Raw genomic sequence first — 269,752 nt, forward strand, 5'->3', positions numbered from 1 at the left:
GATAAATGTTAAGCCCTTTATTACACACACACACACACACACACACACACACACACACACACAAAGAGGAAATGTGGGCACAGAGTGACATGCACTTGCAGAAACCACGTGAGCGTGAAGGCAGATGTCAGCAGAGGGATGCCAGAGATCACCAGCAAACAGCCAGCAGTTAAGGGACAGGCATGAGACAGGTCCTCATCACAGAAGGAAGGAAGCAACTCTGCCAGCACCTTGATCCCAGACTTCCGGCCTCCAGAACTGAGACAGCACATTTCTGTCGCCTAAGCCACTCAGTCTGTGGAGGTTTGTTACGGCAGCCCTAGCAAACCAACACACAGCCCTTCACAAAAAAAGAGCCAGGCTGGGCGGGGTTAAGGCGATCTTTCTGTTGCCCTCAACTTGGAAGGGGTGAGAATGACTTGGGCACTACCACTGAGGCCATAACTTATCCTCAACACGGATGGTCCCTGAATTGGAGATTTTCCCTATAGGCAGGTCAAGAGGGTTGAGTTTAAGTGTTCAATTACCATATATATATTATATATAATATATGTGTAACATAATATATATATACACATAAAGTATAGACTGAATGATTCCCCTTAAAATTCATACATAGAAATTCTAACTCTAAGGTGATGGTATTTGGAGATGGGGCCTTTGACAGTTGATTAGGTCATGAGGATGAAGCCCTCGTGATGGGGTTAATGCCATTATAAAAGAGACCCCAGAGAGCTAGACACAGTGAGAAGATGGACATCTAAGAACCAGGAAGCAGATCCTCACCAGACACTGAATCTGCAAGAGTCATGATCTTGGACTTCCATCCTCCAGAACTGTGATAAACAAATGGTGTATTTATATATAATATATGTATGTATATTTACCAGAGAAGTCACATAGAAATAGAGAACTTCAAAATCAAAGAAAGCTTTCTGTTTTGAGGAAACACTTCTCTTTTGACCATTTGTATTATTCCTTTTACCCACTGTTCTCTTAGGCTCAGTAGCGGATTTTTATTTGAGACATTTTTCTTTTTGGCAAAATTATTGGTTGGAACTGTTGGTGGAATTCTCTCTTTTTCCGGCAATCAACTAAAAACCCAGGTTGAGAACTGCTCATCTATTAAGCATAATTCAGGCTGAAAGAGGAAAGGGCTGGGTCTGTCCACCGTGCCTGGAACCGTGCTGTCCAAGGTGGCAGCCAATGGCCACGTGTGGCTCTTTCAGTTACAATTAGTTAAAATTGAATGGACTTCCTCAGGCACACCAGTCAGGTGCTCATTGGCCACAGGTGGCTGCCTCATCACAGAGCTTAGCTGTAGAGTGTTTTTGTCCTTGAGGACAGCTGTGTCATGCAGTACTTACTGCTCAGGAGAAGCAAATGCTGGAGTACAAAGACATGACCTTCCAATTCCAGCTCTGCAATTTCCTGATCATTTGCCTCACCTGAGGCAAAATGTTCTCTGTTTTTGAGCTTTTTATTCCGTTCCTACTAAAAGAGAAAGAAAAACAGCTTTTTCCCCTAATGGACTTGACTTGGGATTGAAAGGAAATGGATGAAATTGGTTTAGTGCAACAGATATGAACCAGGCATTGTAGACAAAGACATAACACATCCTCCTAGCCTCATGGGGCTTGCAGCCACATAGAGACAGACAAGGTTTTAAAAGAATTCTAATACAGGCAATAACAAATATGTGTGGGACATTAAGATAGGATGAAATGATGACACAAAGATGGAAGGATTCCTTGGAGGGCTGTGCAGGCATTTGCAGAAGACTCCATCTAGGAAGTGTTTCTAAAAGAGACAGTGTTGAGGATTAATAGGAGTTTGACAGGCAGATAAGGTGCCCCCTAGTTTTCTGGTATGGAATATATACAGTAAAATCTAGATCTCTCCTTTCCTACACTATTCCTTTCCTGTGTTTATGGATCTAATTAAGGAAGCATTCAAACTTTGTTTTCCAGAACACACTATTCAAACAACATCTTGAATGAAAATGTGATATATTAAAAAAATGTTAAAAAGATGCTGGGGATTCTACTTCCGGCCAACATGGGGTAACAGATATCGTATTTATCCTCCTGACTGGAAAAAAAATAACAAAATTTAAGAAATAACAGTTTTCAAGATACCTGACAACACTTAAGAAAAGACAGTGATCACCAAGAAACAGGAAACAGATTAGATGAGACCTGAAATTGTAGCAGCACACAGGGAGTGACCCAGGTGCCAGAAGACTCCATAATTTGAGGAGACAGAGCTGAGAGGCCAGTTTGTTAGACAGTCAGAGTTCACAGGACAGAGTGCAGGAGGGAGAGAGAGAGAGATCTGCAAAGGTTCCCCTAGGAGTATTCACAAGTACTGATCTCTGAATTAATGTGAAGACATTACGTGAGGCCAGGGTTAAGAACCCAGTAATCCTGGTAATGATCATGGGGAACACTACTGGAACTCACACACCAACCAGATGGGAAACTTCAAATATCACGGGGGTAGAGTAGTCAGAAGGATGTGCCAGGGTCCAGCACATGTGGGCTCTGCTCTGGTCCATGCCCTGGCTGGGAGGGGCCAGCCTGAGGTCACATGCACAGGCCCTGGTGGTCAGCAGCATGCCATCCTTCCTTGGTCCTGCCTAAAAAAAAAAAAATTAAATAATTTTAGTTTTCAAGCAGCTCAACTTTTTCCTAGAAGAAAGTTGCAGAATATTTATGAGAATACAAAAATATCCAGTCCTCAACAAGGTAAAATTCACAATGTCTGCACTGTGAACAAGATTCCCAGGCATTCAGAGATGTCAGAAAATACCTAATAAGGAGGAAACACCACCAGTGAGAATGGACCCAGAAAGGACACACATGTAAGAATTATCAGACAAAGATATTAAAAGCTATTATAATTGTGTTCTGTATGTTCAAAAACTTAGAGCAAAATATGACAGGTATTCCAAAGACACAAGCTGAATTACTGGAGATGGAAACTGTAACATCTGAGACTGATGATGCACCGCATGGAATTAATGGCATACTAGGCATTGTAGAAGAAAAGATGAGTGAACTTAAAGATGCAGAAACAGAAAATTTCCAAAATAAAACATATAGAGAAAAAAGAATAATAATAAAGAGATGAAGGGAGGCTCAGTGCACTGTGACACGAGTCCAAGCAGCCTAATAGAGATGTCCTTGGATTCCTCAAACGACAGAGGAGAAAGTAGCTGAAAGTTTTCCTAATTCGTTGTCTTTATAAAGTCATAGATCTAAGAAGCTCAATGAACTTCAAGTACCAAAAAATGTGAAAAATAATTAAGTCAAGGTACATCATACTCAAAATACTCAAAACCAATGATATAGAAAAAAATCTTAAAAGCAGTCAGCGGGGGAGAAAAACTACTGCATAAAGAGCAACAAAGTTAAGCAAGACAGCAGAATTCTTGTTAGAAAAGAGTAAGCGACTGGAGAGTGGAGTAACATTTTTAAAGTATATATTTTTAAAAAATCCTGTCAATCTAGATTTCTATACCTAACAAAGATAATTACTGAAAAGCAAACAAAATAAATAACTTTTCAGTTATAGAGACCTGCAAAAGAAAAATGATACCAGATAGAAATCTATATCTACACATAATAATGAACCTCACCAGAAATCATAAATATGTGTGTAAATTAAAAATGACTTTTGGGCTTCCCTGGTGGCGCAGTGGTTAAGAGTCCACCTGCCAGTGCAGGGGACATGGATTCGACCCCTGGTTCAAGAAGATCCCACATGCCGCGGAGCAACTAAACCCATGTGCCACAACTACTGAGTCTGTGCTCTAGAGCCCGTGAAACACAACTACTGTGCCCGCACACCACAATTACTGAAGCCCTCGTGCCTACAGCTTGTGCTCCACAACAAGAGAAGCCACAGCAATGAGAAGCCCACGCACCGCAACAAAGAGTAGCCCCCACTCGCCGCAACTAGAGAAAGCCCGCACACAGCAACAAAGACCCAATGCAGCCAAAAATAAATAAATTAATTAATTTTAAAAGATGATTTAAAAAAATTTTTTTAAACATCTCTAAAAGATAATTGACCACTTAAGCTAAAATAATAACTGTGTGGTGAGGGGTTTATAACATATGTAGAAGTAAAACATATGACAAGAATAGCATGAAGAGCTAATAACAGTAATATTAGTATCAGAAAAATAGAATTTAAGACCAAAATTGCTACTAAACACAAAAGGGATATTTTATAATAACAAAAGGATCAATCCACCAAAAATATATAACAGATAAATATAAACACATATAAACCTAACCAAAGAACCCTATAATACATAAAGAAAAGACTGAAAGAATTGAAGGGAGAAATAGACAATTCAACAATAATAACTGGGGACTTCAATACCCTACTTTAATAATGGATTAAACAACTTGACAAGACAAACAATGAAAAAGAAGATTAAACTACACTCTAAAGCAACCAGACCTCACAGACATCTCATGAATCCTCTACCCAACAACCACCACAGACATGTTCTCAAGTGCCTGTGAACATTCTCCAGGGCAGACCACAAGTCAGGCTACAAAATAAATCTAAATAGAATTTAAAGGCTTGAAGTCGTGCAAAGTATACTCTCTGACCAAAAGAGAATGCAATTAGAAATGAGAAACAGATGGGAATTTGAGAAATTCACAAATATACGGAAAAGTGTTTTAATTTTAGATTTACAGAGACGTTGCCAAGATAATACAGGGACTTCCTATACACCCTTCACTGAGTTTCCCCAAGTTGTTAAACTCTTTCACAACTATGGGATGTTAGTCACAACCAGGAAGTTAGCATTGGGACAAACCTATTAATGACACTGCAGACATCATTTGGATTTCATCAATTTTTCCACCAGTGTCCTTTTTCTGTCCCAGAATCCCATCCAGGATTCCACCTGGCTTTCAGTCTCCTTAGTTCCTCCCATCTGTGAGAGTTTCTCAGCCTTTCCTTGTTTTTTAAGACCATCAATCACACTTTTGAAGAGTGCTGGTCAGGAATTTTGGATGATGGCCATCAAGTTGAGTTTGTCTAATGTTTTTCATGATTAGGCCGGGGCTGTGTTTTTTGGAATGAATCCCACAGAAGTGAAGTGTCCTTCTCACTCGTCCTGTCAGGGGTCCCTGACATCAACATGACGTGTCACTGCTGAGGTTGACCTTGACCTGGGTTAGGGTGGGGCCTGCCAGGTTTGTCCACTGGAAAGTTACCATGTTTCCCTTTCCATACTCTCTCAGAGGAGGTGAGTCCCTAAGTCCACCCATACTTAAGGGGAGGGGAATTAGGCTCCACCTACATCTTAGAGCGGGCAGTATCTACATAGACACCCCCCTCTACTGTTTGTAGTTCTTCAGTAAGGAGGGCTCATCTCTTCTCCCTTGTTTATTTACTTTTTCACTCATTTTTTGCATCAGCGCAGACTCATGGATTGTTCTGGCTTTGGCCATGGGGCACTCTTTCAGGATGGTTCCTATGCCCTTTTGACATGTTCCCACCCTTCTTTTATTTTCCAAATGTGTCTTTACCTTCAGCGGGCAGATATAATGGTTTCCACTTTTCTGCAGCTCCACCAGTTTCTGCAGAGGGTTGAGCGTGTGCTGTAGTTACCGCTTACTCTGGTTCACACTCTACTATGTGCGCTTTCCCTAGTCAGTGACCGATGAAAGCTCACTGATGGATGGAAAACAAAAAGGCGGAAGAGGGAGCAGGTCCCTTGCTGCTTCTCTGCCACATGCCACCAGGGCCCTGTGTTTGTTTGTTTTCCTTCAGCTTTGCTAGAATTTCTTCATTGCAAATACAAGAAAATAACTATCTTTTGTCCCAATATAGAGCAGTTGTCAGGAATATATCGGCTTCTTCTGCCACTTGTTTAGGGTGAGAAGATCTTGATTCATCATGCTTAGAATAAGAAACAATAGAGGACACGTACCAGTCCTTTGGGCTTTGTTTCCAATGAGCAAATCAGGGATCCCATCACAGTGAAACTGGGCTGCCTGGTGAGTTTCACGGTGGTGAACAGGGTGTGTTCTTACTGAACCCCGATCTCCGTCTCTTGTCAATAGTAATTTTTAAAAAGCTGCTCTCGTGGTCATGATGGAGAGATTTACAGACGCTCCAGGAAAGCTCTTCGTCTGGAATTTATGCAGCAAAGCACGTATTGACTTTGTGTCCCTCAGAGCGCCAGGATTTATTATTCCTGAAGATGTAGCCCTGACTTCGGCTTGGTCAATATTTATCTCATGAGTCGATAAATCTGCCGTAAATTTCAACAAAAGCCAACAGCTTCTGATCCTGGACTGTGCTCTGCAGAGACCCACACACACATTCTGGCTCTTTTTCGTAGCGAACCACTGGTGAAACCTGTGAAGTATTCTCAGGGATGCTTTATTTTTAGTGAATTCAGTCTGGTTATGACAGCAGAGTCTTATCCAAATAACTCAATGTGGGTGGAAATTATAGACTCTGAATCTTTTTGTCTTTTTTTCAGTCGTTTTGACCAAAGGATCTTCTGCTTAGCTCAGTTTTTTCAAAAGCTGATCTAAATGCCAACCTCAGCCCAGCCAGGGAAGGTGACATGTGACCTCTCATTCCTGTGCCCATCACTCAAGGCTTAATCTTAGTTGCCCTTTTTTAATTTTACCAGGGCGTGATCTCCTACTAGCCTTCCATGAGCTGAAAATCCTCGTTTGGCGTTTGTTGGTTGAATTGTTTGTCACCGTTTAAAACTACAGAGTGCCCCAGGGGCAGCCAAAGAGCCTGTCTCCTCTACCTGGAAGTGACCTGGTGGTCGTGTCGCCAGATGACTCCTCCTCTAGAGCTTGAAAGGACCTCTCCCCACGATGAGGCCCCGCGCAGCTCCCCTCGGGTGGAATACGTAGTACAGTGTGTAAGTTTGTAGACACCAGCACTCCTGGTTCACAGAGCACCGACATGGGGATGCCCGCTTGCCACACAATTGCTGGACTTTACCATGTGGTTTTACTGGGGCCCAAAGGGGCCTGACTCACAGAGAAAACAATTTAAATTTTTTAAAAATTGTAACTATTTCTTTGAATTTTAAAATTGCTTTCCAGGTTTACTGAGATGTAATTAACATATAACATTGTGTAACTTAAGGTGTACCACGGGATGACTTGATATACATACATATTGTGAAATGAAGACCACGATAAGGTTAGTTGACAGACATCTGCTCACATAGTTGCCATTGATGTGTGTGTATCTTTTGCTGTTGCTTTTGCTTGTTTTATTAGCCTAGATTTCTGGAAACGTTAAGGTGGCATTCCCTGTTCTGTCTTTCACAGTAAGTCATCAAAACGTGAAACCGTCCCTAATGAAGGCAATCTCTCACCTTCACGTGTCAGAGTAAGCACACAACAGAAAGCCTCTCAGTCTAGGGCAGCGCGACTGTGACTGCCAGTTGGAAAAGGCAGGTGTTTCCAATCTTTCTTTGAAAACAAAGTATTGGATTTCGAGACGAGAAAGCTCTGCTTTGCCTCACAGAGAAGATGCTTTAAAGTCCACTCGGTGTTATCCTGCCCTGAAGAGAGCTGTTCTGATGTGTCAACAGGTGAATCTCTACAGAAGGTTTGCTTTCCACGTTCCACCATAGATCTCCACCTCATGGAGATCTTAGGAAGAGATTTTTCAGCTGCCCAGGGTCACGTTTTCATTCATCAAGAAGACCTTGTGGTGGTGGTGGCAATGGTGGTGGTGGTCGTCTTTTGGAGGGGTTTTTGGAAGGGAGGGGTGGGTTTATTTATATTATTTTGCTTTGTTGCCTGAACTGCTAGAGAAGTTAGGTTGTTGATGGAATACTGTACTCTATAAAACCTAAGACATAGGCCTGTCAAAATGACCTCAAACAATTACTCAAGCATTCAGTGTAGCAAAAGTACTTCCCAGGTAGTAGGGTATGTCTTTTCTAATATTTATGTTGGGGGGCCGTAGTAGATGAAAGCAAGGATTCTGGAGCCAGGCCACCTGGATTTGGATCCAGTTTCTCCCACTTACCTGCTGGCTGATTTGGGGGAAAGTAATTTTCTCTTTGTGCCTGTTTCCTCATAAGTAAAGCTGAGATTGTTGTAGTACTCTGACCGGCATTGTTATGAGAATTAATTGAGTTCATATTTGCAAAGCACTTACGATAGTGTAGGGCATACGGTAAATACTACATTGTTTTATAAATACGCTGGAATCTTAAAACGATAATGACTTTTGTTTAATAAACACCTGCAGTCAGCCAGTGTCTTCCTGCACTTTGTCACATTTAACCCTCACAACAAGGGTTGTTGTACTTTACAGATGTAGAACCAGACCTAAAAGAGAGCAGGTGCTTTGCATCAGGTGCCTGGGCAAGTGGAAAGATGTAGGATTTGAATTCAGGTCTTTTGAGTCAAAAACCCTGATAGTACATTCATTATAACATTGCCTTTCATAAGACTCAAAAGCTACATTAGTTGAGCAATTATTATGTACCTGCCACCTTCACATATGTTATCTCAATGACTGCAACAAACCCACTGAGTTTCTTGCTCCCATTTCAAGGCAGGACGTGGGGATCATAGAAATGAAGTTGTGTGTGTGTGTGTGTGTGTAGTAGACCCAGGGTTCAAATCCAGGTCTTCTGTGACAGGGCACCAGCCACCACACTCCCAAAACCACAAGGACTCACCTGTGTTGAACAGGCATTCTGAGCAGCTCTCACAATGCTATCCTCCCATACCCTGGCTTTTTGATTTGAAATTTTTCAGGCCTACAGAGATGTTGAAAGAATTAGACATCTGAATATCTGATTATCCTTCAACTAGGTTCAAAAATTATTGTTATTGGAAGAGTTTTGCAACATATAGAAAAGTTGCAAAGAAATATTAAGTGGGCCAAGGAAGGCCACTTTTCAATAAATAATAAGTATATAAAGGGTAAAACACACAAGATACAGCTGTGTTGAATAGGTATGCACCAGATAACATACCACCAAAATTCATAAAGCAACTACCATAGACGCTACTATGAGAACAAACAGAAACACACCCAGAGGATGACTTTAATCCATTTCTCTCCACCCATAAAACATTAAATAAGGACACCAAACATACATAAACCCTAAATAATAAGTGGTGCTCAAAGAAGCAGTGGGATCCCAGAGGGAGGGACCTGCTCCAGGGTGGCAGGACGGCCAGCCAGGGCAGGAGGCGGGCACACCAGTCAGAGATATCTCTTTGTGACCATACCTACAGCTGGGGGGAGGCCTCAAACCCCAAACTGCTAAGTGGCAAGATAAAAACCACAGCCCTTGAAGAAAAATGGGGACAGGAGTCCTTCCTCCCTCTGCCTAACTACAAAAACAAACGGACTCCCTTTGCGTGAAGCTCTTCCTTTGGGGACTCACTCATCAAAGCAGCCTCTGCTTAGGTGGCCGGGGACAGAGGTCCTCAGAAGCCAGGTGGTAGCTGTGTAGAAAGCAAGGGAGCAGTCGAGTTGCCTGCATCGAAAGTGCAAGCTCTTCCGGGGCATTTTTTTGAGCACTGTGCAGACCACACGGCATCCCTCTCCAAGGGCACCAGTTTTTCTCTCTTGATTTGTACCTAAGGCGATCTTACTTCCCGTCCCTGGCCCAAAGTCTGAGACTGGGATTTTTTTAGATGGTTTACTGCATCTGTCAAGAAGGAGCTGTTTAAGGATGCATCTTGTGTAAGGGCAGGGGTGCCAAGGCCTGAACGGGCTGCAGGTCTGTTGGCAAAAACTCTAGGCATCTCTAGCTCCTCCTAATTCTCATCCAGAGTTTTCTTCATATTCAAGTGATAAATAAACATTTTATTTATATTAAACATTATACTAAAGTGTAACAAGGATATTAGACACCCAAATCAGACATAAGTACCAAATAGTATCTTCCGTTTTGGTGGGTTTTATGATTTTCACATGCTTCGGTGTAGATTGCTCTCTCTAAGAGTCTCACATTCATGCCTCATGGGACCTTCAGCCAACTGAGTCCAGGTGACACAGGTGGGATGAGGGTATGAGGGAGACCAAATCCTCGGTATTTCAGAAACAGGCTGGAACCGTGAAAGAAGGGGAATCATGACAGGTAAGCCACTATTACATTTTTTTTCGTGACCGTGTACAAATCATAACAATTTCCACCAATAGTGGAGTAAGATAAGTCTTGAAATATTAATCTCTGTGCTTTGCTCTTCCCACTTCCCTGCAGGCGACCTCCTTCCAGTCAGTTGGGAACATCCACAGGGCTTCCAGGAGGAACAGAACTGTTCCAGAGAAGAAGGAAGGGAGCGAGGGATGGAGGGGGGAGAGAGGAAGGGAAGCAGGAAGGGTGAAAAGAGAGAGAGCTAATATTCATTTATCTGCGTGTGTGTGTTGACTATTAACAGGGGTCTGAGACGCAAAGGGAAGGCTTCAGGGGAGTAAGGAGGAAGGTGTAAACAGCCAGCAGAGGCCACTCTGGCCGGCTTGGGCGTTAGGCAGCTCACGGCTTCTCTGGGAAGCAGAAGAGCCAGGTCTGCAACGGCCACAGGAGCATCAGCCATTCCTGCTCCTCTGCGGGCATGGCCCGCTCCTGCCACACCAGCCTCAAAAGGCAGTACCCTGCTTGCCGCTCTGGGAAGCAGCCCGATCACGGGGTCTGCAGAGGACCTGACACTGTTCCTCCTTCACATTACGGTCTCCTGCAAGCGTATGGGATCGGCAGAGCCCAGGTCTACCTGAACCTGCGTGTCTACACCCCGGCTGTAGGTTGGGGAAGTGAGTCCTGGCTTCTGCCCTGGGGCGGGACTCATAACATGGAAAGTTACCCCCACACGGGACAGGTGTTCCGGGGGTTGTCCACCACCCCAAAGAGGAAAAGTGGAACCAGGATGGAGAGAGAATTCAACAGCCTCCCCTGCTCAGGCACAGCCTCTACCCCGGGGAAAAGGTAAGAAGGAGGAGAGTGGGGGCAGGGAAGGAGAGCCACCAGTCCTGTAGGACTGCGGAGGGGGACTCGGGTACTCAAAAGGAAATGGCCACGCATCCATAGTGCCTGGCACTTGGTGCCCACGTGGCAGAGGGACGTGGACAAGTCACTCACTGCAGGTCAAGAGAGCACCCAGGGCCGCCTCCGCGCAGCGGCAGGGCTGCAGGGCCTGGGCTCTGCTCTGAGACCCCTCGGTGACACGCACTCCCCGTCTTCCAGCGAGGGATGCCTGCCTGGGCCTTTGGGTGTGTCCAGCCCCATCCCGACAACCTCATGTGGACCCTCTCCCCTTGAGTAGTCCAGGAGCAAACAGAGAACAGGGGCCTCGGCATCCCGAGGGGTGGGCGTGTGGTGGGAAAAGAAGCTGTCCCAGAACTCGGGGGGAACTCACATGTGATGAAGCCCACCCCCACTGCATCCTAAGGAGATAAACTGTTTTTGCAAATAGGTTATCGTTTGGAAGCCAGGCTCTGCTGAGACAAGGAAAACACAAGAGCTCAGGAGAGAGCACAGGCACGAGCAAGCAAGAAAGTATCAATAGAATATTTATATATCCTCCAAGGTTCCTCCCACAGGACACTTGTTGATTACAGAGGGAAAATGATAACTTTACAGTGGGAAACATGGTTGAGGACATCTTAATGAAGTGGTCCGACGTCACGGTACTCCTGACAGGATGCTCTGAGAAGAATAAACATTTCTGGGGTATTCTTGCCAAAAATGCACAACCTAACCCTAGTCGGGAGGAGACATCAGACAAACCCTAAATGAAGGACATTCTAGGAAATAACTGACCAGCACTCTGCAAAAGGATCAAGGTCGCGAGAGACAAAGCAAGACTCAGGCACTGACAAAACACAGCAAATAACTGTAACGTGCGACCGTGGGTTGTTTCCTGGACCAGAAAAAAGATATTAGTGGGAGGGGTTTTGAAATGTAAATAAGGCTGTAGATTATTAGTCGTGTTGCACCAGTGTTAATTTCATGATTTTGATAAGTGGTCTGTGGTTATATAAGGTTTAGGGAAGCTCAGTGAAAAGCGTATGGGAATTCTAGGTATGATTTATGGCAACTTTATTGTAAGTCTTGGTTTATTTCAAAATGCGAAGTTGAAATTAATGAAATTGTATGAATTGGTATAGAGAAGGAGGAGGGGAAGGAGGAGTAAGAAAGAACAATTTGCAAATGTCTTTACAGAGCAGCAACCAGGTCTGGATGACTCTGTTCATGGTTCCTGATGGTGGGTAGAGAAGACTGCCCTCTGCCTACGACAACTTACCCACTGAGGAGAGAAGGACGGGACTGAGAAACAGGTATATCAGAAGTACTTAGTCTGGGGCTTCCCTGGTGGCACAGCGATTGAGAGTCCGCCTGCCGATGCAGGGGACAGGGGTTCGTGCCCCGGTCCGGGAAGATCCCACATGCCGCAGAGCGGCTGGGCCCGTGAGCCATGGCCGCTGAGCCTGCGCGTCCGGAGCCTGTGCTCCGCAACGGGAGAGGCCACAACAGTGAGAGGCCCACGTACCACACACACACACACACACACACACACACACACACACACACACACACACACAAAAGAAGTACTTAGTCTAGTACAGGACTGTAAGTTCTCTGGTTAAGTCAGCACCAAGTCTTCTTCCTTATTTCTCTCTAGACTGAACCTCCAGGGTGACACGGGGGGTATGACTGTCACCCAAATAGGCATGTTCGAACCCCAAACACTGGTGCTATTGGCAGGGTTGAGCAAATGCACTAGTTGGGGAGTCTGTCCAGGGAAGGCTATACATTCCTGCCTGGAGGAGAGCCTGCCTGTGGGCACCACAACCACAAAAGCAGCAGGTGTGTGGACAGGTGAGCTCGTGGCACTTCTCCCAGCTGCCTGTGGCTCATTTGGTGCACACATTGTCCGAGTACCCAAGTGAGAGAGGGAAATGCTGCAAGTGTCAATAACTTGGCAGAGGCATGGAGTCATGTAAAAGGTCACTGCTGATGGACATTTGAAATTGAGGAAAGGGTTTCAGCTTCAGGCTAAGATGGAATAGCAGGGGCCAGATTCGCCCTCCCACCTGAAACAAGTAAGCAAATGGACAAGACACATGAAACAGTGGTTTTCCAACACTGGACATCAGGCAGCACAAGACAGGAATCCCAAAGTGGGGAAGGAAGGAGGTGAGCTCCATGGTGGCTGCAGGACCCTCCTTGGAGAGCTTCCAGGGGTCAGCGCAGGGAGGGAGTCCTCAGGCCAAGCCCAACAGTCCCCCTGAGAGGAGGGGCAGGGACACCATGGTGGTTACGGTGCACAGAATGCAGAACCAGAGAGGAGAGTCTGCAGAGAGGGAGGAAAGCTCTGAAAATCTGATCCTATACATCAATCAGAACACATGGATAGAAACTGAACCAAAGCTGGAACCACCCAAAGCTGCAGAGGAAACAACACCTCCCATTGACACAGAAGCAGGGATAGTTCCTGCTCCCACAAGTCAGAGGGGGACACTTCTTGGGTAGAGTACCCAGAAGATGTCTCAAAAATAAAGCAGCATGAGCTCTAGATAAAAGGTTGCTTTGGACCTAACCAAGCTTTCAAGCAAGTCTCAAAAGTATCAAACTGGTTCCAAGTAATGTAATGGCATGACAGAACACAGAACAAAAACATTTACAGGAATAAAAAAAAATATGGAGAACACAAAACCAATATGTAATTCACAATATCTGCATCCAATCAAAAATTATTACTCACACAAAGAATCCTAAAGATACATCCCAAGATGATGATAAAAATCAATTAGTAGAAACAGACCTGTAATGACACAATGTAATGAGTATACAAAACCATTAAAAGAGTTAACGGTTACTAAAACTCATTCTATGTGTTCAAGAAAGTAGAACAAGGTTGAGCATGTTAAGGAGAGACATAGAAGACATTTTAAAGAATCAAATCAAATTCTGGAGGTGAGAAAACTGGAGAGGATTAGACACTGCAGAAGAGAAGCCTCGTGAATCTGAAAACACAGTAAGGGGACCTATCCAAAATGAAACACAGAGATGCAGAAAACAGGGAAAGAGCACCCACGAGCTGCAGGACAACTCCACAAGTCTAATGTGTGCATAACTGAAGTCAGTGAAAGGGTGGAGAGGGGGCCGAGGGGAGAAAAAATAACTGAAGAACAAAGGGCTGAACATTTTTCCAAATCTGGTGGAAACTATTGATATAAAACCATAGACCCAAGAGCCTCAAAGAACCCCAAACAAGAAATATGAAGAAAATTATGCTAAGGCATATGTACAAATTAATAAACAGAAACATTAATTGAAATGGAGTTGGGGGGTGAGAAGGGAAAGCTCTCATGCCCCATGATGACAGCAGAGCCCAGCAGGAAGAAGAGAGACTCCTCTTATTGCCTGGCAAGAGCATGGCCAACAAGAGACGGTCACAACCCAGCCAATGAGAAGTCTCTCTACTTGGAACTCTCACTTCCTCCAGTGGACTCTATTGACCACAGCCCTCCCACCTCCCTCTTCCCCTCTTTAAAAGAGCTCTCCTCTCCTTGCTATGGGGGGACTTGAACGTGTCTCACGACGGCTGTAGATTTCAAATTGCAATTCTTTGTTGATCCCCCCAAAAATCATTTTTCTGGAGAATTAACTGGCAGTCTATCAGTTGTAGATCGACATTTTGTGGCTCCTACAGGGATCCAGAGAAGACTGCTGACCTTTCCGAGGCTGGTGAGGGAACAGGTGCATTACCCACCTTGAGCCCATTGGTGCTCCCTGCTTTTCTCACCAACCCGGGGGTTTAAAGGTAAGTGTTTCTCCTGAATCTGAGCTTCTGCCCTGTTTGCATTTTGAAGCTCTCCAGGTTTTATTTGGAATCTATTTTTAAAGGTTTTTCCTTTCTAGATCAAGGCCTTGTTCCGTATAAGTGTACTCGTTGGCACTTGGCCCTGACTCCTCTGAAAACGGGCTGTTCCAAGTGGAACTGGCAAGCCTCACACCATGCCTTTGGGAAGAGGGTCTGATTCATTGGAACTGCACAGATAAGCCTTTGGCCTGACTCCTTCAGGACTGGGCTACCTCATTAGAGCTGAGCTGAGCATCCTTCAGCCTGGCTCTTTTGGGAGCAGACTCTTCCCTTAGAACTCACTGGTATTAGGTCTAGGGTTGTTTGAGCTGTTTAAGCTGTTTCAGCTGGTTAGACTGTTTTGGAAATTGTTCTTTTATTCTAGAGAAAAACCCTGAGAAATGGGACCCCAGTTATCTAAATATTTTAAGGGCACACACAAACACACAGGAACCCCAGCTGATTTTACGTTTAAAAACTGTGGTCCTTCCTCATATGCATTTGTAACTAAACATATTGACTTAGCCAAACACAATTCAGAACATCAACAGCCATTATGGGGAACTTTTGAAATCCCTAAACATTTCTTAAAACTGGATAATCGTAGCTCTAAAATTTCCAAAATTGAATGGAATATCTATTTTGATTGGTATTTTGAGGTTTCCAAATGTTATCAGGAGCCTAAAATTGCCTCTCTGCAAAATAAGATTTAAAGATTCACTGAGGCATTTAGGTTGCTTCCATGCCTTAGCTACTGTAAATAGTGCTGCTATGAACATTGGGGTACATGTGTCTTTTAGAAATAGAGTTTTCTCTGGATATATGCCCAGGAGTGGGATTGCTGGATCATATGGTAACTCTATGTTTAGTTTTCTGAGGAACCTCCATACTGTTCTCCATAGTGGCTGCACCAATTTACACTCCCACCAACAGTGTAGGGTTCTCTTTTCTCCACACCCTCTCCAGCATTTATTGTTTGCAGACCTTTTAATGATGGCCATTCTTACTGGTGTGAGGTGATACCTCATTATAGTTTCAATTTGCGTTTCTCTAATAATTAGTGATATAGAGCATCTTCTCATGACCTATTGACCATCTATAATTCTTCTTTGGAGAAATGTCTATTTAGGTCTTCTGCCCATTTTTTTGACTGGGTTGTTTGTTTTTTTTTGATATTAAGCTGTATGAGCTGTTTTTATATTTTGGAAATTAATCCCTTGTCAGTAGCATTATTTGCAAATATTTTCTCCCATTCCATAGTTTGTCTTTTCATTTTGTTTATGGTTTCTTTTGCTGTGCAAAAGCTTTTAAAACATGGAAGCAACCTAAATGTCCATCAATAGATGAAAGGATGAAGAAGATGTGGTGTGTATACACACACACACACACACACACACACACACAATGGAATACTACTCAGCCATAAAAAAGGATGAAATAATGCCATTTGAAGCAACAAGGATGGACCTAGAGATTATCATACGAAGTGAAGTAAGTCAGTTAGAGAAAGACAAATACATATGATATCACTTATAGGTGAAATCTAAAATAATGATACAAATGAACTTATTTACCAAACAGAAATAGACTCACAGACATAAAAACAAATTTTGGTTACCAAAGGGGACAGGGGGGTAAGGAATAAATTAGGGATTTGGGATTAACAGATACACACTACCATATATAAAATAGATAAACAACAAGGACCTACTGTATAGCACAGGGAACTATATTCAATGTAATAACCTGTAATGAAAAAAATCTGAAAATGTATATATATATATATGGATTAACTGAGGCAAGCAAATGATTAAAGAAAGATAAGGTGGCATCTGAAGCCTCAGGTTCCTCTTGCCTGGCTCCTTTGCCTCAGACTCCATCTCCAGTACCATCTTCCTCCTTCCCTTCTATACTGCCTATACCTACACTATACTCTCAATTGCCTGACACTAATTCTTTTGCCGAACTTCTTTTCTTCTCTGGAACTCTCCTCACCCCCTTTTCTTCTGAACTTGTCAGAACCTGTCCCTTTAAAATTAAGCCTTCTGAGGACCCAGAGGCTAAACCCTTAATTTCTTACATTCCCTGGACTAAAACAGAACTGTGAGCCATAGTCAAAGATTTTCCCAAAGTAACTAGAAATCCTCACTGATTTGCTGAAGAATTTAATATAGTCATTCAAACTTACCAACTTGATTTCTATGACTTATATCAGCTGGTTTACATGCTTGTCAGTGAAGGCCAGGCACAGCATTGGATAAAAACCACTAACTGGAAAAGTCCTGAAAGGTCTCTAGGATTACAACTGGGATGCCAGCCCACTGACTTATTATACGATCGGGCTCAGGCAATTGCTCGCTGACTTCACTCAGCAATCCCTGGGGCTTTTCTAAAACCTCTTGATTGGAACAAAATTCAGTCTTGTGTACAAAAATCTGATCAACCTGTTCATGACTATTATAATCAACTTCAGGTTGTTTTTAAAGAAAATTCTAGGGACTTCCCTGGGGGTCCAGGGGTTAAGATTCTGCACTTCCACTGCAGGGGGCACGGGTTCGATCCCTGGTCAGGGAACTAAGATCCCACATGCAGTGTGGCCAGAAAAAAGAAAAAGAAAAAAAGAAAATTCTGGTCTTCCTTTAGATGTTGATCTCACCTGTGTTGCTTTTAACTCTGTGTTTATTAATGGGGTGAACCAAGACCTTTTCACTCTAATAAAAATGACCAGGATGGAAAGGGAAACCATGTCCTCTCCAGGTCTGGTTACTCTGGCAAACCAGCTCTCTCACTCCAGATGAGTCATCTCGAAAGAAGACCACCAAAGTTCCTAATCTTCAACTCCCTCAAATGAAGGTTCCTAAACAAAACTAAAACCCTCCTAGTTTCTGCTATTATTGTAAAGAGCCAGGACATTGGAAAAGAGATTGTTACAAATCTAAACTCCTCAGGTGCCTTCAGCCCTCTAACCAGCCTTTCCAAGTCCCCCCAGTTTTCAAAGATGGGGCTCTGAAGAGCTATGGGAGCTCTTTCTAATCCTGCCTCTTTTTTGAGAAACACTTCTCCAGATGAGGGATGAATCTCTTCCCGTCCTAACTGACCCCAGAGCCACACTCTCAGTGCTCAGCCCCACTACTATAAGGCAGCCCCTGCGTCAGAGGACTAAAACAGCGCGAGCAGTGGGGAATCTCCATTGAACCTCAAGAGGTTCCTGTCTCTGAATTATTCCTTTTTGTTTAGACGCTTTGAGAGATACACATCCTTTTCTCCTTAGTTCCTCCACCCCTACCCATTTATGAGGCTGAGACTTCTTAGAGAAGTATCATGCTCGAATTTACTTCTCCCCAAAGGGGGAAATGATTCTAGAATTTGACAGTAGTCATCCAAGTAACCCACCACATGAATTAAATGACCCTTTGACATCTTTTATTTCCTCTGTCTCTCGCAGTACTAGAGCTGATTCTGGAAGCACTTTATCACTGGTCCCTGTTGAGGCAGCTACCACCCTCCTTATGGACAAATATCAAACTGATGTTGGAAAATTTTAATTTTAATGCCTTAAAGGGTTTGATGAACCCACCTGCCTTGGGTATCCCAATTATCATATTCCCTTTTTCCTTTTTGTATATGAAAAGGAAGGGAATGCCCTTCGGTCCTCACCCAAAACAGGGGGGCCGGCCACCATCGACCCATAGGGTATAACAGCCGGTAAACGGACCCTGTGGCATGGGGATAACCCCTTGCCTTAGAGCCATTACGACCACTGCCTTTTTGGTTAAGGCCACCAAGAAAACCACTGTGGGACCCCCTTAGCGATCTTTGTACCGCATGCAATAGAAGCCCTCCTGAATTCTCATCACACTCAGCATCTCTGTCATCTGCCTCAATTCCTATGAAATCTTTCTGTCAACTGCTCCTCACATAACTCTTTTACATTATAACATAATAACATTGTGTTCTAATAACATTAACCCAGCTGCTCTTCTCCCCTCCATCACTTACGAAGTCCCTCATGGCTTAGCACTGACGGACTACCTCCTGACTCCTCATAACGATCTGCAGGAAATTCCTCTGGGTGATGCTGACTTCTCATGGTTCACTAAGAGGTGGCGATGGCAAATGCCGTGCTGGGTATGCTATTGCAACTCCTTTTGACGTTGTTGAGGTAGCACTTCTACCTATGGCTACTTCAGCCATCGGGCTGGAGTTTACACTCTTAGATGGGCTTGTACTTTAGCCAGCAACAAAACTGCTAATATTTACACTGATAGTAGACACACTTTCAGAGTATCTCATGATTTTGGAATGTTGTGTAAGCAACGTGGCTTCCTTACTTCCAGTGGAAATAAAATTTAAAATGGCCCCTACGTTCCGAAATTGGATGTAATACTCTTACCTGCCACTTTAGCTGTTATTAACATTCCAGGGCATTCTAAACTTGACTCTCTGAGAGCTAAGGGAAATTACTTTGCTAATATTTCTGCAAAGGAATATTGCCCTTAAAGAGACCAAGAGCAGCCAAACCTCCATCATGGTCCAAAGGGATATTTCCCCAAATGATAACTTAGAAAAACTGGTTAGAGAAGCCCAAAAACTGGCCTCAGGAAAGAGAAGACAAGATTGGAAATTGAGCCATTGTTGGTACAATAAAAAGAGAAAGCTCTAGTTCAGACCAAATAACAACACACTTCTACAGGAGTATCTAAAATTTCCATTCCTCACCACCGTATTTTGCATTGTCATCAGTCTACTGACAAAATGATAGCCATCACGAATCAATACTGGCGAAAAACATTAACAAGGCTACAAAATGTGCCTACCTCACTGGTCTCACTTGTCCACAATACAAGCCAGGGAAGCCTGTACTGTTCCCGGACATTTTAAACTGCCTGATGGACCATTTGAGGTCTGGCAAATGGATTTCACCAGCTTCCATCATCTCATGGATGTAAATATGTTTAGTCATGGTCTGTATGTCTTCACACTGGACTGAAGCTTTCCCTTGCAGACAGGCTACTGCCTTTTCAGTGGCTAAAGTCCTTTCGGGTGGCTTGCTGTGGTTGCAGACCCCAAATTGCAACTCTTTGTTCATCTCAAGTAAACCCATTTATGTTGTAGAAATAACTGTAGTCTATTTGTTTTAGGTCAACACACATCATAATCAAATTGCTTAAAACCAATAATAAAGAATCTTAAACGCAGCAAGAGAAGAAAGAACACATCACATACAGAGAAGCAAAGCGGACCGTAGACTGCTTGCCAGAAACGCGCAGAAGTAAATCAGACAGAGAAAGACAAACACAGGCAGACTTTGTTTTGTTGTGCTTCACTTTACTGTGTTTCACAAATATTGCGTTTTTTACAAATTAAAGCTTTGTGGCAACCCTGCATTGAGCAAGTCTATGGGCACCATTTTTCCAAGAGCAGATTCACAGTACAAAAAAACGTCCTTCCTTCAGGCAGAAGGAAAATGACACCAAATGGAAATCTGTGTCTACACATAGGTATAAAGGATATCAGATGCAAATGTGTGGGTAAACAAAAGATCTTTTTCTGGTTTTTAAAAAGTCTCTAAAATATAACTGACTGTTTAAATCACTCCAAATACAGATGTCTTGTGGGGTTTATAACACATGTAGATGTAAAAGGCAGGACAATCATGCCCAGAGGCCAGGAGAGGAACTGGAGTGCCCTGGGGGCAGGTTCGTGGAGTGACATGAGAGGTGCCCTACCACCTCATACCCACGTCTTCCTGCACCTGGACTTGGGGAGCTAGTTGGAAATCCTGGTTTCCTTCTGAGCTTTGAGAGACTATGGGAAGGTCCACTAATGTTTCTGAACCTCGTTTCTTTTCTTCTATCGAAAAGGGATAGAGATTTTTGTCATTGCTACTCATGTGGTTCACAAGAATTTTAGAAATTCAGAATCTCGGGTCCTACCCCAAACCTACTGAACCAGAATTTTCATTTTAACAAGCTTCTCATATGACTCATACACAGCAAAGAATCAACGCGAGAGGACCCAGCTGGTGGAGAGCAGAAGCACATTCTTCACATGCACACGCTGCTTCCCTGGACAGTGATACGGCTGCCAGAACACAGGCCCCCAGGCATGCATCCCGCACTAACGGCCAGCGTGATTTCAAGACCGACCGATGATGTCAGAGCCATTTTTAGACTTTGCTAACAGGCCCTGTAGGTGAGAGGGAAGTGCCGGTTGTGCGTACCACAGCTACAGCAGAGGAAAGTGCTGCTGGTGTCCAGTGGTGAGGGGCGTCAGGCAGGGCTTGCTCCCTGGCCCAGGACAGTGTCCTGCCAGGTCCCACTGTCACACCGGAATGCCAGTCCAGGCTTTGAGGGACGCTTGGCATCATACGTGTCCGAAGCTCTTTGGTGGACAGCTTTTTGCCTATCTTCTTGTAAACCCGTGGACAGCAACTTCTGTAAATGTATAGGAATGTTTGTCTCCTCATCAGCGGGAGAGTGCATTTCCTGCTGGCAGGGGATCAGGGCAGGGCCTTCCTCTGTGTGGGGGGAGCAAAAGGGGAGGCACCAGCTTCTCTTCTCAGGAGGTACCAGGTCCTTCTCTTGTTTGGGGCCGCTGAGTTCAGCCCCATAGGGTCTGGAACTTGGCAGTGAGGTGCTGCAAGGCTGCAGGTGGGTATCTAAGCATCTCTGTTTCTTTCTGTAGCACAAGACGGGGTGCAGTCCTGTTGTCTTTCCCGTCCTGAGAGAAGGACAAGTGGCCCCTGGTCACCTGAGGGCTTAGGCTCAGGGCCACGGGTTGTGAGTTTCTTAGTATGTGTGTGTGTGGGAGGGGGGACCTGGTCTGGGGTTCCCACTGCCTTATCCTCCTTGAGGTGTGGACGGGCAATCTGGCTCCGGTGGCCAGTTGGAAGTGAGCTCTTTGCAGTTGGATATTTATTCGTGTTGTCATCTTCTCAGCCACTGGCTATGGGTCCCTTGCCTCTACAATGAGGGGTCCAATTCTACAGTTTGGGGTGGGGTTCAAGAATCTATTTTTAGGGGAGGGATCACAATGGCAGAGTAAGAGGACACAGAGCTCACCTCCCCTCACAAACACATCCAAAATACATCTACACATGGAATAATTCTCACTGAAAACTAACTGGAAACTGGCAGGATGACTCCTGTACGAGCTAGACTGTAGGAAAGGTACACATGCAATCTGGTAGGAAGGGAAGAAAAGCATCAAGACCTGTGTCCCTGGAAGGGGACCCAGACGAAAAGGGAGATTACGTGGGTGGAGATCCTCCCTGGGGAGTGAATGGCTCAAGCCACAGACTGTGGTCTTACATGGGGGAGACAAGCCCCCTTGGCTGGTTGGAGGACCACGGGGACAGACAGAAGGGCTGTGGGGAGCCTGGACTCCACTTGTGAGGAGCGAGCACGCTGGCTGACCCCAGAGGCAGGGTGGAGACAGGTCCGCTCTAGTGGCTGCTGGGTTTAGTGGGTTTAGGTCTGCTCTCGTGGCTGCCTCTGTGACCACCTCGCTGTGTGTCTCAGCCCAAGCCAAGCAAATGCTCTGGCCTCCCTCATTCCCCGTCGCAGCACGGCACTGGACCTGGGGCAGCCAGGACTGGGGAAAAGACTCAACAGCGGGACGCAAGGTGACCCAGTCCCAGGATGGAGCCTGGGTGTTGGTGGCCATTGTCAGGCGCTGCCCCAGAAGCTGCCCAGACCTCTGACAGCGGCCCTGACACAGATACGCGCGGAGAGTCCATGCAGGTCCCACCTGCCCGGGAGTGTGGCGCCACAACAGGGGGAAAGTGGCAGAGGCTGGGGGCACTGACCAGCTGTGAGGGACAAAGGGGACTTGCACGCGACGCTGCATCTGAGCGTTGCCTTGGGCTCCTACACAGGGAGTGCATCAGACCTCCGTCTGTGCATGGGCCACACTTGCTTCAACACTCCTCTTCTCTGGGGCAAAGGTCCTGATGCAGGAAGAGAGGGAACACGCACACTTAAAAGGAACAGAGCCAGCCTGTGCCTGACCCTCAGGGTTTCTGCTCCAGCAACTTGGGATCAGACCCTGCCCCTGAAAGGGCGGTGACACCCGCTGAGCAGAGAGGAAGCCACCTCACACCTGGCTCTAGCTCTAGCCCCTTCATCCCCAGCCCCATCCCCTACCAAGGTGAGAGTGGCCAGCACACCCCGAGGAAGAACATGACTGATGTCCAGGTGAAATCCAGCCCCCCCGCCAAAGGCACTGGGCACATGCAATCAGTATAGGCACGCTTCCCCGTGAAAACACCCCTTCAAGACCGCAGTAGGTAACCGTTTCACCTAAATTCATACAGGCAGAGAGAGTTAAACAAAATGAGGAGACAGAGGAAATAGTCTCACGGGAAAGGGAAAGAGAAAAGATAACCCCTGAAAAAATAAATAATGAAGCAGAAATAAACAATTTACAAGGTAAAGAATTTAAAACTTTGCTAATAAAAATGTTAACTGAATTAGGGAAAAAAATTTGATGCAAACAGTGAACACTTTAGGAAGGATCTAGAAAATATTAAAAAGACCCAATTCGAAATATAAAAAAGACTCCATAAGAAATGAAGAATTCAATAGCTGAAGCAAAAGACACACTGGAAGGAATGAGAGCAGAATAAATGATACAGAAGGATACATGAGTGATCTGGAAGCTAGAATAATGGAAATCACCCAATCAGAACAGCCGACAGAAAGATAAATTTTAAAAATGGAAAGCAATTTAAGAGATCTCTGAGAAAACATTAAGCATACCAATATTTGCATGCTAGGGGTCCAAGAAGAAGGGAGAAATCAGCACAAAGATTAAAGACAAAAAATTATAAAAGCAATTATAACTACAATAAACAGTTAAGGGATAAACATGAAGATGTGAAAAATAATTTGTATCATCTTCAGAACACTTCCAAATTCATTCTACAAGGCTACCATTACCCTGATACCAAAACCAGACAAAGACGGTACCAAAATTATGAAATTACAGACCAATATTTTTGATGAATACAGATACAAAAATCCTCAACAAAATATTAGCAAACCAAATCCAATGATATTTAAAAGGATCATAAACCATGACCAAGTTGGATTTATTCCAACTGATCTGAACTGATGGTTCAATATTTGCATATCAATCATTGTGATACACCACCTTAACAAAAGGAAAGCTAAAAATCACATAATCATCTCAATAGAAGCAGAAAAAAACATTTGACAAAATTCAACATCTCCTTCATGATAAAAACTCTCATCAAAGTGGGTGCAGAGGGAACATATCTCAACATAATAAAGGCCATTTATGACAAACCCACAGTTCACATCATACTCAATGGTGAAGAGCTGAAAGCCTTCCCCCAGGAAAATTCAGAAACAAGACAAGGGTGCCCACTTCACCACTTCTATTTAACATTGTATTGGAAGTCCTATCCACAGCCATCAGACAGGAAAAATAAATAAAAGGCATCCAAAATGGAGGGAAGAAGTAAAACTGTCACTATTTACAGACAACGTGATACTATCTATAGAAAACCCTAAAGCCTACACCAAAAAACTACTAGAACTGAGAAATGAATCAGCACGGTTGCAGGACACAAGATTAACACAGAGAGAAGCCTGTTGCATTTCTATACACCAGTAATGAGTTATCAGAAAGAGTAATTTTAAAAATCCCATTTAAAATTGCATCAAAAAGAATAAAATACCCAGGAATAAACTTGACCAAGGAGGTGCAAGACCCATACTCTGAAAACTATAAAACACTGATGAAGGAAACCGAAGATGATACAAAGAAATTGAAAGCTGTCCCATGCTCTTGCACTGGAACAATTAATACTGTTAAAACGGCCACACTGCCCAAAGGCATCTACAGATTCAATGCAATCCCTGTCAAAATACTCATGACATTTTTCACAGGACTAGAACATATAATCCTAACATTCATATGGAACCATAAAAGACCCTGAATTGCCAAAGCAAGCTTGAGAAAAAAGAACAAAGCTGGAGGTATCACCCTCCAAAATCCACACTTTACCTACAAAGCCACAGTAATCAACACAGCATGGTAGGCCCAAAAACAGACACACAGATCAATGGAACAGGATAGACAGCCCAGAAATAAACCCACGCACCTATGGTCAATTAATCTACGACAAAGGAGCCAAGGATATACAATGGAGAAAAGACGGTCTTTTCAACAAGTGGTGCTGGGAAAACTGTACAGCTACATGTAAAGGAATGAAATTAGAACAATTTCCTCACACCATACACAAAAATAAACTCAAAATGGATTAAAGACCTGAAACCATAAAACTCCTAGAAGAGAACATTGGTAGAACATCCTTTGACATAAATTGTAGCAATATTTTTTTTGATCTGTCTCCTAATGCAAAAGAAATAAAAGCAAAAATAAACAAATGGGACCTAATTAACCTTAAAAGCTCTTGCACAGCATAGGAAACCATTGACAAAATGTAAAGACAACCTACAGAATGAGGGAAAATATTTGCAAATGATATGACAAACAAAGAGTTAATATCCAAAATATATAAACAGTTCATACAGCTCAATAACAAAAAAACAAACAACCCAATCAAAAAATGGGCAGAAGACCTGATTAGACACTTTTTTAAAGATGATATATGGATGGCCAACAGGCACATGGAAAGATGCTTAGCATCTGTAATTATTAGAGAAATGCAAACAAAACAACAAGGAAATATCACCTCACACCTGTCAGAATGGCTATCATCAAAAAGTTGATAAATAACAAATGTTGGCGAGGATGTGGAGAAATTGAAACCCTCCTACAGGACTTCCCTGGTGGCACAGTGGTTAAGAATCCAACTGCCAATGCAGGGGACATGGGTTCGAGCCCTAGTTCGGGAAGATCCCACATGCTGTGGAGCAACTAAGCCTGTGCGCCACAACTACTGAGCCTGCACTCTAGAGCCCGCGAGCCACAACTACTGAGCTCACGCACCACAACTGCTGAAGCCCACACACCTAGAGCCCGTGCTCTGCAACAAGAGAAGCCAACGCATTGAGAAGCCCGTGCACCGCAACGAAGAGTAGCCCCCACTCGCTGCAACAAAGACCCAATGCAGACAAAAATAAAATGTAAATAAATAAATTAATTTAAAGAAAAAAAGAAACACTTCTACACTGCTGGTGGGAATGTAAATTGGTGTAGCCACTATGGAAAACAATATGGAGTTTCCTCAAAAAAAATAAAACTAGAACTACCATATGATCTAGGAATTCCATTCCTGGGTATATGTCCAGAAAAAAATGAAAATACTAATTTGAAAAGATATATGCACCCCAATGTTCATAGCAACACTATTCACAATAGCCAAGACACAGAAGCAACCCAAGTGCCCATCCACAGATGAATGGATAAAGAAGGAGTGGTACATATATACAATGGAATATTACTCAGCCCTAAAAAAGAATGAAGTAATGCCATTTGCAACAACATGGATGGACCTAGAGAATATTATACTTAGTGAAGTAAGTCCGACAGAGAAAGGCAAATACTGTATGATAGCACTTAGATGTAGAATCTAAAAAATAATACAAACAGATGTGTACAGTAAAACAGAAACAGACTCACAGACATAGAAAACAAGCCAGTGGTTACCAGTGGGGAGAAGGAAAGGAGGAGGGGAAGTTAGGGGTATGGGATTAAGAGATACAAACTACTGGACTTCCCTGGTGGCGCAGTGGTTGAGAGTCCGCCTGCCGATGCAGGGGACACGGGTTCGTGCCCCGGTCCGGGAAGATCCCACAGGCTGCGGAGCGGCTGGGCCCGTGAGCCATGGCCACTGAGCCTGCGCGTCCGGAGCCTGTGCTCTGCAACGGGAGAGGCCACAGCAGTGAGAGGCCCGTGTACCGCAAAAAAACAAACAAAAAAAAGAGATACACTACTATGTATAAAATAGATAAGCAACAAGGATCTATTGTATGACACAGGGAATTATAGCCATTCTCTTATAATAACTTTAATGGAGTATAATCTGTAAAAATACTGAATCACTATGCCATACACCTGAACCTAACATAATATTGTAAATAATATATGCTTCATTAAAAAAAGAACCTATTTTTCACTACTGCCCCAGGTCATATTCACTATCAAGGAAATTGGTGAAATATTTTGCGGAACATTTGATTCCCACAAAACAAAACCTACAGCTCCTTTTGAAGTCTGGGGAGAGCCGCCATGAGACTCCTGGAGGGCTCCTTAGAGAGAGATCACTGCCCTGTTCCCAGTCAGGAGGTCCAGGCAGGGCCCAGGCCTCCAAGCAATGCTGATCTTGCTGATGAGAAATCTCACTTTGAAAACACCGACTTAGGCAGTACTTCGCAGTTTACAAAGCCCTTTCATACATTCTACCTCACTGAACCCAAGCTACTAAAGAATTGCTAAGTCAAAGCTGCTTGGATTTCAGGAGTCCTGTGGGTAACACTGGGGAATTGCGACACAGCTGACAGGGCCAGGACCTCGAAGAGATTTTAACTGAGCACATCTTTGCTCCAGGCACTGGTCACCATTGGTTCAGAGAAGTGAAGTCACCTGTCCAAGGTTGAGCAGCTCGAAAGGAGAAGTCAGATTTGAACCCAGGTAGTGGCACTGCCTTTCCTACACATGACAAGAAAGTACTTGGTGTTCAAAAATACTTGTGATACATGCCGCGGAGCGGCTGGGCCCATGAGCCATGGCCGCTGAGCCTGCGCGTCCGTTGCCTGTGCTCTGCAACGGGAGAGGCCACAGCAGTGAGAGGCCCGCGTACCGAAAAAATAACTACTTGTGATATGAAGCCTAGGTACCGGATCCTGGGTTAGCCCACTTCCTCTGGTTTTATAGAACGGAGGCTCAGTCAGTGCACTGCCCCACACTGGGAAGCTGCAGGGCAAAGAGCCTCTGTGCTTCACGTCCCCCCTCCATCTGTCAGCAGGGACTCCTTTCCCCGGGGTACCTTGGCCTCCCAGCAAATCTCCATTTTCCGCTGTCCATCACTTGGTTTCTACTGCTGACTCACGTATGATCTCATGGCCTTGTCTTGCTGCTACCTCACCGTGAACTGGGTCAGTGTATCCTTATTTCCCAAACAGATGCTCTCAGGCGGGAACTGGAGGTGGGCGCTCAGTCGTGCCAGGCTACCTCATCAGTCACCACTAGCCTCTGATTGGCTACTGGGGGTCAGGTGACCATCTGGGGCCCTACCCCTGGGCAGGGGAGAGAGGCGTGGCCTCATCTCAGGAATCAGAGCCCACGGCGTGAGCAGCGTCTGTCCACTAAATGAGTTAGCATGATGGTGACCTAAGAAAAATGTCGAGAGATGCCAGGAGTATCTGGTTACAGCTAAATCACACAGATTTCCGCTAAGCCATCTTCTGCTTGCCACGGCACCTTGGGCCGTTTCCGCAGAGCTGGGCGTGGAAGAGGCTCCCAGGGACTCTGCCCAGGTGGGGGGCTGAGGGGCCACCATCCCAGGCTGAGTGCTGTCGCCCGGAGTCATGTCCTCTGGGGCCGAGACAGCCCGCACAGCACACCTAACGTTTTTAAATGGGTGTAAATGTGGTTTAAATAAATGTCAGAGGCGATTTTACTCAACAGAATCTGTAGCAGGAAATGCACTGAGCACCCAGGAGGTGGGGGCTGCAGGGAGCCAGCTGACATCTCCTTCCTTCAGCAGTAGCTCCATCAAGGGGGGCCTGGAGACTGGTCCCATTCTTCTCATCCATCAGGACATCTCTGACACTGGGCTGCTCATGGAATCAATGCCACGACAGCAGCTCGTTTCAACAAAACGCACGTGAGCCCCACTCCACGCTGGACACAGAAAGCACAGGTATAAACAGTGCGAGGAACCAAGGGGCCCCTGTGGTCTGATGGACAGAAAGCAAGGACCCACTGGTAAGAGTAAAAACAAGGGGGCACAAAGCTTTGGCGTCAAGATCCGGAGTGTCTGTATGGAGTCTTCCTGCCTCTAAGCCAGTGGTTCCTTAAGGCCGGCATGCCAGGCTTGCCCACCCCTAGGGTCTGATCCAGTCGGCCGGGGTGAGGCCCAGAATCTGCATTTCTAACAGGCTTGCGGGAGGTGCAGACACTGCTGGCCAGGGGACTACACTCAGAGCTCTGCTCGGCGTAGCTGCGGCGGATCCCTCTGTGTCTTGCCAGGCAACTGGGGAGGCAGGGACGGCGCTCCAGCCCGTGAGAAGAAAGTGGGGAGCAGGTCGGGTCCCCCCACTCGTAATGGCAAGTTCCGTTACTGGACCTGCCGAGACAGGTCTGTGGGTTGAGAACGTGAGTCAGCTGAGGACATGCTGCCCTGCAGTCATCGGCCAGTCGGTGGAAAAGGGGAGTCGTGGAGGCGGATGGGAGACTGAGAAAAGGAGGATGGAGACGGCCAACAAACACAAGAGAAGATGCTCCGCTTTGCTAATGATTAGAGAAATGCAAACCAAAACTACAATGAGGTATCACCTCACTCTAGTCAGAATGGCCATCATCAAAAAATCTACAAACAATAAACGCTGGAGAGGGCGTGGAGAAAAGGGCACCCTCCTACACTGTTGGTGGGAATGTAAGTTAGTGCAGCCACTATGGAGAACAGTGTGGAGATTCCTTAAAAAACGAAACATGGAGTTACCATATGATCCTGCAGTCCCACTCCTGGGCATAAACCAAAGAAAACTCTAATTCAAAAAGATACATGCACTCCAGTGTTCATAGCAGCACTATTTACAATAGTCAAGACAAGGAAGCAACCTAAATGTCCATCAACAGATGAATGGATAAAGAAGATGTGCTACCTATATACAGTGGAATATTACTCAGCCATAAAAAGGAACAAAATAGTGTCATTTGCAGAGACATGGATGGACCTAGAGACTGTCATACAGAGTGAAGTAAGTCAGACAAAGACAAATATCATATAATATCACTTATATGTGGAATCTAGAAAAATGGTACAGATGAACTTATTTGCAAGAAAGAAATACAGACACAGATGTAGAGATCAAACTTATGATTATCAAGGGGGGAAGGAGGGTGGGATGAATTGGGAGATTGGGATTGACATATATATACTATTGATACTATGTATAAAATAGATAACTAGTAAGAACCTACTGTAGAGCACAGGGACCTCTACTCAGTGCTCTGTGGTGACCTAAATGGGAAGGAAATCCAAAAAAGAGCAGATCTATGTATACGTATAACTGATTCACTTTGCTGTAGAGCAGAAAGTAACACAACATTATAAAGCAACTATACTCCAATAAAAATTAATTTAAAGAAAAGAAGAAAAGAAAAGGAGGACGGCTGCCCGGAGAGCCAGACAACCTCATCCTCCTGTTCTCCCCTCCCTCCTTCCGCCACTCCCCACTACCGGCTACTCCCCTTCCCTTTCCCTCCTTTCTCTCTCCCTCCCTCTCTGTCTATCCCTCCCAGACACACGCCTTGACAGTCTATCCTCCCTAGTTTGCATTTACCATGTTCACATGAGCTTTGACAGCACTTAGCCTGTGGACGGGTCAGGCGTCCATGTACTTGCTCAAGTTCTCTTCATAAGGCCCACCCTGAGCTCACACCTAGTCTGGCCTGTGGGTGACCTTCCTGGAGGCTCTCAGTCCCGGGCCAGCCCAGCACCCGCCCTTGAGGTCCTCAGCCTTGGTTTCTGGGGGAGGGGGCAGTGCTAGAACCTAGAAGAACAAGGGACGAGAAGGTGGCAGCGAGGATGCAGGCCATAAAGAAGCCAAGGCGTGCCCCGCAGAGGGCTGAGGCTGGCCTTAATTAAAACGTGTCCTAAAGGCCTCTGGTGGAGAGGAGTGTTCTGAGGGTCAGCACACATGGGGCCAAGGGGCTCTGTTTAGGTGGAGGGGAAGTAAAAAACTCTCCTTATTCCATAATCACACCTTATATTCCAGCTGGGAGCCAACCTGCCCTCTGACCACAGCTGCAGGACTGACCCCAGGCGAGGCCACGGGAAAACCTCTCTCCCAGTCCAAGTCAGCGCCCAGAAAATCGTGAGGCAAGAAGATGCTGATGGTTTCTGGATGCTAAGTTGCGTGAGTGGCCTGTGAAATTCCTTTGGAGACAAAAGCAAACTATATGTGCTGCCCTCTACGGCCAGCCTGCCCCGCCACACCCCCTCCCAGGACCTGCAGCCTCGTGTAGATGGTGCAACTCCTCTCCTATGAGTATGAAGCATGGAATCTCAGAAGGGGCTGCTGGCAACGGAAGAGGGGCTGTAGGGTGATTTATCGGCCAGTGCTGACGGAGCCGTGACAACCTGAAGGAGGCCCAGTCAGGAGAAGCAGACACTGCGGGGCAGGTGCTGGCCAGCAGGCGGGAGGGCAGGGAGAGGCCAGGGCGTCCAGAGCTGCCCCTTCCTCCTACTCCCGGCCCATCCCCAGAGCAGCCTCTCCTGGGTGACATAAGTGAACCTCCTGATGAGCGAAGCGAAGGCAGACTGCAATATTCTAAGAGATAGGTAAAGGAATTAAAAAAAAAAAAAAAAGCAGCTTGCCCAAAGGTGTTTATTGCAGTGCTGTTCACAGCAGCAAAAAAATCGGAAAGGGCTGAAATGCCCCGCCCCCCGACCCCAAGAGGAGCCTGGGGAGGGGCGATGCCTGCAAGCAGCTTGGAAGAAAACTGCAAACTCCCTCCCAGCACGTGGAGATGGAGACACGCCCATCATGATGCTTGGGAAAAGGCAAAAGGTTATATAAATAGTTGACATTTTCAACTGTTCCTGTAAACTTGTGAATATCAGGGAAATTCACATGAAAGGAAAGCTCTTCTTTCACAGGAGGCTATAAAAAGAGATGCTCGGTGCTGACCAGCATCCGCTTTCTCTTTTCCTTTCCTCAGCACATCTCTACCAGCCACTCCCTCCCGTGTCTGTCTGGACTGGTGTCTCCAGGGCTGTGTGAGCACCCCTCAGGGGAGGAGGGGTCAGAGGGCTCAACTCACAGGCGGCCCTGCCGGCCCTTCGGAGGACCTGTGAACACAAGAGGGCAGGGATGCCACAGGCCGTCTTGTCCCAGGCAGGAGGCAGAGAAGTGCTTTCGTGAACACTGTCATCTGACTCATGAGTGTTGTTCAAAGTCTCTTCTTCCCCCAGAAGGAAGGCAGCAAGGCTTGTACCAGGTCGGGCCATCCTTCTGGCAGGAGAAGCACAAAGAGTAATGTTCTTGGGGGCTGTGTGGATGCCCAGCGTTTACTGACGGCTCCCCACCTGTGTGCTATTACTTCCCCCAGGTTCCAGGTGGGGAAAGAGGGCCGAGGAAGTGCCACAGCAAGCACCAGAGCAGGACGGCACCTGCTTCAGGTGTGGCTGATCTGAGCATCACCGCGGTGCCTCGCAGGTAACAGTCCTAATAAATGCACCGATGCAGCACACGCCCTGGGTCGGGACCTGGGTGGGGACTCTAGGTGCTTTATCTAATCAGTTTCATCCCACTGTGAGCGATCCTGCCTTATGTCTGGGACACCGAGACTCAGTGCGATTGGGTGAGCTGCCCAAGGCCCCAATTACGTGAAACCTGTGCTCGTCACCATAACAGCTCTCAGCGGCTTTTCTGGAAGAAGGAGCTGTCCTCTGTGTTGTTGGAATGGGCACACCGTGGGTTCAGCGACAGCGCCAACTCTTGGGTTGGGTGGGGGCCCTGCGTAGGTGTCTTTTGCAGTTAGTGAGGGCATTTGGCATGCTCTGGGACATGTGATTCGGACGCCAGCAACAGATGTGGGTGACCTTATTCCCTAGAAAGTTCCCAAAGCAAAGTGTTATTGTGCGTCCTCTATACCTTTTTCAAAGACGATACAAATAGAGCATAGCAAAATGCCAAGGGCATCTTCTGGAAGCACCTCGGCTCTGTTGCAGCCAGAGTTTTCCCACAGGATCTGGGGGATAAGGTGACAGCCCTGAGTCTCAGGAGAGGGCTGGTCCTTTTCCAGCCCGGCCGGCGTGTGCAGCTTCCCACGCAATCCCTGGGCAGGGAGTGTGCTCCGTAGATGATGTGGTCCTGGAGCCCTACCTTATGCGTGAAGGTCTGGAGTAGCTTTGCTGCCAGGACAGAAGAGCAGAGGTTTCTGGGCAGAAAGGTGCCGCTGTGATGCTGCTTCTCTTTAGTGGGTGTCTTCTCTGCGCCCTCTGAGTGGGCATCTCTATCCCTCATGGTGCTTGGAGCTGTGAAGAAAAACAGCAGTTGGAAATCTCTACGGTGAGGACATGCGCTGGCTCTTGGGACCAGAAGCCCAGGGCTGGGTGGTCCAAGAGGACTTCACGGGCTGCATTCCCTCCGCTGCTCCACTGGGAGGTCCACGGGCAGGCTTCCTCCTCAGCCGGCCCCCTGGAGCCAGGAGGGCTGCCAGAGCGATGGGGACACCCTGCTTTCCTGTTCACAACCCGTGGCCCACAGAGAAAGGACCCCATGTGGTTTTGTCCAAAGGGACACCTGAAGGGGCCCCATGGAGGAGCTCAGGACACAGACCTCGCGTAGATGTGTGTCCAGGTTTTCTGGCCTTGGGGCATCTGCATCTTACCCACAGCTCTTGACTTCCCAACTCACTCCCTGCTGGACCGAAGCCCTGTCTTGTCCTTGGCCGGGCACTGAGGACCTGCCATGGACTTCTGCCAGTGACTGCACCTGGCAGCCACCTCCATCCCCTTGCCCTACGATGGATGCTCAAATGCCACCTGGCATCTCATCATCAGGAGGGTCACCCACTTGCAAGGGTCCTACCTCCTGTGGACTTTCGGGTTTGCTACCTGGCTGCATTTGCTCCAGCCGCCTTCTGTCTTCTCTAGGGATGGCTCCTCCCATGGCCTATTTCTGGGTCTGCCCACCTGTGGGTGCCTCTGGTCTCAGATGGTCAGAATTCTCAAGCTGGCATCCAGGCCAAGTTCTCAAACTCCCTAAAAGCTGGTGCGGGGGGAGCTTTGCAGGTCAAGATCCCGAACTTGAATAAAAAAAGATGTCCTATCTTCCTCCGCACTGGACTCAGGGCCACAAAGAAAGGAGATCACGTTTTATGATCCCCAACACAGATGACAGCCCCTTTCCTGAAGGGAGAGAAGTTCACTATATTGAAATCTAATTGCAGAATTTTACCCAAAGAAATCTCACTAGGTCACACATTTAAATAACCCATTATGTGGAAAATAATAAAATGATGAGAAATGACAGTGGACACAGCTGGGAAAGGTGGACAGGGGTGGGACTTGGGTGAGACAAGTGTGGCTTTAAACCCTAGAGCTGTCATTTACTGGCTAGGTGACCTTGAGAAGTCAGCTAGCTTCCCTGAGTCAGCTCTCTGAACTATAAAATTGGGAGGATAGTCGGTGGGAATGTATATTGGTACGGCCACTATGGAAAACAGTATGGAGGTTCCTTAAAAAGCTAGAAATAGAGGTATCTTATGATCCAGCAATCCCATTCCTGGGCATATATCCAGAGAACCTCTAATTCTAAAAGATACATGCACCCTAATGTTCATAGCAGCACTATCTACAATAGCCATGACCTGGAAGCAACCTAAATGTCCATCAACAGGTGAATGGATAAAGAAGATGTGGTACAAATATACAATGGAATATTACTCAGCCATAAAAAAGAATGATATAATGCCACTTGCAGCATGTACAAGAGATTATTATACTAAGTGAAGTAGGTCAGAAAGAGAAAAACAAATACTATATGATATCACTTATATGTGAAATCTAAAAACATAATACAAGTGAACTTATTTACAAAACAGAAACAGACTCACAGACATAGAAAACAAACTTATGGTTACCTAAGGGGAAAGGTTGGGGGTGGGGGAGGGATAAATTAGGAGTTTGGGTTTAACAGATGCAAGCTACTATATAAAATAGAAAAACAACAAGGACCTACTGTATAGCAAAGGGAAGTATATTCAATATCTTGTAATAAACCATAATGGAAAAGAATATGAAAAAGAATATATATATATATGTGTTTAACTAAATCATTTTGCTGTACACCTGAAACATTGTAAATCAACTACACTTCAATAGAAAAAAATAGCACCGTAAAGCACTAAATAAACACTTATTAAATGTGAAAAGAAAGATTGGAAGGATAATATTTACCTCAAAATGTATTGCTAGGATTAACTGAAATAGGTATATATATATCTATATATATAGATATAGATATAAAGTATGGTGTATAGTGTGAGGTATGCCTCATAGTTCTCGCCTGCCTGGGGTGAGGCAGCTGCTTAAGAAACGGGGCTTGTTTTGAGGACAACGAAAAAGGAGGAGAAGATGAAGTAAAAGGTAAGGGGAAGAAGAAGAGGAAATACTGAGTTTCTCCTGGAAAAATCTATCACAGAGTCCCTCAATCTTTAAATCTTATGAGTTCTGAACAATAATGGTCCTGGGTGACACTTACCTCTGCACAAAGAAGAGACTTTGCACGTTATCATAAAACACGATTCTCCTCTGTGCAGCTGACACCTGCACACGTGCCCAACAGAAGCACCGGCCCCAGGATGGTCGCCCACGCTCCCCTGATCCCCGTCCGCCTGGGTGGGGTTTCTTCTTCAACAGCGAGGGCTGGTTGCGGGATGCTTATCAGCTACATCTCCAGGATTAGTTGTTCTATTTTCTGTGAGTCTCACACCACTTGCTGGCAGATTAATCCTCTTAAAGAATGACTAACTGAAGGGGTTTCTGGTTTTAGCAATTTAAACATTAAGATGCTGCTTCAGGGCTTCCCTGGTGGTGCAGTGGTTAAGAATCCGCCTGCCAATGGAGGGGACACGGGCTCGAGCCCTGGTCTGGGAAGATCCCACATGTCACGGAGTAACTAAGCCCGCGAGCCACAACTACTGAGCCCATGAGCCACAACTATTGAGCCCGCGCGCCTAGAGCCCGTGCTCCGCAGCAAGAGAAGCCACCGCAGTGAGAAGCCCGCACATCACAATGAAGAGTAGCCCCCGCTCGCCGCAACTAGAGAAAGCCCGCGCACAGCAATGAAGACCCAACGCAGCCAAAAATAAAATAAATAAAATAAATATATTAAAAAAAAAAGATGCTGCCTTAAAATCACAGTCACTACCCTTCTCACACACCACACCAGCTACGCTTGCGAATACAAAATCTTCCATCGCTCTAGATCAATTTCACCAATTAAATAGTTCTGTTCTTATTTTAGATTCTCCTATTAGCTCTTGAACGTTGGTTATTAAAACCATAAAGTGTACTGGGCTGAAAATCTATTTCATTAAGGAAAGTTTGTACACTATTAGTGGTTAATTAACTTCTAATTCAGTGAAGGGGCTGACTTGACTTTTGTTTTAAGTAGTTGAAAAGGAGCTCCTGATTTAGAAGCATGAGCTAGCATACTTAGGGATTCAGAACTGTATGTCATCCCCCAGATCCTAATTCCCAGGACTCTTCTTCTACAGGAGGTGGGGTCTTGGCTTTCCACTGCCACAAGGGCCACGTCCTTTTGTCTAGAGGTGGCTGGCTGTCCATTTACCAGCCACCCTTCTGAACCTTCTTTCTTGTTAGGTTAAAAGTGCCCGATGCTCACTCACCTTTTTACCTTTTGCTGCTAGGGCGTGGGCCCGAGACCACATTCTGGCCACATGAGAAGAAACCTCCTGGAGCCTCTGGAAGGAGGCAAGGGAGGAGAAGTGTCCCCGTCCTGCGTGTGAACACAGCTATACGGAGCAGCAATGTCCAGAGCTAGACCTCTACACCAGAGGCACCGTGACCTCTACGTCAAGGGTGACCAGGGCCCGGGTCATGATGACGGTGGCAGGCCCTGCTCTGTTCCCTGCAGCCCAGAGCATCCTGAGGGGCGCGGCATTCTTTCAGCTAAGATGGAGATGACTCAGAATGAGCACGGGAGGCGGGGTGCAAAGGCTCCCTGTCCACGCCAGCCACAGGCCACGCTGAAGGATCAGCAGAGCTGCCCTCCCTGCGAGCCGGGCACCGCGCTCACTGCTGCCCGTGGTCTCCACCGCCGCCAGAGGGGCTGCCTGAGGAACTCGGCCTGGGGTAAATGTATGGCTCACGGGAGGGCACTACGGCTTTCTCCACGGCCACGGGACACCGATGGAAGCAGGGCTCCCAGGCCGCTCGGTGCACCCGCGGCTTTGCTCTCTCCCCCGCGGCAGGGCCATGGCCTTGGCAAAGCGGCAAAGCAGCCCGGGGGAACCTACACGCCCCGCAGCCAGGCTCGGGGGCCCCGGAAATGGCTGCCACTTGGGAACGGGGACCGCTTTTGCTGTCTGTGCTGAGTTTTCAAGGCACGCCAAGACTGTGATTTTAGGCAAAAGATTCAGGCTTTCAACCCTATTCTAAACATTTTAAGCACAGTAGAGACCACCCCCTTTCTCTCCTCTCCCAAGCCCACCAAAAATGCATTGACCACAGTCAGCTCGTGCTCGGCTGCCTGCGGGAGTTTCCTGCACTTCCTCTCCCTCCCCAGCTCCTCTTCCGCTCTGCCAGGAACCTCCAGCCCCACCCACGGCCTTCAAATGCCTGCCTCCAAGAGAACCTCTTGTCCTCTCTGTCACAGGCCACCAGCAGAAGCCCCCCAGCAGGTCTCCTGGCACCACAGTGAAGCCAGGTGGAGCCAGGACACAGCTGGGATCCTCCAAGTCTTGCAAGTCACCCAATGCAGCAGGTAGACATCTGTATGCAAAACAAAACAAAACCTTGACCCGCACCTCCCGTCATCTATAAAAACTAACTCATAACTTAAAGCTTAAAAACTGTAAAACTTCTAGGAGAAAACATAGGAGAAACTTGTTGCAACCCTGGGTTAGGGAAGAATTTCTTAGATGGGATACCAAAAAAATGCAAAAGGATAAATTGATAACTTTTACCCAAAAAATGAAAAACTTCTGTTCTTTGAAAGATACTGTTAAAAAATGAAAAAGTCTGGGAGAATATATTTGCAAAACACATATCTGCTAAAGTCCAGGTATGCAGAATATATAAAGAATGCTCAGAACTCAATGATAAGAAAACAAACTGTAAAAAAAAAATGGGCCAGAGATCTGTACTTCAGAAAAGAATGTAAATGTATAGCAAGTAAGCACATGAAGAAGTGCTCCATGTTATCTGCCGTGAGGAAAACGTGAATTAAAATCAGAATGAGACATCATTACACACCAGTCAGGATGGCTAAAATTAAAAAGGCTGACAACACCAAGTGCTGATCAAGACACAGAACAACTGAAACACATGTTTTTTGGTGCAGATGCAAATGGCACAGTCACTTTGAAAACAGCCTGTCAATTTCTTACAAACTTAAACACATTTCATTTGACCCCGAGATCTCGCTCCTACTTACGTTCCCAGAAAAACCCACATAGCCTTTTTATTCATAATTGTCCCAAACTGGGACTAGCCCAAATGTCCATCAGCTAGTGAATGGATGAACAAATTGAGGAACATTGAAAAGGAACAAGCTGTTGGTTCACGGATCGACATGGATGAATCCAAAGGCTGCATACTGTGTGATTCCATTCATGTGACCATCTTGAAAAGGCAAATCGTTAGGACAGAAAGCAGCTCAGTGGCTTCTGGGTGTGGGGAAGGGGCACGAGGAAACCTTTGCGGGAGATGAAATTGTTCTACATCTTCACCGATGTCATGGTAACACAACCGTATACCTTTACAAAACGCTGCAAAATACGAATTTTTCTGAAGGCAAATTGAATCTCAATAAAAACCAGACTTAAGAAACATCCTTCAAGTGACTACCTGGTTGTAAAGTCATCTGATTCAAGCTTCCTCAGGAAAAGGAGAGTTTTCTATATTAAGACATCATAAGGAAAATGGGTTTCATGGAAATTTGACACAAGAGGTACAGGAGCCCAGGCTCAGGGAGACAGGAGAAAGAGGGTGTCTGTCTGGGGCTGATTTTCAGCCTCTCCCTTCACAGACTAAGCCTGGAGCAGTCAGTTGTTCCTCACCTGGTCTCTGGGGCCAGACCCCCTTCGGATCCTAGGTGCAGACATCTGGCTGGCCCGTCCTTCCACCCACCAGCAAACACACACCTTGGGCCAAGTGTCATCAATTGCTGTGTAGGGGCCAAAGAAGGGTGTGGGTATTGGGGGACTATGGACAGTTCCACATGGGGGGAAACTGTGCCGGTGGACCCCAAACAGACAGATCAGACCCTCCCACCACCTTTGGGATAAAGCAGAAACGCCAGAGCGTGATGAAGTCCCTTCTTACCTTTGCATCCTGGTGTCTCGTCAAGCCTCCTGACGCCCTCGTTTGCTCTGGCCTGGTATTTTATGATGAAATGCAACTACTTGGTAAGTTCCTTCTTGGCTCTGGTAGGGCCCGGAAGTCTCCCTCCATCTGAGAGGCCTTTTCTTTGGGTCCCTCTTTGTGGAACTGACCATCTTGGATACTCTGGGACTCGCTGGGGCACTGCTGCCTCTAGGAAGTCTTCCTGGAATGCTGCCAGGCTCCCCACCTCTGTATGCCAGGGGCAGCCTGTATTTCTTATTCTGACTGCAGGTGGGTCCCGCCCCCACCAGTCCTTACCGCTGACCACCGGTTTCCAGCACTCCCTGCCTGGTGCACCCGCCTGTGTCCAGTGGGGCCATAGGCCTGGCCTCCCCCCACAGGAGCACTCTGGCCAGAGCATTTCACTGTCAGGGTGCCATTCACCTCATTCTCTTTTCCTTCATCAAGGCCGTTGGCAATGTTTGAGCCGGAGCCCGGGCCCCAGGGCGCAGCATTCGTGTCCTCCATTCATTTGCTCTGCTGATGCATTCACCTGCAGGATTTGGCTTCCCAGCGACGGATGACATTCCCCCAGAGCGCCCACTGAGCGCCAGGCACTGCCCCTGCTGGGATGGCACCTGGTTATCCTTGTCCCATGCCCACAGCCAACAGGGGAGAAGGTATTAATCAATTCCTTCCTAATTATAATTAGTCTATCAAATTCTCTACTTCCAGCTGAAGGAGCCTCCAGCACATCCTTGGATAATTGAACTCCTCATGATCACGAAATCCCGTTTTCTGTCCTGACGCCTAACTGCTACCAGTGCATTTCCCTCAAGTGAAGCTCTTGAGCCCAAAGCCACACCGCGTGGCTGGTTCTCCAGGGTAATGTGCATCCCACGTGGCTGTACCGTACGGTGGCGGCTTCCATCCTACCGAACAGGAGCACGCGGCCCCGGGGGCGTTTAGAATTTGCAGCAGGAGAAGGCACTAAGCTGCAGTCTGCCCACGGGATCGGCTGGCCCGGGTCGCCACACAGGGGACAGCTGCAGCTTCTACAGCCACAACCAGAGTGACAAGTTCATGAACTTGGATCACGTAGTGGTGCTGAGTGGGCCCTGCCCAGAAGGACCATGCAAGGTCTACGCGGAGCTGGGCAATGTGGGGAATGAGGGCCTGTCCTAGGAATTCTGGGGGTTGCTGTCACCATGAAAACACTTGAGGACATTTATTTTCATCCCTTCTCAGTGAAGAGTAATGTTTGAAAACCCATACGTTTTCAGACAGCTAAATACGATACCTGACCCTACAGTGGAGGATCTTGGGATGGAGGGGAAAGAAATACTATAAGAGACATGGTCAGACCAACTGGCAAAACTGGAATATGGACCAAGAAGAGATACACATATTTTATCAATATAAAGCTACGAATTTGGTAACTGTACTGTGATTATGTAAGATAACATCCCTACTCGTAGGAAAGACATATCAAAATATACAGGGGTAAGGGGTTATAATAGGGTGTGGAACTTACCTACAAATGATTCAGGAAAAAATGTCTATGCATAAAGTGCTTTTCAAATATCTGTTAAAGCCCGCTGAGTATCAGCCTTTCCGGCTGGTGCAGGCTCTCCTTGCTCATTGGAGCCTTTGGCAAAGCTGTAAGAGTCAAAGCTCATACAACTTCCGAGAAGTGGCTCAACTCTTTCTTACTCTTCTTTAATTTGCTCTGGATCCTTTGTCTACAACAGGAGTCTTTGTGCTCAGTTTGGTTCTTCCAGAAACTAAGCTCCTTCCCATTATTCCCTCTAGATTTTCATCCTTGGGGTTTTCTGAACTTGGACCAATGGGGAGATATTTTCTGGAGGCTTATTTCAGTTACAAGAAAGGATGAACTTTCATGGATAAATCAGGCCAAAGGTGGGAAAAACAAGAGCTATAAAAAGTGCCCTAAAGGGTTTTGGCAGAATCCTTATTCTGCACTTACCAGTTACTTGACCGGCGGCAAGTTATCTAACCTCTGGGAGATTTGGTTTCCTAGTCTGTGCAGTGGGCATCTCCTAGTAACAAGTTCAGAGCGTTAAATAAGAGGATTAGTGAAAGTTGGGCACAAAACGCATGCTCAGTAAAGGTAAGCCGTTACTGCGGCTGCTTTTATAACATCAAATCCCAGAAAGACATAATTATTATCATCCTATTTGTATTATAATTTTGATTCAGTAGAGATTAATAATCGTATTAATGACAATGGTTTCCACTAATTCAGGGGTTCCTTCTTACCAGTTGTTTTATGTTGCAAGTAACACCTCATTTAACCCCCAGGACATCACTCCGGAGGCGGGCTTATTAGCCCATTTCAAAGATAAGGATTTTGAGGCCCGGTGGCATTAAGAAAATATGCAGGGCCTCCCACTCCACCCGCGCTCTGGTGCTGGCACTCAGATAGGGAAACCGTGGCTATGAGAGAGTCTAGGCTCCAGACCCGGCTGGCGGCGAACGGACACTCGACCCCAGGTTTCCCGGTCCCGGGAGGGACCGCAGCCCACGGCACAGCTCGTGCAGCCACCTCTCCTCCGTCCTGTCCTCTCGCTACGCCCGGGACGTAGGATCGAGGCCGCACAGTTCCTTCTTGAGTTTCAAAGAATTCGCTTGCAAATTGCCTTCCAGGACAGGTCCGATGTGTGTTTCGCGGACGCCCCAGCCTGGGTGGTCGGGGTCCCGCGTCCGGGGGTCCCGGGGGCGGGACGAGGCGTCCCGGCGCCCCCGCCCGGCTGCGGGTCCCCAGCTCCCCGCGCCGGTCCTCGGCAGCAGCAGCGGCCTCCGGGAGCTCCGGCCCCGCGCCCCCCGCGCCCCGCCCTGCGTCCAGGCCGCGGCCCCGCCCGCGCTGGCGCCCCCGAGCGGTCCGGGCGGCGGCGGCGGCGGCGGCGGGAGGAGGAGCAGGAAAAGCGACCGGGGGAGGAGGCGGAGGCGGCGGAGGCGGAGGCTGAGGCAGCGGCGGCGGCGGCGGCGGCGGGCGGGGCCGGGCGGGTTTAAAGCCCATCGAGGGGGTGGGGAGGCCGGGAGGAGGCAGGGAGGGACGCGAGCGGCGCGCCGCGGCGGGCTGGGCGCTCGGAGGCCGCGGAGCCCCGCGCGGAGCCCAAAGTTTGCGCGCGGTCCCCGGGCGGCGGCGCGCGGGGGCCGGGACCGCCCTGCGCGCCGCCCTCGCCCCGCGGGACCCGCGCCGCCCCGGCCGCGCCGAGGGTCGCGGGCGGCCAGGCGGAGGCGGCCGGGAGCGGCGCCGCGGCAGGTACGGAGTTGGGCGGCGAGCGCGGCGCCAAGTTACTTTGTGGCCGGCCGGCGGGAGGGCGGCAGTCCCGGCGTCATTGTCTGCGCGCGGGCCGCCCGGGCCGGGGACGCCGGGCGCCGCGGGGGCGCGGCGGGCGGAAGGGCGTCGCCTCGGGCCGGGGTCTGCGGCGCGCGAGGGCGGGGACCGGGCGCGGCGCGCGGCGTCTGCGACCCCTGGGAGCCGGGGAGCCCGGGCGACGCCCGCTGGAGCCTTCCTGTCCGACGCCGGCGTCTCGCGGGCCGGACCGGGGCTGGGGCGGGGCTGGGGGCCGCGTCGCCGGGCGGTCAGGGCCGCGCTCCCGGGCCGCCCGGAGAGTGGGCGCCGCGCGCCCCTGCAGCCCCCGGTGCACCCGCGCCTGGGCGGTGGGGCCGGACCCTCCCGAGCCAGAGCGCGCCCGGGCCTGGGATCTTTCCCTCTGGTTCTGCCGGTGACCCCGCTGCCAGGGCCTAACCCCAAGTCGAGGGCGCGCGGGTTAGCGGCCCGCCAGCCGGGGAAATGTGATAAGAGCCGTGCCGTTCACAGAAGGCAGTTTCTGATGCAACTCTCGGCCTCTGCGATCTCCTCTCCCCACGCCTGCCTGGCGACGGCCCTCGAGCATGTGCGTTATGGAAATGAGGGTATTCTCCACTTTTTATTGTGTTCGTCTTGTCTTGGGGTTGGAAGAAACGCCAACTTTCTGTCGTTTGCACTGACGAGGCGGTGGGTCACGTAGGCGAGCCACAGGTGACTTGGCTCGGGCCCGGACCTTTTCGGCTGCTTTCTTGCAAACGTTGTCCCCAGCTTCATTCAAGAGATGCGAAGAAAAGACCCAAACAAGTAGCGCTCGTGAGTAAACACGCGTTATTGCACAACTTTCTCTTTGCTGCTGTTTGCGAGGCCAGGCCCAGGACACTTTGTTTCTGAAAATGCTGATTCAGCCGTTTGGAGCCCCCGAGTTTCAGAAATGGTGCTCTCTCTAACGTTTCGCTGAGTTTTACTAGGAACACATGTTGTTAGCACGGCAACAGGCGTTGACTGGGGTTTACAGCACCAAGCTGGACGGTTTTCACAAGAGTTGACCTAGAGTTCCCTTCGTTCTTTCCAGGAGGAAAAATGGATAGGATCTAGGTTTCTGTAGCAAAAGAAATGCTGACTTCTGGCGATGGTGGTGTCTTTTACGGTAGTATTTTATTAGGGAAAAAGCTCTGAAACCGAAGTGTTTCCAGGAATGATGGTAGATGACTGCGTTTTTCGGTTAAAAATCAGAACTCTAGGATTACTGCATATAATATTTGAGTTTTACTGAGGACCCTTGAAAGAGAAGGACCACACAGGCCAGCCCCAGGATTACAAGAAGAGAATTTGAGGACAGAGAGAGTCACACACCCAGCAAGCTGCTTGCGTAATTGAGAACTGTAACGAGGGATACTTCTGTAGCATTTCGCGTTTTGTGAGACGCGTTCAGACCCTAACTGCTTTTAATCCTCTACAGCCTCCTGCTACCCATTTTACAGGCATGGAAACTGAGGCTCATGAGATTAGTTGGCATGCCCAGGGTCACGGGGCCAGCAAGTGCCCGAGTTATCACCAGAGCCTAAGCTTTGGGTATTTTTTGTTTTTTTTTTTAAGCTCTGTTAGGTTCATCCTTCTGTACAGGTGCATCTGCCTCTAAAAGAGAAACGGCCCGTCCCCGTGCCGGTCACACACCCGGAGAACCCAGGAGGCTCTGTTACCATTCCCGGGGCTCCCAGCCTTCCAGATTTTTGCCCTATCACCAGGCTATCATCAATGCCTTCTTTTGTCCACTCACTTTTTGTGCTTAAATCCACATTTATTTTGGTAGGAAACTTTGATACCCATGAACTAATGAGTCTGAAACAGTAGTTATGTTTATTGTAATTAAAATCATGTTTTAATAAAAGCTGTGTCCCGCTGAAGTCATGTATTGCGTATTGCCCACGGTCGGCACTGCTTTGGGGGCAGCATTGGACCGGGCAGAATGCCATTCATTGTGGTCCAGGAACGCGGAGCTGGGCATGGGCATGTTCATGCCAGCTACTCGTCCAGGGCTTGTAGGGTGGTGGCTGCCAGGATCGGAACCTGGGGCAGCCCTGGCCCAGTTACAGTGACCATCTCTGTGGCCGCTGACCCTCAAATGGGAGAGAGGAGCAAAGCCAGACTCTAAGAGCTATTCCATGAACTTTAGATTTAGATGATGAGGCTGGTCTAAGACGTTACAACGTGTAGAAACCAGACTCCTGCTCGAACAAAGATTACCTGCCATGCCTTCACCTTCATCTGACAGCTTTAGAAATTCTAGGTTGGTATATTTGATAAAACCTAATGCTTTCAAGGCGACATAATTTAAGAAACTTATTTCCTTGGAGTTCTGTCCAACTCTTAACCACAGGGGAAGAGAACCGTGCACAGTGGTTGGCTGGCCTGCCTCTCAGAACTGTGAGACTGACCGCAGGGAATTCTGTCCTGCTTCATAGGGAGAAGCGTGTCCGTTTGCAGCTCGGGGTGTGATCCCTGTGTCTGTTTCTCAGGCCGTTAAACCAAGGTGGAATCGTGTGGGCCCATAAGGAGAAAACATTTGCTATGCCTTTCTTTTAAGTAATCAGTCATATGTTCAGAATTTAACTAACACTTTTCCTGCCGGTTGAGAATGTATTTCACCTGTCTTTACTTTTTGCTTAACTGTGGATGTATGGGAGATTATGGAAGACGTCAGGGCAATCAAGCGACTTGGTTGGCAAGGCTTGTCAAACTGGTGCTTTGGGGATCTGGGAACCTCCTACAAGGCCTGTGTGCTAACTTCAGTGTCTGTAACTGATCACACCCATCCAGGCGCTGGCTGGCGTTTACTTTGTGTTAGTGTTTTATGGCACATTTCTGGGGAGCTGGCTGTCCCCCCACCGTCTCCGTCCAGTGTCCGTGCTCCTGGTGACCGTGGATCTTGTTAAGTGTCAGGAGATGAAAGCAGGTGAAGCTTAAAATGGCCAGGCTGCTGGCTTTTCTTTAATAATGTAAGGCATGGTCTGACTGTTTTTTGAGCTGGCAACAAGCAAAGCCATGTCCCAGGGTTATCAGAAATCCTCCCAGAGGTAGACGTGAGTGCTTGTGACTTTCCGCTTTGGGGATATACCAACGCCAAAAAGCTATCCCTTTCTGCTCGTGCAGTGGGAGAGGTGGGCTTGAGAATGAGAGAAGCCTTGCTTGCCCAAGTGCTCCTTTGTCCATCTGTGAAAGGGATGGGTGTTGAGGTGGAGAGAGCTTCTCTGCCCCTTAAGTCGTAGTCTCGCTTGAGAATCCCTGTCCGGAATGCATGGGATGAAGTTGGTGGGTAATGACTGGATGCCACGGGGAAAACTAGGACATTGGTCCTGTTTCTCCACCGTTGAATTTACATGTGGATTGGGGGAGAGATTAGAAGACTGATCTGATGGTCACAAATTGCAGTGCCTGAAAACATTCTTGAAGCTGATTGTCTTTTAAAAAAAAAAAAAGACATCTTGTTCCCTTTTGCTTTGCCTGGGTGGACACCTGGTTCTTCCATTTACTAGCTGCGTGAGCGGGTTAACTAAGCTTATTGGTAAAATGAGAGTCACAGGGGTGCTGCCCTGTAGGGAGGGTGGGGTGCCTTTGGGATCGTGTGTACCTTGGCATGTGGCACGTGGGAGGGCTCAGAGACGCTGCTTCTGTGACACTGAGCCTGTCTCAGAGCAGCCCGTTGGCTTGGTTATGCTGTTTCCTATGGATGTGCAAGGTCTCTCTAGTAATCGGAAGGGAGACTCTGCTTTTTTTGTATTTTTGTCTCTGCACCCGTTAGCTGTACAAAACCTTGTGGCACTGACTGAAACTGGCTTTGAGCGCCAGTCACTGGGAGCGAGAAGCCTCTCCTGGCCGCTGAGTAGCCGACAGTTTGAACTGCCCACAGGTAGGATGCTATGAGCAGAGGCGGACAGGTGGGATGGAGACCTCGCCTGGCCGCAGACCACTTGAACCAGACCACGGGGAAGAGCAGGCGTCAAAAACTGGTTCTTTGTGACCAGGAGCGAGAGGTGGGCAGCGGCTGAGATGCACGGGCTCAGACCGGCTGTGGCGCCGGGCGTCTGCATGCAGACCGCTAGGTGCAGGCACTGGCTCAGACCGGCTGCGGCACCGGGCGTCTGCATGCAGACCGCTAGGTGCAGGCACGGGCTCAGACCGGCTGCGGCGCCGGGCGTCTGCATGCAGACCGCTAGGTGCAGGCACGGGCTCAGACCGGCTGCGGCGCCGGGAGTCTGCATGGAGACCGCTAGGTGCAGGCACGGGCTCAGACTGGCTGTGGTGCTGGGCGTCTGCATGCAGACCGCTAGGTGCAGGCACGTGGGGACACACGGCGTCTGTCTTCAGGACCCCGGGGTCTGGAGTCTGCAGAGACGCTTAGCCCAGCTGGGACTGAAGTGCACGTGGACTGCCGGTCCTGACGGGCTGGCTTTGCCCCAGGGAGCAGCTCCTGCACCCTGTCCGAGGGCTGTGTGCTGGGCGGCCTTACCTCTCCCTGAGGTCCGGCTGGGTTTTCGGGCCAGGTCAATGGGCCCGGGCCCCAGCAGCTGCAATCTCGCCTAGTAATGTGGGCTCACAAAGCACTTGGCACGGAAAGAGGTTGCTGTGTTTTGTCCTTCTTCACTGTGTTACTGTCACCACAACTGAAATCAAGGTGGGCAGCTGGGACCCTCCATTGTCCTTGCGCTGCCCCTGGAACTGCCCGGTGGCCTCCTGTCCGGCCCTGTCTGTGAGCTCTCTGGTGTCTCACTCTGCAAGAGAGAACCCTAAAGACTCCTGTCAGGTGGGCGCCAACAGGGAGGGGCCTTCAGCTAGCCTGGGTCACACTTGAGATGCTTCTCAGAGGAGAGAGACTCTGAGTACTCACTTTTCCAGACAGCTGGGCCTTTGGTTTCCTTATTGTTTTGGAAACTTTAATCCCTGGGAGTGTCTTCTTCCAACCTTTTATGAGTTGCAAACATCCTTTAATCTAAAGACTTTTATTATGCCCCATATCTGATAGTAATCTTAGGGTTCCCTGCTCCAAGAAACTCATCGTGACCAAAAAGCTACTATGAACTGAGGGACGTTTAAATTCAGGAGTTTGTACGGTAGCATCATGCACGTGGGAGGTCTCCCCTGGCCTAAGGGTGATGCCTGCACTAGATGCAGGACACTGCTTAGGAGTCCTCCGTGGGCTGGGAGGTTGAGCTGGGTGACGTCCTGGATGGACCGGCACGGTCTGTGACTGTGCTACCCAAGTTGCTTTTTCTGGAATGCCGCTATGCTCCTCTGAATAACTGTGTAGATCTCCTGGAGACCGCTCCAGGGTGTTTCTAGATAAAGGAGTGCATGAGACCTTCATGGCGTCTCCCTAGTGGAGGAAGGGTAAGGCAGGACAGCTTCTTGTTCCCTAGTTGGGCCATTCCTTAACTGCAGGCATGTCCTGGCCCTTCTCGCCACCGCGGGGCCTGCAGGGCCACCGTGGACACAGCCAGCCTCTGTTGTGTCCTGCTCTCCCCAGGTGGGGCCCCGTCTTCTGCTTTTCTGGCCTTCCCAAGCAAGTTCTGTCCATTTGAAGGGTCACTGGCTTTCTAATCCCTCAACACCCAGGGCAGACTTTGGAAATTTAGTTTTTTTAATCAGTGATAAATGTACATAGTTTAAAGAGTCAATGCCCCAGAAGTAACCAGGCTTATCAGCCGACCTTTTCTGTATTCACCTCCGTGTTTCTAAGCAGATGTCTGTATAATGTATTGTAGTTCCTTGCTACCTTCCTTGCTGCCTCTCCACCCTCCCAGACCCCGGCTTCCCGTAGGATTCTTTGACTTCCCTGCTTAGAAGTTGAGGAGGCCGACCTCTGTCTGATCATCCTGACCTATACTTCCTGTCTCCCATTGTCTCTATGGTGAGATTGGCTGGACCGGCAGGCAGTGCTGACGCCATGGCAACAGCCCTAAACACTGCTGGTGGAGCCAGGTAGTGTGCTGTGATCACTTTCTCTGTCTTGCAGGATGCCTTGCTTTCTTCTGGAGTTGTATTTGCATTTGCTTAGTAGTTTAGGTACTTATCACTCTTGACCCCCACCTCCACTCCAGGCTGACACAGGTGTGCAAATATTCTCGCAGACACCGTAGGTATCCAGCCAGTTGTGTCTTTGGGAAGCAGCCTCTTGTGTGCCTTTCGTCCCCAGGTGCCTGGCTGCCCTCCAGGCTCCCTGCTCAGCTTTATCCCGGCCTCTTCCTTCCCCATCATCCTGAGCAGGCCCTTTGTTCTCTTCTTGGCTCTCATGATTCCTCTTTCCTGGTTTCTTCCCACGATTTGATGGAGACCATTCCGTAATAGCTTCCAGAAAAAGAGGTGAATGCACATTTTTGGAGTCCTTTTGCGTGTCTGAAAATGTCCTTACTGTACTCTTCACTCTTCAGTGTTTTTTCTTTTTCCTTTTTTTTTCATGTCTGGAAGGTTGTAGGATTTTCTCTTTGTGCCTTTATTCAGAAATCCCTTGTAGATGTGCCTGGTTGGGTGTCTGCGTCTATCGTGCAGGGTACATCAAGAGCCCCTTCAAGCTGGAAACTCAGATCCTTGGCGCTGGGACCTGGTTTTGAATTAATTCTTTCATTTCTTTTTTTTCCATCTTCCTCTTCTTTTTGTCTACAGTGGCTTTTATATGGGTTTTAGCTGACCGGACTGGTTCTCTAATTACCTCTTGTCTCCTATTTGAATCTGTTGAGTTCTTCTAGGTTGTGGAGTATATCATCTAGACTTTTTAACCTTTTTACTGGATTTTAAATTTCTGTTTTCATTTTTAATTTCTAAGGACCTCTTTATTTCTTTTTTGATTAGTATTTGTATGTAGACTTTATTTATTTATTTATTTATTTATTTATTGTGGTACGCGGGCCTCTCACTGTTGTGGCCTCCCCCGTTGCGGAGCACAGGTTCCGGGCGCGCAGGCTCAGCGGCCATGGCTCACGGGCCCAGCCGCTCCGCGGCACGTGGGATCTTCCCGGACCGGGGCATGAACCCGCGTCCCCTGCGTCGGCAGGCGGACTCTCAACCACTGCGCCACCAGGGAAGCCCTAGACTTTATTTTTTGGAGCAGTTTTAGATCCACTGCAAAACTGAGGAGAAAATGGAGAGATTTACCCCCCTGTCCTCAAGCCTCTCCACTGTCAACATCCTCCACCACAGTGGGACGTCTGGTACAGTCAGTGAGCCTACAGCACAGCATCGTTACCCTGAATAATTATTCTTCTTTTAATGGTGCAATATTCTGATTTCATAGATGCATTATTTTTTTAAACCTCTTTCTGGATATATTAGTTACCTTTTCTTTTTTCTTACATAGTTTCTTCTCTCCAATTTTTGCATTATTTATTTTCCTGCAGGTTTGGGTCTGGCGTACCCAGAAAGCAGAGCCTATGGCAGGCAAGAACTTGTGGGTGTTCTTGCCTTGTGGGTGTGTTTTATGTTTTATTTGGACGTGCAGGGCTAGGGAGGCAGCGGTGAGGGAAGGGGGGGCCCTGGGGCTGGTCCCCAGGCGGCTGCCTGGGCAATTGAGGGAGCCCGTGGTCCATATTGTGATTCCCCAGACGATCCTGGGGGTGGCAGGGGGGAGGGGAAGAGCTTCCAGTCGGTGCCCATTCCCTCCATGGAGCCCTGGGCGCGAGCCTGCAGGTGCTGGGTGCAGGCCACGTGGGCAGGCCGTCCCAGGCCTTGGGACTTGTCGCGCCTGAGCCCCGGTGGTCGCCCCAGCAGTGGCCAGACAGAGACACAGACAGGCGAGGCTGATGGGGTGGTGTCTGACCCATTAGGCTTTGCTTAGATGTTGGGGGCCCTGCTGTGCTGTCCACGGTCAAAGGCGTCCCTGGGAGGCTGATGGTGGGCCTCGGGGTATGGCTGTCTGGTTGCCCCGTTGTGTGGGGAGCCCCCGGTGCTCCAGTCTTGTGTCTTTTCTCCTCGGAAGGGGCCAGACTGTCTGAAGAAGCCTCTTTTCATCCCCGTGATGTGGGTCTGGGAGCCCTGGAGCCGTCAGCCGTCCCATCAGAGTCAGTAGCACTGACCACCTGTGCTCGGTGTGGTACCGGAGGCCACAGCCCTGTCGCTGCTTCAGGAGAGAAACCCACCTGCTGGTGGTGCGAGCGGGGCGCCGAGGGGTCCAGCCGAGCCCTGGACTTTCTGAACGCTCTTGCTTCTTTGCTCCTGACACTTGGGCCTTGTGCTGTGTGGGGCCCCATCTCCTCTTCTGGCCTGGCGTTCAGCACACGCCATCCAGCCTTTATGCCTTTTAAAAGACTCCCTTTGGAGACCCTCTGTTCCCAGCCCAGAGGCTTCAGGGTGCGTGTGACCAGGCCGAGGAGCGCACGTCCAGGTTGAGAACAGCGGGGTGGGGGAGGCCGGCACACCTAAGCCACCACCTCGAGGAGCAGCAGACAGGCCTCAGGTGTGGATTCCGAAGGAGAGCTGGGTCTCCCCTGCCAGTGACTGGCTCTGGGACCATAGGAGAGTTAATCTCTGAGCTCTGAGCACTGTGATTTCCTCTGGATTCTCAGGGTTGCATCCCGTGGCTCGGTTCCCTCTGCAGCATCTCCACCTCCCGGAGAGGCCAGGCCGGGCTTGTGGCCTTGCCCTTAGGGTTGGATGCCCTGCTCTCAGCTGCTCTCAGAACTGGCCTCCACGGCTTTCATTTGATTGACTTTAAAATATTAAAATAACGTGGCCCTGCTCACCGTGGAGCCCCTCCTCTGGCCACTTTGTCCTGGGAGCTGCACATTGGTGGCTTCTCTGTGCGTCTGAACACAGCACCTCGATGCCCCTGCCCCCCCCCCCCGCCAGCTCCCCGCTCCCCAGTCCCCGTACCTGTGAACGTGGTTCAGCATCCAAGTTTACTGTTCTAAGTGCCATCCCAGCCCTTCCCGCCATGCACTTCAGGAGGGAGGACTGTGGTATCCTTACTAGCTCGGTCGCCTTGTGCAAGTCACTTACTCCAAGCCTTCTTTTTTCCTTCGTTTGTTTCAGGGTTGTGTTCACATTTGTGTATATATAGTTGTCTATGTGTGATGAATTTAAAGTGACTAGCACAGTGCCTGCTCCACATGCAGTACTGTTATTTCCTTTGTATTGTTTTAAAGGGAGCCCCGCTTTCTGCATGACATCCAGTAGCTTTGCACTTGTGGCTTCAAGAAATAGCCTTTCCCTTCCTTCCCTTCCTTGCTGGGAGGGCTGTGAGAGGATTCTGACCCTGGAAAACCCGAACTGGCTGGCCTTGGTGGGCACACGACCCCCCTCCCCCAGGTGAGGGGAGCGAGTGGAGGTGCCCAGTCACATGTCTGTCTGATGTTGGGTCTGAGATTCCCCCCACCTGGGGCTCTGCATGGTTTCACGGGTGGGTCAGGAGGATTTTGGCGTCTGACAGTGGCCAGTGTGTCCTTGTCCATCAGGGTGCAGGTAGCCCGGGGGGTTGTGGATGGGATAACGGAGGGAGGAAGGGGTTCTTTGGGATTGCCTTGAGAACCGGGGATCCAGGGCATGCGGGGCCTTGGGGCATGACCTTGTCACATGGAGTTTGGTGCTGGGATTTCTGTAGTGAGCCTCGACCAGGCTGTGCGCTGCCCCTTCCTTAAAAGTGCCGTCCCCTTGAAGTGGAGGAGTGTGGTCCTAGGACGGGGGGGCCGGGGTTCCGCCGCAGGGTCCTGTGTGCACGTGATGGGGTGAGTCCTATCGGGCACGTTTGGGAGGCAGGGTGGTACCCACTCTTGCGGGGTTGTCTTCCACCCTTCTCCGCGTTAGAGCACATTAGGCTGTGTCTAGGGGTGCTCGGGACCCCAGGATCCGTTTTTCTATTCTGAAGGCTCCTGACTGGGGTGGAGCCGCGCGGACCCTGGTCGCGCTCCTGCCCTGCGCACTGCGCCCTACTCCTTAGTACCCGAGCCCTGGCTGCGGGAGTGCAGCGACCCCGTGCGGCGGCTCTGGCACAACCTGTAGCGGGCTGGCACCAGGATGCGCCGGAGTCCAGCCCACGGTGGGCTCTGTGCTGGTCCACGCCCCGGCCGGGAGGGGCCAGCCCGGGGTCACCTGCACAGGCCCTGGCGGTCAGCGGCGCACCGTCCTCGCTGCGCCTTTTGGTGGTGGAGGGTCTCCGAGGGGCGCGCGTTCTCGGAAGCGCGGACCAGTCTCAGGCCGTGCCGCCCCCGGAATCCAGGATCCCACGGCCTCTGTGGACGTTAGCCAGGGGACGGTGTTATGTAACCATTTGTAATCTTCATTGTTTAATGTGTAACAAGTAGTAACTGCACCCAGATAAGCGCGTCCACTATCTCTTAGCCGAGTGGAGGGCAGTGGGTGTGGGAACCAGCTGGGGAAACGAACAGATGGGGCTTCTGGGAGAACGGGACTTTTTTCTCTGCTGAAAATGGAATGCCAAGACCTGGCTGGACTTTTTTTTTTTTAACATCTTTATTGAAGTATAATTGCTTTACAATCGTGTGTTAGTTTCTGCTTTATAACAAAGTGAGTCAGCTATATATATACATATATCCCCATGTCCCCTCCCTCTTGCGTCTCCCTCCCCCCCTCCCTATCCCACCCGTCTAGGTGGTCACAAAGCACGGAGCTGATCTCCCTGTGCTATGTGGCTGCTTCCCACTAGCGATCTATTCTACATTCGGTAGTGTATATATGTCCATGCCTGGCTGGACTTCCTTTAACCTCGATGGCATGTGTAATCTGGCCTCAAAGCCTCGGATAAACACATGTGGTCATGTTGCGTCTTTGCTCGTGAGCCTACGCTCTCATTGGGGGACACCTCTTGGACCATTAAGGTCAAGTGAGGCAGATGTCGGGGAGATCTCACCGTCTTGATGGGGTCCAACTAATTGCCCCAAACGCAGGTGGGACTTCCTTGCCCGCCCACTTCAGAAAACAATCCGATCACCTGTTAACACGTGGATTGTCCCTTTGATCAGCTGCCACTTGTCGGTTGGTGGCAGGAGTCCCTGCCAGGGTGTTGATAGAGGTCTCACTGGAGGCACAGCGCACAGGTAGCTATTGTCCTGCTGTCTGTACTGCCAGAGGTCTCCCTCCCAGTGAGTGAGCAGGAAGTGGGCGCCTTCGCTCTTTGGTCTCTGTAAGGATGAAAGGCCACCGGCGACCGATCAGGGGTTTTGATGATGCCCCAAGGTGCTGAGCTTCAGGTGCAGTTAGAAGTGGCCCCCCAGGGACCAGGCCACTGCCTGGACTCTGGTGCATGTCTCTGCTCCTGGGCCTTCAGTGGCATCTGTGGGGCTGTCCCTGTGTGCCGTGGAAGCAGGTCATGACCCCTCTTTAGCCGGGACCCACGAGCTCTGTGTGTTGGGTGGAGATGCAGGTGGCTCGTGGGGAATTTGCTCTCCTCTCCGGAGCATCGGGTGGCGAAGACCCACAGAAGAACACTTACTTAAAATTTGGGGTACTGTACGCTGAGGTACGGTCTCCTTGTGGGGTGCAGCGGGCGTCAGGGTGAAGCAGGGACCACGGTACTTCCCTGGAGGGTTGCTCAGGATGTGTACTCGCTGCTGAAAAATGCACTCGATAGAATTAACGGCCTTCCACTATCTGTTCATTTTCACTGGGGGTTCGAGGAATTCCTGAATGGAATTTCCCTGGCTGCGTCTGGGAGCTGGCTTCTGAGTGCGGTGCTGGTGACACCTTGGCTCTTGGTCTGTTTGTAAATCACATTTGGCCCCTGTGGCCATGGAAGACCCAGTGGAGAGTCCGTGCCCAAGTCGGGGAAGGGTTTTGAAGACTGCTCCAGGTGGCTGAGGACCTGCTGCATCCGTCCTTGGACAGATACTGGAGGAGCCTGTCTGCCTCCTTCGTCTGGGCCCGCCCCACTTAGCCTGAAAGCGGGGCCTCCTTTGGAGGAAGGGGAACCGCAGCAGAGGGATGGTGTGCGTTCACCCAGCAATAAAGAAGTGATATCAATAAGCTTCAAGGATATATTGTACAGCGCAGGGAATATAGCCAATATTTTATAGTAAGTATAAGTGGAGAATAATCTATAAAAATGTTGATCACTGTGTTGTACACCTGAAACTAATAAAATATGGTAAATCAAGTATACCTCAATTAAAAAAAAAAGTGATGTGTGTTTCACTTATTTTCCTGGAGGGCACTGGCAAATTTCAGTATGGACACAGGTTAAATATGAACAGTGTCTGAAAACAGCACTTCTTAAACTTCGGTATACCCATGAATCTCCTAGGGATGCTGTTAAATGCAGGTTCCAGTTCAGTGAGATGGGTGGGGCCTGACCACCCACATCTCTGTCCAGTTCCCAGGCCACACACCTGCTGCTGGTCAGGGCCTCGTTTTGTGTACTAAAGTCGATGCATTTCCTCTCCCTTTATCTTCAGGTTCTTTTTCTCTAGAAATTCTCTGAAAAGGACACTTTACCTTCCTTGTAAGAGCTGTTATCACTGATGCTATTACTTTAGTCTGAGAATTTTTAGTGATTAGCCCTACGTTGTTATATGTGGCATTCTGTTTTATTTATTTTGTGCCCTTTTTAAGATTAATTTAAAAAAATTTAATATAATTTATAAAGGTTACACTCCATTTACAATTATTACAAAGTATTGGCTATGTTCCCCATGCTGTACAATACATCCTTAAGCCTATCTTACACCCAGAAGATTGTAACTCCCCCTCTCCCCACCCCTGCATTGCCCCTCTTTCCCCCACAGGTAGCCACTAGTTTGTTCTCTGTATCTGTGAGTCTTCTTCTCTTGTTATATTCACTAGTTTGTTGTATTTGTTAGATTCCACAGATAAGTGATATCAAACGGTATTTGTCTTTCTCTGTCTGACTCATTTCACTTAGCGTAATACCCTCCAAGTCCATCCATGTTGCTGCAAATGCCACTGTGTCCTTTTTTATGGCTGAGTAGTATTCCACTTATGCGTGGCATTTGTAAGTGCGCCCATACTTTATTCCATTTATGAATATGGGCACAGAGTCCTGCTTTGACATTCACTTGGGTTGCCGTGGGTTTTATTCAGTGGTTTCTCTTTTGTTTATGATGAGAGAGAACTTTGAGAAAGGTTTGCAGCCTTTTGCATGGTCTAGAAGCCCTGCCTGCTTTCATTTTAGGAATGTAGGGTTTGTGGCCCCATTGTGGCCTTACTGCTCTTGAGGCCCTGCTCAGCACCTTTACGTCTCAGCATCGGGTGAAAACCCCGGGTGACCTCAGGTTGTGGAGAGAGACAAGTTCTGTGTCCCTAGGAGACTCCCTGTCCGTCTTCTGTCAGCCTGAGCTTTGCCCTCTACTGGATCCTGGGGCCAGGTGGTCTTTCCCATTAGGGGAGGTGGCCTTACGGCAGCTTTGGTCTTACTTGCATCTGTGAGCCTGTGTCCTCTGGGTCAGGCTCCACTCTGCAGTGTCACCTCTTCTTCTACCTTTTGAAGAATTCTGCCACCAACATCCTTCCTTCGATAACGAGCCCTTGGGAATTTTTGTGTTCTTGCCTCCTCGTTGGTCAACACGTGCATTGAAGGACCCCGGGGGGCTTTGGACTTCGCTCCTTTGTCGTCTTTTATCAAGCATTGTGGTGATGTTGAACAACTTAGTGTTTCTTGAAGGTTAACACGTGCCACAAGGCAGACTCTTTTCCGCAGGGGCTGCACCATACTGCATTCCCATCAGCTGTGCACAAGTGTTTCAATTTCTCCCAAATCTACACTAATACTTGGTAATGTCCAATTTTTCTTTGTCTTTTTCCTTCCTTCCTCCCTCCCTCCCTCCCTCCCTCCCTTCCATCCTTCTTTCCTTCCTTCCTTCCTTATAATAGCTGTCCTAATAGGTATGAAGTGGTATCTCACTGTGGTCTAGATTTTCTTCTTCAGTTGTTGGCACTCTCCATCTATCCTGGATATTAATCCCCTATCAGATATATGACTTGTAACTATTTTGTCCCTTTCTGTGGGTTATCTTTTCACTCTCTTGTCTTATAGTACACAAAAGTTTGTAATTTTGATGAAGTTCAATTTATCTATTTTTTTAATTAATTATTTTTGGAGTATAGTTGATTTACAATGTTGTGTTAGTTTCTGCTGTACAGCAAAGTGAATCATTTATACGTATACATATATCCACTCTTTTAGACTCTGTTCTCAGATAGGTCATTACAGAGTATTGAGTAGAGTTCCCTGTGCTATACAGTAGCTTCTTATTAGTTATCTATTTTATATATGTGTGTGTATGTCAATCCCAACCTCCCAATTTATTCCTCCCTCCTCCCCCCTTGGTAACTATACATTTGTTTTCTACATCTGTGACTCTGTTTCTGTTTTGTAGATAGGTTCATTTGTACCATTTTTTTAGATTCCACATATAAGCGATGACATAAGATATTTATCTTTGTCTGACTGACTTCACTCAGTATGACAATCTTTAGGTCCGTCCATGTCACTGCAAATGGCATTATTTCATTCTTTTTTATGGCTGAGTAATATTCCATTATATATATGTGCCACATCTTCTTTATCCATTCATCTGCTGATGGACATTTAGGTTGCTTCCATGTCCTGGCTATTGTAAATAGTGCTGCAGTGAATGTTGGAGTACACGTATCTTTTTGAATTATGATTTTCTCTGGATATATGCCCAGGAGTGGGATCATAGGGTACCTCTATTTTTAGTTTTTTAAGGAACCTCCATACAGTTCTCCATAGTGGCTGTACCAGTTTACATTCCCACCAACAGTGTAGGAGGGTTCCCTTTTCTCCACACCCTCTCCAGCATTTGTTTGTAGATTTTTTGATGATGGCCATTCTGACCGGTGTGAGGTGATACCTCATTGTAGTTTTTTTATTTTTTAATTCATTTATTTTTTTATTATTTTTGGCTGTGTTGGGTCTTCATTGCTGCGCGTGGGCTTTCTCTAGTTGCTGCGAGCGGGGGCTACTGTTCGTTGCGGTGCGTGTGCTTCTCATTGCGGTGGCTTCTCTTGTTGCGGAGCATGGGTTCTAGGCACACGGGCTTCAGTAGTTGTGGCATGCAGGCTTCAGTAGTTGTGGCCCACTGGCTCTAGAGAGCAGGTTCAGTAGTTCTGGAGCATGGGCTTAGCTGCTCCACGGCATGTGGGATCTCCCCAGACTGGGGCACGAACCCGTGTCCCCTGCATTGGCAGGCGGATTCTTAACCACTGTGCCACCAGGGAAGTCCCTCATTGTAGTTTTGATTTGCATTTCTCTAATAATTAGTGACAATCATCTCTTCATGTGCTTTTTAGCCATCTGTATGTCGTCTTTGGAGAAATGTCTATCTAGATCTTCTGCCCATTTTTTTGACTGGGTTGTTTGTTTCTTTGATATTGAGCTGCATGAGCTGCTTGTATGCTATGGAGATTAATCCCTTGTTGGTTGATTCGTTGGCAAATATTTTCTCCCATTCTGTGGGTTGCCTTTTCATTTTGTTTATGGTTTCCTTTGCTGTGCAAAAGCTTTTAAATTTAATGAGGTCCCATTTGTTTATTTTTGTTTTTATTTCCATTACTCTAGGAGAGGGATCAAAAAAGATCTTGCTGCGATTTCTGTCAGAGAGTGTTCTTCCTGTTGTGTCCTTTACTTTTGGTGTCGTATCCATGAAGTCATTTCTAAATCCAGTGTCACGAAGCTATTCCCCTCTGTGTTCTAAGAGTTCTAGTTTTAGCTCTTATGTTTAGGTCTTTGATCCATTTTGAGTTAGTTTTTGTTTATGGGTAATGTAAGGGTTCACTTCATTTTCTTGCATGTGGATATCCAGTTTCCCCAGAATCATTTGTTGAAAATACTGTCCTTTCCCCATTGAATGGTTTTGGCATCTTGTTGAAAATTTACCCACCATATGTGTGAGGGTTTATTTCTGGGCTCTCTGTTCTATTGCATTAGTCTATGTTTGTTCTCATGCCAATACTACACTGTCTTGATTACTTTGTAGTAAGTTCTGAAATCAGGAAATGTGAGTTTTCCAACTTTGTTCTTCCTTTTCAAGATTGTCTTGGCTATTCAGGGTCCCTTGAGAACCCGTATAAATTTTAGGATGGCTTTTTCTATCTCTGTAAAAATGCCAGCGGGATTTTGATAGGGATTGCATTGAGTGTGTAGATTGTTTTAACATTTGATATTTGATACTAAGTTTTCCAGTCCATGATTTAGAGATGTCTCTTCTTATTTATGTCTTCTTTATATTCATATAGAAATGTTTTATAGTTTTTCAGTGCACAAGTGTTTTGCCTCTTGGTTTAAATTTACTCTTAATTATTTGATTATTCTTGATGCTATTGTAAATGAAATTGTTTTCTTAATTTCCTTTTCAGATTGCTCGTTGTTGGGACATAGAAACACAACTGATTTTTGCATGTCGATTTTCTATTCTGTAACTGATACATTTATTAACTCTAATACTTTCTTGTGAGTATGTGTAATTTTTAAGGTTTTCGACATATAAGATTATGTCATCTGCAAACAAATAATTTTAGTTCTTCCTTTCCGTTTTGGATACCTTTTATTTCTTTTTCTTGCCTGCTGTAGCTAGAACCTCTAACACTATGTTAAATAAAGTGTTGAATGTGGACATCCTTGTCTTGTTCCTGATCTTAGAAGAAAACTTGCACTCTTTCACCACTGAGTTATGGTGTTGGATGTGGGTTTTCATATACGAAAAGCTTCTTCTGTGGCTGAACACATCCTTGAGGAGGTTCCATGCATGCTTCGGAAAAATGTGTATTCTCCTGTGGTCCGGGGGAGTGTTCCGTGTGCATCTGTGATGTTCAGTTGGTTTGCAGTTTTTCAGGTTTTCTGTTTCTTACTGACGTTCTGTCTGGTTGTTCCCTCCATTACTGAGAGTGGAGTGTCACAGTCTCCACCTAGTAGTATCGTCCATCAGTCTGTCTCTCCCTTCAGTTGTGTCAGTGTTTACTTCATATATTTTGAGGCTCTTTTCTCAATACATCATGTCCTTCTTTGTCTTCTGTAATAGTTTTGACTTACAGTATGTTTTGTCTGATGTCGGTATAGTGACCCCAGGTTTCTCTCTCTCTCTCTTTTTTAATATTAACATTCCCATCTTTTTACTTTCAACCTGATTGTGTCTTTAGATCTAAAGTGAGTCTCAGCATATGGTTGGATTATGTGGGTTGTGTTTTTTTTTTTTTTTTCCTTCATTCTGTCAACATCTGCCTTTTGACTGGAGGGTTTAATCTATTTACATTTAAAGTAATTACCGATAAGGAAGAACATCTGCCATTTTTCTGTTTTTTGGTTTGTGCATCTCTTCTAGCTTTCTGTCCTTTATTTCTCTAGAATCCTTTCGTCTTAGAATGATCCTTATGTTTTAAGAAAGACTGCTAAGGTGTGAACAGTCACAGAGTAAATTACATTTAGGAGAACGTTTTACAAAACACCCAAACTTGAGTTGGTTTTTATGGGACCCTTGCTCTCCCACTGCCGCTGGGCTGGGGTGATGGAGAGGGGTCTGCAGAACTCCAGAACTGCTGGGACGAGATCCCGTGCTGCTGTTTGGGAAGGAACAGAACAAGAACTGGACTGGGTGGGGGTGGATTCCTTCTGCGTAGCTCTGAGTTTACAGGGTTGCAGTTGTTCTTCTGGACAACGCTGCAAGAGAGAGAGAGTCTTCCTTCTGCAGATGGGGAAATGGGAGCCCTTACAGTCGGATGCCTTGTTCAGGGTCAAGTGGGCATTAGTGGGAGAGTTAGAATTGCCCTCTCAGGTCTTTGGACGCCAACTCCATCATTCTCTGTATCCCTGGATGCCACCACGGAAGGAGGAGGTGGTGTGTTTCCACCAACGAATGCATGAGGATGTGTGTGGCCGTGTAACCTAGCAGGACCCCATGGGGCCTTCCCGGGACAGGCCTTCCCCATATCCTCTGCTTTAGCTCCTCTCTGAATTACCTAGATAATAGTATTTGATGCACATTTCCTGAGTTTTGCAGATGTGAAAACTATCCCCACCAAATGGAAGAACTGCTTGATGACCACGAGCCCATAGCCCCAGGTCTCCAGGAGCCTAAGGACTGATAAGGTGAACTCCCATAACACCGTCCTGTAGCCTCACCATCAGCCAATCAGAATTATGCGCAGGCTGATCACATACCCTACGACCCGCCCCCTTGCTTGGCCGAAACTCTTCTTGAGGCTTTTCAGGGCGTGAGCCACCACACCTCCTTGCATGGCCCTGCAGTAAAGCTTCCTCTGCTCCAGACTCCGACGTTTCAGTTGTTTGGCCTCACTGTGTGTCGGGCACACAGACTTGCATTAACAGTGAGAGGAAGGACCTTGTCCAAGATGTGTATTCTTTGCTCTCAGCACGTGTAAACATTAAAGGAAAATGTAAGTAAATTCATTGCACGGTGCCTGACACACAGCAGGTCTTCATCCATTTCCCTTTCCCTGGGGGAATTTTTCAGGAAAGATTCTGTGTTCTTGACAGTCCTGGGACTCTAGGGTTCAGGATGGTCTAGGAGCTATTAAATCTAGAGGCAGGGGTGCGTTTTGCCCTGTATTGTGATGTAACATCATTTCACCTTTGTTTCCAGGCCAGGTGGCCACCTTGTAGCTTTGCGTGTTGCAGCAAAGGCCTTGGGTTTTGAGGCCTTATGGAGGCTGGAACCCCTCTTGACCCACTACGCTCACAGTTCTGTCCTTTCTTTATTTCTCACAACACTGGCGATCGTTGGGGGTGATTGCCAGGGTGAAGGAGGCCTCCTGCATGGATCTCCATCCCCCGAGGCAATCTCACTTAGGCTCCGGTACGTTACTGCCGCCTTTCAGGGCACACAGATGCCATTTGAGTTCACTGGACTTCTTTTTTTTTTTTTTTTTGCGGCACAGGCGCCGGACGCGCAGGCTCAGCGGCCACGGCTCATGGGCCCAGCTGCTCCGCGGCATGTGGGATCTTCCCGGACCGGGGCACAAACCCGTGTCCTCTGCATCGGCAGGTGGACTGTCAACCACTGCGCCACCAGGGAAGTCCTCGCTGGACTTCTTAAAGCCTGGCAGGGTCACGTGGGGCCTTCCCGAGGTGAGGACGTGCACGCAGGCACTGGTCCTCTTGGGTCTGTGCAGGGTAGGACTCCTGAGGCTGGAGATAACAGGTATTACGGAGGCTCTTGCCCTATTTAGAAGAGTCAATCTCATGTCCTCAGGTCAGCAATAGATCCTCTTTCCCCTTCTTAAGCGGGGTGCAGCCCCGGGATTGGTAATCCTCCCGCGGGAGCCCGGAGCGGGGAGACACCGTGGTCCCAGGGCCGTGGGCTCCCTGGTCGGGGGAAGGAAGCGCCCCCTGGATCAGCGCTGTTGGGGGCAAGGGTGTATTGTCGCTGTTGCCTTCGGAGCTGCCCTGCACTCTGGGTCTGCACTCGGCTCCCCGGGGGAGGGGGGGGCCTGCCCGGCCTGCGGCTGTTCTAGAACTCTGCTTGAAAACTGGAAATACTGGACGTGTGACATTTCCCTCTGCCGCAGCCCATTTGGTGGCTTATTTGGCGGGGGGAGCGGCGAGGGGGGAGGGAAGAAGGTGCTGAGTGACTCAGAGCCTTGCATCTTGCCAGAATCAGCAAGGGACCAGCCACAGCCAGAGGGGACGAGCCGGGTCCCCCTGTGCACCTGGAGGAGAGTGCCCTCCACGTGGGCTCTGGCTGGCGACTCTTTACAGGGCCACGTCTGGGGTTCAGTCTCATTTTGAAGAAAATGCGAAGGGAGGAAGAAGTCTCTGTGGGTCTTGTCCCAGGAGAGACAGGAGAGCTGGGGGCCTCAGCTTTGGGGCTGGGGCTGTCCCCCTGTGGGCAGGGCCTGGCCTGGGCGCCGTGGCTGCTTTCAGGAACGCTTGACGCTCTTACAGGTGGCAGAAGACCTCGAAGAGCTTCTGTTCACGTGGCCCTGTGTATTGCTATTTATCATTTTAGAAATGAAGACAGAAATTTAAAAAATACTGTTTCTGTAAAAAGAATAATAAACTCACTATATGTAAACCTAAGCAACATCTTTTAAGGAAAAATAACTATATTTTTTGAAACAACAGAAGTTTAATGAGACTGACAGCATCTTACATGTTGTAAATCCCTTTCCCGTCTGGCAGGGGGTCCTGGGCTCAGCTCTGCATCAGTCACGTGTCATGTGGCCTCCAGGAAGCTCTGGGATGCAGTCGGGAGGGACCAAGAGGGAAGGGACGGGTCACATCGTGGGGTCTTGCAGGAGGTTTTGGAACAGGGGCTCAAGATGCTGGGGTCCCCGCCCCCTGGGGAAGCTGGAGGAGTGCCCGGCAGGGGCACCAGCAGTCCCTTTGATTGGTTGCTTGTTTCTGTTGTGTCACCTGTAGCTCAGAGAGGCCTGAAGCCTCCAGGTCCAGAGTTATTGAGGCCACATAAAGGGGAGCCTGGGTCTTCAGTCTCCTGGCATTCTCAGGCTCTTTGGGGGGTTAAATGAAGTATGGAAGCCAAGTGGAAATGATGGTGCCAGGAGCCACGTGTCAGCTGAGGTGACCTGCGCTGCTCAGATGGGTCTGGGAAGTGGGTGCCGGTGTCAGCCTCCACGGGGTGGCAGGGAGCTGTGCACGACCGTCCAGGCTGCGAAGTGCGGGCGGTTCCGATGTCAGGTCCAGCTGCGTTTGCTGAGCGCGTCCTGCCCGCGTGTCACCCGGTGTGGGCTGCCCTGTCCTAGGTCACGGTTACAGGCGGGGAGTCTAAAGAGTCTCAGGTGCCTCCAGGAGCACCTTGGAGCCAAGGAAATGTCACCAGCGGAGACCAGGAAGGCAGAGGGAGGGGACGCTTTTTATCGGATGCGGAAAGCGCGAGCTGTGATGAAGCATAGGGACCGGCGTTCTCCTCCTTCTGCCTTCTTCCTGCTGGGGCATCGGAAGGCCCGGGATGCCCGCAGCCTGGGGGGCACGAAGGGCCCCAGTGTGCTGCTTGGAGACCTCAGAACCCGCGGGGTGAGGGTGGGAGCCGCAGGCCAGGGCCTGAGCGCCTGCAGGGTGGGGGGCCGGGCAGTCTTGGCCACGGGGCCCGTTTTTCCTCTGTTGGGTTGAGCTGTTTTTACTCACAACACTTCTGACACCAAATGTCAGGTTTTGTCCTCCCGACATCAGTTCTCCGACTGTCCGGGCAACAGTTGGGTGTCCTACAACTCGGCTCAGCTCTGACACCGTCTGCCTGGAGGGAGAATCGGATTTCAGAGGTTAAAGGACTTGAAACTACCCCGAGGGATTGTAAGGGACACAGCTCGGAAACAGACAAACGGGAGCAATGCATGAGGTGAGGTATGGGGGTGGGGTGCACCCCTCCCAGCCCCCCAGAGTGTTCACCAGCTGGGAATCTCCCTGAACCCTGTCCCTGAGGGGTTTTTGTGGAGGTTCCAGTCGGCAGGGACAATTGATTAACTCATTGGCCGTTGAATTAATTGAATTCATAGAGACTGAGATGAACTCAGTCTCCAGCCCCTTTCCCCCACTGGAGGCCATAGGATGAGGCTGCAAGTTCCAACCCTCTAACTATGCCCCCGCCTTTTGGTGGCCAGCCCCGATCCGATCCTGCAGCTGTTTAGGGGCCCCCAGCTGCCTGTCACCTCATCAGCGTACAGAAGACACCACTGTGGAGCTCTCCGGAGTTTTAGGGGCTGTGCCCCAGGAACTGGGATGAGACCAGATACTCATTTATTCCTTTAGCATCCAGGTAACGTGTGAGAGCCTCAGAGCACATCCTTGGGGTGTCGACACCCGGTGAGCTTGGGAAGCGTGAAGGGCAAGGGCCGGGAGGAACATGGGATCTATATTTGCACAGAAGCCTGTTCCAGTCGCTAACGCAAGTGGTTTTGGTCACAATGAAAGATTCTTTCTTGAGTCTTGATACTGTCTTTCCTCCCATGAAGCCCCCTGTGTGGACTGATGGCTGACCTTTTCTGAGCATTGGGCATCACAGCCGTGGCAGACAATAGAATTCTAAGAAGATTTAGTAATCTTTATAGGAGACCATTTGAAGTTAGTCTGTTGTGACTGTTTTCATAGTTCACATTGCCGGGAGAAGGAGAATGAGATGCAAAGTGTGAATTTTGATGCCGGAACTGAAGTCTGAATTAGCTTTGCGGTGGGAGAGGCAGCCTCGCCCCTCAGACTCTGTCCACGTGAGGAACAGTAAACATTCTGAGGTGCACTCAGCTGAATGCAGAGGTGGGCTTCAGAGTGATGTGCTTGGGACGCCAGGCCCCCAGTCGCCGTCTCACTGGTGAATAAGCTCCCCCTTTTCCCTTTCCTTTGCCTCTGTTCCGAGGGGCAAACTTTCCCAGGCGGGAGGGGGGACCTGATCTTTGGTCAGTGATGTGTGAATGGCTAGAATTCCTAAAGAAGTTAGCGCTTGTTCAGGGCTGGTCCCCGTGGGGATCATCAACAGCTGAGGGTCCCCTGCTGGATACCTGAGAACAGGTTCATTTCGAAGGTGTTTCAGCCCGTGAGTGCTGTTTTTGCAGCATTGATAAAGGCAACGATCGGGCACGCGTGCCGCAAGCTGTTTCTCTTCCCACATTATTGTTCCAGGGTCTTGACAGTGATTTGGCCACACGCCTGTATCTTGCATGGATCGCCCTAAAAACAAGGTGAGGGACCACGTTCTGATGGTTCTGTAACTCTAAGTGCTAAGGTTGAGAACATGGTGCGCACTCCATCCATGTTGAGGGAGTTGGATTCAGGAGAATTCAGGAGAAAAGTCACGAATTTCAGGGCCCAGGAGAGCATGTGAAAAGGTGGTTAAGGAAGGGGGCACCAAGCATTCGGCGGTCGGCTGTGAACTCCTGGGTTGATGAAAGACTTGGGGTGGTGCACCGTCTTCAGCGACAGAACTGGCGTAGAAAGAACACGCTCTTCCTTCAGGGGAATCGATTCTAAACTGAGATTTATTTGGGGGTCGAGGTAGCAGTGTGAGTCTTCATCCTTTATACGCAAATGACTGCAGCCGGGTAAAAACAGAATTGACTGCCTAGCCCCCCACATTGGCTTTTCGTACCACAGACCGTTCGTACTATTGCAGGTTGTCTCCTTCACTTACGTGAAGGAGCAGGGCCCCAGCTTCACCCCGTGCCTGCGTTGTCCTGGCACAGCCGTTCCTGAGTCGCTGGGAACAAGTGCCGGGCCAGGAGAGGATGCAGGCTGGGCGTGTGTGATGTGGCCGCTGTGTCTGCAGTTTGGAGAACCCAGCACTTTTTTACCCAAGGAAACCCTCACTCCGCAGGTGCGTGTCTGAGGCCCTCCTCACACAGAGCGGGAGCCTGAGGTTCAGAATGCCCCAGGGATTCTGCTGCTCACGGGGCCGTCTCCTCAGTCCCAGGCACACGGAACCGGGTCACTGGTACATGACAAGGGCACAGTGGGTGGATGGGCAAGGATGGAAAGGTGCAGTGAGGGCCAGGAGGGTCTGCTCTGCCCGGCACCCCCGTTGGTCCAGGCTCCAGCCCCGCCGCAGGCTACATTGTGAACAGGTTGATGACTTGAGCTGATGACCGGGCCGGAGCAGGGTGGTCAGGCCCCATCGGGGTGAGCTTACTGGTAGGTAGGATCTGGGAGATGACTTTGATAGAACCGTGCGTGAGCTGTTCCTGGGGGCCTGAGCCATACCTGCGGCGTGGCCGAGGGCTGCGGGGTCAGTGGGAGGGGCTGCTCGTGGTGGCTGCCACGCCGTGACATCCATGGGACCGGTGGACGTGGACCCAGGAGACCAGAGGCTGGCTCACGTGCCCGACCAGAACATTCTGCTTGCCGGGGAGCAGCCCGAGTGTCCCGAGTGAGGGGCCCCGTGGGAGAGGAGAGCCTGTTGCCCGTGGGCGGTGCCTGGGGTAGCCTGGGCCAGGGTGTGGGGTTGGGGAGCAGCAGATGAGCCTTCCTGTCCCTTCTGAGCAGCTGTGCTGGGGGACGTGGGCAGGGTGTGTCCCCTGCCCAATCTGGGGGCGCTGCTGTCGCACAACTGGGGCTTAGACAACACACACTCCCCTCCCACAGCGTTGGAGGCTGGACGGCCTAGATCAAGGCACCAGCAGATTCAGTGTCTGGCGAGGGCCTCTTTCTGGTTTGCGGACGCCGTCTCCTCCCGTGGTGGACGTACAGTACACGCTGGCTCTCTGGTGTCTTCTTTGCCTCCTTCCAGTTTTACTGAGATGTAATTGACATGCGGCACCCTAGACGCGTAAGGTGTAGGGCGTAACGATCTGGCCGACGGCCATCGTGAAATGACCACAGTATGTTTAGTGAACATCCGATCGTCTCATACAGAGACAAAGTAAAAGGGAAGAAAAAGTACTTTTCCCTTATCATGAGAACTCTTAGGGTTTACTCTGTCAACTTTGTGCATAACGTGAGCAATGCTGATTATGTTAACCATGTTGTACGTTACATCTGGGCTCTTCCTCCAGGGGCCCTAATCCCATTATGGAGACCCCACCCTCATGACCTCATCTCACCCAGTGAACTCCCAAAGGCCCCACCTCCTAACACCATCATATTGGAGGTTCGGGGTTCAACGTGTGGATTTGGGGGCACACAGCGATGCAACCAATGACAGCCTTTCGGGGGTCCCATTCCTGCCTGTACCATCCCTTCAGGATTCAGGTGTCCTTGTGGCTGGGGCATGGGGAGATGGCTGGGCTGCGCTGCTCTCTGGCCACTGGGACGGCTGACTGGCCAGCGGGAAGCTGCTGACGGGGCTGAGCACAGACGGAAGAGGACTCATCACACAGAGACAATGAGAAGTCATTAAGGATCCATGCTGTTAGATTTTCTAAAAGTAATAGCAGTAGATGAAATTGTTAAACGTCGTAGTTTCGAATATGCCTACAACTGGGTCAGTGTTCAGCCCCACCAGATCCACCCACCACGCGTGATAGCGCACTTCAGAGCCGCTGGTCATCGTATCCCGAGCCTTCATGCTTTGGGTAAATCCTAGGTGTCTGACTTCCTCAGATCTCGACTTCTGAGCTGAGGGACCAGCTTGTAATACCTTATCCTGGAAACCTAGAACCCACAGTCATGAGTTAACTGCATGTGCTGAACGATCCAGAGGAAGGAAAGATGTTTCTCTTTGAAAATAAAAAGTCTCAAGCTGGGGGCTGGACTTTGGGGTGCACCCTGTGACTTGGCGAATGTTGATAACGGGCTGTTGGCAGAGTGGCGATAGAGCTTTGGAACCAGATCGACTCTGTTTGACTCTGTTTCCTGTCAATTTATTCAGTGAGGAGGGGAGAAATCCTAACCAGCTGTTGCCGCGTCTTCATATAAAACCATTGCTTGCCTGAACGATAAATCCTGTGCTTTCTCCACGCGCTGTAGCGTGTTCACTGACTTTCCTCTTATCCTGTTTTTTCTTTAACCTCTCGAGGGAAGAAAGAAAGTGCAAAAGAAAGAAAAAGAAAAGAAAATAGAGGCAAATACTTTGCATTTCTAGAAACAGCATGTCCAAAGGACCCGCGGAAGCACTTAATGGCCTCATTGTTGGAGGGAGAGGGCAGGAATCCTCTGGAATTCCTAGAATGGGCGGGAGAAGCTGCTGCCGGAGCAGAGGGAGGGAGACCGCTAGGAGAGCCGGGGTGCGGGGCAGGGAGCGAGGAGAAGCAGGCAGGACCACTGGTCTGAACCTTGACTACAGTTCTTCCTAGAAAGACAAATGTTAATTCTGCATAAGGAATTCGCATTCCTCATTGTGAAAACTCCAACCCAGAAGTCTGCAGAGTAGAGTTTCTCTCGCTCTCTGTTCATCCTGGTGGCCTCCCGCGGGTCAGAGTTGTTCTGGGTCTTTTTCTGTCAAATTCCTGGACAGGCCCATGCATGTTACTTTCCTCCTTTTGACACGAGCATTGCCTTAGCTCTTAGCCCTTTCCCTCATCCATCTGCTAGTCACCCTTTGTTCAAGTGCTGCCTCTGCCGTGTGAGGAGCACTTGTGGGAGTTGCATCGTTCAGTCCTCGAGTGAGCTTGGGACTCTTTCATTCTCATCACAGGGCTGAGAAGTTGAGGCCTTGGAGGAGGCAGGCTGCTCCCCGGGGCTGAGCCAGGCCCTCGCTTTGTGGGGTTCGCCTACCAGCCCAGAGAATCCCTGCCCTGGAAGACTGTCACCAGGCTCCCACTGGGATGTGTTTTCATGTGCTCAACAAAGCTTTGAACCCTTGGCCTTTGCTGAGAGCTGAGGACGTTACAGTGTCCAGGACAGATGTGGTCCCCGGCTGCAGAGTGGCTCCGTGGTGGGGACACAGACACAATGTCAGTAGCTGGAAAGCGGCCCCAACACCCCGGATGTGTTTGCAGGACCAGCAGGGTCCCAGGGCCGGGACAGGGTGGAGAGGAGGTGGGGAGGGTGTTACCAAACTGAACACAGGCCCGCTCGCCTGAGTGCTGCAAAACCCATCAACAGACAGTGGGTTGTGGGGAAGGAAAGGACAGCGTTTATATTGCAGGCGCCACGTAAGGAGAATGGGCAGCTCGCACTCAAAAGACCCCCAACTCCCGGATGGCTTTCAGGGAAGGGGTTTTCAAGGGCAACATTTAGGGTGAGGGTTGCAGCTTCTGATTCATTGGTGGTGAGGTGACAGGAATCTTCAGCACCAACCTTCTGGTTTCAACCCGTCTGGGGTCTACGCTTTTGCTCAGCATGTAGTCACCGTCCTCCACCTGGGGTGTGAGGGAGGGTCTTAGTTTCTGCAGAGCAACTCAAAGATATACGTCAGATTGTTACGTTTGTTTATCCCTTGAGAAGGAGCTAGGACTCTGTTTTATTGATAAACTATTGTCATTACTTTTCTCGCTGGACTGCTTTTCCTTTGTTTCTGTATCTCCTCCCTTCCCTAATTAGTAACTGCTTGAGTCTGCTCTTTGGAACTCAGGGAAGCCCTAGGAGACTAAAGCCTTTTTCTACAAACAAGGAATGGGGACATAGAGGGGCTTTTGTACCCGGGAGGTCCCCGAAGGGTCCTGCTCGGTTTCAGTCCCCCCTTTTCTTTGTTAACTCTTCAATCTTGAGGGGAACAGGTGCACAACTAGAAAGGGAATAACGTTTTGGATAGAGAGGTTAATCAAAAACTTGGCAGGGGAATTTGGTTTTATTGGGACTCAGTTTCAAGGGGAGGAGGAAGAAAGGTGGGGTCACCCCTGAGAGAGGACACAGAACCTGCAAGGGCCACAAGGAGGGAAGCGGCAGGACTTGGGGGAGGCCGGTGGCAGGGTGGATCTTGGGTCAGCACTCCCTGGGAGCCTGAAGGGGACGCAGGGCCCCCGGGTCTGGGCTGGTGGCTGTTGGTGGGTGGTGGGGTGTGTCTGAAGCCCACTGCTGGCTTGAGAGGGGGTGAAGATGCAGCGGGTGTTGGGAGCTGGGTCCAGGTGAGATGGGAGTGGTGGCCTGGCGTAGGAAGGCAGTGGGTGGATTTCAGGTGCTTCTGACAAAATTAAGTGGCCTGGTGGGCTGCACGGGCGGGAGGTGCGAGAGGCAGGAAGGCCGGAGGCACCCCGGGTTCCGCATGCGTGCCTGGTGGGAGCCGATGCTGGGAGCTGCAGCGGGTGGTATCGAGCAGGTGTGTCTGGGTTGTTTCCAGCTCTGCCATCGCACACGTTCGGGTGAGGATCAGTTATGAGAAGTGGGATTCCCGCTCCTAAGACTGAAGTTTAGGGGATGCTGCCCAGTTGTCCCCCCAGAGCCTGTTCAGGGAACCCCACCTACGACTCAGGAGAGCCTCCCTGCTCCCAGGCCATCCCCAGCTCTCGGGGCTCATCCCAGTTTTTAAATTTTTTAGCAGTCAGAGGCATCAAAATTTGTGGCTCATTTGTTGCTATTATACTTTGTTTCCATGGTTACTTGTGAAGCTGAGTGTGTTTCACGTGTGTATTGGCGAATTGTTTGTTTCTGTCCTCTCCCTGCTCTTATGTTGGGCTGCTCGTCCTGTGTTATTTTAATAAACGAGAGATTTACTGAGTGCCGGTTGCTGCCTGCATTGATGGTAGTTTCTCCTGAGGCTTTGTGCGCGTCTTTGGACTTTGCACAGAGGGTCTTCTGCTGTAAAGGAGCTGACTTCTCCTTCCTGGCCTCCCGGTGAAGAGTCTGGCTTAAAAGCTCTTCCTCGGGCTTCCCTGGTGGTGCAGTGGTTGAGAGTCCGCCTGCCGATGCAGGGGACACGGGTTCGTGCCCCGGTCCGGGAAGATCCCACATGCCGCGGAGCGGCTGGGCCCGTGAGCCGTGGCCGCTGAGCCTGCGCGTCCGGAGCCTGTGCTCCGCAACGGGAGAGGCCACAACAGTGAGAGGCCCGCGTACCGCCAAAAAAAAAAAAAAAAAAGCTCTTCCTCACCCAGATTTTGTAGCATTATCCTTCCAGATTTCCTCTTAGGCGGTTTTATCCTGCTTGCCATTGATCCATCAGGACTGGCGGCAGGTGAGGACTCCGCTGGGGCTTGTTGGGCGTGAATGATGCTAGGTCTCAATCTTATGTCGTCATTCGCCTCATCCAGACTCCTTCCTGGGCTCTGGACCTGTGTCTGCTGCTGCCTGTGGGTCAGTGGGCGGGGCCCCCGGCCAACTGGGGTGTTCATTAGGTTGGGGAGGCGGTCCTGCTGTGCTGTTCTGTCCTCCTGCAGGTGTCTCTCAGGTTCCTCACTCAACCTTTTGCTTGTTTCCAAGGGTCTGGTATGTATTTTTTCTTTCCTTTTTTTAAAAAAATTTTTATTTTATATTGGAGTCTAGTTGATGTTGTGTTAGTTGTGTTAGTTTCAGGTGTACAGCAAAGTGACTCAGTTATACATATGCATGTACCTATTCTTTTTCCAGTTGTTCTCCCATTTAGGTTGTTACAGGGTATTGAGCAGAGTTCCCTGTGCTCTACAGTAGGGCTTTGTTGGTTATCCATTTTAAATACAGCAGCGTGCACACGTCAGTCCTAAACTCCCAGTATATCCCCCCATCCTTCCCCCACCCCCGACCCCATAACCATGAGTTCGTTCTCTGTTTCTGTTTTGTAAGTTCATTTGTATCATTTTTTTTAAGATTCTGCATGTAAGTGATATCATATGATTTTGTCTTTCTCTGTCTGACTTACTTCCCTTAGTAGGTTAATCTCTGGGTCCATCCATGTGGCTGCAAATGGCATTATTTCATTATTTTTTATGCCTAATATTCCACTGTGTATATATGTATACTACATCTTCTTTATCCATGTCTCTGTTGACGGACATTTAGGTTGCTTCCATGTCTTGGCTATTGTAAACAGCACTGCAGTGAGCATTGGGGTGCATGTATCCTTTCGGACCATGACTTTCTGCAGATGGTACATATTTCTTGAGTAGGTGACTTCTGCTGCGTCTGTGGATAACACTGTTCTCCCATTAGAAGTTCTCATCGTCTTGGAGCCTCATCCAGAAGAGCCGTGGACGTGTGGGCTCTGGGATCGCCACCTTATTAGATGCTCATGTGAGCGCTCACATTTTCCAGCCAATTGTCCAACCTTTTGTCTGTAAATAATGCCAGGCTTATTCTCTTTTTCTAGTCAGCGTTTACACCACATTTCTGTTCCTTATCTCATTGTGTTGTCTAGAACCTCCAAAAGTTGTGGCCAATACTGTAACCGTGGGCTTCCTGCCCTAATTTAATGTGGAGGGTGTTGGTGTCTCTTCCTCTTGTTGGCCGCCTGCCCGCAGGAGGTGCCTGTTATCAGGTTAAAAGGGCTTCTTCTTTCAGGCCTCATCACTGAAATCTCAGTTACCTGCAAGCAGGGTATCCCCTCCACCCCCTGCGCCCACCCCCTCCAGTTATCCTCTATGCTTTGAACTTCAGGCTCTTCCTTTCTTTTCTCTAAAAGAGAAAAAAAAACAACTGTGCTGCAAACAATGGAATTGAAAGACACAAAAATGAAGAGCAGCCTTACAAATAAGTGCAAAAGGTGTCTATTTTCTTATCACACAACTGATATTTTAGCCACAAGATGAAGCAGGTGGGGTGGATTCAAACATCTGTGGATATAAATCTCGGCTCTTCCGTGTGACCTAGGTGGGTACTGCGTTGTCTCCTGGGCTTGGTTTCTCCATCTGTCAAATGGGGTGATTAATTCCGCCTTAAAGAATTGACAATATTTAGTTACTCTTAGTTAAGAGCCACTCATTTATGTGGGTCTCATTATGTGTCCCGCATGTATTTACTCCTAATCTTTGGGAACCTCTGACATGGGAGGTCGTAGAGCATTTGGTGAGGTATCTGATGTGTACGAGGTGGTAGGTCAAGGGTCATGGCCATCTCTGCAGTCATCACGGTGGGTGTTAACCTTCATCTTGGGTGACCTCGTCAGAGGAGTCAGGCGGAGCCCAGGGATTCCAGGGCCACGGGTCCTGTGTGTGCCAGTGGTGGAAGCTTGGTGATTCGGACTCAGTCTCCGGTTAGGATAACATGTGCTGCTGTAATGAAATTGTAACACTCATATTCAGAGCCCAGCCCTTTGTGATGGATGCTAGCACGGATTTCTATGCCAGCACGACACTGTTTTAATTACTTGTGCTTTAGAGTGTCTTTCTCTGGGATGGGAGGAATTCTCCCTTAATGCTCTGTAATGGGCCGTCTTACCATTTATTTTATTTTGTCAGTTTTCATGACTTCAGATGGATACTGCCTTTCGTTGACAAAATTAATTTTAATTTTTAAATTAATTACTTGGAAGAGAATCAAAATCTTTGTGATGCTCTTTATCTTCCCATTTAGGAGCTTAGTATGTTTCCATTCACCCAGGCCTTTTATGTCTCTCACGGAGGGGTGGTGATATTCTTTAGTTTATGTTATAGGGCTGTTCGAATGGCCAAACTAATGCATGCATGTATACATGTCAGCTGTGGAGAGCGGGGATTTTCCGTCTGTCATCTGGTCAGTTACCGTGTGTGTGTGTGTGTGTGTGTGTGCGCGCGCGCGCCTGTGTGTGTGTGTGTGTGTGTGTGTGTGTCCTGCCCCTCACTGCCCTGCGACTCTGGGCTAGTTTTGGGGAGAAGTGTCCTGCCTTTTCCAGGGAGGCAGTCCCTTCATCCAGCTGCATTTCCATCCCGTGTGGCCTTGGACAGGCTTCCTCTGGATAACCCGTCTTTGGGCTTGCTTGGCGTCCCCTGGAAGCCCCATGGTGAGGACTCGTAGGCCCCTTGCTTCTGCTTGACCCTAGACTTGAGCACCGGGTGGGGTCTGGGCCCATTCATATGTTTTGGATAAGTTTTGTCGGTTTTCGTGGTGGCGTCCAGTTGGGAAGCTCTTTCTGAGACCTGAGTGCTCCGTCCTGGGCCACGCTCTCCATCCTGTGGAGCCCCGAGGGTCTGCTGGTGGACAGGCTACTGCGGGAGATGCCTTCCTGGCTGGGGCCAGGGTGTCACTGCTGAGTTGTTGCCAGACCTTTGCTGTGTGTCTGTGGTTTGAAAGCATGATGTCGGCATTTGGGTGGGAACGTCCCTCTGTTTTAACTTCCTTGTGTTGCCAGCATCCTTCATCCTCAACGTTCTGTCATCTCTGCCCGGGAAGCAGCTGTGGCATCGCTGGGATACAGGTCCCGTCTAGGTGCACCTGACAGCACTGAGCAGCAGTGCACATCCTCAGCTTTGACTGTGCTTCTCCTTTAAGCTGACCACAGGGTCTGGCAACAGCATTCTGAAACTTTATAATTACTTAAAAAACGTTGCCTTTTCTTCGATTCCCTTTCATTCATGTATTTCTCAGTTTGTCTTCCTAAGCGCCTTCTTACTCTGTGAAAACAGAGTGGCCTGTGAGATCAGTAAAATACTGAAATTAAGTTTTTTGATGAAAGGTGTTCTGTCCCCTTTTGAGAGGCCCCAGACTTCATTCCAAGCAGGCCGAATAGCCTCATCATGAAGCTTGGGGTTTGTTGAGTGTCTAAATAGTCCCTGTTATGACTCTAAATATTTAGTGTGAGAAAGCTAGACAGGAGGAAAACTTTATATTAACTCGGGAATTTCTGGAAGATATCAGAGCCACACAGCAGACATCAAGAGGTCCTTTGTTCCTGCAATATTTTCAGAGTAAGTTAAGACCTTCTTTTTTGCCCAAGTTCCTGTATTCTTTAAGATTTCAAGTTTATGTCGTGTCTGCCTGTGAAGCTGCGTGAGAAGCGCTGTTTTGCCAGAGCAGCGATCAGCGCCCAGAGAGTTCCATCACTTCTGTGGGCGTGGGTGCAGCCGGCCAGGTCCCCGCAGGGCGCCTTTGGGGCTGTGCTTGGCGGGGGGTGTGGGAGGTGGAGGTCCCAGCTGTGGGTGCCGGATGGGGCCATGGAAACAGCCCCTAGAGGTTTGTTCCTGATGAGGTGCTATGTCTTAGTAACTCTTTTCGGTTCATCGGGTTCAAGAATCATGTTGTCTTGTTTTTGTCTGCTGTAAAGTGCGACATCCACTTTCTTAAAAATAGACAAAAATGGTTGAAGTGGTGAGCAGTTTGACAGGCAACTATATGTCATTTTTCTTTAATTGTGGATTAACTTATGTTGCCCATTATAACAAGTAAATCTCGCGAACGTATGTTGTCAGTTGGAAGGTGTAGGCCTGAAAGGTGCATTTGGAGGTGGTCCTGGGGTATTTGGATGGGCCTCCAGGCAAAGGCTGGTTCTCTGGAGACGAGGGAGACCTCTCAGAATGAGATGACAGGCATATATGATACACTGTCGTTTTGTGACCTGGTGACCTTGCCGGACACACGAGCTCGTTGTCGTTCAAAGACCCTCACGCCTCTGTGACCATGTGCCTTTTTTTTTTTTTTTTTTTGTAAAACTTGTGGTCAACTTAGCTACTCGAATGTAGAGATGTTCCACTCGACATAAACATTATAACACTTTCCAGACTTACAAATTCTTGGAGGACCTTTCCTTCAATGCCTTTGCTTGTACGCAAATAATCTTGTGTCAGGTGTCTCCCCTTTTGACCCTGAAAGGTCAACATCACCTCTAAACATCGGCAGCCTTTACAGCTTGCAGGTAGCTGACGTGTTCAGCACCTGACAGTGGGAGCCTTGTGTGACATGTCCTAGTCACAGTAACTAGCATTTGTCTCACATTTGCCGTGTGTTGGATCCTAAGTCTTTACATGCATGCCCTCATCCTCATAAAAGCTCTGGAGGGAGATACTATCTTGGTGTGGATTTTGCAGCCGGGGACCCTGAGGCTTAGGGAGTTGGTGATCCTCCCACAGGTCACCTGCTGAGACGGGGTGAGGTCAGGAGGCGGCCCAGGCTCTCTGGCTCCCACGCCTGATTCTTAGCCGGTGTGCCCAGCAGGACCTTCCGCAGTGGTTTTCTACTTTCTGGACCCGTGACGTCTTCCATGTCAGGTCGGAGGCAGGGCAGGTTTTGCTTCCACTTGTTGAATGATCAGGGTAAGTTAGTTTAACTTCCCTGAGTGATGTGTTCTCCACCCAAGGACACCGTGTCACAAGCAGTGACCATCTCAGATAAACAGGCACAGCGGTGCTCAGGACTCCCGTCCACGGAGCATTTGCTCTGTGCCGATTTCCCTGCTAAGTCCTCGAGTGAGCGCGTTTCATTTGGACTTGGGGAGGCTCGGCGGTGTTCCAGGGCCGTGCGCTAAAATCCTCCGGGTGGCGAGCTGTCTCCCCTCTGCCCTGTGGCGGTGCCTAGGTGAGCAGACACTCCCCTGCAGCAGGGCGAGCTTTCATCTTGGTCCCCCACCGTCTCCTCCACCCCTAGAACACTGCCTCGGCCCCCAGAAATAGCAGTTGGATCCTTGGATCGAAGGAAATAGGCAGGATTCAAACTCCCTCCCTTGGAACATGCAGGGGCCACGTGCAGAGCCTTCCAGAACCGTGGGCCGGAACCTGGTCTGAGATGAGGACAGTCCCTGTGGGGTGGTGTGAGGGCTGCAGCCTGGGAGGACCTGGGAAGGACGTGGGCTGTGATCTGGGCCCCAAGCATGCCTGACAGGTAAACTTGGCCTTGCAAGTGGGTAGAGGCCTTGCCCGTTCCTTACCCGCATGCTTCGGGGGGTAAAGGGGGGGTGGGAGGGGAAGCTCGAGGGCAGTGACCTGGGACCAGTGGCTTCGCGTGGCTCTTCTGGCGTCTGTGGGCATTTGTCCCTGCAGTCAGTTGACGGGGCATCTAGAAACCTGCCTCTTGTGGACTTCTTTCAAAAAGAGTCTGTCTTTTAGACGGTCTTCTTGAGAAAAACAACTTCTGGAGGCCTTTTAAAAAGTATTCCTGGGCGCAGGGCATACAGTTCACACTTGTGCAACTTCAGCACATTCAGTGACGGCCTCTTTGCCTTTCAGCTTTGGAGTTGGGCACCATGCTGAGCCCGAGGAGGGGGCTGCGGGGAGCGACGACCCCGTGACCGTGACCGTGACCGGCTGCCGCTTCTCACTTGGGTCCTCTCGGTCCAGCCAGGCGGCCACCAGACACCCAGAGCCCCAGAAAACCCCCGACAGGTAAGCTCTGTTTGGTTTCTTTGCAGGGGACAGGTCTGTTCACTGTTGATTAAGGGGAGCTCGGTAAGTGCATCTTATTGCATCAGAAATGCAGGCAGAGGCATCTCACTAGGCGCTTCCTTTCAGGGTTTCTGCAGGGAGTCTCCACCTGCTCGGTGGCTTCCCCCCTTTCCCATCTTTGAGCTGAGGTGGGTGTGGGTGGGAGATCTCGAGAGGGTGGGTCCGGGCCCTGCAGACCCCCCTCTTTGCCGCCTGCCGTGCTGCTCACTCACTCCAGCCCCCTTGCTTTCTGTAAAGTGGGTGGTGGTCTGCTCCCAGGTTATTCTGAGATGGGCCCTCAAGAGTTGGCAGCTGGTAGTTTTAGAGCTGGGCCAGAACGGAACCAGGGTAGAGGGCCATACTCAGACTGTTTTCCAACCCTGTGTTTGGGGGTCTTCCTACTTTTAGCGCTGCAACTGGGGGCACATACATCATGAAGGTCTAGGGCAGGTGCGGGCCCCTCCTGCCTCACTGCTTCCTGAGGTGGCCGCTCTGGGGATGGACCTTCTCTCTCATCCCAGCCGGCCAGGGGCTGGATTCTTATGTTGCTATTGGTGGGTCTGAGATGGCAGTTAGAGAACTGAGGCTGGAATAGTCTTCCAGCAGAGGCGCCTGTGGGGGAGCCTTTGCTCCTACTGGAGAGTGTATCAGTCAGCTCGGCCGCTGTAACAAATACCACATTCTGGCTCACAATCCTGGAGGCCGGAAGTCCAAACTCCAGGTGTGGGCAGGGCTGGTAAGAATTCTCTATCCTGGGTGTGTGGATGGCCATCTTCTCCCTGTGTCCTCACATGATGTGTTTCTGTGTCTTCTTATAAGGACGCCAGTCATATATGGGATCAGGGCCCCTGTGAAGACCTCATTTTACCTTAATTACATCTTTAAAGATCCTGTCTTCAAGCACAATTGCATTCTGAGGTCCCGGATGTTAGGGCTTTAACATGGTGCTGTTTGAATTTACCCCCTAACAGAGGGGAACCACAGACCAAGTGGCTGACAGGGCTGGGGAATTGGGGCCCGCGGTGCTGGTGTGAAGGCTGTGGCTCTGTCCACGTCCATCTTGCCTCCCTCTCCCTTTCGCATCTCATTTCTCCACCTCTTCCTTTCTGTTGCCTACCTGCTGACCTATTACTCCCCTTGGGGTTTCCTTTACTGTCCACAGAGCAGAAAAGAAGGGTTGTTAATCCTTTGTGTTCACTGGGTTCATTCAGCTGATGCTTCCTGAAGAGTCAGCCTTATCTTAGAGGCTGAATAACATTGTACATAACCTGTTCCAAGTTCAAAAAGTGCACATGTGAACTCTCCGTGTTTCTCTCCAGATGGTGGTCAGGACAGTTGATTTTTTCCTGGGGTGTGACATTCTTAGTCAGCGAGACTTCTCGAACTTTCTCGAACTTTCATGGCCCTCGTGGTGAACAGCTTGTGCCTTCAGACAGGCTGCTTTCTGTGAAACAGGGGGCTTTACCCTCTTCTCCCAGCAGAGGTGAACAGAGGTCACAGAAGCACTCAGTCTCCCAGGAGAACGAATTATAGTGAACACACGCGCTTCGTGGCTGATTACAGTGCCGCCTCTTTGGCGTCCGAGGCCCGGAGCGCAGGTGCTGGCCACCGGGGGCTTTGTCTCGTCTCTGCGTGGACGGCATGGTGCGCAGGGAAGACCCCTGCGGCGTGGGTCTGGGTGATGCTCTCGTGCTGGCTCTGCTCCTGTGTGCTGCTTTCCCGTCAGCTGTGACCCTGAGCCCTTCTGAGTGGCCCTCAGATGCCTGGAGGGTGGGGACTCTGTTTGTTTCTGGCGAGCCTTCACAGTGTCAGAGAGACACGTCTGAAAAAGGCAAGAAGCACCCCTGAGCACCCTGAGACCCCACTTCTTGGAGCACCTGACCAGCCTACACCTCCTGTCCTTCTTCTGGTCAGATCAGTCAAATGCAAAGACGTGAGCCTGTGGGTTCTGACGGCCTGGCCAGGCACCTCTCGGCATGGACACAACATTGAAATGAAGCCTCGTTTCACAGTTAATCCTGTTTGGGGCTTGAAATCTAATTATCAACGCAGTTTAAGCAGTAGGGTCTGCTGGTGTGGAAGGCATTGCGCAGGGCTTCTCTCGCTGACCTCCGAGGGTGGGAGCTGCATCTGTGGCTGCCCCGGTCCCCAGAGGGATCAACAGGTGTAGTGACTAAAGGGTGGCCCCAAAGATTGCCCTGGGGTGGGGAGTGGATTTCCAGAACCTTTTCAGCCCCAGAACCCTTCCTTGACCTGGACTCTCCCCACATGAATGTGCCCCTGTTTCTTCCCTGTGTCACCATGACACCTCTTGTGATGGGGCTTCCCCAGGGATGAGGACGTCTTCAACTTTTTAAAGCCAGTTTGTATTATTCTGTGGCTGCACACTGCACCCTTAGACCTGGCCAGACAGAGTTGGGGGGCAGGGTGGGCTCCACGCTCAGGCCATTGCCATTGGCCACCTGAAATTTGCATCTCCTCCAAGGCAGTGCCAGCCTCTAGGGGGCAGGGTGGAGCCCCTTTGCACCCTTGATGAGCCCCTGCAGTAAAGGGAACACATTGGACCGAAGTTAGACTCTGCTTACCTGAGCACATTAAACAGTGTTCGATTGAAACCATTAGTAGATTTGTTCTCACTTCCCTGACTTCTTTCTACTCATTCTGTAAGTTCCTCGTTAGCACCCATGTGGTTGGTACCAGGTCTGACTAGGTGCTGGGGCCACCTTGGTCTGCAGACACGGAACACACCTTAGTAGCAAGACTCCATTAAGAACTCATGTTCTGGGGGCTTCCCTGGTGGCGCAGTGGTTAAGAATCCACCTGCCAATACAGGGGACACAGGTTCTTCCCCTGGTCTGGGAAGATCCCACATGCCACGGAGCAACTAAGCCTGCGTGCCACAACTACTGAAGCCCGCGAGCCACAACTACTGAAGCCCGCGCGCCTAGAGCCCGTGCTCCGCAACAAGAGAAGCCACCACAGTGAGAAGCCTGCACACTGCAACAAAGTGTAGCCCCTGCTCTCTGCAACTAGAGAAAGCCGCGTGCAGCAACGCAGACCCAACGCAGCCCAAAATAAAATAAATAAAAGTAAATAAATTTGTTAAAACAAAACAAAACTCATGTTCTGTTGGATCTGTGAGTTGGGTGGAACCTGGTCCCCTGGAGTGTCAGAAAGATGCTGCATCACAAAATAAGAGGGTCCAAGAGGGACCATTTGGAGGCTAATTAGAGAAGTAGTTACTGTCACCACAGGCTTATTACACAGTGTCCGGCCAGGGCGCCCAGCGCCTGGACGTAGGTCAGCCCACCATGGGAATCACGGATCCAGGGGCGGTGAATTGGGGATGGGGATCGGATGGCAGCAGGGTTCACAGCACGTCAAGAGGCCCGCTTGATTTGGGGTCATGGGGTCCGATTTCCCACTCCTTGTCCCAAAGAGGCTTCTGAGTGTTTCCCTCAGGACTGCAGCCCCCTGGGACCCTGGCTTCGCTGTCCTCTGGCCCCATGTTTTGGTTGCTTGTTTTGTTCTCACTGGAGAACTTTTAGGGTTTGACGTGGGTCAGAGCATTGCATCTCCAAGCTTGGCGTCCCTGCAGTGGCCCCGCCAAGGGCCCAGCTTCTGGTGAGCGCCTTCCCGCCATGGCCAGCAGAGGTGGTCCTGCCCCCAGCAGTGTGGACAACAGGAGGCCGCCACTCTCAGTGGCCCTATTGCCCTTGAGATGCAGTCAGAGGAGGGCTAGTTATTGTTGCAGTTATTTTTATTTTTATTTTTAAATTTTTTTGCCGTACGTGGGCCTCTCACTATTGTGGCCTCTCCCACTGCGGAGCACAGGCTCCGGACGCGCAGGCTCAGCGGCCATGACTCACGGACCCAGCCGCTCCGCGGCATGTGGGATCTTCCCGGACCAGGGCACGAACCCGTGTCCCCTGCATCGGCAGGCGGATTCTCAGCCACTGCGCCACCAGGGAAGCCCTGTTGCAGTTATTTTAACTGATTTAGCAAGACAGGGTTTGGCCAAGGGTAGAAACCATTTCTCTGCCCAGTTGCATTGATCAGTCATTCCTTCCCATTTACAGTATCGTTTAAGCCAAAGCATTCTCAGAATCTAACTAAATATGGAATGGCCTCTGCCGTCCTCTTTTCAAGGACAGAAAATCACAGTGTGCCACACCGCTGTTCCGGTCCTTGCGTCAGCTCACCATGAACAGATCTTTAAGAGACTCTCGTGCACTTTGGCGTTGTGCTTTCTCTCCTTCCTTTCTCGGCATCCTCTTGTATTTTGGCTTCTGAATCAACACGCTCCCCTGACACTTCTATTTCTGCTTCTCTGTTTCCCCTCCCTCATCTCCCCCTGTTCACTGTGTGTCTGCTATCTACACCGTACTGAGGGCACCCTCGTGTTCTTTGGAGCACCCATATTGTTTTATTTCTGTCTCATTTTGGGTATTTAACCCCTCTGGCCCTGAGCTGGTGATGTTGCCTGTGCCTCTCCGCATCGCTGGGTTGAACCAGAGAGCAAGGCTCGTGAGGCGTCGCCGTGACCCTGCTCAGCCAGTGCGACCTCACCCGTGGCAGGATCCCAATAAATGTCTGATTTGCTCTGTTGGGTCCAGATATGTTGGGATCTTATCTTAGCGCATTATTCTCTGATGGAAAGAATCTAAAAGTCCCTAAGATTGAAGGAAGAGAAATAATCAATTTCTTCCTGCTTTGGAGACACGGGGAGATGTAGCTCTTCAGCTTGCTTTTTTTTTTTCGAGAGTGTTTGTGATTCTCGTGGAAGCATGTTTATGACAGCTGCTCTGAGGTCCTCCCAGGGCTGCATCTCTCGACTGTCTTTTCTCATGAGCTGCAGTTATCCTTGTTCATGGTACGACAGGTGGGTTTCACTCGTGTCCCGGGCATCCTGGGTTTGCACTGGGTGTCTGGATCCTGTGTAACCTTCTTGGCGGGGAGCTTCCCTGTTGATGTGCAGACACGGGCCTTGCAGGGTGGATGTCTGCTGCCTCAGGGCCCTGGATGCCCCCTGGTGACCACACCCCTCACCACTCATGGGTGTGAGTCCAGCTCCTTAGCCCCACTGACGCCTTCCCAGAGCACTGCACCCCTGGGCCCCTGAGAGCAGGTGCAGGTGCTCGGCCTTCTCACTGTGGGGTGGAACGCAGTTCCCACCGGACCCTGCTGGCCCGGAAGATGGGGGAGGGGGAAGAAATGCCAGTTGGCCCCTCCTCTCACCTCCTGTTCCCCTCCTGACGCGGGCAGGGCTGGAGGCAAAGCTGGCACTGCCCCTGCAGGGGAGCTGGGTGTCTGCTTCCTCCAGGTGGGAGGTAGAAGATCAACCCCTACCCGGCCGGCTGGCATCAGGCAGAGGATCTGAGTAGGGTCGCCTGCTTCCTCCAAGCCAGGGCGGGGAGGGGAGGGCAGTTGGCTCCTGCCTCCTGCTGAAACGGGGGTGGGTGGGAGCAGTTCTTCTCTGGCCTGGGGTTGAAGTAGTGTGGGTGTCATTGAAAAGGTTCTGGTCTGGGGCTTCCCTGGTGGCGCAGTGGTTGAGAGTCCCCCGCCGATGCAGGGGACGCGGGTTCGTACCCCGGTCCGGGAAGATCCCACATGCCGCGGAGCGGCTGGGCCTGCTGAGCCTGCGCGTCCGGAGCCTGTGCTCCGCAACGGGAGAGGCCACAGCAGTGAGAGGCCTGTGTACCGCAAAAAAAAAAGAAAAGGTTCTGGTTCTGTTGGGCATCCTTTTCTAGGTTCTTTAGTGGTGGGAACAGGCTTTCTTGGAGCTTTTCTTTTTAAAAAAATATAAATATATTCTTTTTCATATTCTTTTCCATTATGGTTTTTTAAAAATAAATTTATTTATTTATTCGTTTATTTTCCGCTGCGTTGGGTCTTCGTTGCTGCGCACAGGCTTTCTCTAGTTGCGGCGAGTGGGGGCTGCTCTTCCTTGCGGTGCGGGGGCTTCTCATTGCCGTGGCTTCTCTTGTTGTGGAGCACGGCTCTAGGCGCGCAGTCTCAGTAGTTGTGACTCACGGGCTCTAGAGCGCAGGCTCCATAGTTGTGGTGCACGGGCTTACTTGCTCCGTGGCCTGTGGGCTCTTCCTGGACCAGGGCTCGAACCCGTGTCTCCTGCATTGGCAGGTGGATTCTTAACCACTGTGCCACGAGGGAAGCCCTCCATTATGGTTTGTTCCAGGATATTGAATAGAGTTCCCTGTACTATACAGTAGGACATTGTTGTTTATGCATCCTATATGTCATAGTTTGCATCTGCTAATCCCAAATTTCCAATCCTTCCTTCCCCCACCCCCCTCCCTCTTGGCAGCCACAAGTCTGTTCTCTATGTCTGTGGGGTCTGTTTCTGTTTCATGGATAAGTTCATTTGTATCATATTTTCGATTCCACATATAAGCGATATCTTATGATATTTGTGTTTTTCTGACATACTTCACTTAGTATGACAATCTCTAGGTCCATCCATGTTGCTGCAAATGGCATTATTTCATTCTATTTTATGGCTGAGTAATATTCCATTGTATGTATGTACCACATCTTCTTTATCCATTCACCTATTGATGGACATTTAGGTTGCTTCCACGTCTTGGCTATTGTAAATAGTGCTGCTGTGAGCATAGGGGTGCATGTATCTTTTTGAATTAGAGTTTTGTCTTGGCGCTGTTGTTGACTGAGCCTGTGAGTGGTTCCTGGCTGGACACTCCTGCCACGTGCTGTCCTGGGGGTGATAAAGAAGCCCAGGCCCTTACCGCTGGGCTCTTCCTCGTGTCCTGAGGCCCGCAGGCTGCCGTTCTCTCCGCCCCTTGCAGACTTCCTCTGCTGGTGGAAGTGCTGTGTCCGTCCTTTCTGGGACTGGATCTCCCGACTTTGGCTTTCAGGGTTTCCTCTTCAGTATCTCTTATCCCCACACAGTAGTTGAGTTTCAGGAGGAGGGTCAGAGGTGAATCGGCGGCTCTTTGGGAGGTTCAGCCGGAAGACGAAGCTGAATGTCAGAATTCTGCCAATACCTGTTGGAAGCCCAGTGTTTGTAAGGTGGGCAGTTTCTAATCTTCAGGACTCAAACTGGAAGGATTATGACTCAACAGTCATTTAACGGCTGATAACTAATCAGGCTCCCATTCGTTTGAGTTGCAAGTTCGTCTCTGCCATCGTTCCCCGACTCAAACCCAGAAGCTATTTCTTGCCATTGTTTCCGTTCATTAGAGTTGGGAGAAGATCTGATGGCCACTCAGGAAATCTTGGTGCCCTTATTTTGGTGACGACCGGTATATCTACAAGGCAAGAGCTTCTCAAGACAACTCAACTTGTCCTCTAAAATATTAAGTATTGATAAATTGCTGAGAATGCTGGCTCTTTGAGTATTGAAGTGTAAGGTAACAGGCATTATTTCTTGAAGCTTCGTGCTTTTAAGCAGTGACAATCAATGTCGAAGTTAAATTTGGACAAAGTGCACTACAGGCAAAAAGCAGTTGGTGTGTTATTTGAAATAAGTAATAGGGATCTAAACCCAGTGTTCTCAGCTCAGGTTCAATCTCTCTAGGACGCCCCTGATGTCACAGGACGTGGTGGAGTCGTGCCTGGCCTGGTCCTTGCACTGTCCACAGATAGTGGGAGCTGCAGGCAGTAGATAGCCATGCAGAGCATATGCTCTATGGACAGAGGAGGTGCAGAGACCAGATGACGGTGACACAAAGGACAGCGACAGTAATAAAGTACACTGTGCACGTGTGTGTCAGGGGCTCTTGCTGGTGGTTCTGTAGATTAACTCGTGGCATCTTCACAACGGCCTTTGAAGTGGGTATAAGCTCTACCCATTTTATAGAGGAGGACACCAAGGCACCAGTAAACTAGATACAGCCCATCCCCGCTACTCACTGATCTCATATTGCTAAAATTTATTTGTAACCCAAAACTGATACAATAGATGAGTTTGCATTTTCTAGAATGTTACATAAAGGCGACTGATTTATTTTGTCTGGCCTCTCTGACTCAGCATCGTTATTTTGAGGTGCGTCTGTGTTGTAGCAAGAACTCGTTCCCATTTATTGCTGAGTAGTGTTCCTTTGTGTGACTCCATCACAGTGGGTTTATCCATCCACCTATCAGTAGACATTTGCCCTGTTTCCAGGTGTTTTGCAGTTTCGATGCAGCTGCATTCTTTACTGCGTGGGTCCTTCTTTCTAGGCTCGTAGGAATGCCCTGCCCTCCTTCCATCCTCCTGCCAAAGTCTGGGGTGTCCGGTTTGGGGCATGGCTGTGGGTCTGCCGGCTAGGTCATCTGCGTTCTGGTCTGGGAGAGAGCAGGGGTAGGACTGGTCAGGAAGACGACGTCCGAGGCCAGCTGAGGCAGTGGCGAGGCACCAAGACAGAGAGGTCCCCCACCTCACAGCTCTAGACGTGTGTGGGCCTCCACCTCTCTAATTCTTGCCGAGTCTGACTGTAGCGTTAGGGGTCAAAGCGCTGTGGATGCCCTGAAGCCACCCTTACTTTGTTGACTTTACTCATGTTTCAGACGGTTAGAGATGATTCCTGGGAGCACAGAGAACTTATTTTAGCTTTCTTCTCAGACAGCCCAGACTGCGATCTGGGAGGCCCCGTCCCCATCTCAGCAGCAAGTTATCACGGGATGGTACGCGGAGGTCTGTGCAGGCAGAATCTGCGGCCTGGAGAGATCCGTCATCTCGGGTGTCTGCTGTCTTTGTCCTCCTAGGAAAGCGGCCAGCAACGTGAGACTGGGGACTCGTGGGTCTCTGTGGTATAAAAACTTAGCCCTGGGCTTCCTTGGTGGCGTGGTGCAGTGGTTGAGAGCCTGCCGATGCAGGGGACATGGGTTCGTGCCCCGGTCCGGGAAGATCCCGCATGCCGCGGAGCGGCTGGGCCCGTGAGCCATGGCCACTGAGCCTGCGCGTCCGGAGCCTGCGCTCCGCAACGGGAGAGGCCACAACAGTGAGAGGCCCGTGTACCGCAAAAAAACAACAAAAAACTTAGCCCTTCTGGCCTTGGCAGTGGGCTTGACTTGGCTCTACATGTTGAGGAGTAGACAGACCCTAAGCCTGAGAACTACCTGTGTATTTCTGCCTGCGGCTGGTTATTTGGAATTAAGGCTAGTGTACCCTAGCCCTGCTCGATGTCTCAGTGTCTCAACCTGCTTGTAACCTTGGAAGCTTCTGCTGAACAGGGCTGCCCGGCAGTGGAGGCTTGAAGGAGAATGGCAATGGGAACCTTCACGTGTGCACCTGCTCGGGTAGAAACGAGGAGAGATGCAGTAAGGAAACCTCCTGTTTTTGATCTTTGGTCCTTATCCAGTGATGGTAGTGCATTCAGCTTTCCAAATAGTTTGACATGTGAATGGTCAGAGCCACATTTCCCAAGATGTTGTTCATGGTCACCTTTGAAGTTTTGCAGCGGGCTTTCTGCTGTGGTACCTCCTGGGGGAGCTTGGCTCTCTGGGTAGCAGAGGGGGCTCCTTCTAGGGAGCTTCCTCATGGAGAGCTGCCACCGGGCTCCCGGGTAGTCTGCAGGCCAGACAGTCCAGCTGTTTTCCAGAAACAGATTTTCCTTTTTTTCTTCCTGCGAGTGGGGGCAGCCGGGTGGCAATATTAGTCACAAGTCCCGGGACCCACAGGCCTTTAGAAGTCCATTCTTAGTTGAAAGGAGGATTGGTTTATTTCAAGTTAGAGTCTCAATTACAGGAAGATGGAGGAATGTAATAACATGCAATGAGGTTTATGATAAGTACAAACTGATAAAAGAGCTCCATTTAAAGGCATTTCATGCTTTCAGAAGTAACAGCACTGTGGTCCGAAGACGGGATGGAGCAGGGAAGAGGGAACCTTCCAAAGGTGCTGTTTCTTTGCACCGTTGAGGGTTATTTGGACGAATTACTCCCCAGACACGCGAGTTGGTGTGTGAGGCCCAGAGGGTACACGATGGATTCGGGTGACTTCACCACGAGAGAATTACTTTCTTAGCTATTGCAGTTCTTAGAACCAGTGGAGGAAAATATTGCCTTGAAAATGACAGATCCTGCGAATTATGCAAACTCCAGAAGAAAAACTCCTTGTGCCTATTTTTAGTGACTGATAATGTGGGCGTGGCATGGCCAGAGTAGATACAAATCTTTTTCTGTTTTGAAACAAAACAATTTAAAATTCCATTTCGTAATTATACAATAAAGGATTTTGTAATCCAAAGCCAAATTTCATACAAAATAGATTTTAATATGTTTGTAAATATCTAGAACTTTGGAGTTTGAAGAGTTTTTAGCTTCATCTAGATTTGTGGAGTGTGAACCCATTCAACCTATTTTGAGGGAGAAAACAAGAGGTTTTTCAAATATGTATTTTAATTTAGCACTACTTCCTAAAGCAGAGGTTGTGATTTTGCAGGATGTTTTTGAAAGAAATGCCACAGTAGCTTTTCCCCTTTTGCCTTGTCCATGAAAGCAGAGTTGTTTGACCTCAGAGCCTGTGGCTGGAATGGATGCCGTTGTGTTTTCCCTGGACCGGCCTCAGCCGTCGATGCTCTATCCGCTGCCTGTGTCTACCTCTCCCCAGTTGCTTCCGCTTTCCCATGCTCAACCCGCACACCCACCAGGCAGCCTTCCCTGCACACCGCAGTCCTTATTCGTGTCCATCGCGACCTCGTGGGATGATGTACAGGCCGGTGTGTACTGTCCAGTGTCGCACCGCTGCCCGGGGCGCGCAGGGCTCAGGTGCCGGGAAGCGTGTGATGTCAGGTGTGTCCCCATCTCCCTGTGAGGCCACGCCTGTGCCCGGGTGTCAGTCCTGCCGAGTGAGTCTGGGCAGGGGTCTGGGCAGGCTTCCTGGACCCCTCGGGTGTCCCCTCCTGGTTGTGCACCCCCCCCCCCGTCCCCCAGACTCTGTGCTACTCTAGGCAGCCCCACCTGCCACCCGCCCACCTGCCTACCTGGGACTTCATTAATTACCCAGCTCCCCGGGACCTCCAAGGATGGTGAGGGCGATGTGTTTGTTATTAATGGGGGTCTGCTTGTGCCCTGCCCCCCCCCCCCCCCCCAGGTAGCAGGTTATTCACATCTGCCCACAGAGGCCAGAGGACCTCTCCCGGGTCCTGTTTTCTGTAAGTTGGGTACATACATTTAGCTCATCTCTTGCAAATTAAACCCTTCGGATAAATTTTCCTCTAACATTTGGGGCTAGTTTGTATCTAAACTGGGAAGACTTTACCTGGGGTAAATATAGGCTGCGTTTTAAAATTTCCAGCTTTTAAAAGCTGGAAATGGTTTAAGGAAGCAGTGAGTGAGCGGTCTTTCACGTGGATTTGAAGCGCAGGGCGTGGTGGTGACAGCCCCGCCCCGTGTCAGCAGTCAGTCTCTCGGGGCGGCACCACGGTGAGCGGGGCCGGAATCTCCTCCGGGTCACGGGCGGTGGGCACGCGTCTGCACTGGCCTTAACTCTGCCCAGTTGTCTTTGCTCTTCACGGGGCAGCATGCCCGCTGCCCATGTCCCTTTACTGTGAAAAGGCCTCACAGTGGAATCAGTGGGTTTTATGTGAAGCCAAGTGGTTTTCTTTTCCTCCTGTACTTCTCTGAGGCTTTGATCCAGCAGAGCTGTTCTCTTGAGTAGAAGTGGGATGGCATACTTTTCAGACGTGGCCTGACCTCCTCTGTGGTCCTCGGGTCAGAGCTTCTCCCCTTCCTCCGAGTCTTCCCCTCGTCCCCTCCCACGTCATCCCAGCAGAGGCTGGTGGGGATGCAGAGCCTAATTTGAGGACATTACTCTAACTCGGAGAGGGATGCGGGCCCCTGGAAGCGTGCCGAGAAACCCGGCGGCAGGGTGGTGTGCTTGGACCCCACGCAGTCGGGGGAAGTGGTTGGAGTCTGGATCCGTTGCAGGGGTTTGTGGGAGAAGGTGGAACCAGGGTGGCATCCCAGTCTGGCCGAGCAAGCAGACGGAGGCGTTTCTGCTGGGATGCAGAAGTGGTGACTGCAGGAGGGCCGGGACTTTGACTTTGGACACTTGGGTTTGAGAGGCCGGGGCACAGCTGAGTGGTGGGGGGCAGGGCAGCTGTGTGTGTGGCCGTAGCATTCAGGGCGAGTTGGCAGTGAAGGCCTGGCGAGAGCGCCCGTGGCTTCCCGTGGATTTACGGTGGTGAAGATGGGTGAGCCCAGGGAGGGAGGGAGGGGGGAGGTCTGAGCCGTGGGTGCGGGGACCCCCGCTCTCTAGAGGACTTGGAGTTGGGAAGTCACCTGCTAAGGAGACTGGGGGCGGGGGGCCGGTGGGGGCGGAGGGCAGCAGTGGACGTGGCCTCCTGGGTCCCAGGAGGCAGGGGGTCGGTGATGTGGGTGGGACCGGGGGCTGACCTGTTTCCCTGGCCCGGGCAGAGCCCGTTCAGGAGCAGAGGCCTGGCAGGTGGATTTGGGAGAGCAAGGAGGAGAACTGGCTTGCAGGATAGAAAGGATAACCCTGGGGGTTAGGGATTTTCCCACAGAGTAGGAACTTCCAAGCAGTACCCTGTTCGTGGCCACCACCCTGTGTCCATCAACTCCCTCGGGTACCCCGATGGCATGTGCGCACGTATGTGGGGTCCGTGTACTTACACGCACACATACTGACCTGCGCACACGTCCCTAGAGCCAGGCATTTAGGTTGTGTCCAGCCGTATTGGAATAAAAAGTACCTGTGTTCCCAGTTAGGGTCGTTGGATTAAGAACGCTCCGATGCAGCTCGAGGGCAGGTACACGGAGAGCTCCGGGCTGTGGGGAGTCTGCAGCCGAATCCACCACCTTTCACTCTGATCACACCTCCGGGTCACCTGGACAGTTCTTTAAGTAAAGTACCTGTGCCCAGGTCTGGCTGCAGGCAAGTTACAGGAACTGGGGTGTGGGGCTTGGAGTGGGATTTGGAAAGGTCTCCCGGGATTCTAGTGTGAGACCAGAGTTAAGAATCAGGGTCCTGCGGGGTGATCCCAGGGTACTGAGAATGGCCAGCGGGGCGGAGGAGGGAGGGGCCAGACTCTGCAGAGGTACTTTGAGTGGAGGAGGGGGAGGGGGGCACTTAATGACTCATCAACCAGGGTGGGACCCTGCAGGAGGGGCAGGTGTACTGGGGCGTCACTCAGCTGTTGGCGAGTCGGGACCCGTATGGGGACGGTTCTGGGCCGTGGGAGCTGCGGCAGGTGCTCCCCAGAGGGCAGGGCGGGGAGAGGACACTTAAGCCACGTCCCTGCGGAGCTAGAAGCTGGGAGTGGTTGGCAGGGTGCAGTGGCATCACTCGGAAAACGCGACTCGTGTAGGATGGTGTCAGGGGCTGGAGAGCCCACAGAAGCACCTGTGATTGGCAGGAAGAGTTTCTTCTTATTTTTGAGATTTAAAAAAAAAATAAATAAATTTACTTATTTATTTGTTTATTTTTGGTTGTGTTGGGTCTTCATTGCTGCACACGGGCTCTCTAGTTGCGGCGAGCGGGGGCTACTCTTCATTGCGGTGCGCGGGCTTCTCATTTTGGTGGCTTCTCTTGTTGCGGATCATGGGCTGTAGGTGTGCGGGCTTCAGTGGTTGTGGCTCGTGGGCTCAGTAGCTGTGGCTCGCGGGCTCTAGAGCACAGGCTCAGTAGCTGTGGCGCACGGGCTTAGTTGCTCCGCGGCATGTGGGATCTTCCCAGACCAGGGCTCGAACCTGTGTCCCCTGCATTGGCAGGCGGATTCTTAACCACTGTGCCACCAGGAAAGCCCCTGAAGACTTTATTTTTTAATTAAAACTGATGTATTTAAAGTGACTTTATTTGGGTTATTTTGAAGCTATGGACACTTCCTGTAACTAAGCTAGATATAATAAACCCAATCTTATCCCCTGCCCCGGGGCCCTTAAGGCAACAAAAAGGAGCACATCTTCCAGAAGCTTAAAATTCCAAGGGTGCTGTTACCAAATCCAGCCTTAGGCAGTCAGAGCCCTGGAATTAGAGGGTCTCCTAGCAGCATGACATTAGGTTAACCTCGATGGCGGTCACTGTTCAGTTGTGTGGTCGTGTAGCCTGGTCACCTTTCACCTTGTGCTACTGGCCAAGAGTAACGTGAGCAGGTTTGCAGCCCTGACTGTGTGTTCATCACAGGTGCTGTGGGCGGAAGATTACCTGAAGCTCTAGCCCTGGTCCCAGGGGAGGGATGCACAGTGGCCTCCTGGAGCATCTCCCGTTTTCCAGCCCCCGTGGCCTGATGGTCACTGTTAGATGAACCCGTGTCATCTCCCGTGGGAACGAGAGTGGACACCTCATAACTCCACCCTGGAGAGTGACTTAGGATGTGTGAATCCTGGGTTTGGTGGATCGGCGTGTGGGGGACTCTGGAAGGGGGGAATACTGCTCAGAAATAGATATTCCACGGGAGGATCACTTAGGGTCTCCAGGCTGAGCTGTGACTGAGAGCTCCCCCGAGACATTTCTAGGCCAAGACGACATCTCCCGGCAAGAGCTTAGAAGGGCTTCACATGTCAGGGCTTTTTGCTAAGTGTGAATTGATGAAACACTGAACTAAAAGACTTAAAAATAAGATTATTTGTTTGCCCCCAAATTGTCAAGGTGGTGGACAAGGCAGGGCTTGGGGGTTAGGGTTAGACTGATGTATTGAAAGGGCCGTGAAATCTAAGAGTAAGTCCAGCGTCTATGCTGGTCAGAACTGGCGGAAACATCCCAACACAGGACACGCTGCCAGTTGGCAGCGTTACAGCTGTTGTCCCCAGTGTCACTCGGGGTGGCCTTGTGTGCTGTGACCGGATTCCAGGCCCCTCTCTGAAATGCACTTCAGATCCTGAACTCTGCTCCTTTCTGAGAAGCAAGGCTTGCTCTTCTGACCCATAGTTTATATGAATCTGATGCTATGACAGTCAAAAAAAAGAAAAAATGATATACTTTGCTGGATTCACTAACAATCATGGCAAAGTTTCAGAAGCTCGGGCTGCATCAGTTCTTCTAAGAATTAATATACAGCTATCGAGCTCACTTTTTTGGGGGGTAGGTGATTCAGGGACTTAGTGCAACATTTTACGGGTACAAAGGGTCTTGCGGGGGAAAGTAAGCCCCTGCCCCCAAGGGCTGCCCTGCTGCTGGCTGTCAGTACTCTCCTGAGAGGTCTCTGCTACCCCAGTGGCAGGAGTGCTGACCCTCTGTTTTCTCTTCTCTGCTCCGTGTCGCCCCCGATACCTTGGGGCACCTGCCTAGGGAACCATCTTGTTTATTTGTTTGTTTATTTTTAATTGTAGTATAGTTGATTTACAATCTTGTGTTAGTTTCAGGTGTATAGCAGAGTAATTCAGTTATATATATATATATATTCTTTTTCAGATTCTTTTTCATTATAGTTAATTATAAGATATTGAATATAGTTCCCTGTGCTATACAGTAGGTCCTTGTTGTTTATCTTTTATATATAGTAGTATGTATCTGTTAATCCCAAACTCCTAATTTATCCCTCCCCGCCTCTCTTCCCCATTGGTAACCGTAAGTTTGTTTTCTATGTCTGTGAGTCTCTTCCTGTTTTGTAAATAAGTCCATTTGTACCTTTTTTCATATTCCACATATAAGCAATGTCATATGATGTTTGTCTTTCTCTGTCTGACTCACTTTACTCAGTATGACAATCTCTAGATCCATCCATGTTGCTGCAAAGGGCATTATTTCATTCTTTTCAATGGCTAATATTCCATTGTATATATGTACCACATCTTCTTTATCCATTCATCTGTCAGTGGACACTTAGGTTGCTTCCATGTCTCGGCTACTGTGAATAGTGCTGCAGTGAACATTGGAGTGCACGTATCTTTCCGAAGTATGGTTTTCACCAGATAAATGCCCAGAAGTGGGATTGCTGGGTCATATGGTAGCTCTATTTTTAGTTTTTTGAGGAACCTCCATTCTGTTCTCCATAGTGGCTGTATCAGTTCACATTCCCATCAACAGTGTAGGAGGGTTCCCTTTTCTCCACACCCTCTCCAGAATTTATCATTTGTAGATTTTTTGATGATGGCCATTCTGACCTGTATGAGGTGATACCTCATTGTAGCTTTGATTTGCATTTCTCTAATAATGAGTGATGTTGAACATCTTTTCATGAGCCTTTGGCCATCTGTATGTCTTCTTTGGAAAAATGTCTCTTTAGATCTTCTGCCCATTTTTTGATTGGGTTGTTTTTTTTTGGTATTGAGCTGTATGACTCGTTTGTATATTTTGGAGATTAATCCCTTGTAAGTCTCATCTTTGACAGATGTTTTCTCCCAGTCCGCAGGCTGTCTTTTCGTTTTGTTTATAGTTTCCTTTGCTGTGCAAAAGCTTGTAAGTGCAGAGCATTTTACTGCACCTTGTTTTTTGTTGCCACATCAGTATTTGTAATCCAAGCAGCTTGGTGTTTTTAGGCTGCGAGGTTGTTTCCAGCATTTTGCCATCATGGTCAGCTTTACGGTGTAGCCGCTCGTTTGCTCCCATTGGGCGTGTGGGTGCAGGTGCCCACGTCCGTCCTCAAGGCACCTGACGCTCTCCCAGCTCCAGCACTGGGCTCGGGGCTGGCTGGGAAGAGAGGGAAGCTCAGGCCTTTTATGAGATTCACTGAAAGAATGAAATTAAGAAGATCTGATGCCACCATCTTCAGTATTTTGTAATTTAACGAGAGACCTCAGTCCAGAATCTGGGAAGTGTGATTTCGATATAACCTCTTGGGGCTTTTTTTCAAGTTTTCTTTAGGAGAAAAGAAGTCTCTAGTCAGTGGTCTGTGTTTTATTGTAGTGACAGTGCTTTCCTCTTAGGTGTTGATTGGAAGGATTTTGGAGTATATATATTTTATAAAGTATTTAAAACCAAGGGCTGTTTTATAGAGCATCCTGGGTTTTTCTGATGAAGTTTGAACCACTTTCTCAAGAATTATGCAATCAGATTTGTAGGCAGCAAGGACACATCTGAGTGTTCTGTTTCCCACTGGTGTTAACGTCACTTATTCCCACGTGAAGATTGTGCTTCTGGGACGGTGGGTGGTGTGGCTGGCAATGTGGGTGGCATCTTGCTCGTCCCCCCTCCTCTTTTTTTTTTTTTGGCTACGCTGCGAGGCTTGTAGGATCTTAGTTCCCCGACCAGGGATTGAACCTGGGGCCACGGCAGTGAAAAGCGCTGAGTCCTAACCACTGGACTGCCGGGGAAGTCCTTCCCCTTTTTGACTTAATTGATTTAGTCTCTTAATTTCTGTTTCTTGTTTTATAATTTTAATATGCAAAGATCTGTCCCTTGGAAGTTACCCAGAGGCAGTCAGTAATTTATAGTGATTCATGAACCTCAAGAATCAGGGATTATAAGTGATGATGTCAATAGTGAAAACAAAACATTAATGAATTAAAAAAATATATATATATATATAAGAGAAGATAAGTTCTTTTCAAAGGACCCCCATTTTAGATCTGTATGTAAGTTATCTACATTTTTAAAAATTAAAAAAAAATTTTAAACTTTTTATTTTATATTGGAGTATAGTTGATTAACAATGTTGTGGTAGTTTCAGGTGTACAGCAAAGTGATTCACTTATACACACACGTATCTATTCTTTTTCAGATTATTTTCCCATTTAGGTTGTTACATAATACTGAGCAGAGCTCCCTGTGCTATACAGTAGGTCCTTGTTGGTTATTCATTTTAAATATAGCAGTGGGTACATGTCATTCCCAAACTATCTGGAGAAAAACATGGTCCAAAAGGATGCACCCCAGTGTTCACTGCAGCACTATTTACAATAGCCAGGACGTGGAAGCAACCTAAGTGTCCATCAACAGAGGAATGGATAAAGAAGATGTGGTATATATATATATATATATATATATATATAATATAGTATACAATGGAGTATTACTCAGCCATTAAAAACAATGAAATAATGCCATTTGCAGCAACATGGATGGACCTAGAGATTGCCATACTGAGTGAAGTAAGTCAGACAGAGATAGTTAGGGAGTAATCCACATTTTAAATTATAATGGCTTTTCTTCTTGCCCCATCCTCCCTCCTCCAAGGTCCCCTGGTCGTGCACGGGCAGGATCCCATAATGTTGGGGGGCACCCCATCCGTCCTTTGCTCTGACTCTCAGGCCCTCAGTGGTTCCCCGTCCGTGAGGTCCTGTGTCACTGTGTGGCCCTGGGCAGGTCAGAGCCTGTGCCCTCATCTGCGACACTGGGATGGCCACGCTCACAGGTGTCAGAGTGGTCTAGGTTTCACTGCGCCCGTGTGGGTTTCACCTTGTCCAGGGCACACATTTACCCAAGGCAGGCGGGTGTCCTCCTTGTCTCTGCAGACGTGGGCGTGAGCAGGACAGGGTGTGGTCCCTGTGATTCTGTGTCCAGTGCTGTCCCCAGGTCTTCTGCCCTGTGCAGCCTGCCCATCCTCTGTGGCTGTCCTCCCTCCCTTGTCTCCTGACGTCATCCAGTGGTGCCACCTCGTCTGAGCATGGGCTTAGCAATCCCGTCTTGTGCCCGACGCACAACCTCCGTGCCCGCACGCCCCTGCTTCAGAGGTGGGGACGTGTCTCAGAAGTCCAGTGCCCTGGTTGAGGGTCTGTATTGGCTTTATTCCCCATGTGGTACAGTGCATCCTTGTAGCTTAGTTATTTTATACTCAGTAGGTTGTGTCTCTTAATCCCCTACCCCTACCTTGCCCCCTGACCCCACTGGTAACCACTAGTTTGTTCCCTGAATCTGTGAGTCTGCTTCTGTTTTGTTATAGTCACTAGCTTGTTGTGTTTTTTAGAGTCTAGGTGTAAGTGAGATCATACAGTTCAAACAGCATATTTCAAACAAGTCTCTCCAAGCGCTGAGATGTGCAGTCCTAGGTCCTGCTCGCACACGTGGTCAGAGTTAGACCCTGGTCCCTAAGGACACACAGTTTGCAATGATGGGGTCATTCTTTGCTGCAGGTAGTTCTGATGGCTGTTTAACCTGCACCCCTCCCCCTGCCCTTCCACCAATGCCTGATGGAGAAAGGCGAAAACCGGCCTTCTAAAAGGGATTCTTTATATTTGCATAGGAAAAAATAATAGATTTTTCAAAGGCAAAAACAGACGGGGCACAAGCTTCCAGTTGGGAGTCTAGCCCTTAGCGTTCAGTTATGGCCATTTTGAAAGCTGAGTGTATTTTTCACTTCAAACAGCTTTGTAGTTGTAGGGTCCCCCCAACCCACCCCCCAGAAGGAGAGGCGTGATTCTTCAAAGCTTTGTCGCACTTTTCTTCCATTTTTTCCCCTTGCCAACATCATAAAAAAAAGGAATAATAATTGTAAAAGAAAAAGATGAGAGCGGTGGTTCTCAACATCAGAAGCGCCCGAGGAGCTTAAAACAACGCCCCTTCTCCCAATTCGAGATCTTGTTTTCACTGGTCTGGGGTCCAGCCCAGGTAATTGGAGTTTTAAAAACTCCCGGAATGGATTTGCTGCGCAGCCCAGTGGTGGGCGCCGGGTCGGCCCGAGTGTATCGCCTGACAGTCCTGAAAAACATGTTGCTTTGCAGCCCTCATCCCCAAAGTCTCTGATTTAGTAGGCCCAGGTCTGGGCTGAAATTTGTATTTTAACAAGTTCCCAGGTGATACCTGTGCTGTCTGTTCATAATCTGAAAACCATAGGACTGTTGGGTTCTGGTTAAGGGAGTGGACTTCTGGACTGAGCTCTCCTACCTTCCTCAGTCCTTCCCATCACTAGCCCTGGGACCTTGACCATTCTGCTCATTTCCTCTTGTAAACAGTGGGAATCGTACACACACAAATCCATAGACACAGTTAGCCCAGGCCTGGTCTAAACAAGTACATGGTTTTCTTTATACTGGAAATATATAGGTGGAAGGAGGGTGGGTTGGTTTTTTTTTTTTTTTTTTTTTTTTGCGGTATGCGGGCCTCTCACTGTTGTGGCCTCTCCCATTGCGGAGCACAGGGTCCGGACGCGCAGGCTCAGCGGCCACGGCTCACGGGCCCAGCTGCTCCGCGGCGTGTGGGATCTTCCCGGACCGGGGCACGAACCCGTGTCCCCTGCATCGGCAGGCGGACTCTCAACCACTGCACCACCAGGGAAGCCCAGGAGGGTGGGCTTTACTCAATTTGATCGTAAGATTTATTTTTTAGTTTATTCTGATTTTGGTATATATTTCTAATGAAAGTTATAATTTCATTGAAATTACCAGATTTCTTTCTTTACTAATGCCCATAAAATTACCATATGATGAAAAAAAATCATTATATTCCTTTTCTTAATTAAAATTTCGTGTATTGGTGGGTTTTTAAAGTGTATTTTTAAGAATTTTGTCTTTTAGTATCTTTCTTGGATTTTCATAAACTTTGTTATGTTTTGCTTTCTGGTTTGGTTTTGACCAGATTTCCTTCCTCTGGTTCGAGGCTGGATGCACATTGTTTGTATAATTTCTTTTTCCCTTTGTAGACGGTGCAGGAGTCCTGGCCTTGTGTGTTCTCCTGTCCTGTCTCTGGCTCTGTGTTGCCTCTCCTCTGGTTCAAGGCTGGATGCACATTGTTTGTATAATTTCTTTTTCCCTTTGTAGACGGTGCAGGAGTCCTGGCCTTGTGTGTTCTCCTGTCCTGTCTCTGGCTCTGTGTTGCCTCTCTCCACGAGGGACGGTGCTCATTGGCCTCACTGTCCGGAGACGGTTATTGTGTTAATGTTCTCCTTGGGCCAGCTATTTAGGCCAGCGCTTGTTTTTACTTTTCAAGTGGCTGACTTGTTGCTTTTCTACACAGATGTTTTTAATTTCTAGCTGTGTTGTGTTTGGCTGTGGCTCAGGGCGGGTTGGCACAGTGGCCGGCTGTCCCTGTGTCCACCCTGGCACCGGTGGAATCGGGTCTGTGCCTTCATGTCATGGGGGGAGGGGCTCAGCACAGGTGTTTCTTAGCCTTCATGTCACGGGGGGAGGGGCTCAGCACAGGTGTTTCTTAGCCTTCATGTCACGGGGGGAGGGGCTCAGCACAGGTGTTTCTTAGCTCAGAGATCTTTGTGTGTTAGCGAGAGGCACTGATATTCTCTGTGGCTTAGTATTTTTTTAAAATCATTTCACAGGTGTTTGTAAATATTTGCACGTGTGCACTTTTCATGCCTATGCATTAATTCTGTCTCACCATTGCAGGGTGTTGTGCATTCTTTTGATCCCACTTTGATTCCTTCCTTTGCCCTCAGTGATGAGCACAAGTGTCCAGCAACAAACGCTTTTTCTCACTTCCTCCTTGGAGGTCTTAGGGTTTTGGTTGGTTGGTTTGCTGTTAGTGTAAACTTTTTACGGAAGCACAGCATCCACTTTTATAATTGAAGGTTCGTTTATAGTGTTGATTTGTTATCTGGAGGGTGAAGACCTAATACTGCTTTTGCTCATTACTGATTACACTTCTATCTGTGTGGATTAGTGTTTCTTTGTTTTAAAGATACTTTTCTATCATTGCCGCCACTGTTATTGTTGTGTTTGAGTGTGTGTTCTTGTATCTTTGCCTGTTCTGTCTCTGTCTCTCCCTTTTCTAGCTCTCTTTTTAAAGCTTTTCTATTTCACTTTGCTTTGGGTATTTCGTTTTACATCGGCATTTTTTTTTTTTTTTTTTGCGGTACGCGGGCCTCTCACTGTTGCGGCCTCTCCCGTTGCGGAGCACAGGCTCCGGACGCGCAGGCTCAGCGGCCATGGCTCACGGGCCCAGCCGCTCCGCGGCATGTGGGATCTTCCCGGACCAGGGCACGAACCCGTGTCCCCTGCATCGGCAGTCGGACTCTCAACCACTTGCGCCACCAGGGAAGCCCATCGGCATATTTTTGAATATTATTTTCCGAAGAAGGGAATTAGACAGTTGACATTTATTGCTCCACATGTCATCCATCTTCTGAACCAGTTTTTTCTGCTTTGAATGCTTCTTCATCTGCCTGTTTTCTATTTTCCCTTTGATGTTTCAAGTATTACTAGTTTATTTTTATCCTCTTATTGTGATTGAAAAGACAAGTATTCTGCTTGCAGTTCTGCAAGTGATTATCTTAACATACCGTGAACATTGCAGTTACGTTTTCCCTAGTGAGGGGCAGGATCTCTGCCTGTTATGAAAGGCAGAGATTTCTTTTTAACAAATCCTACAGGGATTCATTTTAAGATTTGAAACTTCTCTTTTAATTTTTTTGTTTTTTCTTTTAAAAATTTTTTGTTAATTTTTTCCAGTTTTATTGAGATATAATTGACATACAAAACTGTATAAGTTTAAGTTGTACAGTGTAATTATTTAAGTTTATTATGAAATGACCACAGTATTTAATTTTTAAACTAAATTTTATTATTTAACCTGTCCACCGACAGTTGTACTATTTAGTTTTATGCTATTATACGTTACATGTTATACATTATTTATTGCACATTGTTTATTATACTGTGATACCGTTTAGCCTTATTAGTTGGCAGATGCTTCTTGAGGCCCTACTACGTGCTGTCTGGGTGTGGCAGGCATCAAAAGGTGGGCGGCGTTTGCGGGGAGAGAAGAGAAAGAATGCAACAGATGCTCTGGGGAGCACAAAGAACATTTCCTGAGGAAGTGGAGCGGAGCTTCTCAGCAGTATTAAATGCTCATTCTGGATATGTGGTTACCTGAAAACAGAAAGGGCCCATTCACACAGTCTGGGATTCAGGGGGTCCTGGGCATGGCTGGTTGCCTTAAGCAGAGGCGTCGTGTTTTTCTAGAGTGGGTCAGAGATGGAGGTGGGCACAGGGACCAGTCTGGAGCAGGTGCCTGGAAAGCAGGGGGCAGTGTGGGTGTGGACAGGCCAGTGGGCAGCAGCCTCCAGGCTGCAGGAGGACAGCCCATAAACCTGGAGGTGGGCGCGGACTGCAGGCCCCAGCCCGACCCTGTTTTCACACTGTGGGTCGCAACCCATTGTTGTTCCTGGAAATCAAGTCCGTAGGTCACGAAAACACCTTTAACGAGGAGAACAGAGCAGAAGGGGATGGATTGGGGCAGGCTGCGTGTAGTCTTCGCACTCGCTGAGCCGGGGTCACGGGGAGGCTGCAGGATCCACCCGGGCGCCCGCTGCGTCCACCACAGTCAGCGTTCTCATCAGAGTCACCCTCACGGCAGGCGGGGTGCTGAACAGCTGAAATCCACCGTGAGTGTCATCTGTAGCTGGTCGTGATGTGAAAGGCACGGATAAGCACGTCATCTGCGTCAGCCTGAGTCTGCAGGGTTCCAGGGAGGAACGCCCCACGTACTTTTCAGAAAAAGGGTTGTTGAGTGCAGCACTTTTCACGTTTATGACAATTGTACCATTTTAATTTAGTACACATTGCCCTTAAAGTGGAAAAAAAAGAAGACCACATAAACATGAAAAGAACAAAGGCATGTTCAAGTTCAGCTGCTGGGTCCAGAAGTGTAAATATTGACAGTGTTAAGAAAAATGTTGACTCTAGAATCAGCAAACTTTTGACTTTGCCTGAACTGTGTTTCTGAACTACAGTCCAATAAGGAGAACAGGGCAAACTTTATGAAGAAGATTATTTAAATTTTTATCACAAGTTCAAAACTCAGTTGAAATGGGACATAACATTATTTAGATTGGAATTCACGCGCAGGAGGACTGAACTTTCAGAAGTAAAGGGACGTATGGAAATAAGACAGCAAGCAGAACTTAGCGATGAGCCCCTTGAATCAAAGGAATGAAAGAGACAGTAGTGATGGGTACAATTTCTTCGTCATTCTACGCGTGTTAATGAGAATCCCTTTTATCACCGTAGATAGAAAGTTGCAATATTGACCTGCTTTGGAAACTGTTCCTCAGTACCTGTATGGAGCACACCATTTTTGTTAAATCCACGGATGATTAACAATTTAACCTCGTTAAAGTAGCACAGTGTATCATTACCTCTGTACTGTTGTAGGGCATTTAGAAGTAGGGTTTCCTCGGACTCACAGACATAGAGAACAGACTGGTGGTTGCTACAGGGGAGGGGGCTGGGAGAGGGAATGGGTTGGGAGTTTGGGGTTAGCAGATGCCAACTGTTACATAGATAAACAACAAGGTCCTACTGTACAGCACAGGGAAGTATATTCCATATCCTGTGATAAACCCTAATGGAAAAGAATATGAAGAAGAATGTATATATGTATATAACTGTCACTTTGCTGTACAGCAGAAATTAACACAAGATTGTAAATCAGCTATATTTCAACTAAAAAAAAGAAGTGAGGTTTTCTGTCCAGAGTGGGTACAGGTTTTTTAGTCTCCATGAGAACAGGATAATGATAGAGCTTTTAGTCTTTGTCAGGTGTGGGTGACAAATTATGAGATAATTTTTATGCAGGACTTGATGGATGGGTTCAATTTCACCTCCTAGACAAGTGGGTTACACAGAGTCACAGAACTGAGAAGGGGTCAAGATACATCAAAATGGAAAAGCTTGAATAAACAAAAGCTATATTTGGAATCACTTCTTTATACATCTCTGAGTGTTAGCATCCTAAGAAATTCTGCCTGCTCTCATGGTTGTGTTATAAAAATTAGTGAAAGTTGTCAATTTTATTAAAGGAAGCTCACTGAATAGCCAACTTATCAATAATTTTTTTAAACATGGGGATAAAATATACAAGACATAAAATTTGCCATTTTAACCATTTTGAGTGTGCAGCTCAGTGGATTATGTTCATAAAGCTGTGTAAACATCACTGCTATTTATTTCCAGAACTGCTTCATCATCCCAAACGGAAATTCTGTGCCCATTAAACAAACCCCCCACCTCCCAGACCCTGGTAACCTTTATTCTACTTTTTGTCTCTAAACTAGGTACCTCATACAAGTAAGATCATACAGTATTTGTCCTTTTGTGATTGGTTTATTTCACGTAGCATTGTTTGTCTTTAAGGTCCATCCATGTGGTGGCGTGTATCAAAATTCCATTTCTTTTCAAGGCTGAATAATAGTCCATTGTTTGTTTATAGTACATGTTGTTTACCCATTCATCTGGCAATGGACACTGGGTTTAGTTCCACCTTTCGGCTGTTGTAAACAGTGCTGCTATGAACATGCGTGTACAGGTACTTGTTTGAGTTCTTGCTTCCGATTCTTTTGGGTGTATACCTAGAAATAGAATTGCTGGAACTTGCGTTAATTCTGTGTTTAATTCTTTGAGGACTTGTCATGCCAGTTTTTACAGAGGCTGCACCTTCCATCCTCACCAGCAATGCAGAAGGGTTCCAATTTCTCTGCATCCTCACCATACTTATTATTTTCCTGGTGTCTCATTGTGATTCGATCTGCATTTCCCTAATGACTAGTGATATTGAGAGTCTCTTCATGCTTGTGGATCATCTGTGTATCTTCTTTGAAGAAGTGTCAAGTCCTTTGCCCATTTCTGAATTTGGTTTTTTGCTGTTTTGTTGTTGAGTTGCAGGAGATCTTTATTTATTCTGGCTATTAAGCCCTTATCAGATATATGGTTTGTAATTATTTTGTCCCTTTCTGTGGGTCTTTTCACTCTCTTCAGAGTGTCCTTTGATGCACACATTTTTTAAGTTGGATGAAGTTCAGTTTATATGTTTTTCTCTTTTGTTGCCTGTGTTTTTGGTGTCGTATCCTCGAAATCATTGTCAAATCCAGTATCATGAAAAATTTTCCGTATGTTTTATAGTTTTAACTCTACATTTAGGTCTTTAATCCATTTTTAGTTACTTTTTGTTTGTAGGGTAAAGTAAGAGTCCAGCTTTATTCTTTTGCATGTGGATATCCAGTTTCCCAGAACCACTTGTCGAAAAGACTGTCCTGTTGCCCAGTGAATGGTCTCGGGACCTTTGTTAAAAATCAGTCCACCATGTGTGAGGGTTTATTTCTGGGCTCTCTGTTCTGTTCCATTAGTCTATGTCTGTCCTTATGCCAGTATCACACTGTCTTGATTACCATAGTCTTGTAGTAAGTTCTGAAGTCAAGAAATGTGAGTCCTCCAACTTTGCTTTTCTTTTTCAAGATGTGTTTGGCTATTTGGGGTCCCATGAGAATCCTTATGAATTTTAGAAACATTATATCGATTTCTGCAAAAAATGCCAGTGGGTCTTTGATAGGGATTACATGGAATCTATAAAATGCTTTGGATAGTATTAATCATCTTAACAATATTAAATATTTCAACCCATGAATACATAATATTTGCCTTATAGCTTATTTATGTTCTTATAGCAACATTTGGTAATTGGTGCACAAGTCTTTTGCTGCCTTGGTTAAATTTATTCTTAATTATTATTTTTGATGCTATTTTGAATGGAGTTGTTTTCTTAATTTCCTTTTCAGATTTTTCATTGTTAGTATTTGGAAACACACCTGATTTTTGCATGTTGACTTTTGTATCCTATAGATTTGATGAATTTATTTATTAAGCTCTAGGGTGTGTGTGTGTGTGTGTGTGTGTGTGTGTGTGTGTGTTTGTAAATTTTAGGGTTTTCTACAGATAAGATCATGTCATCTGTGAACAGAGATAACTTTAGTTCTTCTTTTCCCATTTGGATGTAGTTTATTTCTTTTTCTTGCTTGACTCCTCTGGCCAGAACTTCCTACACTTTGTTCAGTAGAAGTGGCAAAAGGATAATCCTCACCTTCCTTGTTTGTGATCTTGGAGGGAAAAGCTTTCCATCTCTCATCATTGAATGTGATGTTAGCTTTGGGTTTGATCTATCTTATTAGAGGCCAATTAATCCAAACCTTTTGCTGTGTCTAACGGTAGTTTTCTTTTCCCAGAGAACCTGCTCAACAGGGCTTATGGGATATGTATTTTTCTGGCTGGGAAGAAACCACATCTGGCAAATATTGGGTCGGCCAAAAAGTTCGTTCGGGTTTTTCCGTAGCCGCAGAAAAACCCGAACGAACTTATTGGCCGACTCAGTACTTTCAAAGGTGATATTTAGGTGGTAAAACTGGCACATTTAAATATTTTCGGCACTCTTAACCTCCATTAAATTTGCAGCTTCCAGGGGAAAATAAACAGTACGTCTCCATACGTCGCCTACATCCAGGAGTTCCTGAGGGCGTGCGAGATAGGGCAAGCAGGATGCACGGGTGAGCGGGGGACAGGGCAGTGACAGCAGGGGAGGTGGGGACGTGGGACAGCCTGATGGGAGGGGCACAGAGAGGATCCTGATGGGCCAGGGGGGCTGTCCTCTGTGCAGAAAGGAGGGGCCTGGAGCACACTGACCCCTCCCCCAGGCCATTGGGAGTGAGGTGAAGGGGAGAAAAACAGCACCCCCAGGAAAGCGCGGCCACAGTGAGGGTGGAAGGCAGGAGGCGTGTTTGTTGAAAGGGCTGGGGGGTGGCGAGGACGTGGCGGGTGCTGGGCAGTGGCCCATAGAGTCGTCAGACCCACGCGGCCGTGTGTTTGCGGTGGGGAGGCCTACGGGGCATCGTGGCGTGATCCTGGGCTCTTACAGCTAGTGGTTGGGGTGTTAATGTGTGTGTGTATTCGGAGATTTATTTTAAGGAATCGGCTCCAGTGAGGGTGAGGCCGGCAAGTCTGGGATCCGTGGGGCAGGAGTTTGCTACAGCCTTGAGGCCAGATTCCTTCTTCTCCAGGAAACCTCCATCTTTGCTCTTAAGGCCTCCAGCTGGTGGCACGAGGCCCACCCCCACCGTGGAGGGGACTCATTTTAAGTCCCATGTCTGCAGATGTTTCCACTTCTACAGAATGCCTTCGGAGCAACCCCCCACTGGTGTCTGGTTAAAGGGCTGGGTGGTAGAATGTGGACAGACGGACACAGGAGACTAAACTGCCACGGGGGCGAGTGGCCTCAGGGCTAGAGGAGCCTGAAGGCCTGGGGGCTGCCGGTCCTGCAGAGGCTGCAGGGAGGCCACCAGCCTCACCCGTCCTGCCGTGGGGACAAAGCACCTCCGCCATCTTGTTACCATTGCCAGGTCTCTGCAGCCCAGCGGCCTCTCACGGGCCGTCCTTGTGTTTCTGTGCGGGTGACTTAAAGAGTCCCAGAGACCTCGCAGAAGACATAACTGGGTGACAGTAAATGCTTCTGCTCCTTTTAGCTGTGAGGACAGTTTGGTAGTGTTTTAATAATTTGGGATCTGTATTAGTTTTCTAGGACCCCCATAATAAAATATCATAGACTGGGTGGCTTAAACAACAGAAATTTATTTTCCCATAGCTCTGGAGGCCAGAAGTCTGAGGTCAAGGTGTGGGCAGGGCTGGTCCCTCCTGAGGCCTCTCTCCTGGGCGTGTGGATGGCCGTCTTCTCCCCGGGTCCTCACGTGGTCGTCCCTCTGTGTGTGTCTGTGTCCTCATCTCTTACGTTCGATCAGGACCCATGGTAATGTCTCATTTTGCCTTGATTACTGCTTTGAAGACCCTACCTTCAAATATGGCCACATTCTGAGGTCCTGGAGGTTAGGGCTTCAACATATGAGTTTGGGGCGGGGTGAAGGGGACACAGTTCAGCCCATAACTGGATCTGACCTTGATTATTTTTGCAGTCATGTTTGGTGGAATTAGTATCCCCAACTTTATGCCCTACCTAAGTCTTTCAGTTTTCCTCTGAGAAGCTTCTGTGAGTCTTTTATTTCTGAGTTCTAGAAAACTGAGCCTGTGATGTGAGTTGAGGGAGAAATCTGACATGTGAGGAGCCCTGTCCCGTGACGATTTCTGGTCTTTCCCGGTCTGTCCTCTGCGTCCTGCATGTCACATTGTGCCATTGTGCTTTAGCTCATCCTCTCTGTGGGCTGTTTGTGGTGCTTCTGGAATTTCTCTCCCGTGGATTTAGTTCCCTGCAGTGTTGGTTCAGCTGGAACCAGCATCGGTTCGTCTTGTCCTGAGCAGGTCCTTGTCTGTAGTGTTTCTTCCAGTCCCATTTTTCCTGGGTTTTCTATTCTTTCATTGAGAGAAGTGAACCGTTTTCTCAATTTCTCTTATTTTTCTCATAGTAAAGCTACTTCAGGGAAATAAGCCTTTACAGGCCCCGGAGGGTAAGATTGGGAAACACCTTCTCAGCTCTGTTTCCCGGTTCACGCATCATCGAGGCTCTGGTTACTGTTCACTGAAACGCAGCCTCAGGGGTGAGCTGTCCCCTTGGAGGGGACACTGGACGCCCACCTGTCCCCGTAGGGGCGGAGGGTGTCCCTCCAGGTAGCCCTGGACGTGGCAGGTGGCCCTTGTTGCTGTCTGGTTTTCTCCCCTCTGACAGGGTGATGCTGAGGGCCCCCTGAGCCCCCTTTGTGAACCCTGCCTGCGTGGACACAGGCCCTGAAGAGCCAGGCAGTGTCTCTCCGCCGGTGCTTCCTGAGAGTGAGGCTGGGGGCTGCCACGGAGAGAGTTCTGTTACCAGGGAGCACAGGGTTCATCTGTGGGGAGTGAGACCAAGAAGGGGCATCTGCAGCTCAGTGTGGCAGATGGAAGGACGGGTGTGAGCCCAGAGTGGACACTGACTGAGCTATCGTGGGTGGTGGTGATTGGTGAGGGGCAATTCAGGGGGGCTTCCTGGAGGAGGTGATCCCTGAGCTCATTCCTACAGGGTAGCAGGACTTAGCTGCTGATGGAGTTGAGAACAAAGCCTATGGGTGCAGAGGCTGGAGAAAGCCTTGCATGGTCAGGAGTCATGAATTGTTCAGGGCCGAGGGTCCAGGATGCCTCTGGGGTGGATTATGACAGAGAATGTTAATGGCTGTTGCCACCGTTCCTGAAAATGTTCTTAATTCCGGTGATTTCTGAGAGAGAGGAATGGGGGGTGTGTGTGTGTGTGTGTGTGTGTGTGTGTGTGTGTGTGTGTGTGTGTGTGTGTGTGTGTGTGTGTGTGTGTGTGTGTGTGTGTGTGTGTGTGTGTGTGTGTGTGTGTGTGTGTGTGTGTGTGTGTGTCAGACAAGGGGGCTCTTCTCGTGGAGAAGGTCACATCATAGGTGGCCTCCTGTCTGTGAGTGTCAGGCGTGGCGTTTTTTGTGTCCAGTCCGGACCAGGGTGCTGTGCCGCCCACCCCCGCCCCAGTCCTCTGCATTTTGCGGGAGGTGGTGTTTGTTGGGGTCGGCTCCGAAACTCTCACTGACTGCCTCGTACAGATCAGGTGTGTGGTTGTACCCCAGGAGATTCAGGAGGAAGACAGTACCTCCCTTCCCTGCCCGTCGGGGGCTCCTTGCAGGAGCCGAGTGTGCGTCTTCACGGAGCTGATGTCGCTCCAGCCCTCCCGGGAGTCGGGGGCGGGTCTTAAGGTCCATTCCAGAGGCCCCGCCCATGAGTGTTGTTCCCAGCATGGCGCCTGCAGGGAGCGCCTGGACTCTGTAGGTGGCGGCGCGACGTCCACTGACAGTGGTTCCTTCTAGGCTGTGGCTGGTGGAGGCAGCATTTACACGGGTGGTGCTCAGAGGACGCCGGCAACGCCCCACCACCCCACAGTGCTTCTCTGGACTCAGGCGGTCTGTGTTGCCCAAAGTCTCAGAAAGTCTTCAGGGTGTTAATAACTGTGGATGGCCGCCCCCTCACCCCTCTGAGTGCCTCTGCCCCACGGGCCCTGTGACCACAGGTGGCTGCTCGAGCTTCTGGAGTTGGTGCCAGCCCCCTGGCGCCCCCAAGATCCGAGTGGCGTCCGGCGTCACCTGTGCAGGCGCGTTGCCCCTGAGCCGCCGGTGAGCGGCGGGCTTTCCCTCTGGCCGGGCTTCTCACGGTCTGTCTTCGTTCCAGGTGCCGCGGCCCAGTCCACGCGATTTGAAGACGGCAGGAAGGAACCGATGGCTTTAGCGGGCGGCCCAGACTCCTTTCTGCACCATCCATACTACCAGGTATGAGTGAGTGTGGCAGCAGATTCTGGCAGTGGTCTGGCCCAGGGCCGGGGCACAAATGTAGCTCATAACCTGACCACCCATCACTAGCAGGTCAAGGAGGAAGTGCTGAGTGGGGCTGTGGACGCGCGCTTTAGCGCAAAGACCAGGCACTTTCACGTGGCCTTCCTTGCTTTGCTTGGAAGAGCTCATCATCACTGTGACGGCAGCATCCTTTTCTACAAGACTTGCATTGTAGTGCACACTTCCCTGCAATGAAGCGGGCCCTGTGTTGTCTCCTGCAGGGCCCTGAAACTCCAGATGGTGAGTGGGAAGGGTGGCGAATGTTGGGATTTCAAGCAGAGGCATGAGCTTCTGGGACGAGGAAGTAGGAAGGAGAAGATCCTCGGCCCAGCAGTGACCTGCCTGTCACAGGTGGAGCCCTTCCCACCCCGATAGCATCAGGCAGGCTTTGTGGGACCGCAGGTTCACCTCCAGCCCTTCTGCATGGGCTGCTGGACGAGTTTCATCTGTAAGTGTCCTTTATCTCCTGTGGCAGGTTTTCGTTTGAACTTTTGCTTTATGGTGTAGACAGATACGTTTGATCCTTAGGTCTTTGGATTTGACAAGTGAATCTTGGTTTCTCCTTCTCAGCCCTGCAGCCTGTGAAGCACTTGTGCCACCTTTCTCCCGGCCTCTGTTTTTCCAGCAGGAGTCGTACGTTTTGAAGTCCCTTGATGTGATATTTGCACTCCTCTGAGCTTGCTTTTCTCTCCCTTCGTCTGTGAAGTCTGTGCTTAGCTGCAGTGATGATAATTTGCCCATAGCATAGGGGCTGCAGAGAGGTATCTTTTTAATTTTTTTGGTGTCAGAGAGCAAGAGGTCTTGGAAGAAAGACTGGAGATTAGGCGTAGCATTCACTGTGATTTCTGGATTTGAGACAAAGCCACAGTCAGTTTCAAGCGAGACAAGGGGGCTGAAACCTTCGCAGAGCCATGAAGTTTGCTGGGGACCCCCAGCCTGTTCAGTGGGTGAGCGTTCTCCGGATCCTGCCCTCTGCCTCCTGGGTGATCATTCCCTGGTCTTAAAGAGGCCGTGGTTGCCTCGCCCTGTCGGTTGAAACGCCGTGATGCCGCTGTGGTCATGGGTTCAGCTCTCACTTGACCGTTTAGCTTTGGCTGGCTGTCACCCCAGCCTGCCAGCCTCACACTTGGCACCAGCGCTCCCAGGGAAATGGCATCAGTGAACTGCAGGGAAAACCTTCCCCGGGGAAGTGTGTCTGCAAGTTAGCCGAGCAACGTCCTCTTTGCTGGTCACAGAGTGAACCGTAAGGGCCAGATAGGACGTAGGGAAGGTTCCACCCCAAAGCCCTCTTAGCTCAACCCACTGGCATCTCAGATTTCCCCTGGTCCGGGCAGGGATGGCAGGAGTGCCAGCTGTAGCCAGTGCCTGGCTTCGCGGACGTGTTAGGTGTTTGTAGTCGCCGTCCCAGTTGCCCAAGGCTCTTCCCAGGAGCCAGGAGGCCGCGGACACACAGTGGGCCCTGCCAGCGGAGCCTGTCACCCCGGGAGGAAGGGCTCCGTCGTGCCGTGCCGCGGCCTTTGCAGGCACTGTTGCGCTCCTGCGAGAGTCCAGCAGGCGGGCTTGGCAGCTCTCACCCTCTGTTCCTGGAAAAATCAGCCGACAGTTCCAGAATTTCTCAGAACATGGGATGATTTACAATGCGTTCGGTCTTGAGTAATCTGCAGTTACAGCAAATAGATACATCTCCAAGTTTTTAGCGAGAAGAATTTCTTTGTAAGATCGTCAGCGTACAAATAATGTTCTCATTCTAGCTGCTCACTCATCGCTGTGGCTTGGATTAGGGTTCAGTCAATGAGTCGCTGCTCAGTCGAGTTTGTTCTGGACATAGAAGCACCAGAAGGATTTTGTGCATTTAATCACCCTGCTTCCTGCTTCAGGGACAGAGGCAGCAGGTTGGTGGGGGGCATGGGATGGGGGGCTGGTGGAGGGGGGGTGGACTACTTCACTGTTTGACTTAGGCTGTTCCTTTAAACTGTGATATTGTCATGGTTCTCTGGCCTTGGGGGAAACCATGAGATGCCTCAGTGCCCCTGCTGGTGAACAAGGGTGCATGGTGTTGTCAGGGTGCCGCGGGGATTGGGAGAGGGGTGTGGAAGTTACCCGGCACCGGGCCAGCCTGGTCTCAATCGCCCACCGAGAGTCGTTCCCTGTAATTCCTGGGGTTTTTTTGTTGTTTGTTTGTTTTGTTTTGCTCTTTTTCTTTTTGGCTGTGCGGTGCAGCTTGTGGGATCTTAGTTCTCCGACCAGGGATCGAACCCGGGCCCTCAGCAGTGAAAGTGCGGAGTCCTAACCACTGGACCGCCAGGGAGTTCCTCCTGAATTCCTTGGATGCTGATTGAACACCAGCCGGGTGCCACCTGCAGTGTGAGCGCTGGGTGGCAGCTCTTCTGCAGAAGCTGCTTTCCTGGGGCTCCTGACTCCTAGTCGGGGAGAGGGTCATGGGGAAACTGGCAAATGAGATAATTGTGAGTAATGATCATGATTCTCAAGCAAAGAAAATCTGACAGTGGGAGAGAGAGAGGCCAGGAAGTCAGGGAGAACCCCCTGGAGGGAGTGCCCAGAGCTGGGGGGCAGCACCCGGGCCGGGCTGGGGCAGAGCTTTTTCAGGGGCCAGAGGCCGGCACACCTGGCCTAAAGAGCCAGGGAGGGGTCTGGATTTCAGTCACTTAGGAAGGAGAGGTCTTTGGGGATTTATAAATAGAGGCCTACAGCCCACTGTCTGCAGTTCTAAAATCCCCAAAGCTATGAACCAAGAAGTTTCTTCATGGCTCACATCTTGCAGAATCTGACTCGACCTGTCGGAACTGGGTCCCTCAAGTACACGGGGGGGTGGGCTCGGTGACCGGGCCGCCCTGGACCCTGGGTCATCTTTCTCAAGTCCAGAAAATTTTTATTTCCTAGCCATATCCTCCAGGGTTCTGGTTATGTACCTATTATGAGGTACATTTTGTTTCTCTTTTATACATAAAATAGCATTCGCTATCCTTCAGAAACACACACACACACACAGAAAATAAAAATGAGTTCAGGTACAGGCATTTGAGTAAAGTGTTGAACTGTGATGTAGAAACGAGATGCTTGAATGTAGGTTTGAGATTCAAACCTGTAGGTTTGAAACTTGAGATAGGTTGTTAAGGTTCCTGTCAGTCCTTAAAGATCTTGGGGGAGAAGGTGTCCGAGATCCCACTGACAAGAGACAGCGGGTCTGAGATCCTGCGCGGCCCCTCATGGCCTATGGAGAGGAGACGGCCCTCGGTGACAGCCTGCGCACCCAGCCTTTTCAGGCCTAGCCACCCCAAGAGAAGGCTGCTGTCCTGGCCTTCCTTGTGCAGTGGCTCCACCCTTGGCATCGGTGAGATTGACAAGAGTCTGGCCAGTATGTCCCGCTACAGGAAAAACACGTGGATTGTTGAAGGCCGGCACCGGAGACTGAAAACTGCTCTGACCAAGCGAACCGGGCGACCTGAGGTAGAGCTCCGGGGCCAGAGGAAGGCCTGGGGCGGAGGCGTGGCCTTCCTCGGATCATGGAGGAGACCAGTGGCGTGGAAGAGGAGGAAAAGGAGGAGGAGACTGCAACTGCCGTCTGTGGCCTCAGGGGTCGAAGTGATGGAGAGGTTGATATCACAGCTTCTAGCATCCCGGAGCTGGAGCGCCAGAAAGGAAAACTCAGCGAGCGTCAACTCTTCTCTCACACGAAGCGGCTTCGCTCGTCCCAGATGCTTCAGGCGGTCTCCCTGGGTTAGGACTGCTGCAGGTGCCGATCCTGGGTGTCACGCTATTTGACAGCTATCTTTGTGGAAGGAACCAAGGGTAGCTTAGTTCCTGAGGATGTGATAACGCGGGAAACGGATTCCTTGAAAGTGGCAACGCCCAGCCCAGCCTCCTTCCCTCTGAAGGGTGAGTTAGCTGGCTCCAGCACCTTTGCCACTTGTCTTACCCAGGCCCGAGGCCAACCTCGGAAAACTAAGCCTGGGTCTATGCCATCTAGGCACCTGGAATCTCCTGTCAAGGGTCAAGGTTCAGAACAGCCTCAGGCCCATCCTCATCTTCAGACTCATGAATGCAGTTTTTTGTGAATTTAAATTTGTTTCTACCTATATTTTTAGGACCAGTCTCATTTTTAATGAGGTAAAAAAAAGTCTACAGACAAAAACTCCTGTTTTTGCCATGTGAAGTTCCACAAGTGCAGCTATAGAAAAGTGCTTGTCAGTTGAATAAAAACCACATTTGATAGAGGGAAAAAAAAAGATCACTGGCGCATCTTCAGATATTTAATCCAAATATTTATTTCTACTTTTATAATTTTTTTTCCTGATTTGAAAACGCATCTGCTTAAATTAGAAGTCAAACGTCATAGAAACTGTCCTCGTGATCCTGCCCTTCTGCCACTCCATTTGCCAATACAGGGTGAACCAGCAGGCTTCCTGCGGTAGCCCCTCTTCCCCTACATCCCCATCGGTAATTTCATAAATTCTGTCTCAGTCCCACGTCTCTGCAGGTTGCTTCCTTGGCCCCATTTCAGGTGTGCATTCCTGAGCCCCTCAGGCCAGGAGCCTCCCCTTGCATGGCAGGGGTTGGCAAGCCACAGCCTGTGGGCCAAATCCGGCCTCTGCCTGCTTTTGTAAGTAAAGTTTTATTGGAACACAGCCATGTTCCTTCAGTTAACATCCCATCTGTGGCTGCTTTGGGGCCTCACCAGCAGAGTTGAGCAGTGGCTGGCCCTCTGCAGACCACCTCCTGCTTTAGGACATCTGTTAGTGCAGTGAGTCTTCTGGGTGGACAGAGGCCCAAGTGGGCCTCCTTGTGTCCGCCTCTCTCCTCCCTCATCGTGGGGACAGCAGGGACAAGGCTCAGCTCACCCGTGAGACCTTGACTGCCAGTCACACACAGCTTTGGGTCTTCGGTTGGGTTCACATCTGGCTCCTCCATCTTTCAGCAGCGTCTGAAGGAGCTGGATGCTCTCATCCCTTATGGTCTGGACTTGGGATCATTCTCTGGAATCGAATTCCATTCCCAGAGTTGGTCACTCTCATTTATTTTTTAGCCAAAGAGTCGTCCCATGGCTTCTCCATTTCTCATCTTATTCACCCATACTTCGGCAAAGAGGCATTTTCATTGGACTTCGTTTTCTTCAAGAAATTTGTGGACAGTTCCTCCCACTCGTCATGGTAGGAGGAGACGGATGCCAAGAGCAGTTGAGACATCACTTATTTATTTATTTTTTTCATTGAAGTGTAGTTGACTTCCAAAGTTGAGTTAATCTCTGCTGTACAGCAAAGTGACTCAGTTATACATATATATGCATTCTTCTTTTTCATATTCTTTCCCATGATGGTTTATCACAGGATATTGAATAGAGTTCCCTGTGCTGTACAGTAGGACCTTGGTGTTTATCCATTCTATATGTAACAGTTTGCATTTGCTAACCCCGAACTCCCAATCCATCCCTCCCCCACCCCCTTCCCCTTGGCAACCACAAGTCTGTTCACCATGAGGCATCACTTACTTCTATGAGACTCTTCCAGTGGATAGGATCTTCACCTAAAGCAGTTTCGCAAATCGTTCAAGATGATTTCTGAACTTAGTAACAGCCACTATTTAATAGAGATGTTTTGCACAGGGAAGCTGGTAGCTGATGAATGCGTTGACAATACGCTCTTCGTGACTGGACGCCTTTTAGGTTCTCTGTACGTGCCTTGCTCACAGTGTCACTGTGAGAATGAAAGTCACTTATGTAGAGCCCCGGCCTTGTCTTGGCGCATAAACAAACCTCATTAAATGGGAACTGTTATTTTGATACACGACGTGAGCTGCTGATTTGTTAGAGTGTAGATTCTTTTTGTTTGTTTGTTTGTTTGTTTGTTTTTGCGGGGGTACTCGGGCCTCTCACTGTTGTGGCCTCTCCCGTTGTGGAACACAGGCTCCGGACGCGCAGGCTCAGCGGCCATGGCTCACGGGCCCAGCCGCTCCGCGGCATGTGGGATCTCCCCAGACTGGGGCACGAACCCGTGTCCCCTGCATCGGCAGGTGGACTCTCAACCACTGCGCCACCAGGGAAGCCCAGAGTGTAGATTCTTATTTAGCAGTAGAATTTGTAAGTGATTTTTTGTGATGCCTCTGTCACTTCAAGGTTATAATCTTTTCAAGTCTTTGAAATCACTGTAGAAAATTCACTTCAAAAGGAGGGCTTCCCTGGTGGCACAGGGGTTAAGAATCCACCTGCCAATGCAGGGGGCACAGGTTTGAACCCTGGCTTGGGAGGATCCCATGTTCCGCGGAGCAACGAAGCCCGTGCGCCACAACTACTGAGCCTGCACTCTAGAGCCTGCGAGCCACAACTACTGAGCCTGTGTGCCACAACTGCTGAAGCCCACGTGCCTAGGGCCCATGCTCCACAACAAGGGAAGCCACCGCAGTGAGAAGCCCGTGCACCGCAACGAAGAGTAGCCCCTGCTCACCGCAACGAGAGAAATCCCACGCGCAGCAACGAAGAGCCAGAGCAGCCAAAACTAAATAATTAAAATTAAAATCACAGAAAAATAGATGAGAATTGGTTTGGGTAAACATTTTCTCCCTGATGTGACAAACTGTAGTCATTTGGTTTTATTTATTGGAATCCTGGATGGTCAGTGACATGTTAGGAAACAGCACACGAGTTTACATTTTCTGTCACTTGTGGAATCAGTTGAACGCCCTTTTCTTTCAACACTGGGAGTCACGTGGCAGATTTGTTCATTCCCTTCGTGTTCTGGGAATGATGAGCCGACCATGGCTGCATGTTAGGATCAAGATGCAGGAGGAGGGAGCCCTGCCCTGGGAGACTCCCAGCCCTGGTGGGACAGACAAGCAGAGGAAACACAGACCATCAGTGTCAGCCATGCGCTTGGTGCGGGGGGCGGTGGGGGGGGAACCGCGGGGACCCTGCGTCGTTTCCTGATGGAACCCGTCGCTCACCACTCAGTGGAGGTCGGCTAGTGGGGAGAAGATTCAGCACTTCTGGATCCTCGACTTGGGTTCTCTGATTTTACCCTCCACCAACCCTCAGAGGTGGGACCTTCGTACCTCTGTGATACCCATTTTACAGGTGAGAAAACCAAGCCGCTAACTGTGTGCTGGTTGGCATGCCAAGGACTTCACTTGGATTTTCCTAAGTAGGAATCTTCCCACCACCCCTCACGTTCTCCCCTTTTCAGATGAGAATAGCAAGGCAGACCAAGGCCATTCCCCCTACCGGGTAACAGGTGTGCTTTTCTTAACGTTTGTATCTGCGGAGGATGTGAGTGTTCACGTTGTCAGGACCACACGGGTCCCACTCTCCTCAGAGCCTGCGATGAAGCGTTGTGTTTGTGTCCTGGGATTCTGCACTCACTGAATTTCCTTGATCCTAAAGTGCCATGGGATAAAGGGTCAATTTTAATGACAACTTTTCATTCAAAATAAAGATTCTCACGTATGATCCTTAAATGTGGATAGGTTGGAAAGTGTTTAAATTTCAAAATTGTTAAAATGGGGGAGTGTCTTAGAATCCGTGAAAAATGAAAATTTTAAGAGTATACATTTCTTATTAGAGAGGGACAGACTTGCTGTATCCTGAATGCTTTTGTTGGTATTGACTAAATACTTCTGGAAGAGTGTGGGCTTGAGGTCTTGGATTTCTTCTGAAGTACCACAGAGCTGTATTTATTGAGTACCTTCTATGTGTTCTGTTCTGCATCTGATACCAGAGCAAGCCCTGTGCGTAGGTTAGGCATCTGTTTCTTTTAGGGGGACCAAGGCTTGCAGGTGCTGGTAACTCCCAGGTCACGCGGCTGGTACCTGGTAGCTCGGGCTGGGGCCCGTGGGCCGCGTCTCCCCATCCTGTCTCTTGGCTTCTCCTGTGCATGGCTGGGCAGGTGTGTGATGCCGGCCGGCAGGCCGGTCAGTCGATTGAGGGGACAGACTTAATTAATGCTCTGTCTAGTAAGGTTTCATTGCTGCAGCGGGGGCAGAGCTTGGGGCCAGCAGAGTGAGAGCGGGGGCAGGGAGAGGGCAGGATCTGCTTGTGGAATGGTGACTCGGGCCCTGGGTTCCTGGTGGGCTGCTTAGCGTCCTGGCTTCTGTTGACAGCCTGGCTTCTGTTGACAACCACTCCCCTGACTCGTGTTTATTGCTGTCATGTGACAGGGCCTGCGGACCTGCACTTGCCCTTTCAGGTGTCAGCTGACTTCTGGCTGTCATCTGCGTCATCCCTTGGGGCCTGGGCGGGCCTGCTTGGTCCGGCTGCTGGCCATCGGGGCCCCTGTGCACCCTACCTTCTGCACATGTCCAGGCGGGCCCCCGGGTCTCAGGTTAATGCTCCCTCTTTGCAGGAAAGGTGGCTGGACCTTCTAAGGGAGGTGGACGGGGGTCGTGGTGTGCCCGTCACAGACCTGAACGCCACCTGCTGTGCTGTCCTCACTCACACTGCCGCCTTCTGCCCACGCGACCTCCACGCTCAACCCTGAGTTGTGTCTCACCTGTGCCCAGCCCGCGTGGAGGCTCTGCCCCGTTTCCCAGAAGCAGGATGGCCCTGTTGGAAGCTGGGGGGCCCAGGGCTTGCCCGTGCCTTCGGTTCTGGGTTTGAAAGTGCGCTCTGGCTGTTGCGGGGAGAGCCTGCTCCCCCTGTCTCCCCAGGGGTATCCTTCCCGGGGCCGCAGATCAGAGGCCGTGCTTGTCTCCTGTCTGTGGGCCTGTTTGGTGGATGGCGGCTTGTGTGGGGGGCCAAGGCTGCAGGCGCAGAGCCTCTGGGGTGACCTCTGTGCTCTCTGAAGACGGGGTCACGGGCGGGGCCCTGTCACCGTGTTGTAATATCTGATTATGGCCCATCGTGCACGCAGTGGTCCTCTTAACGACTGGTTAGATTTGGAGATGAAGCAGGATGTGTCTTGGAGGTGATGGGGTGACGTGGCACTTTCTTGGCTGGTCTGGGCGCTGGAGAACTTCCTTTTCACTCGGCTGCAAAGGGATGAATAAGCTGGATCCTTTCTGCAGGTGCATTGGACGGGCAGCTGGAGGACAGGGGCAGGTCGTGATCACGCAGAAAATGTTTCGATGGACGGAAGCTTCGCAGTTGCAACTGTTTTTCAAAAATGGTACATTTTTGGAGAAGGAGGAACCTGAAAATTACTCCTTGTATTAAAGCATATGGAGTAATTTCAACACGAGCTTCTTGACTCTAATTTCCTATTTAAGCGTGTGGTCTTTATAGTAGCAGCTAGGTTTCCATAATATTCAGTGCCGTGGTTAGCTCATACTGTGTCTCACAGTGGCCTGCCTGAGTCCTTGTATTGTTCCTGGCTACTTTTTCCTCTTTGGGCAAAGTGTCCTCTGCTCCCTGGGCCTCCCCTGCAGTTATTAACCCAGCAACGATCTTCATATACAGTAAACACTCACTTTGGCACTTTCCCTGGAACACGCTAAATATTTATGCATGTTCGAGGGAGACCATGAGAATGTGGCCACTGGTCCTTTAAAAATTATTATTATTATTTTTTATTAACTAGGCAGAAGTCAAAAGAAAAGTGTTTGAAGTTCCTATAATCGAAGGCTACCATTATTATCAACATCTATGAGATTGTCCTCTAATTAATCTTTAAGGGAAGATCTTACTGGATTTTCTGTCACTGTGCTTTAGTTTTTCTGGAAAGGGGGTAGAAATCTGACATTTCTTTTTCTGGCCTTCAGCCTCTGGGGAGTTTTCCTGGGCTTGCTGAGCTGTAGGAAGTTCTGTGAAGGTTTTCAGTCCTGTCCTGGCTGCTGGAGATGGGGAGGGGAAGGCTGTCTCCAACAGCTGCTTCCAGGTGCCGCAGAGCCCGCTCAGGAGAAAGGGACTGGGCTTAAATAATAAATTTTAAAAAAACGTAAAAGGAGCATAAGCTCATAGGAAAAACACGTCATTATTATTGGTAGAAACTTCCAAAGTATGACGGAAACGTAAGAGGCTGCATCTGACATTTATTTCACAGGGAAAGTGGCATCTACTGTGGTTGTTAAGGATGATCACGATCAAGATGAAGATATTGAATGCACTTTGCCCAGGCTGCCACCAGTACCTGGGCAGAGGTCCTTGGTCCATATCGCCCTTGACACCTGGGCCTTCCGCCCTCCAGTCTTTGCTCGAGGCCCCTTTTCAAAGAGTGAGGTCCTCCATCGAGTTTTATTTAACTCGCAGTTTCCTTTCCTGCTTACCCTGCTGCAAGCTATTCTTTTATTATCCCATGGCCCCGCCCTCTTAAATTATAAATAAATAAATTGCATAGTATGTTTAGTGCTTACTATCTGTTTTCTCCAGACAAAAGGACAGGATCTTTGCTGTAAGCACTAACGTGCCCGCCTTATACTAGAAGCTTGGTGTGTTTGTGTTGAATGGGTGAGTCTCTTTGAAGATCAGCTATATATCTCTGATCCGTAGGTGACCCAGTGGTGGGGCACCCTCACCTCTGAAGCACTGCGATTGCTGGCCTGGTCACTGTGTCACCCTGGGGAGGATTCTCTCGTCCCCCATGAGCTTAAAGCCATTGATCGCTAACTGTAGGCTGCTTTTCTTTGGTTTGGCAAAGCTCTCTTGTGCCGAGAGCCGTGAAAGGCAGTTTCTGCTTTCAGGGTTTCCAGGGCTGATCGTCAGGGTCGGTGTGTTATGTTTCGGGGTCCCAGTGAAGTGGGGGTTGATGCATTTACGAAACCTGCTTCTTTTTTTTTTTTTTTGCGGTACGCGGGCCTCTCACTGTTGTGGCCTCTCCCGTTGCGGAGCACAGCCTCTGGATGCGCAGGCTCAGCGGCCATGGCTCACGGGCCCAGCCACTCCGCGGCATGTGGGGTCTTCCCGGACTGGGCCACGAACCTGTGTCCCCTGCATCGGCAGGCAGACTCTCAACCACTGCGCTATCAGGGAAGCCCTACGAAACCTGCTTCTTAAGGAGCAAGTTCTCGGACTGAACTAGGGCCACAGTGCGAGGATTGAGGGTGCAGGCTCGGGGTCCCTGGGCTTGTCCTCTGTCTCCCATCCTGGGGTGTGATATGTGCAGGACTCACGTCTTGGCTTCTCCCCAAGCCAGCGGTTCAGGGTGAGCTGTGGCACGGCCTGGGTTCACATGCTGCTGTGGCCACACGGAGAGTGTGGGGGGACGTGGGGTTAGGAGGCTGGTCTCCGGGCTGGGGGCTGGTTAGAATGTGGATTAGGAAGGGTTTGAGGCTTCTTCTTGTGTCTGGCGTAGGCACCGAGCTGAAGGGTGGCTGAGTGGCCTTCACTGAAGTATTTCTGGGTTTCCATTGCTGAATCTTCATGGGGGCTCTGCTACCCCAGACCACCCCAGCCCTCGGTGGGAGGGAGTTTCCCAGTGTGTCCTTGGAGATCGGACATCGGGATGGAGGGAGGGCGGGGAAGGGGTGCAGCATCTGCTCTGCTGTTGATTCCATTGGTGTATTTTTCCTCTCCAGAGGTTGAATTTGGTCATTGTTTATCTTTCATTTTTTTTTTTACTTATCAGGTCATGCTTTCCTTTCCCTTCCTGAACACGTGGAATATATATATATATATTTTTTAAATAAATTTATTTATTTTTTGGCTGCATTGGGTCTTTGTTGCTGTGCACAGGCTTTCTCTAGTTGCAGCGAGCGGGGGCTACTCTTCGTTGCAGTGCGGGCTTCTCGTTGCGGTGGCTTCTCTTGTTGCGGAGCACGGGCTCTAGGTGCACTGGCTTCAGTAGTTGTGGCGCGCGGGCTCAGTAGTTGTGGCACGTGGGCGTGGGCTTAGTTGCTCTGCGGCATGTGGGATCTTCCAGGGCCAGGGCTCTACCCTGTGTCGCCTGCATTGACAGGTAGATTTTTAACCACTGCGCCACCAGGGAAGCCCACATGGAATATATTTATCCCAGTTGTTTTAACACACCTGTCTTCTCGTTTTATTGTCTTTGACATTTCTAGGTCTGTTTCTCTTGGTTGATTTCTCTTATCAATATGGGTCTGATTTTCATTTCATGCCTGGCAGTTTTTGATAGGATACCAGACGTGAATTTTACATGCTTGAGTGCTGGCTTTTTTTTTTTTTTTCTTTTTGTGGGTGTTCCTTTAAATATTTGGGAGATTTGTTACAGGAACAGTTAGGCTTCTTGGAAACAGTTTGCTCCTTCTGAAGCCTGCGTTTAAACTTTGTGAGCTGGGCCTAGAGTAACTTTAGGTCTAGGCCTGATTTGCTCTCACTATTAAGGCAAGACCCTCCTGAGGACTCGATTCAGCGTCTCGTGTGTAAGGAGGTTCCCCGTGTGGCTGCTGTGAATGCAGACGTCATCCTGCCCTGTGCGAGCTCTGGGGATGGTTCTGCCTGCTTCTTTCTGGTGGTTCTTTCCTGGCCTTGGTAGCTTCCTCGAGTGCCTGCACAGGGTGCCTGCACCCTGCCTCGAGGGCACCCCCTGCATGTCTCTAAGGCCCTCCTCCATGCCACAACCTCCTCTCTGCCCCGGCCTCCCTGAACTTTGAATTCCACCTCCTTAGAAGGACCCCCAGACACTGCCTGAGACCCCTTCCTTGCGCTGCCGATTGGAAACTCTCTGGAGCCCTCGAGGGGGGGTTGCCCTGGGAGATCTCCCCACATCTGCTTCCCCTCTCTCTCGAGTGCTGTCCTGTGCTGCCTGGTGTCCAGTGTATGAAAACCACTTCAATTTTTGGTAATTTAAGAGGAGAGGGTACGTGCAGTCCCTGGTATTCTATCTTGGCTGGAAGCACAGAAGTCCCCATGATATTATTTCAACCATGGTTCTAGGGATAAATTAGCCGCAGAACATTTGTATGTAATATATAGAATCGGCTTTGGGGCTGAAAAGAAGTACAGAGGTCATGTGGTGCAAAGACCTCACATCATAGATGAGGAAACAGGCACAGTGAGTGCAGTTATTTGCTCAGGATCAGAGAGTTTGTCGCAGTGGCGATTTATGTGTTTGGCTCGTGTCACAATAAGGTTTTTCATACACGAAGGACATGGTGCACAGCTTCTTGGAGCCCGTGCTGAGGTTGGGACCCCGAAGTCCCCCAGGGGCAAGCAGACCTTCGACGGAGAACCGAGTGTGCTGTGCCCTGGGATCTGAGGTGCTGTGCTTCCCACGCCCCTTTTTTTAAAAACTACAGTGTAGTTGATTTACGATATTGTGTTCGTTTCAGTTGTACAGCAAAGTGGTCTAGTTACACATGCTTTTATATGTATGTGTGTGTGTATATATATATATATATTCTTTTTCGGATTCTTTTCCATTATAGATTATTACAAGACATTGAGTATAGTTCCCCGTGCTCTACAGTAGGTCCTTGTTGCTTTTATATATGTGTGTGTGTGTGTGTGTGTGTGTGTGTATATATATTCTTTTTCGGATTCTTTTCCATTATAGATTATTACAAGATACTGAGTATAGTTCCCCGTGCTCTACAGTAGGTCCTTGTTGCTTTTATATATATGTGTGTGTGTGTGTGTGTGTGTGTGTGTGTGTGTATGTGTGTGTATATATATATATATATATATGTATATATATATATTCTTTTTCGGATTCTTTTCCACTATAGATTATTACAAGATACTGAGTATAGTTCCCCGTGCTCTACAGTAGGTCCTTGTTGCTTTGTCCTGGCCACTTGCTTTGCACAAAGCTCCGAGGAAGATAGCCTCAAGGGAACATCACCTGACCTGTCAGCGGGGGTGGGGGTGTGGGGGGGCCCTTCACCATGCTTCTGGAAGCTCTGCCCTGCCCCGCCCCGCCTCATACCTGCCCTCTGAGGAGCCAGGTGCTGTGTGGGAACCCAGGTGGGATGCGCTGGGGACCCAGCTTTCCTCGTTCTGACTCCAGAGTCTCGGCCGGGGGCTGCCGGTCACCCCTGGCCTCGTGCCCTCTGCTCGCCAGAGGGACGTGGAAACAAGGAAGAGCCACCCCAGGGTTACATCATATTAAACCCTGGGGCCTTTTCCTAGTCCACCAGGGCAGTGAGAACCCTTTCCAAGTTCTGAGATGGCTGTTGAGAAAGTCCAGGGAAGCGACGCCTGTCCTCACCCTGTTGACTGGGGGCAGGGAGTACGGGGCCGGCGCTTTGCTGGGAGGGTGGCCCCGCCGCAGCTGATCCCTGAAGCACCCGGTGCCCGGTGCATGCCTGCGGGGCTGGTAGACGCGGGGGTAGGGCTGGGGGGCCGCGGGAGCAAGCGGGGAGCTTTGTGCTGACAGACCCTGGCTCTCCTAACCGCGGTGCCCTGTGTGCCCCACCGGGGGCGGTATCTCAGGACTGGCTCCCCACTCTAGACGAGGAAGCTGAGGCTTGGGGTGTAAGGGGTTGTCGCCCGGCCAGTGCGCCTGGATGTTGAACCCATCTCCCCGACTTCCACGCTGGGCTCTCATCAGCTGGTGCCTCTGCCTTGTCAGCCAGCTTCATTACTCGGCCCTTTCCATTTGAGGTCCTTGTGTAGCTGGGTGACTGGACTCCCTTCGTCTCCTGGAGGGATTCAGCCCGTGGCTGGCGTTGGGCCTGGTCCTGGAGGCTCCCTGAGACTCAGTGTGGGCAGTCACCTTCTGTGATGGGGGAGGGTCCAGGGAGGGGGGACCAAGATTCGCTTCCAGCAGGTGGAGTCCTGGTTGGCCAGAGTGCCCCGGGGACAGTCAGAACACATTCGATTCCGTTTGGAAGTGTGCTGTTTGTTTCTCAGATTGCTCTGACACCCTGTGCTGCATTTTGTCCAGGGTGCTTTAGACGGCGGACATCCTCTCGCTTCCCAGACAGGTCCCTCTAGAGCCTGAAGCTGACCCGGGCGCTGTGTGCTGGCCCAGCTGACAAGTGGACATTGTATTAGTCCACTAGTTGTATTAGTGGATGTTTGGTCTGTATTCATTTTCCTTTTCTCAAGGGAGGAGGGTCCCAGGGAACAAACCAAGCGGGTGGTAGGACGAGCGGGCCCTCCTGTCCTGTCCTACGTCTGCTGCTCACGCGTTTGTTACGCTACCAGCATCCCCTCCCCGGCCGTCTGGTAGAGGGGCCGCGATGCAATGTCATGCCTGCCCCGGCGGGATCGGCCGCAGTAGATGCCCAGCCGGGGGGCGGGGCCTTCGGTACTTGATGGGTCGGGTCACGTCCACAGCCGTGCTCCGTCCGGAGTGAACCCCTGCTCTCCTGTCACGTGGGCTGAGCGACCAGGTCATCAGGAAAGTGCTGCCTCGCTCTGACTCATTGGTCCCTCCCGAGGGGGGATAGAGGAGGACAGGGTGCAGATGGCCGGGTGTTGCTGAGAACCAGTGACCCGGCCGAGGGTTCTCTTCCGGGAGAGAAGGCCATGAGGTATCTCACATGGCCTCTGGCTTCTAGTCTGCATCGAGAGAGTTCTGGGGGCCCCCGTGGGCAGCCAGGACACCCGTGGCAGGGTTTTTGACAGGACCCACCAGTTTTGCTTAAAATCAGTAAGTTAGTAACTTGGGAAAACCTTCAACCTCACAGGAAAGCAAGAATGGAAGTAGAGTGAGTGGCACAGGGACCCCTGTGCTGTCATTACTAAGCGGGCTGCTTGTGACGTCGTTTCTGGTTAGTTACTATTTCACTGGCTTGAGATGTTTGGCTGCTTCTCTGAGCCACAATAATTGTTTTGGCAGGAATTCCCCACCTTTCCCTAGCTCCTAAGACACAGACCCCTTGTAAAAGTGTACGGTCGTGAGACTGTTGGTGTTTGCCAACCACCGACCTCCCTGTCCCATCTCCGAGTGACAGCTGCCCCTTCTGTGAAGCAAAACCTCGTCTTTGCTGTTAGTCACCCAGCCCTCGTTCTGAGTTTTACGCAGTGTGTTACCTCCCAATGTGTTAATTTACAGCTTAACTTATATCCATACTTAAGGACTAAGGTATAGTTAGAAGCCCTCAAATACTGTAAGAGTTGCTTTTTCCTTTGAGGGCTGGAGAGGAGATGGGCGGGGTCCTGGATCAGGGTGTAGTCAGGTGGGCAGAGACCCACTGTGACTGATGTGAGGAAGGGGTTCATGGGGGGCATCTTCCTCTTTTGGAGAAGAGTTTTTTGTACTTAGAGATGGTCCATGTATTTGCAAGTCAGAGTCAATAGCCTGTATTCATACAGCATAACTAGAATGTATTCTTATCCTCACTCCTTGATTCGGGAAGGCTGGCGTGGTAAGTTTTCCTTTCTCTTGATGAAGTAAAATTCATATCTTATGGCAAGGGAAGAAAAATTTAAACATAAAACTTCCTTTGCCCGTTTGGTCCTCGTCCCCCACGTTTAGTGTGGGTTGGGCATCTGCAGTAACCAGACCTCCTTAGGAGATAACACTCCTTCATCTCATCAAGGGTCACTACTCCTTAGGAGATGACCTTCTTTCTTCATCTTGCGAGGGACCACGAAGACCCCTGACCCACTACTCACTTTGTGCGTGTAGATCTGGGTCATGTACACTGTCAGTAACACACCATTTGATGGGTAACCCTTTGTCCAAAAACTTATGTAACCTTGCTTTGACCTCTAACAGGCGGAACAGTCCTCAGTGCTTTACTGAAGGACCGTCTCCCGGGTTATAATCCTCAGGTTGGCTCAGATAAAATTTTCCATTTCTTTCTTAGATTGACTGTGGATTAATTTTGTGTGTGGATACTCTCATCACAGCTTCTTGGACCCAGGTGAAGCCACGTGTGTGATTTGGTTTTAGGGTTAGTTTGATGAATACCTCTTGTTGTCTGTGCTCTTACATAGAATAAACAGGCCGAGTGTCACCTGGGGCAAAAAAATGGCTCTAGGTCATTTATTATGAGCGTTATTTCCATTGGGGGCAGGGGCTCATTTTGCAGACCTTGCACCTGGCAAATGTGGCGTGCTGATACTGCAGGTTTTGTCAAGTTCTCTGACGTTTCAGGACTTTGCGTGGTTGGCTGGTAGCGTAACAGCTTGTGTAGCACCCGTAGCTCAGTACTGGTGAGAATGCATTCTCCTACGGGTCACACAGTATCTAGCCATGGTGCTGGGGGCCGGTCTCCTTCCTCCTCGTCTGTAAGAATGGGGGTGAAACAGTACCTGTGAAAGAAAGGATGGAAATGAGAATTCATGCAATTGTCTAGCACCATGCCTGGTCCCCAGGATTGTAATAGAAACCTTCTGTTTCTGCATTTTTTTAACCCTTTGTTGACCCCCTTCACCCATTTTTCCCAGCCCTCACCCCCGTCTCTGGCAACCAGCAATCTGTTCTTTGTATCTGTGAGCTTTATTTTAAAATTTTTTTTATTTTATTGAAGTATAGTTGATTTAGAGTGTTGTGTTAATTTCTGCTGTACAGCAAAGTGATTCAGTTATACATATACATACTCTTTTTTTTATATTCTTTTCCATTATGGTTTATCACAGGATGTTGAACGTAGTTCCCTGTGCTATAGTATGTTTATCCATCCTGTATATAATAGTTTACATCTGCTAATCTCAAACTCCCAATCTTTCTTTTTTTAATTTTTTAGATTCCACTTACACGAGAGACCAAGAGATCATATAGTATTTATCTTTCTCTGTCTGACCTATTTCACTTAGCATAATGCCCTCAAGGTCTACCCTTGTTGTCACAAATGGCAAGATTTTATTCCTTTTTATGTCTGGATAATGTTCTGTTTATATGCCATATCTTCTTTATCCATTCATCCATCAGTGGACATATAGGTTGCTTCCGTATCTTGGTTATTGTAAATAATGCTGCAGTGAACATGGGGGTACATGTATCATTTTGAATTAGTGTTTTCGTTTTCTTTAGATATCCAGAAATAGAATTGCTGGATCACATGGTGGCTCTGTTTTTCATATTCTGAGGAACCTCCATCCTGTTTTCCATAGTAGCTACACCATTTTACATTTCTGTCAATGCATAGTTTCCTTTCACCACATCCTCTCCAACCCTCTCATTTCTTGTCTTTTTGATAATACATCCTGACAGGTGTACAGTGATATCTCATTGTTTTGATTTGCATTTCCCTGATGATTAGTGATTTTGAGCATCTTTTCATGTGCCTGTTGGCCGTCTGTGTATCTTCTTTGGGAAGATGTCTATTCAGGTTTTCTGCCCATTTTTTAATAGGATTGTTTGGTGTTTTTTTTTTTTTTTTTTTGTGTTGAGTTATATAAGTTCTTTATACATTTTGGGTGTTAGCCCCTTATCATATATACAATTTGCAAATATTTTCTCCCATTCACTAGGGTGCCTTCTTACTTTGTTGATGGTTTCCTTTGCTGTGCAAAAGCTTTTTAATATGATATAGTCCTACTTTTTACTTTTGCTTTTGTGTCGTTTGCTTTGGTGTCAGATTGAAAAAATCATCACCAAGACATCCTTAACATAAGTCAAGGGGCTCACCACCTATGTTTTCTTCTAGGAGTTTTATGATTTCAAAGTCTTAAGTTCAAGTCTTTAATCCATTTTGAGTTAATTTTTTGGTATGGTATAAGATAGTGGTTGAGTTTCATTCTTTTGCATTTCATTCTTTTGCATTCTTTCCTTCTTTTGCATGTAGCTGTCCAGTTTTCCCAACATCATTTATTGAAGAGAGTGTCTTTCCCCATGGTATATTCTTGGCTCCTTTGTCATAAATAATTGCCCATATATGTATGGGTTTATTTCTGGGCTCTCTGTTCTGTTCCTTTGATCTGTGTGTCTGTTTTTGTGCCATTATCATATTGTTTTAATTACTATAGCTTTGTAATATACAGTTGTCCCTTGGTATCCACAGAGGATTGGTTCCAGGACCCCTCTCAGATACCAAAATCTGCAGATGCTTAAGTCCCTTATACAAAATGGTGTAGTATTTGTGTATAACCTGTGCACATCCTTTCATATACTTTAAATGATCTCTCAATCACTTATAATACCCAGTACCATGTAAACACTATCTAAAGTATTGGAAATACACCATAAATGTATTGCATTGCTGGTGTGCAGCAATTCAAGTGTGCTGTTTGGACTTTCCTGGAATTTTTTTTTCAAATATTTTCAATCCTCAGTTGGTTGAATCCTCACATGTAGGACCCATGGATATGGAGAGCCAACTGTGGTTTGAAATCAGGGAACTTGAAGCCTCCAACTTTGCTGTTCTTTCCTAAGACTGCTTTGGCTATTCAGGGTTTTCGTGGTTCCATACAAATTTTAAGACTATTTGTACTATTTCTTTGAAAAATGAAAAATTTTGATAGGGATTGCATTGAATCTGTAGATTGGTTTGGATAATGTGGACAGTTTAACGATATTGGTTCCTCTAATCCATGAGCATGGACTATCTTCCATTCATGTGCATCTTCAGTTTCTTCCATTAATGCCTTATTGTTTTCAGTGTACAGGCCTTTCATCTCCTTGGTTAGATTTATTCTTAGGTACTTTATTCTTTTTGATGTAATTGTAAATGAGATTATTTTCTTTATTTCTCATTGTTAGTATATATAGGTGCAATTGATTTTGTATCCTGAACCTTTACTGAGTTCATTTGTTATCATCTCTAACAGTTTTTTGATGGAGCCTGTAGGGTTTTCTATATACAATTTCATGGCATCTCCAAACAGTGAGTTTCACTTTTTGCTTTCCAATTTGGATAACTTTTACTTCTTTTTCTTGCCTACTTGCTCTGGCTACTGCTTCCAATACTATGTCGAATAAGAGTGGCAGGAGTAGGCATCCTTGTCTTGTTCCTGATCTTAGAGGAAATGCTTTCAGCTTTTCACCATTGAGTATGATGTTAGCTGTGGGCATATCATATATGACCTTTATTATATTGAGGTATATTCCCTCTATACCCACTTTGTTGAAAGTTTTTATCAAAAATGATACTGAATTTTGTTAAATGCTTTTTCTGCATCTGTTGAGATTATGATTTTTTTAGCCTTCATTTTGTTAATTTGGTGTATCATATTGACTGATCTGCATATGTTGAATCATCCTTGCATCCCTGGAATAAATCCCACTTGATCATGGTATATGATCATTTTAATGTATTGTTGAATTTGCTTTGCTAATATTTTGTTGAGGATTTTTACATCTATGTTCATTAGGGATATTAGCTTATAATTTTCTTTTCTTGTGGCATCTTTGTTTGGTATTAGGGTAATGCTGTCCTTATAAAATGAGTTTGGAAGCGTTCCCTCCTCTTCTGTTTTCTGGAGGAATTTGAGAAGGATTGGTATTGATTCTTCTTGGAAAGTTTGGTAGCATCCACCAGTGAAGCCATCTGATCCTGGACTCTCATTTGTTGGGAGGATTTTTATTACTGATTAAATATCCTTACTAGTAGTAAGTTTGTTCAGGTTTTCTGTTTCATCATCATTCAGTCTTAGTAGGTTGTATGTTTCTAGATATTTATCCATTTCTTCTAGGATGTCCAGTTTGTTGGTGTGTAATTGTTTGTGGTAGATTCTTATGTTTCTTTGTAAATTGTGATATCAGTTATAAAGTCTCCTTTTTCATTTCTGATTTTATTTATTTGTGTCCTCTTTTTGTCCTGCCGAGTCTAGCTAACGGTTTGTCAATGTTGTTTATTTTTTTCAAAGACCGGGATCTTAGTTTCATTGATCTTCTCTATTGCCTTTTTAGTCTCCATTTCATTTATTTCTGTTTTAAATTTTATTTCCTCACTTCTCCTATCTTTGGACTTTGTTTGTTCTTCTTTATCTAGTTCCTTGAGTTGTAAAGTTAGGTTGTTTATTTGAGACTTTTCTTGTTTCTTGAAGTAGGCCTGTGTCACTGTGAGCTTTCCTCTTAGAACTGCTTTTGCTGTATTGCACAAATTTTGGTTTGCTATAACTCCATTTTCATTTGTCTCAAGGTATTTTTTATATTTTTATTCTTTGAACCATTGGCTGTTCAGTAGCATATTGTTTAATCTCCACTTATTTGCCAATTTTACAGTTTTCTTCATGTAATTAATTTCTAGTTTCATATTATCGTGATCAGAAAATAGCGCTTGATCTGATTTCTGTTGTAAATTTATTAAGACTTGTGTTATGGACTAACATAAGATCTAGCTTGGGAAATGTTCCATGGGTACTTGAGAAGATTGTGTATTCTGCTGCCTTCAGGTGTAATGTTCTGTGTATATCTGTACAAGCCATGTATTCTAGTGTATCTTTTAAGGCTAATGTTTCCTTATTGATTTTCTGTCTGGATGATCTAGCCATTGATGTAAGTGGGGTATTAAAGTCCCTACTGTTACTGTATTGCTATCTATTTCTCCTTTTAGTTCTGATAATATTTGCTTTATATAGTTAGGCACTCCTGTGTTGAGTGCATAGATATTTACAAATGTTATATCCTCTTGTTGGGTCGACCTCTTTATCATTATGTGATGCCTTTCTTTGTCTCTTATTGCAGTCTTTGTTTCCAGGTCTTTTGTCTGATATAAGTATAGTTACTCCAGCTTTCTTTCGGTTTCCATTTGTAGGAAATGTCTTTTTCCATCCCTTCACTTTCAGTCAGTGTGTGGTCTTATATGTGAATTAAGTCTCTTGTAGGCAGCCTATAGATTGGTTATATATATATATATATGTGTGTATATATATATATATATGTGTGTGTATATATATATGTATGTGTGTGTGTATGTATATATATATATATATATATGTTTTTTGGCGGTACACGGGCCTCTTGCCGCTGTGGCCTCTCCTGTTGCGGAGCACAGGCTTCGGACGGGCAGGCCCAGCGGCCATGGCTCACGGGCCTAGCCACACTGCGGCACGTGGGATCCTTCTGAACCGGGGCACGAACCCATGCCCCTGCATCGGCAGGCGGACCCCCAACCACTGTGCCACCAGGGAAGCCCTGGTCTTATATTTTTATCCATTCAGTCACCCCATGTCTTCTGATAGAAGGGTTTAGTCCATTTATGTTTAAATTAATTATTGATAGGTATGAATTTACCGCCATTTTCTTTTTCCGGGCTGTTTCTGTAGTTCCTCTCTGTTCTTTTGTTCTCTTCCTTTATGATTTATGACTTTCTTTAGTGCTTATATAATGCTTGTATTCCTTTCTCTTTTTCTTTTGTATATTTTCTATATAGGTTTTTGCTTTGTGGTTACTGTGAGGCTTAATAAGTTACATCTGTAACAGTCTATTTTAAGTTGATAAGAACTTCAGTTTGATCCCATTCTAAATAAAGCCCAGCATTTTTACTCTCCCACTCCACCATGTTTTATGTTTTTGATGTCGTATTTTACATCTTTTTATCTTGTTATCCCTTAACTAATTATTTATAAGTGCCTAATTTATATCTATACTATATAATTACCTTTCAGTGAGATTTATTATTATTTCATACATTTTCTTGTCAACCCTACCCCAGCTCTTGGTCATCAGTCAAACCTTTGTGCTTCTCTCGGAAGCCCATTATATTTTTGATGTCTCCCAGTCATTGATGATGTACCACAACCTGTCAGTGTGTTTAAGGGGAGGATCTCAGCACCTCAGTACAGGCTGCTTGGAAGCCAGACCCTCAGGCATTAGCTTTCAAAAGTGTATAAATATATACAGTCGTGTGGGGCCCCAAAAGTAAGCCCCGTTGGACAGACTATCTCGTGGTGTCCCCTGGGTGGCCGTCACAAATATTGGGGCTCCATCTGCTCTCTGTGCAGTGCCGTAGGGTGCATCTTTGCACGAACCATCTCTCTGATCGCCAGAGTCTTGTGAATCCCAGGAATGCAGACCCTCTGGCCTCCAGAGCCAGGTGACCAGGTGGCATCCCCTGGGTAGCAACTGCTGAAACCAGGGCACCTGACCTGGAAGTAAGGGCACCTGTAGTATGTAAAGCTCCCCTCCAGGAGATGCTGGTGCTCTAGAGTGCAGCAGAGAGGTTGTGAAGATAGCACCGACCTCTGAGCCGGTCGGTGCTATCTTGGGTGGGTGAGTCCAAGCACGTGGGCCCTTCCAGATCACTGGTGCTCTAGAGTGCAGCAGAGAGGTTGTGAAGATAGCACTGACCTCTGAGCCGGTCGGTGCTATCTTGGGTGGGTGAGTCCAAGCACGTGGGCCCTTCCAGATCACTGCAGTCCTGTGCATCTTGGGACATGAACCCCTTTGGTTTTCAAAATTAGATGTTTTTTTCAGGCTTGCCTCTCAGGTGCAGACCCTACACGTTGAGGTACTGATGTGGGGTTTGAACCTTTGCTCCTCGGGAGAAGCTCTAGATTTCGAGTTTTCTCGCGGTTGTGGGTCACTGAGCCAGGGGTGGGGTTTATGGCCAGGTCGTGTCCCAGCCCCTCCCTCCTGCCTTGATATGGTTTCCTTCTTGTTTGCCTGACGTGCGGGCATCACTCAGCCAGCCGTAGGCTTTTTAGGAGCAGGTTGTTCCCTGTGTAGCTGTAAGGTCAGTGTGTCCGTAGGAACAGGTGAGTTCAGGATCTTCCTGTGTCACCATCTTGAACTGGAATCTTCACACCCATTTTTAATAAAAGTTAGTGATTGTCTGTGGCTCAGGGGAGGGTAACTATGAAATCTGGATCACACCTCCCCACCTGTATGTGTTGGAAAGTTCTACAGTAAGACATATATGCCGTGGACAGAAGCGGGCTTTGGGCCATTTAGTTGCCTATTCTTCACGAGGACAGCCGTCTTATAGCTTAGTGGATTTCCATTTTGATTTGTTTTACAGCTTTAACTGCACCTTGTGTGAAATGACAGAAGCCATGGCGCTTGCATTTCCCATGTTGATTTTCAGAAGCGTTGGCCTGTTGTGCCTTAGCTGGGGGTCAGCAGTTTCTCCAGGCAGCAAGGTCAGGGGGCAGGAGGGCTACCTGGTGGGAAAGGCCTGGGGGAGGCCCAAGAGCTGCCGGGAGCTGGAGCGGGGATCCCTTGTCATTATGTCTTTTCCCTGCTCAGCAGAGGGCCAGCTGGCGGTAGGGCTGTGGGTGGCTGGGAGCCACTCTGGCTTTGTCTTAGCCGCCGCCTCGGGCTGCTGTCCTGGGACTGCCTGTTCCCCTACACCGTTCTCGTGCACTGTTGGCTGGTTGGCTGGTTGGTTTTGAGTCCTCTAGTGTTTACGTTTATTCACGTTGGATTTCTGCTTGTAGATTCTGATTGAGCATTCTCGCTTGTCGAGTACATTTCAGTTCCTCTCATTCTGTTTTCTGTGGTGTTGATCTTTGTTCAACTTAGCAGGGTAACTAAGGGCACCTACTGTGTCTTTATTCAGGTCCCTGAGAGATTGTATACAGGCAGGTGTGAGGACAAATCCCTGGGACGCCCACTAGAGAGAGATCTTGTTTACGGACTTCTTGTCCCTGTTGCTTACTGACCATCACTGAACACCTGGTAGCTTTAGTCACTCGACAGACCCTTTCTTTACATCATTTTAATTTAATCATCCCAACCGACCTGTGAGGTCCCCATTCTTCCCCAAGGAAGCACAGAGATGCAGGAAGTTGCCCAATGTCACAGGACTAACCAGCAGGTTGGAAACTGGAATTTGATCCCAGAGTCTGGCCTTACCTGTTCATTCTCATTTGTTACCCGGCAGATGCTGTCCTGACTGTTACACTCCGGTCTCATCAAATTCTCCTAGCTGCTCTCCGAGGCATATGTGACCCCAGAACTGCTCACCTGCCCAGTGAACGTTTTCTGGTCCCTGGAGCAGTGTTCTTGAGCATCTTGTACTGTTCCACAGCAGCTTAGGCCAGGGTTTATTAGACGTGAGTGCCAGCTGACAGTTGGCCTCTTGCCTGTTCTGCACCCAGGCTGCATTGTCAAGGTTTTTGCTGAAACACAGGTCGTTCTGCTGGCCTCCAGCAGGGGGTTGTGTGTCCCAGGACAGCGTTCCGAGGCCTTGCTTCCATCCTGGGGCCTCCACCTTCACCGCCTCCCTGAGAAGCAGTCGGCGGTGAGGCTGGGGTCGGGCTGGGGGTGGGAGGAGGGGACAGGGTGGTCGGTGCTCTAGGGGCGGAGGGGTGCACCCTCCTTACTTCTCACTTTAATTGAAGCAGGGCAGCGGGGGGAGGGGTAAGTGACCACGGTCCTGTGGGCTGTCACAGAAAGCTCCAGAAGGGGGTGCCTTTTGGGCTGGACCTGGAGGTTGAGCAGATGGTGTGTATGGAGGGCAGAGAATATTCCAGACAGTGAGGACTCCACAAAGAGCAGGAGGGGGAGGCACACGACTGTGGCCCCTGGAATGTTCCAGTGAGTGAATCACCTAAGGTAAGGAGCTCAGACTCCAGCTCAGACTCAGGACTGAACAGGGCCCTGGAGTCTGCATTTCTCACTTGTTTCTCCAGGTGAGACTAGCGTGATGCTCTGGGAATGACAGGGAGGGGCCCAAGCCCTGTCGCCAGGCCCTGTGGAGTCCTGACCCCAGCTTGAGGCACTTTTTAGGTGTAAGCTTTGAACCTGCAGGTTCCCCCCCGCAGCCCCTCCATGGGCAGAAGCCTCAGCAGTGGGCAGTGGGCGCTCCCGGGGGGTAAGGAGGACAGGTCCAGGGTGGGACTGGAGGGTCCAGAGGAGCTGGCCAGGTTGGTGCCCCAGCCTGGAGCCAGCAAGAGGCCTGAAGGAGCAAGCCTGGGGGCGTTCATGCGACCCCAGAAGTGGGGCTCACTAAGGAACTTTCTAGAGGAATCGCACAGCCGTGCTGGAGAATCAGTCCACGTCTGGCCTCTCCTGCCTGCCCCTTCGCACCCTGTGGCTCACCCCCCACCAGCTCCCAGGGCTCAGTGAGGCTTGGACGAGATCACTTAGCACGAGGTCACCCTGCAGGAGGAAGGTGTCTAGGCCTTGCTTGCTTCCGACTTTGGAAAATGTTTCTAAAGCACGTGGGTTTGGGATCCAGCACTAAATGGTGAAGTGACCCATGCAGCTTTAATGAAGGGGCTCCCAGCCGCCCGCCTCTCCGAGGGGTAAACAGCACTGTGACCAAGGGCTGTGCTTCAGAGAAGCATCGTCGGCTAGTGGCCACCTTCAGAGAAGAGCCCGCGCCTCCCTCTGCAGGCCATGGGCCTCGTGCAGACAAGGAGGCTGTGTAATGCTGGCCCTGGGCCCCGGCCTGGCCACTCTGACCCCCTCACCAAGAGGGAGGCCCACCAACCTGGGACGGGAGAACCCCCCCAGACAGACCAGACTAGCCCTGGAGGAGACCAGGCCAGCCCAGCGAGAAGACTTTACCCCGGTCCCAGTTTGTATTATTGTGCACTTCCTCTGCACTTGACCTTCCAGCACTGTGGGGAGTTTCTGTTCTATGCCACGGTGGGCCTTCGTGCTCTGGCTTTAGTTTACAAACACCATCAGTTTCCATCCTATTTCATTCCTCTTGGCTTTGCAAGATAATAGAATTCTTGTCTGAAGCTTCTATATGCTGACTTCTGCTCTTTCGATCTGGGAGTTTTATATATGAACAAATGAGGCAATCGTCGAGATTTTGTTCTTACTGCTGTAATTTGCCAGGCAAGCCTGTCAGATTTCAAACGGTACTTTAGGTGTAGAGTTGCCAGATAAACTAGAGCCTGCCAAGTGAAATTCGGATAAACCACAGCATTTTCTTAGGATAAGCCCCATGCAACATTTGGGACGTACACCAGAAAAACTATTAGTTGTTTGTCTGAAATTCAAGTTTCACCGAACGTTCTGTATTTTTAGTTGCTAAATCTGGTCACACTATTTAGACAAGGTTGCCTTAAATTAGGTTAGAAGGTTACTTGTTTTCTGAACAGAGGTCTCGGTGGGGTCTGCTGTGCACATCACTGAAAAGAGGTGTTCTCAGGAGGGCAGCGTGTTGCTGGGTGACTGGCTCTCAGAATGGCAGGTGCACAGGAAACACCGAGGTGTTTGTTTACCTGTCAGGCCACGCCCAGCCCCAGAAACGCCTGCCTTGAGCAGGGCCTCGGGTCAGCTGGACCCCCAAACCCTTTGAAATACGTGGGGTATCACAGCTTCTTGGTTTATACTTTCGATGCTTGTGTGGTCTGATTTCAGTCAGATGGTCCGCTCCCAACATTCGTGTTAGTAATGGGTAGTAATTACTTAAATATAAGGAAATATTCCAGATGAGAAGTTTAATTAATCTAAGCAGACTTTCGTTACCAAACGCAAGTCCACGTTCCTGATGCACAGTGAGGCCAAACTATACTGAAATATTGGAGTTTGGAGCAGAGAAAGGTTTATTGCAGGGCCATGCAAGGAGGTGGGTGGCTTATGCCCCAGAAAACCCCGAACTACCCCGAAGGGTTTCAACAAAGCATTTGTAAAGGCCAGGTGAGGGAGGGGCGTGGTTGGTTGCTGCAGGCGTCTTGGTGTCACAATCCTTTGTTCTTGCAGCTGTCCGCGTATGTCAGTTCACAATGTTCCTGTAAACCTTCAGCAAGAGGAATGTTACTCTCTGTTCTGCAACTTTTTATTTCTATATGAATGGAAAAGTGTTATATCCTTAAGGGTCAGAGCCTTGAGAATGGGCTCTCCTGTATATTTAACTCGAAGCAAAAGCAATAGAGGACAAAGGTTAAAGTAAAAGAAACAGATCCAATATGGAGTCAGATTTGTTCTTCCCTGTGACACTTTGACACTGCTTGTTTAGAAGAAAGTGGCTGAGGAACTCATGTAAAAGCAGCAAAGGGGGAAACGTGCTGATGATAAACGTGTCCAGCAGCAGTGAGCATGGGAACCTGGGAGCTAGCCCAGGAAGGAGCAGGTCTGTGGCACCAGCGAGGACCACAGACCCCTGTGTGCGTGGATTGTAACGTGGGATGTGCAAGTGACCTTCCAGACCAGGCACGAGGGAAGATTGGGTGATAAATGGGCCTGCGTGGACTGGTCGGTTTTTGGCCTCACCTCTTCCTGCCCTCCAAAATAGATGGCAGAGGGATGAAAGAGAATGCACCCGGTCGGGGAGGAAACCAGGACAACACGTAAACGGATGCTTCAAGCGTAAAATAGTGAGCCCCAAAGAAAACGTCAATAAACGTGACTGCATTGACTTAAACTCTGAGAATCAAAAAGTGTAATTAAATCTCAGACAAGGTGGGAAGAGTATTTGCTACAAAGAGGGCCAAACTTTGTTTCTTAGCACATAAAGAGCTCATCCTGGGAGGTTAAGAGACAGACCGACATATCTGGGGAGTCCAGGGCCTCAGGACTGGTGCCCTCCCAGCCGTCCTGCAGGCGGTGTGCGGCCCATTTGACAGATTTTGCCAACTGACTCGGCGAGTCCAGACGCTGGTCCCAAACCCTCAGCTGGGTGATGGGGGCTGAGGTTCCTTCACAGAGGCTCGATTGGGAGCCCTTGCACTGGTCCAGCTGGCCTGTCAAAAAAAGGGTAGTCCAAAAGGAGAAACACAAAGGCCTGATAAGCATATGAAAAAACTGTCCAACTTCAGGATTTAAGACCTGCTTGTGAAAACCACAGGATTAGGCCACTGCCTGCCTCTGGGACTGACTGGCAAGATAAAAATTCCAAAACAGTCACCATCGCAGTGTTAGCTGTCTGGGATGTTGGGAAGTGGGCAGGTCTCTGTTTCAGGTGGAGGGGTAAGCTGAGTGAACGAGAGCTTGACAGTGTGTGTCTAGACTCAAAAAAAAGCGCCTAACTTTCGACCTAGGCCTTCTACCTCTGGGGATCCTAAGCGAATAATCAGAAATGTGGACAAGGTTTTATGCACAAAGGTATTTGCTTGATTGTATTTATGTTATCTGAAATTTGCAAATGGCTGAAAGTGTTTCTGAGAGTAGTTTAGAATCTGAAAAAATGATATTTACCAAGGTTTTAAAATAACCTCTTGTGATATAAGTTGGGGAAAAACCACAAAATTGTTTAGACCATGTGATTTCCGCAGTGTCCAGCTATGCATAGTAAAGGTGCAAAGTCCAGGAGAATGCTACCTTACCCCACTGTCATGGGATTTAGGCTAATTTTTGTGTCTGCTTTGTATTTGCAAAAATTTATAGGGGTGGTTTTAAGGTTTGGAAAAGAAGGAAAAAAATATTTCTCTCAGATGGTAAAGAGCCGATTGGATGGAGAGACACTGGGCTGTGGAGGTGCTGAAAATAGGTGGGGTGACCCCGGACGGGGAGACTGCTGAATCTCTTAGGCTGGGGGGACCACCCTGTACTCTAACCTTGACAGCCCAGCTCCACCTTCAGCACCTTGTGGGCGGGGGAGGGGGGCAGTCTTAGTGGCATCACTCTTGCCTCCCAGACACCATGTTCTCCAAACTAATCCCTCTCCTCTCTCCCAATCAAAACCTTACTTTCTTAACAAACTCTACGTTCGCCAGTTGGGTATTAATGAAAGAAATCGTGTTACACAGCTACTTAATGGGGTATGCTAGAATTATGAAAGGGCTGATGGGGAATGTTTGTTGCCATGGAAAATTTCAGAAAGCTACGTTAAAATATAGCAGTAGGTGTCATGACTGTGATTCCATTTTTTATCAGAATCATTTGTAACCCCCATGTGATTCAAATATAACATATACGCTATCCATAAGTAATTCAAACGTTGCATCTGTACACACTCTCTGTGTGTGCATTTTTTTTTTTTTCTCTGAAATAACAGCCCAGAAACTGCTGATAGGATAACATCCTTGGGTGAGAGAAGAGAGGTTCATGTTCACTTTTGTCTTTATACTTTTCTTTAGCACCTAGATTTTCCTAACTAGCAAGCATTATGTCTGTGGTTAAAAAAGCCAAAAGAACGCTGTTCCTTTTGAAGGGGGAGAGCAGAGAGAGAGAAGCGTGTGAAAATCTCTCCCTTACCAGAGGTCTTTGTTCAGTTTTCCCAGGTTTTCTGGAGGAAGGTGTGAAGGCGGCTGTGTGCTCCCCGGGTAGCAAGCATCTTCTCTCCCTTCTGGACTCTCTCCGTGCTGCTCCCCACTCTGCCCTCCCTCTCTTGGGAGTGGCCCCAGCAGAGTGTGGACCAGACCCTCACCTGTGGACACACAGTGGGGTTATCACCCATCCTCTCCTACCCCCGGGCAGGCCAGGGCTCTGGATGCAGAAGCCACTGGCCAGGGGGTGGGGGGAGCATTCAGGCCGTAAAGTGTCTTGTCAGAATAATGTGCTTTTTTGGAGTTTCTTGTGTGAGCAGCTTGGGCTGGAAGGCACTTGGGTTCTGGGGCCCAGCTGCCTGGGGTCCAGTCCCAGGGCTGCCCCTAACCATGGGGTGATAGCGGGTGGACGCTCCTTCCGTGCCTCAGCTTCCTCATCTATGAAATGGGAGTTCGGCTGGCAGCATAAGCTCCACGCCATGCTGGCACCCAGGGGGTGGGGGAGGGGGACTTTCCATGTGCGGAGCTTTGTGGTACCAGGATGCTGAAGGTAGCTACTTGTACTGTGTCAATTTTTATTAATATTAATAGATTTTCCATGCAGATCTTATACTTTCTGACACAGTTCTAAAAGCTTTCCAATTACAGAGGCAATATCTGTGCATTTATACAAAATTACGAAAGCTTCTTAAATCTACCGGAGAAGTCTGTCATCTCTCCACCCCAAGTTAATCACTGCTAATACTTTATTTTAAGCATGGAAATATGTTACAGGCCCATTTTCTTTGTCCATGTTTTAATGTATCTTTCATTGGCTTGATTATAATCCCATGAAGATGTTTTTCTGGAGTTGTGGGCTTTTTTTTTTTTTTTTTTTATTGCGGTACGCGGGCCTCTCACTGTTGTGGTCTCTCCCGTTGCGGAGCACAGGCTCCGGACGCACAGGCTCAGCAGCCATGGCTCACGGGCCCAGCCGCTCCGCGGCATGTGGGATCTCCCCGGACTGGGGCACGAACCCGTGTCCCCTGCATCGGCAGGCGGACTCTCAACCACTGCGCCACCAGGGAAGCCCTGGAGTTGTGGGCTTGATTTTAATGTTGCTGTTTTAACTTTTGCTGAAAATTTTTCTCTTCACCTGAGGTCTAAAAAATGCCACTGAATATACACACTACTATGTATAAACTAGATAACCAACAAAGACCTAAGTATAGCACAGGGAGCCTTACTCAGTATTCTGTAATAACCTACAAGGGGAAAGAATCTGAAAAATAATGAATGTGTGTATATATATAACTGAATCACTGTGATGTACACCTGAAACTAACACAATATTGCAAATCAACTAGACTCCAATAAAATTAGAAAAAAAAAAGAGAAAAAGTACTGAAATAGAAACAAAATACAATAGAGAGGGTCAAAAAAGCTGAAAGATTATTCTTGGAAAATATCAATAAAATGTATTTCCCACTAATCAGTGAACCAAATCAAGAAAGATCCCACCAACAACCAGCAACAGGAAAATTATAGTGACATCTCTTCAGATAGTAAAATAAAATCAGAGGATGTTATGAATAATATGCCAGTAAATTTGGAAGTTTAGATTAGACAAGCACCTATAAAAATATGACTTATTAAAACTGCTGTAGGAAAAACATTGAATGTGAATACATCTATACTATTAAGGAAATTTCTTTTTGCAGTGCCACTGAGCTCTAGGGTGCTCTGTGGAGGGTCCAATTATAAAACAGTCGCTGGGCATTTCCTTCCCAGGTAACAGACCGCCTAGGGCTCGATCACCAGGAGTTGTTACAGAAGATGCCTGTGCCCCATGGAATGCTAATTCTTTACATTCAGGGCTTAAACCCTGCAGTTGACAGGAATTCTTTTTGAATTGCTATTCAGGGAAAGCAATGTAAGCCAAAAACAAGGAGTAACTTTTTCTTCCAACTCCCTAGCCAGCAGGCTATCCCTTTTTATGATTAACTTTCCTTTTACTGCATATTTCAAACAACTGTTGTTCAAAACTAAAAAAGTAAATAAATCGAAAAAGTAAGAAATGGGGGAAGAAAGAAAAGAAATGCTGGGGGTGGTGGATGTGACCCCTGTGAAGTGCTTCTTTTGACCAGAGCCTTTCCCCACCTGTCTCTCCAGGACCAGGTGGAACAGACATCTCCTCGCCGTCCTGGAAATCTGGCAGGACCCGGCTTCCCAGCGCCGCCTGACCGGCTGGCGAATCACCAAGGTAAGGACGGAGTCACGAAAGCGCCCTGACGCAGATGCCCTGACTCTCACTACAGCGTTGCAGCGATGCTAGGCTTTGTATTCTAAGAAACTGTTCCTGGCTCTGATATAAGAAGATGCTGACCTTAGCTCTTCTCTTCCCCTTTAAGGAAAATAAAGTCTATAAAAGAGAGAAATACTTGATTATGACATCTTCCTATAGTTTCTTTCAGTGAACCAGCTTCAGTGAGCAAAACTTCCAAATAGATTTCATGTGGATTTTCCCAGGATTCAACTTCAAGGCGACCTTAGAGGCCCCTCCATGGTGGGACCCTCTTGATTTTGGCATTTTTATTTGCACTTAAGCTGGTTTTGCGTGTATGTACTCTTGGCAGTTCTCTACTTTCCTAGGATTCCTTCTGTTTCTTCTGGTTAAATGGTTACAAGGTCTGGTAACTTAGGTCTAATAAACCCAAGCTTTCACGTAGGACAAGACTTAGGAGGATAATTGGTCTGATCATGAGATGGGACAGGAAGAGCACACATGGCTGGTGGTTGAGATTATTAGAGAGTTTAAGTATCAGAAATTGTAGGGTTTAGAACTGGTAGGAATTAGAATAATCAGATTTTCTTAATTGCCTAAGGAGAAAGAGGATGAAATTTAGCAAAAATAGAGTCTGGGAGCTAGCCATGAAGTCAAAAGGATGTTTTCTCAAGCATTAGAAGATTTGTAAAAGCTGTCGGGATTTCCTGTGTCAAGCGTAATTTTAGGGTGCCCTTTTAGAAAACTGTCACACGAAGTGATGCAAGAGGAGTACCGGTTTGATCACATCGGCTATGAAACTCAGGGAAATCTTAACTTATTACATCTCACTGCTTACAGTGAGTGACCTGGGGTCTGTGTGTCTCAGCAGCTGCGGCTGGGCCTGGGGGAGTGAGTGGATGTGACTCCAGGCTGAACTCAGCTCCCCAGACAGTGCAGGCTTTTAAGCCATCATGACATTGACCACCTTTCCCTCCAGTCTTCAGTAATTCTGCACACACGGCACATAAAACAGGAAAATCAAAAGGACTCAGCCTGGCTCAGACACAGGACGGAGATGCCCCCAGAGCAGTGAGCAGTGCTGACACCCGTGCCCACCAGGCTGCAGGTCCCAAAGCCACCACTGACGGCAGCGGTTCAGGTCCCAGGGACTAGTAGGGGCCAAGCTCCTGCAGCTCGCTGGGAGCTGGGGTGGGGCACACCCCCCTCCTGAAAGACCCTGGAAAACAGTGCATGTGGACCTACGGCCAGGCAGCTGGCACGGCCCCACAGCGCTGCAGCCTCCCCTGAGGAGGTCCCTGAGCATCCCAGTACCCCAGCACACGGGAGGGTGGGCAGGGGACGCAGAAGCACAGCCCAGCCCAGGTACCACTGCACGCCGGTGTTCCCAGCACGGGAAGCAGTCTGCTACTGGGCAGCGCAGCTCCCAGGATCGAGAGATTGCGTCTTAAACGTGCAGATAAGTGTGTTTGTAATGCCCTGGAGATGAAAGCAAGAATAACATCCACCAGAGAGGACAAGAAACTGTGAAACGCAATGGGAAGAAATGAAGCAAGAACGGGGACTGTGAGAGAGAGTCCCTGAGAAGCTTTGGAAATGAGATGACTAGCCATTGGCATTTCCAAAATGCTGGATTTGGTCTAAAGAGAATGGATGAGCCGGAGTCACCTCCCTCTAGCCCAGAGAGTCACGGGAAAACGTGGACGGGTCATTGGACACGGTCATGTAGACGCGCACGAGGACAGGAGAGTAGAGGGGATGGGGGTGGGGTTTGAAGAGATGCTGGCCAAGAACGGGCCAGAAATGAGGAGACAGAGCCTCCCCACCGCACTCAGAGAACTAAGAGGAAAGATGACCGTTCTTCCGCATCTAAAAGCAGTTAGCGTTATTCCAGAAAACGGAAGACAAGAGAAGATCCAAAGGGAAACAGATGTCACAACCCAGGAATGGCCATTGGACGGATGGCCGACTTGGGCCCAGGAGGAGCCAGAAGACAATGTGGGAGATGTTTAAGGTGTTGAGGGAAAAAGAACTGTCCGTCTAAAATTTTATCCCAACAGCTTGTGAAAGCAAAACAAAGCTTTCAGATGAAGGTTGAGACAGTTCATTACTGGCAGTCCTCACTAAAAGAATGATCAAAAGTTGTACTTCCAGAAGAAGAAATGTGGGTGGTGAGGAAGGCCCGGAGCGTGAAAAGAGTAGCGGGCTGAGAAGGAAATGCTGTGTCATAAGCTGAATTCTATGTGAATTATTAAAACCAGGTTAAACTAAAACTTTGGTTAATTAGCCATTGGGAATGAGTGTTAAATGTGTGATGGAACCATAATAAGACCCTAGTTAGGATAAAAGGAATGTAAAATGTCTTGAGACTACATTAGAAAAAAAGGTAGTTAACGTATTTTAAAATAGTAGGTGCAACTAAACTATTGACTGTAATTACTCAAAGAATATGTGTATAATCTGTAGCTTCTAACCTAGCAGAAAAAAATATAAGGGAATCCACAGTTTATAAAAACAACCAACATCAAGCAGAAAAGCACGAAAAACCAGATGTGAACAAAAAAGGATGTCAGACAGAAAATATAAAATACGACGATTATTATTTATATACAATTATAGTATATAATTACGGCATTATTTATATATAATTATGGTAGTGTTATTGTATTATTTGTATATAATACTGTTAGGATGTCTCTAATAGTATTAACAGGTTCAAATTAGTACAAATACGCAGAACCCTGCACCCAACAGACAAGACACTTGATTCTTCTCTAAAATCTGTATAACTGTTTAAAACGTTGACCATATATGGAAAGTTGAACTGAATTGTAAGCATTCTGTTTCATGCATGCCACGGTCTTTGACCCAGTGTGATTAAATCAGAAGTCAACAGAAAAAGTTCAAAACAAAACATGTAAACATATTGTGGAAACATTACAACACCTCCTTACTTCACTCATGGTTAGGAGATCACAATGAAAATATCAGTCGTTTAGAACTCAATGAAAAAGGCATGTACAGGCTTCCCTGGTGGCGCAGTGGTTGAGAGTCCGCCTCCCGATGCAGGGGGCGCGGGTTCGTGCCCCGGTCCGGGGGGATCCCACGTGCCGCGGAGCGGCTGGGCCCGTGAGCCATGGCCGCGGAGCCTGCGCGTCCGGAGCCTGTGCTCCGCAATGGGAGAGGCCGCAACAGTGAGAGGCCCACATACCGCAAAAAAAAAAAAAAAAAAAAAGTTAAGATCAGAAATCATTGAAATAATGAAGAAAATATCAATAGACAGAAACAGAACTAAAGCCAGTGTTTCCTAAAATCTACCAAAATCACAGACACTCAGGAGGAAGAAGGACGTGCAAGAAAATCGTATGAAGGCATGTCAGAGATAAAAAGTATCGTCAAACGAGAAAACCATGAACAGCTTTATGCCAATAAATGTGAATGTATGAGGGAAATGGATAATTAATGTATTGCAAAAATATACAGACAAAATTGCAACACCAAGTGCTGGAGAGACTGTGGAGCAACAGGAAGTCTAATCATTGCTGGTGGCGATACAAAACGGTGCAGCCACTTTGGAAGAACGGTTTGATAGTTTCTTGCAAAACTAGCCATCCTCTTACCATATGAGACAGCCATTCATGTTCCTTGGTATTTGCTCAAATGAGTTGAAAATTTATGTCCACCTGAAAACTTGCACACAGATATTTATAGTAGCTTCAGTCATAATTGCCAAAAGGTGGAAGGGACCAAGATGTCCTTCAGTAGGTGATGGGTAAATAAACTGTGGTGCAATATTATTCAGTGTTAGAGAGAAATGAGCTATCAAGCCATGACAAGACACAGAAAATCTTAAATGCATATTACTAAGTAAAAGAACCAGTTTGAAAAGGCTACATACTGTATGATTCCAACTATATGACATTCTGGAAAAGGGAAACCTATGGAGACAGAGGCAACAGTGGGGAAAGCTGAACAGGCAGAACAGAGAGGATTTTGGGGCAGTGAAAATACTATGTGTGATGTTAGAATGCTCGACATCACTATGGATACATTTGTCCAAACCCATGGAATGTACCAAGGTTCACCAAAGGCGGACCCTAAAGTGCGCTGTGGACTTTGTGTGATTTTGATGTGTCAGTGTTGGTTCATCCTTGGTAAAAAAAAAAATGTACCATTCTAGTGAGTGATGGTGCTTTTGGGGCAGCTATGCATATGTAGGGAGTACAGGATAAATGGGAAACTCTGCATCCCCCTCTCAATTTTGTTGTATACCTAAAACTGCTCTAAAAAGAAGGCTTAAAAAAAAAACATAAACAAAAACCTGATTGCATCTGAAAGAGGAAATAGCTTAGAGATTACCTAAGAAAACCAAGAATGTTTCTTCTGTGCCGTGTGAATTAAACATTATGTGACCTGATGGAAAATATAGCTCTGTGAGTACAGACAGCACTCAAAAGTTTTAGGTGGAGAATCCTGAAGGAATAAAGAAGAATAGTTGAAAGGGAGAAACAAAACATAGTTGACACTTGGAGAAATATCAAATTTTAATAAAGAACTCTGGCAGAGTGGAGTCAGAAAATAATACCACCTCCTCAGAGATGCTCAGGGAATTCTGCAAATGAGTGTCATGGAGCCTTCAAAAAACAAATAATTTCTCTTTTTATGCCAGTGGCTGGAGAGAGAGAGGAGAAGAGCTCTCCCACTCATTTTATAACATTCTGTAGTTTTGTAAGAGACGGTCCAAGAAATCCAAGTACGGGCCTATTTCACATTTTAACGTACAACCAAAAAGTCTGTGGAAAGCATTGAGGAATCACGTTTAACAGTTTATCTTGAATAAAACACAGGACAAACAAATGTTATGACCAAATTGGATTTATTATAATAATGCAAGGATGCTTTCCCATCGTTAGACTGTGAACACACTTAGCACGTGAAAAGATTAAAGGAAAGAAAATGGTCATTGTACCGGAGACAGAGTTATTTAATACAGTTCTCCACTCATATAATACAAAACAAACAGTAACAACCAAACTCTTACTAAACCAGTACAGATCTTCCTTGACTTACATCCCTATAAACTGATTGCAATTTGATAATATCGTTAAGTCAAAAATGCATTTAATACACCTAACTCACTATAGCTTGGCCTTGCCCACCTTAAATGTTTTCAGAACAGTTTCATTAGCCTACAGTTGGGCAAAATCTAACACAAACCTATTTTACAATAAAATGTCGACTCTCTCACGTAATTTATTGAATGCTGTACTGAAGTGGCAGGCAGAATGGTTGTCCGGGTCCAGACTGGTTGCAAGTGTATCAGTGGTTTGCCCTCGTGAGCTGGGCTGCTTGGGCCCTGAGGCTCCCTGCCCAGCGTCACGAGAGAGGATCGGATAGCATGTCGCTAACCCAGGAAATGATTAAAATGCAAAATTCGAAGTACGATTTCTACTGAATGTGAATCACGTTCTCACCATGTTAAAGTAAAAAAATCCTAAGTGGAAGTACCATTAAGTCAGGGACTGTCTGTAGTAAAAAGAAACCTCTGTAACCTGTTTAAAGTCTGTTTGTTGAAGATATACAGCATCCAGCATCCATGGTGGAGAAAAGAGTCACGTCCGTGAAAGTCAGGAATGACACAGAAAGGCCTGCTGTCGCAAGAGGTCTTCACCAGTGTCATAAAACAAACACAGAACCAGAAATGCAAACACCAAAAGGAAGAAATGGAATTGGTGCCTCTTTGCAAATGATATTATCTTACAGAAGAACCCAAACAAACTTTCTGGCCAACCCAATATTATCCAAATAGAAAATTCATTTAAAATAAATGAGCTCTGCAAGATGGTAGATAGGTGAGATCAACAGATAAAATGTAAAAATACCTTGTGCAACGGTAGAAAACAATCAGGAAGTGTAATGCAAATAGAAATTCCACTTACATAATTACAAAAATGATAAGGTATCTAGAAATAAATTCAACTAGATTGCTTGATGTTCTAAGAGGTCTTTAAGGGACATAAAAAAGACCTATGTAAGTGGAGAGTTATCCCATGATCACAAATGAGAAGACTTAAATAGTGAAGATGTTACGTCTTCCCAAGTTTATCTTTAAATTGAATACAGTTGCAAGCAAGTTTCGAAACGTTTGGTGTGACCTGATAGATGGTTCCTACCTCTAATACGGACATGTGAAAACTCCATAACAGCAAAGAGAAATTTGAAGATGAGCAAAGCATACGTCGGCAGGAAGGGGTGATTTGCACCATCAGGGAGCAAGGCTGCTTATGATGCATCACAGTTTGGAAAGCATGTTATTGATTCAAGGACGGACAAACAGACATCCCACAGAGACCCACACAGTTATGGAAACTCAGTACAGCACAGAGAAGTTGTGGTAGAGCCCTGAGGACAGGGGGCCTGTGACTTCTCCAGGGGTGGTGGGCATGGGGGATGGGGGGCAAACTGGGTCCCTACCATATGTGATCCGCAACCATCAATTTCAGGTGAGTGACTGACTAAAAGTGGAAAACAAAATGTTTTTTTATTTTGTCTAATAATAAGAATTAGTGATTTCAAGATCTGTGAGTCTGTTTTTGTTTTGTGAATAAGCTCACTTGTATCATTTTTTTATTAGATTCCACATATAAGTGATATCATATGTGACATTTGTCTTTCTCTATCTGACTTGCTTCACTTAGTATGATCATCTCTAGGTCCATCCATGTTGCTGCAAATGGCATGATTTCATCCTTTTCCATGGCTGAGTAATATTCCATTGTATATATGTACCACATCTTCTTTATCCATTCATCTGTCGATGGACATTTACACAGATCTTGAAATCAAACTTATGGTTACCAAAGGAGAAACGTGAGGGAAAGGGATAAAGTAGGAGATTGGGGTTGACATATACACACTACTATATATAAAATAGATAACTAATAAGGAGCAACTGTATAGCACAGGGAACTCTGCTCAATATTCTCTAATAACCTGTATGGGAAAAGAATCTAAAAAAGAATGGAAATATGTATGTGTATAACTGAATCACTGTACTGTACACCAGAAACTAACACAACATTGTAAATCAACTATACTCCAATAAAAATTAAAAAAAAAAAAGAATTAATGAGTAGTGAGCATCTTCATACACTCAGGCTGAGAAAAGACTTCCTAAGTAAGACTTAGCACAACCATAAAGGAAAGATGTTTGAGTCCATGACACACAAATTGCTGTACAAACCTGACAGCGTCTAAAACACTGAAAGGCACACTTTGGCCCGGGAAAAATATTTGCAGTGCGTATAACGGGCAAAGTGTTAGTATCCTCAGTTTACTGTAAAAAATCCTATACGTGAGAGAAACAATCGCATAGAAAAACTGGCAAAAAGCAGGAGCAGGCAGTTTGCAAAAGAGGCAAGCATGCTGTGTTTGTATGTGATGCTGCACGGTCATTTCACGTGGAAGCGTGGAAGTGGCTGGTCTGGGGCTGGAGGGAGCCTGTGCTCCCAGGTCTGTGACGTGGGGTAGAAAAGCGCAGGTCTCTCTCTTTCAAGTGCATCCAGGTGCCGCATGCTCAGCCTTCCTTTGGCACCCCTGCGGCCCCGCGTGTCCCTGTGCCTGTTTGTGTGCGTGGGCTGGGCTTTGCAGTGTCCAGCTGTGCAGCACAGAGGCCGGTGCCCTCCTGGTGCGGTGGCTCTGCCCCCTCCCAAGCCGGGGTCTGCACAGCCTGCCGGAGCCTGCAGCCTGTCCTGTCCGGGGTGGAGGGGGCCCTCCTGCAGCCCTGAGCCATCCCTCCTCTCCTTACCGCCTCTGAGCCGGAAGTTCTTCCTAACGAGACAGCTTAGGATACGGGGCAGCACTTGACAGGGACAGAACGCTGTTCTTTCTTGCTTCCTTAATCTGCAAGGCATCCAGGGGCTCCAGCTCTAGGCCTTAGGTGTCTGTGAGGTGTTTGATCTGGTCCTTTGCGAGGGACCTGATGTTCAGAATAAAAGATCTGCCATGACTTTCTTGACCTGTTCCTTCTGTCTGGCAAAGAGGATTTAATGCCCTGGTTTCTGTTAGCTCGTTCCTAACCTAAGCAGCTTATTTTTGTGTGACGGTTGTTTAAAATGCTTCAGACATTTCCTAGCAGCAATCTGTGAAAGGGATGTGTCTTCTTTGGAAAGTGGGAGGTTTTGCAATAGCTGGAATTAATGACTTGATAGTATTTTAAAAATATATTTTTTTACGAGGGTAAAACATAGATACCCTAAAATTTACCATTTTCACCATTTTTAAGTGTGTTTCAATAGCATTCAGTACATTCACAGTGTTGTGCAATTCTTACCACTATCTATTTGAAAAATGTTTTATCATCCCAAACAGAAACTCTGTACCCATTAAGCAAGAATTCCCCCAGCTCCTGGTAACCTTTCTTCTACTCTCTTCTGTCTCTGTGAGTTTGCCTTTTCTAGGTACCTCGTGTGCGTGGACTCATACAATATTTGTCCTTTTGTGCCTGGCTTGGTTTACTTAGTACAGTGTTTTGAAGGTTCATCTTGGTTGTAGCATGTATGAGAGTTTCATTCTTTGGATAGCTGAATTGTATTTTGTTGTCTGTAGACTACGTTTGTTTATCACTTCATCTGTCGGTCTACCCTAGGTCTCCCTTCACCTTTTGCCTGTTGTGACTAATGCTGCAGTGAACACGGGTGTGCAAATATCTGTTTGACTCTCTGCTTTCAGTTCCTCTGGGCATATATTTAGGAGTGGAATTGCTTAATAGTATGGGAATCCTATGTTTAGCTTTTTCTTTGACAGTATTTTTTGAGACGTGAGGTTTCAGAGAATTGTGGGTTTTGGAAGTTCGGCCTCTTCTCATTTTAAACAACTTGGTCTGATTGTTATTCTTGCCCAGCACTGAAGCTGAGTGGTCCAGCCCTGTCCTGCTCCACTCAGCAGACCACAGCTGAGCAGAGATGCCCCGAGTAGCGGAGAGGTTTGAAATCCACGCAGGAGAGTCACTGCACATGAGCTGGGACTCTGTTCCCTTTGGAGACGGGGCCATGTGTGCACACAGCCAAGCGTCCTGAGATGTGATCAAAGCATCGCCCACGATCCCTGGGGTTGTGAAGCCCAGAAACGGAGTCAGTCCCCAGTTCAGAAGGAGACTCGGAAGTCCAGCACCTCGGCTCCCTGAACTGAGGGATGCCTTCCGGGCTCCGGCCTCCCGTCGTCCTGTCACTCCGTCACAGGTCTTTTCTGCTTTGGTTGCTTCACCTGGTTTTCTTTAGACCAAAAGTTTTGGTTATTAGGGTGCAGTTTTAATGTGCACAACTGTATTTGGTGGAGCTCTTTTTTGCCCCTAGGAGCCTATACATAAAAGCTACCTTCTAAGTGTTCCTTTATGTTTTGTATTTTTCCCCTTTCTCCTGAGATGATGCATGTCTTGAGGGCAGGAACCATGTCTTCCTCATCTCGAAGGTTCTGCTGTAGTGCCTTGTCCATAGTTGGGTTTTACAGATACTTGTTTAACGGATTTCTGAACTCGCATGCCATATATATACCTGTGGGTTCCAGAAAGGGCCTGAGATCCTGCCTGTACCTTCCATGGGTTCGGATGATTCCAGGCGAGCAAAGACAAGACCAGTTAGCAGAGCCCTTCCCTTCTCGTGGTGCCACTGATGAGGTGTCAGGAACATTTGCATGAGGGGGTGATACATGAGAGAGTGTAAGTCAGCCGAGAAGATGAGGTTGCTTTCATTAAAATTATTTAAAAAAATTTTTTTAATAGCCAGATTAAAATAAAATGTGTTATTATTATTATTTTTGTGGTACGCGGGCCTCTCACTGCCGTGGCCTCGCCCATCGCGGAGCACAGGCTCCGGATGCGCAGGCTCAGCGGCCATGGCTCACGGGCCCAGCCGCTCCGCGGCATGTGGGATCTTCCTGGATCGGGGCACGAACCCGTGTCCCCTGCATCGGCAGGCGGACTCAACCACTGTGCCACCAGGGAAGCCCTGTATTCTTTAATTGAGGCATAGTTGATTTACAGTGTTGTGTTCATGTAAAATGAGGTTGCTTTTGAACCGAGCTTGCGTCCTGGTTCATGGATACCCTTTCATCCAGTTCACCCTTTACTATACGATGGAGAACATCTCCAGTGCTTTACTCACCATACACACACACACACACACACACACACACACACACACACACACACACGTAACTTTTATTTTCTTACTATCATTTCCTTATAGTGAAACTAGCCTGTCTTCCAAAGATAATGTTCAGAAAGAAATGCTCGACAAAATCCTGAATCGTAATGAATATCAGCCTCTGGTTGGATGTTGATCCCAGAGCTGATGTAGTTTAGATTTCTTTTACCCCTTCCCTGTGCCCAAACACCTTTGACTGGGTTAAGATGCAGAAAAGCCCTTAAGGATGCTTCTGCAGCATCCTTTCAAGTGGTGATATTATAGCCCATCCAAGAGGTGTCGTGTCCTCTGTTTCTTCCATGTTTCCCTGACTTCAATGCACTTAATTGTCCTGGGGTGGGCACTGTTATTACCCCATATGTACAGGGAAGGAAATTGAGGCACAGGCATTAGTCATAAAGTCACCCAGATCACACCCCAAAGGAGTGGCGGAGCTGGGCCCGAACCCAGCTGGGCGGGGCGGGGGGGCTCTGGCATCTGCGCTTCTCACCACCTTGCTGCTCTGCCTCAGGGCTCCTCCTCCATCCTTATCAGAGTCCATGCATGTCTTCCTTTCTTTTTGACTACTCACATTTTCCAGGTCCTCAAACGGAGATTTTCTTGGCTGTAGCGACTGGATTTCCCTTGTTCTTGAAAGCAGCCAAGTGGGTGGGATCCCACGGTCACCACCCCCCATCCTGGATAGTGGTCTCCTTTCTGTTACACTTCTCCCAGCCTTCCACTGGGACAGTCATTTGTCTCCATAAGGAAGAGGTAGCAGAAAGGCATCGAGGTGCCGGCTCTCACTCTGTCGTCCCAGGGTCAGGCAAGCGGCAGACCTCGCCCTTCCCGGTTCTCACTTGGAGCGGAATTGAAACCCCCTCTGTCGTCCTGTGTAATTTCTCAAGTCTCGGCTGTTCTGGGCCTCCGCTTCCCTGATGCTCTGACAGCTCACATCACTCTTGCCTGTTTCCTTTGAGCGGATACTTGGACTCCACTCCCGTTTCTTGTTTTCTCTGGCTGTCAGGATGCCCGCCCTCCACTAGAGGCTTTATCCCCGCAGTGCCTTCTGTTCTGGGGCCTTTGCTTTTCATGCTCTTCGCTGTAGTTGTCCTGTTTCTTTCATTTATTTCATTCATTCAACAAATAGCTGTTGTTTGTCCAGCCCACACCAGGCATGGGGCCCAGGCCCTAGGGATGCAACAGGAAGCAGTGGGTCCTTTTTAATTTATTGGTCACGTAACACATGGACCTTTTCGCCCAAGGAAGTACAAATCCCTTTCAGAAGTGATGGGCCACAACTTAGATATATCCGTGATGAATGAATATCTTTAGATTGCTCTTAGGTAGGAAACGAGAATATCCTAGCTCCTGAAATCTAACAATGTATGTCTTCCTTTATATTACACTTTATCTAAATTACTTTATTTTTTTAACTGCAATTAACCAGCCATTTCAGGTAAAAAAACATTTTTTTTGGAATGAGTTATTTTTCTTTTATAATTTTAAGGTCTATCCCCAAAGGGAGATCTCAAGCTAGAGATTTTTCGTAAGGAAAAGTAACCCTCCGATCTTCAGGACACAGTGTACTGCTGCCTTTAGAAGTACTTCGGCAAGGTTACAGCATCCCTTGTTCACGTGTCTAATATTAGCTAATATTCTGTACCCCCACTGTGCGTTAATCTGTCTCCAGGAAGGCCCTCAGAGATCTCAGCTCCTTACCTGGGGGCAGGCCCTGCAGGTACATGACTAGTTGACCCTTTCGGAGATCTTGGGAGGAGCAGGTGTTTCCGCAGAATTAAGTAACCAGGCGCCGGCCCCGGAGCCAGGAGCCTGCCTGGTGGTTCCCACCGCCCTTTGCTGCTCCCTTAGAACTGGGCCCCTGCCAGGGGCGGGGAGCCAACACTTGCTCAACCCTGGGCCTCGTTCTGACTGAGAGAGACTTTAATAACAGTCCTGACCTTGTCAGGAGTGGGGGGCAGGGACTAGAGGAGATGGGGGACAGGTTGTTAATCCTTCCACCTCCAAGGGTACATTTGAGATATATTTTGAAAAATAATCCCGGTGGACTCCATCTGCTTGTGTGTCAGATGGCTAAAAGCACCTTTGCATCACGAATGCTTCCTGTTCGGGGGGCTCAGTGTAGTGAGCCCCAGGGGCCGCCGACACAAGGCCAGCTAGAGGTCTGCATCGTAGGGGGATGGTTCCTACCTGCCTTGCAGCAATGGACTAACTCTCAGTGACACCAGTTTCTGTGTTTTCTCACTGCTCGTCCCCTCTGGCTCTGCACTGTGTGGTTGCCGGTGCCTGCGCGTCCTGAATGGAGACAGAATCCTTCTGTGGTCTCTGCGACCTTGGGGATGGCCAGGTGGGCCTGATGTGGTCAGGGGGGCTCACAGGGACAGGCGGAGGCCTGGCCTGCCAGGTAATGCTTCCTGCAGGAGACCCCTGGGCCTCAGACAGTCCTCCATCCCTGCTGGAATTAGAACCTCTGGCATTTATTCACTTGGTGGCCTGGGTGTGACTTGCCCGGTGGGCCTTTTTCCAGGGAACTAACAGACAGGGGACTCAGCAACCCCAAGAGAGTTTGGGAACTCTGCCTGGCTTTCTGACCTTCTGGAAAATTCTACAGCTTGATTTATGGAGGCTGGTGGCTCTATTTTCCACATACTCAGCTGACATTTACTGACCACCTACTGTGTGCCAGCTGTGAAGTTAGGTAGGGAGGAAGAGGCACAAGGACGTGCAGGTCCAGCCTCTGGAAACTCAAGGTTAGTGACAAAGAATGATGTGTACATAGGGAATTAAACTAAAACTAAAGTTTAGTGAGAAAAACTGAGGAAAGTTAAAATTATAATGTACCAGGAAGCAGGATGTCCACGCTTGGAGTTGGCTTTGACCTCCATCTTCATCTTGGGAGAGCTGAGTCACCCTGTGTCTTGGCTTTTTTATCTGAAATCTTAAAAATGCCTACTTGGCTGGTTTGGTAGGAACATTAGAAACTGCTTGACCTACAAGATATGCCTGGCATGAGACCTGGTGCCAGCAACGGTTGCTACTGTGTGTCTTCATCATTAATAAATGCCGTGTTACATATGTAGAGAGAGAGTGGAAATCAAAACCCTCTCTCACGGATCCAGCACGTGCAGCCTCTCCCTCTGGGCTTGCTCCTTCAGAACTCGTGTCCATCGAGGCCCAAATTCTGAGAAAGACTGTCATGAGTTTTCCTTCTGCTGGGGTGTTATTCAGAAGGTGCCGCTTATACGTGTGCTGTTATTGCTCTTGGTTGACACATCATTTTCATAAGAATCATAAGCCCTTGCTTAGGAACTCTGTTCATTCCTTGACCCGACTCCAGAGATTTGGATTCAGAATGAATCCAAGTGAGTCCCAGGAACCTGTTTTCCAAGCGAGCCTCCCAGGGGGTCCTGCTCATCAGACTGATTCCCGAGGGAATGGATCTCCATCATCCCAGCCCCACCGGCCCCCTCCTGAATGTTGCCTCTTTCCACTTAAGCCCCATTTCCATCACATCCTGCAAAGACAGCTCCTCTCTCCTGGGCATTGCAGTTCCGGGAGACGTGCCATTTCTTGGAACTGCCTGGTACGTTCTCCTGGAAGGAGTTTCCCCATCCTGATGCCTGAGAAATTGGGCTCTTTGTAGAGCTGAGTGCCCTCTGCTTGATCGTCTTGCCTTACATAACAGAGATCTTGTTGTAAAGTCCTCGTCTTCTGCCAGGTAGTGAGCACAGCCGTCCTGGGAGAGTGTCTGTCCTCGAGGATACTTTTCTGGTTTGGGCAGTTCATTAACTCTACCAAGGCTGTTTCCATCTGAGGACACAAAGTGTCCGCTGTGCCACTTCTGCTGCCCGCATGCCCCTAACCTCTCTTGTAAGACACTCCGTTGGGGTTGAGGCCCCCCCTTTCCACAAGGAGTCCAGTCTCTGTTTGGAATATCTCCGTCTCCTCCTCTCGTACACCAGAGTGGGTTTTAGCTTCTTCACAGAGGGAATTATTTTTCCAGAGGTGGTGGAAGAAGTTTCACGTCCTTCCTTGCAACTTTGCATTTAGCACCATAATCCTTTTCCAGAGTGTGATGCCTAGGACGTCATTACGTTTAGGTGGTAGGATTCTTTTCTCTTTTGTTAATGTCTGTATTTCCAGTAGCTGGACCAATGTCAGAGATGTAGTTGGTGCTCGGTCAGTATCTGTTGAATGAAGAAAAACATGAGTTACATGAGGAATTTTACATTTATGGAGGTAAATACACAGAATCATAGAGAGTTAATGTTGAATGGGGTAGTGAAGATAATTTACCTTTAAAAAAATTGCCTGTTTGCAATCACAGTGCCAGTGAGTGACAGGCTTTTGGCCCGTGCCCTGGCTTTTTCCCTGTTCAATTGCAGTGTTCTTGGATTAATATTTTTAAGATTAATGGAAAATGGGAACCTTCCAGAATGACAAGTTATTTGCATAGTTTCTTGCACCCAGGTTTCTGCCCTGACTTATGATGTAATAGAAGAATTGGGAATCAAAATCAGAAGGTTGAGGAGAAAAAGATTAAATTGCTAAGGATGACTTGAGAAAGCTGCAATTAATCTTTTGCCCCTTTTGAGCGATATTTTGTGAGTATGTTTCTGTTCTCCCCACTCCTCCAAATTGCTCTCTAATAGTGCAAATAGAGATTACACAACAGAGTCTGTAGTTTTTTCTGCCATTTGTAGCTCGGGTCCTTGGTCCTTGCTTGGCAGTTTTCAACTTTTTGGTCGTGGAAAATTGTGCTCCCAGGTGCAGAAAACAAACAGTCTTAAAGACCTGAAAGAAACTTGTATGATATCCAGGTCTTTCCTGGCAACAGTGTGACAGGATAAAAATCCAAGAAAGGGGGAAACTTATGCTCTTTTCTCTTACGCCAGTTCTTGAATTTCAGTGAATGGGATCACTGAGTGGAATGTGTAGCTTTCCTCATTTTCTTAGTTGTTTTCTGGGTAGAACATTCTCCAGCTCTCTCTTAAGACGTAGATTGAACAAGTACATCTCACGGGAATCAGAGTCCAGAGTGATTCATCATTAATCACTTTTTTGCTCGTCTGCTATGGTGGTGGAGCTGGCTGGTCAGGCTGCTAGGATGTCTGCATTTGACTCTGATCTGTCCCGGAGGTCGTGCCTCGTCCTGCCCCCCAGTGTGTTGCAGCCTCCTGGGCTGTCACAGACCCGGTGGTGAGACATAGCCCAGCTTCCTCCCCAAGGGTCACCGTAGTAAGCGTCCGGGCCCTTGCAGCTGCTCTGGGGAGACGGGTGAAGAGCAGTCGGCAGGGCTGTGAGAGGATGCCGACTGGCTGTGTTTCTGCGGGTCTGTTCGTTCAGCCTCCGTTGATGGCCAGGCCCTGCACAAGCCATCGCAACATGAACCCCTTATGGGAGGATGCACACAGGTATGGTTGAATACCTACCTGTTGCATTCCATGGCGTTGGCGGAGAAGCATACACGTGTGTACTAAAAGTTAATGTTCGTTGGGAAGAGGAATTCATGTTTCGTGTAACTCGGGAAACCAGTGTGGTGGTCTGGGCCTTCACGAGCCAGTCCGCCCGGGCATCCTTGGCCGGTCACCCAAAAAGCCAGCCCCAGCGGTCCCCCCGTGGCCCTCAGCCTCCGTGGCCTGGGCACCTCCTGAGTCTTGTTTATCTCTTGCCTAGGTTCTTGCATCCATCGCCTCAATGAAATGTTTCTTTTCTGGGAAGGACCCTTGACTCTTCTCCACACTAAAGTCCTGTCCCCACTTGTCACCCTGGGCCACCTGCACTGACCCCAGGAGCCCAGCCCCTGTGATGACTGACAGGAGTGGCGTACATACTGTTTCTTTCTGCTGGTGGAGGAAGCCACACGTGTGCAGGCAGAGAGCAGTGGCGGGGGGTGGTGCTCATGCTGGGGACGAGTGAGGACCACAGGTGTGCAGAGTCGGGGAGGGGGGGCACCTGTCCGCCAGAGGGATGGGGCTTGAGGCCAGCGGGTGGGCAGGGCGTCCCCTGGAGTGGGCTCCGGGGAGGGTGGGGCAGCCCAGGACGCTCTGCCCGTCAGGTCCAAGCGCGTGGCATTGGTTGCAGGCAGGCAGGTTTAGGGTTGAGGGCTTCTTAAAGGCACCCAAGTAGATCAGCCAGGAGAAGACCTTAAGTGAATGTATTTGAGACTATTAAGCATTCCAATTTAAAAGATGCTTTCACTATTATTATTATTTTTTTAATTGTGGTACAACATACCTAACATAAAATGCACAAACCTCTAAGCAGTGCCCACAGCCTTTCTCATCTGTGTGGTTGTAGACAAGGGTTTGTGTCTAAATTCCGTCCTGATTGTGCTAAGTCACAGCTGTAGAGCCGTAAGCAGTCATAAGGGGTGGTGCTTCTTCAGACAGAACATGTAGACCTAAATGTGGCTTTGAGGAAAACAGGTTGCAGATGTCGTGGAGGCAGAACGTCAGCGGTCTGCGTGCTCTGTGTTATCGACAGGGCTGCCTGGTAGGATGCTGGCTTTGTCACTTGCTGAGGGATGCTCTAGGGAGGGGTGCTGGATGCAGTTCCTGAAGAACAGAAGGAAGTGCCAGGGCTCTCCAGGAACTGGACACACGACTAACTAAATATGCACGTCCCTTTTCTGGGTGCACAGTCCTGCCTCTGAATTAGCAGAAGGAAAGGCATTCCAAGAAAAATAATCAGCCTACCAGCTGTTGACACAAAGCAAGGCACAGATTGCCCAGAATCAGCAGATTGGGAGGGTTGTTTTAATGTTCGCTTTGTCTAACTGGATTGGTCCCAGGGTGTGTGTGTGTACTTGTCCAGTTTCATGTCACCAGCTGACCCTGACTGTGCTCTGGGCGGTGGTTCCACCCACATGGCCTTTGGGTCCTGGGAGAGCGGTGGCGGGGGGGGGGGGGTGGTCCTCTGAGCACCACAGCTGCCCAAAAAGTTAGGCAGCACTTTTTCAAATGTATATATGGTCCTAATGAAAAAAAAAAAACAAAAAACACGCAGATTCTTACAGGTTGTTTAATTCATCATTTTGTTGACCTGTATTTCTCAATTTAATAGACATTGAACTTGGCAATTACCGTTGTCTGTGGTGGTAGACGGGAAAGGACGCAAGTTTTCCCGCATGTTGGGAAAACGTTTCTCTTGTAAACATGGAAGACATCAGGAGTTGTGAATCTCTCCAGTGCTGTGTATGTATTTCTGTGCATATGCCAGACAGACTAATTCTGAGGGGTTTTATGTCCTGCCTGCCCAAGTAACCACCGAAATAAAGCATTGGTTTTGTTTGTTTGTTTAATGACAGGACTTGGGGGTTGCATTTGTATTTTTATTTGGAGTTGGGGCTAGGTGATTTGCTTTTATTTTGGATGAGTATCTTTAAATATCATGAATCAGAACAGAAAAGACTCCTCTAATGGTGTAATACTTCATTTTCTTATTCTGCTTACTTACGTCCAAGCACCTCTACATACTAAAAATTAAATACACGTGACTAGAATACATGAGGATTGAAGATGAATTGGTGTGCTGCAAAAAGGTATTTCAGTAGCATGTTGAGTTATATTTGTACAAGGTAGAGGTCAACGAGAAAAGCTTGCCCAGGGAACATGGTTTAGGTTGAAAGTGCTTTTGCAGGCTGGGCCTTTAGTTCCTGTGCAGGTAGAAATGTGTGAGAACTTTGGCCTTTGCACACGTGCTGGGGAATTTTCAGGTCTTGTGCTGTCAAGGAAACTCCCTGAATGCTTTTGTTCTTAGAATTTCTCCAAGTAATTCTCCCACCCCAGCTGGCTGTCCTACAATTCAGTTCAATTCTGATGCTACGTACCTGGTTTGATCATTTATTGGAGCAGCCCACAGAACTCAGCAAGACGGTTTACTCACTAGATTACCAGTTTGTTGTCAAGGGTACAACTCAGGAACAGCCAGGTGAAGAGATGCAGAGGGCAAGGTACCCGGGGAGGCGGGGTGGGGCTTCCTGCCCTCGGGGTCACCCTCCCAGCACTCGCACCTGCTCACCGACCTGGAAGCTCTCAAGGCCCAGGCTTTTAGGGTTTCTATAGAGGCTTCCTCATACAGGCATGATGGATGAAATCATTGGCCATTTGCAGTTGGCCTCCCTGGAGCTCGGGGCTGGGGCTAAAAGTCCCAGCCTCTCATCACACAGCTGGTTCCCCTGGGAGCCAGTCTCTATCAAGTGCTTGTCTGGGGGCTTTCCAGAAATCACCTCATTCCCATAAATTCAGACCTAGTCGAAAGGGGCTTGTTATGATTAACAAAACACACTTCTTTCACCTTTACTAGTGGCTCGGGAGCTATTTCAGGAACAACAGAAAAGGGCCAGATATTATAACGAAGGTGCTCCCCTTAACTCGTATCAGGAAATTACAAGGATTTTAGGAGCCGTGTGCCAGGAACCATGGAGGAAGATGAAAATACATACGTCTTCTCTTACCACAGCCTTACAAATGCCGTCTATTATTTTCTTCTCAGGGACGAATCTCCTCTTACTTAAGACTTTATCACCCTCTAGGGTTTGCCTTGTAAGGAGGTCGGTGCCCTGCCCTGCCAGCTCTCTGTTACTTCAGCGTGCGCCTCATACGTGAAAATGGGGGCAGATGGGGGAGAGGCTTCCGTGGGTCCGTAAAGAAAGGGCAGGAAGGATGCATCTGGCGCACACGTGGTGCAAGAAGCATTTCTTTAAGGTGCCAAAATAGTTGCATAAAGCGGATCCGGTGTCATCTTTACTATCTAATTAAAGAAGCCACTAGAGGGCGCCGTGAACCAGGCAGGGGGCAGTGGAGCGAGTGGGGTCCGGGGGGTGGCAGGAGGCGGTGCCGGTCAGGTCCTCCTGTGACTCACGCTCTCCTCTCCGCCTGCAGCCTGCCCTGTTCCTGGCTTGGCTTCTGGAAGACATTCTCCCGGAGTAATCCAAACTTGAATGTGTTTCACTGAATTCGTACTCATTTTAGACCTCAGCGAGCCTCCTTTGCTAAAGATGACAGCGAGACCAGATACACCTGTGATTTGGGGATCCGATGAACGACTCCGGCGTTTGGGACAAAAGTCTCTGACCAGCTTAGGACTGGGTTATTTAAGGAAGGAAAATAACTATTAATAACTTGATTTACAGCCATGTTGTTTGACCTACATTTGGCCAGTAAATATACCCTCCCAAATTCGTATGGAGTGGAACGTCGCGTATCAAATTGTTTCCCTTCTCCGTTGCAGGACTCCTTTCAGAGGTACCGGCTCACAGCAGATACTTTGGCCTCAAGGTAGCAGCTATAGACACTTAATCTTAACGGTCCTTTCCAGAAGCCTCTGCTTTGTTAATGCCCTGGTGTTTGATTCTGCCACTTGCACGACGCTGCAGGAAGGCTCCCTCACGTGGGTGAGCACCGATGCACGTGGATTCGTGCAGACAGCCACACGTGTTGGAGGGACACGGGGCAGCCTTGCTCCACGATGGACTGGCTCGTGGAACATTCGAAAGAATTGAATATCATTCCAGCAAAATCTCAGTGTAGTAATTTTTTTTTAAGTGCCGTCGCATGTGGAGAAGCGTCCTCTTCAGAATCAAACCCTTTAAAACCCTTGTTAGGAAGATTTAATTATCAGTCTTTATTAGAATTTAACAAAGTTTAAGTAAAATCAGACGACGCTGAGTGATGTTACTATCCAAACAGACGAAATGCTAACTGACCCCACAGGAAGTGTTTAACGTTTGTTCTGGATTAGGGTGTCTTAGTCTCTATTCTTTGCTCTAAGGGCTGTGGAAAATAGGCAAGTTTGAAACATGCCAGTATAGTGGTTGGAGTTGATCTATGAAAAGTCTAGCCTACCAAGTGACTGTTAAATGACTAACCTGGCTCTAACAGGTTCACCATTAAATGTATTAGCGTAGAAAGTGCTTTTATCAATAACCCACCTCAGAGGAGAGTTAAAGCGCTTTAGGGCGTGCGTTGCACCTACACCCTTTACCTTTATATTTACCAGCTTACGTCCAGTTTGCCTTTATATTTACTTTGAATGATGTCAGAATCACTCTGTGTTCCTGAAAGCACAGTGACCTGAGTGCAGCGCGGGGTGGCCCAGGAAGGACCTGGCTGGTGGGAGAAGGAACAGAAAGAAAAGGACAGGAGACACAGAGGCCTGCCCCCGTGGGCACAGCCAGAGGCTTTCAGAAATGCATAGGGAAGAAATGACTGGAAGGAAGATGCACCTGAGGGGATAGGACCTTTTATTTTCTTGGCTGAAATCTGTCAGAGAGCGAGAACGCTATTCCTGTTTGATTTCTAAAGCCGGGTGAAAGCCAGGAAGACAGTGGCCTTTGCGTTTTGCAAATGTTAATGTTAATCGAGTTAATCAAGTTTACTTAATACTAGACAACGCATAACCTGGGCTGTAGCAGCATCTTTCGACTCCTTCCTCCACCAGGGCCTGGAGGTGCGGGGCTCTGCCCTCTCCCCCGTCAGCCCTCCCCCGGGTGCCGGGGTCTCTGCACAACGCCCCCCCCCAGACACCCCCCTTCTTCCCGGGTTCTGCCCCACCCACCCTGCCTGGGCTTCTGTCCTTGGCTCCAGTGGGACTGCACTCTCATCGCTGCGATTTCAGCAGCCGCCCATCCTTCTCCGCCCCCCCCACCCCGGGCCATCCGTGTGTCTGTCTGTCTGTCTGTCTGTCCGTCCTTCTCAGGGCCTGCCTGCTCGTCTGTTCCGGACGCTCCCCAGACCTCTCTTGCGGGCATCACTGCCTGAAGGGTAAAGGGGCCTCGGGGGAGGGGTGTTCTGTGGTCTTCCTGCCTCTTCCTGGATCTCTCCGTACCAGCACTCCACCCCCCGCACCCGACCAGAGACTCCCTGATCCTGAACACCCCCGCCGACCCCACCCCCTGCACCCTGCGGCTTCTGTGCCTTCTAGGCTGGCTTTTGTTGGTTTTCTGTTTTGTTTCCTTCTGTCTCCTCTTGCCCTTCTGCCTCGTGAGACAGGGAGGCTGAACATCGGAGACATTTGTGGGGGGAGCGGGAGGGGCAGGGAGGTCAGTGTTCCAGAAAGTTCCGTGAGCTCACGGGTGGAGTGCGCACCTGGTGAGCTCACGTTGGCAGCTGCAAAACTTGTTTTCAGATTCCAGGTTCCCTGCTGACTGCTGGTGTGACCTGGGGCAGGTTACTTGACTACCCTGGACCGACTTCCTTGGCTGTTAAACCAGGTTAATAGGCACCACTCTGCATTGTTTTGTGAGGAATAAATGAAATAGAGCAAATAAATAACACCGACCAAGTGTTTACCCTGGGCCAGGCTCTGTTACAGAGCAGGTGAGGACTCACTGATTCCTCACGCCCACCTGCTGGCCTGGTACCACTGTGAGCTCCAGTGAGAGCTGCAGACCCGGAGGGATGGAGACCCGGGACTGGGGCTTGGGGCCCGAACCGGCAGGCGCAGGACAGGGGCAGGGGTGGGGCAGCAGGACTGTCCTGCCCCTCGGGGGCTGCTCGGGTGGGCCGAGGCCTGGCTGTCTTGGGCCCTGGCTCTGGTTTGTTCCCTGGGCTCCGGGGAAGCCAGATAGACTGTGAATTGGCTGACCTGTGACCTCTTCGTGAGAGGCAGCCTCAGTGGCCTGGGCCCTGTTGTCAGAAAGGGGCGGATCTCCAGAACTGAGCCCACAGGATGTGCGTGTGCCTGTGTTTGGGGTTGGTTCCTGTGAGGAGTCGACTCGCACAGCCGTGAGTCCACGTTCACGTCTGCGGGGGCCGCAGGCTGCAGACCCGGGAAGAGCCGCCGCCCCTCTTCCCGGGGCCCTCGTTGTTCTCGTCTCTCTTAGAGTCTCGTCTGAGAATAGCTTCACGGAAACATCTAGAATGATGGTTGACCGGCTTCGGCCACACCAACACATAAAAGCACCCATCTCTCTTTCTGGCGTTTCCTGTCGTCCTCTCTCTGCGTCGGCCTCGGGCCTGCTTGTGTGAAAGCAGCCTCCCTCTGGCTGTCGGGCACCCAGAGGCCTGCAGGTGCGGGTCTCACAGGCAGCCTCGGGGCCCGTCTGCCGCGGCTGCGGCCCTTCTGGTGGCCTTCGCAGACGAGGCTGGGATCAGGGTCAGGTGCTGCCCCGTTCCTGTCTCTCTGCTTCTCTTCTGGAATTTCGGGGAAGGGAGAAGCCCTGACTGGCCTCCTTAGGGCTCCTTGTGCCCCTGCGATTAGCCAGCTGAGGTCGGGGCTCAGGCTGTGCGTGGCCCCCTGCACTCCAGCAGATGCCCCCAGAGGGTCTCCTGTACAGATGGGAAAGGCAGATGGGCTGTGATTTCTGGATTGCTTCTGGAGTATCGACAGATATCAATGCATAGGACACAGATGGTTCCTCATAGAAATGTGGGCTTGTTTCAGTTACCGTCCTCCACCCTCACGTCGTATTTTAAGACGGTGTGAGTCTTGGAACCTGGCCGTGGCCCCTCGCTGCCGCTGACGTTTGTCTTTCTCTCCCTTTCGACGCACAGAGGACGACGTGGACCTGGAGACGCTGGTGAACGACATGGATGCGTCCCTGGAGAGCCTGTGCGCGGCCGCGGAGACGGCGCCCCTCCTGCGCAATGGCCAGCATCCCCGCGGCCGGCCCCCCGGAGCAAGGCCCCTGCAGGGGCAGGTGGCCCCGCGGCAGAGGCTGCAGCGGTCCCAGCCCATGCACATCCTCGCCGTCAGGTGGGCCCTGGCCTCCCCACCAGGAGCGAGGGGTGGGTCTTGGGGTCATGGCGCCTGGCTCAACTTGGTGGGCCCCTTCCTTCCCTCTGTCTAGCAGGGCCGCCGGAGTACCTGCTGGTACCTGGTTCAGTTCAGGGCACTCGTATGTTATGAGCACCTGCTCTGTGCCAGGTCGGTGGGATGTGCAGAAACCCTGTCAGAGGAGACCGCCCTGGAATAAATGAGCGAACGGCCAGGCAGCCCACGGAGGGTTCCCAGGCCTCACTGCCCAGAGGGGACCAGGGGCTGGTCAGGAACGTGCAGTCTCAGACACCTGTCCCGTTCCCCCGGGGGCCAGGTGGAGGAGGGCTCCCTGGAGGAAGCAGACCTCTGAGCTGGGTGTTTAAGGGTGAGAGGAGCTGAAGGATGCAGGAAGAGATTTCCTGAGCAGGAGAGCTGGGCCCTGGTGTCGGAAGTGGCCAGATCCCCTTCCTTTTTCACGGCTGAGCGTGTGTATGTATCACGTTTTCTCCATCCGTTCACCCATTGCCGGACAGCATGGACAGTGTGCCGGGTAAATAGGACCCACGGAGAAGGACAGTTACTACGTGATTCCACTTCCACAAGGAACCTGAAGGCGTCAGGAGCGCGGAGGCGGGGAGTGGAGAGGGTTGCCGGGGGCCGGATGGGAGGTGCCGGTCGGAGGGTCCAGAGGGTCAGGTTAACCTGGTGGGCGAGGCCTGCCGGCGTGCCGTGCAGCGCGGCCTGACTTAGCAGCGCTGCGCTGCGTGTTGAGGAGCTTGCCACAGGGCCAGGTCTCGTGTGGCGTGTTCTCATCACACACACGCACACAAAATAATCACAATAATAAGCAAGTGAGGAGGGTGGGCGTGAACATTGGAGGATGTTTACGGCCAGACTGTGGTGACGGGTCACGGCGTGTTCTTCTCTCTAAGCTCGTCCAGTTGTGGACATTGAATACGCACGGCTTTGTGTGTCTATCAGACCTCCACAGAGAGGGTTAGAAAAGAGATCCCAACAGGTAGGGCCAGATCCAGAGGCCTTTGGGAGCCCCTCCCAGGGGAGGGACGGGGGAAGGGTTTGAGCAGGTCAGGGAGGCTTGGATTTGGGTTTCGGTGGGTAGTTCTGGAAGCCTGGGGTCAGGGCTGGGGGAGATTTGGAAGGTGTTTCGGGGACCAGCCTAGAGTGGCACTGTGCTGACCGGGGATGGGGGGGGTGGAGGAGATTTGCAGCTCGTGGATTTGGGGGGTGGGGGACAGAGTGTTGGGGGCACCTGGGCTCTGTCTCTGCCTGGGAGAAGTCGGGGCAGTGGTTGTGAATGGAGGCAATGGGAGACCTTCTGGGTGGAGGCCTTTGTGAAATGCAGCAGACGAGCTCTCTGCGGTCCCCACCCCGGCCCCGCGGCAGCTCTGGCAGGTTTTCAGGCAAGGGAGGTTGAGGGGGTGACTGACACCTGCTGCTCCCTGGGCTTTCTCGGGGGAGGGTGTGCGGTGTGCTGTGGCTGGGACGTCTGTCAGGCTGGAGCGTCTTCTTGGGAATCTCCTTTCCTTGTGGGGATGGAGTGTTTGCTGTGCTTCTGGAAACTTCTGTGAGCCTTCTTTCCAGCCCGGCATCCTATGTTTTCTGCAGCCAGATGACCCTCTTGCCAGCTCTGTCTCGGGGGGTGGGAACCGAGTGTCTGCAGGTGGGGTGCAGCGGCCGGGGTGGCCTGGGGTCACTGCTTCTCGGCATCCTGCCCTTTGTCACATCCATCCTCCAGTGTATGTACCACTTTGCTCCCTAGACCGTCACCCCTGTGTTCTGAGCTCCTGGTGAGTTCAGTCTGGGGGGAGACATTCTCTTCTCCTGCAGGCTTCTCTGGGTCTGGAGTGTGTTGGCCACCCATCCGTGGTGGCCTCGGGGAGGCCCCGGGAGGATGGAGTGGCAGCCGCAGTGACGGTGCATGAGGCTGGACCAGGCAGAGAACAGGGGTGCAGGAAGGCCTGGTTCCCTGCCAGTTAGTTGTCCAGGGCCCTTGAGTCTGGAGTCCTGGCCGTACTTGTCCCTCTGCCCAGGGGCTGCAGGTACTGAATCCCAGGGTTTGATGGACAGAGGACAGGAGGCTCACTCCCTCCAGAGAGCGGACACCGGTCCCGGGCCCAGCCTCTTCTCAGCGACATTCTCTCACGTTGTCATATCGTTTCTTATCTTCAGGTGCATTTTAAAAAATGGGACAACCAATATAGGATCCCCAAAGACTCATTTTGTAAATGGGTCTGCTGAGGATTTCCTGTGTTTGCTGAGCACCTCCTGTGTATAAGTCTGTTGGGTCCTCATATAGTAGCTGATGGAACGGTCACTGCAGCCTTACTAGGTGCTGGCGTGGTGACCCTCAGTTCCCAGGTAAGGAAACAGGCACCGGGGGAGGTGACTTGGCCCATACCTGCTGAGTGGGGGCCCCAGATGCAGACCCAGGTGAGGGGCCCAAGGAGCAGGTCTGCCCTGCCGAGGACTTCAGAGATTGTCACACGTCTGAAGAGAGCAGGTACAGAGCAGAAACTGGAGCAGTAGAGGGGTGACAGGTGAAGGGGGCGTGCTCGCACCTGGACAGGTGGAGGAGTGTGGTCCCACCCTCCCGGTCCCTGACCCCGCCTCCCGTGTCTTGTGAAGGGAAGTACCCTTTGGCCACGGGCCTCTCCCCTGGGACTCTTCCGCTTTGTCTGATATACCTCGGTTTGGCTTTGGGTGATACCTGTGAACCGCTGAAACCACTTTGCTTTTCAGTGTTTAAAATAACGTATCGAAATGAAATTTGCACAAGCGTAGACTGAATCACTTCACAGTGTGTGTTGGGTGGCGGTTAGGACACTCCCAGGGCTGTGCAGCGCCCCCCTCGCCCTGTGTAGTTCCCGAGCACCCCCATCTCCGGCCAGAGGAACCTGGCACCCACTGAGCAGGGCCCCCCTGCTTTCCCCTCCCCACAGCCCGTGGCAGCCGTCCATCTGTGTCCTGTGCTGTGGATTGATCTGGTCTGGATATCTCTGACAGATGGAATCATACCATATGTGACCTTCTGTGTCTGGCCTCTTTCAATTAGCACCTTTTTTTTTTTTAAGATTTTATTTTTAAGAGCCGTTTTGGTTTCATAGCAAAATCGAGAGGCAGCTGCGGAGGTTTCCCCCGTGCTCCCATTCCCCTCAGCATACACTCAGCCCCCTCCCTCAGCATCCCCAGCGGGGCGGCCCCCTTGTAACCGATGACCCTTAGCACCATCGTTAACGCCCAGAGCCCCTGCTTCACACGGGGGCTGGCTTGTGATGGTGTGTATTCTGTGGTTTGGACAAACGTGTGATGACGTGGGTCCAGCCTCGTAGTATTGTATGGAGTCATTTCACTGCCCTAAAAAAGAGGACTTTTAAAATGCTCAAGACTGCCTCCTAGAGAGAGAAGCTTGTGAACTTCTGTGAAGCTAGGATAGCAGAAAGTCAGCCTCTCGCGCGGTAATTCAGAAGAAAGTAAAACAGTCTCCGGTGAGTCACTGCTTAGCAGTACTTTGGGGCCGGGAGGTCCTGACGATGAGCATGGCTGCACCTCCTCCCCTCTCGCTCTGTGTGACAAAGGACTCCTGCGTCCCCCGGGCTTTCTGTCACCAGGAGGCGATCACGGCGGAGTGGAGTCTGTTAACAGTCCACGTAAGCTCCTGGGCGCGTGGCCCAGCGGTTACAGGAAGTGCCCTCCTCTCTTTCCTCTGTGTCTTACACCTGCAGGACTTGCACACCTTGCACATCTGAAACCCTGTCCCCACTGGACAGTGACCCCCTGGCCCCGACCCCTGGCCCTCCACTCTGTTTCTGTCTGGATGTGACTGCTCCAGGTGCCTCGCTGCAGTGCCGTCCTCACGGTTCATCCGTGTGGTAGCTCGTGTCAGACTCCCCTTCCCTGTGCCGGCTGAGTGATGCCCCGCTGCACGTTTACACCACGTGGTGTCATTGTTCCTGGGACAGTGGGCCATTGGTTGCTCCCACCTTTTGACGGTTGTGAGCAGTGCGGTGTGGACACAGGTGTTCAAACATTCGTCCAAATCCCTCCCTCGGGGTTCCAGGCAGGTTCCCAGTCGTGGGACCCCTGGGTCCTGAGCGGACGGCAGCTTCTGACGGGCATTGTCTCTCCTGCAGGCGCCTGCACCAGGGGGACCAGCAGTTGAGGACGTCGTCTCTGCCGGCCATCCCCAACCCCTTCCCCGAGCTCTGCGGCCCCGGGAGCCCCCCTGCGCTCACGCCGGGCTCCGTACCTCCCGGCCCAGCTGCTGCGAAGCAGGTGAGCCACCCCTGGTTGGAACGCCAGGCTGCTCGCGTGCGGAGTTAGGACCGACGAGCTGGCTCATGGCTCTGGGAAGGGAGGGAAACTGGGATCTTTTCTCTTTGCTCTTCTCCTGTTGCTACCAGGCTTGTTGCCGGGCGAGGCTTTTTACTTTCCTGGCCAAAGTGCCACTTAGGAATGATTTAGGAACAACATTTAGGATGTTTGAGATGTTTATATGTTATAGAAAGAGTTTTATAAAAATGGTAAAAGAATAATAGTACTGATGATTTGATGCTGAAAGATGAATTTTAGGTTCTCTGAAAAAAATGTCACCACCATCATCTTCGTCTGGATCAATGAGGCATTAAACCTGGACGTTCCCGGGCACCTGGACTAGAGGGTAATTGAACAGTTTGTAACATTCCTGGCTTTGAATAGGATGTGCTCAGGGCAGAAGGATTTTGACTTGACCCAGAAGGTGACAGCCAACTAAACCAGCAGTTTCTGCCTTAAAGTAAGACTGTGAGGTGCCTGTGATACACACGGTGTCCCCAGCGGAGGAGACAGGCAGAGCTTCAGGAAGTCATCCGTGGTCACATCGCCAGTCGTCACCTTGTCGGAAGGGTGGGCTGGCAGGTCCGTCCCTCCTGGCTGGCAGGGCCTGGCCCAGGGTGGGCTGCAGGCTTGGGAGGGGGACCCGGTGATGTTCCACAGTGGGGTATAGCGCTAACACTAACAACAAGAATAATAACAACAAAGATGGAGAAAACAACATTCTGTGTGGTTTATATGTTTATGTATATAAATAACATTTACTCTCAAAACAAACCTGAGAGTTAGGTGCAGATGGTACATCGAGTCTGCATTTGGGAAACTGAGGCCCAGCTGTGAGCGGTGGAGCTGGTGGGGCCCCGGTGTGGGCGGTGGAGCTGGTGGGGCCCCGGTGTGAGCGGTGGAGCTGGTGGGGCCCCGGCGTGGGCGGTGGAGCTGGTGGGGCCCCGGTGTGGGCGGTGGAGCTGGTGGGGCCCCGGTGTGGGCGGTGGAGCTGGTGGGGCCCCGGTGTGGGCAGTGGAGCTGGTGGGGCCCCGGTGTGGGCGGTGGAGCTGGGCAGCACCTGACACCAGGGTCTGGCACCGCTGGCCTTAGCCACTAAGCTAGGTCTTCCTGGGCCCTTGATGTTCTCTTTTCAGTGAGTGTGTTTCAGGAGCCTCTTTGCCTTTTCTGGTGGAGCCAGTCTCCTCTGCACTTTTCCACCCTTGTCCTCAAGTACATCCTCTTTCTCTGCATACCCGTCCCCTGCAGCGTGCGGGGTCTGCACTCTTATGAGGGAGTCGTTTCTCCCGAGGCTTGCCCACTCCCGAGAGCTGCTGCCTTCTGACCTCATGCCTCGCGAGCGGGCTGCGCCGTCCCCGTGTCAGCACTCAGAGGTGAGGTCAGGGTCCCTTTCCGCGGCCAGTGCCTGCCGGGCTGCAGCCCTCATCACATGCCTGAAGTCCATCTGGGATGTCTGCCTGCCTGGTGACCTTCTGCTTCAAATAAGGGTCTAGACAAGCTGTCTGTGGGTTGGGCACTGAGGTTGTTTACAACATTACCCGTCCTAAAATAAGACCATGAAAATATTATCTGGCTCTCGCAGCGGCTGGCAAGAAAACCGGCCTCCACCCCGTGGACTGTACAACTCTATAAGCAGAATCAGGAAACCCAGGGATTTTGCCTGCTGTTTTTCTTGGGATCAGAGTCAGTTCCCCCACAAGAATGTTGCATTTGGTGCCTGAATTTCTGTCACCAAGATTCCTCCACCCTCTGGGGCCAGCGACCAGGAAAGATGTTCCACACTTAGCCCTACGCGTAGAAACATGGTGGCTTTCGTTGTTTGCTAACTGGCTCAAAGGGATGTCTCTTGACCACACTGGGTTCTGAACTCCTGAATGCGTGTTTTGTTGGTGCTGCCAGTGGCGATGCCTGGCAGCCTCAAGCTGCCCGCCCGGGCTCAGTGCCCGTGATGGGGGCGGGGGCCCCTCCTTTGCCACTTACCTGAGGGCAGGAAAACCTGCTCTCCTTCTCTTCCTGCAAAGTCAGAGGAAGCAGTGGGATCAGTGTCAGTCAGGAGCTCTGACAGGGAATAAACATGGACACAGTGTGCTGGACACGTGGGCCCACCTAATGCCACCTCGTGCCCTGGAAGGACCAGGTCAAGTGGGAAAGAGGAAAGCATAAGCCGTCTGGAAGGAGCTGGGCACAGGGGGGCATCGCAAGCCTCTGTATTCACTAGTCGGGGCGGTGGAAGGAGTGAACGATTCAAGCAGCCACTCGAAAGGAAGAACCCTTGTTGCCCAAAGTGGTCTAGATACCCCTCAGATGAGTCAGGGCCTCCTCCACTGTGCTCTGGCTTTCCTTCTCTGTGACCACTTGATAGCTGCTCAGTGGGCAGATGTGGTCAGGCACGGGCAGGTGTGGGCAGGGGTGAACAGGGGTGGGCAGGAGTCGGCAGGTGTGAGCAGGGGTGGGCAGGTGTGAGTCTGCAGCCGTTGTGATGTGATGTGACGGAGCCATCTGGCTTCCCGCGTCCTGCACGTGAGGCATCCAGAGGGTGCAGGTGCCTCTGGGCAGGCCATGCCAAGTCTGCCCTGGCTTTGTGTCCACCCTGTGGCCATGTCCTTGCCAAATGCTATGGGAGAGGCATCCTGCGCTCATCTGAGCCTACCAAGTCGGTGTGGTCTGGGTGACCTGTGGGCTGCACGCCTGTGTCCCCGGAGAATCCCTCTGTTCAAGCCCTGACCCCACTTTGATGGCCCTAGGTTCGGGCCTAGGGAGGTGGCTGGGTTTAAATGGGGTGATGGGGTGGGGCCCCCGTGGTGGGATTAGTGCCCTCAGAAGAGACCAAAGCTGCTCCACACCCATGAGGACACAGCAGGAACACGGCTGCAGACAAGCCAGCAAGGGTCCTCTCCAGAACCTGACCCTGTGGGACTTTGACCCTGGACTCCCGGCCTCCAGAACCATGAGAAGTAAGCGTCTGTTTGAGCCACGAGCCTGAGTTCTTATATTATGGGAGCCCGGGCCATGGGGTGGGAATAGCTGAGTTTCGTACAAGCATCCTGGTTCTCCAGCTTATACCCAGTGTGGGGGACACTGTGGTGACTTTTGCCCACCTTTCCCTTGACCTTCTCAGGCCTCCTGCACTCTGCATCCCCCCACCCCTGGAGCTGGGGTCCTGCCTCTGCCACCGTGTGGGCCCCGGCTGTCACCTGTGGCACCCACCCAGCCCCTGCTTACATGTCCGACCCCCGCGGGCCTGTCAGTCATAGCCTGGCGAGTCTGACCCTCCTCGGAAGTCACTGGGGCCCCAAACCCAGTGATGCCTCCTCCTGCGTGGGTCCCCCTGGAGGGGTGGGTGGTCACTGGCCTTGTGTGAGGTCCGAGGGTCTCTCTCTTAGACACAGGCTTCTTGGGTTTCCTGTTTCTTTTATTGTGTTATATGAATTTTAAAACAACCACATTTGGTTCATTTGATAATATTTTTAAACCAGAGTCTGTCGATCGCATGGAGCTTGGGTTGCACTGGGGCTTTGCCAGTAAAGCGCGAGAGCACGAACCTGTTCATTCATGGCGGGAATGATGTGTGCGCTGTGTCAGAAGAAACCGCCCACTTTGCCCATGAGAGTCTGGGAACAGTGGCTGGACAATTTTGCATAGTGTCTGCAGGCGCCTACCAGTCTTCCTGGGTTATCACAAACAGATGAGTGCGTCTTATCTGCAGGTCCAGGTCTTTGACAAGCATCATTCCATCATTTATGTGATGGCGTATCATTTATCTAGTGATTTAGTTTAATAACATCGCATCACTGATTTACCAGAAATGCAGACACCTAACTACTTCTTTCTGAGTGATAACTTTCTTACCTCTAGAGGGGAGTGAAATTAAATTAGCATCAGGAAAGAGAGTGTTGGTGGGAGAAATCACCGAGGCATTTTTAAGTCCTTTGTGACTCATTTGGAAAAGACCGGCTGTCAGGTGGACGGCGATGATGGTTCCAGCAAAGATTTCTGAGCCGTGGGACGGAGCGTCTTCCCCGAACCTCATCCCACAGTCCCCGTGGTGCTGGTGGCTTCTGTGATGAGGGTCCCGTGGCTCGTGGTGCCTTGGTGGACCCAGAGGACCTTAGTCTTTCTTCGTGTGTTGCTAAGCGTGCGTCGGATCCGCTGGGATCTTTAATGCCCACCTGGCACATTGCCTGGACTCAGGTGGACCCACAGGCTGTGGTCCCCCAGGCCTGGCACGTGGGGGGCACTCAGGGATGGCTTACAGGAGCTGATGTGCAGAAAGGGCTCCACAAGCTGGAATGTCAGTCCAGGTCTGGAAAGGATTATGTTAAATAGGGTTTAAAAAACGATGCTGTGCATATGCAGCTGGGAAGACGGTGCCGGGGCCGCTCGTGGAGAGAGAAGGGCTGCTTTGATTAAAAAATGGGTTTTGAGAGCTTCCCTGGTAGCGCAGTGGTTGAGAGTCCGCCTGCCGATGCAGGGGACATGGGTTCGTGCCCTGGTCCAGGAAGATCCCACATGCCGCGGAGTGGCTGGGCCCGTGAGCCATGGCCGCTGAGCCTGCGTGTCCGGAGACTGTGCTCCGCGATGGCAGAGGGCACAGCAGTGAGAGGCCCGCGTACGGCAAAAAATAAATAAATAAATAAAATAAAATGGGTTTTGAGTCAAAAGTTCAAGGTGGTCTTTGCAGAAAAGCAGGTCTGACCTCTGTTGCAACAGAAGGTTTCCTGAGTTAGCAGCTTTGCTATGCTGTGTCTCAGAGGCCGCTGTCCTGTGACAAGGAGGACCCGCAACATAGGAGCCGCCCCACCCCAAGTGGAGGGACCAGATGTGGAGGAAGATGGACGAGGATGGGCCAGGGACGGGGATCACAGGGCTCTCCGTCAGCCACGTGCGCGGCCTCGTCTAGGCCCCTGTGGGGAGTGGGCTGCCCCAGGTGGCCCTGTAGGAGTCCCAGCAGCCTTGGACCTGAGCGTCCCCCGGCAACCCCGCCCCTCCGGGCTGTATGGGTGCAGCCTCTCCCGTCGGCCTTGGAGACAGACCCCAGCTCTTGTCTTTCACCCTCACCCTCGGAGTGGGGACAGCAGGTGACCTTTCAGAGAAACACTTTGTGTAAACACACACGTGCAAAAGTGATGAATCAGGATGAATGTGTACTGTGGAGGGAACCTGTGACGTGGCAGAGGCTGGGTCAGATCCTCTGAGGGGCAACTCGTGTGTCTGGAAGGGGGTCACCAGAAAGCATGAGGAATGCCTTCCCTCCCTTCCAGCGCGGACAAGCAGAGGCTGCCTGTGAACCGGCTGATGTTGAGAGGGGTCACATGCAGTTCCTGAGCCCATTGGGAAGGTCCTGGGATGTTTAGCATCTGTCTCATGGTGGTCAGTGTCACAGCATTTCTACACACGGCAAGGAGGAGACTGTTTCCATGGGCGAAACCACGGCCCAGCAGCTGCAATACTTTGGCAGGTGCGGAGGCAGGACATGAACTTGGCCTGGATGAGTCCACAGTCCCCGGGGTCCTCCCTGTCCCTTGCAGGGCCCCAGCGCTGCACCCACTGGGCTTGGAGGAGACCCCAGACTACTGGGCCTCTTGCGAGGGCGGAAGCTGCTCTCCACAGTGCAGACTGGCGCACTGCAGACTGGCGTTTGCTGTGGGGAAGGATGCTTTTGTATGCGAAGTGGCGGGAGCTCGACACGTGGTTCTGAGTAGCCCTTTATCCTGTGGAGGGCGGATGGTCTGGAAGCTCTTAATCCACCAAGCAGGAGCCCCTTGTTGGTGACCGCCGTGGGAGGTGACAGCCTCTCAGAGAGGCCCTGGTGTCCCGTGGGAGGCTGCTGTCCCTCCTCGGTGTGCCGGCCTGGAGGCAGCACCGTGCCTGGGACTGCCCGGGACTGGGTGGGCTGAGGAGGGCTGGCTCTGTGGCCTCTGGAAACGCCAGCCAGCGATGGGGAAGGAACAGGGCGGCCACACCCCGCAGCTCTGACACCTCGGAAACAGCACCACCAGCCGCCAGGATTTGTGGGGTACCCCAGGGAAAATGGGCCAGGATTCGTGGGGTACCCCAGGGCAGATGGGGGTTAGGATTCGTGGGGTACCCCAGGGCAGATGGGGGGCCAGGATTCGTGGGGTACCCCAGAGCAGATGGGGGGCCAGGATTCGTGGGGTACCCCAGGAAAGTTGGGGGGCCAGGATTCGTGGGGTACCCCAGGGCAGATGGGAGGCCAGGATTCGTGGGCTCCCCCAGGGCAGATGGGGGGCCAGGGTTCGTGGGGTACCCCAGGGCAGGTGGGGGGCCAGGATTCATGGGGTACCCCAGGGCAGGTGGGGGGCCAGGGTTCGTGGGGTACCCCAGGGCAGATGGGGGGCCAGGGTTCGTGGGGTACCCCAGGGCAGGTGGGGGGCCAGGATTCGTGGGGTACCCCAGGGCAGATGTGCAGCCAGGATTCGTGGGGTACCCCAAGGCAGATGGGTGGCCAGGATTCGTGGGGTACCCCAGGGCAAATCAGGGACTTCTGCTTCACTGGCTCTTTCAGGATGCGTTTGGCTGCAAGAAATAAAAGGTCCAGTTGACTTTAATTGTAAGGAAATGAATTTTTTTTTTTTTTTTTTTGGCGTTACGCGGGCCTCTCACCGTTGCGGCCTCTCCCGTTGCAGAGCGCAGGCTCAGCAGCCATGGCTCACGGGCCCAGCCGCTCCGCGGCATGTGGGATCTTCCCAGACCGGGGCATGAACCTGCGTCCCCTGCATCGGCAGACGGACTCAACCACTGCGCCACCAGGGAAGCCCAGGAAATGAATTTTGCCTAAGGACAGTCTAGGGACAGAGACCCCGGGGAGGGCAGCCTCCCTCTGTGTCCTGGGACCTGATCCTCTTTCCACAGCCACAGCTGGCTAGGCCCAACTTGTGCGCTTATCCACAGGCAGCCATCCCATAGGCTGGTCCCTGAGCCAGCACCCCCCCACCCGCCCCCAGACAGATGCACACCTGGAGGAAGCAGAGAAAGCAAAGGTGCAGAGATGCAGAGAAAGAGGGAGGGGAGGGCTGGTTAAAAAAAGAAAGAGCATCGGGCTTCCCTGGTGGCGCAGTGGTTGGGAGTCCGCCAAGCGAACACGGTGGGTTCGCTCGGCCTTGGAGATGGAACCAGAGACCCTCTGAGGAGCCCCGAGTGTGGCCCAGCTCCGTGGCCACGTGGCCGTGTCCTTGAGCACCAGCCTAGGTCTGAACGGCATGGCCGCTGTGCCGGGTCCCTTCCGGTCAGCTAGGCTCTCTCCTGGTTCTTCTGCCTCTGAGCGGTGGCTGGCCTTCCCTGCTTCGCGCCTCGTTGCCCAGCTGACAGCTCTGCGCCTGCACTTCTCACCTTGCACTTTCTAGAATCCCGGTCACCTGACTTGTGAGGAGAAACATGCCGGAAGTTAGGGGCCTTTTGCACCCCTTGTCACCTTCTTGGAATTTCACATTTCATATTGGGTTTTGGAGGATTCGAGGAACGCTACAGGGAAGAAAAGCTATGTCATAGGCCAACTCGAGTCAGCCTAGAGCTTATCAGATGTTGATGATCGCAGAGCCACTTTGAATATGGCAGGCTTCCCACGGAACCCACTTTGGGGAAGGATGCTGAATCGTCCTAGATCATTTTTAAATGGCGAAGACCATCCCCTCAGATTTCTCTGGGAGTACTGCTGAAACTGAGGTGTTTAAGAGCCCTCTGCGAATTGCAAAGCTCCAAGGTAACTGTCTTCCTGCATCTGTTTTATCCGAACAAGGGATGCAGTCCAGGTAGGTAGCTGTGACCTGCAGGCTGCATGATTAGCTAAAAATGAAACAGGAGATTCTCTCAGGAACCTGCTGTGAAATCCCAGCCACTAGTGTTTCTCTGGACTATTCATATCTTTTTCTGTGTGTGTGGTACGTGGGCCTCTCACTGTTGTGGCCTCTCCCATTGCGGAGCACAGGCTCCAGACGTGCAGGCTCAGCGGCCATGACTCACGGGCCCAGCAGCTCCGCGGCATGTGGGATCCTCCCGGACCGGGGCACAAACCCGCGTCCCCTGCATCGGCAGGCGGACTCTCAACCACTGCACCACCAGGGAAGCCCCATATCTTTTTAAATATAAATTCTTTAAACTTGGGATCCTCTGTGACAGCATTGAGTGTCTCTTGGTATCTGTAGCTGTCAGGAGTACTGGAAAAGTGGGCACTTACATTATCTATATCTTTCATGGGAAGAATCCCCATACTTTTACCAAAAACCTAAGTGTGTGTCTTGACCAGCGTGGGCGTCTGTGATCAGGTCCTGCTGCAGAATCAGGGGCCGGGCAGAGCAAACGGCCATTGAGGTCTGTGTGCAGTCTCAGAAAGGGCTGCCTAGTTTGCTGGATCAAGAAAAATGAGTTCCCTTGGCCAACTGATCTGCTGTTGCTTTGACTTGAAATGTCTTTAGGAAAAGGTGAAGAACTGGAAAATGAACTTTTGGCCCGATTACCCTCCCTGACGGTTCCGACATAAATGCACATGATTAAACACCTTCATTTCCGACGGACCACAGTTCATCCTGTGCAGAAGGTGTCATGTGCTTGGAGCGTGGACACCTTTGCTTTCGTAAAAGCCTGTGGACGGTCCCAGAGGGCCTTTGCTTCCATTCTGTGGTCCCAAATATGTCACTTTTTGTCAGTTTAAGATAAAGTGTTTCATGAAATCACAAGGTTGAAAAGCATCTGTCGGACCTTTGGGTCTTGGTTGAAGGGGTTCCATGCTTTGGTGAAATCCCTGCCACCTGCTGGGTCCAAGCTGAGTCCGTGCCTGTCCAACATCACTGGACGCTAACTAGAACCTTCCACACGCGTGTCCCCGAGTCCGTGCCTGTCCAACATCACTGGACGCTAACTAGAACCTTCCACACGCGTGTCCCCGAGTCCGTGCCTGTCCAGCATCACTGGATGCTAACTAGAACCTTCCACACGCGTGTCCCCGAGTCCGTGCCTGTCCAGCATCACTGGACGCTAACTAGAACCTTCCACACGCATGTCCCCGAGTCCGTGCCTGTCCAGCATCACTGGATGCTAACTAGAACCTTCCACACGCGTGTCCCCGAGTCCGTGCCTGTCCAGCATCACTGGACGCTAACTAGAACCTTCCACACGCGTGTCCCCGAGTCCGTGCCTGTCCAACATCACTGGACGCTAACTAGAACCTTCCACACGCGTGTCCCCGAGTCCGTGCCTGTCCAGCATCACTGGACGCTAACTAGAACCTTCCACACGCGTGTCCCCGAGTCCGTGCCTGTCCAGCATCACTGGACACTAACTAGAACCTTCCACACGCGTGTCCCCGAGTCCGTGCCTGTCCAGCATCACTGGACGCTAACTAGAACCTTCCACACGTGTGTCCCCGCTGCTGGCTGTGGCCTTTCTGTGTCTCTGCACTGCTCCCGGCTGGCCTGCCCATGCCCTGGCCCGATGGGGCAGCCCCTGTGTGGCCCGGTGCCTGCATGGAGTCTGGCCTTCTCTTTCTCTCCATAGCTTTTCTATCTTTCTTTTCTTGGGCTCTCACCTCGCTGTCTTAGGAAGCATGATGGAAAAGCAGTTTGAGTAATAAAAAATGTTTAAAGAAAAATTGGGAGAAACACTGGAGGAAACCAAGTGAAGGCGTTTTGAGTGTCTTCAGAGAGAGAATTCAGTTAACATCCACCCACACCCCCTCCTTTCACTGCTGTGCGGCCAAGTCTCGGCATTTCTAGGAAAAGAGAACACAGACGTGACCCCGTTTAGAAAGGTTCTGAGTGAACAACCTCTGCTGGTAAATTTGTTTTAGAACCCAGTGCTAATGACGCGTGCAGTTTATTTTTTCCTCACCCCAGAATAGCTTCCTCGTCGTAATCCCACAGCGGAGATGCGTGAATCGCAAAGCAGCAGTATTTCTCGCTGCCCTCTTTCTGGAATCCTGGGTTCTTGGGGTTCATTCGTATCAGGAAACCCTGCACAGACACAGATGGAAGTGTAGCAGCTCCACGGGAAGGGCAGGGGGTGGCAGCCGCCCCGCGGCGGGCATGTCCCCACTTCGAGGCGGCGGCAGTGCTATTGTGATGGGACCTTGGATGTTAGGGCCACTGGCTTCCTGCAGACCACGGTCAGTGGCAGGGACAGACGGTACCATCTCCATTCCAGTCCCTGCCTCTTTTTTTTTCATGTTATTTTCCATTATGGTTTATCACAGGATATTGATTATAGTTCCCTGTGCTCTACAGTGGGACCTTCTTATTTATCCATTCTGTACATAAAAGCTAACATCAAAGCAGACATAACCATATAAATGTTTTTATGTGTTGAATATCCTGCAAGTGTTTGCTGTGTCTCTTCTCCATGGTCTTCGCAAAGAGCGCTCGTAATTGCTGAAAACACTATTAACGAGTGTGTATTTGGGCCACACTCGGACCCTTGGCCGTGGCCGGCTCTCTGCGTGGTTCCAGTTGGCTGTGCTGTGGGTGTCGCTTCCCGGAGCCACTGTGAGGTAGGTAGGTCTTGTCACGTTTTCAGTGCTTTCCTGGAAGCCAGGTTTCCAGCCAAAGCCCGTGCGTGTCACTGTGTGTGCACGAAGGCCACTTTATTCTCATCACCAGGTTCAGGGCGCGTGAGTTTCAGAACTTCTGAGCGCTGATCCCTCACCGGCGGCCTCGCACACTCTCTCTGTGAGAGTGGCCTGGGGGCCCCCGTGGCAGCACACCCTGGCTTTGGAAACCTGCTGTCCCCCAGCTGGGGTGGCCCTCCCTACGCAGGTGGGCAGCTGCTGGCTGCAGGGACCGCAGGGGCTAGGGTTGTGGTAGGGACAAGAAGGCACCGCCTGTTCTGTCCGTCCTGTCCTGTCCCGTCCCGTCCGTCCTGTCCTGTCCTGTCCTGTCCTATCGGTCCTGTCCTGCCCCGTCCGTCCTGTCCTATCCTGTCCCGTCCCGTCCGTCCTGTCCTGTCCCAGTGGTTGAACACGCCGCGTCTTGGGCCTTCAGACCCTGCGGCAGCCTTAGCCCGTCTCTGGCTGTTCCGCAGCACTTCCCAGGAGTATAGATCGCAGTGTGTGGTCTTGCAGCACCCACAGAAGTGGGGAGGAGGCGCTTCTGGTCCATGTGCTGTGAGGAAGGCTCCCTGTGCTGGTCCCCATGCAGTGCTGTGGGGGCGGATCACTGCGTGGACCTAGGTGTGGAGAGCGGGGTCAGGTGATCCCGTCCTGACTCAGGCCCCTGGGCTCGGGTGTACCCCGTCTCCTCAGCCCTGCAGCACAGCCCGCCTTACCTCCCCCACGTGGTCTCCAGTCTGGGAGGATGGCCCCAGGAGGGAGCATCTGAGTGACAATGACCGGCAGGGCCCCGAGAACCCATCTCCAAACCCCGCACCTGGAGGCTGGCTACCGCCCGCCCTGTACCCGGCACGGGGCCAGCAAGGAAATCAAGCCTCCGCCGCCTGTGTCCATCTCACGGGCCCGCTGCCCAGTGCGATTTGAGCGGCTTCCCCATGTGGACACTGCCCTCGGGGGCCCAGGAACTGGTGGGAGAGACAAGTGCCGGCCAGTCCTCGGGGGCATGGAGTCGCCAGCAGGTCAGACGTGGGACATTCCGGCTGCGGGAAAGGCACCAGCCAGCCAACCAGCCGGGACTGGAGGATGACGAGCTGTTAGTTGGGTTGGAAGCAGAGAGTGTTCCAGAAAGAGGGAGGGAAGCCAGTCAGGAAGGACACGGGGTGGAGTGGGGACCCCGGGGTCAGGACCTGGAGGTCTGGCGAGGACCCATCTCTCTGCAGAGCTAACTGTGCCACGCGTCGCTACAGGAAGGCAAGGCACCTTTGCTTTTTTTTTTTTTAATTGAAGTACAGTTGATTTAGAATTTTGTGTTCATTACTGGTGTACAGCAAAGTGATTCAGCTATATACGTATATATATTCTTTTTCATATTCTTTTCCATTAGGGTTTATCACAGGATATTGAATAGAGTTCCCTGTGCTGTACAGTAGGACCTTGTTGTTTATCCATCCTGTATGTAATAGTTTGCATCTGCTCATCCCAAACTCCCAGCCCTTCCCTCCCTCAACCACCCCCCACCCCCGAATCCTTAAAAAGTCTACAGGTTGCATTTTTATGGGCTAGACAGGCAGGCGTGGGGACAGCCAGGTAGGATGTGGACACAGCAGAAGCTGAGATGGTTGGGTTGTGGGTGCTGGATGGATTCGAGCAGATCAGCAGCGCTTGGTGATTTCTTGCCCTCCTGTAGCTTCCGTGTCCCTATGATAACTTGAAGCTCTGCTTCCCTCGTTTAAAAATATGTTGTCCTGTCCTCGGGTCTCAGTGCCTGAATTCCATTCTCTACTCAGAGGAGGCAGGGCCGCCCAGGAGATACTTGAAGTGTGGAGGGGGCCTGTCACCAGGACCCAGGAGCCGCTCGAAGAGCAAAGGCAAGGGAGTAACTCAGGCTTGTGGAGAGACTGGCAGGGGTCACCTTACCAGGCAAGGGTCCCCAGATGACGTCACCAGAATGGGGCATCCCGAGAAGGACACGACCCACTTCTGTGGCGCCAGCAGGACCGAGGACCTTCCGCCAAATGTCAGGACTCCTCAAAGGCGTGGAGGTCATAGAAGACCCCAGAGTACAGAACCACAGGGACAGCCAAATCGGAGGACCTGTCTAGCTGCCGGAGACCAAGGAGAGCCAGCAGCTGAGGGCGGCCTGTGGGCCCAGATGGGATCCTGAATCAGCTCATGGTAGGGTATTGATGTGATCTCCCGATTTCCATCCTTGAACTGTGTTCCCCTAATGATGCAAACGGCTTCTGTAGACACTGAAGTTGTTACCGTAGGTGGACTGTTTCTGTCAGAGACCAGAACAGCTACGCACCTGCAGTGACCGAGGCCCTGGTGGCATCCTGGGGACCCGCTGCCCAGAGGGCCAGGTCTCAGGTACCTAAAAGAGGTCTACAGAACTAGCCAGCTGTGTGCTCTTGTTTTCTCTGTCCTAGATACTAGTCTACTTTCATAGGTGGAGCGTTGGTTTTAATTTAGTTTTATATTGTCTTAGCCACCAAATCAGCCAGAACCCCGATCTGCAACTAGGAGTGCACGTAAGATTCACAAAATTGGAAATCCGAACTCCTACCTCGGAGTCCAGAGTAGGCAGGGGCCCTCTAAGGGGTGACTCACGCGGAAGCCTGAGGTGAAGCAGTCAGAGCTAGGACAGCCTCAGAGGGCCTGGGGTCTTGGGCAGCCAGGGGCCGTCCGTGGGTCCCAGGCTGCTGAGAGGTTGAGTTTTATGTGAACCTCGAAGAGGCCGTCTGGATTTGGTCTCTGGGTGTGACTGGCTTCCTCCTGCAAAAGGGTGGTTTTGACCTTATAAAGCTGCTGTCATGAAAGCCACGTGGTGCTGATTTAAGAGCAGAGACTTGTGTGCTCTGGATCAGGTACCCAGAGAGAGACCCCAGCACCTACGAGCATCAGAGCATCATAAACAGGACATCATGATTTAATTCATTGTGCTGCAAGGTATCAGCTAGTTGGAGGAAGAGCTGACTTAGGGTCTTACACTTTATTGCATGTTGTTATGGATTGAATTGTATACCCCCTTCTACAATTCAGATGTTGAAGTCCCAAAGCCCCCAGGACCTCAGACTGTGACTCTGTTTGGAAATGGAGTAGTTGCAGGTGTCATTTGTTACGTTTAGATGTAGTCATGCTGGAGTAGGTGGGCCAACCTGGTAGGACTGGTGTCCTTATAAAGAGGGGACATTCGGACCCACACAGGGAGAAAACCCTGGAGGTGCAGGCAGCGGTCAGGGTGATGTTTATACACCAGGGACAGCCAGCAGACCCCCAGGAGCTGGGAGAGAGGCGTAGGATGGAGTCCCCCTCACAGCTCTCGAAAGGGACTAGCCCTGGGATCACAGACACCTCGTCTCTGATGTCCGGTGTCCAGAACTGAACACATCCAGAACCGCGGGACATTGCACTTCCGTTGGTTAAGCCACCCCGTTTGTGTACACGTAGACTGAAATAAATTCTAGGTGGCGTAAACTGTTAATAAAAATTCAGCTGCCGGTGGCAGCTCCCTGTGCTTGAGACCCAGGATTGGACTTTGGGTCTTTATTCTGGTTTATCCCAGAGCCCTCCGCCTCCGTGGGGGATAAGACCTGCACCGAAGCGAGAGACTGGAGGCTGGCTTCCCTCCCCTACAGGCGTTCACGCCGGAGCGGTCCCTCCCCCTCATCCCCATCCTTCCAGGGAAGCTGGTCCGGCCAGGAAGACCCGACAGTTGGCAAAGTGTAGGCACTGAAAGCGGAAATAAGAGTAGGGATTGCAGTAACGTGACTTCTTACCACATCATCTGTGGCCAACCAGGGACCAAACAAACAAAAAGTAAATAGTTTTAAATTATAAAAGGAATAAATGAAAGAAAAAAGTAATACATGCTCGTAGTAAAAGCAAAAAGTGAAACTTAAATAGTACAAGAAAGTTTATGATAAAAAGTAAGGTTCCCTTTCTCTCAGTTCCCAACTCTTGTCTCATTCTACAGACGTGAGCGGTGTGGACGGACGTCGTCTTATCTTGTCCAGAATTTACCTGCGTTACCGCATTTTCCCCAAAAGCTTCATGGTGTTGCATCGCATGGGGACCATAGTTGGTTTAGCCAAACCATCTTTTGACACGCACTGTTATTGTGTGCAGTTCTTTCTTATTGTAAACAAAGCTGAAATGGACATTCTTGTACGTAGGTCTCTGGTCACTTAATGGTGAGAGCTGGGTGCAGAGATACATAGGTGATAGATAGATAGGTGATAGGCAGATAGAGACAGACTAGATAGATAGATAATAGATGATAGATAGATAGGTGATAGGTAGATAGACTAGATAGATAGATTGATAATAGATGATAGATAGACAGGTGATAGGTAGATAGACTAGATAAATAGATAATAGATGATAGATAGGTGATAGGTAGATAGAGACAGACCAGATAGATAGATAGATAGATAGATAGATAGATAGATAGATAGATTCTCAGCATTGTAATTGCTGGTTAAAGGATTTGTGTGTTTATGGCTGTGTATGTGTGTGTATGAAGTTCCTTTTTACAACTGTCGTCAAAGGGCCGTGTACCCCATATAGTACAGTGTAGAGGCACTGGAGCCTGGCTGACCCCCCGTTTGAGGAACAGAGCAACCCGGGATGGGTGTCTTGTGTCTCATTCCCCTGGCCCCCGAGTGCCAGCAAAGTCACTCCCCCAGTGATGAAGCAGATTCATTTTCATTGGCTGTATCTGCAGCTTCTAGAAACTCTGTAAGGTATTTACTGAGCCCGTCTGGGAGCAGAGGGTCAGACGCGCAGGGAGGTTTGCAGAGGGCGTTTGCTCACGAGTCGCCCTGGAAACCTCTGAGTTGGAGACTCCAGCGGCCGGAAGGCGGGGTAAGGTGCGCGCTGTCACGTTCAGGTACTTACTCTTTTTGGTGTTGGACTTTCTGAGCTCGCACTTAGTAGAACCTTGTGCTTTCCTAGTTTTTGAGGAGTTGTGCCTGACTGTGGTGTTTGGCCTACATTTCTCCCCTCCGGATCCGTGGTCTAATGTGAGCAGAACTGAGAAGCCCTGCTTATCCGACAGACAGACGGCGCTGCAGGCTCAGGGTCCAGCTGTCGCCCTCAGCAAGGGGTTTTGCTTCCGTTGCTAGATTTTAGTTCTGAAAATGTACCAAACGGAGATGCTCACTGATACCAGTGAACATGTTCTGCTTTTTAAGAGAATTCTCAGTAATTCCTGTCACTAACTCTTGATCGTGATCAGTATTTTTGTAATTATATTGAATGTCTCACCATAATGGTAGATAAGCTTACTTTCCCAAAAAGAAGGTGTTATGGGTAGTACAAAGGTTATTAGTATAAACTGCATTCCTAGCAGATGTATCTTGGAAAATCGGGATTTTGAGAGTGAAAGACTTTATCTACAGATACCTGTTCTTGACTCTTGTAATTGAATAAAAGGTAACCCGATGTGGCAGCCCCGTCTGAGATTTGTACGATGGCGCTCACTCTCTGCGTTGTCCGGAACCAAAGGAAGCTCTGGAGGTTCTTGTCCTTTTGTAATCTAGCCACTCAGGACTCTCTCAGCTCCTCGAATTTCACTGTCTTCTAAACTTCCAGTAAATCTGCCAGTCTTCCCAGGTTTCCTGTGTTCTTGGCATCCAGCACTGTGCCCCCCCCCCCGCCCCTCCTGACAGCGTCAGCACAATGGTGGGGCTTTAGCAGGTGGGACACCTGTGTTGGCTGGGTGGGCACTGGCTGGAGGCCCCTCTGCCCCCAAAGAACCGTAAGACCTTCCCTGCCCCCGTCTCTCAAGCCAGACATTCGCTGAAACTGGATGCCAGTAAATACATCAGGCAGTTTGAGATAAAGATAGTACATTGGCCTGAGGGCAGACCCATGATACTCGATGGGGTTCAGACGGTCTGGGGGAAGGGCTTTGACGGGTGGCCTGTCCTGCCGTTACACGACAGAGGGACAGGCAGTGGCAGGCGGGTGCCGTGTCACAGCCCTGTCTGGTGGTCCCGTCATGCAGCCACCTCGCAGCGTGCAGGCGCGCACGTGGGCCCTCCCCGGGCAGGGGCAGCTGCACACCTGTGTGGGCCTGACCTCCCCAAACGCCGTCTTTGCGTTTCGGACATTTTACTGACCCCGACCGTGATTGAACTGCCTGGTGCCTGCGGATTTGGGATCTTAGGAGTCCTGCACAGTGAAGACAGAGGCTTAATGGAGAAGGAGGAGGGGCCTCCTGATGAAGAGAGCAACCAAGCAAGAGTCCCCTCATGTCATCTTTGTGACCTCGCCTCTGTGGGTGATAGGACACCGGTGAGACGCCGAGTGACAGAGGGGACCCACGTGCCATTATTTTTGCACAATGTGTCCTTTAAACTTTTACGTTGAAATAACTTCGGACCTATAAGAGCAGTTGCAGTAATAATACAAAGACCTGTCATAGATCCTTTGTTCGGATTCCCTAGTGGCTAACGTGCTGCCCCACTTTAAATTGTTTTCCCTGGTCCCATATGCGTGTATGTACACACACATCTGTATGCACATGTGTATAACTAGTGCATTACAGGGAGCGTAGCACACAGCCGTTTCCGAAATCAGGACCTGCAGGGATCCAGACCTTATTCACAGTTCATTAGTTGTCCTGCTAATGTGTTTTATGGCTTCTTTTTTTCTGGCTCGTGAGCCAACACAGGACCACCCTCTGCACTGGTTTTAACGTCTCTAATTCCCTTTCACACGGGGGTACTTCCTGGCCGCTCCGCGTCCTTTGTCACGTAAGCGGTTACCGGAACCCCCTCTTTGTTGGTGGGGAGTTGCCTTGGGGCCCCATCAGGTTGTACGTGGCAGAGAGGCCACAGACAGCTGCGTCCTTCTCGGGGCAGGAGTTCAGGATGCTGTGATGTTGGTTTCTCCATTATCACCGATGTTGATGTTTATTACCCACGTCTGCTAAGTTTCTCCATTGTGAAGTTGCCATTATTCCCTTGGTAATTAAAAAGTACTGTAAAGGAAGGTGACTTGAAACCAGGTTGATACGCTTCCTCCCTCCGACTCCACTGGCTGCTTCTGTCACCTATGGGTGATCCTGCCTGGCGATTCCGACTCTCGTTCTGCATTTGTGAGTTGGCCTTGGGCACCGAGGAAGAGCAGCCCTTCTCTCCCAGCTATTTACCTGTGTGTTTTTTATTTGTCAGTAAGGACACATTATTATCTTATTACAGCCATCGCTTTGACGCTCACGGTGTCCCAGTGGGGCTGGTTCCTATTTCCTTGTGACACATCCTCGTCAAAGTACTACCTCGCTTCCTAGCACGAGATTCCCCTTGCTGTGCACTCAGCATGTTTGACGTGTGGGCCTGGGGAGTCCTTTGATGTGAAGCCGTCTTGTGCCCTGACACACACACACACACACACACACACACACACACACACAGATGTGACAAGCAGAAATGTCTCGGGCGTTGCCAAATGTCCCTCGGGGGGCAAAATCCACCCCTACCCTAACCCCCCATCAGGAACCACCGAGCGAGTGAAGGGGTGCTGTTTTCTCTACCCAGGGGTACTGGGCTCAATTCTTCAAACCGATTAGGTAGGAAAAGGGTTCAAATATGCTTTATTTCCTCTGGCAGCACAAGGCTAAAGGGTCTGAAGGCATGTTTAGGTTTTGTTGATGAAGAATTTAGAGCCTGCACAAAAGTCGAATAGGGGGGTGAACACCACGTGCCCCCCAGCCAGACCCCACAGCTGTGAAGCCACGCCCCCCGTATACTCTGTTGACGCAGATTCCAGCCATCATGTCATTTACCTATAAATTTTTTAGTATGTTTCTGTAAAAGATTGACTTTTTTTTTTAACAGGACCATTAATACCGTTGAGACCCCCAATTCCTTAATCTCATTAAAGAAATTCCATATTCAAACAGGAATTGCATTTACACTGCACGTTTGCAGCCCTAGTTCCATGAGTTCCCCTGGAAGACATTGCCCAAAAGACAAAGCCTAACCCAGGAAGGGCTTGGCTTTGGGAGTTTGCTCCCACTGAGGGCTCTATCTGGATGGAAAGACCCAGCCCGGGCTGCCCTGCAGGCTTCAGCCTGAATTCACGTTGCAGGGGTACCTGCCCACCAGAAGCTGCCACCTGCCACCGGCAGAGCCGTAGACGGACCCAAGTTATCAGGCCTCTTAGGGATCATCTGGTCAACCCCTGCTGTGGGCGGACAGCTCTCCACGGCCCCCACCCCACCAGGATGGGCAGGCCGTGATGGGGCCTCTTTTCCTGAGGACCGGCACTGCCTCTCGTTGGGGGCTTCAGCTGCTTGAAACACAAAGCAGACTCCTAATACCTGGCTTTTCAACTCCATGCTAAGACCAGAAACAGCTAAAAGCCCCGTAGAAGTCTTGGAGCAGAAGCTTCCTGCCAAATGCTCCCTCTTCCTGGGTGACGCCGCAGGGGTCGTGGTCCTGCAGTGCATGGGGAGGGGGTTCTTTTAGGCACGTGATGCCCGCAGAAGGAGGAGACGAGTGTGTCTGGAATGATCATCTGTGGAGTGTTTGCCGTGGGACGGGACTTGCATGCGTTTCTCTGAGTGACACTCACCGTCAGCCTATGTGACAGTCCCTCCCTGTCACATAGGCTGGGGATTGAGGGTTGTCCAAGGTCAGAGCGGGTAACTCGTGCAGCGAGTGGCGAGCAGGAGCTTGACCCCAGGGCTGGCAGGTTCACGGGCTCCGTAATTGATGCACTTGGACAGTGGTCGGGGGGACCCGTGGACATCCGGGAGATTGGGGCCAGCACAGAGAGTGTGCTTGGTGAGTTCTTGCTAAGTGGGAGGCTGGAGGTTTGGGGATACTCAGAGGATGCCCGCAGGTCCACCGTGCCCCTTAAATCCTGTTTTAAGGAATAGCACGCATTCTGCCAAACACCCGGCATCCCCATTCTTGGAAACGTTTCCCTTATTAGAGGTGGCACTTTAAGAAAGTTGACATCCGGCCATTTATCCTGAGAAAATAATTCAACCCACACACGAGCCACCAAGGCTCATGTACAAAGGTGTGCCAGGGAGCACTTGAGGAGAATGAAAGTCTAGAAGCCTCCGGACGGGCAGCATGACGTTCATGTTGATACAACATGACATGTGAAGAAATCCCTCGCAGGCACTAAAGCACCAAAGAGACATGAAGACCCGGTGGATGTTTATGGTGTAACGTGAAGCTGCACGGCCCGATTGCAAAACCGCGTCTGCCGTCTGAGCCCAGTCATGTCAGTGCATCTGTTTATAAACACCTGTGCAAGAAAGTGCTGGAAGGGCACACTCCAGGACTGTAACAGCAAATCTGGGAGTCGTCAGTGATTGTCAAGTGCTTTCCTCGGTCCCTTAGGCATTTTCCAAACGTGTTACAGTGAAAACCTGTAAGAAAAAACGAATATACCTGTGTACCCTTGAGCAGCTCGGGTTTGATTCGGGCTGTGTGCCCTGGATCTTGCCCGTGAGTGCCAGGCGGTGAGGGTGTCCGCAGAGGGGCTCCGGATCTGCGGTTGGCTTTAAAGAACTACTTTGTGAGTCCTTTCTAGAACCTTAACTCCTTTGGAAAGGATTGCAAGGACTTAAAATATTTTTATCAGTAATTCTTTCTGAAACATGAAATAAATCGATTGTAACTCAGATGCTTATTTCTTTTAAGTCACTTCGGGTCCCTGTAATGAAACAGGAAGATAGTGATATTCTTAGCCAAGGTGAATAGAACCACGTACTTACGTGTAGCCGCTTCAATTATCATTCCCTGTGGCTCAAAAGAACATCATTGATTTAGACCAGAACTGAAAAAAAATTGGTAGAATTACCTTCTTTTCACTACCATGAACCCATCCCGGCCCTGGTTCTGCCCTCGCCTGAAGTGCATCTAATTTCACGCATACTCGCTCGGCCTGCCCCATCTGGGGGCTTCAGGGCCCCCAGAACCAACAGCCTCGTGTAGCTCCTGGGAAGCGTCTTGCTGACAGAAAGGCGAACAGCAGATGCCCTGGTTCACACCTGGGCCCCCGTGGGCCCATCGCCTCCATCTGGGCGAGCTGTTCTGCTGTCCCGAGGCTTCCACCCCGCGCCTGGTCAGGAGACGGTTCCATCAGCCTTGGAGGGCGTGAACTTGGGGCCCTGGTGTGGCCACTGGGCTCTCAGAGGTGTACCCGCCACGTGCCTGGGCTCAGCTGGCTTTCCTGCTTTCCCTCCCCATGACCCCAGCAGGACCAGGAGCCCCTCAGCCCTTCCCACGTCCTGTCTTCCACAGCCTTGCCTCCCTCTCGATATGTATATATATTTACATATTTATTGGAGTAAAATTGCTTTACAATGGTGTGTTAGTTTCTGTTTTCTAACAAAGTGAATCAGTTATACGTATACATATATCCCCATGTCTCCTCCCTCTTGCGTCTCCCTCCCACCCTCCCTATCCCACCCTTCTAGGTGGTCACAAAGCACCAAGCTGATCTCCCTGTGCTATGCGGCTGCTTCCCACTAGCTATCGATTTTACATTTAGTAGTGTATATATGTCCATGCCACTCTCTCACTTCGTCCCAGCTTCCCCTTTCCCACTGTGTCCTCAAGTCCCTTTTGATATTTTTTCTTTATTGAAGTATAGTTAATTCACAGTGTTGTGTTGTGTCAGGTATACACCGAACTGATTCACTTCTACATATGTGTGTGTGTGTGTGTGTGTGTGTGTGTGTGTGTGTTGTATCCTTTTTCAGATCCTTTTCCATTATGGTTTATTACAACATAGAATATAGTTCCCTGTGCTATATAATAGGACCTTGTTGTTTACTTTATATATAGTACTTTGTATCTGCTAATCCCAAACTCCTAATTAATCCACCCCTCCCTCTCCCCTTTGATAGCCATAAGTTCTCTGTGTCTGTGAGTCTGTTTCTGATTCGTAGATAAGTTCACTTGTGTCATATTTTAGATTCCACATATATATAAGTGATATCACATGGTGTTTGTATTTCTCTGTCTGGCTTACTTCACTTAGTATGACAATCTCTAGGTCCATCCATGTTGCTGCAAATGGCATTATTTCATTCTTTTTTATAGCTGAGTAATGTTCCATGGTATATATGTACCACATCTTCTTCATCCATTCATCTGTCGTTGGACATCTAGGTTGCTTCCATGACTTGACTGTTGTAAATAGTGCTGCTATGAACATTGGGGTGCATGTATCCTTTCGGACCACATTTTTCTCCAGATATATGCCTGGGAATGGGATTGCAGGTTCATATGGTAGTTCTGTTTTTAGTTTCTTAAGGAACCTTTGTACTGTTCTCCATAATGGCTGTACCAATTTACATTCCCACCAACAGTGTAGGAGGGTTTCCTTTTCTCCACATCCTTTCTAGCATTTATGATTTGTAGACTTTTTGATGATGGCCATTCTGACTGGTAGAAGGTGGTACCTCATGGTAGTTTTAATTATTTCTCTAATAATTAGCCATGTGGAACATCTTTTCATGTGCCTCCCTTTCAATATTGACCCTCCCACCGTGGACGCCCCCTCGTGGCCCTTGGATACAGCCTGGCTTCTTCCTAAGTGTTTACCCCTAGCATTTACAGGAGGCTTCGGGAGTTACTGAAAAGCCCAGCTTACATCCTCACTTAGAAAAATGCATTGAAACAGGACCCAGGGAGCTTTTGAACTAAGAAGTAAGTTGGAAGATGAAGAACTGAGACAAAGCCGCTCGAACGCCCCAGCTCAGACCCTGCAGACTCTCTGGGTTTCTCTGCAGGGTTGGGGGCCCTCTGCTCTGCTCAGCCCAGGCACCTGGAGGCTGTTGTCCCCCCCGGGACGTCCTGCACCTGGGACAGGTCTGGGGCAAAGGGCTGAGAATCCTCCATTTGCTGTTTTCACGGGTTGATCTCAGCCAAAGTCAAGAGTCTGTGGAATTCAGACAAGATCCTGAGCCTGCACGTGCCCAGCAGGGAGTGTCCGGGGCCCGAAGCAGGAGTGCGGGTGACAGCAGGGAGGAGGCCCCAACCTCTCTCTGCCTGCTGGAGACCACGACCGTGGATACGACGTACCTTCAACCCTAACTGTTCCTAAACTCCTTCCTGCACGTTTGCCAAGATTTAGGCTCTTACTTCCCTCTCCATACGATGAATGCATAAAAGGCATCAACAGAGCTCCAGGAAGGACAGAACCTTCTATTACCACTTCGGGGCTTTTAAGACGGGCCCTGGTGCCAAGCCAGTCAGAGGGCTAGGTAGCCTGCCTCCCCCTGCTAACCCTGAAACGAAAGGATCTCAGGCTGGTGGCATAATTATGCCCTCTTTAATATTACTTCCTTTTTTAATTCAAAGTTTCTTTCTTTTTATCATTTATACCACAAAAGCAGTATGGTCAAGGAATTTATTACAAATTTCAGAATCAGAATTATGCCATGCAGATGGCATACGTTCTCATATTTTATAAGTATTGAAGTGGCTGTTGCCTTGAAATTGATTTGCTCTTTTCTCTGTTTCTTTTTTAATTTTTATTTTATATTAGAGTATAGTTGATTTACAATGTTGTGTTAGTTTCAGGTGTACTAACAAAGTGATTCAGTTATACACATACATATACCATAAGTCCCCTACATACAAACCTTCAGGTTGTGAGCTTTCAAAGACGCGAGTGTGCATTTGCATATCCAGTCATGTAAGTTAGTTCACGTGTCTGGTATACATTGTCACGTGCATGCATCCTCCACAGGGGGTTGTGCTTTCGTGTACTTACTGTACAGTAGTACTGTATAACAGAGTACAGTAGTACAGTGTCTTTATTTCAAGCTAGATCTGCAAGAGGACGACTTCATTGAACTCCTTGCCGTGCAACACGAGGAGGTTACTAATGAAGACCTGATGGAATTGGAGGCCCAGAGAAAGGACGAAGAGGTACAAGAGGAAGAAGAAGTAACTGCAGAACCGAAGAGATTCACGATGCAGGAAGTGGCAGGGGATTTTCTTTATCTGAGGAGGCACTGTTAGTTTTTGAGGCACAGAACCCAAACGTGGAACGGTACGCAAAGATTGCAGCCGTTCAGCATGTAATCCAGTGCTACCGTGTCATCTATGACGAGAAAAACAGAGCTACTACCCAGATACCACTGGATCGTTCTTTGAAGAGGGTAGATAGAATTGAATCCAGCAAGGAACCAGAACCTCAGGCATGAGAGAAGTTGCAGCTCGCCCTCCGTCCCCTGTTGCTGACGACCCTTCAGCTCTACCATCTCCCACCTCTTTTCCCTCCTCCAGTCAGTAACTCTTTTCTTTTTTTTTTAAACATCTTTATTGGGGTATAATTGCTTTATAATGGTGTGTTAGTTTCTGCTTTATAACAAAGTGAATCAGTTATACATATACATATGTCCCCATATCTCTTCCCTCTTGCGTCTCCCTCCCTCCCACCCTCCCTATCCCACCCCTCCAGGCGGTCACAAAGCACCGAGCTGATCTCCCTGTGCTATGCGGCTGCTTCCCACTAGCTATCTACCTTACGTTTGTTAGTGTGTATATGTCCATGCCTCTCTCTCGCCCTGTCACAGCTCACCCTTCCCCCTCCCCATATCCTCAAGTCCATTCTCTAGTAGGTCTGTGTCTTTATTCCTGTCTTACCCCTAGGTTCTTCATGACATTTTTTCCCCTTAAATTCCATATATATGTGTTAGCATACGGTATTTGTTTTTCTCTTTCTGACTTACTTCACTCTGTATGACAGACTCTAGGTCTATCCACCTCATTACAAATATTCCATTGTATATATGTGCCACATCTTCTTTATCCATTCATCCGATGATGGACACTTAGGTTGTTTCCATCTCTGGGCTATTGTGAATAGAGCTGCAATGAACATTTTGGTACATGACTCTTTTTGAATTATGTTTTTCTCAGGGTATATGCCCAGTAGTGGGATTGCTGGGTCATATGGTAATTCTATTTGTAGTTTTTTAAGGAACCTCCATACTGTTCTCCATAGTGGCTGTATCAATTTACATTCCCACCAGCAGTGCAACAGTGTTCCCTTTTCTCCACACCCTCTCCAGCATTTATTGTTTCTAGATTTTTTGATGATGGCCATTCTGACTGGTGTGAGATGATACCTCATTGTAGTTTTGATTTGCATTTCTCTAACGATTACAGTCGGTAACTCTTCTTGCCTGTTCACTCGATGCCAGCCCCTGTGTGCCAGCTGTTGTACTGTACCACTGTACTTTTCAAGGTACTGTACTGTAAGATTAAAAGTGTTTTCTTTATTTTTTGTGTGTTTTTTAATGTATTATTTGTGTGAAAAGTATTGTAAACCCACAGTACAGTACTATACAGCCGACTGTGTTAGTTGGGTACCTAGGCTAATCTGTTGGACAGATTACGAACAAATTGGACTTACGAACGTGCTCTTGGAACGGAACTCTCGTATGTAGGGGACTCACCGCATCTATTCTTTTTCAGATTCTTTTCCCGTATAGGTTACTCTTAATAAATTATTGTTTTATTTTTAAAAGCAATTAGCTACTTAATTTCCTTTGTGGTGCAGAAACAGAAGTTGAAGTTTCAGTGGTTGGTTTTTCCAATTGAGTTGCTCCCGGTGCATCTTACCCGTCATGGGTTTGCTTTCTCAGAACCGCACACCTGAGTCGGTCGTGGCTGTCAGGATCCCGCCATCCCCACCCGCCGCTGCTGGGTCTCAGGCCTTCGGTGGGAACCTGCCTTGTCCCCAGGTCCTTGGTCCGTCCGAGGGCACCCCGGAGGCAGGCACAGGTGGCTGGGAGCTTTTCAGGAGAGGCTCCCGTTGGCCCAAGGCAGGCTGACCCTGTAAGGCAGATGCTGCTGACAGATTCCCCATTTTACAGATGAGAAGGGTGAGGCACAGACAGGCTGGGCCAGTAAGCCACGTTCCCACGGCTAGTCGGTGACGAGGCCGGACTGCAGCGGGTCTGATCCTAGAACATCTCCCCTGAAGCCCCGCCTGGGCCAAGGGGGCCATGAGTGATGGTTCACCTTCCATCACTGGGGTCACAGCCAGGGAGGGGCTGGGCCGGGCTGGCACTGCGGATCGCTCAGAGTTCTCCCCGATCCTGGCAGGACCCAGATCCACCCGTGTGTTCCCTGGAAGTTTTACCCCAGATGCATATGTGCCCTTGGTATTGATCTCCTGGCTGAACTGTGAAGCGGTGGGGCGGAGGCCTCGGCCGGCTCACAGGGGAGACGCTTCTGCATCCCGCCCTCACAGGATGGGCGAGCGTCTGACCTGCGGGCCTCAGCCTGCTCCCTGGCGTCCTTCGGCCCAGGCCCGTCGCGCTGAAGGTTGAGATGGAAACCCTCGTTTGCTTCCAGAATGAGCCCCAGCACCGCCCAGGAGCCGGCTGCAGGGCCAGTGGGCACAATGCAGAATGCTGCTTCCAGAGCTGCCGGCTCTAGAGGCGCAGTGGGGACAGCTTCCTTTGTGCGTGTGTATTCGTTACAGATACTGTCACCTGGAGCTCCAGACGTGCTCCCAGTGTGAGACTGCAGGGGTGTGTGGTGGCTTGCTTGTCTGTCTGTCTGTCTTGGGGCCTGTTTTGCCTGTGGTCAGCTGGCCCTGGTGAGTTGGGGGAGGTAGCTGGACAGCGCGACCAGGAGCAGCATGGACAGTGCAGGATTCGAGGTCCTTTCCTGGAGCCTGTGTCCCTCTGTGTCTGTCCCTGTCGCAGGCCTGCAGCCCGGACCCAGCTTCCCCTCCTGGCCCTCCCCCAGCCGGCTCTGGGGATCTGAAAGCCGGGGACGTGGCCATATGACAAAGCACATCTTAGATTTTAATACTCGGACTATATATAGACCTTCGGGGGCATGGCCTCGGAGCAACAGAGAAGTGAGGGAGAGAGTTTAAAGAAAAGTGCAGCAGGGCTGAAAAGAAGGTTTAAAAGCTGGTGCTGTGGATGATTTGGGCAGGAAAAGACTTGGAGAGAGAGATGGGAAACACACTTCAACCTACTTTAAGTTTCCTAGGGAAAATAGTGTTCACTGTAGTCACAGATAAGCTCACTTAGAAACTTAGGAAAGAAGGAGAATTAGGGTAGTTGATTGGTGGTTGTATGCACGCACTGCTGTAGCGTACGTTATGTATGTATGTAATTATATATAATTAGCATATATATAAGGAATTGTATGAATTCATTGCTTTTTTTAAATTTGTTTTTCTTTTATGTTAATGCATTTGTTCTCACAAAGTGTTTACCTATAGACCAGAGACATCTTCTCTGTTGAAATTAAATTTTATTTTTATATACTTAGTCATGACAGCTGTGTTTGCATATTTAATTGGTTTTGGAGAAGTAGAGCTGTCACTGAGTGAAACATCAATTCCAGAAAAGACAGGGGGTGGATTTCTTTAAAGATAAATGTGAGCTGTAAGCAGACCCCTCAGTCCTGACCCAGCCCGGGTTGGGGGGCTGGCAGGGAGGTGGCAGGAACAGCGGGGGCAGGGACCCTGCCCTGCTGAAGGGCTCTGTCCCCCGGGCTGGTCCTGCCTCCCCTCCGGCTGAGTGAGCCCTACGGCGGCTGGGACGGTCCTTGTGGGAACGTGCCATCCCCGTGGGACGTCATCCCAGCAACTCACTGCCCTGCCAGACTCCGTGCTGTGGAAATAAACGTTCAAAGTCTGCACTTGATCAAAAACACGGGAAAAAGGACGGAGAGAGAGACAGACAGACAGAGAGCTGCGGCCAGTTCTTTAAGACCAGCTAACACTCAGGACACAGAGAGCTCCAACTCCAGACTCGCAAGTGACAGCATGGGTTGCAGGGATCAAGGTTGCTGAGCGATTTGGCAGACAGGCCTGAGTTCAGAGGACACACGTGCTCAGGCCGAGTGTCCTGCCTGTTAGTTCACTGCCATGGGAAAGAATGAGCAGGGGTTTTTCTGGAGTGTTGGTCTGAGCCTTGTGTTGTCGTTGGGTTGTCATCACCTCCGCCTCGGGCGGGGGCACCGGAGTGGGAGTGGGGGGCGATTGCATCAGGCCCGGCCAGGGACCTGATTGGTCTGCCCCTCGTGGCTTGATTCACGAGCTAGAGGACCGAGCCCGAGGCAGCCTCATAGCCGCTTCCCTGCTGCCGAGAGACAGCCTGCCCGCTGGGGCTCCGTCCCCACCATTGGTGCCCGGAGAGGGGTCCCTGCCTGCCAGGGACAGTGGGAGAAGGCCGGGACACACTCCCCTGCAGGGACAGTCTCGATTTAAAATGCCGTCTCGTTCCTCGGACTGCTTTTTCCATGCCGTTGAGGTAAGATTTCTTGAAGCATCTCACGGTTCCCCTAAAGGCGGCACCCCGTCAGCTCTGCAGCTGGCGCAGGGTAGGTTTTTGGTCCTCTGGGTTTCTGCTTGGCCAGCCCCTTGCCTGGCAGCTGTTGGTAGGTCATGGCTTTGAACAACACTGGGAAAACTAAGGTGGCTTGTAATTTTGTAGGGGGTGGGGCCAGAGGGTTTTGTGACTGCTCTTACTATGCCCATCATTTTAGTATTTTCAATTTCAGCATATTCACATTACTTCTTCTCATCTTCTCCCTACACCTCAATGAGCACGAGGTGAGTGGCGGTGACAGGAGGAGGCACTGGGTGCTGTCTGCTGCACTGAGGACCCTAGAAACGGAGAACAGCTGGAGTCGCGGAAAGTTAGGATTTCTGCGGGCCTTCTGTTGCTTTGTTTGTTCTCACAATTGGTTCAAGTGTAAAATGTCCAGTTCCAAGACCGCCAGCAGTATTTTAAAGGAATTCTGTTGCTTCCCAAGACAGGTGGTAGAGAAGTAGCTCACACACTCTGGTTTGGCCATGTGTCCCCGAGGTGTCTTGGGTGTTGTAAGAGCCTGTGTTGTGATCCCACGGTGCCCTGCGCATCCACGGGTGGGGGGGGGGGGGCGGAGAAGGGAAGGGGAGTGTCGATGGGCGTGGCCTGCAGACCCGCAGCCTCTGGTCACCTGCCGCCTGGAAGAACAATTATACATGTGTTGGAGCGCTGCTGTCCACACATTTCCTGTTTATTTTGTTTCAGTGTTTATTTCTGAAAACCCAAGGTTGTTCATCTGTAAGTGTCACCGCCTTGTGTTGCAGGATGTTAAAGTCTTTAGCGAAGACGGGACGAGCAAAGTGGTGGAGATACTGGCGGACACGACAGCCAGGGACCTGTGCCAGTTGCTGGTTTACAGAAGTCACTGTGTGGACGACAACAGCTGGACGCTGGTGGAGCACCACCCGCACCTGGGATTAGGTAGGGAGCAGCTCCGGGTGGGGGGGAGCAGCTCCGGGTAGGGGGGGAGCAGCTCCGGGGGGGAGCAGCTCCAGGTGGGGGGGAGCAGCTCCGGTGGGGGGCAGCAGCTCCAGGTTGGGCGGAGCAGCTCCGGTTGCGGGGGAGCAGCTCCAGGTGGGGGGGAGCAGCTCCGGTGGGGGGCAGCAGCTCCAGGTGGGGGGGAGCAGTGGGGTGCTCGGTGGGCCTTCAGGTGAAGACCTCTGCCGCCAGATGCCAGACTGTCACTGCAGTGTCCCCTGCCAGCCAGCGTAGCAGGCGGTCTGTGTGTCGTCCTCCATGCTCCTGCCTCTTTTTCCTAAAATCTCACCTTCCTCCCTCCCAGGCCTCTCTCCCCTGGTGCTTTCAGAATCTCGCTCTTGCACAGTTTGAAGCAGTAAGTCCCAAGAGCTCAGCCACAGGAGGAGGGAAGGGTCCCTGTGACTTGTCCGCAGGAGTCGCTGTGAGGGGCTCAGGGGCTCGCTGCACACCTGTGGTCTGGGTGTGCAGCCGGAGGCGCCCTGGGGAGATTCTGGCATCACTGCAGAGAGCAGCTCTCTACCTGACGGGGTCGGGGAGCCATGGTGACAGCCTGTAGGAGGGCACGGGGAGGCCCCCGGGAGTCGAGGGTTGCCATAAAGCAATGTCACCTAAGCTTGAGTCTCACACAGTGTCTCTGAGTGATTCGAGAGAGCAAGAGATTATTTTTAAATAGGTGCTATTTACAGAACTCACTGAGGTCTTTGATTGGTTGGTTTGTTTGGTTTAGGCGGCTTATTTTCAGGTAAAGAAGCTTTTCAGACTTCCGTTGAAATTCTTTTTGGATAACGTACGGTGCTTCCAAATCATAGGCACATATTTAAAACTAGAATTTTTTCTGAATCAACAGCTCTATTTTCTTCTGTGTCTCGAAGGAGAGAAAAACTACACCGCTTGCAAACTTCTTCCCATAGTTTAACATTTTTCTCTTGACCTTTAAGAATGACAAAGAAATTGAAATTAAGCCTCTAGGTCTGGAATATTCTTTCACTAAATGGCATTTGGGCAACTCATATCGTACAGTCTAAGGTTACATGACACGAGGTACATTTGAGTTGGCGTTGCTGGAAGTCACGTGTTCTGGCTCCCCTGTGCTATCAGACAGTGTGCGTTGTAAAGTGAACGCTAAGAACTCCACCTTGTTTCTTTCCCGTCACTACGGATCTGCAGTGCACTTGTGTGTCATCAGATGCTTTGTCCTTCGTCCCCAGCAGCCTTCTCCTGACAGGTACATTCAGTGGTGCCACAGCACAGCGACCGGCTGGCAAGCTCCAGTTTGGGACATCCATAAATGGTCCCGAGTGGTCTGATAGGGTCACCAAAAGCATCTGTTGACACACAAGTAATTTGGAAACTAAACAGTAGTCGGAACCCTGCAGTTTTTATGGACACACGTGCACACACATGTATATACAGATACATACACACATGCATGCATACACGTGTATATATACCCATATACATGCATACACACACACATAGAGAATTACAGTAAGTCCCCTACATACAGACCTTCAAGTTGCGAACTTTCAAAGATGCAAATGTGCATTCCATCAACATCAGGCGTGAGTGAAGTTGCAGCTTGCCCTCCTTCTCCTACTGCTGTCGATCCTTCAGCTCTACCATCTCCCACCTCCTCTCCCTCCTCCAGTCAGTAACTCTTCTTCCTGTTCACTCGATGCCAGCCCCTGTGTGCCAGCCGTTGTACTGTACCACTGTACTTTTCAAGGGACTGTGCTATAAGATTAAAAATGTTTTCTTTATTTTTTGTGTTTGTTTGTTTTTATGTATTATTTGTGTGAAAAGTATTGTAAACCTATCACAGTACAGTACTATACAGCCGACTCTGTTAGTTGGGTACCTAGGCTAATTTTCTGGACTTATGAACAGACTGGACTTACGAATGCACTCTCGGAACGGAACTCATTCGTATGTAGGGGACTTACTGTAATTTTAAAAATGCATCTGCATAGTTGGAGCCAAATATAAGTAACGAATATTGTTGAAAGACCATTCAAAAGTCTGACTGTGCTTTTAATTTGAAAAGAACTATGAAAAAACTTCTGTAGACATTATAATACGTGAATATCACTGTCCACACCTAGAGAACATAACGGAATGGATGCAGATACACAGAACTTTGTCCCATAGGGACTGCTTGAGAAATTCTGATTCCATTGTTATGTGGTAGCACTTGATTTCTGCAGCATCGTATAGTAGATGATAAACTTGGAAAATGATCAATCAGTTGAAAATTTATTCTGAGGGAGTAAAATACGAAATGCACATGCACACACCACTCTCAGGGATGTGATGTCCATACGTTTTATTCTGTATTCTTTCTCTTATTCACAGATGGATTGACATACTCCCCTTTAGGGGACAATAGTTTATTATAAAACCAAGTAAAAAGGGAAGAAAAGAAAAAAAGGAGAGGGGCAAGTAAAATGATGAAACAAATAAAAAAGAACATGTGGATCAAATTTTAGATCCTGGTTGACAAAAAGAAATCAGTGAGCTGACCTTCAGATGCACGAAGCCCCCTTAGAGGAGTCTTCCTCCCCTTCTCCCACGAGCTCCTTTCTCAGGAGCAGCGAGGGGACGCATTGTCCTGATGCCTGGGTTCTGCAGGTGTTAGTTCCACCAAGTCAGTCATGCCCTCCTGCAAGGGCAGGGCCCAGGGAAACCTCCCACTCTCCACACACAGCTTATTGCATCCCGGCCCTGTGTCTTCCCTGCCTGTTCTTGTTTGTGATCCAAGCCTATGATTTAATATTGGTTTTGATCCGTTAAGTTGTTATTTAGGTGAAAATCCTCTTCCTTCCATTATCCGCCAGCATGTAATGGTCAGATGCCCAGTGGTGGGAAGAGGAAGGTCCAGTTCCCTGTTTGATGCCTCCCGTGGGGCAGGGCTGTGGGAGGGCCTTTCACGGCTCCCTGTGGTGTTTCAGCATAAACCCCCTCGGGTGGGGTGTGCAGCGTTCTCTGTGATTGACAGCGTCCTGGGCGTGTTCCTGAGTCCCCTGGCACACGAGTCCGCCGCCCCCATTCTCAGGGCAGAGCCACCAGCCCTGCCTCCCCAGTCACTGATTCTCCCTTTAGAAGGTCACTTTCTCATGGGGTGTACGTCGGGGATGCTCCTGGGACCTGCACATACACGAGGCTGGCGGCTCAGGCCGAAGGGAGATGATGCTTGCAGATCCCTAAGGCCGGTGGTTCCACCAGTCCCCAGTAATGGAGGGGTGAGCAGCCCACTCTTACAGCACTGAGTTGATGTATAGCCTTAGAAATTGAGGATTTCCAAGCACAATTACGATGCCGATCTTTGCAGCTAGATATCATATCCTTAACAGTATTAAACCTTTTCGCGCTCAGAAACGAGCGATGATTTAGGAGACATGGGGCAGTTTCCAGGATGGCCATTCGAGACGGCTTCCTTTCCACTAGCAGGAGACCACGTGCGTGTGTGAGGTCCACAGCCCCCTAGGGTACCCGCGGGGCCAGAGCATCAGGCTCACGGAGGGGCAGGAACCGCGGCAGCTGCCGGCGCGGGCAGCATCTCTTGCTGGAAGGACCCTCTCTGCCATCTCTCTGAACTGGGCTTGTTGCCAGAGCCAGGTCCAAGGGCCCTTCCTGGTCCCCAGTGTGGGCTCCTGCACCACTTGCTGGTTTGAAGAGTTGGGGCAGAGCCCTGAGTGCATAGTGGTCTTAGGTGACCGTGTCCTGTGTTTCCTGATTTCCCGGGAACTCATACCTTTCCTGATCTCTCCAACCATTACTGGCCCCAAAAGTCCAGCCTGGATGGGATGTTTCGGCTCCAGTATTTTGGGTAGAGCTCAGACGTGGAACCACTGTCCCCAGCCAGTGCCACCGGACAGCCCCCGAGTCCAGCCAGCAGGGGCTGGGATGGGGCCGTTGCCCTCCTGTCTGCAGGTGAGCAGCCAGGCTCACTTCAGCCAGGACACCTTAATAGGTAGAGGGCATAGGGATGTTACACAGCCAGCCTGCAGCTGTATCAAGTACACAAACTGTATTTTAAAGGAATCTCGAAAAACAGGAACTTTGGCATGAAAAATAGCATCTTGGTGCCCCCCGTGAACTTGAAGATGGGCCCACCTGTAAGCTCCATCCCCCTGGGAGTGCAGCGGCTCCCACAGGCGGGCCCTGAGTGACCACGGGCGTCAGAGTGGGTCAGCGGGAGAGGCTGGGACTTAATTTTAAGCCTGGGGCACCGTCACCGAGGAGGGTCACAGCCGGGTCCTGTGCACCTCAAGGATTTGGGGGGTTCTGTTGTCGTGTGAATCAGGACGAAACACCTCAGGAAGAAGCAGGAACCCTTCCTCGGGCTGTTCGCTGCTCTGGGTTTGTTCCTGGTCAGATGAGAAGGGCGTGACGGCCGCCCTGTGGCGTGACCGGTGCCTCCAGATGCTGACATCTGCACAGACCGGCCGGGGAGGAGCGGCCGCCTTGCCTTCAGCCTTGGGGCTCAGAGCGGCCTCTGCAGGCTGATCCTTTTCTATCTCTGTCTCTGTGTCTGTTACCTCTGAAAGGCACCAAATGACACCCTTTCCCCACTAAAATACACACCTAGCGGGGAGGCTGCTTACGGGGCAGATCCAGACGTCAGGATGTTTGCTGTGGGCGTGTTCTGCTGCACACAGCTCCGCACAGCCCGGGAAGCCTGGGGCAGCTGTTCAGCGCTCCCGTCTCTGTGACGTGGGCTGCGCCAGGCGGTGAGGGGCTTCAGGGGGCAGTGAGGTGGGATGCTGATGCCTCCCAGTGCCCTCGGCTGGGTGCTGGGTCTGCCAGCCCCACCTCACCCCTCGGGACCGCCCAGGTTTCTGCCGAGGACTCTTGTGTCTGCTGCACGGCCCCAGAAGTAAGATACGCTGCTTTTTTTAGTTGAAGTGTAGTTGATGTACAGTGTTGTGTTCATTTCTGCTGTACAGCAGAGCAACTCAGTTATCCACGTATATACATCATTTTTTATATTCTTTTCCATTATGGTTTATCACAGGATGTTGAGTATAGTTCCCTGTGCTATACAGTAGGACCTTGTTGTTCATCCATCCTGTATATGCTAGTTTGCATCTACTGACCCCATACTCCCGATCCTTCCCTCTCTCTCCCCCACTCCCCCTTCGGCACCACAAGTCTGATCTCTGTGAGTCTGTTTCTGTTTCATAGGTAGGTTCATCTGTGCCATACCTTAGATTCCACACATAAGCGATATCATATGGTATTTCACTCAGTATGATAATCTCTGGTTGCATCCATGTTCATTATTTTATTCTTTTTATGGGTGAGTAATATTCCGTTGTATGCATATCTGTGTACCACGTCTTCTTTATCCATTCCTCTGCTGATGGACATTTCGGTTGCTTCCCTGTCTTGGCTGTTGTGAATAGTGCTGCTGTGAACATAGGGGTGCATGTATCTTTTTGAATTAGAGTTTTGTACAGGTATATGCCCAGGAGTCGGATGGCCATCATTGAGAAGTCTACAAAATATGCTTTTTTTTTTTGAGTTGTCTGAGTTTTAAATGTCTTTCATGTAGAGTATGGTGGCGGCATAGATGCTGGCCTTAGTTCCGGAAATCAGAAAACTACAGATACCCTTTGAGGGACGTCTTCCTCTTCCATTTGTACAAAAAGTCCTTTTGGATGAAAAGTCACATGGCAGTTTTACTTAAGGCCATTGTGATCATATGACATCTGTAGCTGGTGATGTGAGCGTTTAATACTATTGCCTGAGGTCATCTGAAAATATGTGTCTTTAGAATCAGAGAGAAAATCAGACCTGGACAAAAAGAGCTTTGAACTGAGGTTGTCCCAGTGGCCTTTCAAAAGCTGTGAGCACAGGTCCTGGGCCTTCAGTGGGAGGCCAGGCCGACAGCTCTGGCATCTCTGAGGAGCTCAGTCCTGGTCCCACCACTGGCCGCAGAGGGTGCAGCGGCCTTGGTTTCCACCTGTAGGTCTCCCAGGCCTCGTGGGGTCAGCGGAGTGGCCTGGGGCAGAGAAGCACCTCCTGTCGGGACTGCTGACAGTCTATTCACGCTGCCGTATGCGGCTGTACCAGGGTAGCTAGGCCTGGGAAGAGAGGATCCTGCCTGGGTTGCAGCATCCTGGGGCCCTATCGAGCCAGTGGCTCCCGCTGGGAGGGCCCTGTGCCCCTGAAACTCGACATCTGCCTTGTCCTCCCTTAGGTCCACCCCGCTCTTTTCTTTCTCCTTATTTTACCTGGTAAAAAATTTTAATTCTATAAACCAGCCATCAGCAGGTTATTGGGTCATAGTTGTTTTTTTCCCCATAACCACAGAAATGTTTTCTCTGAACAAAAATCTCAAGGAAAGTCATGGGTTTGTCTTAAATGAATGACATTGTGCTAACCCCTATCTTGGCAGCAGACATAGCTGTTGTAACCATGCTCAGGCTGCCCCTGGTTCTTCCCCTCTGTCCTGGGGGCGTCCTCAGGCAGGGTGTGCGGTTCCTGAATCGCTTGCCAGTGCCCGCTTCATCCGGGGACCAGTGGGCCTGTCTGTGGCTCACTGGTGGTGCCAGGTCTGGCCCTTCCTGAGGTGCCTGAGCTTTCTGTTCATCGTGGGGAGGAACTTCAGGCTTTAACTATGTCTCTACCGAGGACAGCCCGTCCTCGTGTGCCCTGTGTGCCCGCGGGGCCCGGCTCAGACCCCTGGCCTGGTGACTGTCCTTCGTGGACAGGAGTTCTCCCACGTTCGCAGATGGCTTTGACTCAGGAACGCTTTCACCCTGCACCTCGTCCTTCCTGGGGATTCCGCGCTGGCTGTGTGCAAGGAAGCGGGAGCTGGGAAGGGCCGACAGAGCGTTCGTGTCAGTTTCGTGGCATCTCCTGCTCCGCCGTTTGGGCCTCAGTTCACACGTCGAAACCGCCCTGGGCTCGTTTGCTCCTGTCGCGTATCCCGTTATTGAACGTGGTTGGTTCCCTGCCGCCCGGTCAGCAGGCTGTGCAGGGACACGTGAGGGCGTCAGGCCACGTGCCTCTCATGTTCCACGTGGAGCCAGAGTGTCGGACTGTGAGGGAAACACCGCCCCAGATGATGCCGCTGCTGAGTCAGGCACCGAAGCGTGTGTCCGTGCACGCTCCCCCGAGTGCTGTGCCACGTGTGTGTCCTTCCCAGCGGCACAGTCCCGCCGTGAGAACAGCTCCGGGGTGTGCGTGATTAGCGTGGGCTCCAGCGGACAGCCGGGCGTGGGGACGGGCTGCCTGCTGGTAGCCCACTCCCTCCCGTGTTACGCCCTAACACCCTCCTAGGCAGCTGAGTTTCACGAAATCAAAGCCGTCCTGCTTCTGCCCCCCACCTCTACCCACCCGCCCGTGCGTCCTCCTTGCTCAGAGCCTTCCCACTGTCCTGTGTCTTGGGACATTTTCCCAGTCATTAGAGTCCCTGTTCTTTCCAAGAGTTGACATTTCTTAATTTAAAGGCAGAATCACCTGCGCAGAGTCTTTTTTTGATGCCAAATTGAGAAGAAGTATATGAAAGTTAAGACTGACCTGAGTTCCTCATACTCTGTGTCCTAAGACCTCCTATGCATTTGAGATAACACATTAGAGGTTTCGGTTTACTTTTGGTTCTTGACCTCGTCTTTGCTCACGAAGTTTGAAGAGGAACAGAAAAGTCAAGCAGATTTTGTAATTGGTTGTGAGGCTGCCTTGAAGGTTCTGCCTGTTTATCTCACACAGTACTTTTCCTCTGCAGAAAGGTGCTTGGAAGACCATGAGCTGGTGGCCCAGGTAGAGAGCACCATGGCAAGTGAAAGTCAATTTTTATTCAGGAAGAATTATGCAAAATACGAGTTTTTCAAAAATCCCACGGTGAGTCTTTTATCTTTGAGTCTGGGGTTTGGCACTCTTGAAATCTTGCAGTTTATACTTGAGTTTCGTAGTAGCAGGTCACAAAATAACTGAGATGTAACGGGTGGCAGTTGGGTTTGAGAATCTGAGTGGCTAGTTAACTAAGCAATCCTGGCTTGAAACTCTCTCTCTGATGCTTAACTAAGTGCCTCTGTTCTGGCCGGAGCTAACCATCACCTTCTCCCAATAGCTGGAGTGGGAGAGGGGCTTAGTCTCTAGGAGTAACTTAGTCAAATACTCAGCAAAATAAAAACTCATTATTCTCTGCAAATAGCAAGTATTACTTTGGGATTATTGGGGGAAGAATCAGTAGAGAAATCAAAATCCAGGTGGGTTGAGCTACTCTCCTTGATTTTTCTTTTCTTTTCTGCTTTTTGCGGGGTGGGGCCCTTGCCTTGTGGGATATCAGGATGGAGCTCGTACCTGCCGTGGTGTGAGCGCCAGTCCTAATTCTGAGTTACAGCAGCAGCAACTGGGTGGGGGGGGGGGTCCCAGCATCAACTTCTGGTTCTGATAGTTTAGCTGCTTTTTCATTGAAAGGAAGAAATTTGGTAGCTACTTTTGGGCGATGCACCAGAAAAGGCCTCTTCACATCTCTGTGCGCATCTCCTAGTTTCAGGGGTTCTTTATCTCATGCCACGCGTCTGTGTCCCTGAGTTAGGACACGCGGCAGCCCTCTGCCTTGGTGCAGTGCCAGACGTGGGTCATAGTGGGCATCACAGACACTCCAAACTTGGTGCAGCGTTGAAGGGAAAATGCAGCCCGTTGAAGTCAGTGTTTCCATGGTGTGATAAAGGAACAGAAAGCACTGTCATTTTAAATACAAATTGTACATAATTTTACCTGGAGGAAAGTTTTCGGTACTGGCATACCTGTAAGTATGCTTTTCCCCACTCTTAAGCTAACCTCTGACATCTTTGTTTTTCCATGGCCTAGAATTTCTTCCCAGAACAGATGGTTGCCTGGTGCCAGCAGTCAAACGGCAGTCAGACCCAGCTTCTGCAGGTACTGGGCAAGAAGAGGCTTCTGCTGGAGTCTCTGCGTAGAAGCTCTCAGGCTGTCCTGGGGGCCTGGTAGGAGCCTGGAGCGGTTGCGTTGTTACTCATGTACGAGCCTTGGCCCCTCGTGGAATTTAGAGTCACCAGAAATGAGTGTTTCCCTGGGAAAGCTGCATGTAGCCAGGCTCCTTCAAAGCAAAACAAGCACTTAGAAACAGGATACACTGACCTAGAGGCCATCGGGTGCCTCTCCACGCTTTCTGCTGCCTCATGCTGTCCTGGGAAGTCAGGATATTCCTCTGCACCCCTAAAGACGTGTCTCTTAACGGCACGTTAAGTAGTAAGGGAATAAACCATTCCCTAAGGCAGCCAGCACTCTCCAGGTGGCACTGAATGTAAGAGAAAGTACTCGAATGTAGTTCCTGCAGAAGTCTGCCCTGAGCCCTCCTTTTCCTGCTGTGTTTCTGCCTCTGGAAGCTGAAAGCCGCTGTGCTGTGTCCTGGGCCCTCCACGCAGGGCATCTGCCTGCCCTGGGTGAGAGTTGTCATACTAAGTTATCGTGGCCCGTGCACAAGGAGGGTAAAGTGGTTTCCTGCTTTTTAGTTGCCTGATCCGAGACGGCTTGATGCTTGGTGAACGTGCACGGTGATGTCTTGAGGTGCCGGAAGCACTGCCCGGGGGCACCGGGACCTGCCCCGTTGGCCCATACCGTCTGCAGGAGGAACTGTGTCCCTCTCAGTCAGTGTAGGGGACCCACGAGGGTCACCCCAGATCTGGTTCCTCACCTACCTTCCCTGAAGAAAGAGGTGTGGCTGGTGGGGGGACTTAGCGGGGGAGCAGGCTGTCGCCAGGGTGTCCGTTCCAGGAGCTGGACAGACACTGGACACACAGCTTTCGCTGGAGGGCACGCGGTCAAAGTGACGGCCGGATGCTTACTCCCAGCCCACCTGCTCGTAATCGGTGCTCCTGGCGCTGCTGTTGCCCCAGCTCTGAGGACCAGACTGGGATTTTTATGGGAAACCAGAATAAAAGGCAGGATGCTTAAACACACTGTCCATTAGGAGATTTATGACTTTGTGTTTTCTGTCAGAGTTAGAGAAGTCCATTTGCTTGTGTATGTTTAAACACTTAATTATGTTTTAGAACCCCAATTTAGATGGAAATTTTAAGACTTTTGAAAGGAAAAATATCACTTGAGAACACTCAGTTTAACCCCAAAACAGTGTTTTACTAATTCGTAAAATGTTCCAGTGTCAGCGTTGCTGATATGTCTGCTTCCATATTTTCATGTCAGCATTATCTAACTTTTAAAATTTGCTCTTCAACAGAATTTTTTAAACTCCAGTAGTTGTCCTGAGATTCAAGGCTTTTTGCACGTGAAGGAGCTGGGAAGGAAGTCGTGGAAGAAGCTGTACGTGTGTTTGCGGCGATCCGGCCTCTATTGCTCCACAAAGGGGGCTTCAAAGGTGAGTCTTAAAGCCGTGACCGCCGGTCGCACCAGGCTGGGAGGGTTCCGAGTAAACGTGGGCTTCATTTTAAATTGCACCCTGGGCTCCGCCCAGCTCGTGACTTATTAAGCTGATTGTGTAGCAGCTAAACTCTGATTTCCTGGTGCACAGCCCCACCTGGGAAACCAGGTGATGACACAGACCTAGGGATCCCGGGGCTGTGTCACTGCCCCACCCCCAAGCTGGCCAGCCCGGGCCCCTTCTGTGGGCTGGGAGCAGAGCCTCCTGCCTGCCTGAGTCCCTTGAAAGATGCTAACTTAGTTTCTATAATTCGGAAGTTGGCATCCAAGCTAGCCGCAGGATATACGATTGATTATTGCCACCCTAATGGCAATCTAATACATGTTATTGTAGGTATTGCGTGGAATAAATTGGGGTTTTGTGCGCACCCCCAGTGGGAAGAGGAGGCGAGGGGTGGAAGACGGCTGCCCGCCTCCGAGGACAGTTGGGGTGTTGTGGGCTGGCCTTGCCAGGGTCTCCTTTGGTGTCTTTGCACCTCTGACCTACTCTTTCCTGTAACGTCTGAGGACGCCTGCCGTGGGAACGTACCCAGCTGACCTTGGCCTTGCTTTTACACCCGAGAGCTGCGGTCTCTTCTGTTCTCGAAGGAAAGAGGCGGGGAGGAGCTGGGGACCCCAGGGGAAAGTGCTGACCCAGCATCAGGCCACAGTCCTACTGCTCTGGGAGGTCAGGAGAGCAGCGGGCAGCCTTAGGCGAGGGGGCGTGGCCTCTGGGAGAAGGGGCGTGGTCACCAGGGAGGGGCGTGGCCGCAGGAGAGAAGGGGCGTGGCCGGCCGCCCTTCCTTCTGCAGATGGGGTCTTCATCAGATGCAGTGGGGAGGGTAACTTCCTGACTTCCCAGCTCTGATGTGTGGCTTATGCATCATCGTCATCGGTGCTGAGCCCAGGGATGCGTGTAGCCTAGAGCAGGCAACAGATGCGGGATGGGGAGTTCAGGAGGAGGTGGGACGGTTGCGGACGCAGCTGGACTCTGACCACGCAGCATAGCAAAGGTGCTGTGGGTCCTGCATTTGAGTGTGTGCTCCGAACCTTGACCTTAGCTTCCAGATCTTCTGGTTTTCACTCTATGGGGCTTTGATTTGGCAGTGTCAAATAACATTGTAACCGTTTTCTGTCTGGGAACTGGGAGGGTGGGTGTTTTTGGGCGGGGGCTGCGGGATGTGGTTTTAATTTAGCACTTATTCTACACGATGGGTATAATCTGTAGACTGTCAGAGGGGAGAGGTGTTGAGAGCACGCACAGACTGCCCTCTGTTGACGGGGGCGTGAAACACTGGCTCTTGGCTGTGCTGAGAAGTTCTCCCCCGTTAAGTCTGACCACCTTCCTGCAGGAGCCCAGACACTTGCAGCTGCTGGCCGACCTGGAGGACAGCCGCATCTTCTCCCTGATGGCTGGCAGGAAGCAGTACGGTGCCCCCACAGACTATGGCTTCTGCATAAAGGTACCCCATCCGCAGCCCTTCCGAGATGCCCAGACAGCATCCCACTAGGCACTTTGGAATTAAACCAGGGACCTCCTTTCTTGGGTGCTGCTTTTTTTTGTTTGTTTGTTTTTAACAGAAACGTAGTTTCACACTAGATTTATTCATTCATATAAAAATATTTCTTGTGTGCTTATGACGTGTCCGTCCTTGAGTAGCTCAGATGCTCAGAGAGAAGCAGAGTCCGTGATGGACAATGCCCGTCGACGGGCCCAGTGGCTTAGGGACCGCCAGCCTGTCACTGGGTGGCCTCCAGCGTACTGAGTGAGCTGACACCTTCTGTGTGGGCTTGTTGTCCCCAGGACATTAGACTAGGGGTGACCACAGCTCTGCCCTCTCTCTGTGCACGTGCATGAGGACACAAACTCACACATATGCTCCCATGTGCACTCGTGCATGTGCATGTACACACCTGCACACACCTATGTGAACGAACACATGCACACATGTAGACATACGTGTGCATGCCTGTGTGTGCGTGCACGGGCACACACAGGGGGCTTCTCTCCACACTTTGGGGGGGCCCGCTTCTCCCCCCTCGGCGAAGCTGTGGTGATGCTGGGCATCGCACTAGTAGATATTTACTGAATACCCACTGTGCACGAGACCCTCTACTGAGGCTTCTACCTCCGTCGTCTTCCTGGGTCTTTGCAGGTGCTCACAGGGTGGGAACTGACCCGGCCCCATTGCCCACATCGGGTAGCCAGTGAGCGAGCCCGAGTCCCCCAGCCAGGCTGCCTCCTGAGCCTGCGGAGGAGACAGGGCACAAGGAGCCTGTCCCATCCGAAAATGCTGTCTTCTGCTTCACTTGGTGAAGCTTCTTTGGTTACAAGTAATACGAACTGACTTCAAACCAGCTAAAGGCGCAGGTGCACGGGAGGCTGGTGGGAAGTGGCCTCGGGAGGGGCTGGAGCCGTCGGGGCCCAGGCGGCCGGTGCTTCCTTCCCCCGGCCCACGTGCTGGGTGTCGCGGCCTCTGCTTCGCCCGCAGCGTCAGCGGACTCGGGCTGTCGTTCCGGCCCTGCTCCCCCTCCAGATTCCCGAGGTGGAGAGCTGGGCCGGTGTCCCCCCCAGCACTGACCCTCGGGCCTGCGGTCAGAGGGTTCCTGTGGACACCCGCCAAGCTTATGCCTGCAGGCTTTCCTCCGTCGCAGCCTGGCCCTGCCTCTGGGTGGGACCACCTGCCTCCGCTGCTTGCCCTGCTCTGGTCCCCTGCTCTGGGGTGACATTGGTCTCACCCCCTGGGCCTTTCCACGGGTCCTCAGATGCCCCAGAAGCCCTGAGCCCCGGGGGCTTCTCCCCACGGCGGCTCACCCAGCAGGCCCTCCCCACGGCTGTGTCCTCGGTCTTCCTGAGAAGCAAGTGAAGACGCCTCCTTCTGAGACCCCAGAGCAGGTCCCCGACCCAGGAATCAGCATTCTCTGCAGGGAGCTAGATGCCCCGTCAGCCGCCCCCACCTTGTGGTTTCTTTCCTGTTTGTCTCCCCCAGGACCTCCCGTGGGAGGACGGCTGACCACTCAGCTAAGTACTAAGTGGCCGCAGCCGCCCGGGGCCGGTCCGTGCCCGGCAGAGCATGAGTGATGCTCGGCACGTCCTGCCGTGTGTGGGCTCAGCCCTGCCTGACGGAAGGTGTGTGTCCGATTCCCTGTGATGCTCACGGGGTCTTCCTTCATCTCCTTTAGCCAAACAGAGTCAGGAACGAGGCCAAGGAGCTGCGGTTGCTGTGTGCCGAGGACGAGCAGAGCCGGACGTGCTGGATGACGGCCTTCAGGCTCCTCAAGGTGGGTCCCCTGCGGTCACTGCCTGCGTCAGCGCACCCCCTCCATGGACAGTGCCTGTCACCCTCCCACGTTCCGTCACCAGCTCCAGGAATCAAGGGTCCTCACACATTTTTCCAGAGTCTCAGAAGCTCCCCACAGAGCCTTAACGTTAGAGGAACCAGAGCCAGTCCCCAGCCTCGGCACTGTTGGCATTTGGGGCCAGGCAATGGGCCGTCCTGTGCTTTGCAGGACATTTAGCAACCCCCTGGTCTCTCCCCGAGATGCCAGTAGCACCCCAAGCAGCTGAGACAACCCCAAATGTCTCCAGATGTTACCAAGTGTACCCTGGGTGTGGGGCGGGGGTTGAGAACCAATAGGAAGAAAAAGGTCGAGACCGGGGAGTCGGGTCAGGGAGGGTGCACGTAGGTCATCAGGAGGTTAATGGTTTTCCTGACGGAGCGTCAGACTCCCGAATTCTCAGAAAGCCAAGGCCATGAGGGAAACATAACGAATCAAGTGGCTCACCGTAGAGTCTCAAGGGAAATGGTGTCTCCTGACAATAATTCTAAAAGAAATGTCTTGCACGGACCCTCACGTGGGATCGCACCCGACAGTGATTTCATAGAAATTGCCAAGATGACTTCACACGCCCTTTAGCACAAGCTCAGTGCACAGCAGGCGCAGCTCACTTGGATGTCCCACAAAATGTTCCTTTGCACGTACACACATCACGTGTCTGGAATTCCTTAGGTACATAAAGTCCTCGTGGGTTACAGGTTAGTTGACAAGACGAACTTGGCCAAAGTCAAGGGGCCTGTGGGGGAAGTGTGTTTGCTCAGCTGTGGCCACCACATGCAGTGGTCTGGGTGTCTCTTTACAAAAATCCCCAACCCTCAACGAGGGTCCAGCTGGTCCAAGATTCTCGGCAGAGTCACTTAGATCAAGAGACAGTGGGAGGCTGAGCTCGGAAAACTCCTTGGAGATGCCACGGGCTCCCTGGAGAGACAACCCATGTTCCTCTCTCCCAGAATCTTCCTTTGTCTTTTTTGTCTTGTCACTGGTAAAACAAAAAAAGGTGTACACGGGACTTTCCTGGTGGCGTAGTGGTTAAGAATCCGCCTGCCCATGCAGGGGACATGGGTTCGAGCCCTGGTCCGGGAAGATCCCACATGCCGCGGAGCAACTAAGCCCGTGCGCCACAACTACTGAGCCTGTGCTCTAGAGCCCGTGAGCCACAACTGCTGAGCCCACAAGCCACAACTACTGAAGCCCGCGTGCCTAGAGCCTGTGCTCCGCAACAAGAGAAGCCACCCCAGTGAGAAGCCCACGCACCGCAACGACACTCGCCGCAACTAGAGAAAAGCCCGCATGAATCAACGAAGACCTAACACAGCCAAATTAATTACTTAATTAACTAAAAATGGTGTACATTGAAATGTTACTGCTCTGTAACAGAAGAAGAAATGCCCTGTTACTGTAAGACACCGTGTGTCGTCGGCTGCGCCCTGACAAGCTGGTGTTAAATCCAAGTGCCCCTCAACAGGGGGCTGGTTCCCTGCCTTGAGGGACGTGCACACAGAGGAGCCCCCTGTGGCTGGAAAGGAACAGCTCCTCTCTGGGTCCCGTTGTGGGAAATTTTCCAGGATGTATTATTAGCAATTCACAAGCAAAGTGCAGAATGTTGTGTAAAGAGGTCACCGCATTGGTGGGGCGAGAATGGAAATGCGTGTTTAGCTTCACTGGCACGTATGCAAACACGAAACTGCAGGGGAACACAGAGGCCGCTCACGGGAGCCTGGAGGCTGCGGTGTAGATGGGGCAGACGTGGAGGGAGACCTTCAAGGTTTTATATATTTGAGTGCTTTCTTTTCGTTTTTTCTGTTGCTCTGCAAAAATATTATCTGTTTTGGAAAAAACAAAAAGGAGATGAAAAAGGGACTGGTACTAATGCGTCGTGTTCCGTGGGTGACACGAGGCGATGTGGCAGCACCTCTGATGCCGTCTCACAAGGGCGGAGGGCGGGGGCCTCTTTGGCGCCATCGTGATGTGACGAGGTGACTGGGCCGCGCTCACAGTGGCAGCGCCGCCTGGCTGTTATTAGTGCTAACGGTGCGAGCCCCGTATATGTTGACACAATGTGATGGCCGTTTTGGAGCATCCGCTGTGGGCCAGGCAGCGCCTCCCATCTCTGACCTCATTTGCTACTCACGGCAGCTCTGTACATACACGTACGACCGGTACAGGTGACAGTCCTGCAGCCCATGGCGCTGTGCTCCACGTGGCCACTGGCGTGTGGCAGAGTCAGCCCTAGGACCCCGATGTTTTGGCCCCAGAACTCCATCGCTAACCAGCACGCTTGCTGCCCCCGCGAGAGCCTCCGGGAAAGCTGACGGTCCATCCAGTTCCAGCCATGGCCCCGTTGTCCCTGAGCGAGCAGCTGACTGCACATCCCACAGCGCCATCCTGTATGAGGGCGGGGCCTGGCTGGCCACGCCCTGGGGCTTCCTGCCTCTACCAAGGGGCCAGCACCAGCATCTGAAATGAGGAACCCTTACAAACATCGAGGTCTCCTCCCTCCCTGACCCCGCAGCCGCCCCTGGCTCCAGTCACCTTGCTCTGGGGGGAAGCGTAGTTAGAAGACCAGCTTCTGTGTGATGGCCCCTGCCCTGCACCCACACGTTGCCTCCAGAACGGCGTGTGCTTTGCTCCGGGGACTTAACGCCCTTTGAAGCGGTGGGGAACCTTCTCAAAAGCCTCCTGTTTCCCTGGCTCTGCTGCGTCGCGAGCTTCTTGGATGGTGAGCGCTGGCTCAGTCCGCAGCCTGTCTCTCCTCCACGGGGAGACCGGTCTGCAGGCTGCAGGGACCTGGCCGCCTCTCCGCACCTCCCAGTTCTTGCCCTCTACGTGTTCTCGTGCCTGGGCGTCAACCTCAGATCCCCAGAGCTGGGACGGCCTAGCGCTCGGAACAGAAGAGACGCTCAGAAAAGTTGAATTGAATGAAAGTGGCAACCGACCCAAACTCCCGTATCTGCGTTGGCCTCCCCCCTCTTTTTTTTTTTTTTTTTTTGCGGTACGCGGGCCTCTCACTGTTGTGGCCTCTCCCGTTGCGGAGCACAGGCTCCGGACGTGCAGGCTCAGCGGCCATGGCTCGCGGGCCCAGCCGCTCCGCGGCATGTGAGATCTTCCCGGACCGGGGCACGAACCTGCGTACCCTGCATCGGCAGGCAGGCTCTCAACCACTGCGCCACCAGGGAAGCCCCTCCCCCCTCTTTTGAAACCGTTTCTCCCCCTTGCCTGCCGGATGTCATGGGCAGCGCCGGAGTCGGCCCGAGACGGCGCAGAGGGGGGCTTTGGACTAGGGACCTGCACCATCTCCAGAGGCCGGTTCTTCGGCCTCCGAGGGGGGTCTTGCTGCCACAGACCAAGGAAACGTTGGGTTGCCTCTTTTCGTGGTCTGTAGTCAGTGCTGAGAGGTCCCTCCCCAAGCTTTAACCCTCCGACACCCTTGCCCCCTAATAGTGGGTCGGACGTGCCATGTCCCTGTGTGGAGGACGCACGTCGGAGACCTCGGGCCTGAAGCTGATGTGTAAAGCTCTGCCCTCCCAGTGTCTCCAACTCTGACCAGGAAGCAGGTCTGTGGTGGCTGATATTGGGCAATTTGGACGGTATTGAAATCCCAGGGCTTTTTTGAGAGGAAGGCCTGCTTTTGAATTAACCTAGACTTTCCTGTGCCTTTAAGTACCAACACTGGTACACTTTCTTTAAAAAAAATGATAGCTCGAGCCTCCAGAGGAGAAAACTGGCTAATACCTGCTCTTGTTCCTCTACCTGCTATTCCATTGTTTCCTAAATGATTTCGTAAAGACTACAGGGACAGCACAAGGAGTACGAAAACGGTGTTAGTTACCTACCGGCTCCTTCCCACCCCCTCCACCTTCTAGATGATTCTTAAGCTGCCCTAGAGATTCTTCCCCAAGAGCGAGGTCTTGCTTCATCAATACAGGTTTCTGTAGGGAACTCCCTGGTGGTCCAGTGGTTAGAACTCAGCGCTGTCACTGCCGGGGCCCTGGTTCAACTCCTGGTTGAGGAGCTAAGATCCTGCAACCCGCCCAAGCACAGCCCAAAAAAATAAATAAATTTTTTTTAAAAGTCTAAACCTCTTAAAGAAGCTAAAAAAAAAAAGCACACAGGATTCTGAAATGAACTACTTGACATGGAGAAGACAGTTACAGTGGATGTTGGGCATGACAGCAGCCAGGGAGCCTCAGCCCTGGCACACAGGCGTTGTGGAGCCTGGGGCCAAGAGGAGGCGTCCAGCGCCCAGAAGCAGCGCAAACACGGAACGGTTCGCTGGGGGGCGCGGGGGCGTGCTGACCAGCTGTACAGAGCAGAGGCAAAGCATCCCGGCTCTGGTGATAACACCGTGATGTTTGCTGCCTGCTCGCACCTGCCCGGAGGGAGCTTCACGTCACCCCGTTTAATCATCATGAGAACCTAGGGGAAGGGGGGGCCCTCGCAGTACAGGTGAGGAGAGAGCGCCTGGAGATGGGCCAGCTGAGACTCCATGCCCCCCCCCCACAGTGGGGGGCTTCTTAGGAAGCCCAGGTAGAGCTTGGGAAATGGCTCAGGTGTGTTTCGCCCTCCCGTCTGACGGTGCCACCTGCCTTCACGCTCACAGCCAAACTCATGGCCTCTCTGGATCCCAGAGTCCAGACCTGTGGTCCCTAAAAGCCAGTCCTCTGACTACTGAGAAGTTGGGGAGACATCTTCTCTAGTGCATAGCAAAATGAAACAAATACGGACAGTGTGGTCAGCTTCACATGAAGCTAATTGTGCTCATGGTAACAGGTTTATTCTTTAATCTGAGACTGTGTCCTTTTTACTTAGTTAACCTTAAAATAGACTTTACAAAAGTCTGATGGTCTGATCTACCATTCTATCAACAATATTTTATAAACTATTGTTGATATGGTGGTAGATGAGTGGTTAATTTTTGGTGTGTGTGTGTGCTGTCTTATTTGGCAAATTCGTTGCCAAGCCTTAAGACAGTCACAGATTTTTTCCCCCAAATTTGATTGCTTTGTGAAATCTGAAAGAATGAAAGGCCCTGATATAGACCTTCTCTCTCATCTTCTTCCCTGCAAGGTGATCTCTCAAGTCTAGTGGTTCCCAGATTTTATTTTTATGTAGCAGAACCCTTTCCCCCTTCAGGCAAAATTTTGGATAATTCCTCAATATGTGAAATAGACAAAAAGACTGAATTACATGGCATCTCAGGTTATTGGTAAATGGCAAAAAAAAATCCAATCTCAGCAGCTGTAACAGCAAAGACGGATCCAGCTCAGACATGGCAGGTGGCGTGGCCCCGTCATGACCTCAGCCGGGGAAGGGAAGGCAGAGCCAGGGCGTCTCCCATCCACAGAAGTGACACATGTCACTCCCACTCACAGGCTCAGGTCCATACTGCTTTCCTGGTCTGCCCCAGCCGCAGGGCCCAGGGAGAGTAAGCCCACCGTTTGACTCAAAAGCAGAGTCAGAAACTCCTGGCAGGCAGGCCAGTTACTAGCACACAGGTGCAGTTTCGATGTTTGTTCAGAAACAGCGGCCGCTCTCAGCATCCCCGAAGCGCATCTCACCCTGAAGCCCTTTGGAAACCCACCTGCCCCATCCCTTTCTGTCTCCCACCCACACGCTGTGCCACGTGGTGTGTGAGTAACCCCCGGCCACCCTGTGTGAACTGCAAACACAGACACCTGTCTTTTCTACACAGACAGAAACAAGGGGGAATCGAAGTACGTGGGGAGTAGAAATGAAGGAAGACACGTAAAACCCAGTCATTTTTAAAATGGGAAAACTGAAGACATGCTATGCATATCCACCTACTATTGTACTTTAAATCAAGATGAAATGGACATTCTTTGCAAAAACAGAAAAACCTTAAAATTGACTGAAAAACGCAGAAGGAGAAATTGAGCTACATTTTTTTAAAAAAATGAGTTTCTCTACGCTTTGAGCAATATTCAAGCTCAGTGCTTGTGTAAACTGTCACAGAACCAGGACTAACACCATATGCTGAGGTTTTGGTCACCTTCACACTTCGGGGTTGTGCTGTCCTTTCAAATCCTGGTCGGACGTGGTTTCTTAAGTAGACACTGCAATTTGTTCTTTTTTTTTTTAACATCTTTATTAGAGTATAATTGCTTTACAATGGTGTGTTTGTTTCTGCTGTATAACAAAGTGAATCAGCTATACATACACATATGTTCCCATATCCCCTCCCTCTTGCATCTCCCTCCCACCCTCCCTATCCCACCCCTCTAGGTGGTCACAAAGCACCGAGCTGATCTCCCTGTGCTATGTGGCTGCTTCCCACTAGCTATCTACTTTACATACGTCCATGCCACTCTCTTGCTTCGTCCCAGCTTACACTTCCCCCTCCCCACGTCCTCAAGTCCATTCTCTATGTCTGCGTGTTTATTCCATCTTGCCCCTAGGTTCTTCATAACCTTTTTTTTTTTTTTTTTTTTTTTTTAGATTCCATATGTATGTGTTAGCACATGGTATTTGTTTTTTCTCTTTCTGACTTACTTCACTCTATGAGAGACTCTAGGTCCATCCACCTCACTAAAAACAACTCAATTTTTTTTCTTTTTATGGCTGAGTAATATTCTACTGTATATATGTGCCACATCTTTTTTATCCATTCATCTGTCGATGGACATTTACGTTGCTTCCATGTCCTGGCTACTGTCAGTAGAGCTGCAGTGAACATTGTGGTACATGACTCTTTTTGAATTATGGTATCCTCAGGGTATATGCCCAGTAGTGAGATTGCTGGGTCCTATGGTAGTTCTATTTTAGCTTTTTAAGGAACGTCCATACTGTTCTCCATAGTGGCTGTATCAATTTACATTCCCACCAGCAGTGCAAGAGGGTTCCCTTTTCTGCACACCCTCTCCAGCCTTTATTGTTTGTAGACGTTTTGATGATGGCCATTCTGACTGGTGTGAGGTGATACCTCATTGTAGTTTTGATTTGCATTTCTCTAATGATTAGTGATGTTGAGCATTCTTTCATGTGTTTGTTGGCAATCTGTATATCTTCTTTGGAGAAATGTCTGTTTAGGTCTTCTGCCTATTTTTGGATTGGGTTGTTTGTTGTTTTGATGTTGAGCTTTATGAGCTGCTTGTAAATTTTGGAGATTAATCCTTTGTCAGTTGCTTCATTTGCAAATACTTCCTCCCATTCAGAGGATTGTCTTTTCATCTTGTTTATGGTTTCCTTTGCTGTGCAAAAGCTTTTAAGTTTCACTAGGTCCCATTTGTTTATATTTCCATTTCTCTAGGCGGTGGGTCAAAAGGATCTTGCTGTGACTTATGTCATAGAGTGTTCTGCCTATGTTTTCCTCTAAGAGTTTTATAGTGTCTGGCCTTACCTTTAGGTCTTTAATCCATTTTGAGTTTATTTTTGTGTATGGTGTTAGGAGGGAGTGTTCTAATTTCATTCCTTTACATGTAGCTGTCCAGTTTTCCCAGCACTACTTATTGAAGAGGCTGTCTTTTCTCCATTGTATATTCTTGCCTCCTTTATCAAAGGTAAGGTGACCATATGTGCATGGGTTTACCTCTGGGTGTTCTACCCTGTTCCATTGATCTATGTTTCTGGTTTTGTGCCAGTACCATACTATCTTGATTACTGTAGCTTTGTAGTATAGTCTGAATTCAGGGAGCCTGATTCATCCAGCTCCTTTTTTCTTTCTCAAGATTGCTTTGGCTCCTTGGTGTCTTTTGTGTTTCCATACAAATTGTGAAATTTTTTGTTCTAGTTCTATGAAAAGTGCCATTGGTAGTTTGATAGGGATTGCATTGAATCTGTAGATTGCTTTGGGTAGTATAGTCATTTTCACAATGTTGATTCTTCCAATCCAAGAACATGGTATATCTCTCCATCTGTTTGTATCATCTTTAATTTCTTTCATCAGTGTCTTATAGTTTTCTGCATACAGGTCTTTTGTCTCCTTAGGTAGGTTTATTCCTAGGTATTTTATTCTTTTTGTTGCAGTGGTAAATGGGAGTGTTTCCTTAATTTCTCTTTCAGATTTTTCATCATTAGTGTAAAGGAATGCAAAAGATTTCTGTGCATTAATTTTGTATCCTGCTACTTTACCAAATTCATTGATTAGCTCTAGTAGTTTTCTGGTAGCGTCTTTAGGATTCTCTATATATGGTATCATGTCATCTGCAAACAGTGACAGCTTTACTTCTTCTTTTCTGATTTGGATTCCTTTTATTTCTTTTTCTTCTCTGATGGCTGTGGCTGAAACTTCCAAAGCTATGTTGAATAATAGTGGTGAGAGTGGGCAACCTTGTCTTGTTCCTGATCTTAGTGGAAATGTTTTCAGTTTTTCACCATTGAGAACAATGTTGGCTGTGGGTTTGTCATATATCGCCTTTATTATGTTGAGGTAAGCTTCCCTCTATGCCTACTTTCTGGAGGGTTTTTATCATAAATGGGTGTTGAATTTTGTCGAAAGCTTTTTCTGCATCTATTGAGATGATCATATGGTTTTTGCCCTTCATTTTGTTAATATGGTGTATCACATTGATTGATTTTCATATATTGAAGAATCCTTGCATTCCTGGAATAAACCCTACTTGATCATGGTGTATGATCCTTTTAATGGGCTGTTGGATTCTGTTTGCTAGTATTTTGTTCAGGATTTTTGCATCTATGTTCATCAGTGATATTTGCCTGTAGTTTTCTTTCTTTGTGACATCTTTGTCGGGATTTGATATCAGGGTGATGGTGGCCTCGTAGAATGAGTTTGGGAGTGTTCCTCCCTCTGCTATATTTTGGAAGAGTTTGAGAAGGGTAGGTGTTAGCTCTTCTCTAAATGTTTGATAGAATTCGCCTGTGAAGCCATCTGCTCCTGGGCTTTTTGTTGGAAGATTTTTAATCACAGTCTCAATTTCAGTGCTTATGATTGGTCTGTTCATATTTTCTGTTTCTTCCTGGTTCAGTCTCGGAAGGTTGTGCTTTTCTAAGAATTTGTCCATTTCTTCCAGGTTGTCCATTTTATTGGCATAGAGTTGCTTGTAGTAATCTCTCATGATCCCTGTACTTCTGCAGTGTCAGTTATTACTTCTCCCTTTTCATTTATACTTCTATTGATTTGAGTCTTCTCTCTTTTTTTCTTGATGAGTCTGGCTAATTGTTTACCAGTTTTGTTTATCTTCTCAAAGAACCAGCTTTTACTTTTATTGATCTTTGCTATTGTTTCCTTCATTTCTTTTTCATTTATTTCTGATCTGATTTTTATGATTTCTTTCCTTCTGCTAACTTTGGGGTTTTGGGGTTCTTCTTTCTCTAATTGCTTTAGGTGTAAGGTTAGGTTGTTTATTTGAGATTTTTCTTGTTTCTTGGGGTAGGATTGTATTGCTATAAACTTCCCTCTTAGAACTGCCTTTGCTGCATGCCATAGGTTTTGGGTCATCATGTTTTCTTTGTCATGTGTTTCTAGGTATTTTTTTGATTTCCTCTTTGATTTCTTCAGTGATCTCTTTGTTATCAAGTAGTATATTGTGTAGCCTCCATGTATTTGTATTTTTTACAGATTTTTTCCTGTAATTGATATCTAGTGTCACAACGTTGTGGTCAGAAAAGATACTTGATACAATTTCAATTTTCTTAAATTTACCAAAGCTTGATTTGTGACCCAAGATATGATCTCTCCTGGAGAATGTTCCATGAGCACTTGAGAAGAAAGTGTATTCTGCTGTTTTTGGATGCAGTGTCCTATAATTATCATTAATTCCATCTTGTTTAATGTATCATTTAAAGCTTGTGTTTCCTTATTTATTTTCATTTTGGATCATCTGTCCATTGGTGAAAGTGGGGTGTTAAAGTCCCCTACTATGATTGTGTTACTGTCGATTTCCCCTCTTATGGCTGTTAGTATTTGCCTTATGTATTGAGGTGCACCTATGTTGGGTGCATAAATATTTACAATTGTTATATCTTCCTCTTGGATTGATCTCTTGATCATTATGTAGTGTCCTTCTTTGTCTCTTGTAATAGTCTTTATTTTAAAGCCTGTTTTGTCTGATATGGGAATTGCTACTCCAGCTTTCTTCTGGTTTCCATTTGCATGGCATATCTTTTTCCATCCCCTCACTTTCGGTCTGTATGTGTCCCTAGGTCTGAAGTGGGTCTCTTGTACATAGGTGTGCATATATAGGTGTCTTGTTTTTGTATCCATTCAGCCAGTCTATGTCTTTTGGTTGGAGCATTTAATCCATTTACATTTAAGGTAATTATCAATACATATGTTCCTATTACCATTTTCTTAATTGTTTTGGGTTAGTTAGTATAGTTGTTTTCCTTCTCTTGTGTTTCCTGCCTATAGCATTTACTGTAAAGCTGGTTTGGTGGTGCTGAATCCTCTTAGCTTTTGCTTGTCTGTAAAGCTTTTGATTTCTCTGTCAAATCTGAATGAGATACTTTCTGGGTAGAGTAATCTTGGTTGTAGGTTTTTCTCCTTCATCACTTTAAATATGTCCTGCCACTCCCTTCTGGCTTGCAGAGTTTCTGCTGAAAGGTCAGCTGTTAACCTTATGGAGATTCCCTTGTATGTTATTTGTTGTTTTTCCTTTGCTGCTTTTAATATTTTTTCTCTGTTTAATTTTTGGTAGGTTGATTAATATGTTCTTGGTGTGTTTATCCTTGGATTTATCTTGTGTGGGACTCTCTGTACTTCCTAGACTTGATTAACTGTTTCCTTTCCCATATTACCTTTTTGTTTTTTTTTTTTTTTTGCGGTACTCGGGCCTCTCACTGTTGTGGCCTCTCCCGTTGTGGAGCACAGGCTCCGGACGCGCAGGCTCAGCGGCCATGGCTCACGGGCCCAGCCGCTCCGTGGCATGTGGGATCTTCCCAGATCAGGCCAGGAACCCGTGTCCCCTGTATCGGCAGGCGGACTCTCAGCCACTGCACCACCAGGGAAGCCCCCTTTCCCATATTAGGGAAGTTTTCAACTATAATCTCTTCAAATATTTTCTCAGTCCCCTTTTTTTTCTCTTCTACTTCTGGGATGCCTATAATTCGAATGTTGGTGCATTTAATGTTGCCCCAGAGGTCTCTGAGACTGTCCTCAATTCTTTTCATTCTTTTTTCTTTATTCTGCTCTGCAGTAGTTATTTCCACTATTTTATCTTCCAGGTCACTTATCTGTCCTTCTGCCTCAGTAATTCTGCTATTGATTCTTTCTAGAGAATTTTTAATTTCATTTATTGTGTTGTTCATCATTGTTTGTTTGCTCTTTAGCTCTTCTAGGTGCTTATTAAACGTTTCTTGTGTTTTCTCCATTCTGTTTCCAAGATTTTGGATCATCTTTTCTATCATTACTCTGAATTCTTTTTCAGGTAGACTGCCTATTTCCTCTTCATTTGTTTCGTCTGGTGGGTTTTTACCTTGCTCCTTCATCTGCTGTGCGTTTCTCTGTCTTCTCATTTTGCTTAACTTACTGTGTTTAGTGTCTCCTTTTCGCAGGCTGCAGGTTCGTAGTTCTTGTTGTTTTTAGTGTATGCCCCCAGTGGGTGAGATTGATTCAGTGGGTTGTGTAGGCTTCCTGGTGGAAGGGACCAGTGCCTGTGTTCTGGTGGATGAGGCTGGATCTTGTCTTTCTGGTGGGCAGGTCCACGTCTGGTGGTGTGTTTTGGGGTGTCTGTGGAGTTATTATGATTTTAGGCAGCCTCTCTGCTAATGGGTGGGGTTGTGTTCCTGTCTTGCTAGTTGTTTGGCATAGGGTGTCCAGCACTGTAGCTTGCTGGTTGTTGAGTGGATCTGGGTCGTAGCCCTGAGATGGAGATCTCTGGGAGAGCTTTCACTGTTTGATATTACGTGGAGCCAGGAGGTCTCTGGTGGACGAATATCCTGAACTCAGCTCTCCCACCTCAGAGGCTGAGGCCTGATACCCGACCAGAGCACCAAGACCCTGTCAGCCACACAACTCAGAAGAAAAGGGAGAAGAAAATAAATAAATAAATAAATAAATAAAATAAAATAGAGTTATTAAAATAAAAAATAATTATTAAAAACAAAAAGTTTTTTTAAGTAATTAAAAAAAGAAAGGAAGAAAGAAGAGAGCAACCAAACCAAAAAACAAATCCACCAATGATAACAAGCACTAAAAACTATACTATGAAAAAAAAAAAAGAGAGAACCCTAGGATAAATGGTAAAGGCAAATCTATATAGACAAAATCACACAAAGCATACACATACACACTCATAAAAAGAGAAAAAGGAAAAAATATATATATATATATATATCGTTGCTCCCAAAGTCCACCATCTCAATTTTGGGATAATTCGTTGTCTATTTGAGTATTCCACAGATGCAGGTACATCAAGTTGATTGTGGAGATTTAATCTGCTGTTCCTGAGGCTGCAGGGAGAGATTTCCCTTTCTCTTCTTTGTTCACACAGCTCCTGGGGTTCAGCTTTGGATTTGGTCCCGCCTCTGCCTGTAGGTCGCCTGAGGGCATCTGTTCTTTGCTCAAACAGGACCGGGTTAAAGTAGCAGCTGATTGGAGAGCTCTGGCTCACTCACCTGGGGGGGGTGGGGGGGTGGGCGTGGGAGAGAGTGTATGGAATGCAGGGCGAGCCTGCGGCAGCCTGAGGCACACTGTGTGTTCTCCTGGGGAAGTTGTCCCCGATCATGGGACCCTGGCAGTGGTGGGCTGCACAGTCTCCCAGGAGGGGAGGTGTGGATAGTGACCTGTGCTCGCACACAGGCTTCTTCGTGGCTGCAGCAGCAGCCTTAGCGTTTAATGCCCATCTCCGTTGTCATGCTGATAGCTGTGGCTCGCGCCCGTCTCTGGAGCTCGTTTAGGCGGTGCTCTGAATCCCCTCTCCTCACGCACCCTGAAAAAGTGGTCTCTTGACTCTTCGGCAGTTCCAGACTTTTTCCCAGACTCCCTCCCGGCTAGCTGTTGTTCACTAACCCCCTGCAGGCTGTGCTCACGCCGCCAACCCCAGTCCTCTCCCTGCGCTCTGTCCTAAGCCCGAGCCTCAGCTCGCAGCCCCGCCCGCCCCGGCGGGTGAGCAGACAAGCCTCGGGCAGGTGAGTGCTGGTTGGCACCGATCCTCTGTGCGGGAATCTCTCCGTTTTGCCCTCCGCACCCCTGTTGCTGCGCTCTCCTCCGTGGCTCCAAAGATTCCCCCCGCCACCCTCCGTCTCCGCCAGTGAAGGGGCTTCCTAGTGTGTGGAAACCTTTCCTCCTTCACAGCTCCCTCCCACTGGTGCAGGTCCCATCCCTATACTTTTGTCTCTGTGCTTTTTTTTTCTTTTGCCCTCCCCAGATACATGGGGACTTTCTTGCCTTTTGGGAAGTCTGAGTTCTTCTGCCAGCGTTCAGTATGTGTTCTGTAGGAGTTGTTCCACGTGTAGATGTATTTCTGATGTATTTGTGGGGAGGAAGGCGATCTCCACATTTCACTGCTCCGCCATCTTGAAGGTCTCCCCTGCAGTTTGTTGTTCACTGAGTCTATGTTCTTGTCTCCGGGACCAGAATTCCACTCAGCAGCTGTTTGAGTATGGGCCTGTTGGCAACAAAAATCTCTCCGTTTTTGTTTGGTATATTTTTATCTTATTTTCATTATTGAAGGAACTTTTCACTGATGGTCACATCCTTGGTTAGAGGTTATTTTCTCCTGCCTTTCACCCATCCCATTGTCTTCTAACTCCCATCATTCAAGTTAAAAAGTTAGCTGTTCCTCCTCTCATAGCTTCTGTGAAAGTAAAGTGTGTCTTCCTCCGGTTGCTTTCAACGTTTTCTCTTTGTCTCTGTTTTCCATGATGTTCCTGGGTGGTTTTGTTTGTTTGTTCGTTTTTGTTTTGTTTTTATCCCACTCCTAGATTCTGTAGCTTGGTGGGGTTTTTTTAGTTTTGGAAAATTCTTGGCCCTTATCTCAAACATTTCTTCTAAGCCGTTCTCTCTCTTCCCCTCTCATGGGAGTGCAGTTGTACCTGTGTTAGACCTTTTCATCATGTCCCAAATATGTTAACTTTAGAAACGAGTACCGCAGGGCCTCAAGCTGGAAATGAGCTTACATCCATAAAGGACAGTGAGGAGGAAGATGCAGCCCACTTGACACCTGAGTTTTCTCTTCCTGACCTTGTTTCTTTTCTGTGTGGTTTGAGTGGGTAATTGGGGAGCGTAGGTTGGGATGTTGGGAGTGTACGAGACTTTGCAGGGCCCGTAGTGCTTATTTCCTGGGGAAATAAAGCAGGAGCCACCGAGCTGCTTGGGCAGGGAGCCTGGTGGGTAGGAAGAGCGCTGGTTTGGGAACAGGCTCGTACATTCAGATCCTGAATCCCTGCTTTACCATGACCTTGAGCAACTTGCTTCACTTCTTTGTGTTCTATTATTTGTAAAATGGGGATAGAGTACATATTTCGTAAAATGGGGAAGATTAAATAAAAGAGCAGCATAAAGCACTTAGAAGAGAGCTTTGCCTGTAGCAGCATTCAGTAAGGTTGTTGTTCTTCTCTCATCATTATTACACTGTTACTGCCCTGCTTACTTCCTGCCCACCCAGGATCCCAGGACGGTCGGCGGTAACTGTCTATGGAGGGTTGGCGGTGGCAGGCCCCAGAGACAGTGCTCTGTTGGGTGTTTGTGCTTGAGTTCACCAGCCTGTTGGCAGGGATTGCTCATTGTTCTGTATGACTGTTGCCCCCCACGGCCGTGGGTTTGCCACATCTGGGGCTTTGGGGGCTCCCGAGGCCCCCCGTACCCAGTGGCTGACTCTGGCCTTCCTTTCCCCTTCAGTATGGAATGCTCCTTTACCAGAACTACAGAATCCCTCAGCAGAGGAAGGCCATGCTGTCCCCCTTCTCAACTCCAGTGGTAAGTAAAGCTGCCGGCCCCAAAACCAAGTTCCTTCTCAGCTGCCGCGTCAGCGTGTGCTGTGGACATCTCGTTTCCGACGAGGCTGACCAGAGAAGCTGCAGAACGAGCTTGTGCGTTTCAGAGAAGCCAGAATATCTCTCCACCTTGCGTTTCCCAGAAGGTGGACCTGGTCGTCCCAACAGCGTGCCTGCCGGGAGCAGATTCCTCTGCCACCCTCACCCTGTCCCCGCGTCTCCCCGCAGGGTGGCCTCAGTAGATGGCTCCATTTAAGGGCTCTCTAGTCACGTGCTCAGAAATGTCGACAGCAACTCTCAGCTCTGCTGAGGAGCCGCCTTCCCGCCTTCGCTTTTGTCCATTTCAGCTGTGGGACCCGCGGTGCTGTTGACCATGACACTTAAGTCTTTCTCTGTGAGAATTGAGACTGTAGTGAGTCATCTTGTGTTCTCAGGATGGACTTTAGTTCCCAGAGGTGCAGAAATGCTTCATCCTCTCCAACTATGATCTTAACAGCCCCTCGATGTCCATTCCTAGATGTCAAACTATCCCACAGAACGAGTCCCTGGGTTTCCCTGAACTAACTTACCCGACTCGGCTGTGGTGAGGGCTGGCTTGCACTTGACGTTTCCATTTCTTTGATGAGTTTTAGTGCACGTTCGGGACCCCGTGAAACGCCACACAGTCCCAATCCTGTGGGTACCAGCAGCCTCACCAGTGGCCTTCGAGTACCTCGAGAGGACTGGAACGTTTCTTTGTTCTTCTTGAGAAAAACCCAAGCCATTTTTAGTCCAGGGGTGCTTGCGGCACTGAACGTTCCATCTGATCCTTAGAGAGTTGGGGTGGTGGAGGGACTTGCCCGTCCTCTCCTGCCCCTCCCCAGGCACAGCTGTTCTGTGCCAGGGTTCCCACCTGCTCCCTGGCTGCTTCCCTGCATCTTAAGAACTCACGGCCTCTCGTTTCCAGCGCAGTGTCTCTGAGAACTCCCTTGTGGCCATGGATTTTTCTGGACAAACAGGAAGAGTGATCGAGAACCCAGCTGAGGCTCAGAGTGCAGCCCTGGAAGAAGGCCACGCCTGGAGGGTAAGGCCATGGCCCTGTCCCGCCAGGACGGGCTCCCTCGCGGTGGCCACTCCACGCCTGGTCTGCCCCCCGAAGAAGGGCTGTGTGCTGGCGTCAGGGGGTGAGAGGCTGGGAGGGTGGGTGGCTGTGAGTTCTCAGCTGCAGGAAGCCTTGGCCCTCCTGGGCTCCTCCACGTGCCCAGCACCCTGCCACCCCACCACCCTCGTCCCTGGGCTCCCGTGGGGGGAGGGGCAAGGAGCAGAGCCCTGGGTTCCCCCGGCTCGCAGCCCCGTTCCTGCTGGAGTCTTCCGGGCGGACAGAGCGTGAGGCCAGGTATTCCGAGTGTGGCTCGACCTCTAACTAGCTTCACAGCCTTGGACAGTCTTTTTACTCTGAGGCCCAAGTTCCTAATCTCCAGATGGATGAATATCTCCCAACTTGCAAGCTTTTCTGAGCTTTAAAGACAGTGTACAAAACACAAGCCCACAGCTCTGGCTCCGAAAGCCTCCCCCCCTTCAGCCTCAGAGTGCGCAGAAAAGGAGAATGCACCCAAAGCCACGACCAGCGTTCAGACCTGCCTGAGTTCCCTGGAAAATCTCGTGCTTTTCTCCTAAGATGTATTGGGAACTTCACTCCATGTCTTGTGTGTGACAAACACGTCTCTGCTTCCATACTGGAATCCTTAGAAATATACTAGGATGGGGATGCTTCTGGTTTTGTTTTTAACAACTGCCGCCTGTAAGCTGTCTGTCCTTGTGGTCACATGGGACTGAGGTGTCTGTCATTCCGTGGTCGAGGGCCCTGTCACCTGGCCAGCTCCCCGCCCCAGCTGTGTCCCGGGTGGCGTGCTGTTTGTGTCACTCTGCTGTCTTAGCGCTAACGCGGGATTTCTTTTGCAGAAGCGAAGCACGCGGATGAACGTCCTCGGGAGCCAGAGCCCCCTCCACCCTTCCACCCTAAGTACAGGTAAACGCTGGCATCTTAGCCTGATATTTTTGTACATAAATAAAATAAAAGAGCTCCCAACCCTCCCCGAGCTTCCCAACGTTGTCCAGGCCCAGAGCGCAGCACGAAAGCTGCGGCCACGGAAATCCGGGCCCCGTGTGGACCTGAGTGAGCTCGCAGGGCAGCCGCTGTGCGTGGGCCCCAGGCTACCCACCTTTCTCTGTTTCCCGCAGTGATTCACAGGACACAGCACTGGTTTCACGGCAGGATCTCCAGGGAGGAGTCACACCGGATCATTAAGCAGCAGGGGCTCGTGGATGGGTAAGGGACACGACGGACAGGGTGGGCGTCTGCTGAGGGTCTGCTGGGCTCAGCTCCTCAGAGCATCCTGAAGTGGGGTGCGGGGCTGGGCAGCGGTTGCAGCCTCGTTCTAAGGAGGAGCAGTGTGCTCAGGGAAACGAGGATGCTGCAGGGTTTGCACAGCTACGGAGTGGAGAGAGGGATTGCAGTCCATTTCTGTCCACACGCTAAAATCATTCTCTGCCTCCGTGATGGAATTCGAACAGATGAAGAACGTACGTTGCTTCTTTTGGATCAGTAAGGCAGTGGGCCAGTGGAAAGCCGTATCTTCTTGCCCACACCTTTTGCTTTATGCCTTATATCGTTGGCCTTTGCCCCAGCCACCCCAGATCTTAGTACGCAGAGCAGCAAAGCTGTATCATTCCTCACAGTTAGGGCTGCTTGGGTGGCTCTTCCCACCGGGGCCAGCAGGACTCACGTGCCTGGTGGCCAGTGCCGGCCGTGGCTGGGTGCCGAGGTGCCTGGGCACAGGCCTCTGGCAGGTTAGCTTGGGTCCATCGTGGCCATCACGGGGATCCCAAGGGTAAGAGGTCAACCCCAGTGCACAAGCACTTCTCAAGGTGACACTCCCATGGTCAAGGCAAACCCGGCAGCCAGGCTCAGCATCCCTGTGAATGAGAGGAAGCTGCCCCGGGTGTGGCTGCAGACATGTGAGTGGCCGTGACCGCGGCATGGTCCCTCCCGAGCTCAGCCCGAGTCGTGCCTCCACCCCCACCCCCCACCCCCACATAAAGAGGCCCAGACGAGTTAGTTGGATGCCCTGGTCCATCCTTGTCGTGGCTGCCTCTCCCTGGGTCTACTCAAAAGACAGGCTCTCGGGAGCTGCTCAGCTCACAGCAGTCCTTTTGTTCTTCACATCCTTCATCTTTAAAAAGTTTTATCATGGAACTCTAAAACTTCACATGAGGGAGGAGAGGGTGAGGAACCCTGTCTACCTCTTGCCCAGCTTCAGAATTTGCTCACCTGAGCTGGTCTCTTCCCCTTCCTACATTTTTATTATTTTTTTCTCCTCTTCTCCTCTTTGCCTTCCTCTCCTTCCTTCTAACTTTTCCCACTTTTCTTCCTCTACTTTTCCTTCTTCTGAGCTGTTTTAAAGGAAACCCCCGACGTTCGGAATTTTTACCAGTAACTGTATTTCAGTGAGTGTCTGAAAAATAAGGACCCTTTTCTTCTGAGACAACCGCACTATCGTCGTTGCATCTAAAATAAACAAGAGTTGCTTAGTGTCCTCAGAAGTCCCATCACGTTCACACACACGGAAGTCCTTTAAATGTAGTTGGTCTAAAGCAGGATCTCCCCGTGGCGTCTGGTTGAAGTGTCTCTGTCTCCCTTAATATAATAGTAGTCTCCCCACCACTCCATTTTCTTTCCTTTTTTTTTTTTTTTTTTTTATATCTTTCCTTTGTTGAAGAAGTAGGTCATTTGCTAATTGTGTACCTGTGGTTTCTTTGACTGTGTTCCTCTGTCTCCCTCGTTTCCTGTAAAGTGTGGGCAGAGGCTTGGTTAGACTCAGAGCCTTCTTCCGAGAAGCCTTCTGCAGAGCTTCGGGGCTGCATGTCTGTACTGCCCACTTCCTCATCCCGGGCTGGGCGGGGGTCTTGCGTTGTCAGCCGGGCCCCCAGTCCAGCTCCCAGCCCCCTACACCGAAGGGTCTGAGCCACTGAACCCGCCCAGGTTTATTGTTTCATTAGAGGTCCCAGAGTCATTGTTTTCTAATTCTATTTTTCCTTCATCATTCCTTAGCTAAAATCCTTTTCCTTGTCACAGATTTGTTTTTCTGGGAAAGGTAGCTAAGTGCTTGGTTTTTCTCTTTGTCAGTTTTCAGGATCACGGTTTGGTGTTCTGCCATCTTCCGGTGCCTACAAATGAGGTGTTCCGTTTTGGTTTTTAACTCTCATGATGAACTTAGATACTATGTGTTTAATTTGTTTCAATCCAAGCTTAAAGTTCTTCATGTTCCCTATGCCCTCTTTTTGTCCCACGGGGCAGGCCTCTTTCAAGTTGGTTCCTGAGTTCTTTTGACCCAACACTAATAGCGTTTGCTTTCTGGTGTGACACATTCTCTTAAGGGCCCTAATTCTTTGTCGCGGAAAATGGCGTCTGGAAACCAAATCGGTAGGTCTTTTCCATGGACAGAACTAGGACATAGGCTTTTTAAACTGAAAAACAGATTACAGGTTCACATTGATATTGCCAATTCAAATGGAAAATTACAGGGTGTGTACGCCTTTGATTTTATTGTCTCTCTCTTCTCTTCCTCTGAAAAATCTTACTAATGACAGTCGCTTACTTGTTTTACCTCACTCTGTACTTGTCTGCTGTACCCCATATCACATCATGAAAATATTGATAATATTACTTCAGTACTACAGAATTCACACTTCTTTGCAGCCCTTTTGATCCTTAAGGAATAGTCCAGGCAGGTCATGTTAAAGTACCAACCTTAGGGTAATTCTTCTCCGTGGTTCCACCACCAAACTGCCACGTCTTCAGGTTCATTCCTCTGTTTCTGATTTTTGTTAAGTGGATCTGATTTATTTCCTCTTCAGTTTAATGCTGCTTTTAAAACTATGTAAAACATTGCCTTGGTTCCAAAGTCAAAAGGTATAAAACCAGGTACTTTGCCTGGTGACTCTCCTCTGCCCCCAACTCCACAATGGGTAAACATTTTCATCAGTGTTTGTTTGTTTATCCTTCTGTTGTTTCCTTTTAAAAATATAAGCAAAACCCATTTGTTTCTGTAGTCTGCCTCATCTTAACGAGGGCATGTACTGGCCACAGAGGTCCAACCCTGAGCGTAGCTGCAGCCTGAGGGTGCTGGGGTGGGATGGCCAGGAGGGCTGCCCCCTTCCTTGTCCCCTGCTGGGTTCTCTTTCACACGATAGAGCTTCATTGTTTCCAGGCTTCTGTTATGGCACACTGTGCCCCATCTTCATGTTTTTGCTAGTGTCTCTTTGCCGGTGAGTTCGAAGAAGTGGGAGTGTTGAATGGAGGCTGGGTCTCTAGCATATGATTAAGGGCCAGTTTCATTTCCAATCCTTTTTGTGTTGCTGAACTGTTGGTACATACCTGCCCAGTTTTCTACATCCACTTTTCTTGTATATACTGTTCTTTTTAATTAATTTTGTTTATTTTAAATTTTGTCTGCTTTGGGTCTTCGTTGCTACACGCAGGCTTCCTCTAGTTGCAGCGAGCGGGGGCTGCTCTTCATTGCGGTGTAGTTGTGGCTTGCGGGCTCTAGCACGCAGGCTCAGTAGTTGTGGCGCATGGGCTTAGTTGCTCCGCGGCATGTGGGATCTTCCCAGACCAGGGATCCAACCCGTGTCCCCTGCATTGGCAGGCGGATTCTTAACTACTGCGCCACCAGGGAAGCCCCTACATCCATTTTTTGCAAACATTTTTTTCCCAGGTTGTCATTTGTCTTTTTGACTTAGCTGATGGGGGTTTGGGTTTTGGTTATACAATTTTTCTAAGTATGGTCAAGTTTATCTTTTCTGTCCTTTAGCCTGTATCTTTCTGGATTTTTGAGTCATAGTCATATAACTCAGTCACAAAGGAGTTTGCTCATGTTATCCTCTAGAGCTTGTATTGTTTCTCTGCTCCCTTCCTTCCTTCCTTTTTTTTCATGATTACTTCCTCCTTTTTTGCTTGTCCATTTTTGTGCGTTTAGATCCCAGGTACAGTTCAGAATTTATTTATCCCGGTGCACTGTTTAAGGATGGGTCTGATTTTTTTTCCCATGTGGCTGTACAGTTGTTCCAAACGACTTATTTGAAATGTCACTTGATCATAGAACAGTCCCTTTTAGAGCCTTAGAGATGACCCCCCCTGACTACAAACAAGATGCTTCTCCTCTGAACTTTCTGCCTAAGAGAGAAAAGCCTACCCTCCGAAATTCCTCTCTTAGTGATGTTCTTTGCCTGTAGGTTTGTGTGTGTCTCCAGGGCTTCAAGGACAAGATGCTTACCCATTACAGCCCTAAATCCTATCTGAAGTGAGCCCTCAGATGTTCTCGCGGTGTCCCATTTACCGTATCACCTGTGAGATTCGTTCCAAGGAAGCCAAGTGGGTTTGCTTACCAGGTGACGTAAGTCATAAGCCAGTAATTCAAGAGGCAAGTGTGAGTAGAAAGGAAAGGTGCTTTAATCAAAAGAAAAGCCAGCAATCTGGGGAGAAGGTGGACTCATGTCCTAAGACCAACTCTGAAGATTCTGCTCAGCCATGACAGTTTTTAAAGGGAAAAACGGTGACAGGTGGAGAGGAAGAATCCCAGTGAGTCATCGAGGCAGGAGGTTGGGTTCTGCATCCTTCTCCATTGCATGCAGACTGACTGATTCTTCAGATGTTATCTTGCCAAGTGATCTGCCTGCAGTATTGCTAAGGGGGCTGTTGAGGGTAGAGAGCCAGTCATTTTTTAACTGCTTCATTCTTCATTCTTACCTCTTTTTATCCAGGAAAAGAATCAGCAGGTTAGACAAGGCACGGTGTGTGTTCAGGAGAGCATAGGTCAGGAGTTAGTTTCAATTGCCTAGTGATTCATTCCTGTAATTAGGTTCTTTTAACATTAGAGGGGGACAGAAATGGGCCAACAGGAAAGGGGCAAAAGAGCTGCTTTTGACAATGCCAGAGAAGTGAAGGTTCCACAGGACATGTCACTTGGTGCCGTGGCCACAGCATCCCTCCTGGGGCCCAGGGCGGTGGCACCTACATCCCTGAGGGGCTGACACATCCAGGCTCAGGAAGGGGACGCGGGGGACCAGTGTGTTTTGAAGAAGCTTCCCCAGTGGTTGTGAGCTCAGGCCCAGCCGGCCCACTTTGCGTTAAAAGGAGCTGTCCTCGGGCAGGGGAGCCTGGGGCGGACAAACCGTGTCTGTCTTTCAACTTTTCCTGGAGTCTAGCGCCAGTTGGTGCGGTTGCCTCTGTCCAGCCTTGCTGAGAAGTGCGGGCATCCCTCTGCCACCTTTCCTCCCCCGCCTGCCTTGTTTCTGTCTGTCCTCCCTGGGGTCTGAGTTGCGTCTAAGGTTATCATTTTCAATCCCAACATCCGGCTGCTGGCGCTCTAGCAAACCAAAAGGCAGGGTGACGGGACATCGCCTGAGGTGTCATTGCAGTGATGCCACATCGTCCGTTCATCCCCTTGTTCAGGGCGGAAATGTGCTGGGGAAACAAGGTAAATTAAATCATCAATTCCTAGTCATTACCCCTCCCTGCAGAGGTAATGGAGGGAAGCCGACGTAGAGAGTCAGACAACAAGCAGAAAACGGGGCTGGAAGGCAGGCCAGGACAACCGTTACAAAACCCCGCTTCCTAGACCTTCAGCCTCAAGTCACTGATGGAGTTGGGGTGAGGGGGGCCGGAAAGAGACAGCAGAGCCTGCAGTCAACCCGTGAGGCGGCTCTGAAGTCCGCTGGGTCCGGGCACCCCCCGCAGGTGACCTGTGCGCGCGTGCAAGCACGGGTCTGTGCACACGTGTACGTGTGTGCGTGTTGCGCTCACGCCCCCAGGCCTGCAGGGCCTGCCGCGGGGCCGGCACTCGCTGGCTGCCCCCTCCCTTCCCCTCTTTCCGCTGACAGACCATCCTAGAGCCTGGGACGGAAGGAGCTCTTCAAGGGGCCAGTCCCGCGCTGTGGGCCCCCCTGCGGATCTTCCCCCAGGGCTCCTGTTGGGACCTGTGGCGTTTAAGGCTCTGTGCCCCCCGTCCCGCCCCTGCCTCATTCACACTCAGGGTCAAGCCCCGCCACCCCCTTCTTGTCCCCTGTGCCTGTCTGTCATGAGCTGGTCCCTCTGTCCGTGCCCCAGGCCCCTCCGCTGGGTGGAAGGCAACGTCTTTGTCAAGACTTGACTTCTTTGCAGCTCTCCCTCCCCTGGGGCAGAGCGGGGTGCCGTCCCAGGGCTAACGCAGCCAGCTCAGAAAAGCGTAGGGTGCTCACCGGCCACGGAGGAACCACCTGCACGCTTGCTACTGCTGTGCCGGAGCTCCTCCCTGGTTTCTGCTGCTGTGTGACCTTGGAGAAGTTGCCTGACTTCTCTGGGCCCTGCTGCCCTCACTGTAAAATGGGGACAGTGACAGGGCCACTGTGAGTCCTGAGCGAGGCAGTGTGTGCAGTGCCAGGACTGCCACACACCTGAGCTGTGCTATCGCTCTGATCTCCCCCGGCCCCTTTGTGCTTTCATGAATGGACACGTGAGCCTTGGCTCCAGTCCTCACATTCCTCAGCACTTTCATTCCATGCTCCATTCTGATGACCTAAGCAGAGGCATCCGTGGCATGTTAGCCCCCAGCCTGGTCTCTGCAGTAGCCATCCCCCGGCCTGCCCCGAAATCCCTGCGCCTGTGGTTTGCTGGTGGCGATCACCAATGTCTCCAGTGTCCACACTGACTACACAACAGCCCTGAGCGTGTAGATGGTCGTGCAGGAGAGGCCAGCAGGGCAGCAGCCTGTGATCTGAAGCTCCTGAGTGTCAGATCCAGGAATCTCGCTGACTCCTAGGCCCTACCCCCTTTCCTCCGTGTGGACGACCATTAGGCAGGACCTGTAAACCCAAGCCGGCGGGGCAGCCTCAGGATCTCCCGGGTCACACCCCAAACTGGAAGGCAGGTGGGCAGCGTCCTCCTTGGGGCTCAGAAGGAAGCATCAGGGGATTCACTGAGGGCTCAGGTGAGGAAGCACAGCCCCAGCTTCTCCTCCAGGAAGATTGAACCCTGCCCATCCCCAGGTTTCTGCTAGTGAAACACTCAGAGAAAAGGGCGCAGACTGGGAGGCGCAGACGCGCAGCCCTGCCCAGGAGAGGAGCTGGCCCTCTCGTCTTCCTGCCCTCGGGCTCCGCCGACGCCGAGCGGATCACACAGGGGCCCGGCTCCAGCTCCGAGGCCCCATGTCTCCCGCCCGCCTGGCCCAACGGTGCAGTTGCATCCCGGTTCACACCTCCAAGGTGTGTCCTGCAAAATGCTATCAAAGAGGGGCTGGTATGTAATAAAAGATGCTGTAAAGAGTCAGGTAAGATAGGAAAACTCATGCTGGGGCCCTAAGGGTGTCAGGATGAATATCTACATTCTAAAGCCTCCAAGCCGTCCTGTAGTGAAATAAACCGTTTTTACCTTTTATAACATGGGATTTCCCAGGCTTATGTAACTGCCTTCCCTCTGACATTACAATCTAGAAACTGACGGTTTAGCTGTTTACCACCATTTGGTGTCTAATACCTTTAAAGTATGTTTCCTCTCAGGCCATTTCTACTTTGTCTCTGGGATCAGGGCCTCTTCCTTTCTAAAGAATAACTTGGTCTTCCCATCTGATTCCAGATTTGTTCTGGAATCATTGTAAAAGCAATGACTGATGCTTCTTGGTGCTATTCTAAGTTTTAAAGTAATTTTTTAGTTAGAGTATAATTGATTTACAATATTGTGTCGGGTTCAGCTGTCCAGCATAGCAATTCAGTCTTTTTGCAGATTGTACTCCATTGTAGGCTATTACAAGATACTGGGTATAATTCCCTGTGTTCCACAGTGCATCCCTGTCACTTATCTATTTTATACATAGTAGTTTGTATCTGCTAATCCCATACCCCTAATTTGTCCCTCCTCCTTCCCCCTCCCCTTTTGGTAACCACGAGTTTGTTCTCTGAGTCTGTTTCTGCTTTGCATATATATTCATCTGGATTAGTTTTTAGATTCCACATACAAGTGATACCATACAGCACTTGTCTTTCTCTGTCTGATGTATTTCACTGAGCATAATACTCTGTAGTCCATCCACGTTTCTGCAAATGGCAGCATTTCATCCTTTATTATGGCCGAGTAACACTGCATTGTATATATGTGTATATGTGCCACAGCTTCTTAATCCAGTCATCTGTGGGTGGGTACTTGGGCTGCTTCCATATCTTGGCTGTTGTAAATACTGCTGCAGTGAACGTTGGGGTGCATGTATCTTTTCAAATCAGTGTTTTCATTTTTTCCATTTATATGTGTCCAGGAGTAGAATTGCTAGAGCACAGGGTAGCTCTATTTTTAGTATTTAAGGAACCTCCATCCTGTTCCGCACAGTGGCTGCACCAATTTACATTCCCACCAACGGTGCAGGAGGCTTCCCTTCTCTCCACAGCCTGGCCATCACTTATTATTTGTAGACTTTCTGATGTAATTTCAAAATGTAGAACATTTGCAAGAATCATATAATGGATTCTCCTGTATACGTGTCACCTAGGCACCTGAGTCGTGAACCTTGTAGCACCTTTGCTTTGTCGTGTTCTCTCTCTCATTTTTTTATCAGAACCGTTTAGGAGTCAGTTGTAATTATTTCAATATAAAATTTCTAAAAACAAGGACTTCTCTTAGGCAGCCACAGTATCATTATAAAATGTAGGAAATTAACGTGAATGCGGTTCGGTCACCTGACATCCACTTAGATTTTACCAGGGGTCCTTGCTGCGTCCTTCATCACCAAGGAAAAGAACTTCTTGGCCTCAGCACCGCCCTGGACCAGCACGTGTCCTGTCTTCCTTTGTGTCTTGACACTTGGAGGAGCCAGTGAGGACAGAACGTGCCGGGTTTGGCCGTCTGCTCACTCCCTGGAGGTGACGCTGGGTCACCTTTACTGCATCCCGTCAGGAGGTGCTGGGGTGGATTGTCTCATTCCTGGTGGTGGTAACTCGAATACCTGAAGGTGGTATCCGCCAGGTTTCTCTATTGGAAGGTTACTGTGTGTCCCTCTGTCATAAACGTTAGGTGGTAGATGCTGAGACTAGGAAAATATTCTGTTTCTCATCAAACTTAGATGCTGGTTTCAGCATCTATTAAAGATCTCCTTAATCAAGTGGCCAAATAGTGGTTTTCTAATTCATCATCCTCCTCTGTTTATTTAGCTGGCTTTCTGCTCTTAGGAAGAGCTTTTATTCCTCCCCTATGATTCATTTATCACACCAGTGCGGACTCATGGACTCTTGTTTTGGTCTGTGGGTTATAACCCATCCGTTCTGTTAAGGTACTTGGGCGCCCCGATTGGGCCACATTGCCTCTGGGGCCAGCTTCCTGATTTTCTGGCACAAAGTATACCAGTGTCACCTTGTACCTTCCCTGCCTCAGCCCTAGAGGTGCGACGTCCCCAAGGAGCCCTGGTTCCTTTCAGTGGAGAGTGACAGAAAGCACAGTCTGGATGAGGAGGGTGGTCTAGCTCTACAGCTCACTCAGCTCCCCGAACCTCCTGAAGCATCATATATACATACAGATTTATATATATATTCAGTCTGGACTTTTCTGAATTAACAGTCAATTGACTCTTTCCATTCCCAGGCTTTTTCTCCTCCGTGACAGCCAGAGTAATCCAAAGGCATTTGTCCTCACGTTGTGTCATCATCAGAAAATTAAAAATTTCCAGATCTTACCTGTAAGTATTGATGTTTTTCACACTAATTCTTATTCTTCTGTGTGCCGGTTTTGTTCTTAGTGCAATTTTCAAGGTCTCAACTAAGCAGACTATGAAACAGTAAACATCAGACAGTTTCAAGCTCACCGGTGAGATCCTTTCAGGAGTTTCTTGAAAGGTTGGTTCTTTGAGCTTGGGAACGGTGTTTCCCTAGAAGAACGCTGAAAATGGTGGCGTTGTACTGTGGCCCCGACACGCCTGTGTAGCTCATAGGTGCCCCCGAGACAGCACCCGATGGGAAGAGCAAGGTCAGGTGATGGGCAGACACAGAGCAGAGCTGTTAGCCCAGGACCTGGCGCGGGAAGGATCACGTGTGGCTGTGCAGACGCGCGCTGTTGGCCACTTAATCTCAGGATTTGTCTGACTTGTGCTGGTGTGGACCAGGGGGACTCAGGAAGCCTGTAGAAAACTGACCCGTGGCCCCCAGAGAGAAGTGTTAATCCTTCCACTGGGTCCTTGGATCAGAAAACAGATTCTCCTCATTATTGAATATAATGTATTTGTCAACACCACTCTCTTTAAGAATGATGGTTCGATTTGCCAAATGTAACTGACCTCTTCCATGTGCCCAAGTTCAGATTCTAGTTCACGATTTGGGTGTTGTGTGGGAGACAGTTGTCAGCACCTCCGAGAATGTGTAGTCCCGTTGGGGCTGAGATGCACAAATTGAATACCAAGTGTCTTATGTACACTGTACGTATAGATGTGGTTGTAGAGAAGTGGTCAATTCTGCAGGTAATAACAGCTCTCGTGAAATGTTTCCTCTGGAACCCGGACCTGGGAAATATGCTGCTGAACGAGGGTGGCCAGATATAAGTCTGTCCTTTACAGAGTGAAGGCCTGAGAAGGCTTGAACCAAATGCATCCGTTTCACATAGTGGGACCTGGCGTTTTTCAAGGGTGCTTGAGCCCAGGACTTCATACTGCCTGTCTGGAGAGTCATGCAGGCACAGGAGGCATGAACGGGAGCGGGAAGGGCAGGCAGGGCTGGCTTTGGTGACCTGGGGGCAAGCAGCCTGCCTGGCACTGTCTGTTGAAGTCGCTCCCTGCTGTGCCCGATGCCCTCACTGTATAAACGGGGAAAATGAGACCCTCCCAGCTCTCAGTGGCCTGTCCTGGACCACCGGGAGGGACAGACTGTGGGTTACAGCCCAGGCTTCACAGATTCCACAAAACATGGTAATAAGCAAACCTGGGGACTGTTGTTCACGGGAGAGTGCCCCATCCACAGTCCTTTTTGTTTTCCTGCTGCGTTATATTATTGACCAGATGTTATTCTCTTAGCCTCAAATATGAAATAAAATGAAAAAGTACTGGCCAGCAGAATATGTAATACCATTGTCCCAAATAACCCCAAATCCTAGAATTATCAGACAGACAGGAACTTGAGAAGTGTAGCAACGAGAATGCAACCTCAGGGCTTAAACACAGGCTGTGGGTGTGCTTGGGGCTCCAGAGTCTGTGGATTGAGAAGTGGTTCTCAGTTTATGCGTCGACACAGGTTTAAGGCTAACTTCCTCTGTGTGAACAGTGCAGGGCAACTTTCCCGACCGCAGTGTATTGCAGTCATTGATCTCAAAATTCCTTCAGTTAAAATCGATGTGAATTCATTTCTGGGCGATATTGTAGATGTCCTCCATTTTAAGAAAAATAGCTACCAGATATTCCATGACCTGGGCCAGGTTCTTCTCCTACATGATCTCATTAATCCCTTAGAGTAATCCAACATTTGCTTTGTAATAGAGCAAAGTGAACGTCAGAGGGGTGAAGGAGGTTGCCTGGGGTCCTACTGTGAGAGCCCAGGGCTGTGTACTCTTACACGAGCATGCTGTATGCGTGGACACTCACAGGTTAACTGGTCAACCTCACCCTCCTCCGTGGGGTGTGCTGAGTGCACGGACACTCACAGGTTAACTGGTCAACCTCACCCTCCTCCGTGGGGTGTGCTGAGTGCACGGACACTCACAGGTTAACTGGTCAACCTCACCCTCCTCCGTGGGGTGTGCTGAGTGCTCGGACACTCACAGGTTAACTGGTCAACCTCACCCTCCTCCGTGGGGTGTGCTGAGTGCATGGACGCTCACAGGTTAACTGGTCAACCTCACCCTCCTCCGTGGGGTGTGCTGAGTGCACGGAGACTCACAGGTTAACTGGTCAACCTCACCCTCCTCCGTGGGCTGTGCTGAGTGCACGGACACTCACAGGTTAACTGGTCAACCTCACCCTCCTCTGTGGGGTGTGCCGAGTGCATGGACACTCACAGGTTAACTGGTCAACCTCACCCTCCTCCGTGGGCTGTGCTGAGTGCTCGGACACTCACAGGTTAACTGGTCAACCTCACCCTCCTCTGTGGGGTGTGCTGAGTGCATGGACACTCACAGGTTAACTGGTCAACCTCACCCTCATGAGCACGTGAGCCAGGAGGAGCTTGGAGTTCTTGCCCATGACCAGCTCAGGAGCAGGGGACCTTCTCTGCCCGGCAGCTGAGGGACCTGGCAGCACCCAGCACAAACCCCTCGCCCCCTCACCTCCCGCCCTGACGTTTTCTAGCTCACCTCACCAGCTCCACGTGTGTCCCTTAGAGCCTCACTACGGGTGGACAGCACTGATCCTGACTCTGGGGCCTGTTTTGTCCCAGAGCTGTGGCCTCTGACTTGGCAGGTCTTCTTGTGTCTCTCTAGTGCGAGGATGACGGGCAGACCTTCTTCAGCCTTGACGACGGGAACACCAAATTCTCTGACCTGATCCAGCTTGTTGACTTTTACCAGCTGAACAAAGGGGTCCTGCCTTGCAGACTGAAGCACCACTGCATCCGCGTAGCCTTATGACCTCAGGTCTACCCTGGCTGCAGGCTGGAGGACACTGACACTGGAGTGAAGAGGTCTGCGCATCGTTCAGAACACACGTCTGTCTGCACCTCGGGGCTCGGAGCAAGTTGGGTGCGTTCGGCGCTGACCGACCACGATCGAGTGGTTTGTTGGACTTGACGATGATGTGCTGCTGCAGATCCAGCAGGGCCGCGCCCCTCTCGCTGGCCTCATCGGGGAGGTCGGAAGACAGCAGACTCGAGAATAAACTGGAATGATGGTCTTGGCTGGGCCGTGGAGGCACACGAGCTGGAGAGAAGTGATGGGAAATGAACTCTCGCCCTGGAATAATCTTGACAATTAAAACTGATATGTTTACTTTTTTGTATTGATCCCTTTTTTGCACTCCTTGTTTTCAACGTTGTATTCAGCTTATGGCAAGAGGGGCCGTGGCTTTTCAGTCTGTGCGAGATGCAAAGACAGTTGCGCAGGGGTAGCCCCAGAGGCTGTTTGCAGAGGGTGGTGCCCACCTTCTGCAGGTCACTCCCAGGCAACCGGCACCCTAGCCCTCCCCAGTTTCCTTGGAAGCTTTTTTGATACAAAAGGTGTTCCTGTGGTAGGCACGTGGCATGATCTGTGGCCAGGCAGGCGGCATGGTCAGCCAGCCCCTGCACTGAGCACGTGCCCCTTCTCACGCTGTCACCTGACTCCACGTGCTGTGCCCTGCACACTGCAGGTGGCTTGTTCCTTGGAAAACACCACGCAGGGCTGAGTGGTTGCCCGTAGTTGGCCGCAGGCCCGCCTGCCTGAGACACAGTGGGTACCCACCACCCACCCATGGTGGACACCAGGCCGCCTGGCCCAGCTGCAGCCCTTCCAGCCTGTTCTAGGACCATCACTGCCTTACCCCCTCTGCAGTGGTGCTGGCCTGGCAGGGCTGCCCTCCCTCCTCCAGTGGATCAGAGGACCTAAGAGGAAGTGGCACCTGATTGGTCTGCTTCCTTGTCAAGTGGGTTTCCATGGTGACAGAGATGGAGACATTGGAGAGGGCAGCCCCGCAGCCCAGTAGGGGAAGGTCTTGCTTGGTGGCCTCCATCCTGCCGACGGCCCCGAGCCAGCCCGTGCAAGGCTGTGGGTGGCCCGTCGGCTGGCCCAGGTCAGGAATCCCTCACAGCAGTATCAGCTGAGGACAGGTTACAAAGACAACTCTGCATCCCGCTCCAGGAGCTGAGTCAGACGGTGGCTTGCGTTGTCCCCGTCTCCGCCCTGTCCCCTTAGCCGAGTCTTCCGATGTGAGGGTAGCCTTGTCTCTGCAGAGCAGGAAAGGCTCCCCTGACAGGCAGGCAGACTACTTGGTGAAGGACGGTTTCTTTTCCCCAGATCACGGTTGCCACGCTTCCATGGCCCCTCTGGCCTGCTGGCCACTGGATCCCCTGGACCCCGCCCAGTGCAGCACTTCCCAAGGGACACACATGGCTTAGGACACAGTGACACATACCCGCTGTACCTCAGTCTGTGGTATAGACACTGTATGTTAGTTGACTAGCCACACTCTACTTGTTTTCCATGAAGTGTCTACTTAGACAAATGAAGCATTTTTAGTAAAACATGTTTTTAACCATGAACGCTCAGTTGCGTTGTTTTTTTTGGTTTTTCACTTTTTTTGGTTTTTCTGTAGCCTGTTAATCTTTCCAACCGTTGACAATTAGGTCATTCTCCAAGTCATACCTGGCAGCCTGCTTCCGTTGGAGGGACTGATGCTCCAGTTACACCATTAGACATTTTTCTCTTCACCGGTTGGAGGGAAAACCTGTAAAAAAACAAAAATCAAGCACAAAAAACAAAAACAAAAAAAAACACCTCTCCAATTTATTTTTTCTGTTTACATAGACCAGTCTCCACCAGTGAGATGACTCACTCCCCCCTCCAATAGACAGCTAGTATCGGCAGTATTGCATATTTATAAATATACGTTTTATTTAAAAGCAGAACTAAAGCTTGACTCTGACGCACAGTTCTGTGTGTACTTCCTGGCCGCGGTGAACTGTCACAGAGAGTGACCCTCCCGGGGCCCCAGCCACCTCCCTGGTACCGGGCAGCTGGGGATCCACCTGCAAACAGGCAGCCCCTGCAAGAAGCAGGCGTCCAGCCAGGCCAGCCAGGGGCTGAAGGACATTCGACTATTATTTTTGTATTTAAATGACATGAATGTAAACGGGACAGCTCAGGGTCGTTTTGGAGCCTGTTGACTTTTTAATCTCTGCCTGTGATTTTCTGTTCTAAATGGAAACTCCGTGTAGCAACCTGGTCTGAATGGAGAAGGAAAACGCCAAATGCTTTGGGGATTCGCGCTAAGTAGGAGAGCTCTGTGACCTTATGCGTTAGAGTTCCAGAACGTTCTTCCGTCTGCTAAACCTTGAAGAAGTATGTGCCTCAGTCTAGATGTTTTGTCTTCTCTTTTCTGCACTTAATACCTGAGGGTTTGACCCATGGGCACACCTTTGAGGGAGTGGGGCTGGCTCGTGGGGGCTGTGATGTCACAGTGCCACCTGCAGTGACCGTAGGATGGCCTGACGTGTAGGCGTTTTCAGGGATTGCAGAAGGGATGAACTGAAGAGACAAAACCTTTATTCCATGTGCTTTGCTCCTTTCTGTACATAGCTGTTCGCCTCATGAACCTAATTGTAAACGTTCAGGTATTTTTGTACAAATAAGGGACTGATGTTCTGTTTCTTGTCATTAGAAATAAACATAAATACAGTGTTCTTCATTTTCTATTGCTTGTAACGTCTGTTTCTGTACTTAAAAGCCCTCGGTCTGGTCAGCCAACGAAAATCTTGGGAAGTGATTTAGGATATGTTAACAGCGTGCCTCTAACCTGGCCGAAAACTAGTTACAGAGGAACGGATGGGATGTGCAGGCTGGCGTGGCCCTGCTGGGTGGGCCCCTCCTCGCATCTCCTCTGCGAGAACAGAGCCTGCTGAACGCTCCAGGAGGAACCAGCTCCCCATTCAGGTGTAGCAAACACCTCAAGAAACTCGTAAAAGCTTATATTTGTTTGCTCCAATGGCACGTTTCCCACCGCAGCGAGACAGTGACGGTGCGAGAACCTGGATTTCAGTCACACAGGAAATGGGCAGAGAGAGTAAGAGAGTGGATGCCCTGCGTCTCTGCTCCCACAGGGCCTCACCTGGGGGTCCGAGGGCATCGTCGCGTAAGCCATCCTTGGGCCTGACTCGCCTCCTTGCACCCCACCCGAGGCAGAGAGTCTCTTGTCGTGAGCCAGCCTATGGCATTTTGAACTCTCCCATCACTTGTTTTCAGAATGTGGGTCCTCAGTTTCGGGGAGCTCATCCCTCTAGGGCAGGCTGCCCTTAGAGCGAGAACAATAATTCGTAACTCCCTCCTCGTGAGAGGTGGCGGGGGGGGGCTGGTGTGTGAACGTGTGTAGGGTGTGTGGCAAGGGCTGTGTGTGTCCGCGGCGTGGGAGAGGAGAAGCCAGCGTGCCGTGTGGGGCGCAGATGAAGGGGCATGAGGAAGGCTGGACGTGGGCAGGGCAGGTGCAGAGGCCTGTGAGAGTCTGTGTGGCGAGAGAGTGCACGGTGATGGGATGTGCAGTGTACAGAGATGAGTGACAAGGAAGAACCCGCCGTTTCCGTCCTCCCCGGGGAGGAAACGCTGGGCCAGGGTCCAAAACGTAGCAAAGGTACGACTTTAAACTTGATCTCGCTGCCTTGATCACATTTTTTATCGGTTTTTTAGAACCCATTTTGAGTGATTTGTAAAATTATAAGAAGAATTTTTTATGATAAAAGCGTTCACTTGGGAAATGTAAACAGGAAAATGTCCTACCGCCTTGGGTTTTAGAACGGTGAACTCATAGCCACCCTTCTCATCTTGGGAATTCTACAGCATTAACAAGGACAGGAAACAAGTGGGAAATCCATCCTTGGCAGAACTGGGAACATGGAAGAGGGGCTACTCACCAAGGCGGGTTGAGACCAACCCAAGGGCAGGAGATGCTGGTGGAAAATCTGTGACTGCAGAGCTCAGCCAGGCCTGCAGGGGGCACTCCAGGATGAAAGACACACCTGGAAGGGGCACTACAGACCTTTTTGGGAAACAGCGAGACAGGCATGGGGTCCATGCTGAGTTACTGGTGACGTTCCCCCCTCCACCACCCCGGGGATGCTGTGTGTACTTTCAGTCTATAAATAGATCCAAGTCCTGTTTGATCTCTGAAAGGTTTCTTGAATTACATCTCAATATATTTGTGTTACATCACTGCAGGTCTTTTTTTTTTTAAGACAGCAATTATATGTGTGTTAGGTCTCTCTCATCTGCCTTTCATAAGCTTTCCCTTTTCTCAAAACTTCTAATTCGGGCTTCCCTGGTGGCGCAGTGGTTGAGAATCTGCCTGCTAGTGCAGGGGACTCGGATTCGAGCCCTGGTCTGGGAAGATCCCACATGCCGCGGAGCAACTGGGCCTGTGAGCCACAGCTACTGAGCCTGTGCTCCGCAACAAGAGAGGCCGCGATACTGAGAGGCCCGCGCACCGCGATGAAGAGTGGCCCCCGCTTGCCACAACTAGAGAAGGCCCTCGCACAGAAACGAAGACCCAACACAGCAAAAATAAATACATTAATTAATTAACTACCCCCAACATCTTCTAAAAAAAAAAAAAGAAACTTCTCATTTCCGTTTGGTGTGCATGTCCATCTGTCCCGTCGTCCAGGTCACTCACAGTGTCCAGGCAGGAGGGTTCCTCCCTGAGCTGCTTCCAGCATGGACCCACTACCAGGGTGTTTCTTTCTCTCTCCCATTTCTCCTCAGAGCCGTGCTGGCTTTCCTTGCATATATTCCTTCATGTCCTGTATCACTGCTTTGAGCTTTGGTGAACTGATTGTTGTTTTTTAATTCATGATACTAGGTTTGGTTGCCGTTTTAATCTATTCCATGGCAATATATTTCTACTGAACGCTCTTTACCATTTGTTTTCCTACTCTTTTCTCCTTTTGTCTTGGGCAGCTTCACAGAAGATCAGTGCTGGTTCCTTGAGGAAGGTGAGTTCTTCTTGGCCGAGTCATTTATAGGAAGCTTGTGTGGGAAAGAAGACAGGGATCGTGTCTGATGCTAGCAGGACAGAAATAAATAAATGCTATTTATTTATATATAAGCACAAAGGGTCACGGATGTGAACTCCAAGACCTTGACAGCATAAGCCATCAAGATTGGGCTTCCCTGGTGGCGCAGTGGTTGGGAGTCCGCCTGCCGATGCAGGGGACACGGGTTCGTGCCCCGGTCCGGGAAGATCCCACATGCTGCGGAGCAGCTGGGCCTGTGAGCCATGGCCGCTGAGCCTGCGCGTCCGGAGCCTGTGTTCTGCAACGGGAGAGGCCACAACAGTGAGAGGCCCGCGTACCGCAAAAACTTCCAACCAGCTCCTGTTCGCATTCAGCCTCCCACACCTTCCAGACAAATCTCCCCAAACGATTGCGTATTAATTTGCAGTAGAACAACTTTTTTCCCTCAGTTGTTCTATGGCAAGTTATGCAATGTCATTTTTATAACTATGGAGTTTTGTTATTTGAAATAAAAATCATGACAAAGTCTCTTAGAACATAAAACATTCCATTGTAATTCTACACTCACACACACACACACACACGTGCACACACATGCATGCACGCATAGATGTCTACGATGGCTGTAGCATAAGATTCCCAGGGAAGCACTGAGCCCAGCTGGGGATTTGTCTGGAAGGTGTGTGAAGGATGAAGGTGAAGGCGGGTCTGAGCACAGGTGAACAGAGAGTATGCCCTTATCCAGGTGTGTGGTGTCCAATATGATACCACCAGGCACACGTGACTATTACTTAAGTTGTAATAAAAAATAAAATGAAAAATTCAGCTCCTTGGTTGTACTATCCACGTTTGAAGTCCTCGATAGCCACGTGCGGTAGTGGCTACTGTACTGGACAGTGCAGTGATAGGACATCCCCACCATCACAGGAAGTCTTACTGGACAGGGTTGGGCTGGGTGACCCATAATGAGAGGCTAAGTTACAGAAGTGGGAACCGTACAGCTGGAAGGAGGAGGGTTGCCTTGAGTCAGCCTCGCTGTGCCTGGGTGATGTTCTGAATTAGCAAAGCACGCCTCCAGATCCAAGGCTAAGGGTACCTTCCCGTAAGGGACACTCTGCCCCACCCCACAGGTAAGACACACTAACTTCACGTTTGCTACAACAAGGCAACACCATCCGCTGTCTCCAGTTTGCTTGGGTCCGCTTTGCTTTCCGGTTATAACTGAACGGCAGTGGTTTCACATCATACACATACACTGTATACAAGACTCAAGGATGTCGGCTTAGCCCTCCCCCACACAGCTCCCCTGGGAAAAAACACACTTCCCAATTTGATATCAACCTATTCCATGAGCAGATTTCCTGGAGTGAGCCAGAGGTAGGAAATGCACCTCCTCTCTTTCCCAGATTAGTCACCATTACTGTGAGCATCTCCCCGGACTGAACGTAGTTTTAGTGTCTAAAGCGTGTGTGTTCGCACACGGACCCTAAATGTAAGCAGGACTGTATTGCTATGCATTGAAGAAACAGTCACCTCTGTCTCTGCAAGAGCAGGAACAAGCTGGGTGGGACGTCTTGGGAGGTACTTTGGTCCAGATGCAATTACACGGGAGACAGGGCTGGTTCTTGACGCTCTGACCGAATTCACAGCCAACCTGGACGAAGAGTGCTGGAGTTTCTGTGGGTGCACCAAGGCACAGTGCAGGGTTCATCCAGCCAACCAGCTCCAAACATACACAATTCTTGGCGTAGTTTTTAATTGGGGGGAGGAGACTTACATTATTTTTTATGTTGTACAAAAAGTGAAATGATATTAATATTTTATTATTGCGCTATTTCTATTGGACACAAAGTGCAGGACTGCACTGCACTTTCTGGGATGATCGAGGTATTTTCTAGGGTCATTTGGAACATTGACAGTTTTCTGCTGCAGTGCCGAGTTGACAGCTGAGCCCTGCTGTAAGGGTGGACCGCACGGGCTGTACCAAACCTGTGTTTCTGACACTTCCTCTCCAGAATGGACACCTTCAAGATGATGCGGGGCAGGCGTCCTCCTGGCCTTACTCCCGGGGGTCCTGACTCGGAAGATTGGGTAGGAGACAGAAACGTGCCTCTGTACCAGGCCCAGCATGATTCGATGCAGCTCCCACCAGGAAGGAGAATTCCAGAAGCTGCCCAGAGAACCAGGTGTGCCTTCTGCCTGCTCTTAGCAACGTGTCCGGGGGAATCACTTAACACACCTGTGAAAGGACACTACTGGCTCAGAGCCATTCATCAGAGTCCCCTGTGGGGCTTTGAACCTGCATATCTTCAGGCCCCTCGTAACCCTACAGAATTAAGATCTCCGACTTGGCAATAAAAACATTTGCCTGTAGACCAGCACAGGTGGACGAGACAGTCCCCAACTTACCATGAGCCCGGGAATTTAGGGTCCGTGCACCTGCTGCGTTTTCATCCCTCCCAAGCCACCAGGGACTTTTAAGCTTCTAAGGTAGTGGTCTTGGTAGAATGTGGCGGGAAAGGCTGGGGAGTACATTCAAAAAGGCCTGAGCTGTCCCGTGGAGCACCCAGTGAGCACACGGCCAGCGTACCCGGGAAGGTTGTGGCGGACTCTGGCCCTGGGAGGACTCAGGTGCCTCTGGCCCCTCACTGCCTGCTGACAGGCTCTGTTTGGCCTCACGTGGTGGAGGTGATGCAGCCCCCGCTGTGCCCTTTCCCTGCACCCCACATGCCAGCCCGATCGCCGCCCAGGTGGGCTTGTTCAGGTGTACACGGCCGGTCCCCGCACGGCCAGGCCTGGCCTCTCATCTCTTGATTCTCTGACTGGGGTTCCTCCGGCGCCCTCCGGCCACTCTCTTTGTATTGAGTCACTCCAGAGCCTGACGGTGGCCTTCATTACATTGCACGGAATCCACGGCTGGGTCTGTGGTCAGGTAACTGGGCAAAGACAGGGCTTCTCGAAAGACTGAACTGTGCTCTCTCCCACCTGCCCACCTGTGTACCCAGCAGGAACCTCTTCTGGCCTCTACCCACCCCTCTCCTCCTTTGCCAAACCAGTCCACAAACACCACGTCTGCCCTCCTCCTAGGTGAGGCTCAAAAAGACAACGCGAGTGGTTAAGAATCCGCCTGCCGATGCAGGGGACATGGGTTCAAGCCCCGGTCCGGGAAGATCCCACATGCCGCAGAGCAACTAAGCCCGTGTGCCGCAGCTACTGAGCCTGCTCTCTAGAGCCCACGTGCCACAGCTACTGAAGCCCACGTGCCACAACTACTGAAGCCCACGTGCCACAACTACTGAAGCCCACACGCCTAGAGTCCGTGCTCTGCAACAAGAGAAGCCACCACAACGAGAAGCCTGTGCACTGCAACAAAGAGTAGCCCCTGCTCGCCGCAACTAGAGAAAGGTCGCGCACAGTAACAAAGATCCAACACAGCCCAAAATAACAAATTAAAAAAAAAACAAAACGCAGTAGGGAATTCCCTGGCGGTCTAGTGGTTAGGACTCAGCGCTGTCACTGCCGGGCCCAGGCTCGATCCCTGATCTGGGAACTAAGATCCTGCAAGCCGCACAGCTCAGCCAAAAAAAAAAAAAAAAAAAAAAGACAACGCGATGAAACCCACTGGACCGCATTGGCTTAATTATAATTAGAGCAGCTGAACTGGTGGCTTTGTCTCTGATCAGCCGAGCTGACTGGCCCCCACAGAGGGCTCCGCCACGGCCCTCGGGTCCCACCGGCACGCCAGCCCTGGCCCCCTCCCAGCCCCAGTCCTGGTCACTCCCGAGCTACAAATAATACAGTAAACGGAAGCCCAGAGTTCACAGAAGAAGACTGCAAATAGCTAAGGCACATAAGAGCATCAATTTTTAAGTGAAATGAACAGTTACAGGAATAGCTGCTTCCTCCAGCTTGTGTGGCCACTGTTGAATCCTCACCCGCACGTATTTTACAAATCTCGTCTCCTTTATGTCTCTAGAGAGGGCGTATGATCCTTAGTGGCGTCTGCCGTCTTTGATCGTAACCTACGGTAAGAAACGCTGTCATCTTGCGGCCCAGCGCACATACGCCCATACATCATCGAAACAGAAATTTCAGGAAACACGATTTCTCTTGTTAGGTGCGATGGCCCCTCTTTCCTAGTCTATTCTGTTCTGTTCTGTTTGCTTTCCTTTTTAAAGATGCTGGTCACGAGATCTCTAAACCGGTTTCATGACCCAGCGACAGGTTGATCCCAGTGATTTGAAAAACATATGAATTGGAGAAGAACTGGGTTGGAGGTATGACACCCCCGATTTCAGAACTCCTCTGAAGCTGCGGTAGCCAAGGCCGAGTGCCGTTGATGAAAGCAGAGAGAAATGGATCCGCGGAACAGAGTGGAGAGGCCAGAAACAGACCCACACGAATAGTCAAGTCTCTCCGACAAAGGAGCAAACGCAAGACAACGGAGCAGAGACAGTCTTTCCAACAAACGGTGCTGGAACAACTGACATCCCCTTGCAAAAGACAAATCTAGACACAGACCTCACACCTGCACAAAAACTAACTCAAAATGGATCCCAGACCTGAACGTGAATGCAAAACTATAAAACCCCCGGAATATGACACAGGAGACAGTCTAGATGAATAGAGGGTTTGGTGATGCCTTCTTAGCTACAACACCAAAGGCACGATCCACAGAAGAAAAACTAAGCTGGACGTCATTAAAATCTCAAAACACTGCTCTGCAAGTAGTACGGAATTGACATTCTCATCTGCTCCTAAGCACAGCGGCTTTTCCAAGAAGATGGGACTCCGAGGACATTTCTCCTCGCAGATCGGTCACAAGGCAGGCCTAAGCAGGTGTGGGACTCATGGCTTTTCACCCCCGGCTTCACCGGAGTCTGCGGGGCCCCGCTTTGCTCCAGTCTCCACAAAGTGGGAATACTGAAGTCCCTACACCTGCCTCCAGACCAGATGATGTGGCTTTGACACTGTAGAGAGCTGCTCAGTGTAACCGAGACGCACAACTCACTTGGTGGAGGAAGAGGCTTCCTAAGACCCGTGCGGTGGGGCAGCTTCACTGGCTCTGCCCACCAGACAGACCCAGATCCTCCTCCCGGGGACGCCTGGGTGTCCACATGTGACATCGCTAGAAGGGGTTATTTAACTCCAAGCTGCATTCAGTTGAAAATGTGTTCTGTTGAAAAGCCCGAGTCCACATGGTATAGTGAAAAGTACTGAGAACTTCCACTCTTGCGTCAACAAGCCTCCAACGCAGACCTGCAGACGCAGGACTTGGTTAAGTGGCCTCGGCCAACGCCATCCACGATCCATCACTTCTGTGCACCAGCCGCGAGGTCTGGTGACTCTGCCCACAGCTGTCCCCGGGCACCAGAGCTTGCTGTGTCCGAGTGAGGGGTATGAGGGGGAATTACCAGCCCTCTCAGGTGGACCCCCCCACCACCCATCCCAGCTCCCAAAGTCCTGCCGCAGGGTCCCTGCCCACCAGGCCACCAGGGGGGTAACTGGCTTGGAAAAAGGCCTGGTACTGCCTAACAAAATAACAACTAACAGGGCTTCCCTGGTGGCACAGTGGTTGAGAATCTGCCTGCTAATGCAGGGGACACAGGTTCGAGCCCAGGTCTGGGAAGATCCCACGTGCCGCGGAGCAACTAGGCCCGTGAGCCACAACTGCTGAGCCTGCGCTTCTGGAGCCTGTGCTCTGCAACAAGAGAGGCCATGATAGTGAGAGGCCCGCGCACCGTGATGAAGAGTGGCCCCCGCTTGCCGCAACTAGAGAAAGCCCTCGCACAGAAACGAAGACCCAACACAGCCAAAAATAAAAAATAAATTAATTAATTAATTTAAAAAAAAAACTAACAAAACAAGCAACTGGCACGTGAGTCTTTGTCTCAGGGGAAGCTCTGGGGGAACCCAGACTAAGACGAGGACATGACCAGAGTTAAACGGTGGGGTTGTAGACGGGAAAACTCACTTCCTAAGAGGTCAGCTCCCCACAGCTTACCTCCGCATCAGTGTGCTTGCAACCCAGACCTCAGCAGAATTTTTGAATGTAGGAACAAATGATTTTAAAGTTGCTCTTGAAAGAGAAACGTGAAAGCAGCAAGGATTTTTATTAAAAGAAAACTGATAAGGGAACCCTTGCCCTTCCAAGCACCCCAATGCATTAGAAAGTGATCAAAGTTTACAGTTTGCTGTACACCTGAAACTAACACAACATTGTAAATCAATTTTACTTCAATAAGAAAATAAAAAATAACGAAAATTTTTTTTTACAAAAAAGGAAAGAGATAAAGTTTAAAAGCTGTAGCCCTGGCACAGAAATGAAAGAACAATTCCACAGGACCACAACAAGCTCAAGAAACAGACATATTTTTCAAAGATACTGTTGGAAGAATTAGCTTACTCTATGGGCAAAAACTTAGAACTTTACCCTAAAATAAATTTCAGATGGAGGAAAGCTCTAAAGGTAAATATCTCAAAGTATAAAATGCTAAAAGCAAATAGAAGTAAATGTGTATACATTTTGAGTAGAGGATAGTTTCCTAAATTCCCTGAGACGATCTGTTCTCTGTAGGTTTCTCAAGATATCCTCGACCTTTATCACCATTAGAAATTAATATTTAACCAGCATATGTGGCTGAACAAGCTAGGCCTTGTGGATCTGAAGTGGCAAGAAGACTGCAGGGCTAAGCCCACCTCCTCAGCTGCTCTCTCACGTTCTCCTCAATCCCCAGAGCTGGCAAATCTCAGCAAGGAGCCGAGACCCAGCGGGGCCCGAGTTCCTAGCAGGTAAGTCCTGGCTTTCTACTTAATCGATTATGACTGTTGGAAACGGCACCGTCTGGACCTTGACTCTGCTGCCCCAGTGCCGGGTGTTGGCGTGAAGGCCAACTCGCTTGGAGACTGGAGAAAACAGGGTCTATGTACATGCTGTCTGTGGGGCTACAGGCACCACACTGTGGGGAGGGATGCTGGCGCTCACAGGTGCTCACACTTACCCATGTGTGATAAGGCGGGGGCGGGGGACCATCTCGGGGCCACCGCCAACACAGCAAACACAGGACACACGTGTGGATTCCTCTGCTCTCTACCGCTTGCCACCCGCGTGGTGGGGGCCTCTGAGCCGCTACTTCTTCCTCTCTAAAATGGGGATTTTAATAGTACCCACCTTGTCAGGTTCTGGTGAGCCCCGACTCTCATAACATATGGAAAATGCCCGGCACATGGGAGACGCTGAATAAATATCAACCCTTCCCTTCCCTTCTTAACATCTGTGACTCTGCAAATGCTCTCCCTTCGTGACACGTGTAGTCTCCCCACAGGTAAATTCAGAGTCTACCTGTGCAGTGGGATTTGAGAGAATTAAAGGATCTCTCCTGCCAGTCTAGCAGGCTCACTACAATCCCATCAGAAGATACAATTCTTGAGAAGGAACCTTTGCTTCTCCATCAGGCTGGAGTTAAAGCAATAACTTGTGGTTGTTTGCTATGTGCTGGGATTCACATGCTTGGCCTCTATTGTATCCTCATCTCACAAGGGAGAAAACTGGGACAGAGGAGGTGAGGAAGGTGGTCCAAGACCTCACAGCTCGTGACCACGGAGGTAGAACTTGGATCGTTCCTGCTGTACCACCTGGCGCTTTCCGCCCTGCCATTCTGGGAAAGTGGTGCCTATTTCAAGCACCTACCCTGTCCCTCGCCCTGTAGTGAGCACCACAGGAAGGGTTAAGCTGAGCCCCTTGGAGATCAGGGAGCAGGCTGTGGAGGGAGCAGACAGGAGATGCAGGGCAGCTGATGGGGTCGATGGGGGGATGGAGAGGGTGGGAGGTGGAAAGTGCAGGGCTGCACACAGGGAAGGGGGCTCTGGGCTCCCGCAGTGGGTGAGGGCTCAGAGGGGGTGGTCTTCTAGGGAAGCCTGAGCAGGCAAGCCCCTGATGGCCTTCTGCCCTGAGGACCTCGGATGGCTCCGGGTCAGCCGAGCGACACAGTGTCATGGGGCCAGATGACAGGTCTGGAAGAGTTCATCCTTGGATGAAGGTGTGGGACAGAGATGCCCCAGAGAGCTGTCACTCCGTGTGTCCTCAGCGTGGATTTATGACATTTGAAACCAGGAAAATGTTGGTGCTGCTGAAAATTTAAATCATGACTTCCAGACTTAAAAATTCCTAAATAATGTGCGAAGAAATAGAGCCCTGAGCTTCACTGCGCCCCCAGCCTCCGACAGCTGAGGGAGAACAGGGGTGATTCACACTGCAACAAGGGAACGAACAAGTAATCTGTTACGTAACATTACTTTATAAAATGATAAAAGGTTCAGTCCACCAAGAAGCAATGCAGTTCTAAACACATACAGACCTAACAGAAAAGCCTTAAACGTATAAAGCAAACCTCGGTACGGCTATGGGGAGAAATTGCCAAATTCACCAGCATAATAAGAGACTTCAGCACGTCTCCAGCAATGGCAGCAAGATGGGCGGTAGAGCAAGCGAACAGAAACAGTAGTGAAGACTTAAAGCATTTCAATAAGCGACAATCTCGGTTTATTGGACGTATATGGAACGCTCCACCTAGTAATTAGAAAATACACTTCCTTCTCAAGAGCACATGGAATGTTTATAAAAATTCAGGATGTAGCAGGCTGTAATGCACGTCTCAATGTCGATCAGAGAACTGCTATAATACTAGCTGCTCTCTGACCACAAGTCAATTCAATTAATGAAATTATAATTCAAGAAAAAGATAAGTAAAAATTGCTATATGTGTCTGGAAATTTTTGGAAAGGTACTACACAGCTCATGAATCAATTTAAAAATGTGATAGAAGTTAAATAATACTTAGAAAAAATGATAATGAAATATGCTCATTTAAAAACTTGAGCTATGTGTTGAAAGAAGTATATAGAAGAAAGAAAATAGTTTTAAATGCTTATATTAGAAAGTAAAAAAGGCCAAAAAGTAATGAGACAATCACTCAACTAAAGATGTTAGGAAAAGAACAACAGGATAAAGATCACTGAATGCAGTCAATAATAAAGACAAAGAGGATAAATTAGGGAAAAAGAAAATAAAGGTAGATGAGGGAGGATCAACGAAGCCCAAGGGCTATTTTTTTTTTAAGACTAATAAAATAGACACAGTTCTGGCAATATTAACTAAAGGCAAAAAGAGAGCGGAACAGGTAAAAAAATATGATAATAAAAGGGGATATAATTATAGATCCAACAAACTAAAAAGGTAATGAGTATATCATAAAAAACATTCTTGTCATTAAATCTAAAAAAATTGATGAAATAATATCAAATTGGGTTCCAGGAGAAATAGAAATCTTAAATAGTCCTATAGTAATTAAAAAATGGATTTGTTAGTATCAAATATTCCCTCAAAAATGATAGGAAGGGACAAATGATTTTATGTAGGATTTCTTATACTCTTTTAGTGACTGGACAATTCCAAATTTCAAAATTATGTGACTGTTTCAGAGAATCAAAAAAGAAGAAATTACCCTCAGAGCAGTCTATGATACCATAGAATCTGACACTAAAACCAGAGAAAAAATTCTATTCAAAATGTTAATACACCATAGTTTTATTCCAAGAATGAAAGGATACTTGAAAATTAGAAAATTTAATGTGATTCATCACATTAACAGTGCAGAGGAGGAAAACCATAAGATTTTCTCCTTTGATGAAGAAAATCTTTCGACAAAATTGAACATCTATTTATTATACAAATAGGAATAGAAGAAACTTTTTAATAAAGAGTACCCAATAAAACCCTGTTGTCAATAGTGAGTGTTGGAAGATCCCTTCTACAGTCAATGAGATGAGACTTTCACTACCTCCATCACCACTGTCCCAGAGGCCCTAGAACAGTGCTGGGCACGCACAGAATTTGAAATGCTAAGTTTTCTAGCAGCCACGTTAACAAAGTCAAAAATACATGTGCACTACAATAGCCTATATTATGTAATACAACAAAGTAAAATGTAGTCCTGCACTCAAATTATGTAATGGGGAAAATTTCCACACTGCTTCAGTTTTTAGATTTAAATTTAAATTATTACATAACATTAACTGACATATTCATTTCCTCAGTAGCACTGGCTGCATCTCAAGGGCTCAATAGTCAGATGTGGTTCATGGCTCTGACGCTGGACAGCACAGTCCTAGACAGTGTAATAAGGCAAGAAAAATAAAGTAAAGGGACTAGAAAGAACAACATTTTCACAATTCACTAAGGATACTTACTGTTTACGCTGAAACCCACCTGAATTAACAGATAAGTTATTAAAAGTTCTAAGAGAATGTAGCTAGGTGGCCAGAAAAAAAGATCAAACCTACAGAATCCATTGCAATTTCATATGTTGGCAATAAACAGTTATCTTCTTTGATTGCTAACAAGAAAAATCACTTTTTCACATATTTATGAGACTCCTTTCCATTTCTGATAAATGCTTGTATTTCTACTGAATTATCTTTTTCTTATTGAAAAGGTCTTTTTATATTATAGACCCTAACTCATAATTAGCGATATGCATTTCAAATCCCTTCCTCTACCCTAGAAGTTGTCTTTCTAGTTTCCACAGTTGGAAGAACAGATATTCTTAACAATAATGTAGTCAGATTTGTCAGTCTCTTATGGTTAGCTGATTAAGTGAATCATTTAAGAAATCCTTCCTCTCCACAGTAATAAAAATATACTTCTCTGTTGTCCTAAGAAGTTTGCCTTTCACAGTTAAGGATTTAATCTATCAGGAATTTATTTTTGTACATGGGGTGAGAAACAGATTCAAGATCATGTTTTTTCCAAGTAGCCAGCCAGTTGTTCTAGCACCATTTAATAGTTTATTCTTCCTCACTGGTTCTGTGATTCCACATATGTCCATTTTCCAAATCTTTTGTGGGATTTTTTTCTAGGCTATCTGTTCTGTTGGATTGGCCAGATGTCTATCCTTGCATCAAAACTGTTACATTTTCACAGCTTCATCTGTCTCATAAGTATAGAGCGAGACTGCAATATTCTTCTTTCTCAAGTGCATGCTGTTCGTTCTCAGACTTTGGCTTCTCCGTTCATATTTTAGAGTCAAATATCTATGTGGGATTTTGATTAAAATACTACTGAATCTGTTCATCAGTTTGAGGGAAATGGAAATGTTTATGGTACTGGGTTCTTTATCCATGACTGGGCATTTATTTCCATTTATTCAGCTCTTCTTTAAGGTCCTCCCATGGGCTTTTGTAAGTCTCTTCATACAAGTCTTGCAGACCTTTTGTAAGGTTTTGTTAGGTCCACTCCTGGTGTCCTGTTCCTAAGTCAGAGCTTGTCACTGTCCCTGGGATGGGGAAGCAGCTGTCCACAGTCACACAGCAGGTCCGGGAGGGAGGTCCAAGCTGGAATCTGCAGGCTGATGTCTCAGCCCTGTGCCGCATCTTCAGACCACTTCACATCTCCTTGTTTCTACTTCCAGATAAATCTCAAATCTATCTGTTCTCTCCCCTGCAATTTGCTCTCCAAGCAACAGCTGGCGTGACTTTTAAGCCCTCAGGCACGTCAGTGCTCTGCCCCAGACCCTTCAAGGACTGGATGTCCCCCCAAGGGCAGTCGGGCCCTGAGCTGCGGGCTCCCCTCTAGGCTGCTCCCTCTTCACAGGCTTGGCTCTGCAGCCCTCGTCACAGCTGGCCACTGTGGCTTTCTCTCTGCTTATTCTTTCACCATCTGCCTCCGACCCTGGATGCCACACAGCAAGCTCACCTGGCAGTGCCGGCATGGGGGCCCGCTGGCCTGGTGAGGGACTCGCTGCTCAGCCACGTGCTAGCTGTGTGACCTTGGGCAAACCTCTCTGGGCTTGCGTTTCCTCATCTGTAAACTGCAGATGATGATAATCTACCTTGTGATGAGAGTTGTGAGGGCCTGAGTGATCCTGTGGTAGGAATGCCTGAAAAAGAACCTTTATACGTGCTAATTATTATCACTGTCACTCTTTACAAAACGGAAAGTTCCGTTCTTCTCTCACAGCCCCTCTCTCAGAGTTCCATCATCACACCTCTACCCCCTCTGCACAGCCTCCACGAAAGATGCAGGGTTCACCTAGGGTCTGCGCTGGGCCAGGCGCTGTGCTGGGTCAGGGGCCCCGCGCCTCGGGCACCGCGTCCAGAGCCCGCTGGAGCCCTGCACAGGCACAGCGCCCGGCCCAGCTCTGGCCATCCCTGCAACCTCGCCCCCTCCCTCCCCGGCCTCTCGTCCAGCAGAGCGGTGCTGGGGGGTGAGCGGTCCTCTGCGGCCCCCGGCGACGTGGTTTGGAGCTTGGTCGGCCCCGCACGGAAGGGCCTGATCCCCGCACCAGCCTGCGGTCCTCGCTGGGTGGAGGGAGGGAAGAGCTGCGCGGGGCGCGCCTGGGTCCCCGCAGACCCCGCCCACCCGCCCCACCGGCCCCGCCCACCCGTCGCGGGGGCCTCAGCCCCTGCCAGCTCGACAGATGTTTCAAAGGGCAGATGCTCCTTTGAAGAGATGCTGCTTCGTTAAAGCCAGGCTTTAACGTGGGAAGTTCCTGGCTTTCCGTGGGAAAGTTCACGTGGCTTTCCGTGGGAAGTTCCCAGCTCGTGGCTGTGCCGCAGGCCCTGAAACTGTGTTGTGTGTCTGTGTGTGCCTTGTGTGTACGTGTACGTTTACGATGGTGTGTGCACCTGTGCATGTGCACATGGCTGTGTGCGTGTGCACGTGTGTATGGCATGTGTGTATGTGCCCTGTGGTGTGTGTATGTGTGTGTGTGTGTCCATGGTGAGTGTAAGTGTTGGAAGCAGGGGAATCTGCGTGCCCTGCTGGCCTGGGGGGGCTCCCTGCAGGTCCCCTTTCCAGGCTCTGAGCCCCGGGTCAGCCTGCACGGCCAGGTGGGTGAGAAGGGAAGCCCAAGTGCAGGTTTGAGGAAATCTGTGTTTTGAATGCTGGTCGGCTTCAGGGAACAGGGTCTCTGAATCCAGTGAACCTGGTTTCAAATCCTTGCCCGCCTCTACTTCTCTCTCTGCCTGGGCTCATGGGCTTGGCACTCGGAGCCTCCTGCGGTCAGGTCAGCCTCCTGCACGGCACAGCAGGTCCCAGTAGCCCCGAGCGGGTACGGGTACAACGTTCGTGGCCCAGCGCTGGCACAGAGCGAGTCTCCTCGCTTGCCTTGCCCAGGCCAGCCCTTCTTCAGCCCATTAAAGAGCCTGGAGCCTTCCGCTGCTCAGAGGTTACCTGCAGAGACCCCAGGAGAACTGGCCCCAGGCTGGGTGTGGCACAGGGCACTGGGACACAGAGCCCCTTTCCCTTGTCTTCTAGGCCCGCAGCCCCTGCAGGATCCACGGTCTCTGGGCCCTGCTCTGCCCGGCCCGACCCTCACGTCCTGTGGAGGATGGGAAGCAGGAGGGTGGGGGTGGGACGTGCTGCCGGGTAAATAAGCCGAGCAGGCCGCTCTGATTGGCTTCGGGGAGGCGGACACTCTGTCTACATAAATGGCAATCGCAGCCTCTGTGCCTTTTAACTGTCACCGAGGAGGAGAGAGAGAGACAGACAGAGAACGAGCACCTCGGGCTGCCTGTGAGTACCGCTCTTTTGTCCTCAGAGCCTGGGGGACCAGACTCGTGGGGGAAGCCAGCTCCTGATGGCAGCGCCCCTCCGGTGTGGGGACTTTGGGGACAGGAGGTTCACCTGTTGATCGCAGCCGGGTGGGTCTCCTCAGGCCAGCTGGGAGGGGTGAGCGTCCAGCGCTGTGCAGGTATGGCATACTGGAGGGACTTTCTGAGAAAAGAGGTGTCAACCTAAATCCCCTGCTTTTGTGTGTGTCATGTCCAAGTGACAAGTCAGATAAAGAATCAGAAACTTCCGAGGGTTTTTTAGCCCATGATCTCTGAGCCATAATAACAACATAACAGAGCGAGTGGAAATTCTTTTCCAGGCTGGTTCATGGTGCATCTGGAGCCCACAGAGGCCGGGAGATGGCGGGGGGTGGGGGGAGAAGATGGACCCCTCTGGTCCTCTGCCGTGAAGGACATCCTCCTGCACGATGCTTGTAAAAATCAATTGGGTCTGATGTTTACGAAGGCAGAGCACACAGTAGGTGGCCACTAATGGGACCTACGTTATTAATAAGCAAGTAAACTGCAGGTGGGAAAGTGGGAGAGGGGTCCATCTGCCCTGAGTATGTTGTTTCCTCCAGTTTCCAAGGGAAATTCAAGCAGGTGGCTTGGGTTTTCCCCTTCATCGTATTTCTCTGAAGGGTTCCAAGACTTGGGTCTTTACAGTTGGTTTCTCATTTAAATCAGCAGTATTTTCCTTCTGAGGAAGAACCAAAACAAAGGGGACAATCACGGCATACAAAGTGGCCAGGGCAGTGGTCACCCTGGAACAGTGAACACACAGGCAAGATGAGGGGCATCTGAGTGTATCTGAAGGAGAAAAAAATCATGACGTTCACAGCAGGCTTTTCTGTCTCTCCTGGGCCCATGGCAGGTGGGCTGCTGCACAACGCCAGTTTGCTTAAAGTAAGTTTGGGGAGAGACCCCAGGAAAATTAGACTCCCTCGATATTTTAAAGGAGCGGTCCCAAGGTTTCTCTGGGTCTCATCGGCATTTCTGCAGGAGGATGCTGGGGGCCTACAGGGGCAGCGAATTGGCACACGACCTCCGAGGAAAGCTCAAATCCCCGTGCATTCTCTGAGTGGCTAGGCTCCCTGTAAGCGAGAGTCGTGGGGGACCCCACGCCAAGGGGAAGTGGTCTGATCTTCTGAGTGCACAGACCCACGTGTGAAACTGTTCCTGAGCTGTGTGGCTTGGTCCAGCCCCTGCTTCCCTGAGCCTGTTTCCTCATCTCTAGAGTGGGGATAATTTTGCTTCTCTGCAGAGCGGCTGTGAAGACAGAGAGAACAGAGATGAAGGGTTACCCCCAGGCCCTGTGGACGGTCACCATCCGGCATTTGTCAGGGTTTGGAGGAACCGGGGCAGCAGCGCTGCTCCTGGGTTGTTCAGCTTCTGCCTGTTTCCGTTTGTGTGGGGACCAGCCCAGGCGGGGGCCTGGTGCCCGTGCCTGGAGCGTCCTCTTCTGGGTGTGGTGATCAGGTGGGACCCCGACCACACTCTGGGTGCCAGGCACTGCCTCCCCAGCCCAAGTGGGGGCCCTGGGGTCTGTGGGCTCTGACCCCTTGGGCTGTGTGAGGGCACAGATGGCAGGCACCCCGGGTGTGCCCCGGATTCTCGGCCACGGGGGTTAGGAGGAGGCTGGCTTCAGAGTCAGAAATGCCAGCACCACTGTTCGCATTACTGGTTCTCTGGCCTCCGTCGGGGCACCAGCCCCTCAGAGCCTTGGTGAAACAGCAGTAATAATACTGGCAGGGGTGATGAGAGTGTTAAGGGCATAAGGCATACGGTAAGCTTAGCAGAAGGTCAGGCGACACTGATTCATTTGGTTTCTTGGACCATCGGATGTGGCCACCAAGGTCCAAGTGTTCTCAGGATTTGGCCTGGGGGAAGCCTCAGATGCAGGCTTCTTAGCCATGCGGGTGACAGGCCTGCAGCCATGCCCAAGGGGTACGTGTTCACAGTGAATCCTGGAGTCAGTATTTACTGCTGAGCTGACTGGTGAAGAAAAGCGGAGACTCCCCAAAGCATGTGCTAGAGATGTTGCCTAGATGCACAGCGGCAGGTGTCCTGTGTTTACTCTCGCTGTGTCGTATGTGTCGTGGTCACGGGGCATCCCGGCTGTCGTGGAAAGAAGCAGCCAACTAGGACATCAATTAATAGTCTCAAGTCTATAGAAAAGGCAGAGGGTTGTGACCTTTTATCAACGATTAATGTGACTTCAATGAGAGAAAGGGGGGAAAAGATTGAGGAAAAGAAAGAGGAAATAAAGTAAGGGGGAGGAGGTCTAGTCTGACACCCAATTAAAATGGAAACAGGAGGAAAGTTCAAATTAAAATTACTGAGCATTCTTATGTAAATGTTGCAGGAGAGCAAACATGAGTGAAAATGATAAAAGTGATAAAATTTTAAGCTTAAATTGAAACTGTGAGCGAATGATAAAAGCTAGCAGAGAGCGGGTGTTTGTCATGCCTACCCAGCCTGACGGTGGGTGACATTTCTGTATCATTCTGGTTTTTCTGGAAAGAAATTTGGCAACACGCAAAAGAACCGTGAAACTCGCACCTCTGGATTCCACTGGGGACTTAGTATATTTGAGGGACGAAGTCAACAGGGGGATAAAGTGACAAGCGCCGTGACGGGTAGCACACGGCCACGTTCCCCTCGGCAGTGCTGTTCGCAACAGCCAATGGCCCTCAATCCACGCGGGAGGCGACCCTGCGAAACCGGCAGGTATCGATAAGGGTACATATGTGCACGATATTAACGTAATTATGCACAGTGTAATTAGGGTTATGGGGAAAATAAGTGAAAAGAGGCTACCGGATGATACACAGAGCCTGATGCCAGCTGTTGGAATGGTCTGAGCTCAGGGGTAAATTGGAATGATATCAACTAGTTTAATGTCACTGTTATTTATCAACTTTTGAAATTGCTTAAGTTGTGAAATTTTCAGCCAGCTTTATAATCCATCACAATCCGTTTGCAGGGATGTGAGTGGAAATAGTAGTATCTTCCCACGAGAGTAAAATTGAAAATCATGGTATAAATTTCTTCATGCCTCCACCCCATGGAGAGCTGTTGGCCAGGAAAATACTGAGATGGCGACTGTCTATTAATCAGGGACCGGATCGGAAACAGACGCAAAGTTCCTCGCATATCAGAGGAGCAAGGCTTTCCCCTTGAAGTCTGATCTGGGTCCAGGGTGGGCCTCCACCCTCCCCATCCCCCGATTCTCTCCTGATGCCCTGGTGCTCTGTCTGACCTCATGATGATCCGACCTGCTTCTTTCCTAACATCAGGATCCGCAGATGCCAGACACAGACAGCTTTACAGTCCTGAGTGGCTCCTGCCTGCAGCATCTGCTGCCCCGTTACAAGGGGCTGAACTGAGACTCCAGAGGCCACGGAGGCAGCCGACAGCAGCCCAGCCTCTTGCAGCAGAGCCAGGGCTCGAGCCTGTTCTCTCTGACCTTAACCCGTGTTCTTTCTAGGCTGCTGGGAGGAAGATCACTAGCTGAGGATTGCAGCGGGGAAGAATCTTGTTTTGACAGTGTAGCAGGGAACCTCTGTAATCCAGACCCAGCTGGCCAGAGAGGAGGTGCTTCCGGCCCTGACTGGGGAAAACCCACTGCCTGTCTGCTCAGGCTTCTGTGAGATTTCCCCTCTGACAGCAGACTCCCTAGAGATGCTGCCATGGCATGGACCGCCAACCATATAAGTGATTTTGTACCCTATTTAGAATTCTCTGTAGTACTTAGTGTTATGGTCATTTTACCAATAGAAGATGGAGGCTCGGAAGTCAGCTGGCCCGGCCACGGGTACACACCTCACAAAATGTTGCGAGCCCCTTTTCTTCCTAGTTATCATTTGTCAGGAGCAAGGGAGGCGCCCGTGGACATTGCCTCGCCTGTGGAGGTGGCCTCTAGGGAGCATCTGGGCAATCATTCCTGGAAGCTCAGGGAGAAACCTGTTTTTCAAGTTTCTCATCTGGAGGGTTCGTCGTACTTTTTTTTCGGGAAACCCCAAAGCTGTTGGAGATGCACTGCGCCTGTGTTTGAGTCCAGTGCGTTCAGGACGTGGCAGGTCGGAGGTCAGAGCGCTGGGTCCTGCTTCTCTGAGCCCCAGCCTTTATCATTTGTTCAGGGGGTGATAATAGTCCCAAGAAGGTTGTTATGAAGATTAATTAGAGCATATTGAAAGAGTTGACGTAGCACTTGGTGCATGTAAGCTAATATAAATGCTGACCATTAAAAAAAATGTACTGAGCTACAGTTGACTTACCATGTTGTATTAATTTCTGCTGTACAGCAAAGTGAGTCAGTTATACACATATATACATTCTTTTAAAAAATATTCTTTTCCATTATGGTTTATTACAGGATATGGAATATAGTTCCCTATGCCGTGCAGTAGGCCCTGGTGTTTATCCATTCTGTATATAATAGTTTGCATCTGCTAATCCCAAACTCCCAATCCACCCCTCCCACCCCCCTCCCCCTTGGCAACCACAAGTCTGCTCTCTATGTCTGTGAGTCTGTTTCTGTTTCATAGATAAGTTTACTTGTATCGTTTTTTAAGGTTCCACATACAAGTGATATTGAAATGGGACAGGACCCTACGGTCCTTGCCCCATGTCCTCAGCCTGACTTTCATCTGGGGAGAAACTTTAGCCAAAGAGTAAGTTTAATCAGAGAAGTGAGAAAATGCAGAAACAGAGGAAAACAAAGGAGACCAAATCATAATAGTTTAGTCATTAAGCATAGTCAAGGACTTTTGGTTCCTCCTTAAGGGCCAAAAGGGCTATATACAATTCTGAGCCATGTCCTGCGAGCTGTCTTATAGATACTGAAACCTCCACCAGGTGGAAGAAGTTAACTACGTGATGACCAGGCTGTAGCCATGACATAAGCTGCCACAATTCCGAGAACTGGTCTCAAAGAAATGAAAACAAACCGACCCTGGAAATGAAGATTAACTGTACCTAAAACAGTCACGATGATGCTGGTCAGACCACTGATGACCAATTTCAAGATGCCTGTCAGAGCTGCCTGTGCTCTTTCTGCACGTAGCCCGCTCCCTCAACCTATAAAAGCTCTTGCCCACTGGTTGTAGGAGGGAGGGAGTCAGCCTTTGGACAGCTGGCTTTCCCCCCACCCCAGCCCCCCGGTTGCTGGAATGCAAAATAAAGCAAACTTTGCTTTCCACCAACCTGGCCTCTTTATTGGCTTTTGAGTGGTGAGCAGCTGGACCCCACTTTCGGTTACAATATCATGTGATATTTGTCTTTCTCTGTGTGACTTACTTCACTTAGTATGATAATATCTAGGTCCACCCATGATGCTGCAAATGACATTATTTCATTCTTTTTCATGGCTGAGTAGTATTCCACTGTATCTATGTACCACATCTTCTTTATCCATTCATCTGTTGGTGGACATTTAGGTTGTTTCCATGTCTTGGTTATTGTAAATAGTGCTGCTATGAACATAGGGGTGCATGTATCTTTTTGAATTAGAGATTTGTCTGGATATATGTCCAGGAGTGGAATTGCTGGATCATATGGAAGTTCTATTTTTAGTTTTCTGAGGAACCTCCGTATTGTTCTCCATAGTGGCTGCAGCAATTTACATTCCCACCAACAGTATAGGAGGGCTCCCTTTTCTCCACACCCTCTCCAGCACTTATTACTCGTAATGCTGACCGTTTTTTAAACCAGTGAGATAGCCTGTATTTCAACGAGAACACCCCAGTTTAGGTAAAGCAATTGTATGAGTGGAAGAAAGTGGTAAGTGTGCGTGTGCGTGTGCATGCACATGTGTTCTACAAGGTACGGGGCTAACGATTGCAGTGACAAGTGGCAGCACTTTGGCTTAAGGAACAGACTGCTTGGCAGGACACATGAGCTCTGCCTCAGCTCTGCCACCACTGGCTTCACACCTGGGAAGAGCCTAAACACCTCTTCCTCCTGTAAAATGAGGGCAGTAATAGCACAGACGTAATAACGCATGCAGTGAGTTAGGGTACCCCGTTTGGGTCTCTATTCCTATCTCTCCCTGCCCCACCCTCAGACCCCCACAGGCTGTGTTTCCCCGGCTCCCAGGACACCTGGATCCTGGTAGCCTTTTGCCAACAGGAGGCTCTGGTGGGAGGTTGAGGGGCAGAGGTATCCACCTCCTTTGTGACGCTGGCTGTCTCCTCTGCGGTGCCAGCTCCTTCTGGGCAAGGCTGACCAAGTTGCAGCTTTGCACAAATGACCCGGGTACCCCTGTCCCTAAGGCTCCTAAATATATCGCTGTTAACTAGAGTCTTAAGAGGGACAAAAGGTCTTAGAGGGGTGGGGTTTTTGTTTGTTTGTTTGTTTTTGTTTTGAGGCAAGTTAACAGACTGTTTTTGTTTTGTTTTGTTTTGTTTTTTTGTGGTACGCGGGCCTCTCACTGTTGTGGCCTCTCCCGTTGCGGAGCACAGGCTCCGGATGCACAGGCTCAGCAGCCATGGCTCACCGGCCCAGCTGCTCCGCGGCATGTGGGATCTTCCCGGACTGGGGCACGAACCCGTGTCCCCTGCATCAGCAGGCCGACTCCCAACCACTGCGCCACCAGGGAAGCCCCAGACTGCCATCCTTATTGTTAGAAAGCTCTCATTGTTAGACCCTTCTTGACCGTCCCTGTTAGAAACGTTTCTCCCGTTGGGTTTATTTATGCTCTTTGTGCCCACAGAGAAGATGTTCATCAAGAAACCAGTCGATTCAGGGGAAAATCAGCCAATTTCGTTTTGCGCCTGGATTGATACTTACGTGCCTGAGGTTAAAAACAAGAGACAAGGCCTCACAGTCCCAGAGCAAGAAGTGTTTTTTGAAACGTAAATTACAGTTTATTTTTCCTGGAATAGCGTAAAAAGAAAATGTAAACACTTCTTTTTATCCAGATAGAGAAGGAAAAGCAGGAAATGTTGAGTGAAGGGCCCAATGTCCCAGGGTTTGAAACAGGAGCAGCGCTTGTCTGTACCGATAGGCAGGACCATGGGCAGGCACAAAGCATCTTGATTCTGGTCCTCTGTGCCCCCAGAGGGGTGGCCTCACTCAGACCCTCATACATTGGGCATGGCTGGCCCTGTGCTGACAGTGCTGATGTGCAGTCACCACACAAGCTCTGCACTGAGGCCATGGGCACCAGTCCCACCACCTCCACTGCCAGGGAAGCATCAGCTAGAGCCTGGGCTGGGTTCTTGCCAAACACTTGTGTCAAAGGTAGGGTTCCAGGGGTCCAGAGAGGGGGATATTTCCATCCAGGACCACAGGGACTGCTGGGGCCAGAGCAGAGGGAAGCCCAGATCCAAGATGAACTTCCGGGGCCAAGACTGGGGAAACCGAGTCAGTTCTGAGCCTGCAGGGTTAGAGGCTCAGCATGAACTGAACACCAGAGGCCCAGGGTGGCGGGGACCGGGTCAGGATTCCCTGAGGAAGGGGCCCATTGTTCTTGAGCCGTGATTGTCCCCTGTGGCTTTTTTGTGGCAGGTATGTGATGGGCTGTTGGCTTAAAGGTAGAGAGTAGGATCTAATATACCATATGTCAGAAACAAAACGTTCCGAGGACAAAAAGATTTTCCGTTCCTTCGCTGGTTCATGCGCTCATTCATCTATTCATTCCTCATTCAGCAAACATTCATAGTGCTAACTGTGGCCCAGGGTCTGATTGGTCCCGAGAAAGCAAAATAAAGAGTTGAGGACTCTGCTTGGAGAAGCCAGCACCTAGCAAAGGATGTCAGTGGAATGATAAAGTACAAAAATGAATGACCCCCAGGTCAGCCAGGAGGTCCAAGGGCCTACAGTGCGGTTCATACCTCCCCGAGCAGGTGGGGTTCGCCAGGCACTTGCGTGTCCCACAGGGGCTGCACGTAAAGTACCGTGGCTGTAGCTGCTGGCGGGGGCTACGATCAGATTATGTCAACAGGCGCCGTTTCAAGGCCTGGAAAGATATCAGTCATAACCTTTATCATCATCTACATCTTTCAGCCAATATTTGCCCAGCCTGGAGGCATGAAATATCAGACAGCTCCAAAATGAACACAAGATTCTCTGTGGCTTTGCACCAAAAGCCTTCTGGAAAGGTCTTTGTGGGAAAGAATTGACAAATAAATGACAGAATGATTCGAAAATAATAATTAGGTCTTATCTTACAATTTGGTAGTATTTCTTTTGGGGAGCAAGTTGGTGTGTCTGTCAGTTTATTTTTTTCACGAGGCAGCCCGTTTTGGCCATCGTACTCTTGCATTCCCATTAGAAGGAAGCAGCTGATACTCCAGGAACCCAAGCAACTTTCTTAATTTTTGCACGGCTCCTCCCCTGAGGCTTCAGCCTGTGCGGTGCAGGTGCTACCCTTTAATAGGGCAAACAGAGGTCGCGCGAATACTTGCTCTAAAAGGCATTTTAAATAGTCATACACAAGGAACAAATCACAAAGAAACAGATCCTGAGATGTGACTGCATAAAAATTAAAATTCTTATAGGTCGAAATAAAATTAAAAGCAAAACTAGGTCAAATAAAGATAAGGAAAATGTCTGCAAAATATATCACACACTTAGGGTGCAAGTATTTATTATATTAGAGCTCTTTCAGTTAAATAAGAAAACATCTAACACCCTAGCAGAAAAGAAGGCAATTAACAAGCAATTCATAAAAAAAGAAATACAAAGAAGTGTGAGAAAACTATTTAACTTCATTAATCAAAGTAAAATGAAATCATGAATGCCTGCCAGACTGGCAAATCTTAATATGTATCTCGAACCCTAGTATAAAACTAGGGTTCTCTCACACTCCCTGTGGAAGAGTAATTTGGTAAAAATATGTTCTGGGGACAAGTTTGGCCATATAATCTTAACACGCTAAAATACATATCTCTATAATAATTTGTTCTAAAGAAATTATAAGATAAATGCTTTTTAAAGAAAATTTTAACACAAAATAAAGTGTGCAAAAATAAAAGTATGAGGTTGTATATTTCAGTGCTTTATAGAAAATCTGACAACTAACATGTGTTGAATGCTTATTTTGTGCCTCTACTCCTTAGCCATTCCCACGTACTTACCTAATTATCACCAAAAAAATTATTTGAGGTAGAACTTTATTACGGTGTTTGTTTTCAGTTGAGGAAAATGAGGTTTTTACTGCAGTGGCATCCCTGTCAGGCTGTGCAGAGCCTTTCAGTTCTTGATCGTGAAGCGTTGGCCATTGGGCTACACCAACTCTTCCCACTAACATAGGTGAGAACCGGAAATGATGTAAATGTTCAACAGTAGTGATGCACATCCTGAATATAGCACATTCGCACTGTGAAACACCATGCAATCGGGAAAAATCATGCAACAGAAAAGTGTTTATCAACGTGGGAAACGTACTCGTAATTGCTTTGTGAAAAAAACAAGCTAGCAAAAAGATCTGCCATTTGATGCAATTTTGGTTGAATTTGAATCAAGTCAACTAAAAATACTTCAATTTGAGGTAAGACCCAGTTGCACTCTATGTGCGACGTTTGACATAATCAGAGTCATTCCAAATGAAAAATTCATTTTGAAGCCTGCAGACCCACGGAATTATAAACCTGAAGCTATATGTATAAAGCTTCATAGCTTTGCATTAAGAGCCTTTGGAAAATCTGGGCGTGATGTTTTGAATGATAAGCTTCCTTGGCCTGCAGTTTATGAAACACAAAGGTGCAATGGAAACTCAAAGACTCACTTTGGTTTTTCTCATGCTGTTATTTTAGCATTTGCTGTTGCTATGATTTTGAATTGTATCCAGTCCCTGTCGCCGGGGCATTCACTACCCCCAAACAATAATATGGAAATGGGGGTTTGGTCCAGTCACTGACCTTGAGGAAACCTGGAACCTTCCGTGGGATGGCTTCCATGCTGTTCATGGAGAACATCTGGACAAAGAACAGTGGAGAGAATTCTGAGAGAGGAGACATACTGTCAAGCTGATTCCGTTTGATGAAGACTTCCTCCTTGGTCAAACCTAGTCAGGCTCCAATGAACCCTCTTCCTGAGTAGGTCCCCACTTCAGTGAGTTGAGCCCAGCTGTAACAGAGAATCATGCGAAGTTGGTTTGTCGAGGAAGCCTCTACCCTTGGGATACAGTCCAGGTCACCTTCCTCCACCTGGACACCCAGCCAAGCTGCTCTTAGTAATGTCCCATCTGTTTCCTAACCCTACCTGTCAGCTATACATCCCCACTGGCCCTTGTGATATCGGGAGACAGTCTCCCTCCCCTACTGCGATAGTCTTGAATAAAACCTGTCTTGGAGTGTTTAACATTAAAAGCGTCAAAAAGCAAAGCAAAGCAAAGCAAAGTAGTACAGACAGTGGGAAGCCATGGAAGAAGTATTGGGAACATGATATCAAGATCAGGGTCTATGCTAATGACAGTGGAGGTAGAATCGCCCCCCAGCACTTACTCCCATAGGAAGATCACTCTTGACTTATGAAGTTTTGAGCTATGGGAGGAATTCAGAGATGCGTCCCTGGCTCAGCACACAATTGTCTCCTAAATATAAGAAACAATCTAGAAGGGTGTGTGCCAGAATTTTTTTTTTTTACCTTGCAGTACGCGGGCCTCCCACCGCTGTGGCCCCTGCTGTTGTGGAGCACAGGCTCCGGACGCGCAGGCCCAGCGGCCACGGCCCATGGGCCCAGCCGCTCCGCAGCACGTGGGATCCTCCCGGACTGGGGCACGAACCCATGTCCCCCGCACTGGCAGGCGGACCCCCAACTACTGCGCCACCAGGGAAGCCCGAGTGGTGGAATTCTTGATGAATATTTTTCTGTGTGTTGTCCAAGTTTCCTGTTTTGAAAATACAGTCTATGCTTATCATTCACAGATTTTCTGTATGCAGGTGTCACTCTTTGCTACAATTCATTCATAATCCCCACATCAGTAGTCGTGGTGCTTTCGTGCTCACTCATGGGTGATACATTTGAGTTGCCCAAACGCACTTGTTCCCAGCAGAATCTAACAAGGCAATGCTCTGCCTGGTTGTTTCAACAAGCGGGCCTATTTAGTGCCACATTTTTGTGTTATTCTTGGTTATTTGACTATTTTAAATGGCCCCCAAATATAGTGCTGAAGTGCCTTCTAGGGGTCCTACATGCAAGAAGGCTGCGATGTGCCTTAGGGAGAAATCACGTTTGTCTCATAAGCTTCATTCATGAGTCAGAGAGCTGTTGGCCAGGAGTCCGAAGTTCATGAGTCAGTGCATATTAAATAAAGTGTCTTTAACAAGAAACACATAAAAAAGATTATGTGTTGATTGATTGACAAAAATGTGACCAGAGGGCTTCCCTGGTGGCGCAGTGGTTGAGAGCCCGCCTGCCGATGCAGGGGAAGTGGGTTCATGCCCCGGTCCGGGAAGATCCCACATGCCGCGGAGCGGCTGGGCCCGTGAGCCATGGCCGCTCAGCCTGCACGTCCGGAGCCTGTGCTCCACAACGGGAGAGGCCACAGCGATGAGAGGCCCGCGAACCGCAAAAAAAAAAAAAAAAAATGTGACCAGAAACGCACAGGAATGTAACCTTGCATTTCCCCGGGAAAGGGCCAGTGTTTGCTAATTTGTGGAGACTTTATAGAATGTTACTACCACAGGGCACCAAGATCATCTGTACATTGTTATGTGATGAGGCAAGAAAGTGCGAGTTTTGAAAAGCAGGTTGTATGCAGGGGTGCGGCTCCATCTGGTGATGGAGTCAAGATAACGAAAGCAGACTCACTGATGGGGGTTGTGCTGCTCAGGCCCTGGTCTGAGTGCTGTACTCAGGCCATGCGATTGCCTTCATAGCTTCTGGAGAGATCAGCACACTGTCATGTGCTCTTCTCAGATAAAGAGAGAGGCTCAGAGAGTCTCTGTCCCACAGCTAGTAGAGAGCAAGGTAGGACTTGGACCGAGGCTTGTTATTAAAGCTGGGAGGGACCATAGACATTCATGTGTGCCCTGGTCCATTTCACGGATGCAGGTAGAAAAAAACGAGACATGGCATTGTCTTCAGCTGAGTAGCTGGCGAATAGCACAATAGGCTCTTTGCT

At 49.5% G+C, this 269,752-nt stretch overlaps 1 protein-coding gene across 4 annotated transcripts; it reads left to right on the forward strand.

Annotated features, from left to right (window-relative positions):
* The first annotated feature begins 42,319 nt into the window (after positions 1-42,319).
* On the forward strand, positions 42,320-241,761 carry GRB10 (growth factor receptor bound protein 10). Of its 4 annotated transcripts, XM_060304922.2 has the most exons (19): positions 74,266-74,464; positions 76,226-76,370; positions 76,715-76,870; positions 107,576-107,673; positions 139,613-139,703; positions 162,424-162,625; positions 166,780-166,921; positions 195,612-195,768; positions 203,558-203,673; positions 204,649-204,717; positions 206,039-206,176; positions 207,570-207,680; positions 209,401-209,499; positions 224,312-224,389; positions 225,353-225,469; positions 226,348-226,414; positions 226,627-226,714; positions 236,045-236,138; positions 238,859-241,761. In XM_060304922.2, exons 4-19 carry the CDS (start codon positions 107,623-107,625, stop codon positions 239,003-239,005), a joined length of 1,767 nt encoding a protein of 588 aa, XP_060160905.1. In that variant the 5' UTR covers positions 74,266-74,464; positions 76,226-76,370; positions 76,715-76,870; positions 107,576-107,622; the 3' UTR covers positions 239,006-241,761. The 4 variants fall into 4 exon arrangements, with proteins under 4 accessions (XP_060160906.1, XP_030727184.1, XP_060160905.1 ...); XM_060304923.1 differs by lacking the exons at positions 74,266-74,464; positions 76,226-76,370 and adding an exon at positions 42,320-42,373; XM_030871324.3 differs by lacking the exons at positions 74,266-74,464; positions 76,226-76,370 and adding an exon at positions 42,864-43,010.
* The last annotated feature ends 27,991 nt before the right edge of the window (positions 241,762-269,752 follow it).

This window comes from Globicephala melas, chromosome 9 (genome assembly GCF_963455315.2).
Source record: "Globicephala melas chromosome 9, mGloMel1.2, whole genome shotgun sequence".
Taxonomy (NCBI): Eukaryota; Metazoa; Chordata; class Mammalia; order Artiodactyla; family Delphinidae; genus Globicephala; species Globicephala melas.

Coding starts and splice junctions, on each gene's coding strand:
- GRB10 (XM_060304923.1), top strand. CDS start 107,623: ATGGCTTTAGCGGGCGGCCCAGACTCCTTTCTGCACCATCCATACTAC. Junction 225,470..226,347: donor AAGAAGGCCACGCCTGGAGG/GTAAGGCCATGG, acceptor TTTCTTTTGCAG/AAGCGAAGCACGCGGATGAA. Junction 226,715..236,044: donor CAGCAGGGGCTCGTGGATGG/GTAAGGGACACG, acceptor TTCCATTCCCAG/GCTTTTTCTCCTCCGTGACA.